General features: G+C 32.9%; 34 protein-coding genes across 34 annotated transcripts; 19 read left to right on the plus strand and 15 right to left on the minus strand.

Moving 5' to 3' along the window:
- Positions 1-13,216: 13,216 nt before the first annotated feature.
- TRIADDRAFT_58654 (uncharacterized protein) lies at positions 13,217-19,293 on the plus strand (the record flags this gene model as incomplete). The annotated part of the gene is made up of 6 exons (XM_002114588.1): positions 13,217-15,236; positions 15,754-15,983; positions 16,924-17,040; positions 17,229-17,379; positions 17,847-17,982; positions 19,239-19,293. The coding sequence occupies 6 exons, from the start codon at positions 13,217-13,219 to the stop codon at positions 19,291-19,293; spliced, it is 2,709 nt and encodes a 902-aa protein (XP_002114624.1).
- A 1,072-nt stretch (positions 19,294-20,365) lies between these two features.
- On the plus strand, positions 20,366-21,712 carry TRIADDRAFT_58655 (uncharacterized protein; the record flags this gene model as incomplete). The annotated part of the gene is made up of 1 exon (XM_002114589.1): positions 20,366-21,712. The coding sequence occupies one exon, from the start codon at positions 20,366-20,368 to the stop codon at positions 21,710-21,712; it is 1,347 nt and encodes a 448-aa protein (XP_002114625.1).
- Positions 21,713-31,060: 9,348 nt separating this feature from the next.
- Positions 31,061-37,496, plus strand: TRIADDRAFT_58656 (uncharacterized protein; the record flags this gene model as incomplete). The annotated part of the gene is made up of 17 exons (XM_002114590.1): positions 31,061-31,117; positions 31,411-31,473; positions 31,608-31,660; positions 31,921-32,007; positions 32,099-32,142; positions 32,453-32,529; positions 32,812-32,869; positions 33,781-33,842; positions 33,916-33,955; positions 34,906-34,944; positions 35,156-35,187; positions 35,445-35,496; positions 35,699-35,733; positions 36,406-36,436; positions 36,535-36,608; positions 36,706-36,724; positions 36,859-37,496. 17 exons carry the CDS (start codon positions 31,061-31,063, stop codon positions 37,494-37,496), a joined length of 1,461 nt encoding a protein of 486 aa, XP_002114626.1.
- Positions 37,497-43,910: 6,414 nt separating this feature from the next.
- Positions 43,911-47,597, plus strand: TRIADDRAFT_58657 (uncharacterized protein; the record flags this gene model as incomplete). Its single annotated transcript, XM_002114591.1, has 12 exons — positions 43,911-43,938; positions 45,025-45,122; positions 45,365-45,484; positions 45,567-45,624; positions 45,730-45,768; positions 45,840-45,890; positions 45,994-46,019; positions 46,093-46,134; positions 46,686-46,721; positions 47,170-47,217; positions 47,354-47,428; positions 47,547-47,597. The coding sequence occupies 12 exons, from the start codon at positions 43,911-43,913 to the stop codon at positions 47,595-47,597; spliced, it is 672 nt and encodes a 223-aa protein (XP_002114627.1).
- A 236-nt stretch (positions 47,598-47,833) lies between these two features.
- Positions 47,834-52,450, minus strand: TRIADDRAFT_28167 (uncharacterized protein; the record flags this gene model as incomplete). Its single annotated transcript, XM_002114768.1, has 24 exons — positions 47,834-47,953; positions 48,026-48,076; positions 48,174-48,221; positions 48,317-48,393; positions 48,474-48,545; positions 48,621-48,725; positions 48,804-48,873; positions 48,998-49,058; positions 49,137-49,208; positions 49,296-49,373; positions 49,463-49,521; positions 49,597-49,647; positions 49,727-49,813; positions 49,901-49,945; positions 50,039-50,183; positions 50,291-50,372; positions 50,464-50,559; positions 50,654-50,780; positions 50,874-50,896; positions 51,032-51,083; positions 51,350-51,390; positions 51,579-51,683; positions 51,806-51,869; positions 52,334-52,450. 24 exons carry the CDS (start codon positions 52,448-52,450, stop codon positions 47,834-47,836), a joined length of 1,848 nt encoding a protein of 615 aa, XP_002114804.1.
- A 9,626-nt stretch (positions 52,451-62,076) lies between these two features.
- TRIADDRAFT_28308 (uncharacterized protein) lies at positions 62,077-70,010 on the plus strand (the record flags this gene model as incomplete). Its single annotated transcript, XM_002114592.1, has 16 exons — positions 62,077-62,128; positions 64,761-64,856; positions 65,387-65,499; positions 66,027-66,104; positions 67,380-67,483; positions 67,576-67,668; positions 67,833-67,896; positions 68,044-68,184; positions 68,314-68,507; positions 68,603-68,640; positions 68,725-68,814; positions 68,932-69,020; positions 69,147-69,266; positions 69,368-69,505; positions 69,599-69,736; positions 69,843-70,010. The coding sequence occupies 16 exons, from the start codon at positions 62,077-62,079 to the stop codon at positions 70,008-70,010; spliced, it is 1,716 nt and encodes a 571-aa protein (XP_002114628.1).
- A 2,522-nt stretch (positions 70,011-72,532) lies between these two features.
- TRIADDRAFT_28229 (uncharacterized protein) lies at positions 72,533-73,360 on the minus strand (the record flags this gene model as incomplete). The annotated part of the gene is made up of 1 exon (XM_002114769.1): positions 72,533-73,360. A coding segment is annotated over one exon (828 nt), but the record flags the coding sequence as incomplete, so codon positions are not given.
- A 4,845-nt stretch (positions 73,361-78,205) lies between these two features.
- On the minus strand, positions 78,206-81,773 carry TRIADDRAFT_58661 (uncharacterized protein; the record flags this gene model as incomplete). The annotated part of the gene is made up of 7 exons (XM_002114770.1): positions 78,206-78,602; positions 78,772-78,946; positions 79,197-79,308; positions 79,378-79,728; positions 79,842-79,984; positions 80,154-80,240; positions 80,447-81,773. The coding sequence occupies 7 exons, from the start codon at positions 81,771-81,773 to the stop codon at positions 78,206-78,208; spliced, it is 2,592 nt and encodes an 863-aa protein (XP_002114806.1).
- A 3,038-nt stretch (positions 81,774-84,811) lies between these two features.
- On the plus strand, positions 84,812-87,202 carry TRIADDRAFT_58662 (uncharacterized protein; the record flags this gene model as incomplete). Its single annotated transcript, XM_002114593.1, has 6 exons — positions 84,812-85,111; positions 85,292-85,537; positions 85,699-85,750; positions 85,836-86,007; positions 86,381-86,546; positions 87,137-87,202. The coding sequence occupies 6 exons, from the start codon at positions 84,812-84,814 to the stop codon at positions 87,200-87,202; spliced, it is 1,002 nt and encodes a 333-aa protein (XP_002114629.1).
- A 3,612-nt stretch (positions 87,203-90,814) lies between these two features.
- TRIADDRAFT_50610 (uncharacterized protein) lies at positions 90,815-93,215 on the plus strand (the record flags this gene model as incomplete). The annotated part of the gene is made up of 2 exons (XM_002114594.1): positions 90,815-90,930; positions 93,107-93,215. The coding sequence occupies 2 exons, from the start codon at positions 90,815-90,817 to the stop codon at positions 93,213-93,215; spliced, it is 225 nt and encodes a 74-aa protein (XP_002114630.1).
- Positions 93,216-109,164: 15,949 nt separating this feature from the next.
- On the plus strand, positions 109,165-110,085 carry TRIADDRAFT_58663 (uncharacterized protein; the record flags this gene model as incomplete). The annotated part of the gene is made up of 1 exon (XM_002114595.1): positions 109,165-110,085. The coding sequence occupies one exon, from the start codon at positions 109,165-109,167 to the stop codon at positions 110,083-110,085; it is 921 nt and encodes a 306-aa protein (XP_002114631.1).
- A 3,995-nt stretch (positions 110,086-114,080) lies between these two features.
- On the minus strand, positions 114,081-128,353 carry TRIADDRAFT_58664 (uncharacterized protein; the record flags this gene model as incomplete). The annotated part of the gene is made up of 44 exons (XM_002114771.1): positions 114,081-114,538; positions 114,626-114,794; positions 115,353-115,431; positions 115,884-116,008; positions 116,223-116,357; positions 116,444-116,527; positions 116,603-116,779; positions 117,097-117,139; positions 117,292-117,370; positions 117,459-117,513; positions 118,244-118,330; positions 118,617-118,706; positions 118,989-119,222; positions 119,323-119,507; positions 119,962-120,077; positions 120,113-120,171; positions 120,566-120,653; positions 120,758-120,852; positions 120,978-121,076; positions 121,157-121,252; positions 122,121-122,235; positions 122,800-122,852; positions 123,161-123,227; positions 123,316-123,416; positions 123,572-123,652; positions 123,741-123,847; positions 124,632-124,704; positions 124,815-124,910; positions 125,025-125,095; positions 125,196-125,249; positions 125,354-125,435; positions 125,514-125,557; positions 125,631-125,774; positions 125,912-126,025; positions 126,140-126,200; positions 126,395-126,476; positions 126,588-126,727; positions 127,085-127,172; positions 127,233-127,276; positions 127,439-127,528; positions 127,636-127,732; positions 127,824-127,879; positions 128,065-128,136; positions 128,348-128,353. The coding sequence occupies 44 exons, from the start codon at positions 128,351-128,353 to the stop codon at positions 114,081-114,083; spliced, it is 4,491 nt and encodes a 1,496-aa protein (XP_002114807.1).
- A 6,280-nt stretch (positions 128,354-134,633) lies between these two features.
- On the plus strand, positions 134,634-139,925 carry TRIADDRAFT_50611 (uncharacterized protein; the record flags this gene model as incomplete). Its single annotated transcript, XM_002114596.1, has 8 exons — positions 134,634-134,786; positions 138,333-138,533; positions 138,621-138,752; positions 138,863-139,084; positions 139,176-139,278; positions 139,374-139,507; positions 139,593-139,652; positions 139,755-139,925. The coding sequence occupies 8 exons, from the start codon at positions 134,634-134,636 to the stop codon at positions 139,923-139,925; spliced, it is 1,176 nt and encodes a 391-aa protein (XP_002114632.1).
- Positions 139,926-142,581: 2,656 nt separating this feature from the next.
- Positions 142,582-143,290, minus strand: TRIADDRAFT_14780 (uncharacterized protein; the record flags this gene model as incomplete). Its single annotated transcript, XM_002114772.1, has 2 exons — positions 142,582-142,781; positions 143,077-143,290. Coding segments are annotated over 2 exons (414 nt in total), but the record flags the coding sequence as incomplete, so codon positions are not given.
- Positions 143,291-145,798: 2,508 nt separating this feature from the next.
- Positions 145,799-146,473, minus strand: TRIADDRAFT_58667 (uncharacterized protein; the record flags this gene model as incomplete). The annotated part of the gene is made up of 2 exons (XM_002114773.1): positions 145,799-145,848; positions 146,095-146,473. The coding sequence occupies 2 exons, from the start codon at positions 146,471-146,473 to the stop codon at positions 145,799-145,801; spliced, it is 429 nt and encodes a 142-aa protein (XP_002114809.1).
- Positions 146,474-156,041: 9,568 nt separating this feature from the next.
- Positions 156,042-156,470, plus strand: TRIADDRAFT_58668 (uncharacterized protein; the record flags this gene model as incomplete). The annotated part of the gene is made up of 1 exon (XM_002114597.1): positions 156,042-156,470. One exon carries the CDS (start codon positions 156,042-156,044, stop codon positions 156,468-156,470), a length of 429 nt encoding a protein of 142 aa, XP_002114633.1.
- Positions 156,471-158,596: 2,126 nt separating this feature from the next.
- Positions 158,597-168,246, plus strand: TRIADDRAFT_28362 (uncharacterized protein; the record flags this gene model as incomplete). The annotated part of the gene is made up of 20 exons (XM_002114598.1): positions 158,597-159,121; positions 160,690-160,779; positions 163,158-163,276; positions 163,309-163,312; positions 163,448-163,537; positions 163,867-164,016; positions 164,138-164,275; positions 164,490-164,537; positions 164,785-164,860; positions 165,098-165,258; positions 165,536-165,586; positions 165,971-166,117; positions 166,232-166,339; positions 166,543-166,652; positions 166,899-166,986; positions 167,191-167,291; positions 167,464-167,541; positions 167,712-167,775; positions 167,942-168,016; positions 168,145-168,246. 20 exons carry the CDS (start codon positions 158,597-158,599, stop codon positions 168,244-168,246), a joined length of 2,325 nt encoding a protein of 774 aa, XP_002114634.1.
- A 1,150-nt stretch (positions 168,247-169,396) lies between these two features.
- Positions 169,397-170,823, minus strand: TRIADDRAFT_50612 (uncharacterized protein; the record flags this gene model as incomplete). Its single annotated transcript, XM_002114774.1, has 7 exons — positions 169,397-169,500; positions 169,587-169,668; positions 169,779-169,829; positions 169,925-169,958; positions 170,063-170,151; positions 170,441-170,515; positions 170,674-170,823. The coding sequence occupies 7 exons, from the start codon at positions 170,821-170,823 to the stop codon at positions 169,397-169,399; spliced, it is 585 nt and encodes a 194-aa protein (XP_002114810.1).
- A 2,786-nt stretch (positions 170,824-173,609) lies between these two features.
- TRIADDRAFT_58671 (uncharacterized protein) lies at positions 173,610-174,690 on the plus strand (the record flags this gene model as incomplete). The annotated part of the gene is made up of 2 exons (XM_002114599.1): positions 173,610-173,778; positions 173,903-174,690. The coding sequence occupies 2 exons, from the start codon at positions 173,610-173,612 to the stop codon at positions 174,688-174,690; spliced, it is 957 nt and encodes a 318-aa protein (XP_002114635.1).
- A 5,406-nt stretch (positions 174,691-180,096) lies between these two features.
- On the minus strand, positions 180,097-184,262 carry TRIADDRAFT_58672 (uncharacterized protein; the record flags this gene model as incomplete). The annotated part of the gene is made up of 6 exons (XM_002114775.1): positions 180,097-180,162; positions 181,290-181,494; positions 181,615-181,881; positions 182,225-182,400; positions 182,542-182,658; positions 182,781-184,262. The coding sequence occupies 6 exons, from the start codon at positions 184,260-184,262 to the stop codon at positions 180,097-180,099; spliced, it is 2,313 nt and encodes a 770-aa protein (XP_002114811.1).
- A 2,048-nt stretch (positions 184,263-186,310) lies between these two features.
- Positions 186,311-193,987, plus strand: TRIADDRAFT_58673 (uncharacterized protein; the record flags this gene model as incomplete). The annotated part of the gene is made up of 14 exons (XM_002114600.1): positions 186,311-186,998; positions 187,481-187,663; positions 188,536-188,792; positions 188,919-189,027; positions 189,195-189,371; positions 190,169-190,572; positions 190,790-190,894; positions 191,038-191,136; positions 191,232-191,303; positions 191,452-191,547; positions 191,738-191,840; positions 192,175-192,364; positions 192,483-192,993; positions 193,964-193,987. 14 exons carry the CDS (start codon positions 186,311-186,313, stop codon positions 193,985-193,987), a joined length of 3,018 nt encoding a protein of 1,005 aa, XP_002114636.1.
- A 1,450-nt stretch (positions 193,988-195,437) lies between these two features.
- TRIADDRAFT_28153 (uncharacterized protein) lies at positions 195,438-199,095 on the minus strand (the record flags this gene model as incomplete). The annotated part of the gene is made up of 4 exons (XM_002114776.1): positions 195,438-195,552; positions 195,742-195,946; positions 196,107-196,271; positions 199,050-199,095. Coding segments are annotated over 4 exons (531 nt in total), but the record flags the coding sequence as incomplete, so codon positions are not given.
- Positions 199,096-205,076: 5,981 nt separating this feature from the next.
- On the minus strand, positions 205,077-206,598 carry TRIADDRAFT_58675 (uncharacterized protein; the record flags this gene model as incomplete). The annotated part of the gene is made up of 3 exons (XM_002114777.1): positions 205,077-205,121; positions 205,975-206,277; positions 206,476-206,598. The coding sequence occupies 3 exons, from the start codon at positions 206,596-206,598 to the stop codon at positions 205,077-205,079; spliced, it is 471 nt and encodes a 156-aa protein (XP_002114813.1).
- A 2,246-nt stretch (positions 206,599-208,844) lies between these two features.
- On the minus strand, positions 208,845-209,274 carry TRIADDRAFT_28345 (uncharacterized protein; the record flags this gene model as incomplete). Its single annotated transcript, XM_002114778.1, has 2 exons — positions 208,845-209,041; positions 209,124-209,274. Coding segments are annotated over 2 exons (348 nt in total), but the record flags the coding sequence as incomplete, so codon positions are not given.
- A 9,803-nt stretch (positions 209,275-219,077) lies between these two features.
- On the minus strand, positions 219,078-224,302 carry TRIADDRAFT_58677 (uncharacterized protein; the record flags this gene model as incomplete). The annotated part of the gene is made up of 22 exons (XM_002114779.1): positions 219,078-219,098; positions 219,787-219,822; positions 219,954-220,025; positions 220,131-220,211; positions 220,327-220,467; positions 220,610-220,688; positions 220,760-220,780; positions 220,875-220,969; positions 221,084-221,156; positions 221,271-221,351; positions 221,449-221,467; positions 221,638-221,699; positions 221,757-221,823; positions 222,188-222,289; positions 222,397-222,490; positions 222,562-222,633; positions 222,797-222,834; positions 223,153-223,201; positions 223,397-223,435; positions 223,526-223,558; positions 223,779-223,868; positions 224,270-224,302. 22 exons carry the CDS (start codon positions 224,300-224,302, stop codon positions 219,078-219,080), a joined length of 1,398 nt encoding a protein of 465 aa, XP_002114815.1.
- Positions 224,303-229,398: 5,096 nt separating this feature from the next.
- Positions 229,399-232,372, plus strand: TRIADDRAFT_3491 (uncharacterized protein; the record flags this gene model as incomplete). Its single annotated transcript, XM_002114601.1, has 11 exons — positions 229,399-229,451; positions 229,707-229,919; positions 230,223-230,301; positions 230,448-230,513; positions 230,724-230,846; positions 231,072-231,196; positions 231,308-231,413; positions 231,481-231,547; positions 231,929-232,007; positions 232,102-232,198; positions 232,301-232,372. Coding segments are annotated over 11 exons (1,080 nt in total), but the record flags the coding sequence as incomplete, so codon positions are not given.
- A 4,865-nt stretch (positions 232,373-237,237) lies between these two features.
- Positions 237,238-239,333, minus strand: TRIADDRAFT_58679 (uncharacterized protein; the record flags this gene model as incomplete). Its single annotated transcript, XM_002114780.1, has 8 exons — positions 237,238-237,495; positions 237,663-237,719; positions 237,877-237,915; positions 238,103-238,225; positions 238,305-238,406; positions 238,682-238,779; positions 238,939-239,091; positions 239,231-239,333. The coding sequence occupies 8 exons, from the start codon at positions 239,331-239,333 to the stop codon at positions 237,238-237,240; spliced, it is 933 nt and encodes a 310-aa protein (XP_002114816.1).
- A 2,295-nt stretch (positions 239,334-241,628) lies between these two features.
- On the minus strand, positions 241,629-248,070 carry TRIADDRAFT_28287 (uncharacterized protein; the record flags this gene model as incomplete). Its single annotated transcript, XM_002114781.1, has 15 exons — positions 241,629-241,750; positions 241,825-242,047; positions 244,714-244,825; positions 244,978-245,066; positions 245,143-245,238; positions 245,438-245,534; positions 245,679-245,757; positions 245,853-245,919; positions 245,995-246,085; positions 246,162-246,286; positions 246,434-246,556; positions 246,730-246,792; positions 246,883-246,961; positions 247,062-247,283; positions 248,012-248,070. The coding sequence occupies 15 exons, from the start codon at positions 248,068-248,070 to the stop codon at positions 241,629-241,631; spliced, it is 1,647 nt and encodes a 548-aa protein (XP_002114817.1).
- A 2,684-nt stretch (positions 248,071-250,754) lies between these two features.
- Positions 250,755-255,114, plus strand: TRIADDRAFT_58681 (uncharacterized protein; the record flags this gene model as incomplete). The annotated part of the gene is made up of 11 exons (XM_002114602.1): positions 250,755-250,901; positions 252,211-252,258; positions 252,795-252,837; positions 253,067-253,164; positions 253,567-253,731; positions 253,910-254,080; positions 254,356-254,424; positions 254,524-254,585; positions 254,667-254,727; positions 254,831-254,920; positions 255,019-255,114. The coding sequence occupies 11 exons, from the start codon at positions 250,755-250,757 to the stop codon at positions 255,112-255,114; spliced, it is 1,050 nt and encodes a 349-aa protein (XP_002114638.1).
- A 2,981-nt stretch (positions 255,115-258,095) lies between these two features.
- On the minus strand, positions 258,096-258,863 carry TRIADDRAFT_28160 (uncharacterized protein; the record flags this gene model as incomplete). The annotated part of the gene is made up of 1 exon (XM_002114782.1): positions 258,096-258,863. The coding sequence occupies one exon, from the start codon at positions 258,861-258,863 to the stop codon at positions 258,096-258,098; it is 768 nt and encodes a 255-aa protein (XP_002114818.1).
- Positions 258,864-261,666: 2,803 nt separating this feature from the next.
- Positions 261,667-268,164, plus strand: TRIADDRAFT_58683 (uncharacterized protein; the record flags this gene model as incomplete). The annotated part of the gene is made up of 16 exons (XM_002114603.1): positions 261,667-261,805; positions 261,930-261,971; positions 262,326-262,399; positions 262,656-262,739; positions 265,120-265,259; positions 265,406-265,471; positions 265,639-265,762; positions 265,943-266,101; positions 266,195-266,259; positions 266,372-266,482; positions 266,652-266,694; positions 267,048-267,162; positions 267,431-267,536; positions 267,655-267,724; positions 267,814-267,917; positions 268,041-268,164. 16 exons carry the CDS (start codon positions 261,667-261,669, stop codon positions 268,162-268,164), a joined length of 1,566 nt encoding a protein of 521 aa, XP_002114639.1.
- Positions 268,165-270,647: 2,483 nt separating this feature from the next.
- On the plus strand, positions 270,648-274,692 carry TRIADDRAFT_58684 (uncharacterized protein; the record flags this gene model as incomplete). Its single annotated transcript, XM_002114604.1, has 12 exons — positions 270,648-270,719; positions 270,827-270,904; positions 271,144-271,283; positions 271,421-271,486; positions 271,746-271,863; positions 272,200-272,358; positions 272,462-272,526; positions 272,665-272,775; positions 273,211-273,253; positions 273,766-273,880; positions 274,074-274,194; positions 274,614-274,692. The coding sequence occupies 12 exons, from the start codon at positions 270,648-270,650 to the stop codon at positions 274,690-274,692; spliced, it is 1,167 nt and encodes a 388-aa protein (XP_002114640.1).
- Positions 274,693-279,130: 4,438 nt separating this feature from the next.
- On the plus strand, positions 279,131-281,532 carry TRIADDRAFT_58685 (uncharacterized protein; the record flags this gene model as incomplete). Its single annotated transcript, XM_002114605.1, has 8 exons — positions 279,131-279,195; positions 279,330-279,445; positions 280,034-280,107; positions 280,258-280,335; positions 280,660-280,832; positions 280,948-281,013; positions 281,193-281,316; positions 281,503-281,532. 8 exons carry the CDS (start codon positions 279,131-279,133, stop codon positions 281,530-281,532), a joined length of 726 nt encoding a protein of 241 aa, XP_002114641.1.
- An 862-nt stretch (positions 281,533-282,394) lies between these two features.
- On the plus strand, positions 282,395-285,372 carry TRIADDRAFT_58686 (uncharacterized protein; the record flags this gene model as incomplete). Its single annotated transcript, XM_002114606.1, has 8 exons — positions 282,395-282,448; positions 282,531-282,595; positions 282,821-282,931; positions 283,060-283,102; positions 283,469-283,583; positions 284,285-284,414; positions 284,518-284,587; positions 285,358-285,372. 8 exons carry the CDS (start codon positions 282,395-282,397, stop codon positions 285,370-285,372), a joined length of 603 nt encoding a protein of 200 aa, XP_002114642.1.
- Positions 285,373-288,358: the final 2,986 nt, after the last annotated feature.

The following is a 288,358-nucleotide window of genomic DNA, read 5'->3' on the forward strand; positions in this document are numbered from 1 at the left end:
CTACAAATACGCTGGAATTTAGCTTAATTCAAATGATGATAAAGCATATGTAGATCCAAACACATTATTCTCCATACAAAATAAAGCATCTGGAGTGTTTAACATCAGCAATTAAGGCTTGTTATTGAGAGTTAATGTTTCACAGGCTCTTCCGTAAATATCCAAGTATAACGTAGTTTATATTGAGCACCCAAAAGCATGTAAATATAAGATCGGATAGTGGCAATTGACTGCAATAGTATCTATTTGTAGTTATAGATTGCAAGCATACGATAAGGGAAGATTTATTATAAGTTAATAAAGGACGAGAAATAAAGGTTCATTTTTATGTTTTTAATTGTCTTGATAAGTGAATATTCTTATATAATATTTTAACTATTCATATTGCAACTTCATTCCATATTTCTTATTAGTTCATTTTTATTGGCAAGAATATGCATGTTATTTCAAAATTAGCGCTAAAATCAATAATGCTCTACTGTACGAGGTATATTTGCAGTTGCGACCCTCCTATCATGTTTGACCATTTTTCTTACATAAAAAAATGCTGGCAATATTGCTGGCAGTTACTTAGCATGTTTTCGTGAAGTTTATTCGCGCGTTTTACAGAATAGGTTATCAATGCGTTATTGATGTAGCGATAAATAACCCCTTGTAACCTTCTTTAATTAATCAACAATTCTTAGCATATCTTGACGTGGGATGAAACTTCTATTAGTACCGTATTGTGCATTATTATGCCAATAGCCATTGCAATACGCCCCCAGTCTACGATTTTTGCTGCAATACGTTGGCTATTGTTCAGCCAGGACTAAAATTTTATTATTGGGTCGGATGTTCGACTCAAGTCATATTGACCGATAAAACCTACGGATACCATTTCCTACCTGGAATATAAAGAACCATATAGATTTGTAAATGAATTTAATGGTGAGTAGATACTACAAAATTGCTTACGCTCTAATTGTAACAGTGTTATGTTGCGCAAAAATTTAGTTTCTATCAAATATTTTGGGGTGTTTCTTAGGAAATGAACCCCATTTTTTCCAATTACAAAATATTATAAGTAATTTCATAAATTAACATCCTTTGTTAAATTACTATGACTTTTTGAACCAGGTATTATACTTTAATTTACAGTACTATCGATAATGCACACAAGTAATCATTTAAGGCCTATAATTACGTATCATTCATTATTATAAAAGTTAAATAATGATTATAATTATAATTACTAATCAAGATATTGACAACGTAATTAATGTAGTTGTGTAATTAGTACAATATTGCAATACTGTACAATATTTGATTTCTAGAATTTGAGTGATCAATTAAATTAAATGATAAAAATAAAATTTATAAATAAATATTAATATAAAAAAAAATCTCTTTATTGGGACACTAACTGTTGTGCATTCAGGGATAATAGATACTTAAAAAAAAAATGCGGTTTTAACATTGCGTATAATTACAGCATTGACTAGTACCCTATGCTGTACATTAGTGTACAGTAATTATATTGACGTTTGACGAATGTCCTGAGCGTCATATTAATCCGCTCAGGCAAACCCTGACCTATGAAAGCAACTAGGCAGCCTATTAGTATCGTTTCAATCGAATAATGACAAGTACGGTAATGAGGCAGCCAAGAGCTACAGGAAGTTATCGCCTTCTAGTCATGCTAGCTTGTGCCCACAGAAACTTGAGAAATCCAAAAGAATTCGTAATTTCTGACACTGTGTACGAATGGACCAAAGCATACAATAGACTGCCGGGTAATACATGGAAAACATTGTGCAGTAAGTATGCTCAAATACCGTATGAACATATTGACAATGGGTATAAAGATGAGCGATTCTCCTTCCGATGTCCACGAACACCATGCTCACCCACACCCAAGGACTTGCAGCAAATTAAGTTTTAATGCGTATTGTTTGCTTCTACTTTTCCATACTAAAATCCTCCTATGAAAATTATGCATTTTTTCCTACTTTACTGGTAGTGCTTATGTGCTAGCTAGTAGACTGGTACGTAGTGTATACTCAGTCAACCCAGCCCTTTCGCTATGAATATATCCAGAAATGCAGCTGAAACGGCTGTGTATCTTCAATGCAATTGGCCAAATCTATTTGCTTTTTCTTAGGAAAATCTATCAAGGTTTTCGGTGTGCACCTGTCAAATCAAAGTCATCAGCTCCTACTCCCCTCGAATTACTTACATCTTTTACTTTCTGACGGTAACTTATCTACACGGGCGAAACTGCGGAATCGGCAAGACTAAATCTGTCAAGTACACACCGAAAATCTTAGTGTATAGCGTTAAAACTTGGCATATTTGCTTGGACAAGTCCCGTTTTATGAAGGTAAACAGCCCATTTTAGCGGCATACTCGTAGATGTCCCATGGAAAGGTTTGGTTCTAGTGTACACTAGAGCGTACAGTAGGGCGTTCCAGTAGTTATTAGTGATCCTATACTGTACACATTGCTGAAAGAGCTTATACGGAGCATCATACTGTCCATACTGGATTGTATCTACCAAGCTTAAATCCATATTAAGTCCATTTAACGCATGCCCAAAGCGAATCGTGTACAGCTATGGATTACTAGAAATTCTACCAGACAACCTAGTGACAGTCAGGTCTACCGTCTAACTAGTGCAGATCGCAGAATGATCACTCTTGGACGGACAGACATTTTTCTGCTTCATTTCGTCAAAATATTGTGCCAAACACTTTGATACAGTACAGTATGACACTACTTTTGTACCGTATGCAGACGGTCGATTCTGAATTGAGTGATTTTTTCTAAAATTAAGTAATACTAGTGCAAACTCCCGTCGCTTTACTGACGGTTTACGATAATGTGCTCATTTAACAGAGGTTCAGTAACTTTATACCGTACCGTGTAAGTTGATCTGGAAACAGAGTTATACTGTACTGTATGTACTGTACTGTACAGTATAGAAAACAGACACGGAAGATGCGTACTACAGTACTGTACTGTACATTATACACTGTACACTGTACAGTAAGTACTGTAGTTATTGCTCGACATTATTAACGGCCTCAATTGGCAAACGCACGTCCGTCCGAGGGAGTGATCAATCCAGGTCTTCTTCTAGTACCGTAGTCCAATGGACCGTCCGAGGGAGTGATCAATCCAGGCCTTCTTCTAGTAGTCCAATGGATCGCCTGATGGTACAGCAGAGAGCTGCATGTTTCATCATTTTCCTATAAAAAAGACACGGATTTCGGTATGCATACAGTACACTGAGTACAGGGCGGGTGAAAAATTTGGACGTACTTTATATAGCTTTGTATGAGAATTGCATCCGAATTTATTTTCGCTGTTTTTTGATCATACTAAAGCTATTCCAAGAGATTTTAGCTGATGTCATTATCCAAGTTATCGATTGTGCGCAAAGAGAATGACCAATTGGTCAATGCAAACAGTAGTCAGTGTACTGTAGTGTCCTGTACAGTACTGTACAGTACAATACTGTATTACTAGGGTCTAACAAAGGTTTCATTGTGAAGAGAAAAACCAAAGTCTTTGTACTGTACAGTGTACAGTACACTCTGCAAGTTTGCATGTGATCACGTCAGTACAGTACACTGTAGTCTCCAATTGTTTGTACTGTAGAGTTCATGTGCAGTTTTTTCTTCCTACTTTTAAATTTAGTATGATCAGTACTGGATGCACAGTACTGTATATGGACTGTTCCTTCTGTAGTAGTCCCTGGTATGGTGGCATGCCCAGTTACAACTAGTTGACCAGTATCACTATTTAAGTCAAAGATGTTCACAGTTCCGATCAGTTTTTCTCACTGTTTGGTACCATTGCGAGACCTTGAACGAGATTTTACATGTAAAGTGACGAAGGTAGGAAGGGAAAATTTTTCAATGTATACTACAGTACCGACTACGCATTCTATCCATGTATATGTAAATTAGATCCAAAATCCATTATACATTTGTACATTTACTCATGTGATTTTAGAAAGGATTACTTATTTTGATACATTTGGATAGTCTTGCAATGTTTATTGCCTATAATTTTGTGTATATTGATGATAAATACGGAACTAGTCGGACTAGTGAAAGTCCTCGTCTTTTGATGATTGTTGTCATTTCTGTTCTATTCGGCCTCCGTCAGCAAGTTCGAAATATAATTATTTATTGACTGCCATCACAGTGATGATTCGAAGTGCAGTAATAAGACAGGTCGATTATAGCTATCGATTGATAATCTGGTGCCTAGATATCTGATAGCAACTTGGTGAAGCGAGAATTCTGGTTAAACTACCAATTTCTATATTCAAAGAATCAAAAATAAAACTAAAACGGTCGAGAACTTCGTAGCAAAAACAAAACTGTTTTTTGAAGGATATTAATCAGTAATTGCCTGGAATTGCGGGTCTGAAATGTCATTTAAGTGATTTTTAAAGTACCCATTTCTGCAATTTACTGTAAATTGACAGTATTCGCTAATCGTACTATAAGTTCAAGGACAGGTAATAGAGATACAATCTTGAGAAGCACAGTACTCCTGGTACAGTAGGAGGCTCAATTCTCTTTCTTAACGCAAGCGATAGTGTACTGTACTGTACGCTAGCCACGTAACATTATTACAGTATACTGTACAGTACAGTAAATGTGAACAATTATTTCAGTGCACGGTAGCGTTAGCCATTGCTTTATTAATAACACACACTACTGTCAGCATTTAAAGTTAAGTTAGTCTAAGCATGGTTGATAAAGGGATCTTTACTGCAGTCCTACATTGATTACTGTAGTACCTACTATATTCCGGCTAAACAGCAGCATGGAATGCACTACCGTACGGAAATGATGTTGCAATGAAACTTTTACATAGACTACAATTGAAAGGGCCTCAAATGTCCTACTATACAGTACACTAGACAGTGCTGCCCAGTGGTATGTAGTAATAGTAGCTTGGTTTGTTGTGTGATTTAGGTTGAACAGTACAGTACTTGAAGGTGATTAAGTGACGGACTCTTGTTGGATCATATTGATTCCACTTTTTTCGGTAGTACCGCAAAAATGGCTACATGTACAGTACATTAAAACAGTCCAAAAGAGTTTCTGGCTAACATAAAGTCTAAAATTGATTAAGCGGCGGACTCATGTTGGCCCACATTGATTCAATTTTTTTCGGTAGTACCTGCAAAACGGCTATATGTACATACTGTAGAAGAGTTCAAAAGAGTTTCTGGCTACATAAAGTCTAAAATTGATTAATTAATTAAAACTGTGGTTCGGTACCTAAGTTGAATATCTTGTGGAATACAGTAGACTGTACAGACGTGCCACGGCCATGAAAAGCCTTAACCCTTTTTTAAATTATAAAAAAAAATAGAGCTATAGTATGTACTGATAGTACTGGTACAGTATTTCACATACAGTAGTTAGTAAGGGCATTTTATTTTTTTTATTTGACTGTTGTACACTGCACAGTACAGTACTTTGTACTGATAAATTAATATTATCCACCCGTCATACTGTACTGTACATGTCCCGTACTGTTTCGATGTGAAAAAAAAAAAAAATAATATAAAATTTGAATTTTTGAATTTAAAGTGATTGTTTATAACAGAGTTCTATTTACTGTACTGTTCTAAACTTTAATCATCAACTCTGGCTATAGAACGTTCTTTGATACTGAAATTTGAATAATAATAAATAAAATTGAATTGACGGCAATTTTTTTTGACGTTGTTTCTCAATGCTAGAAAAGAATTTATCGTAGTTCAGTAGACATGACGGAATTTCCTGCCCTCCACGTGTTCTTGCTAATGATCGCTGGATCTGTATTGCTAACCGCGTTGTGCCTCTTATGTGGCTGCTATATGCTAAAGTAAGACATGAAATTTTGGAGTTATACATAGCCTTTCGAGCGTTTAAATCTAACTCGCCGATTCTACTTTCAGTCTGAAGAAACATGGTAAGAAAGTTATGAACGCATCACTTGGCTATGAAGTGGTAGGTTTAGCTTCACTATTTACTGTGTACAGTATTATTGATCATTACGGTACAGTAAGACGAGGGTTTAATCGTGAAATTCCTATAGCGTAACTACGAAATAGCTCATAGTTAAATCCATGTTCAAATTGTTAGTATTATACGTTTCAGTATTATGTTTTTTCATACTGTATCTGATTTTGCTAACGGTACAGTTCTCTAGCCCTAACTATTTTACATAAATCACTTCACACTTAAATCGTAAGCTACTGTGCTCTACGGTACATCGCAACCTCGTACTCGTGCGGTACAGTACAGTACAGTAATTAATAACCCGTGGAAGGTTCACGAGATAATAATGCAGTAGTACAGCATTATATTTAGGGGTTTAGGCAGTATTCTAGAAGTACAGTAGAACGCTTTCGATATTCTGTAGCAATATAATGACAACTACTGCACAATTGCAAGACAGCGTTTTAGTCTCGGGTCTTTCACAAACGCGATTCTATGCTGTTGATTTCACTGCTGAACGCTTTCAATTCTAAGTAATTCTGTTAACTGATAAATACGTGTGCGTAACTAAGCCCTGTTGAACTGTAGGCATGTAACTCAAAAGCTAATTTGTCATCGTTAGAGTCTATCAGGCTCATTTTTTCGGTGAACTAGTAAGCAAATGTTTAGCTAGCTTTTGTATTTGAGGTGGTTTTCCTCGCCAGGGACTATTACCCTTGCTATGGCATGCTCTGGGATATTAATAGTTACATCTCTCTCTATCACTAGATTAGCTACAAGGAATCTGGCAAATGTCTAAATGTCGTAAGTACATTATAGTGTAACCGAATAAACGCTAACTTAGCTTGCTCATGCTTATTGAAACAACGTCAATTTGCCGTTATCGTATCTGCAAATTTATCATACGTATATAAGTATATATTAATTATTTCTGGTGGATTTTTAGAGCTGCCCAATATGCCTAGAAGATTTTAAGAAACGAAATACCATCGCCTATTGTAAATGTAGGCACGCATATCACGTATCGTAAGTTTGCCTCCTTATCTATTTATAATTTTCTAAGTTTTTACATGCCATCGATTGGTGCCTTTCTTTCTGTTCAAATTTTACCTAAACCAGGTTGCTATTAATTGAATGCATTCAGTTGATATTGTGTGTTCTTTGGCTTTTTTCTGGTTTAGTTGTTTAACAACTTGGTTGAAGGTGAAAAATACCTGCCCCCTTTGCCAGCAAATGCCCATCGCTCACGTTTAACAAGAAATTGTAGCGTAAAATCTCAGACTTGTACGAAACTGGACTCACAGAAACCCAAATAGTCGATGGCTTGACAATTTATACACAGCCCTAACGAGTGGCAATATGAAAATCAATGAACGATATCAAAATACTGAGTATAGATATGCGGACAGCATATTATTTATACCAGGTCTATTTTATACACAGCTGCAGAGGAAGCGATCTGCAGACAATTGTTGAGCTACTGGCTCACGACATTAAAATTATAATGCTTGTATAATGATACGGTTATTACTGTACAGAATATAAATAAGAGTAAATGAGATACCACTGTACCGTATACGTAATGTAATATCATGAATATTAAGCTAAATTAAATAATCTACTTACTAGTTGAACAATTCGAAGATATTGTTACTGTACACTAATTGCATAGTGCGATATCCTAATTGTATTTATATAATAATTTCAATAACGCTTGGAATTAATTTGGAATGTTAATTTTCGTAGGTATACTGTACTGTACTGTATATCGCTATGAAATAAGCAATAAGATGTACATTTCGGAAATATATTATCATGTGACATGCGACATTAATGTAATTCTAAATCAATAGATATTCCGTCTTTTGTAAGAAAATCTATTGATGATTTTTAAATTTTTTCTAATGAAAGAATCAGGATTTACTTTTCGATCTGATACCAATGGTAATTTTTGGCAAAATTACTGTAATATTACTTATACAATTTATTTATTAGTATATTGGATCCTGGAATCATAATGTTACAGTCTTACTATTCGATGATGTAGTAATTATAATGCAAGTGGCAAGATAGCCTGTTTCATAGCCTGAAAACAAAATAAATAAATCCAGTTGATAAAATAAGCTTACTGTGAATGATAGTACAAGCTATTTAGAATACAAGTTGGCACTACGCACAGTCATGGGCTACTAAAATAGTCTCGTTGGATCATTTAGTAGTCCATGGTATCGCCCAGTGAAATGTGTGGTAGGTAGCCATAGCACGAAATCTTTCATTATACGTATATATGTTGCGGCCAAAACCCGATATTCGGCCAATACGCTTATTAGCCGGTGCACGTATGATCCGCCTAATACTCGTATATGCCATACTCATAGGCCATAGCTATGCAATGTACAGTACTGCATTGTACACTAGAGCGTTTCTGCATTATATACTTATGAGTGATTTTCCAATCGGGAATGGAATGCAATCTGGGCTAATTTTGAATTATGAAACATTTTTTCTCATGCTCAAGTGCAAGTTTTGAACTGCAGCAAGTATTGGAGTTTCTCGTTTACTCCCAACAATCCACAATAAACAGAGTCGTGTCTTGGCTTTGCGGTGATGCACTTTTCTCTGTGTTGCGTTAACTCTCTCTGCCGTGTATTTGACTAACTCAGAACAATATATAAATGCCTCTTTTCTAAGATAACTCAGCCGTTACACGATGAAGGAAGCAAGGTCAATTTTTTGGGCTATAATTACTTGTTCGGGTGTAATCTATCTGCAGATTAAATTTGGTACTGTTCCTAGTGCACTCTACCTACTATTTCTACTCAATTAGTAGGACCCATTAAAAGCGAAATTTCCACTATTACTGTATACCAGACCTTAGCACAGTACTAGTACAGTAAAGATAAGGGCATGGCGTATTGGCAAGAATTTACTGCGTTTCTGATTTTACCTAGCGCCGTTGCTGCGAAGGTACCAACAGTGCAAATATCGACAGTAATGACAAACTTTAATAAATTGTCAATACCAGTACAGTGCTACCAGAGCACGATGAAGTAATTTATAAAATGTACGTACCTACCTACTGAACGTGAGTTAAACTTATCAACCGTTCTGGTTTGCAATGTTGGTAATATACACTAATTTCGTACATCATCCTGAACAAGGACTACTATAGTTAAGATCTTTGATCTGACTCGCAGTGTAATAGGTGCATAGTTCCTATTATTATTTATTTACTATATTAGATACGATACAACTAAAGGTAGTACGGACTGCTAGATCTCAAAGACAAAGTCTCCTCTTATGCCCCTCAGTCAGAGAGTCACAGACTCATCTTATGACACTATGGTATTATTATATATCCATCTTTGGAACTGGATCAGCATTCGGTAATCCAATAATAATGACTCGAGGCAATTTACACAATCTGATGACGTAAAATAATTTCTAATGACGTTATATCGTGTATTATATCTACACGGAATTGCATACGAGTACAGCTAATTAACTATTCATGATATGCCTAATTCTGATACGATATTTTATTAGAAGGCGCGATGAGTACAGTACGTAGAATTATAGTTGTATCTTCTATACATACTTGCACCTTTAGCACCTTGAGAAACAGAATGAACTGAAAGTATGCAGTTTACTGTTTGACTGTACTAGATAGTAATTCAGGAATATGGTTTGTGCTGTAACTATTATTATAGTCAACAAGATCAGTAGATTTCCGTACAGATAGACGTTGCAGTCACTGAAAAGACTGTGAGATTAGAGTCTAATTACTCCAATACACAGTATTTGGCAGTTTCTGTTATCAACTAGTGCAACTCAGATCCCCTTGAAATGTGAGAGTAGACATAAGTTTAAAACGGATTGTAGGGAGACGGCTTATTTGATTGATTGATCTATTGTACTGTACCGCCTAGCTTTTTGATATCAATAATATAGCCACCAAATAATCAAGAGCGAGCTTTCGATACCTCAATCCCTTAACTCTTAGTATTCAGAGATTGGCACTAGTACGCGTTACTTCATAGTCATAAACACTCTCTATTCAACATATGGTACACTAATCTTCAACGTTTGATTCGATGTGAAGTAAAGCACTCTTATAGTACAGTATTTCGACTAATTGGTGGTGAATATCGTAAAGAATCTACTTTATCTATTTCTTATACAGTATACGAGTGTGTATATAAATTCAGCGCACTTATATTGACTACGAATTACTTTAACGTGAAAAAGGGCATGGCTCTTCAGAAGAATTACCCAGAAATACTTCTTGTAGCTTATTTAGCAATAGGTAAGTATCCAAAATTGTTCCTTTTGCCTAGTTGGAATATACGATAGAGCATTCCAATTGGAAATAGTGATGAGTAAAATTTATCGATATGTTTACGCCAAAAAGATAAATATAGTCCTTCGTAATTAAACCCTATCAACATTTGCAAGTGAAAAATCTTTTAGTAGACTTACATTGTAATGACAGGATATTATTATCACCATCATTGCTATCTACGTACAGTATAATTTAAACTTCCAATTTATGTGAACGGGTAATTTTTTACTAGTAGTGATAATACTTGTAATACATGTCGGTCCTCGAGACACTAACGTAGAGTTTGCAACGCTACAATTGCAGTGTTGATTTAGAAACAGCTTTGGTGTAGTCTATCGTTAATGACTGTTAGTAAATGATGTCTTCTTATTGCCCAATCCACGTCCCTACTCAATAAAACTATTGAATAAATTTCTGTTCATACTGTTGAATTAAATCAATAGCTATAAAATAACGAATTTTAGTATCCTTGTTACTCGCCCATTCTTAGCTTTCATGCTCACGCACGACATAGTAAAGTAGTGATAGAACTGCCGATTAATAAAAATGACTGTATGAGATCAATGTTAAGTAGACAATTAATTGCACCGTAAGATATACTCTCTGATAATTAATTAGTTGAGATTTAAGAATATACGTTACCCGATCTTCGGATCTAAGATATTATTATCATCACTGTTGTATGTCCACACTAGTTAGTTATAGCGTTAACTGAAGCTACAGTATCCTATTCTGTTTGCCGAACACCATATAATCATATCGCAATAGATCATCGAACTAATGATATCGTTTAGCATATCTCGCTTATATGGATATTACTCATATCATTTGCTATTAACGCAGTTTCGCCCAAATTTTTCAAAATATTTTTGTGTAATAATATCACGAAAGCTTTTTCCCGACCTTCGACCAGCAAGTGCAAAGATTCTGAGTGTGATAGATAGCGTTACTAGATGATGATGATCAGCTTATCGGTACCAAGTATTCCATATAGTAGAACTAGTACCTATATCATTAATTCTAACATGATTACAAACGGGTACATAATATAATTAATGAGTTCTCAATGCCAATTTAAAAAAAAAAACAATAATGAGAAGCTAATTGCAAATTATAAAGTCTTCCTTATCGGTAAGTATGTTATAACTGCTGGAAAAAAAATTTATGACTAATTATCGATCTTTCTTTAAATATTGTAATAGAAGCGCTGGATTGTAGGTGTAAGTCATTATTACCGGAAATAAGATCAAAGGTCATAAATATTAACAGCTATTGTTAATAGGTGTAGTACTTGTATTTACTTACTAATAATTACGCATGTATGACGAACATTTTATTGCGCAAACTAAACTATATATATCATCCGATGAGGCATGAGATAGGTGTGGTTACGTTAGACGTATATTAAAAACAGAATTAAACGCAGTACCCTATTGACGTAGTGAAGAACTTTCTTCTTATATACTTTAAAGCCACATAAATGTATTTATAATCGGGCGATCTCTGCTACCCACAGAGAAGCGAGAAAAGTCAATACAGATATCAGACAGTAATTATGAGAATTGTCATTTCTACGATCGCTTACAATGGAATCTTAACAGTGCAAAGTTAATCCACTTTCAGCCTAACTAATTTGAGATGGACGGAATGTATAATTATATTAATTGTTAAGGCGCCTTGTGCAAAGCTGGAGGCTGAATAACATAAGTACAAGTGAGGGTAATACTGCTCTAACAACTCGATAAAGAGTGAAGTCAGTTTTACATTTTATCTATGCGGATAATAAACATTCCGGAGCTGATTACTTACTCTGAAATTAATCATTTTTACGATTTCACCTCAATAGCTAAAACGAAAATTATAAAAGTTTTAATTGCCAGCTGACTTATACGATTATCTGATTATTATAAGATGACAGATTTGATTTCAAGAATGTATTTTACTTATGTAACTGCATATTTAACGTTCCTAAATTAAAGTCAAGCTGTATTTCGCATAGAGGTACCTCTATTTTGTTTAGCCTTAAAGATAGATAAATACTACTGTAGTAGGATATTGATATCTGAAATGAAATTATACCAATTACCTAGATGACAACCAATGTTATAGCTTTGATTTCCTGGTCTAAAACTTTTGTTTTCTACAATCTATCACAACGATGACAACATAGACGATTAATAATTATTCAGAGACTGGTACGACTATCATTTATTGTAAGGCATTACAGTTAATTTCTGAAGTCGCATATTGCGCCTACCTATTCAAACAATTAATGTCTTCAAACGGAAGTCATGTTGCGTTATAGCTTTTATAAGCATTGAAAACCTATATTTTGCAGTCATACTATTCAATATTGACAGGATGCTACAGAAAAATCGGTAAACATAAATATAGCTTCGAGTGATAAATTGAACATCTAAAGGATAAAAAAAAGGAGGGGATATAGTATCTGAACAATGTTGATGTATGATAATAGGAAGATATTGTATTGAATAAATAAGGACTTAAGATTGCCACAACCATCCTTTTATCTATCAATCATGATTATCGTCACGAAATTAAACAATACGTACAAAGCTCGTCCTTCTAATTTCTTTTATTAACAGACATAATCTTGTATGAATATGCAATTATCAACGTCTTCATTGATTTTTTGATTATGTTTAAAGTTTACGTACTATATTGTAAAATACAGTTTTATCCGACGACTACTAATATAAGCAATCATGCGTATCCGATTAGTTAATTAAATAGGTAATCGGTACAGGCGAATATCGTTAACAAAAATTGCATTTCATCACAAATAGCAATCGATTTTGTCTTCTAAATCACAAGTGTGTGATACTTTTGCAAGTGATTTTAAATTTAATTACGTAACACCATGATAAAATCTATCTTGTGGAAAGAATGTCTGACTTGTACCTTCCTGCATTTTTTAATCACCCTCCTAGCTTGCTTAACATTAACGGCAAGATGTGATAACACCATCGTGGCTAATATTGATGGGGAAACTATCAAAGGCAAAATAACGTTCAAACAATCAGCACCTTCATCATCCGTTAATATAAAAGTGTCATTAAATGGCCTAAACTCTACCGCAAGATGGGGAATAACATCAGGTTTCATCGACAACAATGGAGATAATGATTGCAGTTCCTCTAACATTGGCTCTATTTATAATCCTCATCGGGTTCCATTAGGAGTTACTTGTGATATGCAAAATCAGCTCACAACATGTCCAGTCGGTAATTTAACTAGTAGATATGGTTTTATTCCTACTCATGGCCAAATAACATTTCAAGATACTTTACTTAATCTCAGCGGTAATTTATCAATTGCTGGGCGAACTATGATCATTCAGGATAATAGTAAATGGCTCTGTGTTCGTCTGCTTGGGTCCGGTGTAGCAATTGTGATGTCTTCTAGAATGCATGGTCAGATTCAGGGTCGAGTTTTGTTTCACCAAGTTCAACCCATAACATCATCAAGTACATCTATAACTACATTATATTTGAGTTTAGCGGCACTGCATTCTTATGAAAATAACAGAGTTTACCAATGGCAAATTCGAGATACCTGTAATTCATCTGCTGCATATGCGCCTAACGGAGAACTTACTAGCAAACATGCCTATCTAAGCGTTGATCCAACATTAACAAAGAATAAACTATTGATAAATGATCGCGATCTTCCATTAAATGGCAGTCGCTCCATTGAAGGAAAATATGTTGTTTTGTTTACTAATGACAGTAGCAAAACCATAAAGTCGTGTGGAATAGTTAAACGAATTCATCGGAAGATTCTCGAAGCCACTGTCAATAGTCAAGGAGTTACAGGATCGATCAGACTTGAACAAAACTCTGAACTCGATCCTGTTCGCCTTCATGTAATGTTAAATAACTTGAATGGTCTAGCAACAACGTATGGTATTTATCAGTATCCAGTAGGACTAAAACTTTCACCTACTGATAATCCTTGCCGAAGACTTGGCCAAATATATAATCCTACTAATATGAATATAAATCAACATTCCGCAATGAATCTATTACCTATTGGAGATTTGTCAGGAAAATTTGGAAATTTAACCAATCAATTAGGAGTTAATAGCAGTTTCTTGCATTACCAACTACAATTATTTGGCGAATTTAGTGTTGTTGGACGCTCTATTGCCATCCGCTCTTCATCTGCAAATAGAGATTGGATCTGTTCAACTTTAAATTACCCTTCTCTACCATTGATAAAAGCACAAGTTCGTCTGGTATTTCCTGTTGTAGGCAATATCATCTTTACACAGTATCGAGATGATCCGTACGCAGATACTAGTATATATATCACCATTTCTCAATCTGGGCGAGATTCTCCTTCCGTAAATCATAACTGGCACGTTCATACTCAAGGTTATTTGACGGATACAATGTCAACAAGTGGTCGTTGTACTAGTGCCGCAGGTCATTATAACCCCTCCAATGTTAACATTTCGGCTAGCGACTATAAAGCTCGCTGTAAAGCAAATCCTATATTGTGTGAGCTAGGAGATTTATCTACACGCCAAGGTGGAATTAGTATAGGTGATCAAGTCAATCGTTACTATTATAATGATATTAATACACCATTAAGTGGTAAAAATTCTATTCTTGGTCGATCTGTGGTAGTTCATGCGAAGCAATATGGTGCTGGCCGGATTTCGTGCGGTAAAATAATGGAAATTGCAGTAGGTCACGCCACGGCTGACTTAAATCAATATGGAAAAATAAGTTTTCAGCAAGTTGATCCTGCTGCTATTACTATAGTGAACCTAAATTTAAAGAATTTAAACTCAGAAGTTAGCGCTAGCTATATTGGTAGCACTCCAAAATGTGATCCAATCGACATTTTTAACCCATTCCAGAAAGTATCTTCAGGTATCAAATCGTACAAATAAAAATATTTAACAGTGTTTAGAATCAACATTAAATTACTAGAATCATTCTTTAGGAAAGACTGATTTTATCATATGAATATGACAACTTTTTAAATACGTCCATCAATGTCATATGGTTCTAAATAAATTAGAACATTCTATTGTTAATTTACTGTTTTTTCTATTTAACATAATTTATTTACAACGCTAAATTAAGGAACAATATAAAGTTTAATACTTAATAATATCATGGGTATAGTCTATGCAAGCGTTAGTCGATACGATTTGCTTATACTGTATACTACCGCAATAATTCCGACATATCTACGGTATTATATTGCACTAACATTACTTAGGACTGCCATTTAAGCTGTAAGGTATAGTATATGTGGACTTATAGTTTATTAAATAATATAACATTGCCTGCATTTAGTATTATATAGTTAGAGTTTTCATCCCGTCTTTGTTTTATTATCCTTTAAGCCTAACTATTGTGTTTTGATCTTTCCCTTATGTAGCTATCGAAGGTAGCACAAATGATCAGTATCCTGTCGGCAATCTTACTGGTAAACTTGGCATAAAATTAAATCATGCTTTGGTATTAATAGAAAAATTTCAAGATACCAATCTACCATTGTTTGGTACGGAAAGTGTTATTGGAAGATCAGTGGCACTGATTGGTATAGCAAATGATAAGATAAAACAGTGTGCGACTTTACAACGTACACAGATACCGGGTTCGTTTGTCGTAAGTGGAATCGCAATATTCAAGGGCCCGGCCGCGATTGGTAGTATTACTTTGGTAATATTGCAAATACTGTACAGCAACATTACAGAATCAAACTACTTAATTTAAAATAAACTCTACTCATATGCCGTTTTATGACTTGGCTTTCACTATTAAGTTTCTATTAAGATTACCGAATATCATAAATTAGATGTTATTTAAGCTGGAAGGCATAAATGGTTTATGTAACCGATGATTTTTATTCTATGCTAGAAAATAGATTTAACTAATTATTTTATTATTTACTGAATTATCGAAACGTACAGTATCATCTCTAGGTTATTGCAAACAGTCAGTTAGTAATAGTTGAAAAATGGGATAATATGCTTTCTTAAAATTATCGCAATATCTAGGAATTTTACAGCAGCTGATTTAAGTAGTGGTCATTTGACGCTGCTATACATTAGCTTAAAATTAGTGAATAATATCCATATAACAGATCAGCCATTCTAATCAGATCAGATAATATCGTGCTACCTTAAATATACGTAATCAGCAAATCGAATGAATATGCTAGAAGACCATATACGTAATTACGATAATTCTTCGTCACCCATGTAATTTATAAATAGTGAAGATATCGTCGATATGGTATTAAATATGACTGATGCTACTGCTTTTCTTCGCTATTTTAGACCCAGACCATATATTCTAAACGTTATGGGAGTAGCGAAACAACTATTTTCATCCAGATTCGACGAAATCAATCCTTACCAATTGTATGTACAAATAGTTGTAAGAGCAATCTACCAAATAGTTAATTGAATTCATTTTCAGCAATAATCGCATTAGATTAAAGCTTTCCATCTGAAAACCTATTTAATACTGCTTATAAAAACAACCAAAGAATACACGAATATCTAGGATGAAAAATTTATTTATCATTGCTTGATATCAATAGACTATTCAACATAATTGGCATGTCCATGAATCACCGGTTAATAATGATGCTACTGCTAGCCAGGGTCGATGTGCAAGCACTGAAGGCCATTACAATCCCTTCATGGTTAACGTCACGGTATGACTGACAAATTTTTAAGCAAAAGTTGTACATCTTCTGAAGTAACAATTGTTAACTATGATAATATAGATTCTGAAAATATTAACAGTGTTTATCTAAAATTACTAATGAATATTAACCGAATAAACTATTGATTTATAAAGTTTGATCTTATTGATAGTAATTTTTTGATGTAATCATTTAAGAAACCTGCATATACGCAACAATGCAATCGTGGCAATTATTTACGTTGTGAGGTTGGCGATTCGAGTGGTAAATCCGAACAAATAAATATTACAGATAACTTTCAGTATCTGACTACGGACTCTTACCTACCTTTGAGTGGCGTCTATACAGGTAGCTAACTTAACAATGTAAAAATACATAGTTATACTTGTCTTTAATTTTTCACGTATTTAGCTTGAAACTTTAGATATCTAATCTTCCATTCATACCGTGTAAATTTAATATTTTTAAACTGTATCAAGCGTCCGTCATCTTATCGACGGGAGCTTCATTTAACTTGGAGTAAAAATGCTCATAGTTCTGTATTATACACTTTAAAGGCTTAAGTTCAGTTACCATATTGTCCTGCATAACAAAATTTATTAGACTTGCTATCAGTCTTCATGCAGACTAAATCTAATTTGTCCATACGTTAAATGTTTTACTAGGATATCATTATGATTTCATTTTCTAATAGTAAATTGTTGCCGATCTTTTAATACAATTAATGGGTTGTAGACTTTTTTTGCTTTCACTTAGAGCATTTAAGGAAGCCATTATAGTCCTAAATAGTTGAACTTAATTTTAAAAAATATTAGTTCTTGGGAGATCAATTGTAATCCATGCTGCAAATAGTGGCGGGGGCCGGATTGCTTGTGCTGATATTATCCCTCAAGTTGGGAATCATTCTGCTTTAATCACATTACCCAATACTGCATCCAAAAAATATAACACGTAAGTCAACTTGTAAGCCTATAGATTATACTGTATGTATATAAATGGATAGAAACGAATATTGCTATCATTTATTAATGTTGCATGTAATATTTTAAAGTATGGAAAATGATCAACATTAATTTAAGCTATGTTTTAATTGCATTATCTATCTACATTTAGTACAATTTTAAAGTCAATAATTAAAGCTATTGTGGGAAATGGTTACGACATTGTATATCCAACGTCAAGTTCTGGTAAAAAAGATTGCCAAGACGTGAAATTTTACCTTATAGGTTAGTGGCAGAATATAACATTATTACGATTCTTCAAATTGAAATGTACTCGTTGAATTTTTTTCGTAAGTTTATTTTGATTTTGCGTGCATGATCTATTATAGAATTCGTAAAGTGGCATATTCGCTAATTGTGCCTGACTTAATGCGAGCGTATCATTAGATCAAGTCTATTACACTATTACAGTGTCATTATGACTATAACCGCTACTAACCTAATGTGTTTTGTAATAAGGCTACAATGCTGCATCCAGGACATCATTAATCTATTCACTAATTCGAAGCAACTCAAGTCGACTTGGTGATTATATACCTCTGCAAGTGTGCTCTGTCATAGGTTAGCTTAATCAGTAATATTGCTTACGATTGATGAATTTGAGTACGAAATCATTCCAGATTTTATTCCATTAATTAATCCTTACTCAATTTTGCTCTTATTAATCACACTCATAATAGGTTCCAGTCAAGCTCCTTTGCCTTCTCTACTTCTGATCTCAATTTTTTCTTTGTTATGCAGTTTATTTGTTCATTAGATCTTTTTATTTATCGTAGTTAACAGATTCTTAGATCTATTGATAGCAACAGTTTTATGACGACTAGATATTTTTGTTTACTTATTTTCCAAATATACTATTTCGGTTTATTTATTTAAGAATTTACGACGTGAATAGTAAAGATAATTACCGGCAATGAAAAATTTAGAATTAACATTTCTACCACAGCTTAAATCGATATGTGTTTCTCCTTTTTTAGTAATTATAATAATAATTTTAACTTAGTAGGAGACATTATCATTACTTAGTTCGATGTTGATCCGATTAAGATTATCGTAATTCGTTTTCATAATTAATAAAAGTGATGAGGCCATAAGTGCAAACTTACTAAGCTAAGTAATTGCCCTATAACCTTATTACGAATATTGTAGGTCTGATTTCATGTTAGCAGATAATTTAAAAATCATTTATAATAAAATATGATGTAGATTAGCAAAACGTTTTGTTGAAGATCGTAGTCAATATTTAATAGATTCAGTTTAATTGTCGTTTTAATCTGATCATGTTTTATTGTAATTGCCAAACTCGCATATTTATGCCTTACATTTTTCGAAATGGATTAATTGAATAAAGTCGAGAGAGTGCAAAGAAACTATTTCCTATACCCGATTGCCTCTTTTCAGGCATTACTTAGGGACCAGTTCTAGAACGCATACCCGGATACGCTCAAATAACAATCTCAACGAGGATACAACACAGCTTAAAATTTAAGTGCCTATGCCTAACTAGATCCAAACTTCTACAGCGTAAATCAGGCACAAGTACAAATTGCAGAAATAAATTCTAATGTGCAATGAAAGATTTTCCATTTTGTGAAATTTGATTAGACATTTTTTACCTCAAATACACAACGTTGGAAAGTACGGCACTGTATATCCAGTTGATAATATACTATACAATCATTAAATATTATTATCTAAACCTTCTTTAACATGTAAGTCTCGGAAGTTTATGGCGCGTGTTTTTAGTCAGCGGGTCCTTTTTTGCTATTATGCTAAAAATATGTATAAAATTATGGCTAAAGAATATTAGAACTCATTAAGGAAAAAAATTCAATAGCTACACGACCTTCCCATTATAATTTTTAACGACAGTTCGTGCCTTATCCAGATGGAATGCGTGATACTGCCCATTCTAAATGAATGAATTTATTAGTGCAAGCGTTCGTATGCAATGAAATCACTCTCTACATTGCACAGCAGGTAGTCTTATCCTAGGTTATATTTCTTTGAAATAAAGAAAAAGTCATTTAAAAACAAGGTCATCCATTCTCGTGGGGTTAAATGTACTTTTAAAATCTCAGCAGTTGAACAATGAATGATAAATAGTTAATTGTTGTATCTTACTGGTTGTCAATTCTTGTTATAGTTTTACATTTTATTAACATTTCAATAACCCTTCAAGAAGATTCCGTAGCTGCTGTATTTAAGTTACGGTAAAGGTATATAAATAAGGCGAATAATTGTAATTAAATTAAAAATTAAAGTTGGATTCAAAAAAATTTCAGCCATACGTATACATAAAAAAAGTTATCATCTCGTCATAAGAGGAAAAAATGAAGTTTCAAGGTTCGGCGTATTTGTCAATACCAGGTAACGGAAAGCCACGATTTCAAGCTCCTTGCCTACACTATGAAAGTAATTATAATGTTCGGAAAGCCTATAAAAAATTATTAGATCAGTACGGCTTGGATCATATCAGTACTGTTCATGGCCGCAAAAGTAATAACGCAAGAAAAGAGTCTATTGCCATTATAGGAGGAGGTTGGTATGGTTGTCATTTAGCAAGGGCACTATCCATTAGAGGGTATCCAGTCCAAATTTTCGAAGCAAATGATGATCTTTTTCAGGGAGCCTCTGCACTGAATACTTTTCGATTACATAGAGGATTTCATTATCCTAGAAGTGTTACAACAAGACTGCAGTGCAAAGAGGGATTTGAAAAATTCGTTGAAGATTATCCTGCTCTATCTAAAATGCAATCCTCTGCAATCTATGCTATCTCAAAAGATTTACCAACTAGTAATAAAGGTAAATCAGTCAAAGAAGGAATCAGATTCAACAAGTACAAAGAGATAATGGATGAGAGCGGCTTAAATTATAAAGATATCGAAGCGACTGATCTTATTAAGTATCAAAATATAGAAGGAATGGTAGATACCAACGAAAGAACCATTTATGTAGATCTTCCTCGTGAGTATTTTAGATCAGTATTAACCGGCTTGGGTGTGGATATTTCTTACAATAGCAGAGTAATTTGTTTACAGAATAAAGACGATGGCAAGGTCGATGTATCGTATTATACTTTTGACAAGAAATCGATTGCTTCAGTTAAGAATCGTACAGAATCCTTTGATTATGTCATCAATTGCACCTATAATACTTATAAGCCAATCAAGGATTTATCAGCAACGTATGAGAGTTGTATACAGTTGATTTATTCCTCGAAAGTAAAAAATGAGAGACCCTTTAGTTTTTCAATATTTGATGGTGAATTCCCATCCATTGATCCATTTGAATTTTATTTTAGACCACATGGGTCTTCTAGCAAGCAATTCTATATTATGTCGCATGTTAAATTGACACCAATAAAAAAATATTCAACTTACTCTGAAGCTAGGCAGCATCAGTCCAGTCTATCAAAAGAAGAGATAGTTGGTCTTAAGGATGATTTTGAAAAAGCATTTCAGGATTATTTTCCTGACTTTTATCGGTACTTTTCTTACGAAGGTTATGCTTTATCGATAAAATCAAAGCCCAACATACAGAAGAAATCAGAGGCAGACTTTCGTGGTGTTATAACTCGGCAAGAAGGTAATATTATACATGTTTTTTCTGGTAAAATTGATACCATATTTCAAGCCAAATGCGATGTTTTTAACATTTTAAAACGTAATCAATAAAGGAGAAATTATTTTTCAGCGGTATCTAGAGCTTTTATCTAACACAAGTTATGTTAAATTGCAAAGCGATAAAGTCATCAAACTTAGATTGTTCAAACCTCAGAGAAACGCTATGAGAAATTAAAATTAGCATTATTCACTTCATTTTGAGCTTTAAAGTTTTAACTAATAAATTTCGGTATAAATTATTATTCACTCTTAAATGGTAAAAATACTCTATGGATGGAAAAGATATGCCTAAATAAAAATGAACAAAAATAAATGCCTCATAATGCCATGGTTACTTCAAGTACGTTACGGTAGTATTCATGAAAAAGCAATGACAGAATTAATGAAAGAAGATTTTGGGTTTTATTGAAAGCTTGGGCAGCTCCTGCGTCTCTTATATTAGATTGTTACGGTGTTGCCTTGTCCTTAGGATAGTTTAATAAGTACAGTAGTAGCTAGTATGGAGAATATCCATATTTGTAGTGCTAGGTAAGATAAGTAATGCCTTAACGTGGATGTTGTTTGTTATAGTTCATTACATATTTGATATGATTGTTATTGTGCGATAGATAGCAGTAAAATGATTCAAGTTCACTTGATGATAGTTGAATTATGCAACCTACGAGCTTAGATTACGATTAAGTATGAGTAAGAGATTCAAAATATTTACTGATAGAAAAGCTATGTAAGGAACATCTCAGTTCGAGATGTTTCTCCTAGTAAGATATAATAATACTGTTGTTGTTTACAAATTAGACGGTTCCTATATAAACGGGAATATTTTGAGTTAAGTGGTGCTGTAAAAAGTTGTAGATGTTTCTTTGCTAATAAAAGTTTCATCTTTACAGTGTTTTGCTGTGTGTGTTTAACGTTGAGTAAAAGGGCGTTCAAGTCAGTAGCTACTTCTAGACTTTTACTGTACGTTACCTTATCGCAGAAGTGAAATTGTGACATAGATGCAATTAAAAACTAAAACTTTCTAAGGAAACGATTACGATTTGGCCTTATTATGAAGGGCAAAATATTTCAAATGAAAATATCATTAGTATTCATCTAATGTTAAGATTTATATGCCGTTTGCCATGCAAATAGAATGATATCAAGTAAAATTTATCAGTCCATCTTTAAAACCTTGCGAGCTATACTATAAAAATTTATCAACAGCCATCTTGAAGGTAGTGATTCTGAAAGGTTTATGATGAAGGTTAATACAGGTGAGGATAATATATTTGTTAAGCCATTATTCTGCTCGTATACTGCTGATTCAGAAATTGTTGTATTAGCAAAACTGCTTGATCTTCATAAGCTACCAAAGCTAACTTGTGAGACGGTGTTGATTTAGCATAATGGAAAGATGTTTCTTGAATCCTTGGTAATAGTAGTATAAGTTTATAACAACAATTTCTATCCGTCAATCATTATTGTTTTTGATTTTTAAATAATGTGGATAATGACGTTCAATTTAATTAGTCTTATTTAGCAACCATTATCTTTCACCAATCAACGATGTCTGTATCAATGTCAACATTGATACAGAATTTTAATTTATATTCCATCAACTGTGGCATAGTTATACCACATATTCATAATTAGCAGCCATTTGGGTTAGAAATTAGCTATCTGATTAGTTAATTTTAATTAGAAGTACTCTGTATGGGTTCTTATTGTTATTAAAATAAAAATAAAAATTTCGTCATTGCTAGCTCGTTTATATCATCTCCAATAGAGTAATACTTTAATATAGGAGTATTCTATATTCAGTTCCACAATTTTGTGTTAAAATTCAGCGGCAGCCAAGTATATCGATGATATTCTCGTAATTACTTTCCGATATCGTCTTAGTTTGTTTAATGTTATCAAGAAGATGCAATAACACCGTCCCAGCTAATACTAATATTAAAAGTAAAATAATATATGGACATCTAATACCTTCATCATCCATTAAAGCTATTTTATTTTGGGTATAGATACGGTCCAGGCTAATATCATTAGGTGGTCTATCGTCAGTGAAAAGAAAGAAAATAACATCAGATTTCTTCAATAATGACGGCGATAACAATTGTAGCTCCTTCAACATTGGCTATCTTTATGGCCATCATCGGTTTCTGTTAGGCATGACTTACAATTTACAAATCAGGCAATTAGGAAGTTTCGTCGTTAATGTAACCTGTCGACTCGGTTGTATTCCTATCTATAGCCAATGAAAATTTCATGATACATAAATTAATCCCAACAGTAAGTTGTCTAATGTTGCCATGCTATTTTTTTATTAAAATAAAGATAATTGTTGTCTTTGTCTGCCTGTAAAATGGCTCTGATCCACATTTGCTTGCAATCATTCCACTGAAGGAAATGGATTCCTTCTATTCATTAATGATCATAAAAATATAAGGTCGTAAGGAATAAATAATCAATTAATCATATCGATCTAAGTTTCTTCAAGTCATTATTAATCATTAAGGAGTTGCCGCATCAATTCCGTTCGCCTTCATGTACTATTGAACAACTTGTATAGCCTAGTAACGATATATGGCATTTACCAGTGTTCAGTAGGACTGAAATTTCACCAATTGATAATTTCTGTTAAAGATATGCCAATGGCATAATCCTACTAAGGTGAAGATAAGGTAATTTTTCACATGGAACTCGCTACTTAATAGCAATAATTTCTTCGCATATATGCGTAATTGTAATTAATTAATAGTTTTACAATTTTCCATGTCATCAATTACAACTATTTGGCGAGTGTACTGTAGCTGAATGCTCTACTTTTATTTATTCTTCATCTAAAAGCCATTTCCCTGCTAACAATAAGAGCACAAATTCGTCTAGTATTTCCTGCGATATAAACAGGGAATGTCTATTTTCAAGGTTATGTAACTGATATAGTAATCAACGGCTAGTCGTTATGACTCTAAAATAGTTTACTACCACCTGTCGAATGTTAATATTTTAGCCAGTCTCTATAAAGTTCGTTGTAAAGTAAGCATCTGTTACGTAAATGAGGAGAGTTATCAGCTCGATAAAGTGCGATTAATATTGGCGACGAAGTTAACTTTACTTTCATATTGGCATATTTACGAATACATTATAAAATAGTGGGTATTTCATTTTACTCAATCTAGCGTAGTTTATGCAATGCATTACATTGTTAGCCGTACGTAGTATGGTCAAATATTATGAAATTCTAGTAGACCATAATAAAGCTAATTCAAAGCTATATAGTTGTCACAAAACAGCTTTGCAACAAGATAACGCAATATACGATCAATAAGTCAATTCCTTGAACCACGTATCAAGGAACGATATCTGCACTATCACAAACACTTTTGCTCTACTAGTAGACTACACAAAGACTTAAACGCCTCGTATTTTACGTTAAACACTAAGTTGGACAATTCTTCTTTATTTCACGATATACTGCATTTATGTACTATTCCTCAATAGTTCATGAGTCATAGTTAATACAATTAACATTAGAATCATTTACTGAATTAGATATTAATTTTAGCTACTGCTTCCTTAATGCAGACAACAGTATTTACGAACATAGACATATAATGACTAATACAGAATAGTCAGATTACGATATGTCCTATCACGGAACATTTCCATGATAATTTACAGTCTACCATAAGTAAATTACAATCACAATGATTCGAACTGTAAGCAGATGATTTGCATTCCCTATTAGAACTATTAATTTCAGTATGTGTATAAGTGTCACTGTCATAAAAAGTCAGTGCTATATTAAAATACAGTATATCCAAATTAGAAGTTAACTAAATAAGGATAGTCTAATAGAATTTTCCTAACATTGATATTTCTACTGTAATACAGTATATAACACTGTAACAATAGCTTAATAAAAATTTCCTACCTTTAATCCGCCTTCTGTCATTTACAAAGTTTCCGGTCGAGCTTTTCTTTTATGATTTTTTATCTGCTTTATTCCTGGGTTTGGCAGCTTTTATGCTTATAAACTTATCAGGTCTTATATTACTCTTAATTATTAATAGCCTAGATAATTTCTGAGACTACTAGTAATGATTTAATTATGATAAAACTAGATTTATCCATTCTACTAATAAGCTAGGCTTCGTTTAAAAATCTTAGAGTTTGAAAATCTAAATCACTTACATCAATTCTGGAGGAATTACTATTTACCGCTGTTTTAATTTCATTAAGTATAACATTTCTCCTTTCATTGAATGGAATATTCTCGCTTGTAGGTGCGTGTGTGTTGTTGGTATTAACTTTCTGCTTTTAACCTTTAAATTTTCGTAATTTGGTTCAATAATTATTAAAGTGATTGAGCCTGAGCATTAACTTGCAGTGATTACTGTACAACGTATGTCTGATTTCATGTTAGTAATTAACTTAAATTATTTGTCAATTTCATGCTTTCCGTTCATTTGAATTATTATTATTTTTTAATAATGACAGGTAGACTAAAGGAATAGATTTGTCATACTACTGGTATGGAATATTTTACTTTGCGATAGTAAAGAAGTTTAAAAACGTAAAAGACATGTCGTTTAGCTGCTTTTGGGTACTGAATTAACTGGTCTAGCCAAAATTGTGTAATATAACCTTCAATATTATCGTTTTCAAGAATGGGGTAATCAAATAAACGCTTACAATACGAAAAAACCTTACTTTCCTATCTTCTAATTGCTGCTTTTAATCCTTCGAAAGTGACTTAGCGATATTTGTGTCCAGTGAAAAACTTATAGTTTGTATTGAAATTTCCTAAATTCCACAGTACGAATAGATTAAAAAGAATTTCCAGTAGTTACAGCCGCACTAATACGCCTAAATTCGACTTATGTCTATTTGCATAAGATAATTAGATCAAAACTTACGATGATAAATGATATCAGGCGTAGAATACCAATACCATCACGGCGTTCTTGTACTTGCTGTGCCTGTTACTAAGAATATGGACTCAACTCGATTTATTAAATGAGAATATTACGTCCATGATACTATCTCGTGTAGCTACGTCGATTTGAGGTAAAGTGGATTGTACTCAACATTTGTGTGAAGACTGATTGCCATTAACGATAAATTTGGTAGTGTTACAATACTACGTTGCCGTAAATTATAAGAAATTATTGTTACTGACAGTGTTTCGGTGTTATAGTATAGCTGTTTTATAGATTATAGTACGGCGTGTCTACTGATTGTAAGCCTTTTACAAGGGTAGTTCTTACACGTTATAGTAGCGCTACTATATTCTTACTAGATCTTTCGGTAGATTAAGGTAGTAATCTGTAGAAGTAACTCAAAGTAAGTGCTTTAAGTTAGATTAGTAAACTTGTCAGGAAATAGTCGGTGACAGGTAGCGTACTTACACTTACTGAATATCTGCAATTACTAGATATAAAATCAATATTCTAATTCAGTTACTACCATTAACGCTAGCAAATGTCCATTAAACCCTGCAAAAGCATGAAATTTTATCATTCAGAAGCATACTATAATTGCATCATAACGTAAATGTCGAAGAACTTCATTAATACAAAATTTCTAAGCGTACAAAGCTTAGCCTTCTATATAACTACAATCAAATTAAAGCGGCTGTTATTTTCCTCTTATAAGGTTGTCTATAGTATTACAACGTTTACGTTGTAAAAGAGTTCCAAAAGTTTCATACAAATTAGTGGTGAATACTAATAAAGGTAGCTATTGGTATATTTCTGTTATCATTCTATATTAATTCAAGTCATCTAAATAAGTATCGTACCGGTAGCATCACTAATGCAAAGGTAGATATGGTATATGCTCTTGCAACTTGTAAGCGGAATTATATCAAGCGTATATACTCACATTGCATTGTGGCTTGTACGATTTAAAATTGAGGTCAGCCTTAGTAGTTCACTTATTGCTATATTGAAGGTTTGTACTGCTCTCATTTAGCCTGGAAGATAGGAAATTGAACAAGTAATTAAAGTTATTATAAAACTAACTACGTACTCCAACCCTCTCTTTATGGATTAAAAAATGGCAGCTTATATCCTTGCGGCGTTCACATTTACAACGCAAATTACAAGATTTTAGAACAGCGAATTAATTATTATATATAGTACAATCCACTACAGTATTAACACGTAGAATTAACTAGTGTAAATAACACATTCGTGGAGCATTATAATTTTAATCGATCATGATTATTATGTAACCTGCAAATATAGTAGGTTTTCAACTTACTCAATTCAGGTAATATCGAATTTAACGCGATGAAATAATAGAAATCTAAAATGTACCATAAATATTACATGCTTTAATTAACTAATACTGTATATAGGAATAAATCGTATTAACGCGCAATCTAACAAATATAGCGTGGTCTATAATATGATAGGTTTACTACGGTAAGTATTTAGACGAAATGGTCAACTTGATATTGACATTAGGATTATTTATTGAATCCTGGTAGTTTAGATTCCTTATCATCGCATTAGGATAACTTTATGATTTGAGATACTAATGGCTAAAGCAATGGGCAGTTTACCAGCAAGGGGTCTGAGAGTTTAAAATTAATGTAAACAACACTCTTTTATCTAGATATAAATTGTTACCGTACTTTTTATCCATATATTTGACCTGAAATTTGAGTATTCTATGGGCACTGATGCCATTTTTATTCGATCTTAGGAAGTAAATATGAACTTTGCACTTTAGTAGTTCCTCCAAATCATTATTGCTAGATCATTAGTTGTGATTGTAAGAAGTAGAATCGAAGGTTAAAAATAAAGCAAATTATCCTGGTTGAGTCTACTCTTTGTGGGCTTAGTGTGCTTGAAATACATGAAGAATAACAGTCACTAAACTTGGTCTAGAAGGAAACCTATTGATACCATCAATTGAAAATTCTGTGACTTACTTATTGTAAACTGGTATGGCTGATTTATACACAGTTGATGAAGTAAAGTCTTGGAATAATCATCAAGTTATTGAATTTCTCTTTAAAGTAAGCTAACAGATATTAATATTAAACTTTAAAAATTTTCTGTTCGTGTTCATCGAAAATTTCTGCGTCTATATCATTTTTTATGACTATCATATTGATATTAGTCAAATAAATAGGCTCTTGAAAGTCATCTCACTTATAAAATTCGTGATAAATTAATACGGAATGATTTAATAAATATTAAGCGGCCTAATAGAATTCATTGGTCTGATCGACATTAAAACCATGCACTGAAAATTTTCAGTAATACTTGAATAAATTATATTGAATAAAAGATAATTCTTCAGGAACACGACAGTTGCAAATATTATAGATCGCGAAATACTGCTGTAGCATCGTAGTTACATCCAACAGGAATTTTCGATACGTACGCAGACCTATAAAAAGTTGAAAAAGCTCTGACTGCTTTCTTTTAACGCTCTTCAGTAATCTATCTGGTTCACTATACTATTCTTGCTAAATTATAAGATGATGTTAGCTTAAATCTGTGTTGATGGCCTTCAGAAATCATTCGAATGTTTTATACTTAGCCGCCATCAACTAGTTTATGTGACCATAACCATGCTATAAACTAGCGTAAATATCTTCTAAAAAAGATGATTAAATAAGTTTTTAGGCGTAAAGTCTGTCACTAATCATTCTTGACCATTGAAATTAAGCTTTGGTGAAAAGGATACAGTATCGGATAAATGCATTTCTTAAGATAATTATGATAAACAAAAAAGTGATATCATCATGGATAATCGATACATTGGTAGACACTTTATACTTTAAGTGTGCCATTTTGGTATACCGATAGATATCCTTCAGACTATATTCACGGCTATAAAGTGACTTGACCAGTGTAAATTTTCAATCCGTGACTTTTGGTGTTTTTTTAATTTCTATTCCTGGTTTCTACTTTCGGATATAAAGATTTAATGATGTATATTACTAAGAATACACTACTCATCTTGCAAAAAAGTAAAAATTACAAGACAAAACAAATTTAGCCTTTTGTAGTCGGATTAAACATAAATGGGGAAAAACTTTAAGATTCTACACCAATTTTAAAACTTACCACCACGATAATGGCGTGTGAAAGTCGCCACAATATTAAAGAATTTTTTATTCTCATCCACGACTCCAACTACATTAGAGTAACTCGCTTAATCGCGAAGCTTTCCAGCATCATTAATGATTTAATTGCATTATCGGAAGCGTAATGGATTCCTACATGCTAATAGTTCTAGCGTAAAAATATTAATAATACCCTCATCAGTGATTTTTCGTATAGCATTAAAGTGGCAAGTATCTGATTAAAAGATTCTGACTACATAATGTTAATGCTCCTTATTTCACTATTCAATTAGGTAACACTGGGTGAATTATAAACTATGTAGGGCAGACCGATTTAACTACATTCGTCTCTAGTTTAATAGAAAACAGATATTACAACTGAAAAACTACTGCATAAAACATCAATCTAATTTAAAGCTAGCTATTTTTAAATAATTTAGAGATTAAACTCACGTAGTAATGTTGTAGTACCAAATGTCATTCTAAGTCATAGAATATATGATAAAATCTCGCCATTTTCAAGCAGATTAATGAATCGGTACACCGATTTTGTTGTTTTTTGAATAACACAGTATTATGCTATAGTACATCAAATTGTTACCTACTAGGTGGCTTATGATAATTACAGAGTTACATTAAGAAATGATTTAATGGTCGATGCGTATGTTAACTGTTCCAATTAAAATCTGGAGATAAAAGTATAAATTCACTAATTGGAATAATTGAGTCAATGTATTAAATTATGAAAAGACAGGCGTTGAAAATGAGTAATGTAAAAATTAGACTTATGAATAAACTGACACGTTACAAATGAGTAGCAATATTCAATCTAACAAAATTCTTAAGCCTTTCAGATCGCTTACGCTTGCCCTAACGACTAGGCAAATATGTACTGTCTACCTTATAAAGTAATACACAAGTGCAAATAAATAATTTAAGTAAGTTAACTATATTAGAGGAAATTGTCTAAATCTTGATTTATTAATGTAGGCTATGTATTGATAACAAATACAATACAGTATGAACATAACACTAAGATTAATCTTTCTACGGTAGAATGAGTGAAAACCATTAATTATACTATTAAATTATACGCGAAATAGGAGAATAAGTTCTTTTTGCCTACAGATGAATTACAGCTACACTAGAATTTACAGGTGAATATTGAGATGGAGAGTGATATGCGGATCTAGTAATTACAGTATATGTCAAGGGCTATATTATTTTCGTTAATTAATCTCGGGCTATAATTAATATTTAACAATGATACTGATATAAATATCGCAACTTACATCTTTTTACTAACATAGTTGAGCAACTTGACCATGTATTGGCCTGCAATAGCTAATTTTTGTGGTTTTGAAATTCCGCGAATTTTTAAAGTATTAAATAAGCGCTGTGAGATTATTATCTGTTGAATTAAGCAGGTATATCTTTTTCTCCTAATAAGATTCTAATAAGATCATTATCTTATTGGACTCGATGATGTATCAATTGTGTACTTGTAAGATTAATTGAAATTTTATTTGTTAGGGGTGAATAAATCGCTATTATAATCGTGTATTTCTGTTCAAATGAAATTTACTTTAAAAAGTTTTAATTGAGTTGCATTTCATGGCACTTTAAGTGACATTAATTTTTAATATAGCTGAATTTCGATTACTTTTTATTGTAGCATCAATTTTTCGACTGCATAGGTCCTTTTAGGGATCATCACATTGATGGTAATGCGTTTATGGTAAGTGTGAGCGAAAGTATAAATTACTACCTATAATTTCTAGCCTATTCGATAGGGTTTTATGCTATTGCTTTTGAAAGTATAAGTATCTTGAATGATACAGCAAACAAAACATCTTAAATCTGGATTTATAGACGTTAGATATGCCAACGCTGAAATACTTGGATATTTCTGATAAAAGCGCCAGGTACATAGATTTCGCTGCACATTTTAGAAGGAATATCATACGAAATGCTTTAGGTTACGTATTAAATCCTATAATAATGACTTCGGGTGTAGTTAATACTTAAATCTAGTTAACGAGGAGAAGAAGAGTTGAGAGCTTCCGAAAACAGTTTTTATTATAATATTGCTCTAAAAAGAAATACGATTTCTCCATGTATTATACGTATGTTAAAAATTTGATATACATGCTATTATAAAGTTTAAATCCTTCATTTCTTTCAGGAATTTATCGACAATTGTAGCTTCGATTGCCATTGCAAAACCAGTTAAGCATGAATATGGACGAGAAAGTTTAATTAGTAAATTTTTGTAAGATCATAGTCGTCTTTCCGCTACTTTTGTATATAATTAGTTTGTGTGGATATATTCCTTTCATTTGACACTAAAAATGATTTTATAGTTCGGCTATTATTCATAAATCCAAGAAATCGAACGTAAATCGAAGTAAGTTTAGTCATTTAAGAATTTATACTACTAAGATTGCATTGCACTCAAAAGTCGTAGATTCTGTTTCGTTATAATGTATGAATTATCGAAAACTTAACCAGACATTTTAATTTGAAATATGACTAAAAATCTTTAGTCATCATGCACTAAGAGATGTTCCTAAATTCATCACATAGAGTACAATAGTTATGCTATCACTGCAGTATTATTTGCTCAGTGAATTTCTGATATAAATTTGATTCGAATGAAAGATTGGCGATGTAATATGCCTATTAATAAAATGAATAATCTATTATTTACTCCACAGAAAGGGTTAAGAGCACAGAATTACCATCAGCAATTAGTGAATATGATCGAAATTCTATATCTTCAGCTCCCGGCGAGGTATTGTAATATGGATTCACATATTCACTGTTATTTCTCATTGCTAGCTCGAATTGTTAGAAATAATAACTACGCTTCAAAGTAACATTAGAATATCAAACGGCAATTAATGAATACTTTTGAGAATTTTTAATAATATTCCTAGATTTCATGACTTTTTATTCAGCAAACTATGTCATCAAAAATGCTCAATTATAGAATCTTTAGTTCTATGTAGTGTAGATCAAATTTTATTGGTATAATTTTTACCGAAATAAATTTAATGATACGCTTCAAATACAGGTACTTGAATTAAGTAATAGCGAAACGAACTCACTATATGAAGAAATTGATCAACCAGGTAATTACAATTTAATGTATCTTGTATTCCTCTACTTTTTATTGCACGATGTGGTTTATATTTTATTACTTTAATAACTCGTAATAAAGTAATTCATTATGGTATCAATATCCGATCAATGTCAATTTTACTTACACTGATAAAATGCAAAGGAAAAATTGATCGTATTCAATAGCGGTATTTAATTTTTTGAAATTAATCGATATATGAAGATAGTAAATATTTTTCTAGAGATCTATCGCTTATTCTTGAAGTGTAGCTCAGCATGGCATATGAAACACTATATATACGTGTATAAGTACCTCTCAGTGTCGCAAAAAATGTGGCAGATAGCAATAAAATTGCTTTTGTGTGTTTTATTATGTTGCAATCGTGAAATATTTTTATAGAATCTTGCCTTTAATTGAATTAAATTTTATTAGTAAAACTACTGATGGTATTGCGTTAACATAATAAAATGTTACCGTTGAATGATTATTACATATAACAGCTGCTCTTTAATGAGATCCTAAAATCTGTATACATCCAGCAATACTGATTCTACTTTGATTAAAGCATCGCATATGGACAGATATTTGTTATTTAAACTTTTAAATAAGTCATAATTTGCATTTGCAATTAAATTAAGCCTACAGAAAGTAAATTTACTACATTTAACTGATATTTCCATTCAATCATTTCCTATACAAGGCATATATTACCTTTACATTTGTAATAACCTACTAACGTACTAAATTTACATTTCTTCTCTATAGGATAATACACTTAATGATTTTTGATATATGTACTCATGGTGTATGTTGCATGCAATTTTAAACTAGACATTATGGATACTTATACTGATTGCATAATTGTTTAGGTTTATTACTGCCATTTTAAATTGACTTATATTTGGTATTTTGTATTAATAGATGTTGAAGCTATTGAAGTCGACAGTCAACTTTACGATCAATTAGTATATAAATATCCGGAGGTAAAAGACGCAATATTAATAGTAAAATATCGATGATTTATTCTGATTGATTCCATACTGGATGTTGCTAAAGGCTAGCCTTGATGGGCCAATTCAGCTAGAGATCGATGAATGTAAGTCCGTTGATATTACATTGGTTTAGTAAATTGAGCTAAAATCCTTATCATGTTTCTCACTTTTTTGAATAAGAGATACGAAACTTATTTATTCACAGATTTAGATTTTATTAACCTTCATTAAATAATCTACCCAAGGATAACGTAACGATACCATTTTTATATAAAAATTAGCAACGACTTTAAACTTTATGCTACTTGCAATAATTTTAATTATTACTAAATAAAGTAGCAACATAGTAGTCATCTCATAATGTTCAATTGCATTTACTTATTGACAAATAGTATTTCACGATTTAGCTAGATTGCCATTTTAGTATATACTGACCATCTAGTAGCAAAGAAACATTCTTATAGAGCACTTACGGTATACTGTATATCTATTGACAAATATGGCCTCAGAACATAACAAGATCGATACCGTAATGCGCTGTTACTTTAACTATAATCAGGAAATAAATGCTTAAAGTACACCTATTATCATAGCAATTCAAAGTGCACCTACTATATTTTCGAATAACAGATATTATGTCATGATTTAAATAGCTTTATACTGTACAGTACTATGTTATAATGCCTTGTGACTTTAATGCAACAAGCGGTAAAATTCCGTAGTGTATCTACTCTAATTTTCATTAACAGGCGCTACCGTACGATTTAACTAGATCGACACTGCAATGTCTTCATATTTTGAATAACTGGTGGCAATCTAACTCTTTACCTATGGTATCTGTCTACTGTACTGTCAAATATTACTCCATAATTTAATTAAATCAACATCATAGCGAGTAGTACTGTTAAGTAGCAACTTCTGAGCTATGGCTAAAGCTATTTCATCCTCTATTTTTTTTAAAAGATATGAAACATTTTGGCTTGACAATTATTTTTTCAGAAAATTACAAATATTACTAGATAAGGTAACTGATTCTATTTGTTATTTTCTACAGCGGATCTTGAACAGAATGTAATTATTCGGTCCAATAAAGGTAAAAATCAATTTAAAAGTCTGCATGCCGTATATAGATAGATACTTATTAAAACTATATTATTATAGCATCAGTATGTTTATATTAAGAATCGCTTTATGTATGAGTCTAGTAGAAATTAATAGAGATTATTTGCCCAATATAGGATTTCTAACGATTTAAGAATGCGTATAATATTTGTTAATTATATTGACTGGTTGTGCAATTGCAGGTCATGATGCCAAAATCAGACTTAGTACCATGGTAAGCATAATTTTTGAAATTAAAATTTTCTTATATGAAATTTAAAAAATACGAGTATATTTTCGGTGATGAATCAATGATATCCCAGTAATTAATGGTGAAATATGTAGTCATAAGATGCGAACCGCTTTCATCTTACCATCGCTGCTGTTTTGCGTCAAGCTTTATTCAATAAAAGTTGTATTGTAATACAATAAGATTTTTTTTATATGCAATGAAAGTCCAGTTATAAATTAGGAATAATATATCTCTTATAGGACAATACTAAGGACGAAGATGCCCACATTTATTCGCAAATTCCTCAAGAATGTATGATATTAGTAGAGTTGTTGTATCGTGAAATTTTAATTTACCGCTGCAATTTACATATGCAGTAGAATTTTAATTTTTCGTAAAATTTTGCCATGCGTGATCATTAATATAAATATTATATTTCGAGATCAATTTCTTTATATTTGTACTTTTCTCCTTGATTACTGTCAAAACTGAATATTACTTCTTCTGACAACAGATGAACGCATGTCGCTGAAACCTAAATCATATCAGGTTAGGCTAACTATCAATCAGACACACGTTACATTAGCACCTTTTAGTGATATTTTGAATAATTATCTGCTTATTCTAACCCTCATTCGGATACATTTACACTTGTTCTAACGATTTAATCGGTGTTCCAACGTCTTCTGTTGATAAGGGATTACTAAAAAACTATTAGCACATTGTAAGATATCTATCTTTGTTTTGCATTAGATGACAAATTATTGAAATTGCGCTGATCTATATGTCGTGATCAAAATTACATAAATATTTCCGCTTACTTTACTTTTATGGAGCGTTTTGAGGGCGAATAGTAGTAGAGATAAAACAGCAGTAACTTGTAGAATGATTATTCTTGTAAAATCTAAAATTAATATTAGCATTTATTCTGCTAGTGATGATGTTTAATTACAGCGGACATTCAGTTTTTACAGCATGGGTCTCAACTTTTTAAATCATGATAAAAATATACTGTTTAAAAATATATCGATACTATTTTTGAAAGGCGTCATACTTACTAGATGACCGTTCTTACGGTATTTCGTTACCGTTTTATTTGCAATGATAGTATAATATAGGCATATGCAATTTATTTATTAAGGCTAGTAAAAATAGCACTGGACGTAAAAGTTAATGCAAAAGATTAAGTGAAATTGAGGATAAAAAATTAATACTTTCTAGGACGATTATCTTTATGTGGTAGGAAATGAAGGTAAAGGTTAAATAAATTTAAAAAGAGTTGCGTCAAACCAATGCGATTTTTTCGCAACAAAAGCTGTAAAATTGTTATGGGATATGTGCCTATTTTAGATGTAAAAGCTACACAAAATTTAAATAAAGCTCAATCTAATACATATGAGAATCATTCTGTCCAAGCGCTACAGGTAGAGAAAATTCTTGCAATATCTAAAAGTTTGTTCCAATACGGCTATCATAGCTTGATATATCACTTTCTAATTATTTACTTTTCCTTTGTTTCAGAACTTATCGGCGAAAATCTGTAAGTAGACAATTAATTTACTTACTCATATATTAATCATACGTAAAACTTAATCCTAAAATACTATCAACTTGTATATCCTTGATTTTAAGCCACTTTGATGATCTTTTATTAATAAGGACTCATTCGCTTAGCTCCAGCAACAGGTTATCTCAAGCAAGAAACTGGAAAGACTGCAGGAGGTGAAAGGAAGAAAAATCAAATTTTCAATGAGGTTATCAAGCCTAGTAAAGAAGCACCAAGAAGATTGAAGAAGAAAGCTACGGTGATTATCAAGCGAATGCAGAAATATGAACAACAGGTTGATGAAAATAAGTCCAACCTGGCAACTGCACAAGCTAAATCAATGGCTGGTTCACTTCATAACAGCCCACCGGCGAGAAAAACTCGCCAACTCACAGAGCAAGTAGACTCTAAGCTTGTCAAACCATTGCGACAACAGCTCACTGGCCAGCTGGAGAAAAGATCTTCAGAGAAATCGGACGATGCTATATTTACCGATACAAGTAAAAGCAAAGCTAATCCAACTTTTGAGAAAGGACAATCTAACCTTAACAAAAAAACTTTACCTGAAGTTGATCCTGGCCATCACAACGTGGCAAGTAGTCCATTTATACTAAAAGATCAGCGATTTGTAAATCAAAATTACCCCAGTCGCGACGAAAAAGTCCCCAAACAAACAAATCAAGGCTTGGAGCTATTAAAAAACGCAAAATCTGCTATATCTCCATCATCAGCACTTGATAATGTCATCAAAGCCAAAAGAAGCTAGACAGTCAAAGGATCGCCCCTAAGCGAGTAGCTAATTCTGATAATCTATCTAATTCACCTATAGTGGCATCACCAATTGCAGTATCTAAGAAGCCAGTAACAGGAAAGGTAAAAGCTCTAGCACAAAATCTTATTGGTAGTAGGGAAGAATTAAATCAAGCTACTAATATCCGGCAGCCAAGTGAGCAAACTAATAAATTGGGCTCAGCTTCGCCCCAATCATCACGGAAATTCATAACCACTACTTTTCAATCATCTAATCAAGAGCATTTCACTCCAAAAAAAGCAGCATTTTCCCCTACAACTCATGCAACAAATGACAGTAAAATGTAGGTATAGAAGCAACACAAACTGTAAAACGATATTATATTTAGATGAATTAGATATCATATAAATTATATTTCAATCTAGAATCAGGATCAGCCCTTTAATATTTTATTCTGGATTTGATTAATTTAATATGATAGAAATAAGAACAAGGCACGTCCGAAAGGGATTTATAAAGGTAGGTTGATTTTATTATTAATTGTAGCTCCATAAAGTTGATGACAAATCAAGTGTTGCGAATATGCTATCAAACTATGTATTTGACAGGTGATTTTGATCGCTACAATGATGGAAATACTTCCAATACAGCAAAAGAAGGTCAAATATTTGATATTCACGTTGATCTTCGACTTATTATAAAAATAGTGGCAATTAGAGTCAATTTTGCAAAGTTAATATTCATGATGTAACAATTTTTAAATTAACTTCAGATTATGATGATATAACCGAAGCTACGACAGATCCATCATCCGTTCATCATCATGGTAATTATAATCAATTTATTTAGATCTATACGGTATTTAGCGGTAAGTAAACATGAAAGCGTAGTAATATAGTATAGTTACTGCATAGTTTTCAATACTTTAGTGGTTTGCAATTTAGCAAACTTGGGCAGGACCTGTACTGTATTAGTAATATGACCATAATATTCATCTACACGTATGTATATTGAGGATTTCTTAATGTCTTATTGCGTTTGCAGCTGATCTTGATGTACATAATCTATCGGAGGTAATCACCTTGTTATAATCTAATAAATCGAGAAACTGCTTTTAAATCAAGCTATTTTTGATTTATTTTATACAGTTTTGAACTAATACGACGTAGTAAAATGTTCGAGGACAGCGTATAAATTTCTATAACTTAATCTCAACATATCTCTAATTTAATAAGCTACAGATAAATTTTGGCAATTGTTGTAAGTTTTCTTTATCGCTATTTTTTTTCTGAGAAGCTAGAAGATCATAGCTGGTATCATTCAAATTTAACGCGTCAAGAAGCTGAAGAAAAACTATCCAAATATATTAAGGTAGTTTTAGCATGGAAAGGAAAAGTATCCATGAGCTGTCATAGATCATAATACTGTTATATACCAGTTGTAATATGCTATCATTTCCCACATCAGTCATGAGCCTTTAACTATGCTCTATAAAAATCTCTATAAAGATAGAAAGATGCTTCAGAAATAGCATACTGTATTTTATATGGCCTTAAATACCTTAAGGCGAAAATCAAATCAACTTTGAATTCATAAAAATACACTTTATGTCGATACAAAATGGTAAACTTAGAGCCTTTTGTATGCCCTTTTAAACCTCCACTGCTATCTTTTTAGAATGTTAGTATACGTAAGAATATCATATAATTAATTGCGTTTGAACTATCATAGATAAAGATAAAGGCTTACAAGCGCAGTTTGAAATTAGAAAGTGATAAATATATATATTGCTGATTTAAGCTTATCGTAAATAATATCATTGGACTATTACGATTAAACGAAAGATCTTAAATTACATACCAGTGTCTTGGAGTAGACGTCATCAAGGCCAAGATTATTATGAGTGCATAGTTTACTTTTAAAATGAGTTGTGATGGTATACATTAAAAGGGATACTGTAGCGAAAGGGAAATTTCAACGTTGTTTCGCTCCGTTTAGAAGTAGAAAGTAATATCTTTGTATTGTACGATAGCTTAGATGAAATCCAAATGATGCACGAAATAGCCTTTACTTCAGTGTTTAATAGCGTAATCTTTTTCTGGTTGTTTAGATCTGCAGTCTTACTTTTGTACTATTCGTAGAAGCTATGCATTTTAGACTATATAATGATCTATCTAGTTTAACGGTAACGATATCTATTCCTTCTAATTATATGGGTATGCTCATTAATTGAATAGAACGGAACATTTCTAGTACGCAATGGTCAGCAATCTAACAATTATGTACTATCAATAATAGCAAAAAAGTCTGTTGCACATATAAGGTAAGTATATTACTGGAAGTCTGTTTTTATTTGCTACTTATTTAAAAACAAATAAAAAATGTCTAATAAAAATAGCATAAAAATTGAATGCTGTGCCAAATGGTATTGTATTAGTACGATACTGAATATCAATTCATATTAATAAAATTGAACGGTTTTTATTTTCAACCACCTTGAAATTTAGAATTCTTTACAGACCGGAGGATGAAAAATATATTTTAGGAGAAAGGAAGCAACAAGAAATGGTAATCTATCTAAAATTTCGATAGGAAGAGATTACGTTACCAACATACTGTAGATTTACCGTAATAGGTTAAAATAAAGAAGTAGAAAATTTGATGGTCAATATTAATATGAATTCGTATAAAAATGTTTCTTTTCAATGATTTACTTACCTGCGATGTCAATGGTTACCGTGATTGAAAATACTTTTATGGTAGCCTTTTAATTCAGTACCCGAATTGATTGCATTCTATCATGCAGAACAAATGGTTTTAATGTCCGGCCATCAAGTATTTTTGACAAAATCATGTTCTTATTGAAACGACGGAAATTAAGTGAAGACTATAGTTGTTTTCAAGTGAATGACGGAATGAAAACTAATAGATTAAGATAAGTTAGATCGCAATCTATATAGAACTAATTCCTTGCCAAAGTATCTATTTGCCTTAAAATGAAGAACAGAGTATTAGAAATTGTTTACGCTTGTAAATGAAGATATTCTTTACGGCCTTGATATGATTTTACTCAAGCTTATGGCTTAAGGTACAAGCATTAGCGACAATTTCTGTCATGTTTTTTTTAAATTAGATAGCATTGATAGACTTCTGCATAGGAAGAAATAAGTAACTTGATATTTTAAAATTTGGTCTTGACCGGACACCTTGGGTTGTCAGAACTAGAAGATAATATTGTCTGTAATTGTGCGTACATAGTTAGCGCAGAAATCGATGATTGGCAGATATACATGTAAAGCTTAATATCATTGAAAATAATACAGTAATTATTCTATTTAATGCAAGTAAGATTGGCTAACCCTAATGTAAAGCTGTTATATCTTTTGTATTGCCAAATAAATTTTTCATTTTTCAATATTGCGCTGGGGTTTACAGTGTAATCCATGGACTGTGGAAACATGGTTGGTCATTTGTAGTTTATGATCATGCTGACAGGTGTCCAAAAATTTTTACCAGAGGTCTGGGCTACACTGTTGGATTATAAAAGTATCTTATCGTCACTAAAGATGGATAGATACGGATAGCCCTTAGTAAAAGAGCCCATTGATGCAATAAAGTGAAGTTAAGCAAGAAATTCAAGTTTTACCATATCATTTTGGAGACATTGATCAAGGCCACGAGTGAAAATAAATAAAATAAAATTATTCAATACTACACGTATATCAATCACTCAGCATGGATGACGATTTCACCACGTCTATGTTAGGGTTACTCATATACTCCCAACAATCCACCATAAGCAGAATTGCGTCTTGGTTTGCAGTGTTTTATTTTTATTGATTACTCGTATATTGAGCGAACTGTAGACTTATCGACTAAGTAAGAACTGCAATGGAATGTATGTGACATGTGTCATGCACTCTTATCCCGTCTCCATTTTTCTCTGAGGCAATAGTGATTGACCATAGACGAAATCAAGCTTACCATGCAAATTACGGTACATTAGTCAGAGTATCTCCGCAGCTTCTTTGGGCTCAATTTTTAGAGTCGTTATTTAGAAATACTGAGACTAAAAAGCACCATATCCAAGCTATCAGATATGGCCGACGACCCGCAGTTTTAACTTGCTGTGAGTACATAAGCCAAGAGCTTAACTGCATTAATTTTTAACATCAGCAGCTAAAGTGATACGAATATCAACCATTAATTATTATTATTTTCCTATTTTCTATCTTATTGATATCAACGATATACTTTCAGTTGGCAAGGCTTTTGTAAGTACTTACTGTCTATTTCTGTTTTTAGGTTATTAATACTGTAGCTAGTTGGAAGATACTTTATAGCATAGCCATTGGTACAAGTGTTGAGTTGTTATTATTTTCTATCTTATTGATATCAGCGATATACTTTCAGTTGGTACGGCTTTTGTAAGTACTTACGGGCTATTTCTGTTTTTAGGTTATTAATACTGTAGGTATTTGGAAGATACTTTATAGCATAGTCATTGGTACAAGTGTTGTCTTATTGATATCAACAATATACTTTCAGTTGGTACGGCTTTTGTAAGTACTTACGGGCTATTTCTGTTTTTAGGTTATTAATACTGTATCTAGTTAGAAGATACTTTATAGCATAGCCATTGGTACAAGTGTTGTCTTATTGATATCAACAATAAAATATACTTTCAGTTGGTACGGCTTTTGTAAGTACTTACGGGCTATTTCTGTTTTAGGTTATTAATACTGTATCTAGTTAGAAGATACTATATAGCATAGCCATTGGTACAAGTGTTGTCTTATTGATATCAACAATATATTTTCAGTTGGTACGGCTTTTGTAAGTACTTACGGGCTATTTCTGTTTTTAGGTTATTAATACTGTAGGTAGTTGGAAGATACTTTATAGCATAGCCATTGGCACAAGTATGGAGTTGATTAACACTCTTGCATGCTTACATAGTACTGCTCCAGCTTATGGAGTACATCATTCTCAGAGCGAGATTAGCCATGACAGCGGTATACTATAACAGAGTATTGGCCATTAATAAAATAGAATGGTAAAATCCTACTAGAAGGCATCGTATTTACACCGTACTCCTGCGGTTGCTGGTCTAAATAGCCATTCTACAGGTACATCAATTAATTAATTATATTGCAATGAGGATTTTCATATCTGGATCGGCTACTCGAATTCATAGTAAAGAAAGTAAAATTCGATTTCAATTCGCTTGATTTTCTTTAAATTTTTATCTTTTTTTAGGTTCAAATCCTCATCCATTGAACTCTATTCTATGCCATTATTCGATTTTATACTCGATATTTGTGATTGTTTGCTATAGAAGCTTTGATGGAAGGCATTTTATCCTTCTACCTTATGATCTGAGACATGGCGCTGGATGAAAAGTCCAGGCGGCTGTAATAATACACCCTTGATGACCATACATGACCATCAAACTGTATACTGTACTTGTATCATGATAGGGATGAAATCGCTGCAGTATGGCGCTTTCACTTCCTGCAGTATTGAGGTCGAAGACGCAATCACGTCACTGAGCGTTGAGTCATGACTTATTCTACTGTACAATACTGTATTAACGTTCAGTCTTGCGATCACCCTTATACTGTAGGGACACCTATCAGCCCCAAGCAAGGACTGCTCGACCCATATTCACTCACTGCTAAAAGATCCTTTTTTTATAGAACTTTCATAATCATCCATTTACTGCCATCAAACTCGCAACATTAATTAGTCTTCTCCATCCAATATGGCGAGCAATGCGGGCAGACAGAGTGTTGTTCAAGGATAGCCCCTCGACTGTACAGTGTACAGTGTACAGTACCATCGACTTGGGGGGGGCATACTGTACTGTATTTAGCATACTGTACAGTACTGTACTGTACCGTACAGTACAGTGTACAGTACAAGCGTCTTGAGCGGCTGGTATGGACTGTAGTGGTACTGGAATGCAGGCCTAGATCATCCTTAAAAGCTCACCGACTGAGCAAACGCGTTCAATCCACGTGTGGAGTAATTGCAAGGGAAAACTGCAAAGTATTTCGACAATCGGTTGGACTAATTTCAACGCCAAGATGATGCGCAAGGAAGAATTTTGGGGTCAGTATTGCATTACAAGTAATGACTACGTTAGCCTAGACAGTAAATGAATGTCTTGATTGGCCATGGATACTTGTATATGGGTGTAGAGTCAATGAGGAAATGTCATCATTAGCGATTTGATCATAAGGCCAGGTTGAGTTGTTCCTTTCTAGATCTAGAAGGGTATAAAATGGGTGGCCTTGTCATGCATAATGGCACACTACTTTTGCAGGATTTTCAACTGTCGCTTTCTGTAGGAAAGGGAACACTTGATCAATTCGTTATCCCTTGCTAATACTGTATGCAAGTTGAACTGGTACACTTTATGCTGCTATGTTGGCCACAATATCGTACACTCCAGGTTATCTTCCATTTGACCTCAACACGTAGCGCACCGGTTTGCATGCCAGCTCATGCCTGCAGATGGCCTAGGCTTTCTCTCGATCACTCCATGCCATGTCTACCTGCTAGTAGTATTGAAATTTTCCTTGCATTGACAATGCAGTGGAAGTCGTTATCGATAGCTAGCTAGCCAGCCTTTAACTTTCTTATGCATGATGTACTCATTAACCGTACTTACAGGCGTGAATGAGAAACTACCTGTGTAGAAATGAATCGCAACCACCAATCAATTTATCAATCTGATTTTGCATAAATGGTCCTATGGCGAGGCTTATTAATCATCAGTCTACTCATGTCCAGTATTAGGCAGTTTAATAGATTTCAATTCATATTCAGGATTGGATGATGGGCTGTATTCCTCCTTTAGAGTTAGGCTATATTTTAAAAATAGAAATAGCGCTGCAGATCAACTGTAACAAGTTAGCTAAATGAATGTCCTTTTGATAGACCATGGAGGCTATGTCCTTGATGATCGACTTTACCGCCTTTCTTTCGTATATTCTCTATTACAGCTAAAGTACTGTACTGTATAATGTATACGTGCGAGTAGCCTATTCATATACTACTATCAGCATGACGTAATCAATTGCATACAAATTAGGCATCCGTGAGATCGGAGGTAAACTAATGACTGCATAGTATCATCACTATTGATGTAGCCAAGGAATGCTGTATTGGCCAAGCTCTCGAAAATACCTACTCTTGCAATGAAACTGTAAACAACCTACGATATTTCATGATATAATGATATTAATCTATAAGTTAGCCTTGATACAAGAATAGAAGCGTCTACTGCCAACCTCGTCAATGCATTAAAATAGCATTCGCGTATGATCTCATTCTAATGTAAATATACTGCTTAAATTCATAAATTTGAAAGCAAGATACAGTAGCCTTACAAATGAATAAACCAATCATCTACATGTACGTCTTCTACTGTACTGTTCTGCTAATGTCAAATGTTCATGACGTGTGAACCCAGTCGATTTTGAAATTCTTGAATCGGTTGGCTGGCTGATGATTTAATCCTTTTTTTATGTTGTAGCTGTCAAACTAAGCAAGGAAAAGCCCAGCATTGTTTGGAAACTCGATGAGGAAGATGATTCAGAATTGGATATTGTAACTACGTTGTTGATTAAGCAGGTAAGCAAAGAGTAGTCGTGCTGAACTATCCATAATCAAAAGTGTTTTGAGAATTATCACAATTTATGTAGCTTGGTACTAACGTATACCTATAACTCGATTTTGAAATCGTACATATTCTATACTGAGTGAAAGTAACATTTGACAGTTGTGTTGACCACAACATGATATATAGCAATGTTGACAACCAATTGGAACTGAAGATAATTGAATGATTAACCTAGATAATATCTTAATGATAGGCTTGTCTAGGGGCTTCCGCAAAAAAAGACGAAGTAAATGTTGTAGAAGTTTGCACCGTTGACTATAGTGGTGAAGAAGTTCAGTGTCCAATCGTTAATTTAACGTGCAAAGGATCATCTGTAAGAATTCTACGTTTATTGAAAGCTAACAATTTTTATTACTCTGTCTACAGCATCTGGTATCTTCATTTTCTCTTTATAGGCATGCAGTACAGTGAATGCAACCCTCCATTCTCCCGTTGAATTAAAATTAACCGCTGGTAATATTGTCAATTAATTAAATATTTCTTTTGTCTCTTCTTGATTATCCTTAAAATCATCCATAATCAAGTACTTTAAAATTGAACAATTGTGATGACGCATAGGTAGTGGACCGGTTCATTTATCTGGTTGTCTTGAAGAAGGTATGCGTATAATTTTTGTTATGAAACTAGCTTCCAATCTTTATTTACATGTGAAATGAATTTATCAACAGTTTTAGTTGATATGTCTGATGATGAAGATGAAGACGAAGATGCCGATGAAGGTAAGTAGTATGATTATTTGCCAACTATAAACAACGTAAATATTTACATGTATACATTACTTGAACTTGTAATTATAATAATTTATATCTCGCAAACTATCAGATTCCGAAATTAAGACTGCATTACAGGTTAGTAGGATATCTCTACTATCAGCTAATTCTACAATATCACGTAATACAAATGTTGTATTTACAATCTCAGAAACGAGGAGCATTAGATGAAGGAAACGGGCCGGTTGCAAAAGTAAGCTCTTTATGTTATACAGTTTGAGCATAAGATTGTCAAGATAACGTATTTCGCATTGTATTTTTGTAGAGAAAAAAGCCGGAAGTAGCGCTAGGTAGCAATTTAAGATTTTCAATAGTCTCTCAAATTTTGAAATGGTCAGAGCAATATTCATGTAGTAGATGACGAAGAAGACGGAATGACGATGACGATGACGATGATGACTTTATTGTTGATGAAGCTGACGAAAATGATGACGATGAAGACTTAGATGATGAAGATGAAGAAGAGGAAGATGAAGAAGATGATGATGATGATGATGAAGACGATGACGATGAAGATGATGAAGAAGAAATTACGAAGGCTCTAACGAAACTCCAGGTGAAATAAGTTTAAGAATATGGTTCTCTCTAATATACAAATTACGTACTACCTAGTTAATGTTGCAATAATTGTTGTAATTATTTGATTAGTCTACAGTGGTGATATGCTTTAAATTGTTGAGTAGCTTTTACCGTATGTAGAATACTAAGTTAATATTTTTTCTGCTATGAATTTACAATAATTAGAAGAATAAACAAACGCCTGTAAAGGAGACATCTAAGGTTGGTATACGATTATCATGAGATTAACTAGATTACTGTAGCTCTCGCAGTCCAGCCAATTAATTTACTATCTTTGTTGTTTTATCATTATTGCAGAAGAATGATACGAAGTCAACACCGTCAAAAACCCCAGCCAAGGTTTTCATTTAGTGCTATATACAACACTGTTAATTAATGTATTTATCTCTATCTACTAAAGTTGAATTGCTTTGTAAGTGGATTGGTTGTAACTAGTAATTGATTAGTTCATTTAGCAATGTAATTTACCCGTATTTATGATGAGTTGCGTTGATAACTGACGCAAATTAGTTTTATTAAATGATATGTTGTAATTACTTTAGTCGTTATTTTTACATGCTGCCCTTGAATATGGTTTAATTAGCAAATTTGATATTAAAAGTAAACTTATTCGTCTTTTATCTGGCTATAACTAAATTATAATCTTTAGAGTTCTGAACCCATGAATGTTGATGAAATCAAAAAGAAGCTAGGAAAGGTGAGCCTGCTTTAAAGTAAAACTTATAATTTTAAGGCTACTAAGTACTTTGGACTGCCCTAACTAGATTTACTGTTGTGTTACCCCCCCCCGTCCGCTGATTTTTAAATAATTTTCGTCAATATTTTATTTTTAGTCGCCAAACTTACCAAAGAAACCCGAAAAATTTCAGAATTTCATGAAACACAACTTTAATGTTACTTCAGAAGAGGTAATTAATTTTTTTACCAAGTTATCAGCCTCTTACGTCTGACCATAAGTTTTATTTACTATCAATATGATATACTATTATTATCGAAAGTTTACGCTTTTGGCTTATTTAATTTCAGGTCATTGGTAACTTATGGCAATGGGTATCAAAACAAGCGTCTAAAAAGTAGATTCTGTTTTTCTTAACTTAATCATAATAACTTGTATGCTTGTATAAAGTAATGAGTCCAAAATCTATCATAACTTGGAATTGATGATTTTTGATTAGAGTTAATAGAAATTTTGCGATATTTTACATGCTTGTTATGTTAATGGGGTTATTCTTGCATAGTTATGATCGTAATAAAATCCGAATCTATCTTAGCATAACAAGTTTGTCTACGAGTTAATAATGTCGCTTTTAAAATTATCCTATCACTTCCGTTTCTTTTTGGAGCCATTTCAATGCATCCAGCCTCCCCCGTTGTATTAAAAGATCGCCGACTTTTTCTCTACACAGTTGATGGTAGTCATTTATCCAGGCAACCTAAATTGAAAATGAAGATTCAAATATTACTAGATGCAATAGTAAAATTACAGAGTTTCGATTTTAGTATACTTCTTCTTCGGTTAGTAACTCCGGAGATAACAACTTCTTCTGAATCGGCACCTATATGAACAAAAAATGAAAACAACAAGAGTTGGATTAATTCGTGGTGAACATCCACCTACTTAAAAGATATAGTAGTAGCCTAGTAAATCCTAACCAGTGTAATGGGTTCGAATGTTAAGAAGCCTATGCCACCAAAGTTATGCTATTTAGGTATAAAAAATTCAAACCTGAACTCACAGACACTATTATAATTTTGTACTTATAATTAGTGATTACATGATATTATGGCAAACGTACTTTCGTTTCCACAGATTTAACGATTACAACATTTTCTATCCTTATACCAAAAGATCCGTCTTCGTAGTATCCAGGCTCTACAAAATAGACACGAATTATATTCTCTTAAGATAGTTTCATGTTAGCAAGAATGTATGACATAACTACTGTATCTTACCATCGGTTACAGTCATATCAGCCATTAAAGGAACGTCGTACTTTCTTGGTCTTGATCCAATTCCATGTGGACCTGCAATTAGAAAAATACCATAGAATTTACAATTTCGTATCAAAGGCCATGATATATGACAGCCGTCAGATTAACCTTCGTGAACCATCAAGAATGCACCGACTCCGTGTCCGGTTCCATGTCTATAATCGAGACCGACATCCCACAGAGGCTTACGAGCTAGCATGTCTAAGACGTGGCCTGTATAAACAATACATCATAAATACCATTGCCAGAACAACAAATTATTATAATCGTTGGAAAAAGTTCAAGGCCTACCGTTGGTACCATTAGGAAATATTGCTTTACAGAGATTTATATGCCCCTTAAGAACCCTAGTAAAGCATTCCTATATATTATCGGAAGTTAATTCCGCATTTAGATTCTTACGAATAGGACCGCACCAGATGTAGGAAACATATGCTAAAATAAATCTGTCTTAGTGTCATAGAATGCCTTAAGCAAAATTTTACTTTTTCATGCTCCGTTGGATTCCCTAGATGAATAGTTCTGGTGACATCAGTGGTGCCATCTCTGTAATTTATTTTTAAGATCAAACAGTACACTACTATAGTGATGAAACTCTTACAATAGATAGATAACTAAAATTACCTAAACTGAGCACCGGAATCGCATAAATACAAATCTGTTTCCGTTATTTCTCGATTTGATGCCTCCGTAGGGCTATATATGGAAAAAATTTCAATACAGTTGTAGTTACGTAACAGATTTGATTGAAAGACCAAAACAAAATGGTTAAATAATTCCCACCAATAGTGAATAATAGCCCCATGTTCTCCGGATGATGAAATAGTTGGAAAACTTAAGCTAATATAGTCATCTTGTTGCCTATCAATATACGTGATTTGTGGGAAACAAAAATAAAGATGTTGTCAATGATTTAATTTTCGCAGAACTTCTACATAAAATTTACTAACTTTCGAAAGTCTTCAAGCACATCGGCTGCTCCAATTTCTGTAACCGGATTTATTTTAATCTAGAAATCGGTAAAAATAATGGCGGTATCTTAGCCATTAAACTAAGACAATTGGCAAAACATAAATTTAAGAACCTCTTTTTCCAACCAAGCATAAAATTCACACAGAGCTGCCGCATCCCGGATCTAAAACATCAAGTAATGATCTAACTACAGTAATGCAATAATTTGTATGTGATACATAGTAGTCAAAGAGCGTCATTACGTGAGCATTCCTAAGTCCATCTAGTTCCGTAGTATTTTTTAGGGCCTTCATCAAGGCAATTGGCGACGGTTTTAAGTATCGCTTTTCCTAGATATTTAATAGTAAACAATAAGGAATTGTAGAAACGATAAAAGATGAATAGGAAGTAATACATCCATTTCATTACGATAATACCTTAGGAACAACGTTAACCAGGGCATGACTGCTCAACGGACTAATCTAAATTTAGCATGAATCGTTCAAATATTAGCGATAATACTCTGAAAGGGCAATACTGTAACTATCGTTGAAAAGAGTTCAATACTAACTGACCCATATTTGACCATGGTTACTGCTGGAAATATCCTCAATAACTTCGAGAACATTTTCATAAGGCTCGAACTTCAATTCTGATTCGGTCTCCAGTTTTAAATGATTAAAAATTTCTGATGTAATTCTCTCCAGTGAGGTAAAAACGCTATAAATAATGGTTATATTCTAATTATCATTTTATTATATTTAAGCTTACACTGTTTAAACGGCAATATATAAGTAAATTGGTACGGGTATAAATGCAGTACTTACTATAAACAGTTAGCAGTTACAATCGCATAAGCAAAGAAGACAGGATTATATTCAATATCGGCGCCTCTAATATTCAAAAGCCCTATTCAGATAAAAGTTTGATACTTCAGGAGATTGCAGATTGTATGGTAATATGTCGTCTACATATCATGGCCTCTACATTACTAACGTACAAGCAACTTCATCAAGTGCCGAGATGACCAACGCATCACAATTAGCAGTCGACATTTTATCCCTGATGTCCTTTAGTTTGTCTCCAACACTCTTGCCTAGATATTAATGCATTGATTACGCTATACCAAAGTGTAATAATAATGGCTTTCAAGGAAAGAGTTAGAAAGAGAGGATATACGCATATATTACCGCTATATTTTAGAGGGAGTATCATTAAAGGCGATAACGGTACTTCAGATCGATCATAAGAGGTCCATACTAGATCTACTAAATTATCTTGAACAGCGACTAGGGACAATCCAGCATCGCTTAATTTCTAAACATAAAATCAAAAGTTAAATATATTCAATAACTTTAACGCTATACACAGCACAATTTTCGTGTAGCATTTAAGTATGACGTTTATTACCTGTGAATAGCTCTTCCATAATTCTGTAACCATTGAAGGCAATTAGAGGTGCAAAAATAGCGGACAGAAAATAAATAAATTATTTATTCACGTTTTTCTATACAAATAATGAAAATTTTTAGAAAATTTAGCATTGTTTCATTAATATTCCTGTTAACCATGTGTAAATAAGAAGGGATCTACGCCAACGTATGACTCTTTGGGAAGAATCTACAATTAATGATAATGCGGATTGAATCAGTAATAGAGTATTAATAACTATCGAGATAGTACCACTACTGATATCTATCGGCTATTTTCGGATATTTAATAAAGTTAAGCAATATACGGCAATTTATCATTTTCACTACACAATGATGGCATAATATCCACGTTACTTCAAATGCATAAAGCGGGAACTATGCACTTCATAGCGGAATACGATATCATCATAGCATACGTATAGTATGTATTTAGACTAACAATAAATAAATTACTTGAATAAGCCAGTCCTCCATTGATAAGGTATCTGCTAGTCCTAGATTTTACCAGAAATTAATATGATGATAACGTTAAATTTTATCTTACCAATAATAAAACCAGACTGCAACAGGCCAATTTTGAGGAAATTTTTTTGCATAGTATCATAGTTAGGCATAATAACGAATGTGGTTATCTAGTGCTTGGCTTAGCCTATGTTAAGGGTTAAAACAAAAGACCTTATACCTTGTTTCATTAAGGTCCAGTTATCGTCCAACTGCTCAGTAGCTTGCAGATAGTATCTACCGTCAGTCCATAATGCAGCTTTATCGCGAGTGACAATGGCATTACCTGTAAATATAGCAGAGCTGTCAGCTTGTTAAACAGATAAACAAGGCCAATTCAGTGCCTCATAATTCAAAGCAATTTACAATATTAATGAATTAACTATCATCTGTAATATCTAATTTTACCAAAAGAACCGGTAAATCCAGATATAAATTCACGTCTCTTATCCCTATTAGCTAAGTATTCACTCTGCAAACAAATAATTGTTGATAAAAGATATTAGGATTCGTAGTAAAAGTATACCATCATCAACAATACATGTCATTTCACACCGTTATGCCGGTACAAATTCACAGTCATTACAATCCTATATTGCAGTTGGACACTGGTAGCAGCTGTAAGGGTTTTCGATTTATTGATAACATTGTGTACAATTAAGTTATACGGCTGTATCATTACAAATCAATCAACTATCAGTAACGTAGGAAAGACTGGACGCAGTTTCTAATCCTACTACTTTATACATTGACGCATGTGAGCCATGCAGATTCGATAATACGCCTTTAGGTACATTAGGGTTTATCACTATAATGCAGTGTAGCGTACTATAACTAGAATCGGATAAAAAATAAGAGCAGATAAGATTTCATCTTATCTTATCCTTAATTAATGAATGTTGATGTTTATGATCATCATTGTGATTACGGTATTACCTGATGGGCATCATTAGTTGGTATAATATAAGCTTGTAGTGGATGAGGAACATGCTTCATATTGGCCATGAACGATCGCAACGTTCGCAGTAACTGACCATTTTTAGTATTATTCATATTGCAAATTTTAAGTGCTTTAATATACCTTTCCAGTCCAGTGGCTGCAATCACCTGCTTAGTTTAGCTTATAAAATAGGCAACCTCAACGAAGAGTAGGTAGCAGGATCATAAGGGCCCCAAATTCATCGACGGGGCTTGAATCATTTGATGTGACGCCGTGTACAGTGTACAGTACAGTACCATACAGTAAGTTACAGTGCAGTGTTCGATTTTACTGTACTGTACACTGTACAGTTTCATAACATTTTGTCACTTTCGGGCCATATTTTTCTTTAAAAATACAGTAAAGCTATAATAGAATGATATATGAGGTTGATGGAGAGATTCTGAAATATCTGAATCTGGTAAAGTTAGAAAGTTAAACTTGCTCTTAAGTCCATAAATGATGAAAGTATCACTGACCGTTATATCCCCATTTGTGAATGATCTACAGTACTGTACTGTACATAACATACTGTACACTGTACACTGTGCAGTACAGTACAGTACAGTATTACTGAACTGTACTGTACTGTACTGTACTGTAGAGTTAATACTGTACTGTACAGTACAGTACAACATGCAGTACAGTACTGTACAGTACTACAGTACTTAAGTGTACTGTACCCTGTACTGTACTGTTCTACTATACTGTACAGTACTGTTCTTAAGTGTACTGTACTGTATGTATCATGATCAAGAACGACTACGATTCCGGACACTCGGACAGTGAGGCCTTTGGTGATCATCATTAGATATTGCCCCTGCAACAAATTGATTTGTATTCTATCTTTGGTAATACTTAAATTGTTAGCATAAAACTCGGACAACATGATTTATTTAGGACTACAAAAGTGATAGGATAAACTATCCCGATACAGCAACTGTCTGTCTCTATATTGATGGTCATAGGACTGTAGTGCTGTACAATATGTAATAACAAGTGTATAACATAGGAAATAGAAAGTACCGCAAATATCTCTGATATCCAAATAATTTCATAAAGCGCTATTAGATCAACTCTATCATATACAGGACTACTCGAAGATACAGTATTTTACTGAATACAACTTCTATTTATATATGTAATTCTATCAACGGAATAACCAATTTTATGTCAGTTTTCATAGCTGTTACGGGCAACGTATACGATATGGTATATATCGACAAAGTAGCTTCAGCGAGGTGTACGAAAAATTTAATATGGAAATTCAAAAGTGGCTTCGTCTAATGTACTATTGTACGTACAGTATGTACTTGCATCATATTGATGCATAGATCACCATACTTCAAGTCATAACCTCACCGTATTCATGATAGTCCTCTTGATTGAAATATGTTGAAAAAAATTGTTTAATCTGGACCGTTGTAAACATATGTAATAGGGTTTTACAGTGACGTAAAGAGTACTGTACTCCAAAAATTACACACGATTTGGGGATTTTTATTTTGCATAATCCATTCAAGGTTGAACATGTATGAACAACACGATAGTTACTATTAATGTATGAATTGATAATACAGTATTATCAGGGAATACTAAAAGAAAAGTCACCCTCTTTTCTTTTAGTTGCCTAGATATTATGCGGTATAGCACTTTAATTCATCCGGTACAATATTTATTGCACGCTACATTGTTCGAATAGAGAATACAGTAGTAGTAAGAGTATACTACGAATGATTAGAATATAGGGGTATTTTTGTGTTACCTGTTGTGTTTAGCTTAAGCTATTGAATTATTATAGCACAAAATATTCATCACCAATATCTAATTAACAGATATTATATCAACGATATAATGTATTAAGTTCAAAAACCTACTTGTTATACTTACCTTATTACTTGTAAGCAGGTAAACAGCTTTAAAAAAATGATCACACCTATTTGTAAAGCCTCAAGGGATTAAAATAGAGTATTTTGTGGGCGAATCATCGCTCTCAAAATTGCCCACTCTGTGTGGGTTGTGATGCATTAACACAGTATGACCTTATTTATTTACAGTAATTGCACAACCTATACGATGACTTATAGCATTTGTTGTAGGGATTACAGAGTATTTATAATGAAACATAAAATTGCACTACTGAGGTATATTCAGTTTATATCTCGTAGGATGTTGCAAATTTTCTTTATAATCTTATCATTGAAATATAAGTTTTGAAGTTCCAAATAGTCAAAATTCAGCGTCGAGGCTAGCTTCAATTAATATACTGTTAAATTTTTGTTAATAGTAGACAGTATTCGGTTTGTAAATCAATTTACCCCATGAAGGATATCTTAGGACAATACAATTTATTTATAGAAGAGTCTTTCTACTTTGGGTAAAGAAAGTTTGTCTTAGCATTCAAAGGCATTCAGTAACTAACTCTCTTATAGAGTCAAGTACTATCCACACACATAGAGATAAATTAAATTCAACGCTTCCAAAGATAATGAAAGGAGTATTGCTAATAGTTAATGAAAATATGGCAATAGCCAAGTGCAAAATTTATTGATTGCTATACTGTATTAATAGCGCTCATATATCTACCTAAATTTAATTTTAACAGAATATTAAGATATTCCTTTATCAGCTTTTCCAAACTCGGCTCTTATGTGTAGTCTAATAAGACACTAAGATGACACCAATCAATACGCGCAAATTCTAATTTTTTAGTATTAAAGTATATAAATTAAAGGTATACGCATAGTAGAGTACTTCGTGTACTTCAAAGGTTTTACTTCATATCACCTCATCATAATCTACGAAATTTTACTCTTTTTCATCATTTTAATGTAAGAAATCAAATAGTAGATAGGGATAACATTTTGCATATCTATTAGTGATTACTGAATTATTCCCATCTAACTTCTCAAATCAGCGTCGTAACAGTTTACTACTAAAAGCGACTACAATGTAAAAATAGAAATAAGTGTAATTCACTTTCATAATTGATTGTTTTAATATATTGAGGACAAATGTTTAAATTAAGAAAGCGGACAATAGTCTACCTATACTACATTGGCTAACTGTTTTTACCTAGAAGATAGTTGTTAAATGCATGAAAGGCTTGGTTACCTCAGCCAATTAGATAGCATCATCATGAATTCTTCTAGCGTAGAAGTTTAATCGAAGATAGCATTGCACTGCTATCGTAGCATCTATAAGTTATAAAACAATCCAAATCACAATCCTTTGGAAATAGTTTTAAATTACTAATTTACATATATATATGATATGCACATGTAGATTGTATACAATACATTAAGTACATAGATGTTAGCCAGAAGAATAATATCTATAATCATTTAGCTGTCCTACTCCTTATTGAATATGAACATTACTTATGTCTTTGTCAGGTTTTGGGGGCTTATTTCAATTGCTAAACGGTGCAGTTGAAATTAATAACTTAGAGAAGGTACTCGTATAATAAAGAGACATTGCTTAATTCTGCATTTTTTCAGCTAGTAGGCCCTCATTTATTTCGAACATAACATAAAACTGACTAGTCTGTGGACGTAAGTAACAATAACAAACAAAAATCGGTATAATACTGAAGTTAAAAATCAATCGTTATTGTCCCTAAACAGCTGTTCCTTATTTCATGTAAGGCTCATCGATTATGTTAACAATAAATGACGCAATCCATTGTATACTGAATCTACAATATAGTGTGTACACATAAGAACATAACGTACAAATGTATTCATGCTGTATATACAGGCCATTTATTCATTTATTTACGAGTTTAATAATCTACTTTTAGCTGTCACAATGAAGCGAGAGAGCCAAATGAGACAAAACGCCATTAAATTAGTAAATTATAAGAGCAAGATATTATCTAAGTCTAGATCTTGTCACAACGAATCGAAAATTTCCCCGAATTTTACATTTTAATCTATTTGAAATCACAATTCTATGTATTAAAACATAAATAGCTGTAGCCTATCTACCATACTATTTTATCGAATTCGACTTAACACTCACTATTGCCGATCATAACAATTGATAAACTAGTAAATGCCTAACATAAAATTCGATAAAGGAAGGATAATACCAATAGAAATCGTCTTGAACTAATAAAAATCTGTTTAATGGAGACAAATGACTTCAGTGGAAGAATTGCTAATGCCCATATAATATATTGTTATACGATACTTCGCCACCTTATACATATTAAAATTTCTGTTACACAATTTAATGGGCGAAACTGCATAGTAGAGTAGACAAACTTAATAGCAAGATAATAAAGATATACCCTTTACCATAATTTGCACTGGCTTGTTCTCATTCTCATTACGTCAATAAGTGTTAAATATAGATAACTAGCTGCGTATAGGTCTTGAAAGATATTATAGAGGAAGGATAAATACAATTATAAATAGTGATCAAATCTTTATTATAAAATCTTACGTGAACATTGACTGCCTATCTTTATAACGGGAGAAACTAAAATTTGCTCGTACGATTGATTCAGTATCTACTTCACTATCTGGAGTTAATAAATAAGAGACCACTCCTTTATTAACAGTAATGAGTTAAGTCGAAATTAAAAGTAGTCAAAGTAGTCATAGTTTTGTTATTGCTTTATTTGCAATTTGTATAAGTTACTCAATACTGCAATGTTTGCTTCACTTGACGTCATAAAATCGTGCCGGTTCCTGACACCCATAACGTAGGCGGCAAAAGATTAATTATTTCGTTTATAGAGTATTTCATTGGAAAATATTCTTGCTGTATTATCTTTTTATCATAGCCTACGTGTGTATTATCAATACTATATTGTAAAGGCTTTGCACAATACCTGTACGGTTAACTATTACGATACTAATGTTGTACTTGCAGCTGCTTCTTATTGAACATTGCCTTAAGCTGCATTGTAATAATTACAATGTACAATATCTCAGCATCGTAAGGCTTATAAAATATGATCCAAAGTGATGAGTTTTTTGGTTTGATTATTATTGAAATATGACTTCAATTTTTGACATATCATTTATGCAATAAACTATCTAATTTTAGTTATTTATTCAAATATTTATAATCAAGAAAGACTTCATGTTGAAGAGTTCAACATATTATAAAGTTTACTAAAACTGCGGTATTTAATAAGACGTTAGTAGAAACAATACATCCTTTTAAGAATAATAATTAATCCTTTGCATGTCATAATTATAATCTATGAAAAATTTTAAATTATGAAAAGAATCGAGAACGATATCTAAAATTTATATTTTTGATATAATGTATTATATTGTTGTATCATCTAAGGTTTCATATTGGTCATAGTTGGCTCTTTTACACTGAACGTGTACAGTATATGGATTGTAGTACTCGTATAATATTTGACAAATTTTCGTCTCAAGATAGAATATTTAATAACTTTTATTAGTTGCCAAGTTCAATTTATAACATTTCTATATTTAAAGCCAGTATACGCTAATACAACTTTGCAATTGGATGGATGCCTTAGTAGCTCAAATCATAGCACTTTTATAAGTTGGGATATATTTGCTCCAACTGCGTGTTAACAGTAGGTGTGACACAGAGGTGCCGATATAATGGTTTACTGTGTTGAAATATCCATAATAATAGGTAATGTCAGATTGAACGTTTTCACGACTATCGGTTCCTAGTTCCTACCAAAATGAACAATACCCATAATAACGTGATATCAAAGAAGAAAGAATTTGCAAAATTAATTGCAATTTACTATACAACACAATAGTGTAATAACAGTAGAGTCTGAACTACAGCATAATAATTTATCGAATCGGCATATATTTAACACTCCAAAGTGGAGCTTGTAATGCTTGAACACAGTGCTACTGATATATTGAGCAAGTGAATACCGGAAGAAATAAAAGCTTGATGCATTCGTGTAACATGTACCCCAGTCATGCACATAAAATTAATTATATATATACCGTAATTAATTGTTTTACTAAACAAAGACGCAAAACAAATATTATGATGAGATCATACAATCAAAGTAGTCAGGTGCGATAAAGAATGTGTTAGCAAACACAAAAATTTTACGTCTATTAATATAGTTATTGTTGTAATACATTTTACTCTTGCCTCTAATTTGTATAGGAATAATCATGCCCAAATGCATGAAATTCTTTCCTTAAACTCTATCTTAAAAAGTTAACTAATATAAAAAAAGCTAGAAAATATCAAATAAATATTCTCTTAAATACAAGCTTAAGCAAAGTATTTTATCTACCTCTTCTATAACAAAAACCATCATAATAATTTTATAGTCTAAAATCCATGCGCCCGTTTCATAACTGGAACAATAAACAATATCGCCGTAATTAATATCGTACTCAGACATCTCTAGTCCTGTTACTCCTGTATTCAATTTACTAATAAGCTTAGAGAAAAGCATTGAAAACGAGTCAAAGTTGTAGAAATGTTTTCATTAATTTTTAACAAAAGCCTCCTTCAGCGGCAGACTTGGACATTTGAAGTTTTTAATTTCAGACAATTATTGTTGTAATGTTTTCATCATAAATTCCATTTAGCGTGATATTGATTACTTTGTATGTTACAGTACAGTTGGATAATATGCATTATCACTTATAGTATGTGAACGCACCTCTTTAAAGTATAGTAGTACTATCACTTAATTAATAGATAATTTCCTACTTTCCATCGAAAGAAATCTACAACAGGCTAAAGCTTATCGGGATGAAATATCATCGTCTGGTTTTAATTCAAATTGATATGTTTCGTACTCCATTCGAGATACCAAAAATGTCTTGAGGTTATCATGAATGGGTCGGTTTGTTTCGTATCGGCAACTCTCACTACAGTACAGTACAAAGGTTATGCAATGTTAATGTGCAGTACATTAGTGGTGTTGATGATACAAACTTTTTCTTCTTTTTTATTTATTTTACACTTGTCTGCAGTTGTACTGTGTACAGAATATTGTTGTAAAATACGATATTTTTTTGTCAGTCAAAAATATGGGGCATAAATTTCCATGAAAATAATATCAATTCTACAGTATTATAATTTCATTGACACTGTATTGACAGCTCTAGACACTGAAATCCAATAGTAGTGATACAGTTACTGCATACTTTAGTGTATTTCGACGTCCTGCCGTGGTACTGAATTCTGTTATTTGCACACACAAAAAAAAACAAATTTCAATTGATTTCTACTATACTGTACAGTATCAGTATGACGTCAAACGCTATAGGCGGGCAACGGAGTGGAGTCTCTATAGTCTCTTACAACATAATTATACTGTGTAGACCACTATTACAGGGGCGTGGCAAGTCCTCTAAAATGGTTGAAAGATATTCTGCTATAGTGTTGCCTTAAATTATGTCTTGAAATTGTGAAGAAATGGACTTCTCAATTTGGCTCCAATTTCATGTAGACAGATTAGTACAACCTTGAGCAATTGGCTCTTGATATTTTGAATTGAATAATTGTATTTCTTTCCAGTTTCTAATACAAACTATCGGTCGCTGTTACATGTTCGGTCGCTCCAACCATTTTACAAGTCATATCGTAATACCGGGTTAGGCTATAAATGCTGTAAAGCAGAATAAGTAAATAAATAAATCAATCTCGAGTCTCCGTAGAATAATAATTATTATCGCAGCTTCATTTACTACGATGTTGAACTGTTTTGACTTGCGTGCATTTGCATATACTGCATTGTACTGATACCGCAGTACCGTATTCAAATAATATATTGCAACACAGTAGTGTATAGTAAATAGATTAACTCCACGGATGAAAACAATGACAGGGTAGTCTCGATTTAACGGATGCATTTTGTGACTTTCGTCTCATCATATACCGTAGCAGGTATAATTTAAAGTAATTTAAATAAATAATTACTGTTTATTTCAGTTAAAATGATGATATTTTAGGGTGCGGTCATTGAATATGATGCATAACGAGCATGTGTTGTCGTTGGTAACTTTTTAGATCAATTCGTAGCTTAAAGTAGGTCTAGATAACTTCAGTTTCCATCTGACGTACGGTACGGTAGAAGTAATAAATTAGCAATGATGCCTGGAGCAACATAACATACGGCTCAATCAAAAAGAGGTGTAGTCGAGTAGTTGCAGATTAGTTGATTGCTTGCAGTATAAGATATTTTCCATGGTTTCATTAATTAATTATACTCTAAATACAGTACTAGTGGAAACTAGCTCACTCGCAACTCGTTGATGATACTGTACGATCAAGATTCAACGATATCTGACGTTGAAACTTTCATTAATCCATTTTTGATAGTGGAATTGTTCTCGCGACGACAACAATCAAAGACTACATTATGACATGTAGTAGAAAGATTTATTATCGTTAAAGGAGAGTAACCAGTTGTACAGTACTGTAACTAGATTAATGCGTTGTGCATTCAGGACAAATATTATAGATAGAATATTCACAGTGACCATGAATCACCAAGAGGCAAACTGTCAAGTTGGGTGATCCGATAACGTACTCGATACAATATCGAGCACTATTGGATAAAAAAGGTTACTTTGGATAGGACTGCACAGAGCGTGTACCGTGTACTGTACTGTACTGTCGACTACCGCTCGTACTGTAGTTGGTAGTAGTACTGTACTGTACAGTACTGTACTGTACTGTATGTCCTATACAGTACTGTACACTGTAAAGTACAGTACATTGTACCGCAGACTAATTTCAAAAGTGTCAGTTTACAGTACTGTAGTCCTCTACAGTGTACAGTACTGTAGCATGAAAAACGTACAGTACTGTACAGTACTGTAGACTAGTCAAGTCATCAACTGTGCGTGAAGTGTTTTTGATATTTTTCATTGTTTTCCACTGAGCTGATACAGCCATACAGGTACACTTTGCAAGAAAGTTCTTCATACTGGGTACTGTAGAAGAAAGCTCTTATTAGTACTGTACACTACTGTATTGTACTGTACTATACTGTACTGTACAATGTACAGTACAGTACAGTACATTAAGAATAACTGTCAAGTGGCGGGGTCTACAGTACAGTACTGTACAGTGTACTCTACATACAGTACAGTACTGTACACTGATATTGTACTGTACAGTACTTCAAGATCATTGTGTTACAGTACAGTATTAGGGTCTCCCGAGTGAGTGCAGCGATTTATACAGTACTATATTGTGCAGTACAAATCGGTTAGCTAGACTAATTGCTTACATACGGCTATCTACAATACTGTATGTACACTTGTACAGTACAGTATTTTAGCGTTGCGTCGCCCATATCTTATCATTGTTATCTTACGACTCTTTACAGTACAGTAGTTCGCAGTCTGGAGGTTTGTGTGCCTGTGAGCCATTACTGTAAACCTGTAAAGGTTTATGTGTAAGTTAACCGTAGGTTTGCTTTAATACTTTCAAAGTATCAGACAGAATTTGATTCAACTTCCCTACAAATTGCACACTAGTACATAGTTCATTTTTTAATTTACAGTATTTTAGTATTTATTTCCGTTAGGAGCGTGCATTGTAGTTACTGTAGCGATCACTTTGTGCACCGCAAGTACAGTACAGTTATCCACTGAAGGCGGTGTTCTGCAGTCACCTTGATCCTGTTGCCTCACCGATTCCTTTTTATAGACTTTCTTAAAATCTTCTATCTGGTAACTGACTATATTTAAAGCTATTAGTCAGTATGGAATTGGAAAATATCGTGGCCAACACTGTATACATCAAAGCCCGCGAAGGTATGGCATCAGTAAAGTAGAGAATGTTTCATTTTTCTTTCAACTTTTTTTAATTTGTATGCCAATTCTTGTCAAATACAATACTGTACTTCAACGCATACTGTACTGTACAATCTACATACAGTACTGACTGTACTGTACAGTGCGTACAGTAAATGTGGAAAATGATTCTTCTTTGATGCAATGAACAACAAATGGCGTTTTGTAGATATCGACAATTCTTGATACTTCTAAGCTTTGCCATAATGCGTTACTATTCAACTCCTACTCCGCATAATTAGTATTGTATGTAAAATGTGCTTCTACACATAGTTGCACGGTATCATTTCTTAGCTATTTATAGCGTAAGTCGTTGGTTGGCAGTACTGTGTGTCGTCTCATCCATGGTTTACTGGATATCATGCGAGTGGAAAAGTGCAGCTGCAGCCCCAGTTGATGTGCAGTATTAAAATTGAATCAGTTGACGATAGCCACAATTACTAACATCAACTTAATGGGATAATTCTGAAAGTTAGGTCTGACTAATATTTCATGCCAAGTCTAAAGGATGCAACATACATTACTGTCCAGTTCGCTTTATATTTGGTCTTTAATAATATTTAGAATAATCGATATTGTTGATCTGATTGGATCGGGTAAAAGTTGCAGACTGCTTGTACAAAATTAATCATGTTGTACTATACTGTACTATAGTATAATAGCTACGCTGGTAACATGTACAATTGTACATGCATGGTCGCCGTCCCCAGACCATTTATTCTAAACACAACGAGTGATTAGGATGTAGTATGAAAGTGCTATCGTAGCCAACGTAGTCTATGGTTGTAAAATGCACCTACGCGTTGATCGATATACGAATATGATGGTATCGTAGTAATATAAAATTGGTTCATGCTGTGCCATCTTCATGTTCATCTTAGCCCATGATTCACCCCTATGTTCCGATATTATTTGATTCTATAACTAATGATTCAATTACCCGAAAATTTCAATATCGACGTCGTTTGACTATAACGTATCGAGAGCTGAACGATCCTATCTTAGGTGTGATAAGTTTACTTGACAAGATGCAATTCAGAAGTCCTGTGCTTTTAATTGCTTTGAATGGTACTTTTTTATCAGTGAATCGACTACGCTTCTATTAAATTACCGTCAGTGAAAAGCGTCGCCGAATTGGTAGCACAGTATCATTTTTCAACTTACTCTAGTATCGTTGTTGTACAGTACAGTACGTATTTTACTTGACTTGTTTAGACTAGAACGCTGTGTAGAATTGTCATTAATTAATCTTCATACAGTTACCTAGTACGGGTACTGGTACTGGACGTACATTGCAGAATGGCAGTAAGAAGAATTAAAAACGTTTCCACTCTTAAGTAAAGCGTCAGTTCGCCGTGGATGACCTGCTTTGCTTTTGTGTTTTATTGAAGGCTAGGAGTGGCGTCTACTGTACAGAGTTGGTTGACTCTAGTTGACTTTGTATTGGCGATGCTAAACTTGTCATACAAAACCCTACTAAGGATACAGTACCGTAGGCGTTGTCTTACAGTACTGTACACTGTACTTTAGTACTGTACAGTACAGTACAATACAATAGTCTAAATCATCAAGGTACAGTATCAAAGCGCTGGATTTTTTCTTTGATCTCTATGTTAAAAACCATCTTTTGCAATATTGCACTGTACAGAAGTAACATGTGCACAAAATGGTACCCTGCTGAGTGTGTCCACACTATGATAGGCCGCAATATTGCGTTATACCACGATAGGACTGAGTACTCTACAGTACTTTACAATATATTACTAATTTACTGTGACAGACTGGACTGCTATGAATAAAACAAGAGGAAAATTCACGATATGATTGAGTACTCTACAGAACTTTACAATATATTACTAATTTACTGTAACAGACTGGACTGCTATGAATAAAACAAGAGGAAAATTCATGACTGGTGAAAGAAAATAACAGTGAGATACGCAACTGTACAGGAGTACCGTTGACGGTGCACTGACAGTACCGATGAGTTACGTCGCGTCGCGTACTAGACTGTGTATGCATTGTACTTATGAGTGTACAATACAGCTGTAATTTTACACTTGGTAGTATTGACAGTACTGTATTTCTGTTTTTGACCAAAGATGTCGTGCCGAGTATATTAATCAATTAATTGAATTTTATTCAATTTACGTTAAAGTCGCTTAAAATTTGGATTGAACTTTGCCACTCTATTGCCATAGTGTAATGTACTGTACAATGCACAGAATATCTGTATACAGTACAGTACGTTCTGTAGTTCGTTGAACTGATTTTTTCCATCAAAAGTTTTCATCAATTGCTAGTATAATGAATATCACAATTTTAGTAATTGAAATGAAGCGCACTTTTATGCAATAGCGATTTCAACGAAATACTACCGTTTACTGTACGTAGCATGAATTTAGGCTGGTTTGTTTTGTATGCTGCAGCTGTAGTGTATTACGTTGCTCTCGAGTATCGTAACCAATGAATAACCAACTGGTTCATATTGCATGCAATCGCTAACATTAAAGTTATGGATGTTGTACACCAGACGATATTACCACTATATGCTCGATACTAAGCAATTGTTTTTTTTTTTCATTAATTTCAGGGGCCGGTGGCAAGAGGAAAGGTAGAAGTAAAAAATGGCGGAGCATGCTAAAATTTCCAAATATTGCTGAGTGCGAAGATATACGTAACAGCATCTGTAAGTTTGATTTACAATGCTTCAGAGACCAATTCTGACTGTACATTTCTCTCTCAAAGTACCCTATGAGCTTTTTTCGTTTCGGTCGAGTACTTTCAATATTACTGCTTTAGTTATCTAGAATTAAAAACGAAAGGTAATGTTGCTGTAGGTAATGCTTTATCTACTGTGCTACAAGACTAAAATAACCCTCTACTATACAATTCTGTACTCGACATCGCTGCAAAATATCCTATCAAAACTAGTATCACCCTTATCGTCTACTCCAATGGACTACAACTAGAAATAGTATTAGTACCGATCGATGAATCAGTGCTGATGTTTGGACATATTTACGACGATAGTTTCCAGTGATCACACTGTAGTGACAGTACTGCTTAGTGTAAGACCAATGACGCTTTATCTTTTGTAACTTACTCACGGAATACATATAGTATCATTTTGCCATGATATTTATATTGCTTATACCTGTTGAGGATATGTGTCAAGCTATGAGTATAATGTTGAATTTTACTTTATCATTGATTTAGTGTTCGACTTTGACTCAATGTGTATCAAGCAACCTATTGGTAAAATCGTTTTTGAACAATTTTGTGGAACGGATAATTTATTAAAAAAGTGCATCGATTTCCGTACTGCTGTAGTAAGTAGATTATTCACTACAATTTTAATTATACATGTTAATCAGAATTATAGTTTAGGATCTTTAGAATTCAGGTGTATAGTGATAATTTTTGCCTATCATATGCTATCCTGTACTACTTTTAATAATTTTAATATTTGCTATAAATTTCAAACGACACGGCTACGACAACCTGCAAAGGTTGTAGTATTTACTGAAAAATAATTCTCTGTGCTGTAGTAATGCAATTTGTAAATACTAAATTACATGCGATCTACTTATAATAATTTTAATATTTGCTATAAATTTTAAACGAAATGGTTACGACAACCTGCAAAGGTTGTAGTATTTACTTAAAAATAATTATCTTTGCTGTAGTAATGCAATTTGTAATTACTAAATTACATGTGATTCTGTTCTACTAGTTGTCGGTAACGTGCTTGCTACTGTACTCTACGTTGTAAATTAAGATTTCTCTGTTAATAATTGCTATTTCTATAGAAGCATATGGTTTATTTATTTGTAATTCGTATCGTTTTTAATTCAAGTCCGAATTAGAAATTGCTGATGAAGAAGATATTATCAACTTATCAAATGACATTTTCAACAAGTTTTTGGTAGATTCGGTAAGCTGAGTTCTAATAATAACTTTAGTGCCATTGTAGATTTATACTAGCTAAGTGTTTGTAATTTGATTTAGCGCAACCTGGCGTTTTACAGGATTACAGTTATTATAATACATTATCCCTTAATAAATTATGTCACTACATAGCGAGTGTAATTACTATATGAGATTAAAGAACTCAGATAAGTGCATTGCTCGCTAGTATTAAACACCTATGCATGTTGGTACTCGAGGCGGTATCTGATGTTGTATTTATTTACGGACTATTCTGCAAACTGTCAGTTTGTTGATTTATTACTAGTCATTTGGAACAGCTTATAAACCAGATTCTGGTATGATACCATTATACTTTATAAACATCCTATACAGTACTTCAAGTATGAACTCACTCCAGAAAAATGACTAATATTCTTATTGTGCTTCGGCACTGACCTAATGACGTTTCAATGTTAATGCCGTACCTAAAAAAAATATTGGATTATCTCTTACTCAGCCTATCTCGAGCATAATTTACGAGTATATTTCATTTTGTATGGTCAAGCACATTATTTTGGTTATTTTACTATATTATTTTTTATCTCGTTCCGTTCAGATTCCATGATTAAATATATGTTCATTGTAGTTTCTAAACGCCTTAAGACTTTTAGACCATGGATTCCAATGTCTTATTATACAGTGCTTTACAATAACAATAATCTTTTACTCGTCCTATAAAACAATCGCCTTGCAATGTCTGTACTGTGTATATACGCATGCGACGTATAAATTGTACCTCAACATGGATGTAGTGATTATAATTATCACTGCTGTAAGTATTTTAGCAAATCTAAGAATGGATTTTAATTTTGTGTCATTGCATTGTATCAATATACTTCATTTTGTTTAGAAAGCCTGTATAAGAATTTACGCGAGATATTTTATTTTCGTTAACGTACAGCGAATTTTCTACCTATCACTAGTAGTGGTACACACTTTAGACGATATATCTGGTGCCCTTTATCCTGTGCATAACGTCCAGAATGAACAACATAAATATATAGTATATAAAACAATATTATACTTATTATTCTGCTATAAAGCACTTAATATCAATTTATTTCAAAATTGAGAGAATAATGGAAATTCAGATAACAACTAGGAAGTAGTAACTGAAAATCACAAATATAGTAGATGCAGAATAATTAAGTTCTAGTGTTTTGATCCTACTAGATGCTCTCGTGTGTTGTATCAAATAATATATACGTACTTACCAGAATTCGTTGATTTTCTTGTACAGTCAGCAACTTATTTGGATTCGCTGATTGACGATAACCTGACCCACCAAGTTAGGGCCAAATTGGACGATAAGCCTACCAGAGAAATGTTCGAAGATTACAATATGTGAGTTCTGCGTAGGTTGTTGCGATGATAATTATACCTTTTGAAAAACTGTATCACCAATTGATCTAAGCCCATAATTAATGTTATTTCAGTCATGTTAAGGAATTTTTACGGGGAAAGCCATTTGAGGATTACCGCAAAAGTTTATTTTATTCTAGGTTTATACAGTGGAAATGGCTCGAAAGGTAAGAAATATTAGTAATCAATGAATACATATAGTTTTGGGTAATTCGTATGTGCAAACTGGTGGTTTTATTAACAGCTTCAGTTTAAATCTCTAGTTGAACAACTAACGGTTACAATGCTTGGCGCTTATCATGTATCCCTTATTTTTTGCAATTATAATTAGTCGTCCGGTTACAAAGAAAACTTTTCGATTATATCGTGTGCTAGGCAAAGGTGGCTTTGGCGAGGTAGGTTGATCTTATTAATTAATATTGTCTGAATTCAGCGAACAAAATTGCAAAGTAAAACATGTAAAGAATATTATTAGCGTGTTAGGATAGACTATAATCTCTTTTCGTTCCTCTGTATTAATATGTACGAAATTTATCTGCAAGGTTTGTGCATGCCAGTCGCGTTGTACGGGTAAAATGTATGCGATGAAAAAGTTAGAAAAAAAGAGAGTAAAGAAACGTAAAGGTGAAGCTATGGCTTTAAATGAGAAACAGCTGTTATACCAGATGAATAGTAATTTTGTTGTAAGTAGATTAGCAACGCTCGCTGAAAGTATTAGCGATTATGATATACATGCAAGAGTTTAATATTAAACATTTATATTCAAAGTTTCGTTGCGTGTTCTCTGATTTGGTCATCAATATTAATGATAGGTAAATTTAGCGTATGCCTATGAAACAAAAGACGCTTTGTGCATGGTTTTAACTATCATGAGTGGTGGTGATCTTAAATTTCATATACATAACATGAATGCTCAGAGCGGGTTAACAATGGATCGTGCAGTATTTTATGCTGCTGAAATTTTGCTTGGATTACAGCATTTGCACTCTGAAAGAATCGTTTACAGGTATAATAATCCGTAAAGATAAATTATAAGCTGAAAGTGACTTACTTCATGGTTTTCTTATAATAATCACAGAGTTATTTATTACTTTCCTGTAGAGATATGAAGCCGGAAAATATATTATTGGATGATGCAGGTAAATACAGAAACAAATTTGTCATCTAGACTGTTCTGGCTAGCCATAAGATAGAATTCATTAATTTTTTGTTACGTATTTTAGGCCATGTAAGAATATCCGATCTGGGTTTAGCGATTCATATACCGTCCTCAGAAACCGTTAAAGGACGTGTTGGCACTGTTGGTTATATGGGTAAGAATTTGCGATATAAATTTTCCTAACCTATCAATACTAATTAAGAGAAAATTTTTTATCTTACTACTGTTCATGATAGTATTAATATATTCCTTGATTTTAAAATTGATACAGCGCCTGAAGTTGTAAAGAACGAACGCTACACGTTTAGTCCTGACTGGTGGGGCTTGGGTTGTATTATTTATGAAATGATTGAAGGCAGGGTACATACAACAATATTTTTTATTATGATACTGAGTATTTAAGAAGATCTTAACATCTAAAACGTTATGTTGCGTGTTACTTATCCGTTTCATGTATATTTTGATCATATTCTATGAATTACGTAGTCACCATTTCGAGCTAGAAAGGAAAAAGTTAAAAGAGAAGAAGTCGATAGACGCGTCAAGGAAGAAAAGGAAAACTATTCCGAAAAAGCTACTCCAGAATTTAGAGATATCTGCGAAAAAGTAATTCGAAATTATATTAATAGTTAATGGCATGAAAAAAATTTTGACTGTTTTACGTTATCCTGATTAAATCCTACTGGATTAACTTTATCCCGCCGTAGTTATTGGAGAAAGATCCGAAAAAACGTTTGGGTTGTGTCGAAGATGGAGTTGAATCACCAAATGATCACCCATTCTTTAAATCTATTGATTTTGCGAAGTTGGGGGCGTTAAAGGTGAAACCACCTTTTGTGCCCGATGTAAGTTCTTGACTAATTGTGCTTTGGATTACAGTTTCTATTTACGAATCCACTTCCTGATCCTAAATTTTTGCCTAAATATATTTCTGTTAGCCGCGTGCTGTTTACGCTAAGGATGTACTGGACATCGAGCAGTTTTCTACCGTAAAAGGCGTGCAATTGGATGAAAGTGACACTAGCTTTTATAAAAAATTTGCTACTGGAAGTGTTCCGATACCCTGGCAAAATGAAGTCAGTATTATTGATACAGTCATATGTCTGCCATCGTGGTGATCATAGGAAATGTTGGTATAATAATGATACATTGACAATATGTAAATCTACTTCTTTCGAATAGATGATAGAAACTGAAGTTTTCAAGGAGTTAAACGTTTTCGCTCCAGATTTTTCTCCAACCCCAGATTTAATACCACTTCCTCCGGAGGAGTTAAAGAAGCAGCAAAAAACTAGATCAAAGAAAAAGAAGAATGGATTCTTTAGTCGATTGTTTGCAAGAAAGGTATAGTACAGTTGTTATAATACGAGTCATTATTTTTTTATTTAGAGTTAAGCAGCTTTTATGAGACATTTTAAATAAGTTCTGTGCACAAATTTTTTATCCTACAGCGCGAAAATCCGCGAGATCGTGAACGCACTGATTAACGGCGATCGGCAGTCTATATTGTAGCTAGATCATTATGTTCCCTTGTATTAAGAATCTTAGTAAGTTTAATAACATTATAATTAAGTACAATCTTAAACTATAAGTCTTTTTATATTAACGTTTGCGTGAAAATGAATTCGGTATACGTGTGATGGCTTCCCAGATTCTAAGGTTGTAAAATATTACCCATCTGCACGTCAATTTTTATTCTATAAAATCTCTCATTGAAAGACTGTGTCCAATCCTACTGAACTAGAATTTAGCTGATTTTTAGACTTAAATGTTTGGAATGACTAAGATTTTATCATATATACAGCTTATCACTATTGCACTTATATATGAATAATCAGCAAAGTGTAAGATTGCTTAGTGTTTGCTATCCCACTATCGAGTGGAATTGAATATGAATAATGAATAATGTCTATAACCGGTGTAAGGTATGTGTATGGTACCTTGATAAATGCAGTACATTGCTTATTTTCTTCTTTTAGAGTTTTGTTATCATCTGTTAAATCAATGTAGTCGCTAGCTGCCTTGCGACTGCTGCATGACAATGGTATTTTTATTCAACTATGTTGGGTAAATGCTAACGGTATACTTGAGAGTCTACGATATTCGAATTAGTTCTGTTGTTCTTCATATTATTTACTCTCACTTTAGTTGATTGTTTGATTGTGTCCATGTCTTAAATTTCGAAATTCATCAACTGGTTAAAATTACTTTACATTGTTTGCCTCCTACACTACAATTCCCTTAACCGATATTTATGCATACTCTCATGTGTTCTCTGAACGATAAGTACCTGATAGCATTTATTCTGACTAGGTGATGGCCATAAAAATTTTATAACAATAGACCTGCGGTGTCATGTACTTATTTTCTTTTTATTTGTTGGAATATTCATTATGTACTGAAACGAGGTTAAAAGTTGCTTCATTCTTGGAAGACCTAATTGGGCTAGTAGCCCTCAAATCTACTGTATAGTATTACACAATTACTTTGGTAGCCTGGCTTCAACAAGAGCACATTATTGTATATGATACATTTTTGCACGGTTTACTATACGTATGAACTAGCAAACAATCCCGCCGGCTTGTTGGTGGTTACCTTAATAACATTTATTGTACTCGTTCGTTATACTTCGCGTACTATACTGTACATGTACAGTCCTTGTATTTTTACTTTACTGATCAACATACTGTATGTATCTAGAGTACATACATTGTGACATTAGCGAAAAAGCCGTACATGTATTTGAAATTACAACTTACAACCACTCCGAACGGCTAGCGGATCAGTTATCAGTCAGTCACGGTTTCCTTCGTACTGGACTGTATACGGTGCTCGTAGTAATGTCAAGAGAGATTGTAGACATTTCCCTTAATATATAGCTGATTGATTGGTTGACGATTAATCGATTATATATTCGTACGAGTATTATTTGAAGTCTACAGCAATAGCTTTATTGCAAATAAGTCTAAGAATACGATAAAACAATTTTACGTTACTGTAATACTGTGCTCGTATTCGTCCTGTATGTGTTGAAAAGCATACACAACGAGATGCTAATTTATAACCTAATAGGAATGTACCCTTATTATATTACAATAACTTGTAACTTATGTACTGCAGCCATATATCCATGATTACGATATACTTTAGAACTAGACAGGAATGGCTACTTTTTACAAATAAGCCGTAATTCTGCAAAATTATTGTTAATCGCTTCGAGTATTCTAGCTACCGGTTAAATATTTTAAGCTGGCGCTGCATTACATTACACCACTAACTCTGTTAGACTATGCCATAAGTCCTACTTCCAGTCGATAATAGTAACTTATGAATATCGCTATTTATGAAGTGTCTGGTCTGTAACCAATGGCGTAACCGCTGTAATTATCACCGCTCGTTAAATTACATACCAGGTACACATGCAGAATTTCTTCGGTAGATCCGTATTTAACAGCGTAGAAAGTGCCGTGCCGTACAGTCTAGGTCAGCAAGCGAACATAATAGTACTCTAACACAACCGTAAAATTTAGCTAAGGTTAGAATCTACGTTCTTTTGGTTAGTGGTCATAATAAATGCTAAGCTTTCTGGTTAGAATTTTAAGCTTTTATCGTAGACACGAGTAAGTGCTGAGCACACGAAGCCGTAACAATAAAAATTTGTATGTAATGAAGGAAATCATGGAACATTTTTATTACCCTTTAAACAAATAGCTCAATATTATATTAGGTAACAACTATAGATATTCAAAAAGCAATAAAAAAAACATTGTTGTGCTAATTAATTTCCATCATTAAGCCATCTTACAACTTTAGTTCAATCCAGGCATCATAAGAAATATTTTCAGATCCTCTAGTTTGCCACAAACATTGATTTATAAGGAGCGCATTCCGTATGTAGTAGATAACTGCTTTATAATATTAACAGCTTGACGAGTTTCTAACAATAATCGCGCTTCGCGGAGCCAATCACTTGCAACTCGCCTCGGCTCACCTCGTAATTGATTGACAAATCGCACTGCTTGTTCTAATTCCCCGTGGAAAAGATAATGATCTGCATACGCAAGTAATTTGTAAGTATCCATATCTTTGGGATTAATTTCCTTAACATCTAAATTAGGCTTGACATTTAACATGAGTATAGACTGAAAATAAGATAATGCATAAGTCAATAAACCGACTCTTTCTTCACCAACAAGATTAACCCTTTGGGCTATTTTCTTAACGCGAACAAATCGTTGCATCAATCCCTCCTCAGTATATACGCCACGCTCAATTGCAACTTTTGGAATAATTTGCAGCACTATATTTGCTAATGGTTCATCATCAAGAAGTTTTTCCACAGTAAGAAAATGCTCCTTGAGAGGACAAGTAATATTATCCGTTACGTCAGTACTTAAAGCTGCATCTAGAGACTGGCAAGCTAGCCACAACTCCTGAGCTTGTTTGCCTTTTTGTAGTAATTCAGATTTTTCTACGATGGCATGCTCAATTCCGTGCAAACGAGATAATACAGCCTTTAACTCCAAATGATGTTTCTTTTCTAGCTCACTAATTCGGTTTGCGGTTTCATGTGACCATTTTTCTTCGAGACTTCCAGCTTGTTCTTGCAATGTTTGCTGCAAATGATCACTATGTGCTGCAGACTGCCTCTGAAGCTGACGACGCAAATCAATTTCAAAATCATTCTGCAACTCAATGATCTATATTTTAAAAAGATATTCGTAATATGTTAATGTGACATTAAGTATGAGAAAGATAATAGTTGTAAAGTATTCAGTAATAACCTTGCGTTCGATTTCTAAATGGTGAGCATAATTAAGTTTTTCCCTCTCAATTTGGTAATGACTGTCAGCTATATTAGCAGTTAATTCTTCCTTTTTCATCAAAGCTTCTTTCAATCTCTTTTGTTCCAAAACTCTTTGCTGTTCTAATTCTTTCGTTAACTGTTCATTTCTACGATGAGTAAATGCAACGAGAAGATTTAATTCCAAGTTGGATAAATCTCTCGTGCTTTCCAATTCTTCCTTGTCTGATGACGAATCTTTCAGAGAATCTTTAAACTCTAATCTCGCCTTATCAAGTTGTTCTTTGTATTCGTTAATGATAGAGGCGTCAACTTTAGATGCTTCTAACTTTATATTAGCTTCTTGGACTCTTTGATGGAGCTGTATGAAATAATAAACTAAATTAGTTAGTTTAAATTAACTAAAATATAGTTTAGCAATATATACCCTGACGATGTCATCCTGTAATGCTTCTACCCCAGAAAATTCATCAGATTCCCTACTTTTATCCAACAGAGTTTGTATTTTCTCCTTTATTAAAAAGAACTTTCTTGACACATCAACTGCGTCTAATTCAGTCCTGGTAGCATTAGATGCCAATGATTTGGTATTATCCCATAAATTTTTACTGTCATCAGATTCTATGTCACAATATAATCAGCAAAGTTCTTTGGTATAAAAGCTAACTTCAATTATAATACGCGAGAATTGACTGTAATATATTAGATACCTATATCTGTTTTTTGCATTGCAGCTTGAAGAGATTTTGTATATTCTTGATATACTTCGCTAACTTGTTCCAATTTATTGCAAGCTTCATTACCAGTTTGTAAGAAATCTTCCATTGTTTTTTCCAATAACGGTACTAATTCGCTCCTATCTAGCAGTTTATTAATTTCTTCTTCAGTATTCGCTTCATTGGCAGTGCTTTCTACACTAATTCCTGAATGTAACCCTAAAGATAAAGCATGGCAATGAGTTACACACAGGAGTAATTCTTTCAAGATTAGAAATACTCAATATACAGATTTCAAATGAAAATCCAATTTGCCTACCTTCGTCGATAGTCGTTGTTGAAATTGTTGACGCCGTATCTACTACCACTGTGTCATTGACATTAGTTTTATCGATAGGTTTAGTATCCTGCCCAGATGCGTTTTTGTTATCGTTTATAGCACTTTCGGTATGTCCTATCTCCTGGCTATTTGGTACCGATATTCCTACTGCTGTATGCTCTTGCTTATCAGGAATTTCTTCCTTAACTTGTTCTAAACTAGCAATGGAAGGTATAGGGTCCTTATCTTTTACACCAGAAGTTGCAGATTCCGCAGTCGATAATTCAGACGTATTTACAGACGATGTCTTAGACTCGCTAAGTTTCACATCTTCAGGTCGGATATCCAGCTATTAATGTTAACAGAACATTTGCAAAGATATTGAGGATTTAATAGGGAGTACAACCGTTTTAAACATTTGATACATTTTAAAATATCGAGTAGATACGTATGCCGCAATCGATCAGCAGATGCGGTATCCTACGCTCCATACCTTGTCAATCTGGCTAGATTCTGAGTACTTTATAGGAAAAGAAAATTCTCTTTCGTTTAAGGTTTCAGAACTATAGCATTAATATATGACCCAAGATTGGTTGAAGAACAGACAAACAGTTAGCACGCCTTTGAATATTATAATCTTGATACGACGCAATAGCATGGTTGTTTACTTCATTAATGAATCCTACTAACCTAGTTAATGCAGGCTGTTTTCCAAGAAATAAGTTCAATACGCCTTTGGAGATGGGCAGATAACTTTCAATTTGCCGTCTATTATCTGTTGATTCTGATGCATAATAAACTGAAAATCCAGTACCAGCTACTCCTAATGCTACGGCAGCAATGGCAACTTTCCCAGCAGTACTACTGCAATTTTGAAATCTTGCATTAGTCATGTTATCATTTCTCTAATAATAAGACTATAGTCGGAGAGTTTGGCACTAGTCAATAAAATAGTTGTTGGAGCTATCGTACCACACTGCCAAGTTCATGACAGGGTAAACCACAAAAAACAAGCAACGGGCCATACAAATACAGTACTGTATTCTACATGTACATTATAGCCCGCTAAACGGTAATACCGAATTGATTTAACTAGAATTTTTAACGATCTTTATAGAAGTAGAAGTCCTGTCTCGCTCGAATTCATATGGACTTGATCGAGCGTTCGCAGGAAAACCTACGTATAGCAATCTGTTAATGCAAAATATGGAAACTCTTCTATGACAATACCCAAGAAATTTTAGACGATACATTGATTGCAATCTACACCCTATTCAGTTGTCCAGTACTACAAAAACTATTCCCTTCTCACTGTATCTCAGCGTTATTGACAGTGCTACTGTAGAAAAGATAGTAATTTAAGCTGTACCCTGTAAATTCTTACCTGCTTGAAGTAGACGGAGGTGATGAACAGTAATGACGACTGCATTGTTTCCCAGGTGTATTGCATACCTTGGTAATGTTAATCTTGACGTAAACATAGATAGTAATTAATAAAATAATCCATCATAAGAATACACCCATGCTGGCAAAACAAGGATTTCTAAAATGGTCCAAAATTATTATCAATCCTACGACTATGTATGCAACTTGACGTCTACATGGAGCTATCGAGAGTTCTTGATACTAACGATTTATCTAGCAAAGCAACACCAATATGGCAAGCTGTATCACTAGAATATTACAACTACTCGTAAGCATAACCCTATACAATATCATTATGATGTAATAGCATGGATAACATAGCCAATCGCCAAGGCAAGATGGCGCTCAACAAAACTCGTTGCCGATTTTTACGCCACACGCGTAATCCGATCGAAAAAGTACAAGGATCATCACACACTAATCCACTGCAATTAAAATTATTTCATCGCCATCACTAACTCACTATTACTTTACCTTGATTCTGTACTTTTCAGGCACTTGCCTAATGTTATGTACCGCTGATGATGTCCTGCGCCACATACCGAGTCAAGACTAGACAAGAAAAAAATTGGACTAATGGCGATCAGTTTCGTCTTCACTTCTCGGCCAACCACTTGTACAGTCTAGGCAGAGTAGGGCGACTGTTAGTCAGTAGCTCCAATCTATACCTACAGATAGTGGGTACAGTATGAAGTGGCTGCCGACCTATGGTCGCTAGACAGCACCCAAGTACAGTAAGCGAAGTACAGTATAATATACTGTAAGATACAGGACATTGTATTGTAGGCTACAATATACACTGTATGGTGTGGAGAAGATATTGGAATCCTTAGCTGTACTCACTGCTATATACAGTATCATGCTTGCGATAACGATACAAGCACAGTATGAGGATGTAGACGTAAGCGAAATATATCCAATTATGGTTGCAGCTGCCTTTTCGACTTAGGAAGAAGCTGCAGAACTTTGCAAACTTCTTCCTCAAATCCAACCATAATGAATCATCGGTGAGAGTACTAGTAGTATAGTACTTGGTTTAGCCAGGGACTTCGTTGTAAGAGAAATTCTCTTATACGATCAAGTCCCTCGTTCAGCACAGTATCGGACCTACAATGGATTTGGCTTCTATGTTAACTTCATTTCAGATCGCTAGCACCATACCAGATGAAATAGTAAATAAATAAAATAAATAAATAAAAACAAGACAGACTTCTTACGATCATTGTGGCCCTTTATATTGTTTAAAGGAGAGATAGATATCGATATATTATTATAACTTTTATATCAGTGCTATTGCATTGCTACAGTATGTACAGTATAGAAGCATGCAATGAAAATGACTTCCATCTTGAGCTACATATCAAGTAGCTCTAGTTTTGTCACCATGGTGCACAGCAGCAGCATCGTGTTACGACTAGCTTCGAGCAAACATTATTTCGATATGATACCGTAATTTTGTCGAATACAAAACGGTAGAGAACTGTAGAAAGTATGCCTGTGCAAATACCAATATGTCAGTATTCGAACTTGGCTAATGTTGAGTAAATGTTTCAATTTTACAAGTATTTTTACCTTTGACTATACTGTATGCGGCGATTGAAAGGTGAATTGATTGATATAGATTCAATTTATAAAAGGAACTCCTTCTAACTAATATTAAAAGATGGAGATTCGCTAGCATAATCCTATACTTAGACCGATTAGTCAGAAATTTTTTTATATAGCAGCGATCTTGTGAATATCATTCATTTCGTTAAATATCTGAATTTTAAGAACAGTCACGCAGATTCCAATAGATACACTATTGTACAGTTTCATAGCTAATAAAGTTATACTATTACATTGCGACTGTCCATCTAATATTAAATTCCAGTAACATCGTTCTGATTTTTACGCTAGTTATTATGCAATCATACCACAACTATGGCATCGTAAGCCATAGCAGTTAAGTTTAGAACGAACTGTGGCATTCCGAGCCAAAAGTGCAGGCAAACCCGGGCGTATGCACATTTTCCACTATATTCTCATAGAACATGGGTAACTCGGCTATCCCTTCCATTCAAAGAATTTACAGTCCATGCTAAGAAATCAGAAAATTTACTACCAACGATTTTAAATAAACTAATTCTTTTAATTCGATAATAAATTATACAATGCATTTGAGAATTGATATGGCATATGTTATATACCCAAGTATACATGTAAGTATCCCATAGTTTTGTTTTCCTAAACTGCCATTATGAATTGAAATTATTGAACTCTATGCTAATACAGTAGTGAATTAATCTACGACGTTGATAGTTTTTGTACATAAGACTCCACTGACATGTTTCTGGAAGATATTTTGACTACGATCAACTCTTAAATTCTTCCATTTTATCGTATCAATCTCATTGTCATCATTAGCCGGTATTCTCGTCCCTTCTTGTTGTCCACTACTGACAGAGCTAGCAACTGATCCACTCAAAGCACCACTTGCTGTCTCTACCTCCAGCGTTGTAGTCGGTTCTCGTTTTTCTGGTTGTTGCATTAGAATTTCAATTACTCTCATGCACATTCTAATCGAAGGTAACTGTTCGATTTGTGCACGCACACTTGGATTCAATCCAGCATTTTCTTGCTTTAAATAGTATGGTACCGACATAAAATCGGCTTGTAGCTGCTTTGCTCCAGCAACGCTGCAACATAGAAGGTGAAATAAGCTAATTCTCCATAATTAGGTTAAAAAGTATACGTAGCATTACAGTTATTGATATCTAAGGTAAACCCTTAAAAGTTTCTAATAATTATAATTAATAGTTACAGCACTAGTATATTATTATGCTGGAGGTAAAATAACGGAATTACCTGAATTTTATATCTTCCTTAAGAATGTAATTTGTCCATGAACTCATTACAGCCTCCACAGTTAAAGCTATCACATCATACTGATTTTCGTCGGTAATCTTCTGCACACCTTGCACTACAGGCTTAACCGTGGTCTCCAATACAGAATCAACATATGTATTTGGCTTTACATTGTCTAATACAGAGATGAAATACAGATTTTGAAAAATTAAATGAGGTAATACAAAAAAGTCCAACGCTTAACGAAGTCGTACTATCATTATGATAACCGTCAAAATATAAATTGCAGTATTTTAAAACATATAAAGATGAATAATGTAGAAAGAACTGTTAAATGCACGCACACTCATATCTAAAATTATTCCACATCTAATAGGATTATATTTTAGCCGCTGTCAAAAAATGATTCCCAGATATAATAATACCTATGTGCCTGAGTCTCCACTTCTTCTGTTTCGGCATTACTTGTTCCCAAATTTCGGAAGTTAACTTATAACAATCATTTTTATAATTTATATCCATTTTACTGGAGAAGGCCTGCAATTAATGTTGAGAATCATCTAATTGCTGACAACCTTAAATACGGATAAACAAAACTTATTGAACCTGTAAAGCAGCAAAATATTCTCGTGTAATGCATAGCAACCAAGTGCAGCGATCAGTTAACCAATTCTTATAATCGTAATTTGCAATGCTGCTACAAAGAGATTCACCAACATCAATGCAACTTTTTACGTCATCAAGAATAACTTTTAAATCAGATTTCCAAATAGCAACTAAATTTGGTAGATCCCAATTGGAAAAGTATCGACCGGCATCTCTTTGAAGCCAAATCAAAATAGAATTTATAGTAGCCACAAGGCGGCATAGAGTAGGATTGATTATGTTCAAGAAGTGCACAACCGAATGATAGTTGTTTACGTTGGTCTCATCGGATTCAATAAAGGATGAAACAACCTATTTCAAATAATAGTAACTTTCCTCAATGAAATTAAGCTTCAAAAACTTTTAAAGCTAAAACTTATCAATTAATGATTTCAGTAATTTCTAGAATTCAGATGATTTTATACCGGCAAGTATGTCCTTAATGTTGACAAGATGATGCTCAAAGGAACTTGAAACAATTTACACGTTGGAGTATTAATGTCATCAGAAGCTAGATTTCTTCTACAATTTTTATCCACCAATGACCCAGCAACTGCTTGGAAATAAGCTATCAAGGTCATAGATATGTCAGTATTATTTAAAAAATTACTTTCACATCAAACATTTACGAATAGCCCTCATACATCTCTGATACAAGTTTGCAACAGTAAACTGACTGAAAGTAATCCAGAAATTTTAACAACAGAAATAAAAGCACTGTACGGTCTGTACCCTACCTTCATCCCATCGGTATGACATATACAGTTGATGGATGAAAAATGACAAATCATGCAGCTGAAATGCTGTTCGAAGACTGGTACCAGCTTTGAATGATGATCAAAGAAAAAATGATCATTTTAGAAATTGTAGGTATTTATCAAGTTATCAACGATGTATCGTAGTCTAAAGTACACTATTTGCTCTTTAACTTTTGTAATTTAGCACCTACTATTTAGCTTTAATTGAACTAGTGGCAGTTACTTTGATGCTGTAATTTATTGAGATAATAAATCTTTTACTTGATGCTTACCGATCTGATTAGGAACTTGTAAAATCTCTATGAGTCTATTATAAGTACTTTCAGGTTGTATTATCAACGGTGATATATTCATTTTTAGTATTTTCTTCTTTGTAGTAATGGGAATTAGTGGTAATTTACAGCAATAGCTGTGATAGTATAAAACCAGCTGTTGCCAGAGTAATGCCAGATAACTGTCATAGATTTCTTGTTTGCCCTCTTCCTTGATCGCGATATCACTCCAACTGACTTGTTTTTTCAATGGTGAATGAGAGGCATCATTAAAGCATTCCGTTTGGTTGACAATATTAGCATTAAAGACACCAGAATCACTCATGCTTGAATCTGTTCGCCGGCGGTTTCGATATTTCCTTAATAACGTTGTTGAGGCTGCTAAAGAGGCTACTACCGTAGCACTGAATGATCTCTCCTTATTAATTCCTTTAACCATAAAATTTTCATCATTGGGGATTACTTTACGATCTCCTTCCGCAAATAATCTAGCGTTACAATTACTATGTAAGTAGTCGTACCACTGGTGAGCTCTACGACTAATGATCAGGCTTAAGACATCGCGTAAAGTAAACGATCTACCAATTTCAGTCATCCAGTGTAGAAATTTACCAGTCTTATATTGGCTATCATTTGATACAAAGCGTCGATATCTTTTCACTAATCTATTAAACATTTCTACGCTTTGAAATAATAAATGCAGGCTTACAGAGCTAACTTCTTCGCTATCAACGTAGCCTAATATTTGTAATTTGATTTCAATAACTTTTCTTAGCCACCAAATGGTACGATTTCTAATAATTCGTAAAAGACTTTCTGTACTCTTTAACTCGTCAGTCAATAGCGGTAAATAATGATCCAGCCAACGATCTTCGCTAATTTTACCTTTAATAACTTGTATATGACATAAATGATCATGTGTATTGGCTTCTTCACATAACAGTACACCGACATCGAAATGGCATTGGTCAAGCCAACTGCGGTCACTCTTCTTGAAAGAATTATCGATTTTTAATAATAACCGCAAGCTACTTTTGCCAATGGATTCGCATTCTCTCATGAATTTACTAGCAATCGATAAGTGGCTAGCACAAATCTTTTTAAATGTTAAGAAAGCCTTTCGCTTGCGTAGATTTTGCATCTTTTGATATTCCTCGCATAGCACTGGGGTCCTTCTGACATGGTAGAAGTAGCTTTGCTGGTAATTACTGGCAATGACATATTTTTCGAAAGGTGTAATTTTTTGAAATGATTCGGATAAAGTTTCGATAGCTTTGTCAATACCACTGGTTTTTCCTTTTGATACAGATACTGAGCCTAACTCCATGATAACGCGTTGGTTGCAAGATTTCAATACTGCAGAATACTGTATGGAAGTCTGTGTGAGTAAATAAAAATAATATCAATTACGTATTCAATTAGAATGATATACTAGATATTTGACGAGGCATCCTTAATCGTTCCCAGGTTAAGAAAGTGCTCGTACAGTCTCACTACCGTTGCTATGCCTTGCACTACTTCGTAAAGACTGCACAAAATTCAAGCCATCTATATTGAGAACATCCTGTGCGATGCCCTGTACATTGTACAGTCCATAACGCCATTTTTTCTCATTCTTACATGAAATTATACGCGTCGTTAATAACTAAAGATTATAGGCATTTACTTTATAACCAAATACATAAGCTACTTTTGCCGTATACTAATTATAAACGGCTACTTGAACTTGCCAATTCAGTACTGGATATCTTCCATGTCAAAATGAAAACAAATCATGCTTTTAACCAGCAGTTAATAATTTACAATACACACGATTGATACGAAGTGGAAGCAAGTTCAAGTACTGATTATTTATCTTGTGAAGCAGAAAATAGCATAAACTAGATTCAACTCAGTGTAGCAACTAAGAATGTGAAGTTCAAACTCTCCAATATCAGCCATCAATATGTGAAAATTAATTGCATCGCATACGCATATATTGATTAATTAATTAATCACCATAACAGTAAAAACAGAGACTATTAGTTTTCATAACATTACACCATCATCGGTTAAGATAAGGCACACCCAGTACTTACTATCTAATATATCAGCCCATTTGCTATCAATCGACGGCTATTATGGCTTTCCAAATAGGAAGATCGATAATTATGCTGTATAATTATCTACTCATCGAATTGCAGCTACACCAGGCCTTCGCTTTTCCAAATGGATTTACTGATCCACCGCAGACACGAGTGATGAAATATTCTGTGTATATATTTGTGCTGCCATGGTACTGCCAGGCAAGACTGAACTACAGTCCAGTCAGAAGGGGTTACAGTGTACAGTACAGCACTTTACTGTACTTTGTATTGTATACTGTACGGTACTGTACCAAAGATCGGAACGGAAAGAGATTGCTCAATGGCTCATCTCTTTGTCTGCTGTGTCGGAACTCGGAAGTATATATTCAGTAGTTTACTGTGCCTTATGTTCAACCAATTGGCCAAAATACCAATAACTAAATTGGTAAGTGATCAAGCTTAGAAGAGATTATTATAAGATTCTATTTATAATCAGTAAAATATCCAAAGCAAGCTTAATCATCCTTATTTCTGAAATTAATAGAGTGAATCAAGTGTTTAAATAAAATTAGTCTCCTAAACTGTTGCCATTAGCAGAGTGGCGCAGCGGAAGCGTGCTGGGCCCATAACCCAGAGGTCGGTGGATCAAAGCCACCCTCTGCTAACCTGACGTAATGTCGGATATTTTTTTTTTTATGCTATGAAGACATTTGTATATTTTTGCGAAATTGATAACAGTATAATTCAGTATTTTAGAACGAGCAGGCAAACTAAATATAATTGACTGACATTCGGGTTAGTATTGCCTTCAATTCAACTAAATTATCAGTGATAGTAGCCGATACAAAGGATAAGTGAGATAAAAAATCTCGCAAAGTTTTATAAGTTTAGTATCAGCTGGAATATTATAATGATGTCTTAAGCTTATAAGGGATTGTACAACAAGGGATAGGATAAGAGCAAACGAAGGAATTTTAGAATTACCATTAATATGCTCGTAGTTATCCTGCACGTTAGGGAAGCTGGCAGTATGTCCCCGATAGAAAAAGTGATACAGAGTGAAGTGATAACAATAAGAACGTGAGCTAACATATGCAACTATACTAAGCACTTAATATGACATTGAATAGTATCGTCTGTTATTGACTATCATATTACAGTGATAGGATAAGAATATAGTCACAGTACATACTGTACAGTACAAGTATATCATTATTAAGTAATTATACATGCTTAATCTTCTCTAGCTTCAGCCAAAGGGCAGTTATACGTACGTGTATATTGTATCAAAATTTATCGTTTTATGAATTGTTAAATATAATGGAAAAACTCTTATAATAATTATATAATTACACAAAGTTATCTGTTGCATGCAATAAATTGTATTATTTATACTGTATAATAGATGAACTGTTCGTAGTCCTAGTAGTACAGGCCTTTATTTAGTGCAATTCCAGTTTAAAGTTTTTATCATCTATTTATTAATTATTCTTTAGAATACATCTACACTCAATTAGAGCAATAATTTCCCCTAATATGGCTATATTATGTATTCATATCTGTCATAGAAGTATATGTACTATGATAAACATCTAAGTGTCGCTATGAGTGTTTAAATCGTTAATTTTAGAAATTAAATGATTTACTATATCAAGTAAGGCAATTTTAATTTAAATTACTGCAATAATACATATATGGTTAAAATATCTGCAATCTCCCATAATTTAACCGATACATGATATCATGTCAATTGCAAATTTAACAACCAATTCAAATTTGCTAACGCAATACAATATTTTTTCCGTTATTTTATGGAAAGCGACTACTATTTTTCTCCAGGCAGTTCTTATTCATAAGAGTATACGCATAAATATGCCTGTCGCGAACAAGCATCATTATTATTAGTTAGAGAAGCTTATTATGCTGCAGGTTGCCATAGTAACCAGCTTGTTGTAACGATGACCGACGTCATATTTCCTATTTTCTATATTGATATCTACGATAATTAATTGATAGCTGGGAACATGCTACATGAGAGTAATTAATCTTTACAATCGTAACCCGTTGATATTAGTAAAACAATAATTACAACAAAGTGATAGCGCTGTATTTTTAATAGAATTATTAGTTCTAAATTGACTTCCTTATTTTTAATTTGATATTACCATAGTCTGTCTAGAAGCTGATGTTTACCAACTTTAGGGCTTGAGAAACAGCTTCATCTAATACTCGCCCAATATCACACTCTTCGACATTAATGCTTGTGTAGAGACCTTAACTGTATCGTTACCAGTAAAGTATGGAAGGAATTGGAAGTGAGCCAATTCCGATAGTGTCTACTACGAAGACCGTTTCGGACATTCTTTCCAATCATGATTCAGATTCTGAACCACAAACTGATGAAGTTGAAGAATACTTGAAAGAAAGAGCCGAACACAATTATCCACAGGCGCTATTTCAACTGGGCCATTTCTATTTTGAGCAGGAACGTTATGCTGAAGCCAAGATAATTTTTGAAAGAATACACGATAAAGACTATCAAGCGAAGTATTTGTTGGCAGTTATGCATTATGATGGAATTGGAACTGACGAAAATTATGTAAGACTATTAGATTAGAAGAGACACTTATATGCTTTAGAATTGATTATAAGACAATCTTTATATTACATTTTCCTACGATATCCATCAATTTCGGGTGACATAAGGAATTTAGCTTTGCTGGATACTAGAGTTTGTTTGGAAGCAAAGTTAGACTTAATAGAGTTTGTTTCATAATAGGAACTTGGAATACAATACATGCGCGAGATAGCCACTGCAAAGAATAAAGGAATGTCTAATTTAATAGCAAGTGCGAAGTACAATCTTGGTAGGGCCTATTTTCAAGGATTTGGAGTCAAACAATCTAATGAAAAGGCAGAGAAATTATGGATACAAGCCGCTCAAGGAGATGACGAAGGAAGCGTTAAGGCTCAAGCTGCTTTAGGATTATTTTATTCTCAAGAAGAAAATGTAGATCTTGAAAAGGTCCTTATCTTATGACATTATTATATGACATGATTGAGTTTTAGTTTTTCGTAATATAAAATAACGACGTAGTCAGGCAGTCACGATTTTTGTTGCTATACTACAGCAAACATTTAAACCTAGAAATTTACATGCGCTTTTTCAATTTGTTTAATGTCTAGGCATTTTATTGGCATAAGATAGCTACAGCAAATGGGAGTTTAGAAAGTCAAGGTAATATAGAGGAAGGCTTTACCTATAGTTGCATAACGACAATTTCTCGTAAGCTTTAGCCTAACCTAGTTTTTTCTCTGGTTAGGAGCACTCGGAGCTATGTATTGGAAGGGCCAAGGTACAAAGCAAAACGTTGAAGCCGCACTCAACTGTTTTAAACAAGCTAGCGAAAGAGGAAATGTTTACGCGCAAGGATGTCTTGTAGCTCATTATTATACAAGGAAACTATACAAAAGAGCTGTCGAATTAGCTAAAACGTAAGATAACTTCTCTTATACGTGTTGCTTTCATGACCAATTATTCAATTAGCATTTAAATTGCTTAGTAACTTTATTTTTCCGTTAATATTCTGCCTGAATATAGTAGCATAGATTTACTACAGTATGTAATTTAATATTTTAAGTTATAAAGAGACTAAATACAAAATGAAGGTCTATTACAGAATTTCATCCGCTACGTCTAGTGTAGTCTGAGAATTATAATATTATACTGTAGATCTAGTATTCTTCGAATTGTCGATTGAACAAATAAATGGAGACGCTTATCATAGAAAAGCCGCTTGAGTGCTAATTCAGCTACATTACCAAAGTTTTATTATTGTGGTAAGCATCTTATTACTAAATTAATTAGGGTTACGACAAACGATGGCATTTTCGAAACAGCAAGATCCACTGATTGCCTACCAAGCTATATTATTAAAGGGATGGCAATGTCATGCTTTTATTATGCTCGCTGTCTTCAGAATGGCTTAGGGGCTACCAGGGATACTTCAGAGGCTAAGAAACTCTACTCAAAGGTAATCTTGCCGTAGATAACATGATCAATAGGTAGTACGATTTTAAATCATCACAACTCTATAAGTACTATTTCCAACTCAATTACAATATGAATCTTTATCAGATTATACACGCATATAGTTAACATATTTAAAAATGTAGAAACTTTGACGTAGTCTAAATAAAACATATATATTGTAGCAGGAATTTAAACTTTAAAGATTTGCTAACTCTTTACGAGCATTTTTTGGATGCAAATTTGCTACTTGTTATGTATCCATTAATATTATTATTTTGTACGATAGTTACTCCAAGAACAGCTGGTAAAAATTGATCTTTTATTTATTGACATGTGTTTATATGTTTCCACTAATAACATAACATGCCATCATCATATACGAACTTTATTAGCTATATTTAGGGTTATGATGTAGGCTATGTTATTTTATATAGTAAAATCTTACACATCCATATTAAGAGTTACAGACGATTATATATTAATATTAAATATTACATACTCCTTTAATTCACCTTATAATTATAAATTACTTATTCTTACAATACTGTACACATCACTTCTAATATAATTTTTTATAAAATTTTGTATTAGGCCTGCAAGTATGACTTAGATGTGGTTGCCGCTCTTCAGCAAGATATGACTTTTGGATTCATATAGCAATAGAGTCTTATCGTCAATAATAGCATTTCTCTTTTATCAAGCTTATATTGCGTATTCTTTTAAATATTTATTAAATTAATGTACATGATGTTTAAAAATTCATATTACTATGCCGCATATTTCTTAAGTATTCAGATTTTAAATTTTAAACTTCAATGTTTATACATAAATTTATCTTAAAGAAATTTATGTGAGTAAGTTGTATACCTCAAATACCAGAAGATCTATAATTAACTTGGACAATTTTTATAGATTTACGTATTAACTTAATAACCAGAACATACTTATACGATGAGAAATAACAATACCGCTTGATTTCCCTTACATTGGCGTTATTATCTTTCTTATATACGTAGATATTCATTCGTAAACGCAATGGCTGTTGGTCTAATGAACTAGTAAATATATTAATTAATTAATAAAATAAGTACAGTTATCTTAAAGCAGTACCCTCAAAAATGTGCTTATCATCATCAAGGAGAGTTTTACTTTAAAGTTGTAGACCAGAACGATTATTTCTATAAGAGGACTGAGACAATTCTCTACTGGCATGAGAATCTCACAGTAAAGCATATTTAACTCTGATGTTGGAAGGGCTAAATAAACTTATGATTTAATTTAAATTGTAGCATCGACCCTTCAGTTAACGTTAATGATAAAATATTTTATAACATAGTCACTTATCCTTACTCAAGTATGGTTATTAGCACTGGTAAATTGATAACGATCCTTGAAATCAATCATTGGTCTTAATTATCTATATGCGTATGTACTGGTATACTCGCATAATAAATCTATGTTACAATTGAATCGTATATACAAAGGTTTAGATGCTTATTGCAGTTAAAGTTTGAAACACCGTATATAAACTTAATCGTTCTCTATGCATGCTGAAGATAGACTTTTCAAGCTGCAGTATTTGCGTAGATACCAATAATGTCTTAGCGATAACTGTTATATTTTACGTAATGAGTTCTACTCCACAAGTAAGATTTGTAACTGACTATATTATTAAAATGCCGGTTATTTACTGTATAACTATTCCAGCTTACACCTTTCGCCTTTTTGCGTCGTGGCATTTAACATATACTAACTATTACAGCTATCATTTACTTTACAACATATGGTTATCTGTAGTAAATTATCAGTCCGCCTTTTACAATATAATCATGCACGGTATTGCAAGACTACAATACAATCATCATATTACAAATACTTCTATAGATGATATTCTAATCACATACTTAAAGCTCTATCAAATAGCTAATGTAACATATATCTTAGCTAATATCTAACGCTATGTACAACAATAACAAATACTATGCTAATTTGATTTGTAAGTTTAGATAATTTTAGAAGAAAACTGAGAAATTATTCGTTATTATTCGTCATGTAGTAATCGATCAGCTTCTAAATTATTAGCTAATGGTAGCCTTGTAGTATTTTGTTAGAATACTGTAGGACCTGGTTAGGTTTAGTGAGTCTATTAGTTGGTAAGCTGATTGACGTCAAGGCTTACCTTACTGTACAAAATCTATCTAGTAATTCCCTTATTATAGGCGTAACAATGGTAATTCATGAAGGCTCTTACATTATGTTTCTTTAATTCATAAAGTTATGCAGTTTTCATGATAATGTTAATTAAACTATGTACCGTAGGTAATTATGAATCGATATCAATGAATACTGTTTAGATTAATTATTACTTATAAAGCCTGTATATGATGATGTAATGTAATAAATATTTAACTAAATTTTGAAGAATACAGTACACCATTCAAGGTGTTGATCGACTAAAAATCTCTTATTTTATCCCTAAATGCTGGCCCTTTCCCCATCTTCAATGCCTATCTTATGCGTACGTACATTCGGATCTAGATTCACGTCTGTTATATAATCACTTAATTTTATCTTCCAATATACATGTACAGTATAATTACTTATTCTTTACAATACTGTACAGTGTACACAGTATACGGTGTAGGCATCGTTTATCATAACTCAATTTTAGATCCAATAATTTACGATTAGTTCAGCAGTCTATTAACCTATTGCAAGGTTGTTAAACCGAAATTTCCCTTTACAGTACTAGAGTATTAACTCAGTGTAATACTCGTATACTGCATTGTTAGGGTTGCATGTGTCCATACATGTAATTCATGTACAGTACTATATTGAGTGGCATTATAACATTGAATAATTTAAATTGCTACAATAGTAATTTTTAGTCCATCCCTCAATAGATGTAAACAACTTTTGCAGTATTGAAAATTATGAAGTTGATACCTGTAAGCCAACTGTGTAATAACTCCTTAAGTAAACAATATCGTACTTTCTTATGCATCGATTGCATTACGACGATCGCTATAAGCAGTAATAGTATAGTATCAAGAAGCTTTCTGCTTTGTTTTCGTGCTTGCATTTGTATTTCAACATAACTTCTGCAAAATCCATAGCTGTACCTACTTAATCGACTCGATAACACTATTTTGCGTGTTGTTGATACCATATACTGTAGTTTCCTTCTTCGTAGAGGATGAATTTCACGTATTGTGATGGACAACTCCACCTATTTTGGCTCGTGTAAACTACTGTCTAGACGGAATAGACATCGTTCGATTGTCCTAATTTTAGTATGTCATCTTTGATTACTAAGCTGTTACGCGTGCAATGACTTTACAAGGACTGCTATGGATTACTGAAGAAAAGTAAATTTCTAGTAATTCATAAGTTATTCTGTAATTCCACCTGTTGATGAACCGTTAACTGATCATTACGGAGTCCAGTAAGGACATTGCAACGCATCCTCCATTCATCTATTGATGTATAATTCTGTTGTTTTAATACTGTATCGTATACACATTTTCAATTGCAGAATGCTCACGTATAAAACATGATCCTCTGTCTATTGGAGCATTGATATAAGCGAGTATTACTGCTATATATTTTACTACAAGTAATTCATTTTTGACCTCGAGCACATTTCATAAATTGCCATCTTTCATCAGAGTCGTGGTGCTATGCATCGATTTTACATGTGCCTTCGAACCTTTCTACGAGACTGTAGTTATAAACAGCTTTCCGTTCTTAAGATTGAGCAGTAAGAAAATTCAAAGACTATTGAAAAAAATAATATTATTTTTAATACGACTACCATGCTTAGTGTGCTGGCTTTTTGCGGTCCATCCCCAAAATGTCCCACCGTCTGTCATGCCGGCAGTCTGTATAACGTGCATCGTGACTGACAGACTGCAGAAACGCTTCTGGTAGAACTTTGTGTCGAAGTCGTTGGTACAGTAGAGTCATCAACTACTGTACTGTACAGTATATAGTACAGTACGGCCATCCGTGGACTCTGTCGTACGTCCATCCGTCCACACAGCACCGCCAGAAATCTAAGGGTGGGTTATTCAGCCTCATATGGCTTCCCTTCACCCTTTCAATTTCCTCGGATGGCGTCACACCGTACCCGCGTCACTCTCGCCTTTCGTACTGTAGGTAGTGTTGGTGAGATTGAGACGTACGTGAGATTGACACGTTATTACTGACTGACGCGTCGACCACACACACTTTCTTGTTGTACGTGTTGAAGAAGTCGTGAGTAGGAAGATGCCGCAACATTATGGCCAGCCTAGCTGCTTCGATAAAGTTAAATTTGGTGTCATGATAGGTTTTGCTGTTGGAATGAGTTCTGGAGCATTATTTGGAACTTATTCTGCTTTTAGGTATGCAATCCTTTGCCTTGTTAGTTTAATTGTTGTTGCTGTTGAAGGGATCCTACACGTGTACTGCATGTCAAGATATTGGTCACGTCGATGGATGTTGTGCAAATGGACGAATTGATTGCAAGCTGGACTACTCTGGTCCACAGTTCAATCCGAGCCATAATGCACACCACTGCCGCAGTAGAATGATTGCAATATGACAGTACTACAATATCTGCGTAAATGCTAGCCATGAATGTTGCAAATCAATGGATACTGATGATCTTGATACGCTTACGCTTATGGATAATACAGTACTGTTAGTTGCAGTGGTCTGCATTCTGATCCCGACCTAGTCAGACGAGACTCTTGACTGCATCATTTCTAATCCATCAAGTAAATGCTGACACCGCTTGATGATTAAAAGCATGCAACTGTTCTTAAGGTCAACCCAAGATAGTTCAATATTTTTATTTTATTGCATGCTGTATACTCTGCTTATTCCTGTACTGCAAGTTTTTTCAGCAGCTCGACACAGCCTCTTGTCTTGATCATGCTTTCCCGTTCCATTGCAATACTCTTTTAACACTCCAATTTAGATTATCCTTACTACAGTTGTGGTCAATCCTTATTTTACAGTCCTGTCATCATCATAATAGTCACAGGATGATGATCTACGTGTAACATATATTGTGCATCATATTACATATGCTCTCTCGATATATCGCAGCGCTTGCTATATGGATGGTAGTAACCACATCCACATCATTTTTAACCTTTTCTACTACTATGCACTCGTATGCTGAGAGTATTGTATGTATATCTAATTATCTTGCGATAGGTATGGTAGCAACCACATACAATACACATCATTCTCAACGCTTTCTGCTACTATATACCCATACGTTTAGAGTAATGTATGTACATCGAATTATTTTGCGATACGCCTAGGTATAGTAGCAACCGCATACACCTCATTCTTAACGTTTCTACTACTGTATGTACAGTACATACTCGTATGCTTAGAGAAATGTATGAATATCGAATTATTTTACAGTAGGTATAGTAGCAACCATATATAAATCATTCTTAATGTTTTCCACTACGATATGTACTCGTATTGCTTCGAGTAATGTGCGTATATCTCATTATTTTGCCATAGTTGGAGTAGCAACTACATACACATCATTCTTAACGTTTTCTACTACTATATGTACATACTTGTATACTTAGAGTAATGTATGGATATCTAATTGTTTTGTAATAGGTATAGTAGCAATCACATACACATCATTCTTAATGTTTTCTACTACGATATGTACTTGTATACTTCGAGTAATGTACGTATATCTCATGATTTTGCCATAGCTTTAGTAGCAACGTCATACACATCATTCTTAACGTTTTCTACTACTATATGTACATACTCGTATACTTAGAATAATGTATTGATACCTAATTATTTTACGATAGGTATAGTAGCAACCATATACACATCATTCTTAATGTTTTCTACTACGATATGTACTCGTATACTTCGAGTAATGTAGGTAAATCTCATTATTTTGCTATAGGTATAGTAGTAACTACCTTCACATCATTCTTAACGTTTTCTACTACTATACGCGTATGTACACATATGCTTCGAGTAATGGACGTATATCTAATTATTTTACGATAGGTATAGTAGCAACCACATACACATCATTTTTAACGCTTTCTACTACTATGTACTCGTATGCTTCGAGTAGTGTACGTATATCTAATTATTTTGCGTTATGCATGGTAGCGACCACATACACATCATTCTTAATGTTTTCTACTACTATATGTACTCGTTTGCTTAGAGTAATGTGCGTATATCTGATTAATTATTTATTATTGAATCTATAGTATGTTATCTACTGGATGTTAGCTTCTAGTCACCTTCATTATCGCATAGGCAGCAAATACTTGACTACAGTTTAAAAATTGTAGCAATCTAACCCGAAATGTTTACTAACTACCGTTACGCAACTGTCAGCATCTATTCGTTTACAAAATTACTCGTCCTAACTTAATTGATAACTGTACGCGTATGTCTATTTCATCAGCCGATCAAGATTGATACTGGGATTTAGCTCCAATTCTCTTTTGTAGGATACGTTAATACTAAAGAAATAAATTATTCGTTAATGGATATATATTCTACTTTTAGAATGGGACTTCGAGGAAGAGAGCTATTGTCGACCGTCGGAAAGATCATGCTACAAGGTGGTGGCACTTTTGGTGTCTTTATGGGAATTGGGTCTGCAATACGCTGCTAAACCCTTGCAATTGATGTTATATTTAATGCCTAATTTTCAAAATGTTTATAATATAGTATAAATAATAATATCTTTATTGACATCACGATTGCTTCCAACGCTACAAGCGTTAGCTAACGCCATTTCTTCGTGATATCGTTAAAGGTAAATCAGTACGTCTACGTAGACAGCAGTAATTTTGTATTGTGGTTTCTCCTAAGCAGTAGTAGTTATTTTTTCTGCTAATTTGTAATTGGAAATTCCGATACTTCATGTCTGATATTATGCGAAATACCCATCTGCTCCGTTGAAATGTCTATTACTTGAAGAAACCGAAATTTGTATTGGAATTATATCAATCTAATAAATGTATTAGTAAACCATTTAGTCAATCAGCTTGGCAACGTTTCCGTCTCGCTTTGCCATTGTATGCTATTTGAAGATTCTAGTATAGTTGAACAACCGAAAGTAAGGTAAAACTTTTTATCTGTGACAGCGTTCAATAAACTAAATCCTGCAAGTAATAGTCCTTATCTGCTGTACACAGTCATGCAGTAATGATGATAATAATGAAAAATGCAAGAATCTTCCGTATTGCATCAATGTAACCGTATTCGTGACTTGCTCAAATTTTATCAATCAATAGTATTCAAATACACAATGCGAGGGTGCATTGTATTCTTTAATAGGCTAGAATAGTGTAGTCGACCACATTTGGCTTAACGAGGCTAAGACTGGGTAGACTACATAGTAGAGCATTTCAACGATCAGCAGGAAATACTATAATAATAATATATATATGAGTATTTTGCATGCTACTTTTCTAGTTCAAGCACTTTTAATTGGACATCACGCCTACACTAAATTTTAAAAGTATGTTAGCCTGCAGATAACTAAAGTTGCTATCTTACCGGCGAAAGTACGATATAAAAATTATCATGTGCATGTACACTTCTTGGTTTATAACTTTTAATTGTATTGCTATTAAATGCATAGAACCTCTATAGTAACAATAATATTTTAATTCATTAAATATAGATAAAAATTAGAATAACCAAACATAATAATCCGTTCCCAAGGGTTAATCAAAACGTACAAGGGACTAAACATACAAAAAGATACTATTTATAATCTTCATATCGTTAATGATAAAAGGTAAGAACGGATATAATAGTATTTTTCTCCTTTAAAAATTAAAAAACTCTAGTATTCAACGCTATGGTAAAACCGTATAGATATTACCTAGCCAGAAATAGCCCAAACCGCCTATATTCATTACTTGGCATTGTGAGATTACACTTTCATATGATATAATAATATAATCGAGCAATTGTTAAAACTATGAGTCATCATGCACTTATATGGCTGAAAAGTATTGCCTTTAGGTTACATGCAGAAATCAATACAGTATTATTACTGCTTTCAAGAAAAGAGCATTATAAAGAAGGAACGACAAGAATTACTCTTCGGACCGTTATTAATGATTCAATTGCTTCAGAAAAGTTATTATGTCTACAGAAGGTGATATCTTTTGAAAGCAGACAATAGCTACTTATTGATTGTCGTTCATATTAACAGTAAATTTAGAATCTGTGACTATGGTAAGACTGTTCATTTCCTATAGTTGAGTCAAGCAGTGTATGAAGCGATGACCAACAAAAATGTACATTAATTTTCGTTGTTAGGTATCCGCCAAGTACATCGTATGATATCTTATCTTTAGTTGATTCAAGTGAATTAATTAATTAATAGTTGGAAATGTTTAAACCTAATTCCTACAGTCTACATGTAATTTTTACGATACAGCAACATCCTTACTATAAGTAACTACTAAACTTAAATAACGTGGTTAATTTTTTGTTAGCGTGAGAATGGTCAGTTTACGTTTAACAATAATTATAATCAAAGTATATATGGTAAACTACAATAATTAATTTCTTTTAGAATAAGAGTCATATTAGACTATGACAATAGATGAATCATCGTATTAGGAGTTAACACTAAAGAAGAAACCACATGGACGATTATGTGTTCTTACTGTAAACTAGAACTTGCTTAAATAGCAAAAAAACTGTCGCATAGTACTCTTCTTTCAATACATTGTACACTTAGCGAATTACCGTATAATTTTATGCTTTTATTATAAGACCTGGTTAGAGTGGAGCGATACTTGCTCATAGAATGGTTATTTTCTTAATATTTTGTAAAAATATATTATTAGACCTATAATTGATTTTATTTTATTAATCTAATATTGCAATTATTATTCTATCAATGAAGTTAAAATGATGGAACAAACGCTTTATATGCCCAATAACTAGTAACAATAATAGTGCTTTGTTCCGTTTAAACTTTGAAGTCTATGTTGAGGAGGCTAACATATGTAGTATATGTGATGCATGAATGCTACTAATGCTAAAATGTCGTGCTAAAATGGCGTAGTAAAATGAATGTAAGGCCAAGATTTTATTAAATCTTATTTATCTTAACGTTATTATATGCGATTATCCATCGATCAATCAATTACTCATTGATTTACAGTCATAATTTATATAAATTTTTTGAATAAATTATCATCAATGAAAGTCTAATTAATTATACATACTATAATTCCAATTTGAGAAATTTACTTAGGTAAGTTACATGCGATGCAATATTTTACTTGCATTTGCTAACATCACGTTTAATGAATGATTATTTTGTTGAACATGAACAGAACTGGCACCACTGTCCGCGGTTTGTCAATCCTGAATTTAAGTTTTATTCTATCTGCATATTTAACAAAGACAAAATTAACTAATTATAAATTAATTAAAGAAAAATGGTCTTTCAGCAACTTTAAATTAGATCAAAGTGGATACTATAGTTGAGTAAGGTACCTTTATTAAATGTTAAAAATCGCTAATTTCATAATTCTAAAATATGATTTACAAGCTACTTAACGTGCAGCCAAAGAATTTGGCCAATTTTAGATTGCCTATGCAGCGTTCCCTGAAATGTGGTAATAAGTTTTTAATACAGTTTTTATACCGTAAACTGTGGCAGGAACGATAACCTGTTGATTCGGCTATTTTTAGCTGCATGTCTTGGCCATGTTAATTTTCTTAGCAACAAAACAATAGCCATTTAAATCATAGTCTATTAGAACTAACTGCTAGTCATAATGAAAAGTACTTTACAATTATCAATATGCATAAATTGCAGTTTCATGAGTCCAATTTTATTCAAACCTGATCCATGAAGCTATATAAGTCATTATTCTGATTGCTGCCTTAGCAACAAGATCAAAATAAGTAAAGCATTGAAAGTCTGGAAAAAGAGGCAAAACTTACGTAATCATTACTAAAATACAAATGGCCCTACTATTCTTACTCCTGAAAATAAGGTAAGCGATAATTTTACTCAAATAATCATAGTTTAAGTCTCTAAATTGAATGAGTCAATAATTATCGTAACTGATTATTAGATAAAAATAGCTAGACAAAATCAAATGAACTCTCATTTACAATAACGATATTCTTATCATCATGTAAAGCAGGTGGAAAATACGAGAATGGTGTTGCCAACACTTCTATCGATTAAATTAACCATATATGAATTATACCGTACAGTAGAAATGATTATCTGTTTCGTGCAGTTATTCCACCAATCTTTAGAATCAAAAATTTTAGTAACAGAGTATACTTATTCCCTTACATCCCTAAAATAGATAGCCTATGTAAAATTAGCATTTGTTATAGAACACCAGATTATTAATTAACATTATATATTCTTAGATCGCAAAATTTTCTTGAAATGATAGCTCGACAGAAATCATTCAAGAATGAATAAAATTCAATTTTTTGCAGCTATCAATGTTTTAATTAGACAAAAATTATCGACTACTATTCTACATGAAAGTTGAGCAATAAAATGATAACAATGACTCGTGAGAGGAAGATAAAACAATGATAGAATGATTATCATGACAGAATGCTATTGTTCGACAATTTGTTCTGCTCAATGAGCATTAATAATACCCTACGATATTTTGTCTACGGTATATGACTTATCTCATCTTTATGAATGAATCATCATTCTCGTGTGGTGTTTTTCAATATGTACGAGATTATCAAAAAATTTTATATCAAACTGATAAAGCAAATAATCGGACCATGATTAAAAGGAATTGGTTCACTTTAGTTAATAAGGGAAAATCTTTCAGTTGCAGATTTCTTAAATAATTCTACCATTTGAACAAAGTCGAACATGTATTATAGGAAAAGAGAAGATTTTTAGTTAATAATTAGTAAATAGATTGATGGTAGAAGAAAGTTAATTTAAAAATATCATATAATAAATTTGAACTTTAAACATGATCAAATGCTTTAACAAGGCAATGATAATGATCAAGTGATGAGGATCCAATGCCAACGTTATGGCGCACAATTATTTTAGTATGACGATGAATTGTATTGGAAGTAACTAATTTGATGCTGCTATATTCAAAAAATTGATGTTTCATTTCTAATTACTAGGTAAGTGAACATGGATGGTTTAGTTGTATATTTAATTTAAAAAATATAACTTCAATTTCATTCTTAAATTTAACATTAATAGATACCGTAATAATAAGCAATGACAAAACAGGAATCAGATGATGCTCAAGTACGATGGAAGAGTTTTATCGTTCAATTACACTAGTCGAAAATATAACAAATAAAGAATGATATGGTAAGAAGTGGACTAATCAATTCTAATTTAAGAGATTAATAACAAAAACCAATCATGAACATTTATCATTAAAGTTAGTTCTTTATCATCAGGTCTAGATTTTAATTTTAATAAACTTAAATGCAATCATGATGTTAATTATCTCTTCTCTACTATATTATGATGAAGGGAATCTATGTATGTTTGAGAGTAGCAAATTTACAACCGCCTACATTTTAAATTTATCAAGCGAAAAATAAGGATATTTTTTCTTTCTATAATATCTCCGTAGAATTATATATAGAAGAATGTTGTCCCTAAAGTAATTTCTTTGTCTGTATTGATCTCAGTCTAATCCAAACTACGTGTACTACTTTATTATACTTTAGGCGATAGATTGGTATACACTATATGCCACTTCTATTAGAGTACAGATCGACAGAGAAAGTACAAATGTCTTCTTCATTATGTAATTCTTAATTAATCAAAAATAAGTAATACTAGCAATACATTAATCTGCTGACATGAACGTATACTACAGTATCGATGAAAGTGCTGATACAAGGACAGACAGCATGGATGAGAAGTTAATATAGGTACAGTAGTTATAGGTAGGTAACGTAAAAGGTACGTATGCGTAGATTTGTCGATATGAAATGTGTACTAATCAATAAATAAATTTAATAAATTGAACAATTTCTTCATACCCTTTTTTTACCTCTACGCAAGATATTTACAGTATTGATGGAAATATATGCACAGATAGGATATAAAGGATAGAATATGTATCAACTAATAAAATAATTACAAAAATTAGATAATATTTTATCCATTTTTGATTAGTGTTCAATGGCAACAATTCTATATTATAAGCAACTTAGTATGGTATTCAAAGAAATAAATTTAAGAATCAGTCTAGCGAATCTATAGCTAATTCATGATTAGACTAATGTCTTAGCAATTAATCATTATCGATGTTTGCGAAGGAGTAAAGTCCATCGCTTAAAATTGTTAGCAAGGATAATAGATTGATTTATTAACTTCAACGGTGTAATACATTTTGTCCTTGTTTGTACTTTACTAATCAGGTTAATTTAAAGGATAATAATAGTTGTTATCTATTGAGTTTTGTTATGATGTGGAATAACGTCTTAATTTAGTGACATGATTATAATTCCTCTATCTATGAATTTAATATGCAGCTTGATGACTAGTATTTTTTGATCATGCTGCACCATTCAATCAACTTTAATTTGTATGTATTGGTTATTACACGAGAAAAATAATAATTATAATTAGAAAAATGTTATGCAATCAGTTAACGCAATGGAGTTATTGCTGACAATTATCAAAAGTAGTAAACGAATGCCATCAGGAAGAGAAAAAAATTTTCCTCTATAAATAGAAGAGAGTTGAGGAAATCATTGTATGCTTTAATGATTAATGATTATCATTATTGGATTCAATATTTTTGTCCTCCTGCGTCTATGTCTTATATTTGTAGTTAGCTTATAATGATAGACAGTAATTATTCCATCTAGCCTACTGTAGAAATGAAGTTGGGGACAATAGATTGAATCAACTTTGTTATCAATACAAAAACAAATTTTTGCATGGATCTTATTTCATATTTTCCATTTTAGTTTTATTTCCTCATTTACGTCAGTAGCATCAAGTTATGCATGCATAAAATGGAAAGGCATTATTTCTATTAGTTAATTATTAGACCACCTGGTGTAGGAATCAAAGGCTAATAGATTAATTCAATAAGATCAAGTAATTAGCTATTTATAATAATCGCCATCGACATCATCATCATCATCATCACTAGATATTAAGATGGATACATGATTGCAATAGTATGCATTAAGCAAATTCTATTGATTTAGCTTAAACTGGAAAACGACTAACTACAGTACAGGAAAAAGTAAGTGGGATGCACTTCTTCCGCTCTGACAATTTGAAAAATGGCTAAAAGTTAAAAATTTGATTGCTATCATCATCTTGATTAATCAATAACGAACGAATAATAATTCCAATATGGTTGTAAATGAGTTTCATTTCTTTTTCCCGTCTTGAACAGATCGTGATCATAGCTAGGATAACTTTAATGATGTATTTTAATATAGGAGAAAAAAAACAAAAATCTGAATGAAATCAATTGGAAAGACTGAATTCTAGCACGTGCAAAGGCTATAATAAGCTAAAGATCATTCTTAAAATTGATAATACAGGCCCAATAAAGTGAGAATAAACCAGGAAGAATTTTAATGCTATCAATACAAAACAAGGAGGATGTCCATGATAGTTTACTAGAAATAGAACTTGAAAATAGTATAAATTAATTTCTTTTCTTTTCATTTTGTGTCATGATGGCGTTATGCAAAGGTGATTGAAAGAAAAAATGATCAAAAACGCAAATAATTAAAGTTGAATATTTTATCTAATTCTTTGTTTGATCTTATGTTTTTGGGAGGGAGCTATTTCATTGATTTGTAGAACAATCTAATTGCCCAATACTTTACTTAACTCGTTGACTATGCCATCTAAACTAAATTGTTCTTTTTCATCATATTGATCCAGATTCATCATCCAATTTTCGGTGTTAATATTAGCTGATGACATGTTGTAGTAGTCATATTGTTTCCAATGCTTATCTAATTATTAATATGCAAAAATTTCTCACCGATATTTGTTTACCGATGTTCTTTGCTTAGTATCAAAACTAAAGTTATTGAATTTCCTTGATGATTTAACCATGTCATAGAGAAAGGAATAAACTGAGGAGGGCGAGAAAAATTGACACTTTCACCAAAGATAGTTGTCGATGGAAATGATTTTAGTGAATGTAGGCAATTATTAAATGAATTTTTTTCAATTGTGCAATCTACGTATAGTAAGGTAACTGTCTAGGGGTATAAGTCAATGACAATCTATGGCATTAATATGTCCAATCATTTCACCACGGAGGATATATTGTGGCCTTATTAACTTATTAACAGTTAATTCTTGCTCATTAATAGCGATTTAAATTAATGAAGAAATTAATAGATGGGGATAGCATTTTTTGATACTGAAATACATTGATTATTTATTTTTAATCCAATATTGAATTATAATGGATAATTCTTTCTATCGATTGATCTATGCGTGTCTCTCTTCTCTTTCTCTCTCTCTTTCTCTTTTTCTCTCTTTCTCCCTTTCTCTCTTTATCGATATTACTATGATAGTCAAGAGATGATACATTAATCATGACTTTAAATTGGAAATATCAATCATTTCTTGGATGAATGATGACGACTCTATCTATTTGATCTGTAAGACAATCGATCAATCGATTAGAATCGTAGAATCAACAATAAAAGGCAATGATCAAACAAATCATCATTGAATAGAGAAACTTTCTCAGAATACTCTTCATACTTATTGGATTGAGTCACTGAAGTAAATGGTATTACTTCCAAGTCTAAAATTAGCTGGACAAAATATACAAATAAGATCAATCTCATCGTCTTCTATTTCAATCGAATAGCAAAACTCAATGTACGTAATATCTATTTCTAAGTCATACATTGGACATGCTTCGTCATCTTGGTCAATATGATTTATGTCAAGATTCTTTATTGTTTTCTTTTCTCTCTCTCTCTCTCTCTGATTAATTTCCCTTCTCCCTTTCTACCTTAGATAAACCAAGTGCTACGTCATGGATAGGCAAACCGCATTACTTCTCTATCATTGTAAGGAATGCACAATATCAATGAAATGATCAATGAATGAAACGGCTAGCATTGCAGGAGCTAAGGTACAATTAAGCTATAGATCTTCTACCTTAGAAACCACTCTAATCAGACCTATCTTAACTTGGACACTACAAGATGGCGACAATAATCCCTCAGTTCTATTTTTATATTGAAATCAATAAGAATGAAGTCATCATCAATCAAGATGATATTAGTGTAAAGACTGGGAGGTTTTTTTTTTTTTTGTCTACGTAATGTAGCTCTTGTCTTGCAACAATAATCTCTCGCTTATACAAAAAAAATAACATAAAAGGAGAAGAATTTGCGTAATTTTTCCTATCATTGGATACGTTGTCTGCTTTATCATGGCATTCTTTATTTTATTTTATTTTTTAGCCTGCCATTGAAGCCAATGGATTTCACTCTGCTAGCCAACTCAATCGGTCCATTAGTCATGGAATTGGCAGCTCTTTTCCTTTTCAATCTCAACACCTCGATGCAGCTTCCCCCTGCCATTAACGAATTAAAATTTAATTTTATCCATGATAAGATGTAATTATCCTATTGACCGATGATCGATCAATCGACTGATAACTTAAATGAATTCATCGTTTGTCAACGAGTGCTTGAAATCGATTAACAACGTCGGAAAAAGTGGCATTTTTTTTTTTTACCTTGATAGCCCTTTCCGATGAGGATAAAAAGGGCAAGATGGAGAAAAAAATATCTTGCCTATCCATGCGTATGTGGATATGTATTGAATGATTACAGCCTTTTTAATGAATATTATCCATAGTAACAATAAGGGAAAGAAGATGATGAAGAGAGGAAACGCAATCATTGTTGAATCTCTTTTGTTCTACTATTGATTCTTTTAAGTTAAATTTTTCTCTCCTCTTTTTTATTCCAATTGCATTGTTGACACCGAGTCTCAATTGATTCTTAGCTAAATTTAGTACCTTGATCCCCACGAGTCTAGTCGTCTCCTTATAAAATTGCCAGACTTTAAATTAACACTGCCATTTTCATCGTTTCATTCAAGAGGTGTTGTCTACCAAATCCAAGTCGACGACTGGAACCGCAGAACATCAACGTGTCTATCCAATCGTCTTGGGCATCATTGCATATTCTCTCTTGTAGTTTTTTTTTTTCTTCCTCCTCAATCTATAGGATAGCAATTGAAACTAGTTGTAGCAAGAAAGAATTATCACTATCTCTTATCCATCGAGATTGAACTTGTTGTTGTTGTTGTTGTTTTTCACCTTATTTTCACTTACCGTATATCCATCATTCCAAGGAAAAATATTCAATTCCAACCAAGAGCAGAGACATCATTGATTGATTAAGACATTGCTTTACATGACCTTGTCGCCACTATTCAATTCAAAAGAATATTCTTCCTTCAGGCTATTCTGCTCCTATAATTTCTTTTACCATTCAAACATTAACCTTACTAGACTATTCAACAAGATTGTAAATTACACCACAAATTCTTTCATCTTAAATTAAAGTCGATAACAAGACTTTGTTTGCTCCCATCACATCGTCACCTCAATTCAAGCCATCTTTCATTTCTTCTTCAATCAACTTATTCATTGACTCTCCATCTTTTCCTTGCCTAGTATTCTCCTTTTTTTCTTAACCCCCCTCCGATATCGCTCGACGCCTTATACATAACATTCCTATATCTATTTTGAAGAAAAAATCGTCTCTTCCATTTTCACTTCATCGACTTATTCGATTCAAACAACTCCAAGTTGTCTATTCAAGTCACAGTAACAAGAGCAAAAAAAAAAGCAAAGATAAAATGACATCCAACCGATTTCATCCATCCTTGACATTTTTACTCATAGTAAGTATGGTTTTGCCTATCATACCATATTGTACAGCTAAGCCAACGCATCAAGAATCAAAGCAAGGACAAGAAACTTCCCAATTTGATGCTAAAGAACTAGTTTCACGTCAACTTTTAACATTAATGGGCCTAAAAGATATCCCCCAATTACCCGCTCACCGTAAAATACCCCAATATATGATGGATTTATACAAAATTAAAACACAAGCATCATTAAATACGAATAAAAGTCCAGGCCAATTTTCCAACACTGATCTAATCCATTCCAGCTCCAAATTACGTGGTAATACTATACGCAGCTATTTCGATCTAGGTAAGACAGAAAAGGATATAAAAAATTTTTTTGCCATGACCTGACAAAGTTGATGATGCTGTGTTATCCATGGCAACAGAGATTTTGCTGTATCTTTCTTCCGCTTTTTTTGTTCGCATGTTGAAACTTTTTTTACCTATCGCATTTATCCATTGATCGATTGATTTAAATAAAGGAAAGACTGAATCACTCTGTATGCTATTAAATTCAATCAATTCTTAAAATGTGGAATTCGATTTTAATCAGTCTAATTTTCTTCTATACCTTGAATGATCAATTAACGTCTTGAGTGTTTTACCGATGGTGCTTGCTTTCCAAAGTTCATTGACATCATCAAGTTATTTCATCATCTTCATCTCATGATTACAGCATGAGCTTAATTAAAGAAATGACGATCAAATACGTTCCTCTACTAGTCCATTCCTATTTCCGTGACATGATTCCGATCTATCATTACTAATTGTTATCCTTCAATCCTTAAAGGGGATTGTTCATGATTTTTCATTGATTCAGAAAATTTACCCGTTACCGAGGATAGATTCGATTCTCATCTATTGTCAAGAGATGCATAATACTATCTTTCTCTATTTGGGTCGATTTTATTCCTTCTTTCTACTTTAACATCGATTGGATATTTGGTTACAATTCCTTGTCTATATATTGGACAAGATTCCTTGATTGCAATCGATTCGAGAATGCCTTTTGAACCCGATTCAAATTTGAAGCTATTTTTTCCTCATTCAATTCTGCAATTGATTAATCATGGTCATGATCCAATCCAATTTTATGCTTTGCATGACTAGAAGAATTGATGTAGTCTTTCTAGTTGACGTACATCAATCAATTAACGGAATGGATGATTTATTTACTTTATACATGTATTTGTTAAGAAATTTCTTAACACTGTTTTAACATTGGAGTAACAATCATAACGCTTGCATATTCCGTCATGATTTATCTTCAATGCGTTGACAGTTAATATAGACCCCTACTATAACAACGAGGACTATTCTATCTTTGTCTCCATTAGTAAGATTTTCCAAGATTGGATGCAGTTTGAAGAATGAATATAAGAATCAATTTATTGTTCAAGTCTAATGTACAACAACCACTAACTCAGTTCATGTCCTCCGTGTCATTATTCTTCATCTTTTTCCCCCATCGTCAGCAATTATCTCTCATTTTAACTATAGCTTAATTAGAAGTGAAATTAAGAGCGGTGTAAAATAATCTAACTTTTCCATTTGAGCACAATAGCATCGAGAGAAGGCTAGATACCCCATGTTGATGATAGACAAGATCGAATCAGGTTGAATTCATCATTCCAATAATACCCCATACCTTGATTTGTCTATATTACCGTCAAAATAAAATGCTATTTGTTGGGCAATTTGATAATTTTTTCCCTTACTGTGCTTTCATCTTACGTTGATCAATTCAATATAAAGTGACATTGTATAGTCGACAAGAAGAAAGAAGAGAAAAACTATTTTCTATCCTTATTGATGATTATTTTCATTGATTGAAAATAAAAAAAAAGAACTATCTTTCTATTCCATTCATGGCTATACAGCCATGATAAAAGCCAAATTTACCTTACTTAAATCAATCTAGCAGTTATCGATCATAACTATGCTTATCGTCTTCATCACTTGTAATTATTTTATCCTATCACAATAGATAATGATTATCATTTTTAAATATTTCGCCACTACAAAAAATCAGGATAACAAAGCAGTGAATCAAGGGCATTAATAATAAAATATGATGCTTCTCCAATAGATTAAATCAGTTTGATAAAGATCAGCATATCTTCCAATAGCTACCATCAGATAATCTAATTTTCGTCTCTAATTAAAAGATTGCTCGATGACACTAAAGAGCATTGTCTCATTTCAAGTAGCCATGATCAAGGCTGCCTTTACAATTTAGCGTCTCTATGACCTTAGGACTACCGTATTGATTCAAGAGCTAAACAACATTAACGATAGGGATCCATCGAAAGCTAATAGGAAAACAACGATCTAAGTAGAATAGAAATGGAATGCCAGTTTTCGACTGGATGATATTTGTACACCTCGACATCAAGTCAATAGGAGCCTTAGTCTTACTAGTGTATCCCAATGATGAAAATAAATTGAGTTCACAAGCCAGATATAGACTATAAACTTAAGATGAAAGTAAAGGATAACAAATTATTAGCCAAGGCCAACTTATTGACATGCTTGTTTTACTGATGGATGAATAACTTTTGTCTGTAATTAATAGTCATCATTAGACTTGTTAACATCGTTGATATGATTGTATTAATATAAAATCCACATTAACTATTCGGTACTTGAAATGAAGAATAATGGTTTACATGTCTTGATAAGCGATTTTGTGGTTGAAAGCTTGTTAAGTACGTTCTATCAAACAGCTATGTTACTAGTATTTTTTGGTCACACAGCTTTGTAATTTTTTTCTTATACTGCATAAAGTGAGGATAAATCCCTTCGTATTTGTTTGGTAATCGTTCTATTAAAATTGCAATTACATTGAATCGTTCGTTACACAGCTATCTCAAGATATTATCCAATTTATCCACAACTATTTTTTATTCAACTTTTTCTCCTCTATTTTTTGAAAGAACTACTACTTTAAATGAAGCCTAAATCGGCTCCTTAATTATATCATTTCATCTTCATACGTCCATGCATCTATTTATCCTCGAAAAATACAAGCAAATTTAAAAATAGTAAAAACTAATAACCAACAGCATTGTGGAATGAATGTAGCAATCAAGATTGTAAAACTTGTTTGGACTTGATTTCCTGCGTAAAAAAGAGGATGTTTTCATCTGCTGTTACTGTAGTAGATTACATGAAATTTGACGTTGCTAAGCAAATATTGACCTAATTTCTGTCGTCGTGAATATTTTCATCTATTGACTGAATATATCTCGCCCCTAGATAGCTTGATGTATAACTTGGCCTTATATTATGACTTAGACTCAGCTGGACAGTCAATCAGTCGGTACATTAAAGGGTAAAATAGTTCACTTAATAATAGTGGTAGAACATCAATAATGTCCTTGAATATTTGTTGTTGTTGTTTTTGTTTACTTATTGTTATGACTGGCCTTATTCTTGCCTTGTTCATCGGCCGACTGCAGGCTTCCATTTGTGCTCCTAGATGCATTTACTCAATTCTTGTCATCCCCATCATTACCACCACCACGATATTCTTTCAAATCAACATCGTAGACGCCAATTTATTCATCACTTTAGGGTGTTACAGTCTTGCACTCTATTTAATCTAGTCATCAAATTTTAATTACCAACGTATGGATCATTCTCTATTTTGCGATTGTCGTCGTTTTTATTTCTAGGAAATAGCTTCAAGAAAAATACTTGACGGATTTTATTTTCCGTTTTATCAAAATATTGACTGCAATTTGACGTAAATCATTTCCAAGAAATGATCATTTGATATGATACAGCAGTAAATCAGACCTTTAAAATTAGCTTGTTTTTCTGCTAATCGTCGTCATTATAAAGTTAAAGACTGAGTTGATTGCAATAAAATTAATTTGATTATCCTACAAAATGATATGCTAGAATAAGATTGCTGACAGTCAACGTCTTAATTGTCATTAAAAGTTGATCCTATTGGCAATGTGTTTACTGTAAATTACTAATCCAATCATCTTAATGATAAAATATGAAGTATTATCTCACTTTTAACGGGACAAGGGGGCAAGATGGTTCTTTTTCATTCTTAATTAACTATAATTTAATTCAATAAAAAGTGGTCGTAGTGGAGGTGGTATTGATGAAATACTGAATTTTATCAATATTTTTTTCTCTTGCGGGGAGAGTGAAATCTCCATTCTTAATGATGGTTCAATATCAACAATCTTATTCACTTATTTGTTTCTTGATTGTTATTTCATGCTCTATAACATATTCATATAGTCATGGTTAAAAATAAGAAAACACTAGGGACTTTTATTCCTTCAATTGAAGCTGTTGGCTATCATTATCTAAAGGAAATAGAGGAAATATTTTATCTTGACAATTCATTACTAGCCTGATAATGTGATAACAGCAAGATAATGTATCCTAATTCAATTTCTTACCATTTATCACCAACTCATTAGGGTAGCTATCAAACCCAGTATTCTAGTTAGTTTTAATTGCAATGTATCTATTATCTAGTCATACAGTTTGATACTAAGGTAATCAAGAATATGAAAGAGATATTGTAACCTTAACTAATATTCATCTTCTTACCATTTCTTTGTTAATTGAATACGTAGTTATCATGGCTGTTGCTTTAAATTCAAGTTACCCAGTATCCACTAATTTAAGAGTATAGTAAGCAAGAAGACATAAGGGATATTCTACCTTCACTACCTTTTTACTGTTTCTTATTCATTCAACCTGCAATTATCACGATTGCCATTGTAGTATCTTTTGCTTTAAATTGACTCATTCTCTACTAATTGATATTACGGTAAGCAATAAAATTAATCTCCTGACAAGCACAAGACCAATTTATCGGGGTGAAGGATATCCTTAGTGTATAAGCAATCAATGGAGTGCTTCTGCAACGTATGAAAGAAACGACGTTTTTACGTAAACTACTGAAGAGTAGTAATTGGGTTGAAGGTCATCAGTGGAATATTTCTATTATATCGCTTTCCTTGTATACGGATCAAGGTTATATGAGCAACTTATTTTTTATTTATGATTACCACGACTATTTGCAGTTAGATACACGATGATTGAATTAGGTTAATCAAACTGGATTGAACTTTAACTGATATTCTTCAATACCATAATTAATAATCGTATTATTCTGAGTCAACAACCTCACTGATAAAGCCATGAAAAAAATATTTATAGTAATCTTCTCCATTAATCAATATCTATTTTTAAATATAATTTATTTGTTAGTTTGTATATATAAATAAGTTATATCCAAAATCCTGAGTCTATTCCGTTATCAACGTAAAATATTAATGGATAGTACAATTGAAATTGGTCTTGCCATCTAGAACAATTACTTTATTTTCGAACTCGAAATCAATTCAATTTTAAATTATACCCAATAATGTATTACACATCAATTGAAGTCGGTATGGGCAAATTTAGGATATTGAAATCTTGCTATTATTTGGGATGATATATTATATGGTATTGAGTTGTAGTTTTGCCAACATGGAGAATAATATACCTGAAATAGATATCTAGTATAATTTTATATGATACGCATTAATTATTAATTGTAGAAGTATTTCGATGTTGTTTTGTAATTTTAATGATTAATTTACAATTTTTTTTTCTCTCTTTCTTTATACTTACCAAAATGGATTGAATGAAAATTATGGGTACAGTTGTCAGAAAAAATGAATTTCAATTTAACATTTCTGATATCAACGATAAAGAAGAATTAATTAGTGCCGAACTCCGAGTTTTTCGACTACGCCATTACATTAAATTACCTCATGGACATCGTGGATATTATAACGCTAAAGTATTCCAAATTATGCCTCGTGGTTTTAAAGATCGATTAATTGATTCACAGGTAATTGGTCATCGCAGCCATGGCTGGAAAGTTTTTTCTGTTTCTCCTGCTGTCCGTTATTGGATTCACTATCCAAAGCATAATCTTGGCTTAAGGATTGTAATTACGGAGCTCAATAGCGAAGAACCATTGCATCAAGATTTGTACCAATTTGCTAAGCATCCACCACATCATCGCTCTAAGCAAGCATTACTCATAGTCAGTTCTAATGTTCAGTTGCCAAAATTGGCTAATTTAGCAGAAGTCATGAAAACAGTGGAAGGGAAAAAGTTGCATTATAAGGCATCGGAGAACAATCAAAATAGTAATCAGCTTGAAGAAGATCATCCATCACGTAGTAAGCGTTCAGTTAATAAGCGTCGTGATACCAATGGTCGAGGATATCTACCCCAAGATTATTCTAATAGTCCGTGCCATCGAGAAGACTTAGTTGTCGACTTTAAAGATATTGGTTGGGAATGGATCATTTCACCGAGATCTTTCAATGCATATCAATGTGTCGGTGTTTGTAAATATCCTTTAGGAAGTAATACTAATGCAACATTACATGCAACTCTTCGCGCTATGATGTCCTACTTTGGTCAAAATAGCCAGCCTACCCTGCCATGTTGTACACCAGATCGTTTAAGAAGTCATACATTTTTATTTTATAATGCTAACCATGAGATCCAAATTAATGAATTTGACGGTATGGTAGTTGAAACATGTGGGTGCCATTAATACTGAATAGCCTATCCGTAATACCATTTAAAATGATTTCAATTATTCAATGGTTATGATTAGTATTTGATTATTACAATTATTTGATCATATCAATTCATTAATACAGTATCATGAAGATACTGTAATTATGATTTACATTTATATCAATATATGAATATATATTATATACATAGCACCATTAGAATGCCTTATTAACACCATAATAGTATTGAAAACTAATTCCAAAACATGTAATTATATTATAATATTAATCACGGTTGATGTGGATATATGCGGTATTCAAATATTATTCGATATAAGCCTAGTAACACTCTTTTAATATAATAAAATACCAAACGATATTGTCATCATAGCTATGATTGTTAATGATAGGAGTTATTCTATGCTCATTTGATAGCGAGTTATTTGAAAAGCAATCTACTATCATCATCATCAGCGTATGATTAAGATTTACTATAAAAAGCCTCTATTTATTTAAATTTCTTGGTTGATAAATATAAATCAAATACAACAAGGTACATTAGCTAATCAGTCATATACATATGTGCGACAATATGTTGCTATACGTATATACGTAAATACATATATTTAAATAAATGATAACGATCATTGCCACCTCTCCCTTTTTTCCTCTTTCATCAAAAATCTATTTAATAATTGAATTATGGAAAATGCCTATTATACTTTCAATATATCATAATATCAAAATGTTTACTTTTTTCTCTTTCTTATGTAATATCCTGATAATAATAATACCGCTATGGTCATATCATGGTCAACTGATATTTATTGGATCATATTTCATCACCTACTCTATAGTAGTAAATTTTTTTGTCATTGTGTTGTTGTTAAAATTTCATCTACTACTCATTGTGGATGGTTCTTTGCATCGGTATAAAGTAAGTTGAATTGAATAGAATAACTTACCGACCAAGACTACTTATAATATTGTGCTTCGTAATAACTTTGTCTTTTAATTAATGTTATACTACGAGCTTTGGACTCTTATTTTACGATCATAAACACTAACAATATAAGTACAATTTTAAAGGGTAAAACTAACTAATGTCACAAAATTGACATTATCATGTTAATTTTGTTTTGAATGACTACGCTTCAAAATGTTTTGCTGTTACGTTTCAATATCCGCTATTCTTTCGATCAATTAATTTCTATTTGTGCCTCCATTCTACAACCATTTCTACTCTTGAATACGAAAAATAACGGGTTCTATTCATATTGATGGATATTGCTTAAAAATTGTTGTGATGAACGTAATGTAAAAAGCAAGATTGCATGACAAGCCATTATTATAGGCTAAATCAAGGTCTTGAAAGGAAACCTTTAGCAACTCAAAACTAGCTAAAGTTGATATACTAGCTTACAGATTAAAATATGATCAAGTAAAAGAATTGTTAAATTGATATTACATTTCAAAATTGATATGCTTCCCTAGTAATACTATCTAGTCTTTTGTATTAGTGCATTAGATTGATACTATTACAAATATAAAATTGGTTTAATGACATATCACGATATTATGTTATATCCAATTTTGCCATGGTAATTTATGCCGATATGATCCTTGTTGTCTTCTATTCCCGTGCATTTTGCAAAAATTTAGCATGAGCTTATACTGGCTGCTTTTATCGCTATAGATGGAATTTCGGTCAAGTAACAGATTTACTCGGTTCAAACAAAAAGTTCATCAAAATTAATCTTATTCTTTTTTGCATAATGAATTTGAATAAGATGAAAATAAAAATTGAAACGTACATTTTACATGCTTCGATAGCTTTATTCTATTATTACAGACACTTGCTGTGCAATATTTCGACATATTAACAGCATCCGTTATTATTAGACTAATTAATAGAAACAGACAGATAAAGAATCAGCTGTGATAAAAAAATTACTTGTTTTCCTGATACGTTAGCTTATATTTGATACAGTATTCATCTGATATCTGTGCATCTGATCGTATTTACTAGTAAATCTGTAGAGAATAAAAGTAATTCCCCATATCCACATTGTTATTGTGATATATTATCAATTCTTATTCTCATCTATTCTTGTTATTTGGTTATATTAATATTAATGATAAGACAATAAAAGGAATTATATTCCTTGAAAGAAATATCTTCGTAATCATGTACAATTGTCATAAATTAAAATAAATTACAAGGAACGCAACTGACATTCATGCCGTATTTATCCAATTAATTTGATATAACTACACAAGTAAAAATAATTATTTTGATCTAAGAACTATAAAATTTATATGATAATGAGTAATACCAACTTCCCTATTACGATATATTATTTATTAAATATATTTTTGGAATACTTTTTACTGATAATAATGCGCCTGTTAGGATATTATAAAATATAGGTTAATATGCTATCTTCAATTACGATCACTTTATGTATAGTCCTTACCGCAACTCACTCCTTAGAAGGAATAATGTAAATTTTCGACAAATTGTCTCGTAGCTTGTTTTATTCATCGAGGGCATGTTGCAGTCCGGATTCGATGCAATTTCGTGATTAAAAATCGGTATATTGCTGCATTAGTATACTATATTATACTTGATGAAAGGGCTACTAGGGATATGCTAATACTCATACGCGTAAAAAGTATATAGTGTATTATTAAGTACCGATTTAATATAACATGCTTTTAAAGATAAATCGATCTCTTAATTCAATAAGATGGTCATCATTAATTGAAAATGCAGTTATTTTTAAATCAAGGGAATACTTTTCTCAAGGTTAGACGTTTTGATTTAAATATAGAGTAATGAGTTGATAGTGATGATTACCAGAAAAAAATGTTTCCCGTTGACTATATTTCTGCAGTGGACTAAAAAGTATTATTGGCTGCAATACTAAATAGTATTAAGTACGTATAAACAATTTTTCCTTTAACTTAGCGTATCAGACACCTACGCAATAATACTTACTAGAAAAGGTGTATGTTATAGATAACCTTGATTCTATTAATAATTACCTTTTGAGTACTACTGCAGTTGTATAGAGATTATATTACACAAATGAAGGCACTGTTAACTAAAATATATCAAATTGTATCATGCAGACTCATCAGATACTTTAGATTTTACGATATCAATTGCAATAAACTATCTTTAAATAATAGCGTAAACAATGGTTACTACCGCAATTGAGATGATAAGATTTAAGTACGAAACGTTGCTTTTAATTCGTTAAAAGTACATCCAAAAATTGCAAAGATCTTTAGTAACAACAACAATAAAAATATAATTTGGCATCTTCGATACAAAGGATAAAGGTAAATAGAATTCTGTTAATGTAAAGTGTTGTAATCCAGTTGATGAAATTGAAGATGAGAAGGAATATCTGCTAATTGAAAATTCATGGCATCTATAGCGATATTCCATATTAAACCAAACATTACTCAAGCCATGTTCTTCTTGCTAAATCAGATTGACACTAATTAATAAACTATTCGCAATTATTTATAATATTGAGATAATCATAAATAAAAAAGACGATTTTACCTAAAAAAATTGTACTAATTTTCAACGCTAGTGCTCAGTAACGAGATTAAATAGTTAATGTTCATCTGCGCTCATGCCGCGTCTTATTTTCTTCAAGTCCGAAATCATAATTTAGTAATATAAATGGTATCATTTCATTCTAACAATTAACAATATTAATTTAATGGCTTAATAACACGTTACAGCAATTTAAGAATCAGATAGGGTACTATTTAAATTTGTTGCATTTCATTTAGCTTGTCATGAATTCTATCGGCTTAAAATATGTGCTTAGCGAGCCTTTAATCAATGAAATGTGACAATAATAATTAATATAATGCCACTGTTGAAAGTCTAACTACGGAATTGATGAATTAGTAGTATTTCGGTGTAGATTATAGAAAATATTCATTGATATGAATATAACCAACACTAAATATATTAGTCCTGACTCATAAGGCATACTACAATTAATTAGACAACAGTCTCGGACTTTGGCGTACTACTTTCATCTGATGAAACTGTTGGTGGCTTAAACTGAGGTAAACTATCGCGCCGTTTATCCGAAACCGGGGTGGAACTTCGATTCGAATCGTCAAAAGAATCTTTACTAGCTTTCCTGTCAATCGTGTTATGGCGTCCCGGGACAGTTTTTATAGGTAGTGCAGGAGAGACATTTAAAGGTCCAGCGTGAGATGAATCTGTCAGTGATGATGATAAATAATTCTCACTCGATCCGTCTCGACTAGTCGATCTGTATCTAGGCGGTTTTGCAGGTATTGCACCAGGACTACTGTCAGAAATTTGCAGAGACGTATTTTTAGGCGGTAGTATGGGCATTTCATCTTTATCGACATCACTTGCGGATGAAGCTGACAATCTCAACTCTGTCGTCAATCGGTCAAAACCTGATAGTCCTTGATTAAAATCATCTGTAATTGTTATTCAATATTATGTACACATTAGTGAGATATCACGCCAGATAAATGCTTTACTGGCAATAGGAATCGATAGTTTACCTTGCTTCGCTTTCAAAGAAGAATAATCTATGATATTTTTTAACAGATCCTCATTGGTCAGTGATTGTCTTGGGCTAGACTTTCGGCTTCCAGGATTACTGCGGCTGTCAGCAATGGTATCACGACGATAGCCATACCAACTGCTGGAATCACTTAATTTATTAGAATCCTGGTGAAATACAAATAAATTTATGACTTTATTTATTGCGATTCGAAAGCTCTTGTATCTTGTAACAAGAAAGATTGTTGTCTTCTTGTAACAAGAAAGATTAACACAATATCTTCAAATGAGTCTAGTAGAACTAGAATATCAAATTGACACGTTATTATTCTTACTGTAATATTATACTTTTAAGCGAAACTAACGGCTTGCTAACGATATATTGCGAATACCCAACGAATATGACTATATTCTTGCAAATACTATAACCGGCCCATTAACTCATAGCAATGAATGACATATCAGAAGAAAGTGTTAAGGCAAGAATTTTATCTATAACCTTTTTCAAATACTCACATACTGCAAATTTTATGCTTATGTGAATATACTACGGTACCGGTGGTTAAAAACGGAATGGGTTAGCATATTGGTGAACTTATAATATGGAAACTGAATTAAAAGCACAACCCTTTTTGTAGTAAAACGAAGTTAAACATATTTAGATGTATTCGCTATTTTTAATGAAAATTTTAATTCTAGGTGTAATAACGTATTGACTAGCTTTACCAGATCATTTCGTAGGTCATCAAAAAGTTGTCCAGCACTTTGAGATCTTTTGCTCTTTGTAAGTATATCATTGCCATCTCTGTTATAACAAGGCCATTGCCACATATTTGACATAAAAAAAGCGTCATAATTTGTCATAAAGGATATCTAAAATATCATTTCGTAATTGAGCATAGCAAATGTCAAGTATTTGTTTGTTTAATTAGTGGTAATGTTATAGGCCGCATAATTTTTTCACGGGTTATGCAATGCGTAGTGCTTATAGCCCATTATTATGCTGAAGCATGATGTTATAGGACGTTAGACAGCGCTATCAGCATAAATTTAAAATTTACAATATCTCATAGTTACAATTAGTGCCAAATTAGTATTTAGACATTACGATACGGTTAGGCAATAAACAGCAGAATTAACGGTTAGGTTTTGTTAGGCTACCTTTTTAACTGCGATACCCTGGTTAACTTTCCAAGTCGCTTTCTAATATCCTAGCGTAGCGAAAATGCGAAAAGATATATATAAATCAAAACATACCCAGGTGTTAAGGAAATTGGTTTTTTTTCCAGAACAATACTGGGACGGTGTGAGAGGTACTTGCTAGAAGCGATACGACGTGCTGTGCGAGACTCTTTTTTTCGTTTAATTACTGAATATAATGGCTATTTGCATTTAAAATAAAAATGCATCTACTAAATACTTATCAATACAGTAACTAATTTTAGGAGTTTCATGAGCAGGATTGGATAAGATTGATATATAAATGTAGTTATAATCCGATTTAAAGCTTACAATTATATACATGTATCAAAATTTGGCTTAGATATGATTGGAAAATACAACGCATTATCGTGAATGCTGAATTTTGCAGTAAACCTTATGATATTCGTTGACTTTTCCCTGGAATTCTACAAGGTTACTAGTGATCTTATCATGTAATGGCTGCAAAGTTGGTGCTCCAGTCTTGACAAAATCTCCGTGAACTTCAACTCCTTCTTCAGCTACTCGGGTCTACAATTGGAGAGCCAAGTGAATCAATCGTGAGGCTAGCTTATAGCTTGTAGGTCAGTACTGTACAGTTTTCAATGAAATCTCACTAGATAAAGGATAAGCTCCTTTAAGTGATTGACGGAAGCTTCTCTTTCAGGGTAATCCGTTAGGTATTTCAATGTAAAGAAAACCTGTATAAGGACATAATAAATGTAGAAATTAAATTTAAATAAGATTTTGTATGTTTACAAGATGCAATTGCATACCTTCGCATATTGAGCAATTCCTCCATTTACTGCAGCATCAAGAATTCCATTTAACTGTAGCCCAAGGTTGTTGATATTACCTTTCGGGTTTTGTTTCGCTCTTTCAATGACATCTTTCAATTCCATCACCTTCATTTGCACACTTTCAATTGCATACTCTAAAGGATCAATTTCAATCTAGCATACAATAGCAACATCTTAAGACTGAAATGTGGCCATTTATATTTTCAAACTACAGTAAATCAGCGAGTTTGTTACGACACGTACAAAGTAACAGATAAAATGAAATTGTGTAAACACTCACAATTTCCGGACTCGCAGTCTCAAACCATTGCAAGATGCCGGGTAGTACATATTTTGTCCTGAGAATTGTTCTTTTGAGCCACAGTGTCTAAATTTACGTAGATTATCAGATATAAGGAAGTAACTAAAATGCAATAGCACAATTATATTCGCATGGTGATACATTTACGATATTCAGTATTGTCCCTTACAGCGAACTCATTTTCTGTTTCTTTTTTCCCTTTATGGAATGGTCTTGAAAATTGAAAGACTTGAAGGTGATTTGTTTTATAGTATCTTTTATCGTATGAACATGTAGTGTATAAATATTAGTGTCCTTTACTAGTCACGTGGAGTAGGTACTAAAATTCACATAAACTCTAATGTGTAAGAATTAGTTATAGAACCTTTTTATACGTTCACTGGCTTGCGTATCAGCAAATCGATCCATATCACAAACCGGATCAGCTTTACAGATTTGAAGATCTACTCAAATTCAAATTATTAAAGGTAAATAATATTAAAATTATTGATCAAGGGTATTTGATGATTGGGGTGTAAGAGTGTTTCTCACATTGCTTATCGGAATCCATCTTAGATTTTTCTGGAAGATCCAAGGTGCTTAAAACCTAATACGATACGTAGCAATTATATCACTAATGTTACTAACATTAAAGCATTACAGTATGCCAGAATTTGGTTACACTTACAAATATTACATATCACCTACAATATATGTTAATAAAAATCTTATGTATATAAATCATATACATAGAAAGGTACATTACTGTAGACTAATCGGATAAATAACCTACAATCAGCGTTACTAGCATAGACTCATGTATCGTTAGCCTACACTTTAGTGATGCATGCTTAATTGTGATCTATAACTCGTACTCAGATTCGATTGATTGCTAGCTACAAGTACAACTGATTTATTTTTCTGATCTCAGTTACAGTTGTTAGTGCTATGGATGTTACCCAATTCTACTTCCACAACAGCTTATACGCTGATCTGCATTAAGTATCTTCTATCTTCCTCAAATTACAGTATGTAATATAGAAACTACATGTATTTTCCTGCTAACATATTACGTTTTATATCAATAATAGCTTCTTTATCTACTCCTATAAATTTATCGAACCCTTTATAGCAAGTATATAATCGATGATATATAAGCCTCAACAAAATGATGAATGAGGAATTGTATTCTATATTTGAAGTTATACAGACGCCTTGTGACTTCGTGAAATTATATCAACTAGGCTCAATACATAATGCAGTAGTAACATGTTACCTTAGCAGCATATTTCCGATACTCTATTACAGTAAATAATAAATTTAAGCAGATAATTCACCTGTGCATCAGGAAAAATACGTTGCATCCTATGCTGAAAGTCAATTATTTGCTCTAACGGTCTACCGCGATAAATAAATGTTTTGTTCTGAAATGAACAGAAAATCAGCAGAGTAACGATGAATATTTACATTTCAATAGAAAATCCACAAAATAAGCAATATTTATTATAAGAGACCAACACTTAAAAACGAAGGGAATCCTTTCCCATAACAACCAACGTAATAGTAAACAGAGGCTGGTCTTATTGGCTCATTTACAATTTTGTTATAAAGCTCAGCCAATCTTTTCTGCAAGATATAAATCAGAAGTATTTATTACAATTGATTCATTGTAGTTATCAATAGTTCATTCATTATATTGATAGTCCCTACCAGTATCGCGCTTAATTTTTCGTAGTCGAACTCTTCGGTTTCATAACGGACGACCAGGCGTTTGCAAATACCAATGGCATCCTCCCAATTCTAAGTTAGATTAATATTAATAGAGATATAGCTTACACTTTGCGAACAGTACAATAGTACAATGGCTACGGATGACTAAAAGTGCCAAGCTCTTCCTACTAATATACTTCCATGCGTAGTAACATCACTAAGATACGATAAATCCAAAGGCTAAGCTGACCTGACCAAGATCGAAGTAATCAATAATTTCGTGATATAGCTTTTCCTTGAGTTTGCATTCTAAACCAATAGAGTCATATCCGTGTACTTTATGCAATCGTATCTTACTATCGATCCACTAACATGATCGGTAAAACATGAAATAAATATAAATGGCAAGTTCGAATAATAATTATAAATAATTTCTAAAATTTTATTATTTAAGAATGGTTTCGTTCGGATTACTTTGAGAAGTTCAGCGTGCAGCAGGAGAGTATAGCCAGCTTCAATATAACTTTTTGCCTCAAGATGTAAATCTCTTAGCTTATAAACGTAGCGCACGTACATTTCATCTTTCTGAATATCTTTATAGAAATTCTGTACATTGGTTTCATAAAAATTAAGCAGAATTAAGTTCCTATTATTTACTAATGATGTCGTATATTCAATAAATCGATATATAGATATTTACACTTACCAAAAGGTTAACGGTACAATGTAGACGACTATGCAAACTTTCGTACGTATTGTGAACAGTATGATAATCCAATAGTTTCTCAATTAGCAACGTGATTGTCTGAACAAAAGGAAAGCTCAAAGCTGGACTAATAGTCATATTGTTATTGCAAAGGCGCGTCATTCTGAAACATTGAAAAGCTGTTACTAAGGAGAAAAAGTTCCTTAGTTAGGATATACTGAATTTTCTTATATCAATTATTCGATTATCGAAATACATTTCGCGAAACATTTCTTGATACTGTTTATCGCCTTGACCACTTTCAATTAATATATCTAACTTCTGAATCATTTCCAATTCAACCTAAATTGGCATAAAATGATATATCGCTATACTAACAAATTTTTTGGAAGAAAATCAAAGTGAGGACGAGAATCTTGTTTGATACTCATTCATTTTACATTATTGAAATTTTCATCACTGTGTGTGTATTCACAACACATCATATCAAAGAAAATTGGAATAATAGCCCCACGAAGATCTTCCAGGATATTTATTGAGTTTTAATTTGGAAAATACAAAGAATTATTACGATGACAAAAATTACGGAGCTACGTAATCATCGAGCTAGCAACACCCAAAAATTTCTAGGATGCTAACCTTGATTGGGTAGTAGTGCAACTTCTAAGAGCGGGCCAACAATTCCAGGAATGAAATTAATTTTAAATTTGCCTAGCATATCCATTAACATGAAGCAAATCAATGATACGAGAAAGCTAAATACAGTAAGATGGTGCAATTTTACACTAACCCAACTTTTTCCAAGCACTTGCGATTTGGAGTCCTAGGATGAGCCGCATATCTTGATATCTACAGTAATTCATAACTTAAATGGTAACTCTGAAGCTGTAAATATTTTTGCCGAACATTTATGAATAACAATTTACAATTCTACCTTCTTAAGATCTTTCTATATTTTGCAAATGGATACTTTTCTAGGTGAAGTACGTCCTGTGTAACGAATGCAACTGATAATTGTAGGTAGTTGTTCCATAACTGTAGCATGAATATATTACAAAAATAAATACAGAGTCATTAATTTCTTCATTACATCAGGTGACGGCATCGCGAGCTTTATTTATGTGATATAATAGAGACGTAACAAATAATAGAGAAAAGAACTAAGATATGGTCCAATAGATAAGATAAAACTATTTTGCGAGATAGACCTGAAATTACTGATACCTTTATGCATGGAAATTACCTGGTAATTGAAGCGTCTTCCTTCATTGTCGTGTAAATAGTAGTTTGTTAAAGCAGTAAAACATTGACGAATTACATTTAACATTATCCTATAAGACACATTGCGGTTCAGATAATTTAATTTTAATCGTAAAAGGCAAGGTAAATTTGATGATCGTTATATCTACAAAGTTTATTCTATGAAGCTTCATACGCATTTTGAGTCATCAGCATAATGTGCCAATCAGATTTATAAATCGGTTTTCGAATTAGATCCAGAAAAGTTGTATAAATCTCGTTTAATAGGTCCTACGATTAATATTTGGAAAGAATGTATGGGAGATGTTAATATGACAAGAAATTAAAGTAAAAGAGATTTTTAATAGCCGTATTTCTTAAAAAAGTATTATATATACACAGATATCTTAACTTACAATGAGATCTTCATCATCATGGAAAGATGCGAAATAAGTGCTAAAGTGATCTTTTTCCATCAATGAAAATAGTGCAATCATTAGAGTAGCGTAATTCAGCTAGACAATGTAAAGGAAAATATTAGTAATTATTCTGACGAAAAACAAAAGCATATAGGAGGTAATTATATGTATTTTACATGAACACTTGAAAATGGATCGGCTTTGCTGACTACAGACATTATGGGTCTTAATACCAACTCCACCAAGTTGTATACATGATTTAGGATAGGCCCCTAAATTTAAAAATATATAACAAAAATATACTTTAAAGCGTTACAAAGCATTATTATCACTGTCAAATAACTGACTACTAAGTGGAAACAAAGCTCAAAAATAAGGCAATAGTAAATAACCAATTTTTCCTTCTCGGTTACGTTCCTGGATTGTAGTTTATTGAAAAGCGTCTTTAGCAATGAATAACAAGGTCCCAGCTCTTTCATGTTGAACAACAAGAGTCGTACACACCGACAAATATCTGCCATAATCTTATTACGGCCATCTTTTGCAACATAAGCGAAAATACGATGTTAAAGAAAGAGTTAGCTTAATAATATAATGAAATAGTAGTGTATACCATGCAGTTATGTGTGTAAAAATCAACTTTCGCCTACCGACATCTAAAAATAAAGGACTTTCTACAATATTACGCAAACAAATTAGCTTAGGTTCAATCAATCGATCCGGCGGGATATTTTGTAAGAATTCGTGAACATAATCGCTATATTCAGGAGCAAGAAAAAAAGATAATCATAATTACTACGAAACATACAAGACTTAACTAAGGAGAATAATATTGAATACTATTGCAGTGACTGAACACATACGAAATACCATAAAATAAACTGATACCTACCTAAGTTTATGTGGATTTAGAACGTTCAGTATTTCTTTGCAATATATTGCATACGATGACAAAATTTGCATCTGTTTGCAAATAAAGTTGTTACAAGAAATAAAGAGATAAAAAGTTATATACCCCTATCAATATATAAATACTATCTTAACTTCAAAGAATAATTTTGCGCATCTTTACTGTTGCCAAGTATTAAGTAAAGTTTATTGTGTTTAATTAAAGGGCATATTTCTCAAAACTACTAGTACCTGCGATGACAATAGGAATTCAGACTTGATTGGCATCAAATTATTGATTGCCGAAAGCACATCAATCAATTTCGTTATGAACCGTTGCCTGATACCGTCGGAATCTTTCTGAGTTCTATAGAAATTTTTCAAAGCTTTAATTTATAGTATTAAGCAAATATTGCAGTATAAGAAGACATGTGCACTCTTGCATAAAAGAGATAAAGTGAAAAATAAATGCTGGTCGAAAGCAGTCGTTCTAGAAATGTTTGTACTAAAATTATGTTTTTAGATGAAGAACAGTTCATAAAATGAAAAACGTCACTAGTAGGCGTCTATGATAAATATTGAATTTATTATAATTCGTATCCCTTGAAATAGATGAAATTATCATACGTGAAATTGAAGATAGGAAGAAAATAAACTCGTTATAATTTATTATTAGCTATCACTTGAACTATAAGTGTGCAAATATTCATATGGCATAGCTGCAAACGAAAGAATTCACATTCTAGATACAGCATTGTCCTGAAAGCCTGATCAAATAAAGCAGCGGTACTTGTGCGCAGGAATATTAAAACTTCGCCTTGTAGATACACAAGTGCACTTTCGATTTCATATAACCACAATACATATATTGTGTCATGACTGCTTTAAAAAATTTCAGATCATATAATACAGAACTTCTCTTCTCACTGACCTTTCATGCAATTTTTCCGATTTGATAGCGAGGCGAAGTAATTGTTGCAAAACCTTTACATAAAGGCAAATGCAAAATTTTTGTGAAATAAAGTTAGTAAATGTTCTCCATCTTTATAGCAAAAATTTTTGGGTCTAACACAAATGTGGTTGTTGTTGCATAAAGCACATAAGCTCAATGCAACTCATACTACAACATTCACATGTAGCGATTGTAGGGTGTACTTGTCCTAAAACTATCGTGAAATAGTTGTTCTACAAATTTTATTTAATTTGGTTTGAGCTGTATTGATTATAAACTCAATAGTGTCGTGCAGTTATTAATGACGTTATTTTTCAATTAATTTTTGGGTTAAACTTACGTTGACCGTATCTGGAACTCCCTGTTCTCCGCTAGTTAAAACTTTCTTAATGTCAATTAGCAGCTTTCTAATAACATAACCATAGCAACAACCAAAAATTTTATTTAGTCGTGATTATAGGATATCTCTGAATTTCGTAATTAGTAAAAACTAACAAATGCACGGATGTCTCCTTAAAATGATTTTCGATAAATGAATCAAACACTTTCTTGAATCCTCTGAATTTTTCAGCTTCAATAGTACATAGAACAAAAACCTATTTCGTATATAAAGAAAATGTATCTATTACATACATAATATTAGTGTTCTGATTATTTATTATCTGGCTAGGTACAGCTATTGCAGTATTACACAAATTTGATTTGCTATCGATAATAACGCTATAAGGATACAAAAAAATAATAATCTTACCAGGGCTTTATAAGGCAATGTCCCAGACTGATCCGATTTAGACAAGATCTTGAATATTACATCAAGTATAGCCACTAAAAACTACGTTCAAGATCGCAAAATAAATAATTAGCTATAATTTAGGTATTAGGCATATAGATATAATTCATTATTAATTTGAATGACTAACCTTAACTACTTCAGGTTTTTCAGCATCCATAAAGTTCTCCAGAATTTTTGTTGTACTCTTCAGCGTACTTGTTGACGCATTCCATTTCAGTAATCCTAAGACTTTTGCTGTTAGAGTAATAAAATAAATACGTAGTAAATCAATCTGAAAGAGATTTTTAATTGCTGCAACTTTAATAATCACTTAAAATGGTATTATTTACGATCAGTTAATATGCTGCGACATAAAGACACGTAGTTATACCAAATTTATTTACAAAAGCAAAATCTTAGCTCCATAAATACTACTGCTGTAGACAATTAATTTCGAAAATTTTAACTTTCGTTATCTTCAACTAGAGTTAATATCTTGTTAGTTAAGCTATCGTTTTAGAACTTTAAATATAACTTATGAATCATTTCTACCGCTTTGTGTAAGTTTCGTAGAGCAGACGCGAATATGAATTGACAAAAAGTCTTTCGTGGTAAATTGAACATCATTATTTGGAAAATGGACATCTTTTCCATTTATAATTTCAACTAAAGTAGATGGGTTTCTCAAATACACATCTGAAGTCAATTTCATAGGCTTATCTGTCTAAAAGTAAAAAGTTTCAATTTGATTTCTGTATGAAAAACACATTTTCAGTAAGAGACCATGATAGTCAGATAAGGTAAACCATCAATTTACTTTGTAAATGACCAAATCATATCTCCCATCTGCAATAACAGTTGAATCAGGGTTGGATAATTTTAAGTAAGAGAATGCAAATATTCTTGAATCCTTGTCTTTTACTGAACCGAGTTTGGGTAAGAAGATATTTTAGATAGAACGAAAAGCAGTTTATAATTGAAGTTAGTGTAATACATCTAAGGATAATAATGATGATGTGGCATAGTTGCTCTTACTGACCTTCTCCAGTATGCCGATTTCTAAAGCGAAATATGATATGAAGGTTCTTAAAATTTTCTGGAGTTACGCCAAGCTGCGTATTTGAATATAATATAATCGAATAAGGATCGATAAATTGTTAATTGAGATTAATGCGACATTCCACTCATATTAATAAATTTGTATAAAGTATCATGCTTGTACCTTAAATGTTTCCATCCAGACTGGACAATTCTCTTGGTGGTAAACAACAGAAGAATATGTGGCAACATGCTCATTTTTTCCCATGTTAATGCCATTCTAAGTAGGACATTGTAGTAAAGATAGAAGCAATTACTGCAATATAAGAAATTCCAAGTAAAGTCTTGCATGAAATTTTAAAGTGTATTATGCATGAGGTACCAATTCACATACCGAAACATCATTTCCTTTAGCGCCAACGACAGTCGCTAATAACTGTAAGCTTTTCTGTTTTCCTTTCTTGGCTAGTGAATGCAAAGGTTTAAGTAAAATTCTAGGGTATCAGGTGATGATTCGTGTGAAATTGCATAAATGCGAGTTAGTTAAAGATGAAATTTAATTTACTTTTATCTAATTCCGCCGATGCTATACTAATAAACATGTCGTTACGATCATCACCTAAGAATAAATAAGTAAATTTATAGATCGTTACCGTGATTTAATACTATCTTGAAAGAAGTTTAATCAAATTTTATGTATTGAAATTGCAAGATTTTACTAACCAGGAACAATTACTTCAGGAAAGCCAAATTTGCCTACTATTTTGGTACTTTGTTTAATCATTAGTGGATGAGTTCTACGCAACTAAATAGAAGTTGTACGAATGAATTTTTTTGGGGAAAATTTGCATTATCATAGCAATCATTATATCAAAATACATACGTCTTTATGATAGCCTCTCAGTAATTTCAATGATACCCATACGCCTGATGAAGATAACATTAAGTTATAATTAGTACAATGATAATTAATTCCCAATTTCAAATTTAGAAAGCTTACTCTCTGATGCTCCTTTTTTCTCAGCCGATTGTTTAATAGCTTTCTTGATAGTACTATATAGTGATTCGTTATCATAACAGACGACATGCATCGGTACATCGTTGTTGTCAATTTTTTCGGTTAATGTATTCTTTAAGTCGTATACTATTAATGAAGTATATAATTACAGATTAGATACTGTCAGATAAAGCAGAGAACGGTATTGATCAGAAATCGTAAATATGAATTGTACATAGAGATATAGGGCAAAGTAAATGGCAACTTAAAGCAAGTTAGCTCACCGGCTACACCATAAGGTCGGCGCAAGCCAAAAGTTTTGGGATCTTTATGCCGACTTAAGACAGACTTTAGATCATTTTGATCTCTAACTCTGATGCTTTTAGGGTGCATAGCTCCTGAAGATCGTTTAAAAGATTACATTTATCGTTCAAAAATCTAGCTGATAAAACCTTGATTATTTGTACATGCATGAATTTGGCAATCCGTTTACAATCTATCTTTTTTCTTACCAATTCGTACTAGTTGACATACCAAAAACAGTTTTGAATTCATATCTTTATCGTCAAGGTCCTATTAATACAAAAAAAAGAGGATCATTAATGTATTATACAGTACAATAAATCAGATATATCATAATTATTACGCAGTCGAAAAAAGTTTAAGATTTTCACTATTTGCATTATTTAGGAATAATATTCTATTCTGTTCGAATAACAGATTAAAATCTTTGCAGTATCATTGCATCCAAAGATAATTTAAGTTACCGTAAAGAATGCATCGTATTCAACATCTTTCGCCAGATCTACCGGCATTCCTTTTTCATTTAAGCTAATCTGCATGCTTTCACTGTAGGAAAGAATTGATTAATTACATCGACGTAATGACTTTAAAAATAATGTTTTTATCACTTACACGTCTTCACTATAAGATTATCGTAATTGTTACTGTAACTTTTACCTAATAAAATTATCTGTTGTTGCATCATATAGTGATAAAATAGCATCACACTGATCAAATACTTCAAGAACACCATGTTTAAAATTGACAAAAAGATTATAAATGTCGGAATAATTCTGTGAGTTCTCATTCCTAAATCCCTGCGGAAGATTGGTATAGTATATCAATATTAATAAGCCGAATTCTGTGTGCATATGTTTAATATGCAAATTCTATGTGCTACCGCATATATTGTGAAGAGAGAATGAATGAATTCATTCGAAAAATTATTATATCATTGATATAAAGCATGTCCATCTATTTAAGGATCTAGGAGATACCGTCTCTGATTTGATTTCAGGTTTTGTACAGGAGTCCATATGCTATGTAAATTAAATTAGGTTAAATATGAGATGAGATGCATGTCATGATAACGATTTGAGCCATTAATAAATTGAGATACTGCATAAGCAAGTAAAGTTTATATGTAGCTGTGTAGAAATGCTTATGTTCAATACTTTTTCGTAGATTTCCATCACGGTTAGTTCATCTTCTTCAATGCGATCACCACGCTCATTTCGTAAAGTCACGTCTAATTTTAAAACTCTAGCAGATCATAGTGTTAATCAGAATTACTTTTTTACGAACAAATAACTAAATACATACCTATTCCAATAGGTTATTTGAGCAGTGATAGTATGAATCAATTCCTACAATATTAAATATATTTATACGAGTTTAGAATTTTCTTATTACTATAAATATTCAACTCTAACTAGCAAAGAAAAAGTGTAGCATGTGCAATGCTCATATATAATCATTTTCAGTAACTGCTTGAGCGATATGGCTATTATTCACAATCAATAACTTACAGGTGTAACATCATCATAAATAATCTTTTGACGATATTCCATCAATTCGTACATAAATCCAACCAAATTTAAAAACTTTTGATCTCGATTCTATCAATTTTCCATGCATGAATTAGTAAATTTGTGTATAACGGCAATGAAAGAAGTGAAGAATTCCAGTAGCATTCCGCAGAATTATATTTATTTTAACAACACACCAAGTAAAGCATTTTCAGAATGTCTCCGTATTCACGTAATTTTTCGACAGTCTCTATAACTAATGGTTTTTCCTTGGGAATTATATTTTCCATAACCCTGCATGAATAAAGATAAATAATTTATTACGAATCATGGCCATTCTATAAGATAGTAAATCAATCTGACGATTTCATGACAGGTATTTTACCCTTGCTTTTCCAAGACGTAATCCTTGAGGGTAATATAGTTGGCTGGAAATACTCCCTATTTTTAAGTATTATATCAGGTATTCAAATGGTTCATAAATTACTTTGGCATATTTTTATGTACTCACAAATTATTACCTTACATTCCAGTATTATCAATTTTAATCATTTAAAGGACATAAAATAATGAACTAAACATTAATTGGTCAACAAATAGCATATGTTTGTTAATTGCAAAGTTACCTTTCGACTTTCGTTATGTACCACATATCCCCAATACCAACCTAATGAAGCAAAACTAGCAATGATTAGCGTCTAGAGAGCCGACATTTGAGTAGAATTGCTATACTGTAAGTATTATTTGAATGTACATTAATAATTTAGTTATTGCAGTATTTTAGATCGTTCGATCAATATCCGTAGTGACTAAAAGCATAGGCATTACTGTAGGTCAATATACCGCCTATCAAATCATTTTTATCATGGTACAGTATAAGTTAGATATAATCTTAAGGTTGTTTCTTACCCCCATTTTCTTCTAAGATATGGACAGCATCGCCAACTTGTAAGGGTAAATAGTGCTCTCCTTCCAGTGAGAAATTGTAAATGGCTAGAATAAGTAAAGATGGTAGAAAAAAAGTTGATGAAGTTAAGTATCGATCTAATTTTCTATCATAGTTACATTACATTAATAGAACAATAAAAGGTTAAATTTTTGATATACCGTATGTCTCTTAATGTAGCGTAAATTACAAGAAAGGGTGAGAGCGAGTCTACAATACGAACGCGCTCATTCTACTGCAGCATTTACTTCTAGTACTAATATTTACAAGCTACAAGATTATGATCGTTGCAGTGTAGCCATACTAACGCTATCGCGATATTTATAAGTGTAAATTATTAATAGGAATTAATCACACGCTATCATAAAATATAACGTATTAAGCAATAGAAAAATGATCATGAAACTATTACGAATTCATTTAGTTAAAAGACTGGGTAGATATCCATCTATAAAATGTATAGACTATTTGCTAGGATAGAACTGTACAGTATACAGTATTACGGTCGATTAGATATTGTACACATTTTTTTGAAGGTCTATTATACCGTACATGTCCAATGGACATTGCAATCAATCTTTGAACAAGTATCTTCCTAGAATTAAGTTGTCGTTGGATAATGTACTGTAGACTGATTGATTGATTATATTTTTTTCTCTATTATCTTTTATTGGCAAGGCAGAAGTGAATGGAACTTTTAAATAAAAACTTGTGATATTTGCTTTTATTATCCCTAATGATATTATCGTACAATATCAACCATGTATTCTAGTTACATAATTAATAGCGAATACTGCCCACTGATGAATTCTATTCAAATGTAACAAGTTAATACTATTAGAATCTGATTGTTTTTTTTTTGCCGAGAGTAAAACCGCATAGTAAAGGCAACGCAAGGGAAGCATAATTTATTTAAGAGAGATCCTAGGGATGAATTACGTCAGGATTAATTGAACTAAAGTAATAATGTATGAAATCAATCGTGACGATCAATCAGTTTATACTGCAAAATATTATCTACTGTACTGTATATCTATTAATGAATTTGATTCCAATGGGATAGTTTTACAAATACGAATATTAAGATGTGGTTACTTTTGTCTGTAGAGCCACCTAGTAAAGAGGTAAGAAAAGAGGTAAGAAAAGAATGTTTTTACCACAGTACACACACATCCAGTAGACCGATTTCCGGCGACTGACTACGATAGTATAGTATATTGATAATTATAACTAGTAGTCCATGAAGCAATCGTGGTGATCAATCGTTTGATAACAGTTCCTTAGTTGAGTGAACCCCAAATTCTTCTACGATATGATTAGCGTATTCATTTATTGGATTATTACCATTCCATTTTGATTTTCAACTTAGTTATGATTGATTAGCAAGTTAGAATGCGACAATCGTAACCATTGCTGAAAAAATTGACTCTATCAATACTTTGAATGTGTCGTATGCACACTAGAGACCTTTCGTATGCAGTCTCTTTCTGTAATGTGCAGCATGATCGTTGTTGATGATAGTGAGTAAAATGGAAAATGCATCGTTATTAAGTGAAATTTTGGCTATCATTAATGGCAAGACCTATTGAATCATTTCTTACGACACTACTGTAAGGCATTTTCGCTACGTGTCAAGAAATGGCTAAGGCGATGTTGATGATATTTTTATATCAGTCGCATCGACATGTTGCTCATATCGTTGACCATATGATGTAGCGCTGTACTGTACTGTACTATAAAATAAACAACTTGTCCAAGAGAATTTTTCATATCGTGGACAGTTGCAATCAATATTGAAGATATTTCTTCTATCATTACTACTAAAACAGCGGTTGACTTATAACAGTATTCATAATGAAAAGTGAGTTATTGATTAATTGATATCAACGTTCGTCTGTATTAAATAATCCAGTTGTACTGTATTTCATGCCTTGAATTCATCCTACTGTAGATTTTCTGGTTGTCGATTACTAGTCAAAAAATGCCATACTGTCAATACGCATTGATTAGGATAGCATTGCTGATGATTACAAAATATCCTGCAATCGATCAAGCAAGAAATGGGTGAGTGTAGTTTATTTATACTATGCCATTTTAGGAATTGAAATTAGTCAATCTTCTTCATTCTCCTGCAATCCAATGCAATTGTTCCATCCTTTCATTGATCTCTAGTGCAGTGAATTAATTAATCAACTCACCTATACCGTATTTAGCTACAGTGGATTTTTTCCATTTGGACTGCATTATAACGTTGTTGATGGTGTTTTTCCAACATAAACTGGCTGTTGATAAGATCAAAGATTGTTGCTGGTAGTAAAATTGCTGATCATCTACCTTGCCGATAGTTTAGTTCTTTTCTCGATCCAATATCGCGAGCTTTGCCTACTGTTGTACTGCTCTTAGTTCTGTCGGTTCAAAGTCAATCATTTCTATACTTATGCAATTGCCTGTCGCTCAAAATGGGCAAAACTGCCTTCCAACTGCATAGTACAGTGTCCTATACACGTGGACACTACAGTAATCTACTCTGCTTTATCCTGCACATTGTATGGTACGTATAGATATCCACTTTGTACAGTACTAGCAAGTGGAAAATTGCTGCAACTTTGGACGCCAGCGTAAGTAGGGGGCAACATTAAATTAAAGAATATATTAATGAATTAATTTATTTATAGCAAATTACAGTACTGTATAGATGTGTAGAATAGCTACGGTAGGGATGTTACTCTATTCGGAGGGCCTTTGCTTTCTGCTACAGTTAGTGAAAAAGTCATGCTGACTTGTTTGCACAGTAGCATTTGTATACGTGTATCATAACTACCGTAGGGACACTACTTCGGAGGGCCTTGCTTTCTGTTGCAGGAGGTGAAAAAGTGATGCTGACTTATTTGCACAGTAGCATTTTTATATAATTATAATAACTACCATAGGGACACTACTTCGGAGGGCCTTTGCTTTCTGTTACAGTTAGTGAAAAAGTCATGCTGACTTATTTGCACAGTAGCATTTTTATACAAGTATAACAACTACCGTAGGGACACTATTTCAGAGGGCCTTTGCTTTCTGTTACAGGAGGTGAAAAAGTAATGCTGACTTATTTGCACAGTAGTATTTTTATACAAGTATAATAACTACCGTAGGGACACTATTTCAGAGGGCCTTTGCTTTCTGTTACAGGAGGTGAAAAAGTCATGCTGACTTATTTGCACGGTAGCATTTTTATACAAGTATAATAACTACCGTAGGGGCACTATTTCGGAGGGCCTTTCTTTCTGCTACAGCAGGTGAAAAACTGATATTGAATTATTTGTATAGTAGCATTTTATAGAGTGCAGAAGGTGAAAAACTGATGCTGAGTTATTTGCACAGTAGTGCTTTGTAGAGTACTAGCAAAGGAAAATTGCTGTACTTTTGACGGCAGGGTGAGCGAAAGCAACAATAATTACCCCCTCTATACTGTATGAAAACTACGGTAGGGACATGATTTGGAGGGCCTGCTTTCTGCTAGGAGGAAACTGATGCTGAGTTGTTTGCATATGTAGCATTTTGGAAAGAAAAATTTCTGTACTTTTGAAGGTAGGATGAGCCAAGGCAACAATAATTACGTGTACATACATATATAGTACAGTACTGTACAAGTATAATAACTACGATAGCGACTACAGGAGATGAAAAACTGATGCTGAGTTATTTGCACAGTCGTATTTTGTAGAGTACTAGCAAAGGAAAATTGCTGTACTGTACTTTGGACGGCAGGTAAGCGAAAGCAACAAGAATTACGCCTATATACTCTATAATAACTACGGTAGGGACACGATTCGAATAGCCTGCTTTCTGCTAAGTGGAAACTGATGTTGAGTGGTTTGCATACAGTAGCAACATTTTGTGGTACAGCAATCAGAGTGATGGCGAGAATGAGCACTTACAGTATACAAGTGGTTAATCAGTCAGGAGTTGCCCCCCCACCCCATTTTGAAGCTTAATTATTGTATTATTTTTCTTACAAAAGTAGGCAAGAGTCCACAAGATTGATAGAGTCTTTCATTGAGGTTAATCAACTTGAAACTTTATTCTTAAATTATTAATTGGTTGTAGAAATGTAGGTTAGTCATGATATTGAAGACAGTTTAGCATCAATGAGACTGTTAACAAGTGAGCTAGAGAGAAATGCTACCCACTATCTGTATGATGAACGGATATAAGAACGCACCGTCAGATGAAATTGATGGCAACCATTTCCATTGAACTTTACTACGATCAAATGTTCAGCTTGATCATGATGAGTAAGGCAAAGCATAAAGATAATACAGTACAGGAAGCCCATCACATTGGCCTCAACATGGTCGTGTCTATTTTACACAGTACAGTACTGTACTCTAATCATTGAACAACATGCATTATGCAGAGCAAGCATATTAAACTGTAATATAAACTTCAAAAGTCTTGTATAATTATGATCCGTTTTCTTCGACATATTTAAATAGTAAAAGCTATTGGTAAAAAGGCTTCAAAAAGACCAATTGTTATGAACCTTCGTATACAGATCGGTTTCTTATTATACAAAGTTACCGACTAATTGATTGATCTTGATCCCCATGAAAATTAGCTAAGTTAACTCAAGAGCGATCTAACCCTATTATAACCATGCATTTGTACAAATGGATGGCAAAAATTTAGAATATGGAATGAATCGGATTACGTCTTCCATTCTTATGGTCAAATGGACGCTTACTCTTCCTTCATCCAGCCTAGTGTAACAAGGCTTCCAATGCTCACGTTGAGAACATTACCTTTGGAGTGCTTGCTCGTCTGACGTCATCAACTCCTGTGCTGCAGTGGTCAAGAAAGAGGGCTATGTCATGATCTAAAAATAAAAATAAATAAATAATACAGTTTGCTTTGCTGTCTTCTCTTTAGTCAAGTCTTAACAACACTGATGATGATTATACTATTTATTGATTGGAAGACATTGGCGTACTGTATAGTCGTAGTCCATGATACAAGCAAGCATTAAGTGTATTCCTTTCTAAATTTAGTCGTCCTCAAGTAGACATGATTATACTATTTATTGATTGGAAGACATTGGCGTACTGTATAGTCGTAGTCTAGTCGTAGTCCATGATATAAGCAAGCAATTAAGTGTACTCCTTTCTAAATTTAGTCGTCCTCAAGTAGACATGATTATACTATTTATTGATTGGAAGACATTGGCGTACTGCATAGTCGTAGTCCATGATATAAGCAAGCATTAAGTGTATTCCATTCTAAATTTAGTCGTCCTCAAGTAGACATGGTGGTCGTGCGTATAACCCGAAACCCGACATGAGGGCGGTATTCGGGTTAAGCATTTCTCTCGTGATACACTCTTTGTACTGTATAGCGATGGCACTCATTTCGGGTTGGAAAATCAACCATGTGATCGGGTTAATCAGATTCGGGTTGTCTTTTTTACTCCATTCCACGACTCCGACATTCGTGGATAGTCTACAATGGACAAAAATAGAACATATCCAATGCTGTATATGTTATCGATATACAAGATCCATTGGTACTGTATAATATACAGCTTTTGTATGTGTACTATATGAACGTAGCGGTGGGGTAATCGACTTACTGTACTGTAATTGCCATGATCAAATGAGTCAATCGAACTAAAGAATAATTAACCTTTTCCTTCATGACCTTTAATTAATATACTGTAACATGCACACGCAAGAGATAATACATTGTGCTTTACTGCTACGCTTCCATGGTAGAGGATTCATTCAGTCGTCCATTAGCCATATCTTGTTTTAACTTTGATTCAGCAGATCCAATTTGATTTCTATCGCTATTCCATACTGTAGCGATCAATCGAATTGTGTTGTAAACCCAGTAGATAAGGCATTATTCACTCCAGACGAGACGATACAGAGTGCACCCTGGTAGAATCATTCAACAGCGGCAAGAAATAGCCAAGAATAGACTTGACATATGGCCCATCTCCATTGAGCCAATCAGCAATATTACAACTTTGATGAGGAATAATATTACTACTAAAACTGAAGTCGCATGGATAATATAGAGGAGGATTTACCAGATGTTCGCATCTTATCTAGAAATCAGAATCGCCTCGGTAATACATCTGCTCTTCCTAATACCGATCCAACGAGGACAGATCATGGTCAATCCAGGTCTCGGCATCTAGTGCGACTCCAAACTGGTAATAATAGTACGTCTGGCGAAACTAGGCCCTTATTAACAGCAAGAATGGATAGTGATGTCGAAGATGATAATTCATTCGATGATCCTGAATTTGAAAGTATTATCAAAGATGTCGAGAGAGCCATTGATCAAGACATTTACCCCGAGAGAATATCGCAAGGAAGCAGTGGCAGTTATTTCGTCCGCAATACCAACAGGGTATGATGAATTAGCTTCTTTTCTACTTTGACCCAATCCAATTAGTCCTAAGGTGTTTATCTTTTAGTGTGCAAGGTTTTTAACTACTCTTTCCGTATCCCCCGATACGATATCATCTTGATTTCAGGCGATATTACTGCCTACAACATGGCACAGTAACGCTGTCATCATTCTAAGTCTACCGCGTTATCGAGCTAATATGGCACAGTATCGTACAGTATTCGTAGGCGTTCACTCAAATCGCTGGCGAAATAGTCTTCCAATAGTGTAGACATCTAGCAAAAAATTGATTCTACCTTATTATAGGAAAGTTATTTCGTAACGGAAGACAATTAAGAGAGAGAGCGTTGACAACAACAGTAGCATAAATAAGTTCAATTTCAAATCAACCAATTTTTCAACCATCCAATTTACCTGATATCAGAGCGATAATTCAATTGGCATGCAGCACTAGCGCCGAGTACATAGGCGGTTATACTGCTCGTGACTTCTAGACTTCAGTATGATCCAAAAAGGCATACGAGACAGTATTATGAAATGTTAGTCCATTTTCTAATCACTAGCGAAACTGTAGATAAAGTAGACATTATCTTATTTGAGCGATAGGAGAAAATTCAATTGCCCGATTACCGTGTTCGATATACCGTCATATACGTATTACTTGTCCTATCGACATGGAACTAGTCGTAAAAACGTAAATGCATTTGTCTTCAAATCAACTTTGATACTGGGGTTGTTATGTTAAATTGATATACAGTACAATAGTGTTGAGTCTATTTTATGAAGGTCTGTTCTAAGGTTAATATTAGCTAAACTGGTATTCGAAAATTTTTCCGGGTAGAAGCATTTATTTTCATTTGTTCTCTTGTTAATCAGTATTTATAATATATAATAAGCGTCTTCTCACAGGGCAGAAGAATCGGCTAACATGAATGAAATGACAAAAACTACAGCTAAGCATACCGACTAATCAATCCTGCGGTAGAATTGTACTGTAATCCAATAATATCTGAATTGATTTTTTTCATTGGATTACAAGTTCATCGTTAACAGTAAACTACAGTATCCTTTGTATTTGCTGCTATAATCAAGACGAAAACCACAACGCCATACATACCATGAGTTTTTTTTAGAACTTTTCATGGCTAAAGGATTTCACATTCATTTACCCCCAGTAATATGATATAGTGCTAGCATATGCAAAACACAACATCAGGGACTTCTAAGAGGGAAGAATCCATCGTGTGACTGCACCTTAGAAGTCCCTGAATGCCTATCACTGCAGTACTGTACATGTACAGTACAGTGTACAAATGTACATGGAAGATTTTACCATCAGGCGATAAGTGATCAAATTAGTCAACGAACCAAAAGCCATTGCATGCAAAGACAGTAGTTTCAACATTGAAGTAATTACAACTGTACTGTAAGTACTAATTAGTTTTGTACAGAGTCGAACCTTTGACATGCCGAAATTATAGACGTATTATGCATATCAATCGCGTTTGTAAGACTTCGTCGTTGAATATTCCTATAGTGATCCCAGTTTGTATTTATTTTGATGACCACTCGACTAGTGATCCATCAGCATACCCATACTATGGCATTACTAATAATAAATAGGAATATTTTGATTTATTGTACTCTACTGCTAATACACAAGTGTGCCAATGGATGCATGCTGCCCCCCTCTTGAACATAACACAATTTGGGGGGATATTGTTACAATTGCATTGATTGATGGATCTAAACAAAATGATAAATTCCTATTGAGCTATGTACGTGCATTTGTGACAGTTGCTCAATCATTTCTTTCTTTTTTATTCAGTCTCATGCGAGTCACAAGCATGCTTAGTAATGATAATAAGTAATAATTCATTCAGAGAGAAGTAAATAATCAAGTAGTGAAGCATTTTTGCAACTTTTAAATGATGATCGTCAGTAAAAACTTTAAAGCGATAGTATCGACTGGCTATTGACCTTCCTATTCGAAATACTACTTCTGGATAGCAAGGAGTACCGTAATAGATTGAAGGACAAAGTTAACCGAATCTTTCAAACTAACAATCCATTATTCTCTGTCAGGTGGAAAGGTTATAGTCATTGAATTTTTAAAAACTCAATGATTAGCCTATGACTGGAAGTTGACTGGAAATACGTATCTGAATGAACTGTAAATATGATAATAACCAATGATATCGTTCAGTTAGAGACTGCTAAAATGGTTCAGCTAACTTCAGGACTCTGTATCTCTACTAATAATTTATTGTAGTCTCCATTTTGAAACACAACTTTGTAGACGTTAATCGATAGTAGAGTCATCAATCTCCATTTCATGAGATCGTATAGACTTTCATAGTCACTCATTAATCGCTTCTGTAAGACTGCAACCATTGACATTATTCACGGTAGAATCGTATTTATAAGTATGTTCATTTTTCCGAGCGTAAACATCATCCGTATCGTACCATGAGACGGAATTCGCCCAAAAAAACGATAGACAGCCAGCTAACGTATTCAATATTTGAATTAAAAGTTCCAAATAGGCGCTACATTTATATTGGCTGATGACAAGGCAGTTTAATTAAAGTGGCATCACCGAACTTTTCCGATATGAATGTTGTAATTCAAGCAAACCATTCCTGAACTAGTAGGAATAGATAAATAAATGTAATGGATAAATATTAACATCAAGACTTAATCGATGATATAACGTAATAGCCTAGATAGAAGAAATTATTCTTAGAATATGACATGGGCTCTAACGATGCAAATGCAGTAAATTATAACTATCAGCTCTAGTTATGGTTCAACCGATGGTAGTAATTACTACTAGACTCCTTACAAAAAATAAAATATCAGTAGCTTCATACAGTGCTCGTACAACACAGCACAGACAGATTATAAATTCATCATTTCAATCATATACTAGTCAAATGATGGCAACTATACTATAATATAAATTTACGGTCGAATAATTTGCACCTTTTTCCTTATTACTACGATATTACAGACAAAATTCTACGTACGGCCTATAACTGCCGCATTTTATCCAGTATAAATTCATGTATTTCGATCTAATAGTTGAGACATTACCAACTGCTTGTTTAGCTACTAACTACAACCACAGCATGCTATGATCGGGTCGCTGTCTCAGACTACCGTTATATAATTTGAACACTTATAGGCACGTAAAACAACCAAACGAAATAGTAGCCATCAGTTGTTCGTAATAATTGATATTGACAGTAAAGTCAATTGTACATATTATGCCTATATTAGTGAGAGAAATCGAATCATTCGATTTGAAATTGCAGTCAGATTGAAATGATGTCTAATTGTCATTTCCGTCAGTGGAGTGTAACAGTATTTCCTCGATTTTATAACTTGCAATCCGCGAATTGGATGCATGAGCATAGAATTTAATTTTTGACTTGTTCTAGTACTTACAAAAGGGGTAGCTACAAATAGTTCATAAATTAATTCGATCAAATTTTTGTGTCATATTACACTGACCTGAGCTATGCACATATTTTTCCATTGCAGGATATCGTTGGAGTTTTTAAACCTAAAAATGAAGAACCCTACGGTCCCATGAATCCGAAATGGATTAAATGGTTTCATAGGTCATGTTGTCCTTGTTGCTTTGGTAGAGCATGTCTTGTACCTAACCAGGGTTACTTATCTGAAGTTGGCGCTAGCATCGTAGATGCAAAATTAAATTTAAATGTCGTCCCAACTACCAAGGTTCTATTTTAAAGATTACTTTGAATGATGTCATATCCCTTGTAAGCCATTATTTAACGCTCGTCTTTTCATACTTCGTATAATTAGGTGGTTAAGCTAGCTAGCAAGACTTTCAATTATTCAAAGCTGAACAAGGCGTGGACCAGAACAGTACGCTTTACATCAGAAAAACTTCCTGAAAGTCTCGGCAAGCGTGTTAAACACGGCTTGCCACGAAAAGTAATTACTACTTATATAATCATACCAAGCATACCAATGTTGTTCATTCAGCTTAATCTATTTCAAGATTTTAATTACGCAGTATTAAAGAGTTCAATCATATCCCATAGGCGGGATCGTTTCAGCGATTTGTCCATAATTATAAAGATGCTGACTTCCATTTGAGAAGATTCGAAGCTGAACCATTACCGGAAGAAACAGCCAAAGAATTTCAGTTATTGTTTGAGAAATTAGTGGTTTTAGATTATATTATTAGAAATACTGATCGTGGCAACGGAAATTGGTTAATAAAATATGATAAATTCGAACTAGAAGAGCACGAAGGGGAAGAGGTTAATTGCAAAATTGGTTTCATTATGCTTATTATAAAACTAATCACTGTTCATATGCTTTACGATATATAATCATTTCATGTTATTTTAGGAAGCTGACGAATGTATAGTAGTATCAGTTCCACATATTTCTATTGCTGCTATCGACAATGGACTTGCATTTCCATATAAACACCCGGATTCATGGAGAGCTTGTAGGTGCCATTTGAGTATTTATAATAATTTACGACAGCTTTATCAAGATTTGCAGACAAGAGCTGCTATAATAAATAATGACTATCTTAAATAGATCCCTTCCACTGGGCCTGGCTTCCTCAAGCTAAACTTCCCTTTTCGGAAGAAACTAAAAACTTGGTGCTAGCCAATCTATCGGATATGAATTTTGTTCAAGAACTTACTGACGATTTATACGCGGTTTTTAAGGTTTCTACTTGATTTACAAAAAGCTGTTGTGTGAGTATTGCCGCCTTATTCTAATAACTGTAAATCATATGCTTTCTTATATTAGCAAGATAAAGATTTTTCTAAAAATACCTTTGACAAGCAGATGGCAGTAATGAGAGGACAGGTAATAAATTGTGATCTTTTATGATAGAGAAGCTATACGTTTTACCTTTGCACCAAGATGATGCTCGATACTTATTGGAGTCCTTCATTATTCGTTTTATAGATTTTAAATTTGGTACAAGCATTACGGGAAGGTAAATCACCTTTGCGGCTAGTGCAAATGCCAGTAATAACCGTGGAAAAAAAGAGATCGCTTTCAGGACATAAAAGGACTATTAGCGATAGTTTCACCCAAAGCTTTCAGGATAAAGTTCCCTTTTTTTCGTGGTGTTAACTGATTTATAAAAAACTGCTACGTCTGGCATTTTTATTGTAATATAGATTGGTCATATAAAATCGAAAACTGTACGGAATCAATCTATTGCGTGCGGTATTTAGATGATTGTGACAGTATATAATAATGCCCAACACTTCTTCAATGGTAGTCTATAAGAAATTTCTTTAGTAATATTTTGCTATTAATATACTGTACTATTGTAACATATATATCCGTATATTAATAATACATACAGTATTTAATTGTATAGGACTTAGCAAGTTCATTTCGTGCGAAATAGTGTTTGTCAATTCTGTTCGAGAATATATTATGCCGGCTTTATGTTAGATTGTCATAAAAACAAACTCAATCTTGCCGCTTATACCTTATAAACTGCAAGCCTAGAATCATATACATGTTGAGTCTATATATTTGATAAAGATGCAAGTAAAGGAAGTGAGTAACTACCCTATCTGATTTCTTTAACAGCATAATACTTTTCTGGTTAAATTGTAGACAAGTTTGCGAGTTTGCAATTGAAAATTCGCAACTTATTTGGCGTTTGAAATACTTTACATCCAGTTCATTTTTAGTACATATGGTCATATTTTACGTAGCGTAGGGGTGTATTATATCATATATATTTGCAAAATTTAACCGTGTCCAGCTGATAGCAGTAGTGGTTATTACCAATATAATATCACATATTGTTATTGATATTTCAATGCTTCTAAGCTGTATATATTCTAAAAATGATCACACAAAAGGAAATACCTATCAAATGTATGCAACTGTATCAATAACAATATTGATTAATTAATAGATTGTTTTTTAAAGTTTATTAAAATATTACCACACTTTTTAGATCAGTGCTATTCTGTATACCCATCTACTGCTTCATTAGCGTTCGATTATATCTGTCTTTTGACAAAAGCGCAAATGACTTTAATACCTAGAAATTAGAAAAACTGATATGATATGTGATCATTTGTTCGGATAATAAATGTTAAGCTACTAAATTTATTTTATTCCAAAGTAACCCCTAGGTCTCTATTCAGGTAGCGGTAAGGAATTAGCTTTGGCATTCTATGGATCGCCATTCGTACACAATACAGTAGATGCCTATGATTTGTACAATAAATGCACTCGGGGTGACTTGACAGCACAGTACGAGGTCAAGCGAATCTAGTTAATCTCTGATGAGCTACATACTCATCTCTTTAAAAAATTTTTAATTCTTAAAATAACTTCTACTAATCACATTGACTAAACTTTAGATTACTTAGAAAAATTTCACAACGTTTTGCATTCAAAGGATTTATTTCCGATTTTTAGCTTCTGAAATGATATCGCCGTTAGGAGTCCATACAAAAACATCAAATTATGCCATAGCTGTAATCACATATCGACTTGAATTAACGATAAACTCCAGTAATGAATTACTTTGCATACAGCGGATTATGCATATTCTTATATCGAATTGTAAGTATACAAGGCCATTTTAACATAACATTAAACATTTAATTGTGAACAATGCTGTACGTAGGTGCTCCGTCAGTTACTACCCGTACTGATAGGGATAGTTAACTAGCCTCTTTCAAAAATAATTAATCCCATCAGACATGATCAAAAAATTTCGGAAGAGAATTCACTTTATCACGGACAACCAAATGGAAAGAATTGTTATATTACCGGATTTGTTAGCTACAGGGGTGATACCAACTTTCGCTTACGTTTGAATCTGCCCTTAAATTTTGACAGATACACTTCAAAATCTTTTACATCCATCGAAAATATAGTCCGACTTCGAATATACTATTATACAGAGCTCTTACAAAGAAAAAGTTACAACAATAAAGCAGACAAGTTAATACGCTATCAGTGTTAAGCTAGCCTAATAGAACGCTGTCATATCAGTGATCGCATTGCATGCTAAAATAGGATTTGATACATTAGAATATAATTTTGTCATTTTCAGTAAGTTAGAATGCAGAATTAGAATGAAAATAAATTTACTGTATGAACGGTATAGACAGCAAGATAGTTGCATATTGAACGTTGTCTTTCTACATCATTTACAATCATCGAATAAGTTTCAGCGATTACAGAAATGTAGAAAATGTACGTTAAAAAGATAACTTGAAGTTTATGAATTAACCGAATCTCAACAAGAGTAAGATTCTCAAATATACATATCAATACTTCAGAGTTAGCATCTTAAGCCACTGCTTAGATACGGAGCTACGCATGCATGCAATTTTCTATGAGACAAAATATTAGTATGAGCGATTCAACTTCTGAAACAATTAAAATATATATATCAAATGGTATTCATAATTGATATATTCGTAATAATTGAAGTTGGAGTAAAGTGGTTGAAATCTTTGATCCAATAAAAGCAAGATAGTACAGTTATTATAATTTTCATATTCAGTTAAAAATATAAACACGGTAATTCAATTTATTATGGATAAATTTGTGAGGTAATTAAAGACAGTTAATAATGTTCCTATTCTTTTCATTTGCATGTAATAGCTGCAGAATTAAAATCGAAAGCACCATTACCACTAACTGGTGTTGATGATGAGCAATCCATTTCCGCGGAAGGATGACAATCATTTCCGTAATCAGGTGATAAAGATTCGTCACTATTACTACAATCGCTAACATTATGCCTACTCTGATAAGCCATTAATTGACCCATAAAATTTAAATTTGGAGATATAATAGGTCTCTTTTTCTTTACATAATCATAAGCTTGATTAACAGAGTAACTGTATGCATGCACTAAGTAGGCGATGCAAATAGTGGCAGAGCGTGATACTCCTCCAACGCAGTGAACTAATACCTTGCCGTGTAAACTTCTGACCTTAGCTGATAAGAAAAATAGAAGTTAATATAATAGGATCTCCTATTGGAATAACATTAATGTTTTCAAACAGTGTCTACGGCCTATCGACATTCGATTGTACATTAGGTACGACTGCATAGCAACTACTAGACTATATCGGAAAGTATTAAAATTTATATTCGGTCCATGCGTCACTGTCCTGTAGTAATGCTATATTTTATACTATAGACACAGTACGACGCAGGATAAAAATACGGTAATACAATTAGTTAATGTAATACTGTTAGTCGAACTAAGCGAAGTACTATCAATTCTTACCAATAAAACCAACAGCATCATCGAACCATTTCTGAATATCAGCATTAAGAGAGTCATCAATAGGAATATTTTTATAATCGAGTGAATCCTCGAAATAATTCGGACAATTCTTGGTTACATTGAGTATAGCCGTTATATTCAATTCTTCTAAAACAGATTTGGAGGAAGAATGCTCAGCACAACCCAAATATAGAAACGGTAAAATTTCGACGGGTCTTCTTCCCTCACGAATAGCTTGCTCTTGTTCAGCGTTTGTAAACGAAGCTGCAGGTAATAATTTGACCATTGCGTGCCGTGCTGACGATGAATGACAATTTTGGATAGAAGGTAAGGTCGGTGGCTGTTTTTTACATGTTGTAGGGTATTGATTTAGGAATCTATCGAACCCTCCTGAAACAATAAAATGAAATTAATCAATACCATTATAAGTATAAGTTTTAAGCTCCTAGCTAATCTACTAGTGCATAATGAAGGGAAAAGTAAATTGTTTTAGAAGCACGGCGCACTACAATACCTATTACCATAATTTGCTACATCAATAATAATCAAATCATATTAATGCGATTGTACGTGTGTCACGTTATTAAATCGAATTCTGACCGTCTATTAAGCTAAAACTGGACTATATTCAGTAGAATTTCCACCGGTTTCGCTAGTAATTATAGTAGCATTTAATATTTATAGACGTAGGAAATAGCCCCATAACAGTCATAGGACGTATATTAACTTGGAAAGCTTAATCAGTCTAGTTGGTTTATAACTTCACTGCGTTGCCATATGTACAGGTAAAGTACGGTTAATCAAGTTAGCTTAATATCTTCCACATATTATCGCAATCCATGTCTATTTTTCATTCATTTAGGAGTCGCAGCTGCCGGTGAGCGGGCACAACAGTGCGCATTACCATGTACCGTATGGTACGGTGCCCACGTTTTTTACTGCGAACTCTGAACTTTGTCCCTAGTCCGTCAGTCCCAACCATCTCGTCGCCTTTACAACAGTACTATAGAGTTTGGCAGCCCTACTCCGACTAAATCAAGTCGTGTTTCTACGCGGCCACTGACTAACTATAGAGGCCATCTAGCATAACTATTACCATTTTACTGTACCGCTATTTTATATTTATTAATCTACACGTAAATCGTTCACTTTGCAAAGCACGTAGCCTTCTTTGAAATCCTTGTTTATGCTGTATTTTAAAAATAGTCGGTAAAAAGAGTATGTCCATACATTTACAAAATAAATCAATAAATCAATAAATAAAGGCCGAATTCTATAATAAAATCTCAACAGGGAGTAACTAGAATTTCATTATACATTTACGAAGTGTATTGTCTTTCGAGCTATTTTTATCTTCAAGTCGTTTCTACACCTTTCATGCATTTTCATATCAATGAGTCTTTGATATTAATCCGATGAGAACGAAAAAAACAAAAATAGTCGTGCCATGGCAAACTTCTGCAACTGCTACAGAGCATATAGCAGCATGGTAAACAGGCAGTAACGTAATTAAAAGTAGTGTAAGATCGCCAAAGAAATACAAGTCATTCGATCTTTCTATAGACTATTAATGATTGGCTTCAAAGTCACGCACAGAATAGCAGTTGTTGTGTGATCATGACCAGCTATTTTTTTCCAGTCAACCGACAATATTTAATGTTGTAATCACTTTTGAAATTGAATGTTAAGGTTACCAGTGAGACGTTACTGAATATACATAAAATATTAAACAACTATGCAAGTAAAAAATTACTAAAGTCAATAGCGCACAAATGAGGACGAGAAATATTACCGTTAGCGATCACTTGCTTTTAATTATTCACGTTATTAATGGCTTCCCGACATCCTCGGAAGCTCAAATACCAAAATACCGTTAATGCAAGTACCTGGCTTCACAACTCCTTAATAAACCGTAAATTTAGCATAGCCTATGAATTTATCTAGGCGCTATTGACTAAAGTAATCCTGTTTCACAAGAACATAGGTCAAATTCACTGCCGTAAATATAATATTCCAGTGACTTAACGATACCTTACAACGAAATGGAAGCTGACATCTCGAAGCTAGCTAAGTTATAAATAGAGCTGCTTGATGCATTGTTATTGACAATCTGATCCCCTGGTAGCATAGTTATACTGACTAAAGTAGTATGCTATAAAACAAAACTGGCAGTAAACTAATTTAAAGTAGGGACTATTGCACCTAGGAAAATTTTCTGATGATATTAATGGTTCAAATTGTAACAACTGGCTGATTTGATACAGATCTATCGTAATTGACCCGAAAATTCTTCCCTTGAGATTTCCGCTCGGAAAAAAAAATGCTAAATACCCTCGGGAAAAATACTAAAGGTAAGTTTTTTATTAGACACTAAAAGCGCTTGATTTTAGTGGAGTTAAATCTATTAAGTTATTGGTAAAGGCGCGCAGTTTGATACTATCCTACTCCTATTATTTTAACTATAAATATTACAAATATTCTACGAAGGTAATTGATTAACTTCCAAATTTTGATCATTGCTGAAAGACAAAATTTGATAAAGGCTCATGCACATTGTACAGTATGACTTTTAATAAGTTTTACTATTGAAAACCAACAAAATAGCGAAATAAAAAAACGTTCGAAAAACCAAGTTAATTAAGTGATAACCAATTTAAAACTAGAAAGATGATATCGACAAACCGAGCTAGTTTACACCCGTAATAATATTAACTAATTCATGTCAAAGGCGTTTTATACGACCATCAAGAGTGATTCTCATATTATATACCCCTATATATTATGAAATATTTAGCAGTCCGTTATCATTGTATCGTATAACGTAATTAACATAACCGGTATTACTATCTTAAATTGATCAAGTTGACTAGTACAGTATAGACTAAAAATAGACTGTGACAGTCATGGCACTTTTTCTTCTTTTCCTTCAAGTGTATGATCAATGCACAAATGATATCATAAAAAATGCACAATTTAAGATTTTTAGTCTCTTAGCAGCATCTGCTGAGTCCAGCTTACCTTTCATCACGAAGAATTCTTTACCAATGCGTTCTTTAACGAATAAATTAAGTACTCGATATAGCGCATCTTCAGCGGGAATAGAATCAATATCATCGTTCGACTGATCGTAAAAAACGACGCTATTGTAGTGTCCGTTCAATAGCTTGTCACGCTTACGCGAGCATTGAACAAAATCATATACGGAGATCTTGCAATTATTCTTTCTTCGACTCATTATGTGATTGTAATAAATGTTTATAGATGTCTTGATATGGCAAGTGTTATAGGACAAAAAAGGTCTGCAATCCACAATTAATATATTTCCATTACGAAGGCGAGCAGCTTGGGCAACTTCCTCTACCGACATCGACTTTAATATTAGGCCTTTTTCAGCCATTTTGCTAACTTGTACAATATGTAATAATAAATTTGGTGCAGTAAGGCAAATGATTTAAAATTTAGTATTAGGCAGTTCAGCACTGTAATCAATTACAAAATCCAGTGCTAAATAGTTCAAAACACGCAAGTTGGTAATTCTTACGCGCTGGTAATGCATATAATGTAATTTGTATAGTGCACTGCACTGTCGGCAGTACTGAAAAGTACAGTACCAAAAAAAAAAAAAAATTCAAAATTAAGCGTCAATGGTCAGAGCTGTACAGTATAGTACAGTACAGCAGCTACAGGGTATCAATAATTTTTTTAGAATAGGCAATTAATGTGTGTTTTAATTACTTTAAAAACGACGTGAGGATTAACTAATAAAAGTTAATACATTTCAATAAAAGTCGACAATCAATTAGTAAGGAAACAGTTTAACCTTAATGTAAATAGTAATTTGGAAGTTCGAGTTGAACAGATTTGGATTCTATGACCGTGTCAATAGTAGAGTAGTACTGTCCATGTACGATAAGTCGTAGCGTTGTAGGACTCTTGTTTTCCTATTTCTGCTTCGGCAAGCAATGCAAAATAGAGTTAATGATTATGGGACTAACGAAAGGTAGGATTTGAATCAATTAAGCTGGAAATACCAATTGTAAAAATTGACTGCAAACTATCTCGAGCAAAGGAGTGTAATTTGGGCTAACTGTTGTTGGGATCAAGCGCAAGCTTACAACCAAAGCTAAAAGATGAAGCGCTTACGACAAGAATAAAAAAAGAAAGGTACTTTGGTGCTTTGACATCAATTAACTTGAAGAATCGGAAAAGGAGTCAGTCAAGACAAGAGGCAAGGATAGTATACCAAAGTTAGCAGAATCCAGTCCCCTTTAATAGTCCAACTGACAAGAGGGTGATATCAGCTAGGCAATACGCGTCTGTGTAATTTGATTTGCTTTTAATTGAACTGTAAGTACAATGAATGCCCAATTTCTTTTTTTTCTTTCAATAATGCGATTAATGTCGCCAATATAGACACTATTACCAATCAATTTCAGCGTATCATGAAGTATGTAGAAGAGGCAAGTGAAAAAGGGAAGAAGAAGAGAACTAAAGTTGTCCTTGCGCTCTTTTTTTCGTATACGGTATAACTCAGCTCCAGCCGAGATTCTACCAGCAAAATTTGACGTTAAACTAGTGCTGTGTTGTAACAAAGTTTCAATAGTAAACTGCAGGCAAATACCATGCAACTATATATAGCATGCCAGTCATCCACTGAGAGTCTCACCAGTGCCGTGTCAGCATGTTGCACCACGTCCTAGAATCAGAAACAAAGAAAACACACCATTCTACTGTACATTGTATTGTAAGGTGTGTACTGTACACTGTCGTGTACAATACAGTACTGTACTGTGTGAACAGCTTCCAAAATGATTCCGCTTTGTATTTGTTAACAATGAAAGCGAGAATACTGTACGATTATGCCATTGCTATATTTGACTAAATGCGTAATTGGATTTGCATAGTTAGCCACCGATATGTTGAACAATCAAGAATGGATCAGTAGAGTTAAATGGGGTAGTCTAGAATGGTGACGAACAGTGACATCAAAATGTTAAAGTCGTCTGCTGCTCAATATTACAGTATAGACCTGCTTGCACGTACTGTGTCGTACAGGTGACACTCATGGTGATCGTAACGTACAATACAGTATTGTACTTCCCCCAGTCTGCAGTCTGATGTTTACTATCAAATTGACCTACACAGGTACTCACTACAGTAGTGAGCCTGTTGGCACTATGCACTGGGTCAACGACTACCGTACAGTATAGAAGGAAAGAAATCGCTGAATGGCCAGTGAAAATTAGCACTCCTTCGCCTCTCCTTCTTTTGATTCTTCCTAATTGAAGACTCCTAAATCGTATACAGTAGAACCAATCTACTGTATAATATAACGTAGATATTTCATATCTTTTTTTTTTCCACACAGTCATCAAATCAGCTGTTGATTCAATGAAATAATCGTGATGCAGTCATACGAACTAACATCCAAAAAAAAATAAATAGACGTTATATGCGTCTATAATGATATCATACTTATACCGTCCTTAGATCATTGCAATACGGAAAGTCGGCGTAATGATGTTTATTTTTGGTGTACTGAATGCACAGCCCTATCTAGCCTATTCATTGACTACTAAAATCAAGTATAAATTACCCTCAATTGGACAGAAAATTGAAAATAATTCGCCTAGCTATGTATGACATCTGAAAAGGTGGCGGAAACAGTATGTTCGATCCATTGGCACAATGTGGCCTTGTACATTCTGTACGTATGTTCGGATGACGTCTATGCTGCTTAACGTCAGAGAAACATACGTCCAAAGCAATTCTCAATCTCCGCATTGATTCTAAACTTATTGCTGTGTAGAATCGGAAGTATATCCTTATTGTTGTCAATAGGTAGCAAGATTGTGTAACGTATGAGTTCAATCGAAATATTGTATAGTGCCGAGGTTATGACTTGCCCATGTTGTAAAATACGACAGAATGGTCAATCAGTTTATTTTATTATTTATTATCCTATTAAGATCATCATCATCGCTAATTAAATATGGTATTAATCGATAAAATCAAGAATTCAGTTATGATTTGAACTGGATTAATAATTAATACACCTTTTGCTGCGATGCAGTAACACTTCAAAAGAGGAATTATATTGTAAAGTTAAGGAAAAAAAAAAATATTAAAAAAAAATGGAGGAGTAATACATGTCTTTCTTGAAGGTGTCCGGCTAATGCTCACTTATTCCCATGAATCTTTGACGATAACCCGATTCGGCCATATAATTTATCCCTTTAAACATCCATATAACACCTGCATCACTATGATATTATACGGTTATAGCAATAGTAGCATTTATTTATTTATTTATTCTATTGACAGCCTTTATTTATTTATTTATTTATACAATATGACAGAAAGACATAGAATCTCCATTGTTCGTTCTCGCAATCAAGTACAGTTTATAGATCGCATACGCGTAGGAAGAAGTCCACCGTGAGAGAGTGGCACTTTTCCATTAACCAGTCAGACAGGTAGAAAAAATTATATCCCCCCCCTTTCCATTAATTAATATGCGAACATTTCTTTAGTTGAGTATGGTACAGAACAACAGTACATCGTTGTTTGTCCTCTGTAAAACCGGTCGTTCCATTACCCAATGGGCATCGTTCATTAATTTACTAATTATAGGCTTATAATATAGACCATAATTATACTGTATATAGAAGTTGTCCAATCTATAGTAGATTGGTATGCAGATGACGGAGAAAGGAGATTTTTGTTGTTATACTTATATTCCAATTCGGCCCACTTCTATTAAACTCAACTTGCATACTACTAGTTGCATTCAATGATAATGTATATATACGTACTTGGTTATGGAATACTAAACAAATACGGTATTTCTTTCCTAGTATATGACTTGGTACAGCTTGAGAGGTAGGATTGATGAACAAATGAGAGTTACATCTACAATATCGCTTCTAATGTTAATAAGCATTTTGTAAAATCACGGATTTTTTCAAAATAATGCGAACATCATCAAAGAATCACTATTTCAATAAAAGAAGTTGCAATGTTACTATATGCTAAATTTCTATAATCTACGTCGATGCTACATGACAACATAACGATTATACTCTAAAGAAAATAATCTTTGAAATCTTTTCTCACAATTTTTACTATTGAAATATTCTTCACTGGTAATTTCATGTATTAAGCTAATAACGAAGCACCCAGTACACGATTTTTTTGATAAATGAAGTGGGCGCTCGAGATACTTGCTTATTGGTAAGGCTTAAAGCAATCCTACGAAATGATAACCTGATTTTTCGCTAACGCGTGCAGTTTATAGCCATGATTAATTTGATATTTATCCATAAGTATACATTATGAACCTAACTGATTGTAAGAAAATTAAGCCCATAAATAAAGGTCTTATTGGTCTATCCACTGATAAAATTCGTTCATATAGAACAATGTCGATTACATCTAAAGGTATAGTGCACTGATGATTCACCCCTAATCAATCACTTATGCTATCTATATATCAACAGCTTTAATTACCAATTAAGTCGTATCAAACTTTTTCCTTTCTTTATGAATATTTACTCAATTCATAAAACTTTAAAATGGCTTATTCCTCGTACAAGTGAAAATATTCCCGTACTGCATTGATCTTTAGATTCTTATCATTTTACATCCATTCAATACACTTGGAATGGAAGCATTAGAATGCGATACTGCACGTAATCGTGATTCATGATATACACGTAAGTCCGATCCAATTAATATAACTTCAAGCCACTAGCTACGAAAACTTTGGGATCATTATTTTCGCTGCTCTGCCCAATAACAGATCAAAAATTAAACACCGAATCAAAAAGCTCCCATTTATTTGGCATATTCTATCGACATTATATATGTACTTAATAGTTATTGCAAACGATGTTCAGTGCATTAAGATAAATGAATCAGTTGTTTATAATTTGACTACCTTACAAATCTAACGAATATGATTATGAATATTTATAATAAACACAGTTCACTTTGTTTTACTGGGCCCGTAACGTTTGACTCATTCTAAATCAAGAATAGCTTGTATCAATTAATCACGAGTTGATGCGGTACTACTTACACTGCTGGGTAAACTATTAAATATAATGACGAAAGGCATAACTTTCCTTGCTAGTAGACAATGCAATCAATCACTAATTAATTGCAATAATTACAATTTAATGACAGACCTGTTGCTCCGTGATATATTATAATGCCCAATTCTAATATAAGTTAAGGTCTTCGATTGTTTTATCTGTTGTTGTTGACATAATGCAAGACATATCTAGGATAAATATCATAATTTGGTCCTTCCTTTAGGAACGCAATGAATTAAAATGATAAAGTTATGGGCGTTGATTTAATCTTGACATTGACCAATCATTTCACATTTATGCTAAAGCATAGCCTATATGGTTTAAGTCACGTAGACCTTACTTCTACGGAATTGTTGCAGCACTTGTGATAAGCACAATCTATTTTTTTAGTAACCGTCTGACTGCATAGTAACGTATAGAGATGTTGTGCTATCACCCTGAATAAAGTAAAATTAATCAATGCAGCTAAGATTTAATTTATTGCCAGTATATAAGAATGATACTTCAGGAGAACAAAGTAATATTATCCTTTATTAATAATTATAATAAATGCAATTAATTAATTTATTGATTTATCGGTAAAAGGAATATCAAATTGGAAATTAGTTTAGACAGAGTGACAGCATTGTTTATGAAGGAACTTTTCATGCTTTTCACTCATAAACATAATCTATTCTTTCGTATTCAATAATATTTAATCTTTACGATCAGCCCACTATTACCTCACCAATAATAGCAAAATGCAACAAAATTTCTGATACGAACGCTTGTTAACTGCCTCAATTTGCTACTTAAAAGCTTTTTTACCATCAATAAGACAACATTACTAAAGAACGAGTAATTAACTTTCACATCTAATTATTTTACGATGTGCCAGTCAAGAAAACATCTACGGAAAATAAATTTTAACTTTTCTAAAACAAATTTTTGAAGTGAATTAAGAACTTTTACATTGTATAAAATATCAGTAGTATTAATTTTAAATTTGGACTTTGTTAACAGTAAATGAATTTAACTTTAATCCCATCGGCTAAAAAAGTTATTGCCGTACTGAAATATCATATTATGATAATAGAATCTGGCCACAATCATGGGCGATAATCCATGACATTATTAAGCTTTCAACGTGACATCTTATTATCGTGCGCACGTACAGTATTGTACTATAAATATAATAGTTAAACAAATCAACGGACAAAGTCTCATGATAGCATATTAATAAGGAATTAGAAATACATTAATAATTAAACTTTAATTCATATCGTTACAGGACTACCTTTCCTTCTGCCATGACAGTTAAATGATGAATAATGTATGTGTATATGTGTCTATATAGGTACATTGAGTAATTTAAAAATTTATGACAGGAGTATAATAGCAGGCGTCATCAATGAATCGTGCAACTTTGCCGACTGCACTTATAAATTATTAAACACTGAAACATCATTAGGAGTTGCAAATAGTATTAACACAAATAAAATTTATTTTTACTTTCTTCATCCGCAAGACATTATTTGAAATAGATAATGACTGCCTGCACAATTTTAACGCCCTACGACAAAGTAAATCAACACAATATGAACAATGACTAATAAGTCTGTATTTTATGTAAATTACACTTGCTTTACCTACAGTACTCTTCCTTCCGTTCATAAATGTACATGGGCCAATCGAGGCAAATTACGTAATTTGGTTCTTATTTTGCGTGATAAATTTTATCACTGGCAGTAAATGAGGCCCTAATTTCGTATAATATACTAGATTTAAAGGAATGTAAGGTTATTATAAGTTAAGGAGGACAATCTACAAGAATGTTCCTAAAACGAAAATTAGATACATTATGACATCAACCATGATGTAATGTTGGACAATTTTGTGCAAGACTTTCGCTACGATAGATTTTTAATATTCCTCTCCAGTTCAGACAAAGTACCGTACTGTAGATCAATCTAACTGTATTATGTAAATGAGGCATAAACTATTAATAAAATGATATGTAATATAGCTATTAACATTAAATTAGAGACGCAATACAATTAAATAATAAAGCTTATTCAATTATAATATTGTAGTAAAAGTAAACAGTGACTGATGAAATATACCAATATAGTATCATCAATAGTAATGTAATCTGGATCATGTCGCTTCTGGTTACCGCCCTAATAAATGAAAGTTATCATAAAATAAATGCTAAAGATTCTGTACCAACTAATTGGATATATTCACAGATTAATTAATCTACTGCATGTCGCAAACAATCAACTTCACTTAATTCGTTTTATATTTTAATAAAGTAGTATAGAATTTATTAAACGAATGATACGCTTACCTATGGGCTGCTAAAGCATGAACTACTACCATTAATGTAGGACATTATCTAACATTCCAACTTGTCATCGTTATACGTATTTCTATGTAGTAAAAATGGCGATCACGTTACGATCTATTCATCAATCTTACAAATTAAGGCAGACATGAAACGGATATTAATATTTATAGCAAATAAAAGTCTCATTCATCCACTTTGTACACGCTTACAGATATTTATATATAATTAGACGTTTAGTGACAAGATTTCCATATGTTTGATTCAGATCATACATACAAATACCACAATTTCAGTAATTTTGGTAGAATTGCATCACTACAATATCGATGTGTAACTCCTCCGTTCAGGGAGCAATAAAAAAAATAAAAAAATTCATAATGAATCGATACGTATCCTGTTCTGACAGGTTAAGGTGACAATAAATCCAACGTTAACTAAATTTTGCGAATGTGAATCTTTGTAAATAAATATTATCTACCCTAAGAACTCATACTTTACCACTAGCATTGTCATGATCAAAGTATGTATCGCAAGTACAGTATATAACAGTAAATTAGAACATAAGCTATACTACTGTTCGTATGCGTTTAGAAAAAACATGAAGGCAAATTCTAAGTCAATCGTTTTCATTAGTTTAACGAGAGCTAGAGCACATTTATTAGCCAAATACTAATTTAGGGATATTTTAATTAACTTAACTAATACTTATTTTGCTTCTAAATTTTACATCGAGTAGTATGAATCACCATTTTGCGGTATGATGAACACTGATGAAACTATTGAAATTACTAAAATAGCAGATCTTTCTTAGTTTCTCATAGGTAGGATTCCCAGGCAAGACATCATTTAAATTGGCTTCCATTATCACACCAATAAATTGACAGTTTTTCGTATAATTTTATTGCTATTTCTAGTTCAGTACAAGAAATATGAACTTTGCTTTTCAATCGTAATATTAGCGACAAAATGATATGTATCTTTTCCATTTAAGGAACGATCTACTATACCTAAAGAGTGATAATGTATGACAGAGTACGTTATGAAAGATCTTTTTATTTGTCCTTTTAAAGCTCCTTTAAAAGTGAACAGGAGATTTGGTTTAACGGAAGTTGCAATGCAAGTATTCGTATATGCAATTCCAGGCTCAAATTTAAGCCTCCACCTTATAGATTTAGTCATAAAATGTAATACAGCCTAGTTACAGATTTACAGTATATACTTCTTGCACAGTTTTTACTAGATTGTTCGGCTTAAGATGGAATCTCAAAATTCGAGCGTCAATTAACTCAAGGACTTTTGGTACTGATCGACATATATAGTCACAGCTTCTTACTGCCTCGCAATACTTCGATTACTTAAAATCGATATTTAGCACTTTTAGGTGTAACATTATTCACTAAAAAAATTCTGAACCTGCTAAATAATCTCACGGTAGATCATCATAACTAGAAAATAGGATGGCTGCTGTAATACTTGTTTTTACTCACTGGATCTTTCATAATCTTATCCAACCATTTACGAAAAATAATCACAGAATAAAATATGTCCGAAATAAGATACTATGGTTAAAATATGGAGGGCTAACGGACTTGATAGCACTTTAAATTTATTGAATATATTCGGTTCGAAATCTTAAAGGTAATTACAGTCAATCTGTTTTTGGAATACTAGAGGGTGGCCCATGATACTTTATGTAAGTCAAACTATATCTTTATTGCAGATAGTAATTTACTAATTAAATAGTAATTGACAGAAGCAAGTTCATATCACCTTCGATGGATAAAATACAGCTTCACAGGATCAAACATTCAGCGTATTCTCATACGTTTACTTGCATAGAATCGAAATAGTATGTCGGTACGTCCTGTATTGTGAGAGCAATATTTAAGCTGGAATAACTGAACTAGAAGTACTTTTAAAGAGGAGTTGACATTGTCAACTCTTTAGAGCACTACAGGACTTCGATCTGTCTTTTGGCTCTTCCTTACTTGCATTTACAAACTACTGGTACTGTAATCACTTACTATATATAAATGATCTTTTATCGTTGCCACAAATACAAGTACCAAAATGTTACACTAAATGTAACAGTCAATGACTTTTATACAAAAGATATTGACTATTTACAGGTTTACTAAAATATAAATAACAATGTAGAGTACGAAATTTGAAAAAGTTTTATATATAGTAGAAAACTGGAAATCTCTCGACATATATGTAGCGACTGTTTGAAAAATTTTCAAATTTATCACCTTTATGGTGTATGGGTTAACTTTTAGAAGAGTGCACACAGTGTATTCGCATATCATACATTAGTAGTGACTATATTCAGTAAAGATACAAATATGAATACGTAAAGAAGTTACCACCTTTAACAGTATCACAATATTCAATTTTAAGTATCAGAAGTTTGGCTTACCGATAAATAGCACTGCTTGTATATTTGCTTACTTCTATCATTATTTTATTGGTGAATACGGAAGCTAGAAAGACATCTTTAAAGTCAGACCAGATATATTGACCAAAGCCGATCATCATCAATGGGTCCAATGCTATATGGTGCTATGTATCCCTTCAGCTATTCCATCTTGCGAGAAATTTGCAGCTATCCTGGTAGCTATGTTGCAGTTTGGTCTGATACAACAGCCAAAAGTTTTATCCATGTGTATTACCAACACGATCAGGGTTATTATAATCGACATCTATCAGAAAAGTTAACCCATCTGTGTAAAAAGGCATTTGAAGGAGATATTGGCGTCTCTCGAGGTGAATTTCAAGATCGATGCTACATTAGGAGAAAAACTGGGAGGCAATGTATTTACTACAGATATTGTAAGCCTAGCAAAATCATTCCCAAGGTCAAACATATTTATCAAAATATTTCTCAAACCAGCATTATAGATGAAGATATCTTGGATGCAATTTTAATTAATGCTAAACACCAAGAAAATAGTGGTGATAAGAATTAAAATAGAAATTGTATTATTCAAGTAATTGAGATATTATATTTATTCAACAATAAAAGGAAAATTACCAAACAGTATATAAAAGCAAGTTTTATTAACTTCCTCTACAGATTCGTGACTCACAATCGTAAAATATGCGTGTATGTCCTAGCGGCATTAGTTGAATTCATTAACTGATTATTATTATCGTTGCTTTGTTACTGAATTCTAATAATAGATTAATTTTGAATTGCAACATGAATACTGGATCGAAGTTCAACAATTTCTCAGCCTAACTACAGTCCTTGGCCACAGACAGACTTAGAAAAGTTGAGCAAAAAATAATTATTTCAACACTTCAAAAGCGTGGTAACTCGATTTCGACATAACAAATAGAAAAAGATATAATGAATTCAGCAATTGATTTAGACACGTATTAATCAGAACAAATTTGGCGTAAAATTACAACTGCAATCATTTATAGAGCGCTAACAAGACTGTCATACCATTATTGAATAATTGACCTAACAAATTGCCGGCGATTTTTTTATGAATCATGTTTTTTTTACCTCTTTAAGACACGTAATAATATGTAAGTAGCCGCACTACATCAATATTCTCCTAATTCAATAGCAGGGTTAACAAACGAATTAGACTTAAATATCGTTCTCTTAACAATTGAAAGGCAATCAATTTTGGCCTGGATAAGAGATGTTGTAATTCAAAATGACGTTAATAAAAACTTTAATGGAACGACTGCATGAAAAGATTGTAAATAATAAGTGGATGAAAATGTAATAGTGTTGTAAAAGCATATTACAAAGTGCTGAAGCATTAAGTAAGATTAAGAATTCTATCTTTTGTCACAGTATCGTAGTAGCAGACATCACGATGTATCTGAGCAGTATCGGAATGTGGTTCAACATAGAAGTAATTTTATCATTCTTTGCGATGATACAGCGATAAATATCGATAATACTGTAATGGAACAGCAACAAAATAAAATATTGACGATAGATTAATCTTACCCACTTGCAGCCTTTAAATGGTGTCTTGTATCATTCATTGAAAAAGCTGGACAATTCTAATTCCCAATTTTGTTTCTTAAATCAATTCCGAGCAGCAGCTTATAAAGTAATTGTTTAAATCTAATCATTTGCAAATTCATTATGGCTACCTTAAATTAATCAATTATTTAATAGAGACACAATCGTAACTACTCTCCTCTCGTGTAGCACTTTACCGTAAAAGGCTTCAGATTCCGTAAAGCAACTATAGCAGGATAGATAATCCTGCTATTTAATAAATAGCCTAAGGAAAAACAATATTTTTCTATTTGCTAATAATGCCATTTTGTATTTTCGATATGTCTATACAATTTGCCCAATTACAGGGTTGTAGCCTTGTAATGCGATCATAGCATAGAATTAACCAACCATTCCGATGCCTGCTAGCAGACAGATTATATAACCGAAAGCCATACAGAAATTTAATCCAACAGATATCTATAGTATACATACTAGTTGATTGCAATCATGACTACACGTATATCTGATCGTCAAATAGCCAATCAAAATTATCAAAATGTAAATGCCATGATACAATAATGTAATTAGCTCTAGGTTATTCTCCTTGTTGTTGAGAACTAGTAAAGAATGCCAACGAGTTTGATTTGTTCTGAAACACTAATAATAATGATTTTTTTAAGCACTATCATTATCTAGATCACATTGACATCCATCATAGAATAAAAGAGTTTATCACGAATGGTCTTCAAGACGCTAAAGGCAACAGTGGATAAATGATATCAATGTATTTATTAATTGATGCAATCAATCGAAAATTTCATTAAATTTAGGAGTAAGATTATCATGCTTACTGATTAGTAATGCCATACCATATCAGCTGTTAAAATGAATGCCGAAACCGAAGCTTTTTCCAATACTAATTCATCTAACATTGATATTGACAACGGTTGCTCTTCAGAGGAATGGAATACGATGGCATTAACTGCAGCAACTGTAGAAGCCTACTTAGATAGCCATGATGAATTTACCAAGCAATATTTCTGTCGTAAAATTAGTTCAAACCATCTGAATTGGTGGATGCTGGAAGATGATCAAGGATCCAGTAAGATTGAAGTTAATCGTATGTCTGATGAGCGTTTCAGTCCAGGCAAGCAAATTTTGAAACCTTACATTACTGGTAGTGCTTTCTCTCCAGCTCATTCGCTAGAATCATTTGCAAGTGTCAATGATGATCATGATACCAATAAATACGATACTGCTCCAAATTCATTATTTGATTCGCTCAATGTGGATTCCGATGAATTGCAATCTAACACTTATAAAGAGCAATACTTGAAACAGTTGGATGAGCATGAAATGTTTATGGAGTTGATTAAAGATATTTCTGAAGAATTAGACATGATCAAGCTAACCCATAAAATATTGGTCAATGTCAATATCTTAACTAATAGTGATCGTTGTTCCTTATTTCTTGTGCGAGGGAGTAATGATCGCAAGGTGTTGGTTTCCAAATTATTTGATATTACTTCTAACTCAATCCTTGATAAAGCCCAATCCAGGAAAGAAATTCGAGTTCCTTTTGGTAAAGGTATCGCTGGCACTACGGCAGCGACTGGCGAAGTTATTAATATCGTTGATGTCTACAATGTAAGTAGAATTTCATCAGGCGATTACTCCCATTATAAAAATGTGTTCATAGACTTGCAAGGTAATGATGAAATGACTTGATTGTTAAAAATGTATTCGCTTTCTGTATATGAAGCGATCATGTGGATTTTAGGTCTTCAAAATTTTTTTCAACTTCTTTGATCGAAATATTTCGATTTTGTTAAAAATTTAGGACACAAATAAGTCTATAACGAATGTTATGGTAGTAAATACCGCAATCATAACTAATTGTGTCTATTTTAATACTGATATAGAAATCAGTTTTTTGTCCATATTAGTTTGATCCGTTAACTTAAGTAACCAGAAGGTGGAAAAAGAAAGGCATAATTTGCTTTGAGAGTAAGGCGCCACTTCTATATTTTTGACTACATTAATAAAAATTATGGCTTTGAATTTTAGGGTTGGATACGATAAATCTATTCGTAGTTTAAAACTAATTTTTCTGGGCGTAATCGGCGATACATTTAAAAGTTATTCAGAAGAAGGAAAGTACCGTAATTGAAAAGTTTTTCGTCCGTGTCGAGGCAATAGTCGCTTTGGCTTTAGTTTTGTCGATGGAAGAATTTTAATCGTAAACAGTTCCTTACTTTTGATTAGTCAAAATACTGTAAATACGTACAGTACAGTACTGTACTTTATTTATAAATTTATAGCCCACATAAATAGAGGTACCAAATCCCAATCAATATTTAATCCAATTTACCATCAATCTACGAGTCAGCTTGCTCTAATAATAGTCTGATCTTTAAAATAATCTGATGGCCGCATTTTAAGATCAGATACTATAAACCAATTGATAGTTTAGATTTATTTTTTGCATGGCCCAATCAACGATTTGTCAAAGTAATCAAGAAAGATTTTATAAGAAGAAATCATCTTATCTATGGCTAGGTAACGATCTTTTTTTTATCCGTCATGAAGATCAAAATTACAGCATCGAAACCTTTTAACATGGGTACATTGGATGTAGTAAAGCAGCTTGCATGAATTTAAGGTTCAATTTTGTAGTTTGATTAACGATATTTCTCCTGTCTCTGGTGTACCATTGCCTACCATAAGATTGACCAATGCTAACTCTTACGGAGCTTACTTCATTGTGCACGCTCGAAATTTAAAAAAAACTGATTATGGTAACCTCATTACATTGAATCTCCTAATTTGTCAAGATATCACAAGCTACAGATAGAAAATTTGAATACTCATCCAAGAATATTTCTAATTGTTCAATCTTAACCATTCTACCCCTCATTGAAGATTGTTAGCATTAATCATTTATTTGCTAACTTGTTTCCGATTTCTACCATGGACTCGTAAATTGTTGTATCAATGTAGAGTAAATAGATATATTTGGTCTGGTTAGAAGACTTTTTCATCTCAAAAGTTAAAATATGAACATATTACGTATGAGAAATGATGAGACTTAGGACAACATTGGCCATATATTACTTTAATTTACGCCCAGAATGTTCGATATTTTAGTATAAGATACTCAGGTGACGTATTTGCTTTACAATTACTAATACCTTGCATGGCTTTTAACGTTTTAGGATTGCAGATTTTATTCAGAAATTGATAAAAATACTGGCTATCGTACCAAAAGTATCTTATGTATGCCCATTAAGAAAAAGTCAGGTGAAGTAAGTCCACTTTTTAATGAATTGTGTAGATTAGAAAAATTTTATAAAAACAAAAATAGGCCGTCGTTTCATTTCGATTTGTTAACTTTTCATTCCTAATAAGTTAATGTAAAATATTAGCATATACGCCTATATATGCTACTACAACATTCTTTTTTGTATGCAATAGAATAATACTTTATATGAAAATAAAGTAGAATTTTCTTATTTATATTCCTTCTTCAGCCAATAATCCAGAATTACAGCACCAATTAATAATAGATTTAATAACATAATCGCAGACATGAGGCTAGAAATTGAAAATTTTTTGAAGGCATGGCCACTATTATCTGTTTTATCCTATTTTGATTATTATCTTATCACTGCTGATTACAGTAATATATTGCACAATTTTCTTATCGTCAAGAAACGATTGCAAATTAAATATGCGGCTAAAGCTAGAGCACGTGTACTGCATCATAGTGACCTAGAAAGCCCATGCCGCATCATACAGATTGGTAGGGATTTAGGGATTACAATTTGAAATGACTACAAATTGAAGATACAGCTAGAGCTGAAAGAAATTCGAAATCATTGCAAGTTAAAAATATGCCCCGAGGGCTAGAATATAGATATATACTACACCAAAAAAAAAAATGGCAGAGATTCAGTGATAACAGTTGATAATTGAGTTTCCCGTAATTTATTGATGAATTCTGTATAGGAGAATTAGACAAAAAATAAAATTATAAAACATCTGTCGTAAACTTCCTTGCAACGTAAGAGTACTTCAATTGATCCGTTTTAATATTTGAGCTCAGGCTATACCTTGTGTCATGTAATGTAAGGCCGAATTGCGAATATAGCAAGTTAAGTTAGTATATCCTCCTAAGCATTATACTATACCTATTTTGGACGCAAGAAGCGAACTAGAAAAAGACTGAAAATCAAGAAAATACTTCCATAATTAGGCCGTATTAGTAATTAGGTACTTCTAAGGCCAGTATCGATGGTTATGGATTACATCATAATTCGCATATGACGAATACTCTCACTGCCATTCATATTTGTGATCAGCCCGTGTAAATAATTCTGAAGGACAAATTGTCATTAGAAATTACAACTGTAGGATGAAATTTGTGCCATTGCAATTTGCAAAGGCTGATTAAAAGCAAATTATACAGTCAATTGCTAACCTAATCTTTTTGCTTATCCAGCCAGGGTGCCGTACCTGATTGAGTTCATTAAGCAAGTAGAAATGGCGCAATTTGTACTTCAAAACTGATTAAAATTTAGTCGCTATTTAGTTTAGTAATTGCTGAGGGACAATACATCTACAGCCGTACAATACGATATTGCCGGCATTGATCTTCCGGATTAGTAACCGTGCTATGTCAGATTAATTGATCTATCGAAACAACAATGATGACCGTGTCTCGAGTTTGTCTACAGTTCCTTTTGAGAAAGATATTAATTAAAGGACTTTTGGTTGGCACTAAAATATGCTTTTCTTCTGGTAATTTACAAATTGAAAAAGTCAGTAAGCTGGTGAAATCTAAAATGCAAACGATTCAGAATATTGTCACACTATATTGGACTCTAATTTCTCGGTATGCAGTTCTACTCGCATTACTCGTATACTGGACCTTCTCAACAAAATTTCTCCACTTTAATCAAGTACTGTACCCCTTAACTTCGAGAGCTGCTAAATTATCACGTTAGAATGCAAATAATCCAAATTATTTCACACTTTGTTCGAACATTTTAGTTATCGTCTCGTGACTGCTTCATTTTATTGCTAAATTTCCCTTCAAACAAGCCTTACTACTGTAAATACACTGTATTGCCCTCGGCAATTTTATCGCACATGTCTGAATTACCAACCATTTTTTATTCTAATTGAAAGAAACAGATCGATCATAGGCGTTCTTACCATCTTTAGATGACGAGTTGTATTAGAAATTTTGCGAAACGCTTATCGATACCCAAGATCTGAGTGTATTGACTCAAATTTGAATACCTCTTCGACTCTACCCTCTTTAGCAGTGGGATAGGATCAACTTCTTCCTACTTGATCCGTGGGATACCCTAATCAGTTAACGCCATCATAACTACTGTTTCGATCTCCGTTTCATCAGTTTATTGGATTTGCTTTAGAGATGTAGAACTCTATACAACAGATATCAAGACTTCTACTGTAAAAATATATCTAGTAACACTGGCAAATCTATATACGTGTATTCTATTTTCATGGCCAAAGCTACTACGTAACAATTGTGTGTTATAATACTGTTATAGTTGATGAACATAAATGATGTAGTAAATCAAACTTCTTCTCATCGAAAGCATTTCAAATCGGTTTTAAACTTACAATGACTTTAATTTTAATCCTCGGTAAGGTTATTGGTGTTGCTCAAGTTATCAATAAGAAAAATGGCGAAGAGAAATTTACGGCGAAAGATGAAAAGGTACAACTAAAATTTTCATTAAAAGCAGATTACAATTTAAGATCAGAAAGGTGATAACTGACTATGAAAATTTTTAATTCAGACTAGTTATTGACTAATTTGCAATTATAATTGTGAAATATGACATACTAATGTCACAGCTTAAAAAATAAGCCTAGAACCAGTTGCTTTCATAACAACATCAACTCAAAAAAAATTTCATTTCATCATTTGATCTCCAGGTTTTTCAGAAATATTTGGTATTTTGCGCAATTGGAATTGCCAATGCGGATATATATGAAACTTCATTAGTAGAATCGCAAAGAAATCGCGTAAGCATACCTACTCTCCAAATACGATTCTGGGATCTGATTCCGACTCGATTCTACTGTGTTGAGAGAGTCTACGTATAATTAATTAGACTCTCCTATCCAGTGAATAGAACAAACTATAGACGTACAGTACAGTAAATAAGCATTCATTTCAGGCTGCTATTCAGTTTATTTCACGCTAACACTTGTAAAAGTTCTGCTATATTATTTTTTATTTATCCATTGATGACATAATTGTAGAAACCCATTATTATGTTATTAGTGAACGTTGTTACTCACTTACTGTAGATAGCAATATAATGACATTGACTCCATTATGGTATTACTAGGCATTGCTAGAACTTGCACACGGAATTTTTGAAGAACAACATGACATGGACCGAATTATCCACACGATTACTGTTGAAGCTAGACAGCTGTTGAATTGTAGAAGATGTACAATATTCCTAGTCGACAACGATATCCATACCTCAAGCAACGTAAATACTGTACTACTAAATGGATTACACTTTCATCAATAAACATCTAGCTTTGCCAATAAATGTCAGTATTGGCTAAAGATTAAACTTGGATTGTGCAATTAACCTTATTTATACATAGGATATATCCCTGGGTAAAGTTTATGATCTGGATATTCGAGATGGTGAGACGAAGGAAAAGATTAAAAAAGTAAGGTGCATTCCAGGAACTCGCGGGCTGTATATTGGATTAGTAAAACAAGTGGCAAGGACGGGAAAGGTATAGTATAAACGAATTATCTATTAAGCACATTCTGTTTGATTACTGCCTTTAGTTTGCTCAATTTAAGTGAATGAAATTACCTACTTTGTGCTGTACTAAGGAAAAATAATAGTTCTAGAGTATAATAATATTTGGCCAACGATAAGATAATACTGTCCAGAGTACAGTAAAGTCGATCACGTTGTTAAAACGAATTCGTATAATGTTTTAGACAATCAACATTGCTTTATTACACAACGATGAAAATAAGGACACTGAGGTATGAAAATTTAGTATATAAAATTGATATATGGACAACGAAATGATTGTATTATTAATTTAATTATATTACCGGCTAAAATTGTATGTAGTCTCAAGGTGACCACTCTATAATTAAATCTTAATACGGAAAAAGATTGTTTACTGATCAATTAAAATCAGAACAATAATTATAGTTGTTAAATCATATCAATATTATCTGAGTACGATGTGCTGTATTAATAATGGATAATTTTCAATTACTTAAGAAATTCGATAAAGAATTCAATGAAAACGTTCTTTGCATGCCCATTTTTGGTAAAATTCCAACCCAAAAGTCGACAAGTTCCTCTTTAGATTTTGGATCTATTAACTATGATCAAAAAATAATTGGTATATCAATTTTTGACTTATAAACTAGACAGTAATAAATCTTCACAGCTGATACGCAAGGTTTCGTTATATCTAATAGATGTTTATGTGATTCTAACCTGAAATGTTTTAATTCCATTAATGACCTCTAACATCAGTAAAGGATCAGATAACACTAAGAAGCTTAACTACGATAATTTCATCTTATAGGTATCGCTCAGTTGGTCAACAAATTGGATGGAATGCCATTCGACAGCAATGATGAAAATCTATTTGAAGCTTTTGCCATATTTTGTGGTTTAGGAATTTATAATTGCTTAATGTTTACTCATGTTACTCAACTGCTGGCCAAGCAAAATGTTGCTTTAGAGGTTAGTAGCAGTGAATACAAATCTCGATTTGAAGTACATATAGTTGTATACAACCAGCACACAAGAATTACAATTATAATACCGATTCCTGTAATATCCATTTTAATAGTTTTTAATATGCATTTTAGCAGAGTTAAATCTTATTCGGGCCATTATCGTAATCTCAGAGTGTGCATGTATTTATGTATAGTAGACGTCTTAATTTAAGCCTGTATAATTATCGGTTTCGAATTGTGTCAATAGCTGTAAATACGTATCTTTTTAACTAATTCTGCAGGTGTTATCATATCATGCCTCCGCTTCGCCAACTAAAGCCAAAGCTTTAGCGGTATCAATGTATTTATAAATCATGTTACATTTAATGGAAAATTTACTCTAGATTTAATTACGTAACGTCTATGAACTGAATTTAGATCAGCATCATTTGATAATATTAGTATAGGACATTTGAACAAAGTTTTAAATTTCGTAACTGTACAATGAACGAAATAGTAGATCGTCGATACATTAATGCTAGGTTTAACACGCTAACTATGCCAGAACAAAACATTTTTTTTGCTATTATCCTTTAAATATCGAATTTAGTATAGTAGTACATTTTGATATTAAAATCTTTAGATAACTTAGAAGATAGTATAAATGTATGAAAAGCGCTAAATCGAACATTCAATTTATTTGGAATACTCAAGTCTTCTTGAATTAATGTCACTAGATAGTAGAAATTCCTCCAGCAATGGAATTAAATCTTACTGACTTTGGCTTCGATGATGCCTTACTGGATGATCACCAGTCCTTGTTGTCTTCCTTACGAATGTTTTTAGACTGCGGATTTGCAAAACGATTTAAAATTCCTAAAGAGGTCAGTTCTTACGCTAACCTAATCAATAAAATTAGATTTTGTAGAAACTGCAGTATTGGATAGTTGCTAAATCATAGCCATAGATTTAGAATAAAGAGGCTACTGATTATTTAGACCTTGTGCCGATGGATTTTAAGTGTCAAAAAGAACTATCGAAGCGTCTGTTACCATAATTGGCGGCATGCATTTAATGTTGCTCAAATGATGTTTACAATTATGCAGGTAAAATAGCAATAATAAGAGACCATACAGAAAGCTATATTTTCTATTATCTATTATGTCTAGCTTTTAACAGAAATATGGCTGTGAATGAAAATTAATGCAATATTAAATCTAACTAATGAAATTATCATTCGCGCAATCTTGATTCAAATGTATACGATATTTTAAGAATTATTTGTATCATTTGATTTATGGATTCTTAGAGTACTACAATCCTCCAGCATGTCTCCAAAGTAGAGGCGTTTGCCTTATTAATTGCCTGTTTTTGTCACGATTTGGATCATCGAGGGACTAGTAACAGTTTTGAGTTAGAGTAAGATCATTTACTGTAACTAGCTGTATAATTTAAGTTTAAAAGATTTTAGATCGTTTACAGATCTTTCAAGATGGTATTTGAAACGTCTGAATAATTTATATAGTACGATTACTTGTAATCATTTTAAAAAAAGATAGCCTTTGACGCTCTTAATTTTCCAGTACAAGATAAATTAATAATGCATATGATAAAAATGCTTAAATAAGTCAATAATTATAATATTTTGACATATTGAAATACTAGATGTAATTCACCATTGGCTAAAATATATGGCACATCAACGATGGAGCATCATCATTTTGATTACAGTCTCATGATTTTAAATAGCGAGGTAAATAGAATTAATTTGTATGTATTAGATTGTTTACATTTTATCAATTAATCATTGATATTATATAGTGGTTAGCTATACAGCTAGTGAAAAATGATCATTTACTACTTATCATTTCGAGACCATGCCTCGAAAGTATCGATTATCCCTACCCGTTATAATTTCCTTATTAAACTTTTATTTCTTGTTGCTTTTTCCTGTTAGAACAACAATATCTTAGCTGCTGCTAACGACAGTGAAAGGCGAGAAATTCTTAATATAATGGAGCACGCTGTGGTATCAACAGATTTAGCTCTTCACTTAAAGTATGAAATATTTCAATGATAATTAATAAATATTTTGTTAAATTGTACTGAAGTCATCATTATCTTTATTTATATTGTAACTAAAATTATTTAAGGCATGATTGTTCATTTATTTTAAAATGAGGTGAGATTAATTTAAGAATTATATTCTACATTTAATATCATATAATAGAGAACGTGATCAGTTTTTGCAATTATTACGATCAAGGACTTTAGACCTTACTCAATATGAACACAGGAAGTTATTAAGGTACGAATATATTTGATATTATGTTACTGTACTGTACACTAATCATGTATGCTTTATGTACAATATGTTATCACGTATGTCCAAAGTACTGGTAATAATTATTTTTCTTGGCTGATATAATTCTATTCATCAATAACCATAATACCTGTTTTCAATTGGGTATTTATAAGGGCTATGTTGATGACTGTTTGCGATTTGGGAGCTATAACAAAACCTTGGCATATTCAATATAGAGTATGATTATTTCTGAAATGTTTCAATCATCAGTACAACAAATTAGATATCCTATTTTATGTGATAATAATATAGATAATCCAGAAGCAAATGTAAGGCATATGTCAGATGGAATTAACATGCAATAAAGATACAAGTTAAATTTATATTTTCTAAATAACTGCAGGTCGCTCAATTAGTTGCGGAAGAATTTTTTACCTTAGGAGACATGGCGAGGCATAAGTTGAATAAGCAACCCACTGTATGGCTAATTATTAATTTCTGGCTTTAAAATTGACCGTATCTTATACGGTAGCATAGTATGATATCGTGGAGATAAATATATTTCTCACATTACATGAATGCAATTGTTTGTACTATGATTTTTAGGCGATGCTGGATAGAAATAAGAGAGAATTACTACCGAAGATGCAAATTAAATTTATTGATAATGTTTGCATACCAATTTATGAGGTAAAAAGAGTGGAGTGATTGCGCTTAGTTTTTTTATTTAGGCTTTTTATTAATAGCATTGATATTGCTTCGGCTAGGCAAATTTACTTATGAATTACAATTAACTTTTCTCTATTGTTACATAATGCGTAGGCCATTACTGATTACTTTCCTGAATTACACCAGCTATATAAACGTACAAAAGATAATTGTAGAGAGTGGGAAATGCTTGCACGCCAGCATGACCATGAAATGAGCAATGAAATCCTTCATGCAAACTCTAGATCTGGATAGTAGAATACGATGTCAATAAAAATAACTTAAACAACTACTGTAACCGTAGTTATTATCTTATTTAGACTAGGGAAAATATTGCTAAGAATAAAATTTCTTCCCAATCTAATCTGTGAAGTGGCTCCAGCAATTACTCTACAGCTACTACATAGCATAGATGCAATATACGTTCAATTTCAATTAATGTTAAGATCTGTGATAGTCTTAGACCATTAAATAGTCATACGTTATTATAAATAAATTTCTCGCTCTTGCACAAGAGACTATAAATAATCGATTATTACTAATGCAGATAATGCTGGTGTCAAATTAGGTAGTACTTGCTCTTATATGCCTATTGCTACATCTACTTTGCGTATTAAGAAATGACTGAATTATAATTTATGATGAATACGTAATATCAATATCTACCTTAGTATAATGCAGTAGTATATTGCAATGAATGATAAATAAATCAATATGTGCATACGCAATGACAAACGGAGTGACTGTTATTCGCATTTATGCAATATGATTATATTAACTATCAAAGAGAGAGTTCACTATAAAATTGAGTACAATACTCTAACACGGAATGAAGGAAAAAAATAACATATAAAATCGATCATTCAATATGATAAGGCCAACACTACGCCTCATTTATTTGAATCATTGATGAATGTAAATATATACATATAAATCATGCAATTTCAAGTATGTAGCATGGTGACGTTAAAGTAAAGTAGTACTGTATATAAAGTGTTATACACATATATATATGCACTTTGATAATACATATCTTATCATTATCCAATTTTAATAACGACAAATTGCTGCCTAACATCCATACATTAGCGACTAGTAAAAGTGTGGCATTTATCGATGAGTGACGAGATAATAGATGACAAAATGTGCATCAGCTATCAGTCCAATATTTTATCCCAGCAACTTTTCGTAATTCTATTTTTTCCGTATGAGGACATTGCATCTCCGTCCAACTGATTGGAACCATCGGGTGACCTTTAGATAGACAGTTAAACACGGTTATTCATAAGAATTACTTTATCATTTCTATACTATTAGAATTTTTGCGATATGGATCATACCGGCTGTACTCTTAGCGAAAATGACTCCTAACTCATTTTTTGCTGTCGATAAGTAATAAGATCTTGGATCACCTAGTGATATCTATGTGTACAGGATGAGTATGTCAAGAGAAACAAATTTCAATCATGTAAAACGTGAAATGACAATATTTGCGTAGGAAGGAGTCTGTAGTAGATTTATAGTGTGGATACGACTTCAGCTAAGACTGCGTCTCCAGGTTTAAAGCAATTGTACATATCAACCTAAATAGTAAATATACAAAGCAGTTGTTGATACTAGCGAAAGCAACATTACTTGTGGTGAAGAGTAAACGATGGTAAGAAGAATATCCACAAACTTTATCTTTCTCAGTGGCTCTAATATCTTCTTTCCTGAAAGACACACAATAAAACATCGTCTTAACGTTGATGACAGTAAAGACGATCATCGCCTTAGCATCTAGTACAAAAGGTATCATGACAGCCATCTTTGCTACCTTATCGTGCCTTTGAAGGGTTCCTTTAATGGCGTCGTTCCAATGCAGATAATGAGCACTCTACAAAATCTTGGATTGACGTTTAATACCTAAATTGCATTCAGTATGTTTGATCCTCTTTTAATATGAGCATTTATCACAGCGAGTTCATTATTATTATGCATTACACTGTATGTATAGTAGTAGACTACGTGCATAGCAATTTAATCGTTTAGCGAAATACGCGTAATAGTAGTATCATGCAGTATAGCAGTGTTCCATCTTCCCTGTGAATTTTTCGATGTATGAACGAAGTAACATGCTCGTTGAATAGACCGGGTAACAATATTATTTTCCATTACGAATGATAGGAAAAATATGTTAAAAGAGTACAATCACCTTAGCTGTAACAACTTTTCCAATCGTGGGTAAATTACAGGAGACATTGCCGGTCTTGATCTGAATCTTGGGTAGCTGAAACAACAAAAATGATGTTCAAGTTGCATGCTTGAAACGATGCTTTCTAATTCTAATCCAACGTTAGTCAAGATCAATCATGGTATAAAATTTGGATTAGATCCTACACCAGTGATTGATGAAGCAAATCAAGCTCTATTTACTGCAAGACTTACCTGCCCAGCTTGGCTAATAATATCTTTGTAACCTACTAAGCTTGCATAGATATGCCTTTGCCTAACATAGGTTCCAAGTCCAGCTGAGAATTGATCAATACTGCCAAGGCGTTGTCCAGGTATAACAGGGTTACCTACTTCAGCAGCCATTGCTACTCGATACTGGCGATTTAAATCAATCCTACGATACGTCTATCGTAGGATTACCTCAATACAATGCCAATGGATGAATGTTCTAGTCTCTGGCTATATCGGATAAGACACAACTTTTTTGCTGCAATCTTGCCCAGTTTCAGAAGCTTGTTAAGAAATGCCCGAAGAAAGTGCAATGCCTGTCCACTCAGCATCATTCCCATTTGCCCCATCCCGATCATAGTAAAGTATATTCACTTGACTTGGATATCACGCACACCACCAATACAGTATGGCATTCTATGGCCCCACAAAATGTTCTATCGTACAATACAGTAGACGTCTCGGACAGACAGAGACTGATGATCCAATGGTTGCATTGGATATGCGAACTCGATGCAGTGTTGAAGGATAGCATACTTGACCATCAATCAACTATTATCTGGTGTACTGTATTATTTCTCATCGAAATTTGCCTTCCAGCAGTCATGATGTAGTTGCATTGGATGCTCACTTCATGTTGAACTCGATGCAGTGTCATATTGAGAGATTTATGCTACAGTACTGTAGTGTGCTGGTGTAGCTGCATTTAGATACCCTTTTCATGTTGAACTCGATGCAGCGTTAAAGGACGGCATGCTTGACCATCAATCAACTATTATCTGGTGTACTGTATTATTTCTCATCGAAATTTGCCTTCCAGCAGAGCCATGATGTAGTTGCATTGGATGCCCACTCCACGTTGAACTCGATGCAGTATCATATCGAGAGATTTGTGCTACAGTAGTGTACTGGTGTAGCTGCATTTAGATACCCTTTTCATGTTGAATTCGACGCAGCGTTAAACGACAGCATGCTTGACCATCAATCAGCTATTATCTGGCGTACTGTATTATTTCTCAACGAAATTTGTGCTCCAGCAGAGTCGTGATGTAGTTGCATTGGATGCCCACTCCATGTTGAACTCGATGCAGTGTCATATCGAGAGATTTGTGCTACGGCAGTGTACTGGTGTAGCTGTATTTAGATACCCTTTTCATGTTGAACTCGATGCAGCGTTAAAGGACAGCATACTTGACCATCAATCAATCAACTATTATCTGGCGTACTGTATTATTTCTCATCGAAATTTGTGCTCCAGCAGAGTCGTGATGTAGTTGCATTGGATGCCCACATCATGTTGAACTTGATGCAGTGTCATATCCAGAGATTTGTGCTACAGCAGTGTACTGGTGTAGTTGCATTGGATACCCACTTTATTCAGTGTTAAAGGTCTGCATGCTTGACCATCAATCAACTGTTATCTAGCGTACGGTATTATTTCCTATCGAGATTTGTGCTACAGCAGTGCACTGGTGTAGTTGCATTGTATGCCCACTTCATGCTTGATCATAAATCAAGTATTATCTAGTGTACTGTATTTTTGATCGAGATTGGTGCTACGGCATGTTGAACTCGATGCAGTCTTAAAAAGATAGTATGCTTGACCATAAATGCAATATTATCTGGCATATATTTCTTGTCTAGATTTAGGCTACAGCATTGTACTGTATAAAACATACAGTACAGTAATAAGAGTACATTGCTCGCAACAGATATGCTCAACTCGATGCAGTGTGATTGATCATAAATCAAATATTACCTGGTGTACCACTTTCTTATCGAGATTTGTGCTACAGCAGTGTTGCACAAATCTCGATAAGATGTAGGTATCCAATGTAACTACATCATGTTGAATTCCATGCAGTTGTTCAAAGGACTGTTGACATACTTGACCATAAATCAAATAATTTCTGGCGTACTGCATTTCTTATCGAGATTGATGCAAGTCACTGTGCTGTAGTACTCTACACAGTGACATTTCATGGTAAAAGGAAATGCTTGAACCTCGATGCCAATATTGTAGCGCTTTAGCTGCTAGTTTAGCCGTAGAAAATAGCAAGTAGAATTAGCTGGAAGAAGATGTCACAGCTTGTGACTCCAGGTACTCGATAATTGTGCGACTGCGCAGTCATTGAAACTTCGACGCTTCGACATTCTCAACGGTAACCATAGCAGCGCTGAAATGTTTGATATCGACAAAGCTGATCAAGTTCATACAATATTTTAAAGTCTGCCAATAATTATACCAAAGTTAGATTCCTGGACATTACTTTGAGCGAACACCCCAAGTAATCAAGCCCTACACTTAGGCTATCTAAGCTAAGATTGAAATCCATACAGTACAGTAGTGTCCTATATATGCGTAGTATTGTGATACGAGCACAAACTGTTCTATAAATATTTTGTTGGCACTAGGCTTAATGCATACTGTACTTTCAGTATTCCCGTCACTCATTCTACAGATAGAGCAAACTGGTAATTCAAGTTCACCACTTCAAGATCAGTTAATCGCAAGGAATAATAAAATATCATCACGTACACTTATTTGGTACTATGTTTGAAAAATATGCTGCAAAATAAATAGTAAGTGCACTCCAGAATGGCTCTGCTAGCTTTACTAGCATGGAACTTCAGTCATGAATAAGTTTCGAAACATACAACATTATGCTACAATAAATTCAATTGATTTCTTATTGTTTTATAAATACGTTAAATTAGATATCGCCTTTAATAACCACATCTTTTTCTGTTTTGATTGCCCCACGTTCAAAGTGAACAGCTTACGTTACTACAATTCATGTACACAATCTAGTAAATTAGTACGCGTGCTAATGTTGAACAATTACTTAGGGCGATATCAATCACAACTTACTTATTTTATCAACTTATTCATTATCACTAGCGTCTATTGATCAATCTCGATGGCAACATCTAGTCAACGTACGAATCGATTAATATCACCCAGAAAAAAATATTCACCCCCTAAACCACTCGGACCGTCACTAAAAGATCTCGGTAAATTATTACCCCGAAGATATGAAGAAACAAAGACCGTCAATATTCAAGCCTTGTCGCATAAATCTATATTAGGTAAAAATTAGAGTCCTCTAGTATCATCCTCATAGTCACCCAATGATACAGTGTTGGCAATGAATATTATCCTATTTATATAGTTAATTGAAATATATATCAACACTTTTCATCAATTAATTAGATATAGGCAAAAGCATAGAAGAACATACAAAAGAAAAAAATCATCGCTTAGTTAAAGAGACAGTTGATAGTACCGAGCAGAAAGTATGGAAAAAAGCAAACGAAATAAAACGACAAGAATTACAGGAGGTGTTGGAAGCCGCGGCTTTAGAAAAAGAGCGTGCTCTCGCTACAGCAAAAGAGTCTGAAAAGAGAGCGTTAGCGCGTGAAACGCAAAAAATCAAGGATGAAATGCAAGAATCAATGTATAATCGATTGGAACAGCAAAGAATACAGGCAGAAGCTAGGTTAAAAATGGAGATTATGTCAACATTAAAGAACGAAGAACAACTTAGAAAGCAAGCTTTTAATGAAGGTAGAATTTTTGAAAGAGCATTAGCTGAGAAAGAAGCTCGAGAAACTTCTCGACAATATGAACAAAGGAGACAGGCTGATGTCAGAAAGTATACAAAAGCTAAATTTGAAGCTATGCAAAATTTAGCCACAAAAATGAATAAAGAAAAAGAAGAAGCTTTGGTTAAACTCAGACAAGGTTTCATTGTTGAAATTGAAGACAAGATTAGCACAGTTAATAAGGAACACCAAGAGGAAATAGGTAAACTTGAAAGGGTTATCGATGCTTATAAAAGCAGGTGTTCAGAGTTAAGGCAACAATTACGCCATCATTATACATTAAAAATATTGAGTGATAAAAAGCTAGAAGATGTTATCAAAGAATTTCAACAGTTTATAGAAATGCAACCGACATTTCAGAAAGGACAAGCTGAATACTTGATTAAAATTTTATAAATTATAATTATTTTGTTTATAACAATGTGATAAGCCATAATATGGAAATTTTGTGATAAATAATAATTACAATAATCCAAGGTATTATATTTTAACTTACTCTATATGCAGGAATACGACATATTTATTATATTACTTTTTAATCACTATTATTACAACCTAACAGTCTCTATTCAAATTTTGACTGAAGGTCTGCAAGGGCATTGATTCTCTATTAACTGCTTGCTTTCAATGTCATATACAGCTATATGAATAGATGAGTTTACAGTTAGGACCCTTAACAGAGAGAAAAATGTTAGCTTTATTTTAATTTGAATTATCTAAGAATTGGTTTATGAACACAGATAACGTAGAGTTAGGTAAAAGGAAATTTGGTAATAGTTTAGGGATGGATGCAAATATAATTTTAATAATAACTAATTCAAAAATGCCGCTACTGGTTAGTTATATCACCAATGCGTTAGACTGTAAATAGGTTTACAAACCAGGAATAACCCTTAAACATTTTACAAAGGTCAAATTATTAAAAACTGTTTACGGGCAATTATAATTTGAGGTTATATTTGTATATGCCATATTGCATTGTATGATCTTTTAATATGAATCGATCACTAATTAAAATGGTCACCCCTAATATTAAATTGCAAGATTGTGAAATGTGACCTCGAAAAATTCAGACATGTTTGGAACAAATATTTACTTATTTCATATGAGTATAAGATTCGAAATGGACCTTGCGGTACAATGCATAGTTGATAAATACTGTGATCATTTATCCATAACTTGAATGAAATAGAAATTACGAAATCGTACTTATTTTTGTAACCGCTTATTGAAAAGACCAGAATATACTGTATATCGTATACCTCTGGCTTTGGAATAGACCACAATGTAGCCAATGAACCTTCTATCTTTGTATCTTGTAGTATATATTTCTGTCATTGACTCAAGTCTCACTGCTTATGGATATTCAATAAAACAATATTCTCAGTGTATATGAGTTACTAGACTTGAAAATGAATTTTTTCTTTTTAAATTTGGAATGCTTCACTGTTGAGAATCTTATGTCTGATAGTTCTCATCATAGTAGCTTGAAATTTCCCTTTTTTATCTGCCAACATGACTTAAACACAGGTGAATTAGTGCGTAACCTATACCTTTTACTCATGTTTACCTTGTAGATTGTATCTATACAGTGTAAACGCGTAGGACTGCATAATGAAGCCATGAAATTATTATGTTGAAAGTCTGTCCAAGGCAACAATGAATAAACTACTGCAGTACAGTTATAGCCGTTTAAAAGTCCAGCGTACACTAAGCTAGTTATAGGGCCTACTAAAGAGAAAATAATTGCCTTCCCATCAGCTAGTTTGCAGATTTGGTAGGTACTGTATAATGCCGTATTAGAAACGTGCAGGATGTTCGATCGAAGTCGTCCTACTGTTATTATATTGATTACGGTGAAAATGAAGGTTATTCATCCATTTCTTAACAGAAGACCCGTTTACGATATTGCATAGTATCGAGATTTTCTTTATCATTAGCCATTTTTAAATATTCTTAATACTAACCCTGATAGCAGGAAAAATTTGCAATTTCACAAGCTTGATAAACCGTGACTGATGCAAACAGTATATCAGCTTTCAAGTACATGAATTACTATCATTGTAAAAATGTGAATGATCCAGTGTTGCATTTGTTGCATGCAACACCGGATTGAACTTTAACTAGAAATGGAAATCAAGCAATAGTGATAGTAATAATAAATTAACAGTAAATGGCTATATTGGTACAGCTTTTCGCGGTGGAACATGGCTAGTAAAGTATTATACAATCTACTTCCATGCAGTGGGTCTAACTTGTCTAGACAGGTACGAACAGTAAAAATGTGCACTGACTGCTGATTGGAGAACCATGCAATTTAGATTTCCAGTAAAAAAAAGAATCGATTGATATCGCGTAGAATACTTTTCTGCTGAACTTTGGTATCGATTGCAGCAATTGTTCATAATAAATAAATAATAACAAAAATTGATTTGGAACTCCAGTTCAAGCGTAGCATTCCAGCAGCTGATGGAGGCGGAGTAATTGCGGGACGTTAGGTGCGCAATTTTTTCCGGTTGATTAATACCTAGAAGAGATAAAATAGGCTATCGTCGCCTATCAACTCCAGAAGCCGCCTTGATATCGCTTCAAAATTATCACACTGATATCGCCATATGTTAATCATTTGTCTGATTTACGTATTGCATGCTTTCGGCTTGCACAGGACATCATATGAGCAAGACCTCCATAACACTACACGATTTAAAATAAGATAGCGGGGAATTCAAGATTGGAGTATGGAATGGACGGGAGAGAAATTTGGGGGGGGGGGGATTTTGTAGTAAAGAAGAAAGTAGTAAGCAAAACGCTGCTGTACAGTCTAGAGGTCTGGTCTAGGGTGTGTAATAACGAAGGCGCCTTACCACCAAATATCCCTCTTATTGAGACGTTTTCGGACCAGACCTCGAACATGTGTCAATTTTCGAGTCAGAGAGCAATAAACTTACCATAAATAAGTTGGATATTTTGTCCACCCCGCTATACCGTAGATTGTGTAATAACGACTGTAGTGTTGATTGCTATTTGTAATATTTAGACGGCAGTAGCCGCTATAAATTCCTTACCGTCTGATCTTGTCGTCAAATGCAGATTATAATAATATTAACAGTGCGCTATCCTACCTGGATTACAAGGTACAGTATGCATACTTGTACAGTACCGATATAGGTTATTTAATCTTTCAAATCCAGTCTAATTTAAAAAAACTGCAACCGCATGATCGCATATTGCGTTTGTGCGAGTACAGTTGAAAGCTGTACAGCGGTAGCATGGTGTTATACTGCAATAATAATTTGATTGTTTTTTATTATTTTGTAGTAATTTGTTGCCGTTATCGTTATTCCAAATGCTATCAAAAATCTGAATTAAATGATAGGGAACATATAAAATTCAAGTCACTTCCATTTAAAAGGAGCAATATTAGCTCATCGCTGTCCTGGCAAAGGTACTGTATAATTATGATATGGCGACGTAGATATCTTTTGCTGGTATCGTACGATACCTCAAATCAAAATGGACATCAAGATAGCAACCGCAATAATCGCGACAGTACAGTACAGTATATATTGATCGTCAACAAGGACAAGTTGTACAACCTAGGGCAAAAATCGATCTTCATACGTAATCTCCATTCAGGAAAAGTGTATAAAATATTTACGTCAGCAAATACAGTAGGAGGATCATCAAGTTGATAATGATGGAGCTGGAAGTGATTAACAGTAAACTGCAGGCATTGACAAGACCATTTTTATCATTTTTATCGATGATCGGCTTTATCAGGAAAGTAATCGAACATGATTCGATCTTGATAGCGATTTAGGCGCCTAAATTGTAGCCTGGACAGGAATTATCGCGTATCGTACTGTACGTTACCATCATCATCAATATGGCTTACTTACACTGTACAGTCAAGCTGACTATCATCAGTTATCATTTTCAAGATGTAATGACTAACAAAGAGCTCCATTTTAAAAAAATGAGCGGGATACGCAAAAATGGAGCTTACGGAAGGAATGCATTAGTTCCGTAATCTATCAACTACCTTCGATAACTTTCCATGCAGGCGTGACTCATTACCGATTACCCTTGGCACCAACCAATTTTTTTTTATACCTCATCGTATGTTATCTTACCATACCGTAAACAGCTAAACTGATTAGTCATGGCATTGTCTATAAATACCTACGAGACAAATTGGTTTGGAAAGATTTTTCGTAGCACTGTTCAAAGACTTCGCAAGTTGCATCTGTTTTCGATCAGAATTTCCATTGCTTATTATTTTTTTTCCTTCTTATTTTGCTTGATTGTGTAAGTAGCATAAAGATTGACGTAGAATAAGTGCAACGGAATCACTCCGTATTTACAGGATAGCTTAAAATTTGTCTCGATAGAATTCTTGATATCTTTACTAATATGTACTGCAATTTTTAGACTGGATGACTATCGATCGATTGTGCGAATGTCGATGCTCGACAACAGAAATATGCCTTCAATGTCCCTTGCATAGAATGCAGGATCCATGTGAAGTTGTGCATGATAAATACCCTAATGAAGAGAATATAGTACAACATCTATCGAGTACGGTATTGATCAACCAAGCAAACTCTTCAGACGAACATATCAACTTGGAGGGTAAGTGAGACAATTTTTCTGTTATAGCCTAGAAGCATTAGCTAACCCACCCTGCGAGAAGTGGATGCGCCACGATTAGGGAATCAGAAATTTTACACACGCATAGACAGTGTTCTAATCAATCTTGACCAACTATAGCTTATATTAATTAATAATTGAAGAACTGTTCTATGGTAGGTAGTCGCGTACGCCAAAATTACAGTAATCAATGTTAGCATTTTTCATTTTGATCAACGCTACTGACATAGTACTAGTAGTATTGCGGAACGTTCTCGTGTTAAAGGTGGTATATAATTGCACTTTCCTGTACCATTTGATATATGCATAGATTAGATTGGCGTCTTTTCAATTCAAGTTTCAACCTTCCTACATGCATATTCATGGATGTCAAAATTAAAATATTCTGTGTGTATTAAAACTGTTGTGCAAATATACTTTAGATCAAATAGTGCTAATGGATAGACTTGATATTACAGACTTGAAGTAAAACCTAGATACTGACAGAGTCCGTACGTCTTTATTCGCACACTAGAATTGCAATACGCTTTGCAACATTGTAATATTTGTTATTGCTGTTGCAGAGGATCTGTCGCCAGCGAATTGCTATGAAAGGATCGTTCTTCTTATTCAATACATCTTTCCGGAGGTCCCCCGACAACTTTGCCGAGAGATTGTTGCGTTATGCAATTGTGACGTATTTCATACCATCTTTTACATAAGACATAATTATTACGTATATGCTGATTGTGATCAAGATGAACAGCTGCATCAATTGATTGACTCTGATTTTGAATCGGAATACGATTCCATTTCTTTGATGGATTCGCCATCGGTAGATTTTAGAGATTCTGCTGACTACTGTGAACGTTAAAAATCGATCGTGCAAGTACTGTACAATCATCGACCGTAATTCAAAGTAGTCGATTTGATGTATATCTGATCCTGAAAATTATTTATTACGAATTAAGGAAAAAGTGACTTGCTGTACAACGTTACTAGTAACTATCAACTTGAATTATAAAGTAAAAACATGTTCTGCCAATTGACTGTTAATCATATTAAAGCTGATGCGACATACAACTGTTATTTATTTTTAATCCTTACTAATCGTAGGACATTTTTATGCTGTCGGGACTGTTTGAGAAACCGTCTTTCATAGTATAAACTTGACTAATATATGACGCGGATTTCAAATGACTGTTCATTTTGTTTAAACGGATTTATAGTATGGCTATTCTAAATATCCAATTTAAGGATATGCTCTTGAAAAATCTCTTCTAAAGAGACTCTGTACATTTATTATATAATTAATGGATGAAATCTGCCACTGTAAAGTTCTTTCAGGTTATGTAGGACATGATGTCACTATATTAATATAATTATTTGCGTTTTATTAACATCAAGGCTTTATGATTACAGTGAAATCGTTAAGTACTCCATTTTAAATAAAATAAAATTTAATTTATAACAATTCGAGTGTGTATCCTATGTGTACGGTTGGAAATGATCGGTCACTACAGTTAACTTATAGCAGAGTAGTATAATGCAGAAATATTAATTCGTGTTTAATTATGATACAGATAATTTAAATATTGCATTTTGCTACAGTTTTCCGCATGAATTTTTAAAGAATGAACGTGGTTGTCTTTTCAACCGGATTGAATTAAATCGAGTAATAAGATGAATATATAATTAATTTTCAATCAAGCAGTTTCAGTACATGTCGGAATATTGAAATATCGTGTGCTACTGTATGAGTATACTGCATTAGCTATTTTCCAGGTCGTGTGATGGACGCAAGTATTAAGCATGTAAAATACCTTCTTTCGAGACTGACTACAGAAGCCGTTGGCCTTCTTGTCCAAAGGATTGATCACGGGACTTGACAGTAAATCATTGGCGTTTGCCTCTACCAAGTGAGCCAGACTACATATATTACCACAAGAAATATTGACAGTTAGTAAAATATTGACTGGAATGTAATTATAAGATTAATCAACGAACGGATTTTAAGATTCCTGACTTCATGATTTATCAATATTGATTACATAGCCGTAAAGATCTGCTTATTCATAATACGTTGTTATTTTGTAAATTGTCGACCATGCCTTTAAGAAGTTTTAACTACGACACGAATTGGTATAATAGAGGCCAATAAAGATAACACAAATTCATAATTCTATAGTACTAATTCAATTACTAGTATAGTAGTGTATCTAATCCTTTGAACATAACGATAAAGATGAAAATGGGCTAAAGAAATTAAAACATATGGCAACAATATAATAGAAAAATTTCAACATTTGAAGATATGTTGAGACTCACAAACGCCCTTCGCGATACCAACAGTGCAGCAGACTTACCGGTTTCCATGGTTCCCTTTCCGATGCTTGCGTGAAACTTCCCTTTCGAGGACGATAATTAACATTACTTTTCCAGTCGTCGTATGCTTTGGAAGCTTCTTTGGCTTTTTTCTCTCGTTTCTGTTGCTCTTCTTTCAATTTTTTACGCTCTATCTTCACTTTTTGCTTTTGCTGATCCTGTAGTAATACGTCTTTCTTTTTACTCCTATAGGAGATAGGAAATAGTATCAGACTCAGACAAATTTTCGATAACTAAGAGGCAATGCATCTTCAAAATGAATCCCTTCGTAGGTATAGCAGAAATCTTATTCAATCATTATGTTACCAAGCTTCAAATGCTACTTTGGAATCTTTTATTTTATCTTTCTTGGCTTTTTCTGCTTCTCTGACTTTCTTTTTCTCTTCTTTTAATCGTTTCTTATGTTGTTCAACTATCTTTACATCCTTATCCTCTTTCCAAACTCTGAAATACTTTTCTGCATCCTTTTTCTTCCTTCGTTTTTTCAGTTCTTCTTCTTCTTTTTCTCGATTAATCTTTTTAATTTCTTGCTGTTTAGCTTTTAATTTATTTTTCTTGTCTTCATTCCAATAACTAATAGATAAATTTACTATATTAGGCTTTCAACATGAAGTAAGAAGAGTGATTCAATCTTTAAATAATTACTTCAATTGGAAGAAAATGGATAAATTGATAAGGACTAATAACTAACTGTTATAATACTATCTCAAATATATTGCCTTTATAAGCTTTATTAGATAGAAGATTCTTGCTCAGAATGATCTAGTGTGCACCCGATTGTAGCAGTTTCTTTAGTCACTGATTTATATTACTCATCTCTTAGAACCAGATCTACAGTACCCATTCATCGATAGAGAAATAGGATCTTACATAGAAAATATTACTATCTCAGATTTAAGTGAAATAGTACACATACACTAGTGCCTTAGCAGCTTCCGCTTTTTGCTGTTCCTTTTTCAAACGTTCCTCTGCTTCCTTGCGTTTTTCACCTTCTAATTTTGCTTTCAATCGTTTCTTTTCTTTAAGCAATTTTTCCTTGCGCCATTCTTCATACACTGATTCTCTTATTGCTCGAGAAGTTTCATATTGTTCCTTAAACACGGTTAATCATGGTTAATTTTACAAATTATAAGTCTTTATTAGCAGTAAGCTTACTTTGCCTTATGCAGTCAGTTGTTTAGTAATGTTATTGATAGTGTTTAAATAAATTAAATAAATATCATTCTGTCTTACTTCATAAATATCTATGCCATCAAATTGATCATTTTGTAATTCTTTTTGCCTCCACTCGTGCATAAACGTACTCGATCCCGGATAACTTCGGTTGTTTCGGTTCTCTCGAGCGGTTTCCTATAAAAAATAAATTTCTTGTTGTCACTTTTACTCATGAATATAACTAGCAAAATAGTGGCAATATAGCATACTGTATAATGGCTGAAAAATTGAAAGACTATCACGGAGATAACATATACCGAGAAATATTCTTGGCCAGTTTGTGCCAATTCATTGGCTAGATCACTGGTTCTAATATCTCTTGGGCTTTTATTAGAAAAGTAGCCAGTACTTCCTTGTGTCTTCAATAGCAAATCTTTACCACTTTGGCTCATAGAAAGTAAATTTTCTTGCCGCTTGGCCTTGATTTGCTCAAATACTCCAAGAAGTTGACCTGTTCCCGTTTTATGCCCTTCGGTGCTGTTCCGGATAGCTGCACTGGGTGTCCTTTGTAGTATGTCATGTTGACTAATAGTTTGATTTATAGGTGTCGTAAACGGATAATGATCAATAGGTCCTACATCTCGAGGTGATCGATCGTCATTGGTTATGTCTAAAGAATCTTTCATAGTAGTAAAATCGAAAGCATCTTCACTACGATTAATAGATGCTTTATTCCCTTTTCTAGGACTAGAAGCAGAAATTGGGCGAGATTTCCTCGGTGATAGTGCAGATGACGTTGGTTTACTGGTCGCGGTAGCTGTTTTTGGTCTATCCTTGAGACGCCTATCTGTTGCTACTCTAGGGTCTTTTGAAGCTTTATTCAATTGCCTCTTTCTTGGACTTTCATCTTTAAACGGCTCATCGATTGATTTTAGCTGGTCTTTATCCTTGGAGTTAAACAAAGATTTAGATGATCGTCTGGGTGACGGAGACGATTGCCAGTCTCCTTGCTTTGTTTCTTTACTATTTCTACGCCCAAGCCCTAGCTTGTCTGTTAAATCTCGATTACTATGGCTTTCCCTGCTTGAACTACGATTTAGTAAAGATGATTTCTGTGAGGATGCTTTATTTTTTTGAGATTTATCTTTCTGATTTCGGCTTTGAGGAAATAAGATTGAATCATCGTCGTTGGCGTCGTGTTTCTTTTCGGCCTTCCAATCGTGAATACTATTTGAACTACTTAATTTTGAAGATCTGTTACGAGAATTAAATTTCTCATTTGTTTTACGTGTAGATGTTAAATCACTATCATATTTATCTGTTGCATGCTTTCTACGATCTCTTCTTGCCATAAATTGATCATCATCAGAATCGATATCGAGATTTCTTGATCCTAATCTTTCATTACGAATTCTATCACTAGCTTTGGTTGTATTATCGTATGTTGAATGATTGCGCTTCCGATGGTGATCGCTATCGTCTCCTGAAGATTCTGATAAATCATGTATAGATGTCGATCCCTGAAACCCCTTTGACGTAAGATCACTAATGTGATGCTGCCGTTGTAAGGAATGCTTTTCAGTTGATTTTCCTAATACTTTATCCTTTAAACCTCCAACTGATTCTTTAATGCTACCAAAAGTTCGACGAATGGAGCCACCGGTTTTACTGGCTTCCTCCTTTTTTTCTAATGAGGCATCAGCGAAAAGGCTACGATCTCTTGGGCTTAATGACGGACTAACCTCTGAATTTATCGAGGCTTGCCTCCTAGCACGTCGTTCACTATCAAATTTTTCCATTTATTGATGAATTGTAAGTCTTTCTTAATAATACTAGGTTAAATCAATGAAACTGTTTAAAAGTAATTAAGTCCAGGTTAGTGGTTTTTAAAATATACGTAGGTGTACTTCGCATAAGTTGGGTAAAGTATGCACGCAAAGTTCATAAATACAATAATATAGATTGTAACTCTGTTTATTCTGGTTACAATATCGTAGTAACTAACATAAAGAAGAATAGAGAATATTTCTAGGATCAAATATAATAAGTTCTGTAGTTACTTTATCAGTATTTACGATCTATATAAAGGCCATGTAAACACCCGAGAAATAGAATCTCATGACTTACTAATTGTAATCTTCTGAATCAGTCTATGACTCTGACGTTTAATGTTATCTATAGTATATGGAAATGCCAAACCAAACTGTAGAACAGCTTAATGTTGATGTGGTAATAGCAAATGCCTCTCTTTTCAGTAATCATTTAAATATATTCTTAACCGTTTATTGATCATAATCACTTTATAATGTACAGTATATAGATGTATGCTGATTTATGGTTTTATGTCTGCTCTAGATAAAATTATATAAGAAATCCTGCTGCCTTAGCTAGCACTTGGGTAGGTACCCTTTCCCATGCCATAGCTAGGAAGGATGTGGCGTTGCCATAGAAACAATGCAGAATGATATTGGAGGTGAGGCTGAAGAGAATAGTTAGACATTCTTAGATTAATCAATCACGTACAGAAATGTAATATTGAATATGACGATATTATTAAATTATATTTTAAAGTAGCATGCTAAAGTGATCTTAAAGCCGCTACTTGTAAACTAGCACGATAAATATTGGTAGCTCAGGTGGTGGACTTAATCTTCTCGATATGTTTGTTTGCAAAGACCTTAAAATCAGCTTTAGATATTATTCTATGGAGAATCTTTCAGAAGGATAAATTTAAATATAAAGTTCGCATATAATTGCTGTAACATTAATGGTGGTATACATCACCAGATGGACTGGTAGCGGCGAAAATTTTTACAGTAATGCGAGAATATCAATTAAAATCAGTTCTACCTTAATTCGTTTCTGTATGCAGTTATAATAACAATCAATTTTGAATCTGTTTCTGCGGTCTAATAATTCTAACTACTATGCATCAGCTTTTAAAATTACCCTGTCATGTCTCTGCTGAATAAATTTGATATATAGTCAGATAATCAAATCAATTTCTCCCTTGAGCATTGTTATAACAAAGGATACATACTGTATGTATATGACATATACATGGCCACATAGTAATGCACCCCAGGTCTCTCTTCATAGATCTTTAAATTAATTTAAAATTACTGCTGTGGATTCTTTTCGTAGAATCAATATTGAATGTAGATCTCACATATGATTACAGTACTACGATATTCAGAATTAAAATGTACTCGATACAGGTCATATACAATTTATGAACACCTATACTACGCATGTCTTGAAACTAATATTTGGATTGAAAGCTACTACACTGTATGGTGTACTGTACGTATACATTTCCTGTATAACTATTAGTTGTCATGGATACTGCATTGATTGTAAGTAGGTAAATAATACGCGTATATGTATATGTATGATTATAATCAGACTTATTATTAACTAGCGCATGTCATTTAATTACATACAGTATCAGCCAAGGAAAGCTTTACTATAGCGCTACTAAAGGTTTGATTGTTTAGTCAAGCTTTACACTAGGGATAATGAACTATATGAGTATAGTTGTAATAAAATTTCTTTGATTGAACGGGATAAATTTCGAGATAATCTTCGTTAATTTTATTCATTCCTATAGCTTTAGAAGCGGAAAAGTCGTAGACTTCTATTTGCTGACTTAGATTACGTATAATTGAGCGCATTTGAAACCGTAATCGTTTATATTATAAATTACAGCTATTAACTATAATAGAAGTAGTAAGCAATTTGTGGCAAGTTTTATGATCATGGATGAGTAAGAGAGTATCATCTTGGTTCAACGCTCATGGTTATTTTTCTTTCTTGATTTCTATCTTTTAAATGTTTTGGAGGCAAGATGAGTACCACGAATCAACAGACCTTAAATATTGGATTTATAAATAATAATACATTTCCACAGTCCAAACTAGAAATTAAAAGCGTCAGGAAGGATAATTCTATTGATAAAGTCAAAAATTCGATCAAGGAGAACGTCATTAAAGAAACATCAAGAATAAACGATAACTATGTGGAAAAAATATCGTCGGATCTGTCATTTACTGCAGATGTTGTCAAGCAATTCAGTGCACATGCATTACCATATAAAGATGGAAGGCCAACAGATTTATATACAGGTCGTGGAATGGCTAAAGATAGTTTAAAAAGTAGCGCATTTTATCGTTCTAGCCAATTAAAGAAACCAATCAATTACCAACCGCCTCCTTTTTACCTCAAGAGGAAAAAATCTCCACCACTTCTTGATGACAAGGGTTTTAACGAATTAGATGTTATACATAGATTAAAACTGAAACAGCGACAGTCAACCCTAAAACCCATTCAACAACGCATGAAAGTTGTATCAATTAATGAAAAACAAACTGGATGGGATGAACAAGTTATTTCTAAATTGAGTTGGACATCTGCTAAATACATAGTTAAGAAGCAAGTGCCTATCGGTTCACAACAAAAAACTCTTATTCATACCTTAGCTACGCGAGATAAGCCTAAATCAGCTAATTCGTTTGCTGTGTCAACACCGAGAAGAGGTAAGTCCATTTCAAATTTGGATCTACTCGAGACTACTAAATTGAAAGAATATTTCATTGATGGATTGTTCGGATGGATAGATTCGTCCTGTCATTTATACTGATTGATTAGGGTATATCATAATTTTTAGAAAGTTCTGAAATAAGGTTACAGTACGCTATTACATTTAAATAGGGATGTATACCTTCGGCGACGGTATGCTACTGTTTTAGGAAGGTTTATTTGGCTATGGTACGCTGCTGTTCTTAGCTACACTGTATACCTAGGCCAGTTATATAATTATTATTCAGAAAGAGTTGAAATAATCTTAAGATACCTATCATATTTCAGAAAGGCTTTATTTCCTAGCCAATGAAAGTGTAGACTTTGGAAAGTCTTAAAAAACATAACTAATGGATACTATCATGCTTGAGTAAAAGGGTCTACTTTAGTAATTATGACATCTGCATATCATAATATTTATGATTGTTTGCTTTTTCAGTGGCATCGCCTAGAGATCCTGGGAGGTATAGGTATAAGTTAAGTATTTCAGATTTAAGTGATGCAGCGGATGGTAATATAGAAGATCTAACAGTACCTCAGAAATTGGCTAAGGAAAGCAATCGAGTAAGAAATGCAAAAAAGTTAACAGAAAGTTATGCTTATAGAGACTTGCAAGTAAAAGGTATTGCTTCGATTTCAATGTCATATATACTGTACTTTGATTTTAAAGTAACTCTTAATTGATCTTTCATTACGTCTGATATCAACAATATAATGATCAAAATTCATAACTGCACATTTTTCGAATTACTTACCCTCTCGTAGTTAAACTGACATAATATCTTGTTGATGCTATCTCATTTAACATATTCTGTTAATAACTTTTGTCTTTTTCAAATTACTATGCTTATATCTTATTGCTATGACTCATATACTGGTATGAACTATGTGGTCATAATTTCTAACCTAAAATTTCTCTAATTACTCGTACTACCTGATTAATTCTTTATGACATCTTGTTTTTAATCATAAGCTGATTTGAATTGTATCATGATAACAATTCTTAATGTTATATCTTTCAACGCATTTATATTCTCTTGAGCAATTCTTTCAAGATCATGTCGTGAATGATATGATGATAATTCTTAACTTTATATCTTTAACATGATCGCAATCTCACCGAATCAGCTTGTTATGATATTTAATCGTTATATTATTATGAATAAGAATTATTAACTTTATATCCTTCAAAGTACGATTATCTTCTTGATCCTTTGTTTATGATATACTTTGATTATTACGCGTCTAATATGATGTATACGATAGTATTTCTTAGCTATATACCTTTCAAACTACTTGTATCCTCTTGAACTTGACCAGTTCTTCACGAGTACTTGGTATGACCGCGTTGAGTTGTAGAGCACATGAGGATTATATACATTAATTTTATATCTTTTAAAATATTCGTAACTTCTAGATCAATACTTTATGATGTCCTAGTATGACCATGTTATGATCTATACAATACTAATCATTCTTAAAATACGTTGATAGACCAAGAAGATTTCAGAAAACATGTTCACGATGGAGCGAAACCGATCTATTCCAAGCTGCATAGAATTCGTTTAAATGATGAAGAAATCATTCGTTTAACCAATGACACCAAGTTCAAGTTACAGTTGTTGGATTTTTATCCGCCATTACCGGAAAAATGGTATTCTAGTACAAATATTGATAATATCAAATCAGATGCTGCTAATAAGAATATTCGGGGACAAAGACCATGGAAATCTTTACCACAGAAAATCAAGGTAAATTTTTCAATTTGATATCGAGGGAATGTATTGCAGGAGTGTACATTTTATAGGTTCTGCCTTACTTATAATTCCGAATACTTTTAATAGAATGTACCCTAATAATATAATTTTATGCCACAGGATGACAACACTATGTACAGTTACTACGGAAATAAATCCAAGACTTATACAGAACCTGATCATAAAACAGTAATAAGAAATAAAGAAAATGTTTATCTACATCAGATTGGTAAGTATTTATGAACCTATAGATGTGTATAGGAACTAAATTGATATCGAAATAAAAGCCATTGATTAAAAAGGTTCAGATTTATATTTGTTATGGTCACTAGATATTTAAGGGAAATAGTAATTGATTAGATTTGTACTTAAATTTGTAATTTTTATTTCTTTCAGTACGAGAATGGCGTAAAACATGGCATTTAAATAGTAAATTTTTATATGCCGATGTGGATAAATTATTAGAAGATATCAAGCATGATTACGAACATGTCAGAACTGGGGCTTTACAAGCAATCACTGTGGCAATTATAAATGAGAATATTATGCAAAATAAAAGTATTCAAGCTAAAGGTAGCAACAGAATTTAGTCTCTTATCTTTAACATACGTTATAACCAATGCTATAATAATCCTCTCAGGATATAATGGGTAGAAAATGATAGAATAATTGTTCTTTTATCTAATCTAAGTATAATACTGCAAAACTATGTTTTAGATAACTATAAACTATTGCTTCCCTACGTAAATATCATATTGGTCTCTTGCATGGTTGTAAGCAGAACCTAATTACCTTGACTTCCTGATAGATTATTAACGATAGTCTACGCGTGTTCTCTTCGCTCTAAATATGATTGCGTTAACGCCGTAAATCAAGCATTAAATATCATTCCAGGTTTATCGTTGGACACTTTAACAATTTCTATCTGTAATATTAGACACTTATTCATCTTTTAAACTTACCGAAATCCTTATACCGTTATATTAATTTTCGGGCCTACATAATCATTTGTATTTCACTACCGTACTTAAGATAGCTGCATTAAATGGCTACAGTTTGCCGCAATTTGCTGCTCTTTCCTCTAATTTTGAGGCTAAGATTACTCTTAATTAACTTAAAGATATAAAATTTGGTCCCAATTTTTGAGCAGATGCTGTATTATTTGCTCGATTATGTGTGTATCTTTGCATCTAAGTAGTAAGGGGTCACCAATTGAAAATAATAACATTAGAGCATTCGAACACGATATGTTTACAGTATATTGGACTATTTTTTTAATACTCTTTGTTGATTCACATTTAGCTTATAGTCATGCAGCAATATAGTTTATGAAATTTAAAAATTTGATAATTAATATCTTGAATTTATAGAAGAAGCATTACAACTGAAACAAGTGGATGATGATGAAGAAGACGAAGATATATCTCAAGCTAATCAAAAGAACTTGTCACCTCGTGCATTAAAAGATAGAATACCAAAAGAATTATTAGGTGCTATTATGAGTGCTTTAACAGATCCATCAAGACGTGTTCGACTTGAGGCAGCGGTGGGCATCATGACATTAGGATTATTAAATACCAATGCTAAAAAAGTTCTAGACGAAGTTCTTAGCGATGGTACATCGGAGGAGAAATGGATTGCAGCAAAGTGCCTGGCAAAACATGGTTATTGCAACACTGCAATTATCAGTGAACTAATCGGTTGTCTATCTGCAGATAGTATTATCAAACATGAAAAGGCGACTCTATATCTCCGAGAATTGAGCAAACAAACGGTATACATCAAGATTCTTTAAATTAATATTATTGTAAAAGGTTCTTTTCTATGTTAGAACTGCTTATTAAAAAATAAATAATGATCTATTTCATCGTCTGCTAACAATACAGTATATATTTCAAGCACCTTAGGGCAGTTAGATTGTATCAATCTACGCTGATAGTTAACGTAACTGTTCAACTGATGAGTAATCATACAAAATTGTTTTCTTTCAGTCTATAATTAATTCAATGCTTGCTGAACAACTGAACAATACTAGTTGGAGAAGTCGAGCAGCTGCTTGTAACTTAATTCCAAAGTTATATGGTACAATTAATAAGGTATGTCTAATTTAAGATGCAAACACTTTGATACAGGTGTTGAATGAAATAAGTGTTATAGATTAATCATCCTACGCCAAGTTAAATAATCAGGTTATAAGTAGTTGCTACGAAATTAAATCTGTGTATATTATTGTTGATAGGACTTAACACAAAAATTAATTAATCTAATGTGGTCGGATTGGCACCAGGACGTTAGGGAAGCTGCATTGTTAGCATTAGCAAAAGCTGGGCAGGGAAAGGTATTTTGTACCATAACAATGATTTCCTAATAGGGAATTATCTCTCTTATTATAGAGCTTAGTGTTAAATTTTCGATAATATTCATATAATACAGATTGTGCATTCGGAGCTTAAAAAGCAAATGAAGTCAGGGACCGAAAGAGGACGGGTAGACGCATTAAGAAAGGTATGTAGTTTGGCAAGCCAACATACTTCATCATACAGGCGAAATTGATTTTAGAGATATAAAAAATTTATTAACAATTTCAGTCCCTCAGATATAAAAGATTCTAGAACATTTTATTGATATTCATACCGTTATACTGTCTATCTAGTTTGCACGTATCGGAATTGCCACTTCTGACATCATCGATTCATTCCTGGAATGCTTTCAAGATGAATATGATCGAGTGCGAATAGAAGCATGTATTGTAAGTCAAAGCATGTGTTGTAGTCTGTAGATCTAGAAGAATAATCTTAAGTAATATATACCCTACGGTATATATGTAGGCCAGTTATCATAAATTTAATGACCCATGATTTTGCATGTATGATCCAATCATACTAGCTTCCAGCGAAGAGAACTTTAAACAAGTCATATTAACATTCACATTTATTTAGGCTGCTGAAATTGTTGCATCGAATGATCTGCAGGTTATTAAGCAACTGATACAATCCATAAGCGGCGATTCTAGCTATAAAGTTAAAATAAAAGCTATGCAAGGTAACTAAGATATTTCGTTATACTACCAATTTGGAGCCGGGTTTAAAATATTCTCGACTCCATTCAATCTCGTAAAATTATGGAAAAATTTTAGAATTAGGCATGTAATTACGCTACTTTACTGATAGCCAATGCATTTAATAGGAAATCGATGAATTTTATTTTTTAAACAAAATTTTACGTTTATCTTACACAAGCATAGAATATGTTTAAATATTAGATGCGAATCGTGTTTTAATTTCTTTATCTCATGTCAATATCTAAAGTAATACTATGATTGCTTTGATATTCATGCTACAACTGCAATTAATTAAAAGCTGTCATTTATTTTTAGCCTTACGCAGCATTAACAAGGGAACAGACGAATTATGTAAGGTTTTACTATGGGCTATCCGCTATGAAAATCATCCTGAAGTACGAGCTGAAGCATGTAAAACGATTGGATATTTTAAGATTGATAATAATGAAGTTGTCTCGGCATTACAAGATCGATTAACGCTCGATGCAAGTCAATTAGTTAGAAAGTGAGTTATACGACAAAGATTAAAAAAATTGCAATATCCTCTAACTACTATGATGATCAATACAACATCTATCAATAAAGGCCACAACGTAATGTTTTTTATTTCTTTACATTTTTAGTGAAGCTACTGCGGCACTCGTAGCGCTAGGCAGGACTCCTGCAAGGGAATTAGAAATTACTAAAACTATTCGTGATGAAGTTCAGCAATTGACAACAAAGAATCGAGTTGTCGACGAAATTACACGCCATGAAGAGGAAGGAGAAAAAGTTAAAAATTATTCCCGTTTATTAAATATTACACCTACTAAAATGCAATTACAAGCAGATTCTCAAGCTATACGTAATTATGTCACTCATAGCTATGGTGTTAAATTGAAAGGTGTCGGAGAACTAGATGACTATGACTACCATGATACTGGATTTTGGAGCGGTAAACCAATTCCTATAACCCGGGCAATACCTTCAAGATCGGGTAGTCGTGTTCAATTTTTATTAGCTGATAGCAAACATGCTATGGATGATGACTACATTAATGATAAGCCGCTATCGGCTACAACGAGAGCTAGTTATTCTAGTTTAACTGAAAATTCCTACAGCACTGATGGTTTATTGTTATCTGGGAATAGCGATGTAAGTGGAACATCATCTATTCTTAGTGGATAAGTTATAAGATGCTATTATTTGTAACCTAACTGTATGAGAGAATGGAAGCCGCTTACTGTCAACCACAGATGAAACGGCTGGAGATCGCGATGAGAGTAAAAGTTGTCACTACTAGCATATAAATTATACCATACAATCAGTTATAACGTTCTGAAAGATCGTATTCATTTATTAAGATTACATGTAAAGACGCCAACAAAGCATCATCAACGGTTAAATCTAGCAATAGTAGTTAAAGGGAGGAGCTATATCTTCGATGCTTAATTAATATCTGGAAATGCCAATATAATTGGAAATCATTCACCTACTAGCAAACAATTCGCATTATGATATCGACAGCACTGGTATTCTCATAGGAGAGCGAGTGCTTTTATGGGCGAATAGGCCCAAAAATCCTAATAACTAATTAAGATCAACTATAACATTTTTAACTTTAAAGGTGAACGAATACTTCCACTATCGAATATAATAACGAAGATAAATCAACAAATCTGTCCGGCAAATTTTTGTTTCATCAATTGTACTCAGTAAGCAGTTTTTAAAATCGCTTTGTGCAAACTAGAGAAAGTGTTTTGGTACTTAATAATGACGTCTTCTATACTATCCCTTAATGTTTATTAAAGATTACGATATATTTTTATCCAGTGCAGTATCTCTATGACGATGATAATGCAATGGATATGGATAGTTAAATCTTATCCACCACCATTTCATGTAAATTTTAAATTACTGATATTTTGCATCTACTGCGGTATGTTCGTATGGTTAGAATCTGATCGATGTCTAATGCGTTTACGTTTACCAGAAACAACTCGAAAAAGCTGAAGACGCTTAAAGACTGTCGCGTGTGCCTTACTTTTATATGCATTCACTTTACGTACATATGAATACTGTAATATTTTATATAATGTTAATATTTGTAATTAAATTTATGCAGTATTTTAGAAAAGATATGCAATGACATGAATTACAAAATAATAAATATATATTTAATTAGCAAGAAACCTGCTAGTTTGACTAATTTTATAACTTGCCTGCTCATGAGTAAAATTTCATGGATGATGAAAATTTTTGAATTTTAATAATAGCCTTAATAAAAGACCGAAATAAACTTGATTTTTATAACACATATAACTTATGTGAAATAAGACAGAAGTACTTTTTAACCTTATTCTTACTTCAAATAGCGAGTAAATTTTGAAAATTTAGAGTTAAAATTATTGGTCAAGGTATCATTATATAGACATTACTGTCAAATGAATAAATAATAAGACAGCAACTAATAATTTCATTTCTAATTATATAAATAACTAGCGATAACTGTTAACGATAGAGTTGATATTGAAGAGCTGATAATAAAGTATAGGATAATAATAAGCTATTATCTTACAAATTATACGTGATCTGCTTTAAAATCCATTATTTACCACTGCTTTGAATAAAACTATAGTAATGCATGCGTTGAAAATATTAATTGCATCTTAACTTTCTTCTGCACAGTTCGCTCCTTGAGTGAGTAACAGTTAAATACTTGACGAGTTAATTCGTAGCCTTTGCGTAAGTCTATGAATTTAATACCCGCTATTCTAGATGTTACTACAATTGTAATCATATTTAACTACAGTATAGTGCCTGTATTTCCATTTGGTGTTGCTTCCTGAGAAAAATGTACGATGGGGAAGCTAATACCTAATTATTGGTTAAATGATACATTTTAGGTATTTTCACTTATTTTAAATCTTTTAAGAACAAGAAGAGATGATGCTATTAATTTTTTTTACGTAGGTCAAGGGCAAGCATAGTATTAAGTCTAGCTTCTTAATATACAGCAGTCAGTAAGCAAGTAAATTTTAGAAATCTAAGACAAACATTTATTTTTATTTAGAAATATTATAGCAACTAGCGTCTAATCGTTATGATCTATAATATTAGTAAGAAGTAATCTAAAAAAGTTTAATGTTTGAATGATCCTATTTAGTCTTTCTCACAATATCATGTTCTGGGCTATGCAACATACAAGTTCTGAGCAACAAGCAATAACAAGAAAAGTGACTTATGATGCTTGCTTATCTATTACCGCCATAGTTTAACATTATGATGGCGTAGTTATATATTACAAAATAGCATATAAAATAGATTATACTAGTTAATAACCTAAATAAGGATATAGTAGATCATTATTGATTATGTTTCGATAATTATAATTATACCACAGGACAAAACTAAGTGTAACAAGGATATACGTCCGCTAATGTAAAATTTCGTATTAATTCTATAGTAAATAAAGGTAAACGATTAAATATGATGAAAAATCAATTACTTTACAGATATCATTAGATTGCTAATCATTTATTAATTTTATTACCTAAGACAAAACTTGAGAGGAAAGAAAATAACGGCAAATTGAATCATTAGACTTTAATTTTTTCTTCAAAGTACGCCAGCAAGAACATAATGGTAAATCCAGTTAAAATGCCAATATTAGAAAAGAGGAATTTTTTAAAACTCAGTTCTCCCAAAATGTCACTCTTTTCTTTTCCATTCTTACTTGTATTGCCATGAGAATGGGAATGAGAATGAGTGCTATGACCAGTCATTTGTGGCATCTAAAGTTAAAAAGTGAAAGGTGCATAACATTTTGATACGTGTAATAGATTAACTGTTTAGACTAGTATGTAGCTTATGGTAAGGTTTCTAGATAAATTATTGCAAGACTAATCTTTACTACTTACGAGGTCTACCATCGCGATATACAGGAAGAGACCGCCTGTAAGAGCAAATAAAAATTGACGAGCAGTTTCTGTTGAGGCCGCAAAAATACCAATGATAGCACCAATGTAGCAAGTTAAGCCTGAAACTAAGTTGTATATCATGGCTTTCTTCCATCCCATTCCACTCGCATATAAGATGGCAAAGTCACCTAAGATGACGTAGTAGAGATTAAAGATGAATTATTTTTATAATCAGCTGAGACTTTACAGACTAGCTGCAATGTCGGTATAGATTTAGGTTGGAAAAATATTTTGGCGAGCTCTATCATGTTCTGAAATAAAATAAGTAGATGGATTATCTGTACTAACCTAACTCTTGAGGCAATTCATGGCAAAAAACAGCGATCGAAGTGCTAAATCCGAGCGAAAGCGACGATTTAAAGGATGCTCCCATTGCAATCCCATCAGTAAAATTATGAAAACCATCTCCTAGTACAACCATAACTCCTACAGCTGTTAGGCCAAAACATACCACTCTTTGTCCACTTTTAGATATAAATCCGTCTTCTAATTCAGAATTCTTCATAAATTATAAAGTTAATATGATGTTATCACTTAAATGTTGGTTGGATTTTTTTTATTTAAGTTAGCATACATTACTTTTTAGAGACAAAGAGAATCTTATGTATTCGTTAGCAATATATCTCTTAGAAGGAAGATTATATTAAATTTTTGTCTTGATTAAAAATATAACATTTATTTATACCTGTTCTGAATTAGCAGAAAAGACTAGCTGTTCTTGACTTTTGTGAGAACTAACGCCGTTGTCTGCGGGATAACTACTATGTTCGTTGTTATTGATAGCCGCCATGCCAATTTCAGTCTAAAAAATTTGAATTTAAAACTCGTATTTAAGATATAAAATAAATGAAACCGATATCTTTTATACTGTGTATGATATCATATTAAAATAGAAATTCTAAACTCTGAGTAAACTTCTGCTATTCGGTAAATATGTTGCTAATGTTTCGTATTTTATAGTAATTTTCAGAAAATTAAAACATTTCTTAGCTTCTTGCTTACATCACTTGATTTCTTTCTGTTCGATAGTAGTACCATGAGTGTTTCAAAAATATAAAATCCATAGACACCAGCTAAACATACTAACATCTTCATTAATCGTTCCTGTTCTTCAGTTAATCCGCCCGTCGTAACCGCATGTGAGCTATGATCGTGTTTGTTTAAAGACTAGAAGATAATAGAATGAACGTAATATCGATAGGTTAATATAAGTAATTATCAAATATTGTAATAGACATTGTAAATCATAAAAAAAATTGTGATTAGATGGACTTACATGAGGAATTAAGTGCAATATAGCATCACCAACGAGGGAACCCACTGCTAAACCAATTAAATAGGCAACTACATAACGTATAGCTGAATTTCCCATGCAAGGGATAGTTAATACACCAGCAACGGAGCTCAGAGTTACCACTGTGACTGCGAGCATTGTATATCCCCATACTAATATTTAATGACAATATTATTGTTAACAGTGAGTAACATTTAGCGTAAGTATAACCATTTCTGATCATGACTACTTTGGAAATTACCTTCTGCGGTCGTTGGGGAATTGCTGATAGTGGTATTTGATGTGGTTGTTGAGGTATTTTTACAAGCAGAGGTAGCTACTTGTTGTACTATAGCTGGTGATAGAGCAGTAAATTGCTTGGAATCAGCTCCAGATGCGCCAATAGAGAAGATACTGAATAGCTGTGTTGCTGAGTAGCACTATAAGAATAAGAAAAAAGAAACAGGAAAGAAATCGATCAGTTGTAATTGTTTTAATCGTTCAAAGAGTAAATTAAAGGGCAACTGCTAGGATAATCTTTTTACCTTTCCTTCAAACTGATGATCATCATGCCCAGTATGAACTGAACGCTTATGATTATGTCCTGAATGGTCATGACCACTGTGATTAGTGGTTGTGGTAGTTGTCGTGCCAATGCTGAGTTTTTGCATTAACTTTTGAAAATTTGTGATATTAATGCGACCTAAAGAATGTTTCAATTCATACGTATAATCTTAATCAATCACAGTTTACCCCATACAGGTATATCATTATTAGCCATCACTTGGGAAATGGTTAACATTTACAGCAGTAAGAATTACGTTTAGTTACCGTTTGATGCATAAATTTCGAAAATATGTCGCTGAAAGAAGCCTTGATCGGGTAGTTTGACACTACTAGTGTGATTATGATGATCGTGATCATCATGCCCGGACGAATTGACATTGTTGCTAATGCATTGGCCTTTGGCTAATTTTTCAATTAATGGGACAAAGACAGAAGAAGCGCTATACCACGAGTCATTAGCGACAATGGTTGAGCTACCATGGTCGTGATGATCTGTAGATCTTTTTCGACGACGTGCATGTGCGTGTCCACTGTGATCGTCATGATTTGTTGTTTTATTACTTTTGGATAGCAAACTAGTAGCTGTAAAACACTGCAAAAGTAATAATATATTCGTATATTTTAGACTTTATTGTATGAGATAGCATTAGAGATATTAGAGATACTGTGCAGAATAAGTTTACCGTTCGACCACTAGGAGGGTGAGATAGACCATAGGTAGCGTTGATTTCACTTAACATTTTTGTAATCCCCGAAGTGCTATATTGCATTCGAGTTTCGTTACCAAATTCGTGCAATAATTTTTCAACATAATGGGGTACATTCCCAGGTTTAGTTTGGGCTGTTTGATTGCATACTAATGCCCAACCTTCAGGCAACAACGTGTAGGTAAAGACGATAGCAGCCGAGGCAAAACTAGTTTCATTGAGAGATTGACTAGTATCAAGTTGCATCGATGTATAAACATAGGATGCGATTGTGCACTAACATAGAAAGATGAGATTGTATTTGATTAGCTTACTGCTATTACCATCGTACTTCATAGTAGTAACAAGGATATTAGATATTAGTTCATAATTTGTTCATTACTATTTATCGCCCTTCAATCGTATAGATTAAATTATAGTAAAGTAGTTAAACTAATTTCAATTTATTATACTAGTATCTTACCCCTATGCAATTGGAACATTTTTTATTTGCTGTTATCTTTGTAGCCAAGGTATTCAAATCGTTATAAGTCATAACCTTTTTGCTAGTAGCATTAATAGCTTCTAGTATTTCATGAAAATGGTCTTCGTGAGCTACAGCAGCTTTAGTGATATTGATGCATAATCCTTTTGCCAGATTTTCAAGCAGTTTTTGAGTAATTTCCGTGGCAGGATGATATTTACCATGATCATGGCTGTGGCTGTGGCTACTATTAGCACCTTCTTCTTCCAGAAGGCTATCGGCATTAAAGCACTATAATGAAGTAAAAGATTGGAGTATTTTAGAGCCAAATAGGGGACAGCTAATGTTATACTATTAGGATGGTTTAAGGTTACTAAAATAGAGATGACTGTTAAACTTGTTAGACTTTGTTGCTTATCAAGATATACATGGAATAGGATTAAATTCACTCTTAAAAATAATTACATGTAGTAGAAAGTAAAAGACCTCTATAAATTCATCATTCATGTGGTATTCAGACCCAGTAGAAATAAACAGCATCTACTAATTATATGTCCTTCGTTTGATAACCTATTTAGCATAGTCAGCAGCAATTGATCGGTACCATTACATTCATACTCGATTTAGTTTTACTCTAATAAACATATTGCGTGTCTTTATATCTTCTTAGTGTGGACAATATTCATTAAAGTATAGTTAAAGCAATTATTTAATATATTGCCCTCTTGAGCTATTTTGTTGGCTAAATTAGTTGTAAACATCGTATTACATTGCCTTAAAACTATCAAAGCTCATCAATCATTCGCTTGCTTCTTTACTTAAAATACTAAATGGTTGTTATTAGTTAAATCCGTATATTTATGTCACGTTGCTTCTAACTTTGCTTTGCTATTCTTGTTACTCTATCTTTCCTTTCTAGTAAATATATTGTGCGCCATTGCATCTTCTTATCATTGACAACAATATGCATTAAAATATAGGTAACGCAATTGTTTCGTATATTATCTAGTTTGAACTATTTTATCCCCCTTGTTGGCTAGATTAGTTATAACTATCGCAATAAAATATATAGATCTCATGGCTAATTGAAACTAATAAAGCTAATCAATTATTCGCTTTTTCTTTGCTTACAATATAGATTAATTCTTAGTTAAATCCGGATATTAATATCACACTACTTCTAACTATGATTACTATTCATGTTACTCTATCTTTCCTTTCCCAGTAAACATATTGTGTATCATTATGTCTTCTTGTCGTTGACAACACTATTCATTAAAACATAGTTAACGCAATTATTTCGTATATTGCCTAGTTTGAGCTATTTTCTCTCCCATATTGGCTGGATTAGTTATAACCATTAAAGTATATTGATCTAATAGCTAATTAGAATTAATAAAGCTTACCAATTATTCGATTAGCTCAAAATATTGATTTGTCCTTAGTTAAATCCGGATATTTGTGTCACGTTGTTTTTAACCCTACTTTGCTATTCTTGTTACTCTATCTTTCCTTTCCAGTAAACATATTTTGTATCAATATATCTTCTTAACGTTAACAACAGCGTTTATTAAAACATAGTTAACGCAATTATTTCGTATATTGCCTAGTTTGAGCTATTTTATCTCCCTATTGGCTAGATTAGTTATAGGCATCGAAATATATTGATCTAATGGCTAATTGAAATTAACAACGCATATTAATCATTCGCTTGGTTCTTTACTCAAAATATTTATATTTCGTTATTTCAATCCGTATATATATATATCATACTGCTTGTAGCCTTACTTTGCCAGTATTGTGCTATTGCATGTAATATCATCTCTTTAAAATAGCTATAGGAATATTGTTATCGTAATTGTAACTCTTGATAGAAATGGCCTTTATAAGTCATGAGTTTATTTATTAGTTTAGCGGATCGAGTACTAGTTAGTTCAATTTAGTTTTCATTTTGCTGCCAGCTTTACTTTTTTATTATTATTATTATGAGGTCGCATCTACTTTAAGTATTTAAGACAGTGCCTAGTAATAGGGAAAGTTAATATGAGCTTTTCTCATTTTAAATTCTATTTTATGGTTTGCAGTGCTTTCTGTTGTAGTCGATAACAGGAATCAACCGCGTCTGTAAAAGATTAGTTAAAATGATTTGTTTATTGAAGTAGATGTTAGTAAACTCCATGTCTTTTTTTCCTATTCCACCGAATATCAATTTGTCTACTGTAAGCATTATCGCCAATTTATTTTGCCGCTGCTATTAACTTTCCTTTATTATTTTTCTACGGCAAAAACAAACATGTTTGTTGTCTTATTATATTTTAATTTATTGAACTGATGGGATCTTTGTTAACACCACAGTATTATTCCCTTCGATTGTATTGAAGATTTATTTTTTATTCATATCGTATTCAATATTGATGCAGCATTTCAAGCAGCTAATTCTACTAGACTAGTAAAGAGTAATTTGATCATAGCAGAAATTATGTAAGTCTAAGGAATCACGTTGCTTAGTGAATTAATAAGCCGAAGAGAGCAACTTTAATCTTGATTTTAAAATATTCATCTTGGCTATTCTGCCAATAATATGAGTCATTACCAGACTTTGTGGCTATCTATCAGTCTTGACAGTATTTTATAGGCTACATATGGGACGGATTGCATTAATAATAACAAATTCTTTTGACAGGAGAAAGCGAGGGACCTTTCAGGCTTTCTTCTTTTTCTCCTTGAGAGGTCTGTGGAAAAACTATTAATGCCAAGTATCCAACATGGATATCCATTTTATTACGGCGTTGAAGGAATTTTATAGGGGTTACTACACATAATATTGAGACAATACAGTTTAATCCTGTATTCATCTTTATTACTATTATTGTACAGTTGGATATCAAATTGCATTCTAGGCCTCTTAGTGTGTGCTATTATTGAAACGGATTTATTTCTTGCGGCAAGAATAGAATGAATTACAGATTTAGAATATTAACTAAATTATTAGAATTAGATAGGAACTTCTGTAGTCATAAATGTCATAATTATCAATTACGTAATTACTGCAGACGTCATTGAAAGAAAGAATATGATAAACATCCGTCTAATGGGCTAACGCCTATGTCTAATTAAAGTTATTCATAGTCAATATCCCCAAATTAATTAAAGGCAAAATTACTTTACAGTAAGTCTAACACTGAATCATTCATCTTGCTACTTATAAGGTTCAAGACTTTACTAACCCAAAATTGAAACAGTTAGTATTTTGGAACTTGTTCAGAGTTGAAAGAGGAGTTATAGATTTTATTTAAAGATCCTTAAAATTTTAAAACAAATGTACCTCATAACAGATGCGAATCCGTGCTGAACTATGCTATTCCAAATTCCTTTTTTTATTTTTATTGTTTGATTTAGAAAATAATTTACAAAGTATGCGCTATCCTATGCACTAAATTGGTCTGTGTTGGTTAGGTCATCTAATCATTCTTCATTTAATTACGATTGTGGGTAAATTAGCGAGGTCTTATTTTTCTCTTAGCTTGATTACGTTAATCCAGGCTCCACAATGGAGTAGACACTCTATCAGTTAGAATCATTTAATACTCTTCTTCGAGTCTATTAATTATCAATACCTTACGGAAATACAGTACTTTTTTTCTACTATTAAATCAATTCATATATCATTTTATACAGAAATCGGATAGAATATAGCAGAGAGAATTATCTGTTTATTGTCAATCCTACTTCAACTAACAAATTAGAAATACTTTTTGGCTCTAAAAGCAATTTATGCCGTTTCGGCACTTTGCATGGAATGCCATAGAATATGGCAGAGAGAATCAACTGTCTATTCTCAATCAATCCTACTTTAATGCACGCATTAGAAATGCTCATCCTATTTTTAAAATAACTCATATACTGTACTTTACATAGAATTTGATAGAATAGAACAGGGAGAACCATCGTAAATTCTCAACCCTACTCTAAATAATAAATTAGAAATACTGTTTTTGCTGTTAAAGTAATTCATATTGTACCGGTACTTTGGCATGCAACTTGATCGAATTTGGCAGAGTACATCATCTATTTGTCATCAATCCTACTATAAATAATAAATTTGAAAAACTTGACGTTCTATGAAAGCAACATATAAGCCACGTTGTATACAGAACTAGACTATGCCAGTTGGGATTGTTCATTCTCCTTCCATCTCATAAGGATAAATTGCAAACGCTTTCCCTCTGTGAAGGTAATTGAAAAGGTCCGCTGTCTATAGAGGTAGATTATGTCAATTGCAATCAATTACACTCATTTTCTCATCCAATTCTCCTGTGACTCAAATAAAAAGTATTCTTCTCCAGTACTTTCTAAATCATATTGCTGGTAGAAATCGATTATGGCAGTTAGTATTATCTGTTCTCCTTGAGCTCCACGGTGACACTAATAAATGAAAAGTATTTTCCTGTTATACCGCCTATACTGTAATTAAAGCGGTCTTTACACCATACTGTTCACATAATTCGATAGCATCCATTTGAATCATTTCTTCTTCTCCACTCTAATCAATAACCCGATGATGAATCAATTCATCACTGTATCTCCTGTACTTAGGCATGGTGTAGGGCATGCCTAAGTAAAATTAGACTAGTCTAAAGATACGCCTTCACTAGTTTTAGACATTTCTTTAACACAAGACTAATTAAAATCATTTTTTACATCATTCTGATTGAGGCAACTTTCTCTACCACTGCAGAAAGCTACGCCCCATCATGGATACGCTTATACAGTACCGTTACTAGAGTATAATTATTTCCATGCGTGGTCACCATGAAAGCCCTTTTCAATTCTGCCTCCATTAGAGATTGGTGAAGATGAGATAGAATAACACAGATACTTTCAGCCTATTTGAACTATTCCTTCTCCCACATTATGATGATTGCTGTAAATGCACTTTTCCGAACATTATAGCAAGCTATTTCTCCTAGTGATATAGAGCATAAAGTGTTTTTTTTTTCAACGGCGTCTATGAGAAATACGTGAATATTAGGATATGAATTTTTTATTGTGATCAATTAGATTTCATCCATTCTTCTATCCTATCATGATGGCGTAGAGTCATTCCTTCTAAAAGTGCAGCAAAGCTCTATTGCCTGATGTGTAATAGTGTATAGCCTATACTAAGAAAACTGAATCTCTATGATAATTAATCCAGTATTTTTCTCAACTCCGCTTAGATTAGAGATTTGAGAAGATTAGGTCGAGCAACTCGAATACTGCTATGAAGATTTTGAAATCATCAATTCTTCTATTCTATTATCTTTCAACTAATAAAGCCTTTCCTATTACTGCAGTCCATCCTATCCAATAAAGATACTGTAGGAAGAGATGGTGCCAGTTGGCACCCTCTATCCGTCTTCTTCAACACTAAACAAAATGGATCCTCTTTCTTTGTATGCCAGCATAATAGAGGTTCCACCCTTCTAAAATGGCTCTCTTCGATCCACTATTCTACAACCTTTGATCCAGCTCCAATTTCCCTTTATCAGTCAATCATATAGTTTACATGCTGTTTAAACTACAATAGCTCGTCATCGTAGACAAGGAAAAGGGAATTAATTTTCCAAATATGGCGGTACAATTTCAATGGCGACGGAATGGAGTTGTACAAAAATGGCAGAACGTGGTAGAATAGGAGCAGCATGAATTGAATATGTTGGAGTGATAGTGTATTTTCCATGGATTAATTATTCTATACAACTGTATATTAAATGAATTCATTAATGGAACAACTACCCAGTAATAGGTCTTCTATGATGGATTATCCATCCTAATTACGCTACCTTAGGATGACGTTTCAAGATGTTTTAAGATGATCAATGCCCGATGCTAAGAGGGGTAAAAAATCTTCCGATTGCAATTAACCAATTCGCATATTAGTAGTCATATGGCGAAAAGGAAATTGAAAAAAAAATTGATTTAAATTAGACTCAAACTTGAATTTGATTGAGTCTACTTGGAGTATTGATTCTGTTTGTAAAATTGTCATGGTAGTTTAGGATGATATTGGTAGTGTATTCGTATCTAATCTGATAACGGCAGAATTCAAGTTGATAAACGAACGGTGTAAGACAACTCAATTTGAAATATACCTAAACGATAGGCTATAACTCAGTTGATAGGGGTAAAATAAAATCAATTTTGAATCTATTCAAAACTTTATAGACGAATTGGCTGCCTGATAAGGTTCTCTAGTTTTGCGGATGTTAAGGAGAATCATTCTTATTGTCATCCGTAAAATTATTATCCATCTATAAATTTTGCCCGTCAAATGCGTATGCGTTAATTAGTTTAAATGGGACTGTAATATGGATAGAAGAATATTCTTTAAATGGATTCATTGGTCGATCAACTTTGATCTTGTAACCATTACCATAGAGTGGATAAATCGATTATAATATAAATAAATAAAAAATAATGGTAATAAAATAAAATCGATAAAACCAAGCTAATTCTAATCCTTCTCGCCGTTGTTAGTCAAGAATGACATGTGAAATCATAGCCTTATTCTTACAAATTGAAAACAGTCCAACATCGTTATGACTAGCTGCTAAGATTCATCAATTAATGAATTAAACGACGATATTTCAATTGAACACATGGAAAGGTTAAAAAAACTTTGATAGAATCAAACTTAATAGATCTGACAGGTTCTCTAATTAACTTTGTTGACCGATTGTGACCTAGGTCAATCTATCTTTTTTTCTTCTGAGGAGATTGATGAAAAAATGCCACCGATAATGCCATTTCAAGCAGTCATTATTATTGAATTAACTCTGTAAATTTAGAAAATGCTCATTTTACTATCATCAATAATGAGGGTGTTTCGTAGCACGATTGTAAAGTAATTTCACTCAATGAATATGCATAAGGTAAAAGTGTCAATATTTTCTCTTCACTTCCAACAGGGAATGCAGTTTTCGATTTATAATTAATCGTGTTAAAACTAATCAATTGAATGAGTAATTTCCATATAGTTTAAGCATCCAATTAAAATAAGACAACGTTGAAGAATATTAATGGTTGTACAATAATAAAAAAGGTTTGGTAGGCAATTCTTGTCGAAAAGTACAGTCCAATCAGAATATATTCTTGGAAACTAACCTTACGCCCGTTGGTGGCTGGATGTGAAGATCCATATTCTTCATTTACTTCTTTCAGTAGTTTAACAATCCCATTTTCATTCATCCCCTTCGCTGTTTCATTGCCAAAATGATGTAGAACCTGTTCTAAGTGGTAATCATAGTCGCCTGGTTTATCATTAGTCGTTTTGTTGCAAACACGATTCCAACCAATATGGATCATGCTATACGCGATGATGACAGAAGCGTTAGCAAACAGATGGCCATCGATCGCACTAGCATGATTTAAATTGAGAGCATTGAAGGTATACGATGCAGCGGAGCACTAGAGAAAAATGGATGCAGTAGATAGAGAGAAATAGCGTTAATTAACAATCAGTATCACCTATAGATTTAGTCATAAGCAATAGTAAGTAATAAAATAGCGCAGATGATGCAGACTTAGTTTTACTTTAACGACAAATTGTGTTCAAGAAGTGACTAACTAAAACTATACACAGACAAGTCTTCAAGACAAACTTACGTTTGAACAGGAACTGCTACAAGTTCTATTAGGTACAATAGAATTAGCTAAAACATTCAAATCCTTAAATGTCATGGAAGTATTGCTGTTGGCCGATATGGCAGATAAAACATGAGCCAGCATTTTTTCACTCTCATGTTCATGACTGCTTTCGCTTGCCAAAGTTGTGCGAAACGGCAAAAAACAAATAGTAACCGCAATTAAAATCGAGAACAAAGTCTTCATTGGTAATGCTATTAGATTTCTTTCTCAAGCACTTTCTTTTCAAATTAAATCGGCAAGGTGTAGTCTTGTAGCAAGAAAAGAGACGAAAAAAGTATTAGGCAATACTGTTACAGAATTGCCTTTTTGCCACGATTGGATACTGTTAATCCTTGTTTAAATGTGTTAACGCGTTATTAACTATAGGTAGAATAAAATCATTTTTCACAATTGAATTTTTAATAATTTGACTTACAATAGGCAAACTGGTTGATCTTGGTTTCTACTATAGTTTGAATAAAGAAAGGATCGCGTACGCGATTTTATAGCTTTAAGATGACAGATCAAACCTATTTCATAGAATAAGAAGCTCGTATTTGTCGATAGTATAATGGATCGACCTCTTTTTTTTAACCATACAATCCATAACAGTACCTAGTATAGTAGATACCAATCTCACATTATTCCAACTTTGATGCATTGCTTGTAAATCGATCATTGTCCCTCATTAATGAATTCATTAATTATTCTGTTTACTGTTGAAGAATAAAGCCATTTCTCTTCAAAAGCTCAATGACAATGAGCAGGTAGGTTAAAGGGGTTGTGCTTTGACGTATTAACTACCTATCTACCATTGTCCCACAAATACGTACTATGATGTAGGATCTTTATTTAGCAACTGGTTGATATTGCCATTTCTATACATAACATTAGAGGATATTTGATTTAAATATAGTCAAGCGCAGATGATAATCCTCTTTAGGGCTTCTATTATCAAATTACGCTCTTGAGAGGTAATAAGGCTAAAAAAATTTTAAACTACGATCAACCGTTTTATTTTTGATATGGAAAATTGAAATAATAGGAGTGTTCACTACTCAGGGTGTTACTTTATCTTTGTTATCGTTAAAATGCTTAAAGTTCCTTTAAGAGCATAATCACATATGTCGTAATAAAAATGAGTATTTTATTCTATTATATGCATCGGTATTCTACCAATACGTCAATAGTGTTATCGATGAATGAGACAAATACTACCGTATACAAAACGGAAAATGGCCTCTTACCATTTAGTCACATCTCTTCTTCAGATAAATGCCAGTGCCTTTAACGAGACTGGATATTTGGCTAAGCTAGAATGCTAGCTGACGTAAGCTATAATACATTGATACTTTGTTATGCAATTGAAAGTGTTACCAGTAACTAAGAATTAATGTATCCCTTCAACTGAGATGGTGTTGCTTTGCTACTTGATGATAATTTATGAAAAGTCAGGATTATATAGCCCTTCTATTCCACGTTAGTTAACTATTAGTTGAATACATTCTCAATTACCATGAAAGAGTATCATCCTTAGTACCCATTGCTATCAATTTTCAGGATATATTACTAACTCATCAATTGTTTCCAATACAGTGTACTTCAAAACAAATCAGATGTTCGTAAAGAAAAATATAAAACTTTTATTGGTTCTGTTGAAAATTTAGAATAACATATTGACTACCACAGTTCAATATTGTCCCTTTCTTAGCACAATTTCTAATGAGATGTAACATAGGATTAATATCATATATTGCATAAGTGCAAAGTAAAAAAAATCGCTTCTAATACTATATAATTATATAAGTAATGGTAAGAATGTGTTACCAAACACAAGTCCATAAATTTATTGAACGTATTTGTATAGGTTCCGTAAATCTTTCGTGTTAACCAGCAAATAAGGGCAAAAGTAGATTATATTACGGTCCTGACTACATTAGTAGGACTCACTCTACGATTTATGACAATAACTGGAAATGATGTGAAGAGTGTACGGCTATTACAGTGCTACTACAGGAGAATTCTATAAACAGTGCCGTACCTAAAGTCGATTATTAAAATATAATATTTTCTTCAAAGAATGCGAGTAAAAACATGGCCGTAAAGCCAGTCAAGATACCAACATTGGATGCCAAAAATTTCTTCCAATTCATTTCACCTCCAACAATTTCATGACTATCGCCACCATCTTTGCGGCGGTGAGAATGCGAGTGAGTATGACCAGCTCCTTGTCCAGTCATTTGTGGCATCTATAATGAATGCACAATAATTCGTACATGAGCTATGAACTATGTAATTGGTACAATTTTATCGTAAAATAATAAATCGATTGATACAGCGATTGCCGCTTAACTTACAAGATCTACCAAAGCTATGTATAAAAATAATCCAGCCGTTACTGCAAACATATATTGACGAGCAATATCTGTAGAGGCAGCAAAGATACCAATTATTGCTCCAATGTAACATGGCAAAGCTGATATTAGATTATAAATCAAAGCTCTCTTCCATCCCATTCCACTTGCATACAAAATAGCAAAATCACCTATTCACGTAAGGAAATTCGGTTGGTCAGTTATAAGTGAAAAATGGAAGTTTTAAATAATCATTAACTTAATTCTGTTAACCTAATTCTTGTGGTAATTCGTGGCAGAAAACAGCGACAGATGTGCTTAGCCCAAGCGAAAGGGATGATTTAAAAGAGGCGCCGATGGCTATTCCATCAGTAAAATTGTGTAAGCCGTCTCCGACGACCACCATAATTCCTACAGCAGTCAGGCCGAAGAACACTATCTTTTGACCTGATTTTGATACGTATCCATCCTGTTCATCATTTTTTACCTAAATTGTAATAGTAACGGTAGTTTTAATATAACTTATCTACTATAAATTGACTGTCTTATATAAAAGATACTTATATACATTTTAATCGTTTGAAAATTTACTAACATACTGTATACTCGTATATGTTCAATGAATAATAGAATCACTTTTGGTCATCATAAAGCTAACATTAAGCTGCAGGTATAACATCTACCTCTGATGAAGCTACCATTTCCGGTGTCTTGGTTTCACCATCGGAAAAACTAGGGTTATCACAAGAGTTGACATCTTTCATGCCAATTTCAGCCTAGTAATATTCAACAACAGTAACCAGAAAACTTTTTAAAATTACTTTAAGATGAAATCAAGGTGAGTAAACAACGTCGCGCAACGCATTTTTAACATGGTAAACAAGTCTACATTCTTACATCACTAATCTTCTTTTGCTTTGTACATAACAGGACTACTGTCTCAAAGATATAGAATCCGTATAATCCAACAACACAGACCAACATCTTCATAAGTCTCCCTTGTTCTTCAGTTAGTCCACCACTAGTAGATGACGCATGTGAACTGTGATCGTGTTCCGTTATTGACTACGTAGGTTTATAATCAAGGTTGCATCGTGAGTGTGAAATTTAAATATCACGTACTATATGTATAGAACAATTTAGAAAAGTTATCATTTCGTTTTGTGGATACATACGTGAGGGATTAAATGCATTATACTATCACCAACCAAGGATCCAACGGCTAAACCTACCAAGTAAGCTATAACGTAAGGAATCACCGTATGTCCTAGGCATGGAATAATCAATATTCCTGCTACCGACGTTAGCGTTATCACAGTTACGGCGAGTATAGTGTAACCCCAAACTGTAATATTAAAGATCAGTTAAAAGCCCAAAGTGATAAAGTGGAATTAAGTCGCTAATCGCCTCATAACAATAAATTTAAAATGTTACTATACCTTCACCAGCTGATGGTGCAGCTGCGACAGTTGTATTAGTAGTTACAGTTGCATTATTGCAAGCGGATGTTGCAACTTGTTGCACTAATGCAGGAGAAAGAGAGTTGAATTGTTTTACATCAGCTCCGGTAGAGCTTACCTTGAAGATGTTGAATATTTGCGACGCAGAATAGCACTATGAAACAATAATCAATTTAAAAATTATAAAAATAATAAATTAATAACTCCATCGGCGGTATTACTTGACAAAGAAACAATATATGATTTTTTACTTGTTTTCTTGCTTCCCACTACACATAAAAATAGAATATAAATTTTTCAAATTCTTAGAGATGTCAGTTACCTTTCCTTCAAATTGATGGTCATTATGTACTTCACGAGTGGAGCGCTTGTGATCATGACCAGAATGATCATCATGACCGGAATTGCCGGAATTCGATCCCGATGAGGAACCAATCTTTAATTTTGTCATTAAATTTTGCAATCCGGTTAAATTAACGCGTCCTACCACGTATAAGTAGAGAGTAATAGAGTTAGATTATTAAATTTTTCATTATTATTGTAATATCACAGACGAAAAGATAATTCTTCAAGTCCTAGAATTACCATTAGTGGCATAAATTTCGAAAATGTGTCGTTGAAAAAATGCCTGATCTGGAAGTGTCGTGTTGTTAGCGTGATCATGATCATGGTGATCATCTGATGATGAGCTAGCTTGGATACAATGACCCTTAACTAATTTTTCAATTAAAGGCACAAATACTTGTGATCCATTGTACCATTGGTTATTGGCTACAGTAATGTTAGAGCTAGAGTGATTATGCTCGTCAGTTGCTCTTTTTCGTCGATGATCATGTCCACTATGATCATGATGGGTTGTAGTATCATTCTTTTTAGCAAGTAAGCTTGTTGCTGAGAAACACTGTAAAATTTCGTAAGATAATGTTTGTGTTAGCTTTCCGTGATAGAAAGAGATTCCAGTCATGAGGATTTTATATCAGTCGAAATACCAGTATTATTTTATTATAAATACTTTTACTGACCGTACGACCATCTGGAGGATGAGCCGTCCCATATGTACTGTTTATTTCCTGTAACATTTTAATTATTCCTACTGTGCTATACTGCATGCGCGTTTCATTTCCAAATTCATGTAATAGCTTGTGAGCATAATTGTCAGGAGGGCCAGGCTTTATCTGAGCTGTTTGGTTACAGACTAGAGCCCATCCTTCTGGCAATAGTGTATAGGTCATGATCATCGCAGCTGTTGGAAAGTTTGTTTCATTTAGTGTCTGGTTAGTGTTGAGTCCCATCGAGGAATAGACGTACGATGGTATTGTGCACTAAATGGGCGAAATGTAAGTGCTATTAGAATTTTAAAACACTTTCTTCATATCTAATCATATCATAAAGTGCGACAGTAATTAGAATCGATATGTCGCGCAGAGATTAATTAAATGTATAGAACAAGACAGAGAGCTACTTTAAGAAGATAGACACAATACGATAGATTAATAACATAGTTAAGCTTATACTTTACCCCAATGCAGTTGCTACATTTCTTGTTAGACGTTACTTTCATAGCTAACGTATTCAAGTCTTGATAGGTCATTACTACTTTGCTACTGGCATTAATAGCTTCTAGAATCTCGTGGAAATGATCTTCTTCTTTATGGGCAACATTTGCAAGGTTAATGCATAATCCTTTGGCCAGATTTTCTAATATCCTTGGCGTAATTTCTGTAGCAGGATGGTACGTGTTGTGATTGTGCCCTACGTGGCCATGACCGGTGTGGTTGACTCCTTTCAAAAGGTTGTCCACATTAAAGCACTATATGAGATGAGGTAAATAATAATCGTTATTATATAATCAGTCGTTCATTGAAGGACCTAATATTGAACACGGCATGATATTTGTCGAGCACACAGTGTCATGTTTGTAAGTTGCTGAAATCTACAGTACGACATAGCATTTTTTTTATCGCCCATCATCTCCGAAACGATTTCAAACTGAACCTTTGACATATCTAAATCTATTTGCTCGCATTACTATTTTTCATCTTGGTAATTAAAGCGAAATGACAATTGAATTTATAACTCGGAAATGACTGATATTATTATAATAGCGCATCACGTTTTCCTCTAAATGCTACGCCCTTGGTTTGATGGTATCCCTTACAAGCTACAATTGGAAATGTTAAATATATTTGTGAGAAGTAAATATTGTTGTGCAAATGTCTCATCATTGGAATCGAAATTTCGCACTCCGTCCATGACGTCAAAATTAACCTTCAACACGTTCAATTTTTTTAAATCGCCGAATTTTGTAAATTGTCCAGACAAACATAATTACAATTAATTGATAGTTAGCAGCACTGTACACTAACGCCCTAAGAATCACTCTATAGTAAGGTCTTGAAAAGAAAGGTTTAAGTGAGAGAACTGGTCAACTTAATAATAACGGGTCACGATCTTGCATAATTAACTAGTTGACGTCACTTTTAATTATATAGAATTAATTAATTAATTAGTGTACGAGTACAGTGCAGACTGGAATGTCCAACAGCTAAAACGGGAGTCCAACTGGCGGAACAGTATGGTGCAGTATAGAACCACACTTGAGTTCAAATCAAGCTCAAGATACATTAGCAAGAACGGGTTGTCGGCCTCTTTGTGACAGTGTACAGTACTGTACCGTACCGTATAGAAGCTTTTGTCTTGTTCGCTTTGTCTTTGTCTTGGCTAAACAAAGGTTTCCGTCGGTGATCGACAAGAATCAAGATGGGGGGGCATAGACATTCCAAATATGGTAATGCTACTGTGAAAAATTCAAGATGATTTCAAAGCCATCTTCAACGATCTTGGTAAAGATGATCAAAGTCCATCATCACGGAGGATGATGATGGCGGAAGGGAGTAGGAAATGATTTCCCTCTCGTGTTTGTGCTAGAGGGATTTACTCATAGCAGACGATAGCACCAATGTAGAAGAGAGTCAGGCGATGCTAACGTAATCATCAAACAATTCTCAGAAATTAAATTAACTACTCTGCGGTATGCCTATTATAATGACTGGTGATGATTTTTCAATTGCACTAAACAATATCAGAGAAGTAGGAAAAACACTAGGTAGTAATATTCCTTTATCATCAGTAATCATCAAAGTAAAATTAAGGAATGTATTCAATATCGTGGGTAAGGGAGCAATCATTTCAAATAGGAGTAAATGAAAGTTGTATTTGTCGTATGACGATCCGTGCAAGGAAACGTTTCCTTTGAGGAAAAGCAAGTTTTGAGTACTACAACTTTAATGGCATACTTAATTTGAAGCATGGGGGAACAAATAGTTATTGAAGTTGCCAGATCGGACTTCTATTTTTTTAGTATTCACTAATATTGCAATAGTGATAGTAAAAAAAAAAAAGAGACAAAGTTGAATGACTGCACTTTAAGTACATCCTTAATTAAAGTAGTTTACCAAGACAGCGTAACGTCGGGAAAACTACGAAGACGAATGCCATTTAGGATACATTAGGAACTACATTGATCGCCCTTTCACTTCTCTGTTTTACATAGATCAGTGAACAATTTCTACTAACGTAAAGTAACAGCAATCACTAGAAATATCTAAAGGTATAAAATACGCTATAAGTAGAATAAAATCTTTTCGAAATGATCAGCACATTTTAAGCAGACAAGTACGATACGAAGCAATGTTTGAAGGCATTGTCCGGGGAACAATCATTGTAAGAAAAGATGGTCTCTTGTGACGCTAGGTAGTAGAAGAAAGTGCTTCACTTATCGTAAAGCGAACATTATTTCTGCTAACTGATGCCGTAAGAAATTGTCAATTGAACTTGATTAGCTTAACGTAGTTATGCGGCTCGAATAGTGAGTAAATTAAATACGTTGACGAGATGATACAGCAAAATAACAAAGTCACATGGCAACTCCAATGCAAAAGCAAATGTTAGCACTCACTTTACGACCCATCGTCATCGGGTGTGAAGGTCCATACTCTTCGTTGACTTCCTTTAATAATTTGGCAATGCCATTTTCGTTCATGCCATGGGTAGTTTCGTTACCAAACTCATGTAAGATTTGCTCTAAGTGAAAAGCAAAATTACCTGGCTTTGCGTTCGTTGTCGCGTTACATACACGATGCCATCCTTTATGAATAACAGTATACACTATAATTAGTGAAGCTCCAGCGAATGAATGGCTATCGATGGCGCCAGTCCGGTTCAGATTTAGAGCGTTGAATACGTAAGAGGCTGTGGAACACTAGAAAATGTTAATGTTAAGGAAGAGAATTAGGACAGGAAGGATAGACTTGAATATTCAATTGCAGAGTGTGTAGAGGGTGATTTTAGTTTGGTTAACATCAGTACTTTTTGAAGGCAATGGACTAAGCCTTCTGTAAGATATAATCTACAGTGTGTTACTATGAGTAGAAGGAACTGATCCAATGTCAAGGTATCAAGACTTTAAATATTAACGAAATTTAATGATCGTGACTTTCTTTCAGTTTTAGCCAGTGCAATTATTTTGTATTTTGCTTTAAAAATGGATCGTTACTGGATAGTAGGAAAGGTAATAAAACTTAAATTGATAACTTACAGTGGGACATGTCGCTGCACAAGTCCTATTTGGAACCATACGATTAGCCAAGTTATTGACGTCGTTGAAGTTGATGGAGGAATTGCTAGCAGCCATAATTGATGCTATAACACTGGCAAAGGCTTCATCGCTTTCATGTACATGATCGCTTTCGCTAGCATTAATCGATTCGAAACAAGTTAAGTAGGTCAATGATACCAACAAGATTATTGTTGCTACTTTCATGTTGAATGTGATATGGTAAAGGATCAAAGTGGCAATTCAACAAGAGAACTATCTGTAATAGCGATGATGTAGGAAAAAAAAAGTAGAATGGACAACTATGTCGCCAATTTTGACCAAGATATTGCAATGTGCAATAGTTGAAGATGAAATATCCCTTTTTTCAGTGTGAGGCAGCTCCCCTGAGTTGTATGTTGATCAATGATTTTGATGGAATTACGTGAATTGCTTGCTTCTACTGCTCTATATTCTATTGGATACGGTACGGTATTAGTAACAAGAACCTGTATCCTATTAATTCTGCAGTATCATATCATAACAGTATTGTTGGATTAACTGACATCCACTTTGAGGTCACGCAGTTAATGTTGAAAGAGTAAAGAATAAGGAGAATTGATGGAAATCAAGATTGACATGAAGAATTTCTTTGTTAACAGTATCAGCTTTTGAACGAGTTGTACTTTCTAGGTTGGTGTGGTGCAAAGGTTTTGACCAGGTTTTGATTGGACGTGGACTGGCGCAGTAGGCCAACGTCATCTCGTGCTTCTGTACCATCCTGTGACTGTTGGTACTGTACTGTCCAACTCATGCAACGTTACGATGGCATGAGCCGACGCGGAGGATGACTTTCTACCATTTGTTATCAGGTGTGTCGAGTGACATTGTGTAGAACATATAGAGTGTGCGGTATGCATGCAACACACAGTCAACTTGGCCTCTACTATTGTAAAAACAAAAGCAAACAATCAACTACAAAAAGGGCGCTGGATTCCGGATCCCGCCCTGTTTAGCTTGTTTAGTGTTGGGTGTTTACTTGGATCTTTTGTTGAATCTCCAAGTACGCTTCACCTTGTCAATTCTTTTGTCTTGCAAAACACTACACTATGTGTGTATCGATCGGTTACGAATATCCGTAATGATGCGGATCGGTATTATCCGTCCGTGGGCACAAAGAACCGTATCGTACGGTACCGTACCGTATTCGGCGGTATAGTACCGTATTGGACGCTATCGTATTGTTATTGGCAGCGTATCGTACGGTACGATGCTGCACCTGTAGCTACTACGTGTCATTTTCATCTATTTCAATTCAATCAACTGTCAGTCAATTCAATTTACAGTAATAATAACACGCCGTGACAGGTAGAGGCCAATTTCCGTTGCTATGCTAGTGCGAAGGTCAGTCAGACAGTTAATTAACGAAGTTTCTACAGTGTCTACGTAGACCCACATCAATAGATTATACAATTAATTCATAAAACAGGTGTTCCACCATCAAAATGCTAATAAAGGTTAGCGGATTAGCATCAATATGATAATCACTCCAAATACTCTGTTGGATAGTTTTTTATTTCTAATGGTAGCTATGACAAAGGGAAATGGTATTAGAAAGGACTTGCACGATTAAAAGCAAGTTGAAATTTGCAAAATTGACCATCTACGTCGTATTTCAGTAATTTATACCGCCGTTATACAGTATTGAATTCATTGATTCGCCAAATGATGATGATTCAGTGTTGAGTCAGCAGAGTTGATGGACATTTCACACCTGTTCATACAGTACTGTACAGTGTACATTCTCCGACATTAGACGCTGTTGTAATGATAATTATAAAAGCATCTACTGTACTATAGTACACTGATCTGAAGTATTCACAGTAACCTGCTGCTGGAATACGCACTTTGAACTTTAACAGTGCGTGCTTTCTAAAACGGTAGGTGCATCTTTCATAATTTTATAACATTTTGTATGGAGATAGATCTTAAACCATATTATTCAAATTCTCATAGGAATCGAAGAGACGCAAACAGAAAGCCATACGGCAATTAACTATAGATGGCATGTTAAATAAATAAATTTTTAGTACGTATCTGTAATTTTCATTAAGACCACAAAATCCAATTTTGCAAATTTTTAAGCTCGATTCTTGAACTTCATTTCTACCGAAATTGGTGCGTGCTTAAGCGGCAGGTTACAGTAATGGTACCTGTACTTTGGACATTGTGTCTCACCTAAATTCGATGTCGTTGAAGTCGGTCGACGATCAAATTTTTTTATTCTACCTTTTCCGATTTCAATGTAGCTACTATCCTACTTACCCAACTCAGTATCGTTAGGAGGTGTCGCCAATAGGATGCAAAGTGCGAAACAATTCCGGTAGGACGACGATCCGATCGGATTCCTACCGGATTTCGTGCTACATTTTAACATTCGGAGTTGTACCGGATAAAAACATTATTTTCGGATTAATCCGATCTACCATACAGGTCCTAAATGTACAGTAAGCGCACTACAGTACCATAGGCCGTACCCTCATGAATGAGTCATAGATTCAGAGTTGTGCGGTGCGTACTGGTACATACGGCCTCGAATATGTACCATACGGATTTACAAAGGCTAACGAACAATGTAATTTTTCGGATTAATTTTCGGATTATAATCACTTCAACGATCGGACTTCGTACTGGATTCATATGTCATCCTTTCAAGTCGGATCCGAACCTTTCTCAGGTCTATTCGGATTTCGGAGTGACTTCTCAGTACTGTACGATGGCAGAACACTACAGTACAGACGTACAGTACTGTGCATACTGTACTGTACTGTACTCTAACAGTACAGTACGAGTACTGTACTGTACAGTAGCAGCTACCGATATTTCGTGACAACGCTCGCTGCCGATTTCCCGTGTAGGACGTAAAACTAATTGTAAAATAACTTAATTTTTGTCTGATCTGATGTGAATAGTACTTTATAAGAAGTAGAGGGGACATTTTATTTATTTTTCTACATCCATTTATTTCGTAAGTTCTGTAGAGTTCAGTATAGTACAATACAATGTACAGTACTGTATAGTGTACTGTACAGTACTACACACTGTATGTCATCATGTACACTGAGTACAGTACTATACTGTATATGATATACAGTATAGTACTGGTTGAAAGTTGTTTGGCTATAGTGCAGCCTTTACTTCGATCTTTTAAAATCTTCAAGGTATTTCCATTAAATTTGGCTCAAATTCCACATAAACAGATCATTACAACCTTAAGCAATCGGCTCTTGATATTTCTATTCATTTTTACTACATTATGATGTTATTTTATTTCTTTGAAATTCTAATACAAACTAATAGTTATTAATGCATGTACGATTGTACGGTCGGTTCAGCCAGCATACAGTACAACTCACGCCGTAACATGTAGTGGTAGAGGGGTTAAGCAACGTTTTGCCATTTCGTATGTTATGCAAGTTATTATACCGTTTATACGTACAAGTACAGGAGAATTAGAAAGATAATTTATCGATTTGCCATGCATAGCTCTGAAACTGTAGTAACAATATTAAGGTATTGAAAATGATGCCAATTTATATTATATTATCCGTGTACTGTACGGTATAGCATATCATTAAATGCCTTTCGCCATATCAGCTCGTATGCAAATAACGTACGTATGTGGGTGGTATTTAGGAACTGTTGCTTTTTCTAGCTTTAGGGTAAGCAATAAAGTAGCTATTTAAAACTCATATCAAGAAATACTGTAAATGGACAGACTTGTATATGAAAACGTATTGTCAACCTAACGACAGTCTTTCATGGTTCTCTGGTATGTACTGTACAGTATTTTAGATTCTGCAGACGGTGTAATTATAATATGCAAAATCGATGGCTACGCCCTTGCCTGCGGGTTGTACGAATAACTTGGTGTAAATATTTGACTTTCCGATTTAACAAGCAACAAGGCTAAAGAATTGCCTTGCAGTTCTGATTTTTAATTGGCCTACAGGAGCTGTATTGTACGATTGCCTATAGCTCAATTGATTGCTTGAGAGCTAAACTGGTTCGTTACGGATGCATTAAATATATCTGTAAAACAACTATTTCCACGCTCTTGCAAGTTGCAACCCAGCAATTGTGCATATGTATATGATTAAAAGGAATACAGTGCTAGTGTCGGGTAAGAATATCCTGAAATGATTTTAACAAGATTCAAAGATTTACTTTAATGCCTGAATGTGTATCGGATCATATATCATCATTCTGTAACAGTAGGTACCATAGTATTGACGGCATAGTCAAAGAGTTTTACAAAAATAGTGCTAGTTATTAACAATCTGAATCCACTTGCATAGGATAACGCTCAACTAGTACCAAGCCGATTAATGGGCGATTTAATTAATGAATAATATTTAAAAAATATGTAGAAAATTATGCTACGTAACTGCCCATTCACCAGTGATAACCTGTCATCTATTGCATTGCCGTACGTTACGGATATTACAACTGTAAATCAAGGACTGAATGTAATTATACCACATTGTGAATACATTTACTATTTATTATTTTAAAGAATTAATCAATAAATCAAATAAAAAAGAATACAAACTTGTAAACGAACAAATACGGTGTCAATTTATCTGGATATCATTACATGAAATTTTGTCTTGCATTTGCGTTGAAACGAAATACAGTAACATGTTAGTTTAGAACTGGATACGGCGATGGAGATCGCCAATAACAATTATCAAGTTTAGGGGTGATTAACACCGTTTGTGTATGCCAAAATTAGAACTGAAGATCGAATTGTAATGCAATTGGCAATGGATATAATCATTACCATGGGTTACGTAACGCCCAACGATTATTGAGAACTTACTTCTGTACTATAATCAAGGTATTCGACGATGGATCGCTATAGTTAGCCATTAAGAAGAAATAATGTTCGGTTAAATTAACTTGAAACTTGATTGCTTCAAGAAAATGTAAATCACATAAATTCGAATCTTAAGAAGATTAGCAACTAGCTAATACATGAATAACTACCTGATTAGAACGTGAATCTGCTTGTAGTTCCGCTTCCAGATTAAAAATAACATTTAAAATTAAATTTTTCACCTGCAAATAATTTATTTTATGAGAAACAAGATCAAAGATCTAAATCACGTTACTATTCCGAAGCTATTAATACAAGTACGTATATAACTATTAAACGATTACAACCTGAGATCTTTTTAAGTCTTGACCACTTTCTTTAATACTGTCAAATAGCCATCGAAGTTTATCAGCTATGCTGGCAATTGCCTGCATTGCATTAGAAATGTATTAAAACAAGATAAAAATAAGATTAGCTCAATTTTAAGTAATAAGCGTCCAATTACTGAGTATAGAGAAGTAATTACCAAAGACGATATACTACCTTTCTACTGCTATTCTCAAATGGTGATAGTTGTAGCACAATCATATTTCGAAAGAATAGAATAAACATGTACAATATATAATAATCAGACTTTTCATCCGGTTTTTGCCAACTGTTAACAATGTTCAATAATTCAGAAACCTAAGAATTTTAATGACATTCAAATTATTAGTTGTAAATACCCTTACATACCGTATATCTAATTTTAGCATGGGACTCGAAAAAGCGTACTGTTTACAAATTCGACCGACCCAAGTTGATATTGCTAAAGTTTCAGTCTTACCTGTACTTCACTGAAAACATCATAATGGAAGTTGTAGTTATTACCATTCTCTTTCATTAGTTTTCTCATCATAGTACAACTAATACACATTATGAAAGCCTTAATGCAACAATGCCATACAAAGCAGAAGATGAATGTAACTAATTATACCTTATATAACTGACGATGGATCTACAGGAAATTTAACAATAATAATGATTAGCAATTAGTACATCGTATATTCACTACAAAGTACTACATCAAAATTTATTGCAATAAAGTTTACCGTCCTCGCTCACAACACGTATCAATTGTAGTTAAATAATAACAATCGTACATATGAGCGGCAATACTGCTGATGCAAGAAGCGATATTGACGGCCTAAAGAGGATAAAATACATTAATGTACCGAGAATTATGAAGCTGATCCATACAGTAATTTAATTACATTCACAACTCATTTAAAAAATTATCAATTAAGGTGATCCAAGCGACCTGTAATTTCCAAACTGAATCTTCAAAGCTGTTCATTATATTGTGACAACAAACTGCAATATCTTTTTCCAGACTATATCAAACATTACAAGATACAGACTAAAAGTGATTAATTAAGCATATAATATTTTTAATCCTACATAGTTTTACGCTATAGAAAATGCCGATATTTCCACAAGTTACAAACCTTCGGTAGTTGTTATCCAAAGCAGTGCTACAAAGTATTACTAGTAGAACTTTTTTTTCCAATACATTGTACTCGTTTGGGCTAAAAATTGTCATAATGGGTAATACTTAATAGTTTAAAATAATAATTACGGCTACTATAATACGCTCATAGATTAAAAATTATGAGCAAGACTTACCACTCTTTCAAGCAGTTTCCTAAAAATTTAAAAGTGTACCGCAAGTTTTCTACGTAGTTCGGGCGTGGATCTAGTTATTTCATTGTTTAAAATAGTAGATTTTTTATACCACATTCGAAGTCGATAGCTAACTACGCGTATATGTATGAAATAATATTAATTCATCGAATTGTTATAATTAGAACGCACCATTAGGTTTAACGGAAGTATCGCGTTGAATTGGCAAATTAGCCTTTGACCTGCAACGATGTCTAATGTGACATAACCATCGTAAACGATATCAGTTCTTTATTGTCAAATACTCATACCTATGATACATTTCTTGAATATCAGTCTCTAAATCCAATAAAGACATAATCTTGTCTAGTTCAGCCCCTATAGTTACATTGAAATAATTCAATAGATGTATACCAAAAAAGCATGTGGAGCAGGTTTAATTCAAATCTACCGTAACATAACCATGCTTTGAGCAATTTATCAGTAGAGATAATAAAGTCTCGATTGGATGTTTTTCTTTTCTATAGTTACATAGGTAGAATAAGTCATCTAGTATGATCAGTACATTAGATCTCTATTAATTTGACTTAAACACAAACCCACCTTTGACGAAAGTGTTGACATTAAGAATTGGTAGGCTCCAGTAACTTGCATAGGATAATTGCTATACAGGACTTCAAATCATGGTTAATGAGATACGTATTCAAAGTAGTTGATAAAACGTCGTGTCTGATAAACTTACTGTCGTTTAAGGCCAATCTTACACAAGTGGGTAGGAGATCAGTATATAACATATCCGATAAACATCTACGCCGAATGACATGTTGCAGAATAGCTGATATACCTACCAAAAATATTTAGATCAAAATGGTTGACTGACCCCTTCGATACTGTTTGTAGTTATTACTCATAAGTCATGCGCTGGTGAGAAATAAATCTCATCAAGCAAACCTTGCGGGATATCCACAGATAGTTTATGCAAAAATTGACTCGTTTCATCAGACACAGTTTCAGGGAGAGTAGCTGCTTGTGTATCTGGGACAGTCTTTAAATAAATGAAGTCAGAATTATATATTTCTTCGTAGATAGCAAAGATATACGAATTTTGTTACACACATAAGTCCCCGTGAAAAGCGAAACACCCGGATTAATTTCAGGAATCGAAGTGGTATCAGTGCTTTCAACGACCTAGTCGTATTTTATGATAGAACGTAGAAATGCTAGCCATTCATTCCAATAATAGGATTAGATGCTATCATGCAGTACGCTAATGTAGTCCGTGCAATAATTGATAACAATCAAATTAAGTGATAAGTAACAGTTACAAATATTATAAGATTGGAATTTTTACCGATATTAAGGCATCGCACATATTTTTGCCATCCTTTTCTATAAAACAGAAATAAAAAATAATTATCAAAATTAATTGCAAACAGAAACTTGCAAGAGTTAATGAAGTATTTCTCGCTCGGCATGGAAACAAAACGATTACTAACATGATGCAGTAATTTACTTTAAGCACTAATAATATTTAAGATAGACGAGCCAGGCATTCAGCACAAATCCGTATCTTAAAGTAACAATAATAGTATACGCGTATATATTGCCGAGAAAAAATATCTAGTTAGCCAATAAGAGTTTACAGGTTATTAAGCAAAGTATGTCGTGATTCAACTATTTAAATAATAAGTACGCAAAGATCCTCACTATTTTGGAATGCATCTTCGATTGCCTCTTCACGTGTAATTGTTGTCTCCTAATCACAATTAATAACGTCTGTCAACTCTTCGAAAGAGATCTGATTAATTATATACGATTAATCAAGATGACGATAAAAGCGAATGACATAAAATTTACTAATTTATTTTGAAAAAGATCTTCAATGATAATGATTCAACAAATCAGGCGGAGGTTCTCTATATGAAGTCAATAAATACAGTGTAGCGCTAACCTGAGTTTTATTTTCGTATTCAGATTGCTCAATTTTTTTCTGCATAGATATGCGTAAGATAAATTGACATGAGCATATGTATTTCGTTGGTGCTAAATTTATAGTATAGAATATTTTATACATTATTACCCGTTCGGCAGCAATTTCTTTATCTTTCATTTCCTAAAAGTTGAAACGAAATCAAGGTACAATGTTAGTCTTTATAGTACGAGTCATAGGCTCTTATTTAGGTAATGCATCCGCATTTCGTACCTTAACTTTAATTATTCATTAGGTATTTATTATAATATACAGAGGAAATGCACTACTAATAGCAGCATCGATCACATTGTTTGCTTACGTGTAATACACAAATGTATCTTAGATAGAAGTTTAGAATTACCTTATTTTCCTTGTCTTTGACCAGTTGAGAAAGAGAATAATGATATTCCTGTGCTTCCGTATCGGGATTCTCGATATTACCTAACCAAGCCTATAATTAATATAAAATAAAATATTGCAGTCCCCTAAGTATAACGGCCAAAACCTAAACTCGGGCAGTTACTTGCATACTGTTTATGTATATACGCGTATGATGAATCTACTGTACATCCTACAGATGCTTAAAATTATTCCTATAACGCACGTAATTCGTAATACTAGTTTACGATAATGTTATTCTTGAAAGTCTAATAAAATCGGTTACGACATCTGTACATACTATCTATATACAGTATAGTTAATTGTTATTATTATAAGGCTGTAAGTTCGGTATTTTACTAGAATGCGATCTACAAGGAGAAAGTAGAAAATGACTATCTGCACCTAGACTGGTGTTGCTAATTAATTATATAATTTACATGTATCAAATTTGAAAATTATCCATGGACCTACCGTATCTTCAAAAGAATCCAATTCAAGATCCATGCTGTTCGCCGTTCAATGATGGCGCAACATAAACAGTAAATGAAAAAAACATCAGTATGTTGCACCTGATAAAGCGTTGCGTTCAGAACTAACAACATCGTATTGAGAGGTAAATCGCTTGAAAATCTATCCTTAAAGATCTTAAGTAATAGCGTAGTCCCACACTACTGTAGTATGTGATAATATTTCTATGGATATTGTTTAATTGATTGTCATCAGTTACACTGCGTATGCAAGGTTGACAGTTTATGTAAGACACTTAAATTTCAACTTAATTATCATCAGCTACAGTATGCAAGATTGACTGTTAATATCAGCCATTAAAATTTTAACGGGCTAGTGCTGCTCCTAAGTATTGTAGATCACTTCAACTTTCAAAATTGAATTCTTTTCAGATCTTGATTCCTGACAACAAATAATCTGCTTGATTTATAAACTCAGCATGGTTGGATTGACAGCAAAGGCTCATAATTTTACTGTATTACATACTGTACATATAGGCATTGATGCTAAAGTAAGACTACAAACTATTTCATGAGGTGATCATGTATCATACTTTTCTAATGATGTTAATAAAATTTGCGTTGCATAGCTGATGTGCATCATGTATAATCCATACCGCAGTGATTCGCTACTAACTACAGTATTGTCCTATTATCGATTCAGCTTACTACACAGGTAAACAGGACTATAAAATTGAAGATTGAATCAAATCAATTTCAGGTTAAATGAAGTCAATAGAGATGTTTATTTACCTGCTATTATGAGCAGGTGAAGATTGCAATGCATTCCCAGTATCGTCACTCATGTCTGACATGCCATCTAAATCAAATCGGTAAGTCTTTTTGTCGGCCATGTGGTGCTTTCCTCTCACAGGCTGATAAATGAGATCAGTAACGAGAAATAAGCTCTTGCGTGCTGTGCAGTATCAATAGGAATGGCGAATATTTCACTTCAACGTTCGAATTTTGAGAACCATTAAAAGGCCAAATAGCAATCTTTTGAATTGACTGTAGCTAGATCTACTACTAGTGATTCGTTTCAAATTTAAGATATAAATATAAGTATCTCAGCTCTCAGCAGCTGCAGCAGAATTTCTTAGTCCAGAAGAGCTGGAGTTTCGTCAGCAGCAAAAACACCTTCTGTTTGGTAAGCTCGTCAACCTTATCAAGGCCAAATTAAGGCAGTAGGAAGTTACCGATAAAGTGAATGATAGATACTGTATAATCTTACTGTATTTGTACGTAGATCAAAGCTTGAACTGATGGTTTATGATGGGACAGTTATCCAATACGCGTGGTATGTCTTTTAAGGCGCCAATTGGCAACGATGATCGGTCTGCGATGGCTATCCAGCGACACAAATTTGACTGTCCTGGCTAAAAGTAACACCTAACTGTGCTGAAGTGCTGACCCTCTTGACAGAAGTGCAGCTGTAGCTATATTCAGAATCGAATCAGTATTGACCAGATTGAAGTTGGAATGGATAGTTTATGATGATTATGAACTTAATGGACTTTTCAAATCGTGCAATGTTTACAACACTTGATCTGCATTTGCTAACGACTGGCCGAGCTAGTTGAGAACACCTTAACGTGGTGATCGCTTTGACAAAACTACAGCCGACAAAGTTGATAACAGCTATAACCAATAGCTCTCTAGTTGAAGGATTGGATATGACCCAGATCAAGGCTTGACTTGATGATGGACGATTGTTATCATAGGCTTTTTACGTTGGTAAAAGATCCAAAAATGGCCAACATGCGATTGCTGTCCTCTGTAGCAAGTTTGAGAAGTTGGGCCCGTTCTTACCACAGTATAGAAACACTGATGTAGTACGGTAACCGTAGTAACCGTGTAGTGTGTTCGGCATGATTCTGTGGATCGGGGTAGTTTAGACTGTACAGTCTACGATTCTAATGATGAACAGCCGTGTTATACTGAACTATGTACTGCAGTGTACTGTAACAGCACCAATAGTGATGAACCGTCATGGAGCAGTTTATGGCTGGAAATTTGCAATATGGCTAGGCGAGGGATTTGCATCAAATCCAGTAGCCTATCAAGGTTAAGTGAAGTCCAATAGTCTATTGGACTGGATGCAGAGATTCTTTTTTACTCTCGCTGTAGGCAATACTCAAGTCTTGCAAGTTTTCTCCCTTTCATTTTTGATATATTTATTTGCAGGCAAACCATGCAATGACGTAACCTTGACAAAAACGAATATGGCGGGAGAAAACGTAGGCATTTATATTGGAGTGTAGTATACAGATTCAAGAACGTTAAGGTACGAGTTAGACTCATGCTTGCTACTATGAGATGTTAGTTCATGTCTTTTACAGTTTGATGAAGAGTTGGCAATTCTGAATTTCTGGTACACGCTATGGCGTGCGCAAGATCTTCCTTAATAATTCGTTGTTGTGCAGGATCATTCAACTATAAGGGTGTATGTCGGATCTTATGGATGGTGATGGCTAAGGTAGGAAATGGATTCATACTTGCTATAACGAGCTCTTAAGAAGTCATGGATCATTAAATGTACTCGTAGCCCATGTCTTGATGGCATCAGCATCAAATATGGATAAAAGATTCCTAGCCCTCAAGCAAGTAATGTGATCTACTATTAACAACAGGAATCAACATCAATATGCTATACGACTCCGCTAATACTGGACGTATGTCTAAAATAAGAATCTAAATTATGGTAGTCATGTTTTGTGTTCGTCAAGCACGTCAATAATCGAGAAAGGTCCTGTTTAACCTTAAACAAGTATTATTTATGTACAACTGCTATCTCTTCCATTGGATTGCAACTGTAACTATATTGAATAATACAGTATAGGTAGTAGTCGCGCATCACTATGCTCCATTCTATAACTTTATTCTGTGATAATGATCAAAGATTATTTTTGGGGTAAAGCTAATTGCCAATGTATTAAATATGAGCATTTAGCGTCAATATGTACTACAGTTCAATAAAGAACTGATAATTCTTCAAACTTCCGTTTCGTGCTTCAATGATGTCGATATTATACTCCTGGAATCATTCCAGCTAATGACACTAGTGATGAGTTAGGGTTAAGAATCCATATACACTACAACTCGATCAGCTCACACCATGGTGCGTGGAAGAACTTTGATAATTCAAGTAACTCAACTATTTAAGTATATTTCGAATGTAATTGGTGGCAATGGCTAGTTGGATTCTATCAAGGACTCGTTGAATATCCCTGATTACGGTACGAAATGGACTCATGCTTGCTACACGAGCTCTTAATTCATGGCTCTCAGCTCAATCTAATCAGAATTTGCAATTGTGAAATTCTTGTAGTAAAGATCATTTTGTACTGCAGTGTTGTCGATATTAGTCCATCAATCCACACACCATGCCGTGCCGTGCACAACATATTCGACAGGAATTCAACTATACGTATCTATTTCGATTTGATGGATGCTGATGGCTGCTTGGATTTTATCAAGAACTTGTTAGAAGTGGATAATTAATACAAAGTACGTGGATCTGTAACAACACAGGACAAGGAATGTCTACTAGACTGATTTTGAGTTGATGCGTACATTACTGTAGTTGCCTCATAAAATGTTACCAATGCCGCCAGTATATCGCTTTCATTTTGCAATCAATTTAAGATATCTGGCACAAAACTTCATCAGTTTACTATTTACAATTGGCCAGCCCTCGTCTTCATTCATATTTCAGCATTCAAGTAAATTAGAACTGCTGGAGTTTAGAGGTCCATGACTCAGGAGTGTAACAGGTGCCGTATGGAATGGACTCTTGAGATAGCGATCTGATACTATTGGAAAATAAACTGGAAAGAGGTCAAAATTGCAGTAGCTTTTCTCTCATAAATCAATGTTTCAACGAATGAGACGAGATCTTTCCTCAATGCAGTCTAGTACATAGGACAAAGGAACGGCCAATTACATCTTCGGTATAACCTGCAATGAACATATGTATGTCTGAGCTCGTTAATTAATAAGAAAATTTCAGAAATTGAACCAACTCTTATTGTATGCTCAATGGAAAAGGAAATCAATTTAGAAATAGTAATTTAAGAATGTGATAATATAAAAAATGAGAATCTTCTTCAAAAAGTTATACAGTAAATATTTACGCTGAGTAAGTTTAATACCACCGTAAACTAAATGTTTTTTCTTTTGTGTTAATGCATTTTTTTCCATGCCTTCTACAGGAGAGACTCCATTAACAATAATAAATACCATGACAAATTTTGCCACAGCCAATCATTATGGACTCGTTCCAAAGCCTAACACATTTTACAATAGGTGAAAAGGGTCAAATTATTTTGACAGGCTGTCGTGCTTTTGCTCCTAGCAGTGAAAACATCAATTACTTTTCACAAGTAATTTGCACCCAATTGATGCATGCAAACGATTACAGTATATTCAAGTATAACTTCCGTAACAATGTAGTAAAGGAGTAATTAGTTTATTGCCTTTTAAAATTATTTCAAAAGCTATGACAGACAGACAGCTCAAGGTGTAGAGGATTATATAATATAGTTTGCACCTAGTTGATGGGGATTAGCAGATTTCGTACCGATACGATTGCATGATAACGATTTTACAGTATACTGGTATTCAAGTACAACTTCCGTAATAATAATTTTAATGTAGTACAGGGGTAATTGGTTTATTGCCTTTAAAATCATTTCAAAGCTATAATAGATAACTCAAGATTTAGAGGATTATATAAGGATACCACCAACTCATTAACCAGTACATTTAGTGTACTTAGAAATCAGCAAGTATATCGAGTAAGTTGAAATTTAACCTGTGGAATCAAGTTATAAAATTTTTACTTCGGATAGAAAGTACAGTAAATTTCCATCATCGTCAACAATTCGTATCTTTTAAACTTAATCAGTTATCGTGCGAATTTGCACTTATCATATCGATACTCTAAAAATCTTCATTACAGTGCATGAATTAGTGAACAGATATTGTGGCAATTTTCTACTACATTACAATGAATCTATATACACTAATATTTCTGATTGGCATAGGCAATATTAACAATCCTCTTCAACAGGATATTTACTCGTCATGATCAAGAATGCAAATAAAAGCAATGAGAAAAATAATATTCAGGTTGCGGTCCGATGTCGGTATGGTTGCGCAAACAGTAGTTTGATCTACGTGCTAAAAATAAAATCAAAATATGAATTTATTAGTACAACTTTGGATAGAAGGCTTATTAATGTTGATAGCAAGTTTAAAATAAAGCAGGATATTTATTTACCCTGCAACAAATGTAGATTAGTTGCATCGTTATTGTACGCCCGTATCTTGCTGTTTTAATAATATAGGGAAGCAATGACAAAAATGATCATTATTTTCTGATATACTGATATACATTTCAGCCCTATTCCATTGCCAGATCGAGGAAGTAATCTAAACGTAGAAATTATAAATGATCGACAAGAATTGCGCCTCCACTTAAACGATAAATCGACTAAAATTTATACCTTTGATCGGATTTTTACACCTGAAACTAATCAATTGAATATCTATAAGTCCATGGTTATACCTATGATAGAAGAAGTTTTAGAAGGCTACAATTGTACTCTATTTGCGTGAGTATCGTCGAAATCTCCATTTTTAATCTAGCTATAAAAGTAATAGGTCACTTTAATAATGATGATAGTGTGGCATGAGCTCTATTATAAAATTGATGAAGGAAAGGGAGTAGGATTTAATCATCGCGATCGTTGATTATCTTGTCCAGTTGAAAGCCTTCCTTTGTGAATGAATAGTTTTGCTATAATAATTTCCTTAGTGATTTAAAAGTTGGATCAAATACAGATCTTGAGATTGTTTTTGACCATATTAATGTAATTCATCATGAATATTCAATTGAATTAACATTTTTTATGAAGGTATGGTCAAACAGGCACAGGTAAAACACATACTATGATTGGCCAACGAGATGATCAGGCTTTTTTATCATGGGAAGATGTAAGTTAATTACGTCTATAGTTATTATCTTGAACTTTTTTCCCCATTAATGCGAAGATAGTGTAAGAAGTAAGAAATCGCAAGATGTTATTTGCTATTTGATGCTCGAAATTAAAGTGCACCGAATGTGTTTCCTTCAACACTAGGATCCTAAGGCTGGAATAATACCAAGAGCACTAGGGCAACTATTTGATCGATTAGAAGCAATGGATGTAAGTTTATTAAATCAATTACAGGTGCTCCTTGGCAGTTACATAATATATATATACTAAGGCTAGAATTAGAATTGCGCCCAAAAAGATTCATTATGGCTTTGGCAAGACCTACTTATACTACGTAGATCTGTTACAGTTACAAAAAGTAGAGTAAACCCTTATCCAAGGCCATAAAGTATATGACTTTAACAATTATTTATTCTTTAGGGCGATTACACTATGAGGATATCATATCTAGAATTATACAATGAAGATATTTATGATTTGTTATGTCTTGGAAACATTGAAAGCCAGAAAAAATTAAGAATCTTTGAGGATTCATCCAAAAAAGTAAATAACTTTATAAAATCATACCTTCCAGTCGCTTCTCTCGGATAAAAAAACTTGGATATTCTATGTTACCCTTATAAGAATAAAAATATCTAGACGTTGATAGAAATATCCTTTAATATAATCATTAATTACATTTTATTGCAAGATGATGTATCAGCTTTTATAGACTATCATATTAGGATCATCTTGACCGATTATAACAAAAAATTAATACGTGTATAGGGCAAAGTAGTTGTACATGGTGCCGAGGAAGTACTTATTCGATGCAAAAATGAAGCCTTTGACGTGCTGAACAGGGGAGCAGCTAGACGGCAGATTGCTGAAACAGAATTAAATGCAAGTTCAAGGTAAGAAGAAATCAAACTGAAAGAAAAGTAATCATAGCGATTCTTTACAAATTTGAACCACAAGCGGCTATAAACAAAAATCTATAAAAATTCTTATTTATACTTTTGTAGCCGTTCTCATACTTTACTAACCATTAGTATGGAAATGAAGGACAAGGGATTTTCAACTGCGGAATTTGCCAAGGAAGAAACTATGAAGATTGGTAAACTCAATCTGGTAATTAATTTTCCTTAAATCTTTTCAATGTAGTGCCATTTCATTAACAATACCATACTGGATTTAGATCGATTTAGCTGGAAGCGAGAATATTAGCCGCTCTGGTGCTTCAGAGCGAAGAGCACGAGAAGCTGGTAATATTAAATCCAGTTAATGCTTTCCGTTTATCCGAGAACAATTAATATATGATAAATATGTCACAGATTCACTAGATATATTTCTTTACCTTACATAAATCTGAAATAGCAATCTAGCATAATCATTCCACAAGTCATTTATAGTGTTTCGGTAACTAGCGTATTTAAAATCTGTTTCATAGGATAGTATTCTTATGTTTATGTGCATGTATTACTTAAATTAAAACAAAGTTTATATAAGCTATGATCAAGCAATTAATGATTCCATTATTGTCTGTATAATAACAGTCAAAAGGACTCGTGGGAAATGTCATAGTAAATCGAATAATATTCATTTCTAACATTTCTGTTTAATTTTATTAAAACGCTAATATTTAGGCAATATAAACCAAAGTTTATTGACGTTAGGTCGGGTTATTAATGCTCTCGTAGATGGCAAATCGCATATACCGTATAGGTTAGATCAACGATAGACTAGCACGATATGATTAATTAAATTTTCATCAACGCAATATCTATTCATGCAATATACTATCACTATAATTGATCAGAGAAAGTAAGTTAACTCGATTATTACAAGATTCTTTGGGAGGACAGACCAAAACATCAATTATTGCTACCATTTCCTTACAATCGCGTGATCTAGAGGTATTGAGTAAGTTGAATCATCATGACTTGCAAGAGATGCAAAACTACGCTTTAGATTCGGATGATATTTTTCTTCAGCTAATTTCTTACATTAAATATAAGGAAACGGTAAGTACTTTAGAGTATGCTCGAAGAGCTAAGAAGATCACCAACAAACCTGAAGTGAATCAGAGAAAATTGAGAAGGATTGTTTTAAAGGTAATGCTAACCGCCTTGAAGAGAATATCGGCTTTTCTTTCTCATTGTATCTTAATGAGGATAACGATATTTATCTATGCTATGAAGGACATTATAGATGAAAATATAAAATTAAGACGTGGATTGATGGCATGTCGTGAAAAAACTGGAGTTTATTTACCACAAGATACTTACAAGTAATTGTATTCCTTATAGAAATTTGTGCTTATTTTTAAGTAGCTGTTCTATAGATATTATGTCAAGATCCCATTACTTTTTGATGCTAGGCAATTAGAAGGAGATCTACAGAGGCAATCAGATGAAATTACGCGATTAAAGTTACAACTTAGAGCTGAAGTGGATAAATCCAATTCAGTAAGTTCACTTTAGTAGAGATATTTCTACTGCTATAAATACATCTAGCAGGAACTCTTGCAAATTAAATTTACTGTAATAGATTCTATTTTTTTTATGAATTTTATATTTATCTCATTTTCGGATAAATCTACATCAATTAGCTCATTAAAAATGGGAGAGGAGCTGCTATTGATTACAAACCTATTGTAACGATACGTTACCGACATTTATTATTTGGAAATGCTACAGTTTTAGTAACTATAACAGTTTTAGAAATTTTTAATCTATCAAGATACTGTATATTAAATAAATATATAATAAAGAATCTCAATTACATATATGCTTTCCTATTTAAGTCGTATTCTTTGCTGTTTTTATAAATGAATCGGTTTTAAAAATGCGATATGGACAGATAGAGAAATTATATCCACAAAAATAAACTTTCCATTCATTTTAGTTACAAAAAGCTTTGGTGAATGCGCAAGCTGAAATCGATAAAAGGTCTACTGATATTGAGAATCAGAAAGAAGAAATAAAATTACAACGTGTTCATATTTCTGAATTACGCAATGTAATTTAAAAGACTATGCTAGGAATTCCTTCGCTGTTGCTTTACCAAATTAATATTGCTTATAATATAAATTCTTAACGTAACCTTTGTTACAATATTCGTAGTAGTCTATTTTATACTATATAGGAAGTTAAACAAATCTCTAATAAACTTAATGAGCAGCAAGGAATCGTTGAAAACTATGCCAAAGCAGAATATGAGCTTAAACAAGGCACAATTATGGTTTGTTGGCTAATCAAGAAATCTAATATGTGCTTATTGTGAACAGAATAAGTTTCAGCTAATACTAAGTTAGAAATCAGGTTAATTTTGAATAAGAAATAAAATAAGATATTTTATGTGTCTTATTTAATTAGCTACAAGGAACGGTGCGTTCAGCTTATCAAGATATCGAAAGTTTGCATGTAACGTTAGAAAGGAAAGCAAAACTACAATCAACTAATGAATTGCATATGCAAAATTTTAGCTACGTGTGTATCATATGAAATTAGAGTAGTCTATGATAGCATTTTAGCAATTTTTTGTCTACTGTAACGCTATCAATAGCTTAAATAATACTTGACAATTATTTTAGTGAAATTAAGGCTTTTGAGTATTCATAATTTCTGCTACTCTTATCGTTGTTGATAGGATATCTTAAATACTACCGATCACCTAAATTTGCTAGTGGATCGTTACCGCAATGAACGTTTAGCATACTTTAAAAAAATTAAAGGAGAATTAAGTGAGATTAAGCGTTAATATTTTTCCATTTGATATTAGCTTGCAGAATGCGTATACTTGAAAACCTGCTAATTCATACATATGGTATGAATTAATATTTACTGTGGATTGATTGATAGAATTGGAAATGAACAGGAACCGCCAAGAGATTGATTGTCTCAAGAAATTACTTGATGTGGTCATCCATAATCTTGGAGTTATCATTACTATCTATAACAAACAATTCGCAGTAAATATAATTTATTCAGCATTTAATTTAACTTATGACATATTGAGCTGTCTGCAGGCTGAATAATTCTTTAAAAATTAATGCCATTTAAAATATTAATTTTCTAGTTATTAACGGAAGATCAGGAATTTGCTCAACAAATAGCTCATTCTAGTGTACCAGAAAAGGTTTGAGCAAGAATCATCAGTCTTATACCATATTAATATAGAACACATAAATACTATCTTTTAAACCTTTATAGAAGTGGGATAATGCAATTCGGCAGTTAATGAATCAATTGGTTGGTACTTGTACTCAACAAATGCAGCAATTACTCGAATCATACATTTCCTCATCTAAGAATGCGACCATACGATCCCTTGACGATGTGAGTCGTCATTTATATTTACATACTTTGATGGAATACTATCAGTTTATAACACGATTGTGAACGAATATAATTTTAGATGACTCGCTTGCAATCTATTATTGAAAATCAAATTATCGCAATTGAAAGTAGAGTCCATTCACAATATCAATCCACTGAATTATATCGTCAGCATTTGGTAAGATATCTTGAAATTTGAAAGCATAACTTAGTTATTCTTTAAGTTGAAGGAAAATATTTTCATTCTCACAGATGGAAAAATTAATAAATCAGCAATCTATGATTGAAATGCGTTTAGAAAGTTTTTTTAGCGACCAGCAGGTACAACATTTCTATAAGTGCATTCAGTATGTAGGACTGATTATTTGTTTGTCATTATAAGAATAACGTCGGATTTAATAATTTATATTTTCTTCTTTAATCTAGAATAGGGTTGAAGATTTGATTAAAAAGATAATGGATTCTATTCATCAATTTAGTAGTTTGCAATCGGAGGAATTCAATCAAGCTATGGAAACAGTAGGGAGCGAGCTTTAAGATTATGTAGTTTAAATTATAATTTATATTTGTTTCTGGATTGATTAACTTTAGTTTTCAGATTAATTCTGAGGTTAATAGTAACGGAATAAAAAGCACCAATGATTCATTATTAATACAAGGGTAGGTGATCAAGTGTACTTCTCCTGAGAATGTATTTATTTTCTATATTATATGGGAGATAAAATAACTTGTTCAAGGAAGAATAAATCTGACAGCACTTAGATGAAAATACTATATGTTTCCTACAAAAATAATTATAGAGAATATCAAGAAACAATAAATTTGATCCATAAAGCCAAAGATGAGATTAATGAGACTCTGGAAACATTTAATATAAGCCTGTGTGAAGAAGTGCAAGAGGTAAATCTAACCAGATGACAATACAAAAATAATATCAAGTCGAACTGGAAATAACTCTTCGTGAGATTTTTAATTAAATTGACTTTAATATTGTATTGCTGCTGGTATTTTGTCTTTTTGAAAAATTTTCGAAGCAGTATCCGAAAATCAAATATATGGAAGATCATTTTACAATTGATATTCAGGAGCAAATTGAAAACATAAAAAGCGATGTGACCAGGGTAAGTCATGTAATACTCTCGTGAAGAGACGGAATATTTTTGCTACAAGTATATTGCTCTAATCTTCTTACTTAATCATTAAATTAATCAAAAATTTGTGCACGTAGGCCTATGGGCTAGGCCTATCTGATACCCTAACAGGCTTACTGAGCAATGATATGAAAGACATAGAGGTATCAATTTTAATGATGGTTATCATCTATCCAAAATGTCAGTAATTCATTTCTACTGATAACACATCGTATGATAGGAATCTGTTGAGTACTGTGAAAATACAATCGATGATATTGCTAGCAAGATGGAAAATTTGCAAGTACAGTATGAAAATGATGTTGCAACATTCGAGAAGCAATTTGATTCAGAAGTGGAGAAAACAGAAAATTGTTTAGAAGATTGCAATACAGCTTTGCTGCAAATTAAAGAGCGAGTTAATCATTTGTCATCTCGTGAATTTGCAAAAGATCAGCCCTCAGGTAAAAATATAATACCAAGATCAAATTTAGCTGACATTTACGAAAATACATAGACAAAATATCTTTTTTGCGGTTTAATATGCCTTTATACAAATTTGCAAATTTATCCACTTATTTATTTTTCAAATTTATTTTATCAGGAAAAACGCCGAAACGAAGATCATCTGTATTGTAAAGATACTAGATTATGCTTTTTAATGCTCGACGTATACATTATGCCAATTTTGCCTGTAATTTTTAAACGTGTGTACTATGTAGGTATAATGGTAGTTATGAAAAAGTACATAAAATATCCACATATACAGCTTTAACTGTTAACATGTAGGTCATAGATTAATAAGTAACTTTATTTTTGTAATGCATGGGATTATGGATACTAAGATTGCGAACAGGCTTTGGTCTTCAACACTACTGTTTCGATACTCTAGTTTGATATTACTGAAGAAATATTACTATCTACAGAATATGCACTGGTTGAATGATTAGGTTCTCATATATGCTAACCTGTACGTAGTTATTATCATTGTTATTTAATCGTTTTGCTGGTATTTCCATTGTAGAACCGCGTTTACTACACTCCAAAGGAGGATAAAATGTGATAGTATCAATGTAGTACCTATATTTGACTTTCTAAAAATTTTACAAGCTATGTTATCGAGCGAAATAATTGAAGGGTTCAAAGATAGATTTGATTTTGATAAACGTAATAGTATCTGATTAGGGCTTCAACCATTTAACTGTAGGATTGTTCTAGATTTAAATATTCCTGCATAGCAAAGCAAGATACTACGAGGAAGAAGGAACTGAAGATCGTTTGTAATTGTGCATTGATGCCATGGTGCATTTCGTATTAATCAGTAATTTCTGCTGGAAATACGCACGTATATTAGATAATTTATTTAAAAATAAATTTCGAGGAAGTCATTAATTAATGTTTTAAATTGATATTATCTCGTGTTGTATAATACATACTATTATATCAAATACGCAGTAACTCTCTTACATAATGACTAATTTGATATTATGCATTGACACTTATTTCAGCTGGACTGTCATTGACCGATTCGATAGTATGCGATGCTTTACTGTCAGATTGTAAATTTATTAAAGAATTGCTAGATTCTGCTAATTCAGAGATGCTAACTCTTCCACGCTGCTTTATAAACTTAGCGATAGCATTTAATTCTTCTACAGATATGTAGATATATTTGCCACGATCATCCACTACTCCAGTTAACCTATCCATGGATTGCAAAGTTTGAATACGATTGATGACGTCCTGAAATAGTTTATCAAAAACCAGGTCAATCAAAAATTGAATCTAATTCAGGATCAAGCAGCAATGTATAGTATAAAAACTGAGCAGCTACGGTCAAAAATACATCTGCAATCATTTTAAATATGATAAAAAGTATCGCGCCTAATTTGTTCAAATGATATACTTACTTCTGTTCTTAATTTGAAATGAGCTGCTACGTCTTCGAGTAAAACCACTTTGTTATTCTATATTGAAAATTAGCGTCATAGTGTTAACATATGGATAGATTATTTTAACGTAGAACTACGCGTTTTCATTTAATATCCCAAGAAAGGTATGGACGTTGGAGCATCTAGTGCTTCGGATACCGTAGAGTGGAAGCGAATCATTACCGCGACTTACCTTAATATAATCAATAAATTCTTGGAGTAGTGATTGGGACTGCAAAGTATACATACGAAATATTTAACAAGTAATTTGGGGTGAAGCAAGATAAATACTACTAGCTATGTCAACTAGGTTGTAAATATTCTACGAGTGTAACGTATGTATCGTATCTAATTACATTTTCTATTTATGAGCACAAAGTTAAAATTCGTAGCTGAAAGACAATACTAAATTTAGCTACCTCTTGGGCAATTTCCGCTTCCCCTGATCCTTCATTCTCAACAGAAAATGATTCCTTTAGTCGTAGATATTCTTCATACTCTCTCTTTTCTTGTTCTTCCTTTAGTTTTCTTTCAGCCTCTTCCTTTATTATTAGAATAGGTGGCTTTAGTTACAGATTAAGATATTTTAATTATTCTATATGAAGGACATTTAATTAATACCTTTTCTTCCCTTTCTTTGGCTTTCCTCTCTTCCTCTTTCCTTCGATTTTGTTCTCGCAATTCCTGACGATTTATTTTGTCTTCTCTTTCAGCTTCCATTTGCTAGTTTCGTTGAACGAAGAAAAACGCAAGCACCGAAAATTTTATTAATAACTGTATTAGGTTTCTACCTAATATGACATCCTATCAACAAGTCACATCTTGAAAGTTTAACGTCAGAATTGTGCTGTTTTATTAGCTAATTCGGGACATTATCTCAAATTTTAAGTTAGTAAGAGAATATCTACTGGTATAATGTTTATGGCTGTACAAATAGTAGTCGATAAAGCGTTAGGTGGTCTGGTATTTTATTCTACTGTATCAAGTCCGATTCTTACTTCTCTCATTGCCTTCTTTTCGGCTTTTTCTTCTAATTTTCTTAACTTTTTAGTACCCATTTTACGATCATATACTGGCTCTTCAAGAAAGCCGTCGTCTAATGAATCAAAATTAACGTTAATGAAGGTATCAGCTTGGTATTCGTATTAAATTAGTATCCTATGTAGGTATAGCGTTGAAATTGAAAGGTAATTGGAAAATCAATGATGTCATATACTGTATGTTGTCATGATGCCCCCGATTTCTATGATCTTACCTTGATACTCATCATCGTAATCGTCGTAGTCGTTGTCGTGCTGGCGTTGTGTTTTGCTCCTATTAGTTTTATTTCTTAGGCCACGTCTTGCTCTTGCTCGAGGGCGTTGAGGAACGGGATTTTCTCTTCCAATCAATTCACCAACATCATCGTCTGCGATCGGAAAGATCCATTAGTAAGTACTCGTATTGATTGACAGTAAAAGAAAATCATTCGTAACAAATACAGTACAAAAATAGTCGAGCCTTAACAGGTACGAATTGATCAGCAGTAGTTCAGAAGCAAGCTTTACCTGTTCTAATTTCTGTTTTCGTGTCGGTTGAGAGTAATTTTACAGCGACAAATAGTAATATAGAGGCAACGGCAGCAATTGCAAGATAAATTATTGCAGCCATCTTCCCCGTTGCCAGAGACTTTCTAGCGTCTCTAGAGTATAGTACAGCGTACTGTAAGCTACAGTACTGTACTGTACTGTACAATCGGAGTTCGGAATAACTTCTCATTACTGTACAGTACAGTACGATGCAGAGGATTGTTGTGCCGTACCGTGTACAGTACTGTACTGTATAGAGATCATAGAGACTTCCAGTTCTGTACTGTACAGTACTGTACAACATTGATCTCACGATTCCAAAGTCTTGGTCAGTCTCTAGATGGGGTCTCCAGTACTGACCACGGAGCCTCTAGAAACACCGTAAAATAGAGTGCCACCACACCATTGAACCGTGGCTCTGCTGCTGTATTTGTAAATGCAGTATCGCAGTCTGATGAAATCTCTTCTTAAAAATGACTACTACATATGAAAATTACCTTAAAGTTAAGTTAGTCAAGTCGCCATAGCGATTATGCTGGGGATTGCCGAGTAGGAACACAGGCGATTATTGCGAGTATATGGAACACTTACTGTACTGTACTATTCAGTGGATAGTACAGCCTATCAACAGCCAAGTATACAGTATAGCGTCGCTCCTAAACTAGTGTTCAATTTACCTACCGTTAACAACTCGACGAGCAGATTCAGCTTGCTATACGTAGACTATTCAACAAATTGTTATACATAACTGCTTGTTGACAATTTGGATTCGGAAAAGAGAACTTTCTTCACCACTAGAAAAATCCCTTGCATGATTTTAATAGTCGCTATTGAGTATGATAAATTGTCCTGTAATCTTGACGGAGCAGAAACTGATGGACAATTCGGTCCACAAGATTATACATAAATATGAGTAGTACTAAACTATAGACATTGGGTAAACAGTAACTCACCTGTAGAGCCAACTATTACAATTGCATCATAGCAAATGATACAGTAAGATCACTTTCTTGTTTGTTAATATCGTTGCAGTGCTACAATTTTATAACGGTTATTAATGGCCAAAAGTTCAGAATGTTTCATATGCATTAATATGCGATAATGCACCACCGTACATGTACGTGTAACATAAAGATATAAGATATTGCTAATAATGACTTTAGAGTCTATACTGAGGATAATAATTCAGGCAATTTCAACAAATGGTATCAAACTAAGTGAAGACCATCTTGATATAGTTTCAATTATTTATTTACTTATGTAATATTATAACGTTAACGTTTAGTTGCATATTTTACAGTCAAGATAAAATATCAATGAGGTTACTTAAGTAATTTATATCCGAATTGACGGAGTAAAAATTAGTCAGTTTTAAACCTTATGACGCTGCGTATTAAATAACATACGCTCGTACATGACGTTAGCCACGGAGCACAAAGGTAATTAGAGGCTTACACAGTCAGTAAGAGTTTTAGATGATTTTTCTTAATATTCTCCCTTTCAGTCTTGGCCAAAATATGAGGTAGTCATATTAAAAACTGTTGGCTCAGTTACAGTATTAACTATACAAACAAATCCTAATAATTTACATGCAACTCATTCTATTAATTATTTGCGTTAGTTACTTCATTGCACGAAAAGATAGGTGTATATTAAATTATATAAAATATACATCCGAAATTCCTACGACCAAGAGGAGAAATTTAGAAACTATTCCATTATCGAACAGTATTATTTGTAGAATTCCTTAGTGGTCGAGGTAAGCGGTCGGAAATATTCTTCTTAGGTAAGTTAGACTTGATAGCGTCCGCCTTAGATCTCAAATCCTGAGTGACAAAGTTAGACCGATGCACATTTTCTTTATTGATTGCTCTTTTCGGTGTATGATTATCCATTGAAGCCGGTAAACTCTGCACAGGTTGATTAGAAGGTAGTAAATCAATAAAGGAGCCGTACGTTATTATTTCAACACGTAAATATACATAAGGTTAGTAGTTACTTGATTCGCAGTCGGAGGAACAACCGGGCTGGTATCCATTGAATCTGTGTCATCTCTATCAATTTCAGCATCTTCATCCTCGTTCTATAATAAAGAAAAGGGAAGACTTAAATGCGATACTATCGTGAACGGCTTGACTCAACGCTTTAAAGCTTTATATTAAGCACACATTTTCTTCAAATCATAGTGTATCGTACTCTATCGTCATATTAATAGCTTTATTTCATTCATTAATGTTAATATAACGAGTTTCTAGAGATAAAGGAAAATTATAGTAATATAGGGACAGAAATCCATTCATTTGGATTAATTAGTCTGTTTTACTTTTAGATTGTGTAATAACTTGATACAAAGGTGTTGATAAATTTTTCTGTATTTTTAAAAGGCTTCATTTACCAGATATCCCATGTTCGATCGGTATTGATGCAAAATGTTTTTGTGATCGGCTGTTTTGATTAAGTTGGTTGGATAAGTGAACTGGCGTCGTTGTGGTGTTTTGCCTTGGAAGATAAAAATAAAATTAACTTTGATGATGATAAGATTATCGTATAGGTTGAATGAAATTTAAACTTACCCGTTGGTAAATCCTTGATTAGATCTTGAGAGATAAAATGGTCCACATTTGATTTCATGTCAGATAATGATACCTGGTAATTATTTGCATCTTCTGATATGGTATTTTGCTGATTTTCTACTTTATCCATAACAGATGATAAAAATGCTTGTGTTGTAGCGAATGAATCATTTACGGTACCAACTATTTCTTCATGATTCTGGCCTGAACTTCCTATTAACTCCTACTCAGTACGGTATTTCAGTCGGTAAATATTTATCGATATGATGGTTAATATCATTTGTTAGGCTATTACAAATTGTAGATTGATATATCTTCGCTATAACTTATAAGACACCTAAGCTACACTTACAAGAAGATATCGCTTATTTCTACATGCGTTCTCTTCTGATTGAGTAGCCTGTGCATCAAGAAGATCGTGTGATGTTTTATGGCCGGAGACTATCCTCTACACGACGAAAACATATCATGTACTTAATTTCATTGTGTTATAACGCAACAGTACAAAAATAAAATCGTTGATGCAAAATTCAAATTGATACCGTAGACATTGTATTCATGATTTGTGATACGTTTCCCTCATGCTTATCTATAAGGGCGGAAGCTCCATTGACGAAATTTGCTGACTGAATACCGAGAAATATGAAAAACTTAGTACTGAATGGTGTTAGCAAATCGGTTCGAATTTACGTACGTCTTGCATTTTCATTCCAACGTCGCGTTCAAGATCGCAATAATTTTCTGAAAGATGATTTTCTACTTGGCTAACTTCGTCATACAGGTTACTTAAATGACTAAATATTAAACCATACATATAACATCGGTCAAATAAGTTGTTTCTTGATAATCATTTGTTATATCTAATACTCTGTAATACCTATCAGTAATTGATCCTGCACTTGTAGCATTTTTGATACTGTCCTGTATATCATTCCTTATCTAAAAGTGTGCATATCAGATGGTATTTATTAAGTGTAGCTTCCTTCTCGTAAATTATCATTAACAATGCGTTACCTCTATAGTTCGCGATTTAAGATTGGATGACGTATTTTGCTGAAGATCTTTCAAAATATTGGTAATATTTTGTATGGCAGCTTCAGTCAATTTCTAAGGCATTGCAAATATATTTGATTGGTAAAACGTTACGTTTATAAAATTGTTAAAAGAAGAAGATTCACTAACCTGTTGCTGATCGCAATGCGTTTCGGTTGTATCTTGGACTTGCCGTTGGTGTTTTTCTAAATTGGATACCTAGTAAAAAAGTTGCGATCGTGATAGTAAGTAAATAGATTCTTTTACAAGAATGCTACTTAAGCAACTAAGGTTATACCACTGTATACCTGCTCGAGAGATTGGTCTTTCATCTCTTTTCGAATATGGTCAACTTCATTCATAATATCATGAAACTGATTTTGCATTAACTTCTTAAATGACGTAATCTACACAAAATAAATCACTTATTGGGATGCTTCTTCACTACCTTTTATGAGACTGAAAGACTTTGGTTCAAAGTGCTCTTTAAATTAAAAAACATATTCTGATAGCAATCTGTCTCACTTTTTGAACAGTTTCATTTTTAGACAATTCCAGTGCAAGCAACTGACTTGAAACGTTATCACGGGCCGCGGTAAGAAAGTTAGCGAGTTCATTAGTCACAAATTCGTTTATTATAGATACAAGGTCGTCCTAGAAAGTAGTAATGCGGCAAGTTAATAGTGAACCTTACGCATAACTTCTTTCACTTGTATAATTAATGTACTAAAATTTTGTAAATCTTTATAGGAGGCACCTGATTTGTGCTAAGTTTTTCATTGAAGTCAGAAGTCCATCGGTTGAAATTATTTAAATCGGACTGTTGAAATTTTAGTATTTGATTGATTTAATTCATTAAAAGATAAACGGTTATGTGACACCTTTACAGAATTTACAAAATAGTTGTAATGGTGTTTACCTCAGTTTTACTTATGCTACTGTACAGCCTTTCTTGAACGTCGGTTTTCAATCCATCGAGCATCCTATCGATTTTTGCTAATTCATTAGTCCTTTTTCGTGATTCTGTAACTATACATAGTGATACCAGTCCGATTAATTTGTCAAATAATATCTAGTAATTTACTGAATCTGTACATATCGAAATTTACCAAAGATATCATTTAAAGATTGCAGGAAATCTGCCTGGTCATTGTGATGTTGAACAAATGTATTTTTCAATTGATTTACGGTCTTTGCAAATGCCTGTTGTAAATATAAGTAAGTACAAGCATTTATGCATGTTCTACTTCTGAAGCTATTACGATATTATTCAATAATTGATTAAAAGGCGTGACTTACCTTTTGAAAGCCGGATACTTGATCTTCATTATGACTTTCAGTTTTTTTCTTTCGATCCAGCTTGGAATGTAGACCTTCAACGTCGCTTATTGTTTCATTGACAACACTTATCAACTGATAGTTAAGAAATAACCATATATGCACCAATTAAATAGATGTAGAAGCTTGGGACACCGTACAAAGCAGTTGATGCGTACCTGTTTAGCTTGCGTATGTAAGACAGCTTCGTTTTCAACGTGAGTTTTCAATAGGTGCTGCTTTTCTTCATTTGCACGACTACTCACTTGTAATGCCTAAAAGGTTTAAGAATTTATCTCAGTAATTTAGATATTTCATAAGTCAGTAAGACATAAACGTATATCCGGTATGCAGCTTACGTGGGTTGTTGCAGTTAATTTATTCGAAGTGTTATGTAGGACGTTCTCAGTTTGGGATAATTTTGTAGTTGTTGTTGCAAGTTCTTCTTTAGTTTGGGTAAACAGACCGGTTATCTAATACAACAGGATGCCATAAGCTTAGTACGTACCAATAGATGACAATAAGTTAGGATTGCATTACCTTTTCGATCTCTTCACAGTACGCTTTTATTTTTTCTTCCATTTCGTTGATGGCTTCACTTTGTTGTCGTAACGTTGTTTCCATTGTTCTAATTAAAAGAAATATACATGCCCTAGTAAATTATATGCTATTAAATCACATAATAATTTATGATGTTTTCTAAAAGCCTTAAGTGGATGATTGCTATACAGATTAAGACTGGTGTAAATTAGCTTAAATGTATACCATATTGCGATGAAGTTAAACAGAGACTGCTACAGTTACCTGTAATTTTCCTCAGACAAGTAAATACCATTCTTCTCTCGAGATGCAACTAGATCTTTTCTAAGTCGCTCAATTTCCTCGGTATATTCCTATTGTTCCAATTTAAAAAAAGTATATGAATGTATTGATATAGTGTTGTAACCAAATTGAAAAATTTTTAATCACTTTAATAAGAGCGCGTTTAGTAAGCCGCTGATTGATTTCCGGCCTGTTGGTAATATGCTTTGCACGATGAGCATAATCCAGGGTGCTTAATGTTTCCTGTAAATAATCGTAATGTTACTGTTAATTCTTAGGCGTGAACGTCATTTTGTATTATACATGCGTATACATTAAACGAGTACAATACGAGCGCGATAAATGGACTAGACATCTTCAGCGGGCGTTTTTGTATACGCCCGGCTATACTAGCATATATAATAAATTGTAATCTAATATAAACTGCTAACATAACGCTTACATCCAGATTGCATGAAGCAGGAGATATTGTTGCAATAATAGAAGTTTTCGTTCTGCCACCCAAAGAATCTTGCAATAGTCGTGTTAATTTGCTTTCTCTAACATTATATTATGAAATATTATTGTTTTATTCTGTAATGCTTAAGAGTTGTAATCGTATATTAAGAATTAACAAGCAATTAAGGTAGATAGCGACTAAAGAAGCGACTCTAAAGCTGATGGAAATTTAGCGAGTTACTTACCGGTAAGGAATATGGGGTGTTCTTTCAACAAGGGCAGTGATTACTCGCCCTAACGTCAGTAAACTTTGATTGATGTTACCTGTTTAAAGTTACATAAATTAGATAACGAGATGAATGGGTTGTTGCATTAGAATATTGTATTTATGTAGTATATAAAGAAGGTAGTCATTATACCAGCTTCACGAGCTCTTTTATCAACAGCTCCAGACCTTCCAACATTTTCGCTGCCTGCAAGATCAACCTAGAGCCAGGTAAATTAGAAAAGGGTAAAATTAGAGAATATTATAATTAACGTCATAGGAATTTAAAATAGTACCAAATTCAATTTTCCAGTTTTAAGAAATTCATCGCCTTCCATAGTGTTTTCTTTGAGGTGAATAGTTACTGAGAAAATTGTATGTGATCGACTATACAAGTCAAGAATTACATGTTAGATAGTTATCAAAACTTTATGGTTGCATCGCAAAATTAGCTTAGCCTAACCTGGAAGAAGCATTCATTAGAGTTGATGCAGTTTGCCGTCGTGCGGCACCTCTTTCCATGATACCGTAAACTTCATCTTTAGTGTGTACAATAATTTCTTCAACGCCTTGAATAATGACACTTCCCTACATTGTAACATGTAAGCATTTTACTTTTATCATTTTCCGTCACGCTGATATTACAGTGATTGTATGGTATACCAGATATTTTTACTGTTATTAATTTGCTACAACTTTAATAATGTTGTCATATTAAGGTACTAAATTGTTAACCTTTCTTGCTGAATCTTCGAAAATTCGTAATTTCTTATGATCTATTTCGCTAGGGCTTAGTAAATCAAAGAGTTCTTCATTGTATAATTCGACAAATGATACTCTCACCGAGAATTCAAAATTCTGTATAGTTGAAATACCAAAAAATAACACCAGGTCAAAAAATATCCATGAACTCCCAATCAGAACAAGATTATTAAAAAACATACTAATTTCTGCATTTTATTTCATGAAAGTTTAGAATTACACTATTTAGAAGGTTAGCAGTAAAGAATAGTAGTATCGTCGTTAAATACCTGACTCGTTAACTTTTCAAAAAGTTGATGTAATGTCCTAGGGATAATGCCGGATGATGGATCCTATATAAAGTGGTAAATGCTTTGCATATCAAGAGAGCAAAACTGATTGTTGGAAATTCATAGATTTAAATGAAGGAATTTGTCACATACTTCTTCCCATGATAGGTGCTTATTGGGATCTCTCTCGCCCTCCATGGTGTAAGTTTTTCCTGTACCTGTTTGGCCATACCTAAGAACAGTAATTAATTATAATAATTACGAAATGTTAATGGTATCTGTTTATCGTATTGGTAGATGGATAGCTTAGAGTGTATCAATGTACAACTTACGCAAATACAGTACAGTTGTATCCCATTAAAACTGCGTCTAGTGTAGGTGCAACAACACCTTTGTAAACATCAATTTGACTGGATTCGGGTCCAAATACTTTGTCGAAAGTAAATGTTTTGCTCGTTTGCTTATCAGCAATTTCTTGCATAACTTCTACTTCCTTTTTTGTGCATTCGACCGCTACAGATGAATTACCTTTCATTTCATTACTATTTAATGGCCTACGAAGAGAATTTAATGCATAAATTAATCAGGAAAAGTAATATTAACTTCATCAATTGATTATATAATTATTTTAAAAATGTCTAACATGCTATGAAACATTTATCATTGCGGTTATAATTATAATTATGATCAGAAATGTAACAAATGTAACAAATGTAACATTGTCTGAAACAATGAACCATACGCAAATAAATTTTACTGTACTAAATGCGTACATTGCTAGCATTTTAATATACTACATAACAGCTTTAATATTAGCCTAACTTGTAATCCGTCAGCAATGCAGTGATTGTAACGTATAAAATAGAAAAATTGTCATCATTTTCATTAAGATCACTGTATAGAGTATGTAGCTGTTATGGTAGGGCTTACTATTGCACAGTATACAGCCAAGTGAAAGGCCATCAAGATATAGTACGTATAACGCTATCTCTTCTCTAATTACAGTATAATAATACGAGCATTTGGGTTATATCGATGTCGGTTATATTTGGAAATCTGTTCATGACTGGCCAGAAAGTATTCCAGAATACGTGTGCATTAACAAGATTATACATAGCACTTGCTGTTTTAACTGTAATTATCCATCCAATACAGTAGATAAAGGTGATGGTACACAATTTACATAGCCATATACCATATCGCCAGGAAGTCAAAGATGAATTGCTGTATACTGTACAAGGAAGTGTACAACATTATATTTCACGAATTGACATCGACTTACCTGCAACGAACGGCGACCTGGATGTTCTTCTCAGGTGGTAACTTATTCCCTTTCACCATTTTGTATGATAGTACGAATTAAGCACTTGGATTCAGAATAGTGCAAAATAAATGAAGTGGTGGTAGTAATCGTTGATGATGAATCAGATTTGCAAATTGTGCTGGTATACTATGTAGTTGAAAGAATTGGAAGAGAATGACGATTATTTTGTCATCGAGTAGGTTTTACAAAAGAAAGAAAAGTTTTACCGATAGTGATGATATCAATCAATCAATTTTCACTGTTTCTCAAGTAGAAAAATGGCGGAAATGTAGCTTGAAGGTGGAGTATTTCACAAATTGGGAATAACAGTTGCTTTAATGTGCAACACTTGCGTAAAGCAACAGTCAATAACTAAACAAGATGACTGATATCCGTTCACGATGGATCATATTTTACTTCTATACAGTATAACATAGTACTGAGCGATTCAGTAATACGGGAAAAAATTTGAAATTTCTTGGTAGCCAATCAGGTGACGATTAGCTCTAAAATACAGTCCAGTACCAGGGACTAGTCATAAGACTGCTGGTGTAGTACTGTATCGGTCTAAGGAGTGTCTGATAGTACGCACGCACAGACGTACAGACATACAGTACACTCGTACAGACGGACTGTACAATCTTTACAGTGTACAGTAATGGACTACACTGTAAATTGTAGTGTACAGTACAGTACAGTAGTATGGCTAATATTGACTACCATAATCTCGTGACCGCAAGGGCCATATGATCCTATCCGCATGCGTACTGTATATTCGCCAAAAATGTTGTTACGTCACGTCTCGTCTCAGAGACACAAGCACTGTAGGCCCAGTGTAGGGGGACTAGGCCACTAGGGTAATCTTCTACAGTACTACTTTTTGGAATTTTGGAATATTTCTTTACACTTTCGTTTGAGCTGGATGCAATAATACTTCGTGCAGCATGTTGAAGTCTTTGGCTACTGTTACTGTACTGTACAATTACAAATGCCAACAAAAGACGAACAAGGAAAACAAGTAATTAACATTGTCTTTATTGACTTATCTTAACATTTTGTGCACGCACGCGCTGTCTTCCTCGTGTGCATTGTACAATGTACAATACAATGTACTGTACAGTACTGTACACCTCTACGGGTCGTGTGTCAAAACTTTTAATACTGTACAGTACAGTGTACTGTACAGTACTGTATTGAAACTCCAGGCTGTCGGGCGTGGCGAGTGAGTACTGTACTGTGCACATTGTACTCTACGGGACGTGTAAAACCTTTGACTCATTGCAACTTTCAACTGCAAATGAGTCAACAACCTAAAGTACAGTACTGTACTGTACTGTACAGTGTACAGTACACTCGGTACAGTATTCAAGTGACTCTCGGCCAGTGTACTGTACAGTACAGTACAGTACGGTACGGTACAGTCCATGTTAGCCATGCATACTGCGCAAGAACCAAGATGACGACAGAATGGACGTTAGCATTAGGATTACAAGCGTCAATCTTCATTAGATCCCTTGCTTCTCGTGTGCTGGCAATGATTGCCGGCGATTGTTGAATCCTGCTGATCAAGCCATTCTTGCCATCATCACTGAGCCTTTTACCCTAGCTTAAAAGTAAGTATAGCCCGGCATAGCTAGAATCATTTGCATAGGATTGGTAATCTTTCCAATAGACATCCTAAGCATCATTACAGTACAGTAATAGCCATGTAGAATAGCATAGTATACTGGACAATATCAGCGATCGGACAGGAAGAATACTTAATTGTCAGTAATTACAACTACTATACACTATGTGCTGTACGATTGTTATCTTCACCTGGATGGTTAAATGCTTGCACAATTTTATCGCCAAAATAAATCATGCAGAATATTGTTCAAGTATTAAAATATTGCAAACTCGATCGAAACTACTGTCATCCAATTTCCTTTCTACTTTTGCCACCATTGCCAGTCATAACAACCATGATCGATGCTTCTCATTTTGTGATTGTATAGGTTACAAACCACCCCACCCCCATGAAACGAAGTACGCCCGCAACATATTCTTTCTATTTACGGTCATCAGCAAATTTACTTTTCTTCCATTTTTGAACGTCAATTGTACAATATACTTCGTGATCACTGCAGGTTGTACTAACTCTTCTCTCGACAGTAGTCTACCGTGATTTATCGTAGATAGAGCTCAATATTGACTAGAATGCTATCCAAAATATTGAAAGGAATACATTGTCCATTGATGCAATTACCGTAATATAACTTGCAACGCATTTCAAGCAGTGGAGTTGGCCTTCTTTCTTTTAATGATATCATAAAAAAATACCAAGTCAAGTATGTACTCAACCGTAGGTGGTAGTAGCTGGTAGAATCGTCCCAAGTAGGATAACAGTTACACTTACTAATTACATAGTGCTTCATTTTTCACCAGTAGATTAGACCGATATAGTGATTGTTAGCTACAAAGTGGCCTTAATAAGGCTGTACTGTATACCACGACAGTACAAAACAGTATTAGAGGATTGAGTTAAATCAACTTGGACAGCTTATTCCCCTTTCGACGGCCATCATAATTATTCCAAGTATTCACAGCGATCAATCCTGCCTAACAAGTGTAGCGTATCTCGTGCTGTAATTTACTACTTAACATCCAATCGTGTACCGAGAAGACACTGACGATCAAGTTATTCAATTGGTAATCCGGTTAAGAAATTGATTGATCTACCATGCCTCAAATGATAGAGGACAATCTTTGTGGTACGGTGTTACTACTTCAAGACGAAAAAGACAAAGGAAGGGAAATCTGGACATCAGTCTATTTATCACTATGTAAGGAGTTAGCACTGTTGGAACTTCACAATGAGAAGCCTAAGGTAAAAAAAAAAAACAATATGGAGAAAAAAAGAGTTGAATGAATTCTAGTCTCAATGTACACATTGGGTTGTACAGATGCTACGCGTTGCACTTCCACCCAAGTTTATATTTTCAACAAATTATAATGTACTGTTAGTAATACTGTATATACAATGACGCCAGTAGCAGCATCTGCCGATAGATTGATGTCGTTATTACTTCAATGATAGTGTAATAGTTGTTGTAAGTGATGGCTTTTATAGATGTTATTATTGTTTGGCATTTTTTTGAAGATATTGAGCAACATTGATGAAAAGATTTCATCAAAGTTATGTCTACGATGATACAACAACATTTTCACTCCCTTCTTCGCATCAATACGCTTATGACTACTATCAGTTCAATAGCTGATATTAGGCATTACATTCATCGAAAGTGTATTTGATTTAATAACAAACAAGGCAACTGTATCCGTATGTCAGGTTTTGATTACATTTCAACTTGTCTTGAAAAGTCATCGATATTGTCAGGCAGATTTTAAAATTAGGCCTACAATCATGTAAAAAGGATAACATGAGTTTTCAATAGTAAAGATTGTATTGTATAATTTCAATACATGAAAAATACATGGGTGCGGACACTATAGTATTTATTGTTTTTAAAATACTTTTAAAGTTGTTTTGATATGATAAAACCTACATTGTAAATTTTTTTTTCTCCCTTTTTATTAATTTCCACTCCTTACAGTTGAAATGATTATAACTAGTGACGGTAGTGTACTTTTTTTAACTGCTATGGCTGGCGTTAATTAAATTTTTATTATAGATATTGATAAGCATGACCTTTGTAAATCGATATAAATTTGCATTTTACTAGTTTTTAAATCTCTTACTAGGATAAAAGACTTCCGTAATGTACTATATATGCAATTTTAGCCTCTTTTATAAGTAGCCATTATAAATTAAATTGCGTTACATTCAGTTATTATGGACACGAAGAACAACGATAATTTACTTTGAAGGTTATAAACTTCGTTCTTTAAATCTCCAATCGACATCAATAATAATACGTGAAAGTTCTACTACTTAGGGCGTTAACTTTGAAGGATTGACATTACTCTTGATTTGCGGTATATGAGCGTTCTGTATTCCCTGTAACTAAATATTCGGTGTTTAAGAGTAAATTAGAACGTTGTATAAATATCGATATAAGCAGTACAAGTGCATATTTTAAAAGAATAAGATCTTGTCCTTTTCAATACATGTTACTGATAGTATTAGTAATATCTAATTCTTGTAATTCTTCCGACTATGTCATATGGCTTTCTAGAAAAATGCGGAGCCTGCAGAACACTTAGATCTACGATATGTAACCCAAGTGAGTTTGTAAATTATTCTCAAATGGCGAACATCTTATTTGAAGATAAAATTTATTTATTATCCTGTTGTTGATTACGTTCGTCGCTGTTCGTATTATGTGATTGTTAAAATACTACTGTATTGATAACAATGGCTGTCATGTTAATATACGCAGTAATTAGCATGCCAATTATGGTAGTGCCCTTTAGTTCTAATGCATCTAAACGATGATATCGCCTATAGATTTCTGTTCATGGTATGTAATACTGTCTTTATACGACACAATGCTTTGAAATTGACGGTAATTACTTTGCTTTAATAATCGTGTCAAGTTAGCGTAGTGGTACCTTGCACGATTTAACTTATTGTTCCTCATTAGTTAATGGATACATAGTCGACTTTTCGTTGATAATGGTATAAGATATTACAATTGTAATTTCTTTAACCTTCGATATTGGATTGATAAAGAAAACATAATTTAATTAATTGATATATTATTGACAAAACCAATGTTCTACTTATGGCTACAAATGCTATCCTTAAAACTTGGCGTAGATTTCTCAAAAAGATACTAAGAAGAAACATGAATTTTGTTTCGGTAAGTAAATACTATAAGTCCGGATTATTCTAACTTTATAGCGTCTTGCTCTAGAAAAATTCGAGATAACCATCAACTAATATTATGTTACTGTGTTGTCTGATAATCCCTTCTATCACATTATTGTCTTCATATGCTGTCTGTAGTATTTTTTCTCTAAATTATTGATGTAATCATTTCCTAATGACTTAGAGAAGCATTCAGAATGATACGTTGTTTTCTCCATTAGAAATTATGACAATCAAAAAGCCCAATTACTATTTATTTAAAGTACCTACAGCTGAGGAACGTCAGGAATGGGTCAGTGCTATCACTACAGCGACAAATGTAAGTTTACGTTACTGCTTAAGGATAGACAGTGATATCGGCTGCACGAATGTAACTAAATCAATGGGTTATTGTATAGTGTCGACAATATCGGACGATAACTAACCTTATTAAATGAGTAATAAGGATATAATCAATTGCTTCGTTACTGTAGCCGAAGTTTTATTAATTAGTATAATAAATTACGACTTATATCATGCAGTTTATATGCATTGTGCATGCACGGTAGTAATAGTATTTACTTATTCATATACTTTTGCATGCATGTACGCTTAAACATTCATGCAATCCTATAATAGTATGTTTGTACTGTAGAGAGGAATGTACATTTTAAATTTATTTGTTATCTCATAACTTATGGTATGCATTAATATTATATACATATTTAAATGTACTGTAAAGAATCCAAATTCTTGGAAAAAGAGATTACCGACCAATGTTGCTAAACCTACCCAAGGCAAGCTGAAGATTGCTAGTGAACTAGCAGAACAAAACTGCCTAGATAGCGGAAAAATGGGTGTCAGGAATGACATAGTCGGTGGTTTAGTGCTTAAAACACCAATAAAGGTTATTTTTATTCTATGTAATAGCTGCAGGTTACAAATTTATTGGTAAATAATAGTAAAAGTTGATCGAGGTATAACAGACGGCAGTTTAAGTATTTTTAGGCATTAGATTATCCGTGAATGTAAATATCATGCTGAAATACTTAAGATGTTTTTTTATATCGAATGCTTCATATCAGCTAGGAGATGATGTAGTACAAAGCGACAGTGATAGTGAAGGTTTAAGTGAAAGGTTAAAACGAGTCGTTAGGGCTAGACAGGAAGCAACCGTTGCATTTAAAGAGACACAGTACCTTCGAGACAACAGGAATGTCGTTCGTACTGGAATTTGTCATAAGCAAGGAGATAAAGTTAGGAAATGTGCAATGTTTTCATTTAATGCTATCGTTGCTTTGATCATAGAAGTGGAACAGTTGAATGATGGATACTGTATGTCATTACGATTTTAGTATTACAATATGTTAAGGCTGTGTTGAAGAAAATAGATTATATGATTGACATAACTTACCGCAGCAATTTAGGTTAATGACTGCATCGGCAATAGTATATGTATGTTTTAAAATGTGAAATGCTTGGTATAATTTGCTATGTAAACTTGTACTAAAGTAACTCTCTAAATTTATAGATTAAAAATTGGAAGAAAAGGTTTTTCATCCTTGATGCGGTCAAGTTGAGATATTTCAGACATGAGACGGTAAAAACAAGCAACGGCTGCTTTTTTATAAATATATGGATAAATGTATTAGGGTGTATATACGATATCAATTCTTCATTATAAATATTTAATCAAAAGGATCCTGAAGCCCTTAAGACCATATACATGTGGGAGGTGACAGCCGTTTCCAAAAGTGATCCGTAAGAAGAGCTTTTATATTGAGAATCTTTAGAAGTGATGCTTTTTCTAAAGCATTCTATTGCTTCACAATACAATCTTAGAATTCATAATAGGGAACATCTTTTCAAATTGGAGACCAATAATAGGACGTTTTATATTCAGGTTCCATTTCTTGAAATCAATTTTACCAATGATATGTAGAATATATAATCAAATTCTTGCTAAATAGTGCCAATTTATAATAAAATATGGTATTATTCTGTAGCCCGAAAACGATAAAGATAGAGATGAATGGATTGAAGCGATTAAGAGCGTGATGTTTAGAAGAGATCTGAGAAGAAGGAGTAGTTCTTTGGTAGTAAAGTTTCAATAATGACAACGTATAGCGGATAGAGTAGCGCGGTAATTTTAACCTAACGTTATGAAACTTTTTATTTAATTTTAATTATGTAGGACCAAATGACGGCATCGAGTTTACGCTCAATTTATAGCGGTAAATCTCGTCGTCAATCTCCTGCTAATAATGGCGATACTGGATCAAAACAATAGCTGTGGTATACTGCTTGGTCAATAAATTTTTACTTGCTACTATTAAATATGCTGAATTGTTTATTACGTACTATTGTATCTTGAGATTTTTAACATTAATAATATAAATCGAATTGTAAAGACTGATCAATTATATGGTCTTATATTGTATTATAATTACGGTGCATATTTACTGCCGATTTGCTATCATTAATGAATGATTCTATTTTTGATAAGAAACCAGCTATATCGCTTCGTAGTACCTTAATGAATGAATGATTACACAGTAGATAATTATATTTGCAATATGAAATTAGTTGGCTATATTTTTATGACATCTGAACCACTGTATCCTTATCTTAGCTTTTGCTGGAATTTCCAAATTACCAAATATATTACACACCAAAAAATCAGAATAATCTTTACTCTATGTTAGCTTAGTAGACTTCTAATTGGTGTCAATTCATGGACTGCGCTTAGTTTTACTAAAAGTTTACTTGAACTAATTGTGTACCTATTTCTTGTATATTGCTTGCGTTTGGCTTGTTTTAATGCTCAAATATGACTATTTCTTTAAATTGAAGCGTTACGTATTTTACTGAGGCGTAGGTACGAATTATATAATCAATTGTAATGTAATATCTCAACAACGTTGGCTGGTTCATTTGGAATATACGAACGCGATTGATATTTTTATCTAAATTTAACATTTAGCGTACTTTTTATCGCAATAATTGCATTATCATGCGTTTCAAATCCGAAAGGCAAAGATTATTTGAAAGTCTTTCGTCTTTTATGTGTATTTTTACGGTTGAAAATACTATCATTGCAAAATCAAATAGTACGGTACATAAACTGTGAACAATTATTCTTATACTGTGTATGGTTTTGTTGCAGAGATTGTAGATTCTAGGTAATAATGACACTGCTAATTATCGTAAAATTAAGATGGTTGTATCTGTGATGATACTATTAATAATAGCTATGGTATTCGGTAATGACTTAGAACTAGAGGTGTGCACATAAAAAGATTACTCTACGGTTGTAAACCTACAGTACGTATGTATAGATAGACATAAATAGACTCAATGGAACTTTAGTATGTATACTTTGGTATATATATTTATATGAGAACATGTATCATAAATCAAATACAGAAGGGATACGTATAGTAGAGTCATATTTATAGAATATACCAAGATAATTTATACAGTAATGTTTATAAACAAAGATATTTTCAAAAGTAATACGAATGTGAGTCTATTTCAATACCATGCACTAATATAAATACGGTACTATACAAAAGCAATATTTATATTCTAACTTTAAGAGCCGTTTTACGCCAACATATATACTAGTTTACTTACTTGTTATAGAGTTTATCAGAGCGAGTACTAGGCAAGAGAGCGATTAAACAAATTATACTCGTATATTACGTAGTGTATAGAGCATAATACAATATATGATTCAGATGTACTGTAAATATACAGAAAACAGATATCTTTCTTCAGGGCGATAATTCGAACGGTGGGCATGCTAGCAAGTACAAAAACCCATACGATGCTGCACATGTAATAACACTATGGCCAACCTACTGCTATCGAACTATTCGATAACATGTATTGAAATTAAGAAATTTTTAATCCAAAAACTGATGTAGATAACGGAGTCAACATTTTAAAAATATCGTTATAAATACAAAATAATGAATAGATTGTCCAAAAAAAAATCCTTCCTATGCTTATTTATAATTTATAAATAAAGGAGGGTATGTCAAAGCAGTTTTGGTGAATTATATATATTGCATAGAAGTAAATTAGATGTCAAAATCATACCAATCTAAGATAATTTACAATAATAGTTATGTATAATTGATGTCTTTGATATATAGTTCACGTATATTGAATTTAGCTTCGTAGAAGGTAATACTATTACAGAATTTTATTTGCATATCAATTGATGTAAGTTCAAGTGATGTTGTTCACAATTTTTATTTTCTAAACATGTTTAGTATCGTATTTAAGCAGCCACACTATTTCTGTGAAGTTCGTTCATAGTCCTTGATTTTCAAGACTTGCTGTTACTAGAAACTGTACCTGTCTACTAGGGCTTGTGATGGAGTCACACAGTATCGCAAATCATTAGAGAATCAGTAACAAAATCTGTCATAGTAACATTCTTGGTCTGATTTAGACGTTGAGTAGAGTTAACAAAACATATTTTATTACAGAAGAAACTGCTAAACAAGCGCTTTCAATGGGAAAGATATTCAGTACTTACAAGTACAGATTCTCTGATGAGTTATACAGGAGCATCAGATACCCTTTATGTTTTACTAGTAGGTTGTGCATCAGTTACAAAGATCGGCTAACGATATTAGTTAGACATATGTGTGCATAGGAGTGGTGGTACTACCAAAGCAGTGAAAGCAATACAAACAACGCCGCTAATGATCAATTTTTACCTTGATATTTCATCTTAATGTTGATAATACAGTATCGACCTCTAAAACTTATTTTACAAGTATGTTATCGCAATTACTGAAGTGCACCATTAATTAAGAGTAATAGGTTAATTGCTATACAACCAAGAAGATATCAGCAATACTGCAATATAGCGATGAATGTATCGCTTGGTGTTTTGTCTTATTTAATAAAGTAATAGCACAATATCAAAGTAGTAACAGAAATAGTGATGAATCTTATTGCCGGATATCTTATCTTACTGTGGATCAATCCAATCATCACTAAACATGATAGGTACAGTAACGGCAAGTGTTTCTTTACTAATCATAAACTAAATTAACAATTAATTGATCAACCAAATTGTGAAGCTGTCCATCATAATCTGTTCATAATCGTAAAGGAAATAGCGACATGTACTTTGATGGTTATTCAAGGTGGAAAGATTAAGCAGTGTTACTAGCTGAGATTTGTAGATGGATGATAATACTGTCCATATACTCAATTGATTAATTAATTATTTAATGGTATTCATATCGTCTAAATATTTTCCCAATCACTAATAGTATCATGTAGCAAATAGGCCTGAATAAACTTGACAAATTTGTCGGGGAATTGATGTTGTATAAAATGGCAACCACTAGGGATGACATATAATTGAGATCCTGCAATATTCTCTCGCTGATAGTAAGCATGAACAAGAGATGTGAGAGAATCATTTTCACCATGTAGAATAATTGTTGGACTTTGAATTTTACTTAATTCTGACTGACATAAGCCCTGAGCTTTGCGAAGTAATATTGATTGTGTTTTTAAGTAGTTAGCGTAGCATTGTTGATAGGTTGCTATATCACCGTGAATTTTAAGATAGTCGTTTAAAACTTTTGGATTATTGTTCTCAACTTTTTCAAATCGACTAATCATTGCAAGTTCTTCTTTGGTATAATAAGAGCGTGTTGATAGTAAAATCAATTTTTTAACACTAGCCGGATACTTAGCCGCTAAAATCATAGCTGATACACCACCGTCACAAAATCCTAGGACTGAATATTTTTCAAAACCTAATTCTTTCATCATAGCAGCACAATCTTCAGCATCTTTACAATAAAAATCTAATGGATATTCACGAATTTGGGGAGGTTTAGATTGACCACAACCACGAACATGAAATGTGACGATTCGTAAATGATCGGGAACATTTTGTGTAAAATAAGAAAATTCAATATCGCTAGCGCCAATGTTACCTGGTATGATAAACAAGATCTCTTCACCGTTACCCCATAATGAATAGTAGATCTTTACTTTCATCGTAGAAGATTTTACGTTGATGATGTTGCTTAACATTTTAAACATTTAGTAAAAGACCACTGTTATGATGTGACTTGTATACTGATCGTACCAGTGACTGTTGGTTTGTATTAGAAATTTCAAAGAAATAAAATAATTCTAAGAAATAAATAAAAACATCAAAAGTCAACTGTTCAATGTTCTTAAATTAGTTGAAGCAATTAAGAAAAAAATTCGACAGAAGAACCGTCATACTAAGTAACAAATTTTTAATATTTCGCTCTCATCAGGTATAAATAAGTCTATCCGTCTGAGACTATCTTGCTGTATACAGCATATATTGTATGGTTATGGTGTACATCGTGAACACTGTCTAGTAGACAGGTGTATCTAGCGCCAAGAAGTCCTTGGCTATACTTTAGCATTAATGATATTACTCAGATAAAAAACGATTGGCTATCCTTACTCCGACTAAATAACCAAAAGTTGGAATACTATTATACTAAAAAATTAGATTATATTTACGTCACGGAAAGTTGTATTCGTATTGTACATCAGAACGCTATTATTTTAAGTTTACCTAATAAAATTATAGTACGGGTAAAATGGCAGATTACGACTGCAGTACATTGTCGGTATTACTATACCTTTCATCCGTTCCTTTTCTTGTCGAGAAATTTGTGTGTGTAAACGAGATCGAATATTAATAGGACTAATCCTAGCCTATAGTCTAAGTGAAGGTCATCAAATAAGGATACCAAGAAGAGACTGATTAGCGTTATTATTATCCAACTAAATCGAGTAAGGTTATCTTATTGACTCTTTCAACAATAAAATAATTCTTCCATAGCTTCCAGCTTTTATTTTAGTCTGATCCCTTATCAAAAAGAGTCCAATCAATGTTATCTAGTTAGAATTTCCTAGTCAGATAAACCATATTGATAATTTTATCCTTTGGATAGTCATATGCATTTAATTTAATGGCGATATTTAACCAAATAGTCTTTCCAGCCTGCATTTTAATAAACTATATTATTAAGGTATTGTTGAGGCTGGTATGATACCATACTTCGACTATTATTTTGCTTTCCTTAATTTATAAGTAAGCTGATTACATGTTGTAGGTTACCGGCGTTATCCATAAATTGATGATATGTCTGCGGGTTCATCCTTGTTACCTACTAGGCCTCTTTCGAGTTCTTGTAGCTATTTTATAGGACACAAACATTCGGAATTTCCCCAATAACGCTTTTCACACTGTAGCTTCATTTCAGTAATGGTGTATTAGAAAGATCATGTTAATATGAATATGCCCACAAATACTATACTGGCTACTTATTTAACCTTAAGTGGGATATTAACAGATAGGGTTCAATCCTGCAATGATATCTGCATTCCATTAATAGTCAACCAAACCGAGTTGAGAATAGATATAAAGTGAATGTATGAGTAACCAGTCCAAACTAGGGCTTATTAACTCCACTTAATCCCTAATAGATCGTTATTGATTACTATTTTAGGTATAATCGCTCATTGTGTATAGAGCTACAGCATTGATATTGATGTGCACAATTTTATCACTTACTATAATCAAATATTGAAATGGCATTGAACTTCCGTATTCTAGTAATTCTTGATATTACATAGACTATTACAATCCACAGTATCTAAAATGTATTTATAGGGCGAAATTGCTGCCGCTTAAATTAATATTGTCTGCTACGTTTAATGCTACAAATAACTAATCTTTAAGTAGGATAGCGTGTAACATATGTGTCGTGCTACTATAAAAATATTCTTTACTAGAATATAAAAATTAGCTAAAACATATGTTGGCTGCAATATTTGAGATATAAATAATTACAATCTTCCAATAGAGTTATTAACATAAGTATTAGTAATATAAAACAAGGAAGTCTGTCAATATTATCGAAATCCATTATTTTATTATCCTTTTTAAGTGCATTCGCTAGAGCCTAATTCTGCTTGGGAGTGTTTACTTAAACACTGTAGGAAGGGAAAGGAAAAAGAAAATTTGCTCGCTAGCTCCAAATGGAGATCTACTGAAGTAGTGGAGTAGTCTACTGGAGTCAGGTGATCGTCTGTCCATCCGCCCATCAACCCGTTAATTAATTACATTATGCGCGAAATTATAGTTATTGCAAATCCAATTGCTCTTTAGTCGGTGTCAATCCTAGCAATAAGAGCAGTGTTATTGGACACAGGTTCCCATTTTTCAATTACTAGTTAAGGGCCATGTTAAGGATCAGTAATAAAGTTGAATGAGCGCAACTTACGTATCTACTACCAGTAATATCCAGTCTAAAATCTTTTATTTATCGCTACCGAAAAGTCCAGAGAAATCGAAAGAAAAAGCATACACCATAGGAAGATAGAATTTCAGACCTTATCTTGGGCCGCATTACCTCTTACTGTTTTTGTAGCCGCTGTAAATCCTCTTATACCGTAAGTATACGTACCGTTAAATCGCACTTAAAAATGTCTACAATCTTAGAGTGTAGTCTGTGTCAGTCATTCGGATAAAAGTTGAAATCGGCGATGATGATAGAAATCATGAATTGCATAAATCGCATACACTTGCTTGTGACCGCTTATAATCACATATATATGATCTGTAACGATGTAGTAACTGTAGTGTATCAGCGACGGTGTCCGTTCGTAGAATAAGATTTACTTACCCGCTCACTAGATTATTGACTGAGCAAGCCTATTTACTTTGATTACTTATTGCATGCAAAATCGTAATTGAGTTTTAGTGACTTAGGTGTTAAATTTCTTTAGTAGCTTTGCATTTTAGGATACTATGGATAATTCCGAAGGGGCAGCTTTACTTGATAATAAAAAGGATTACTTAAAGGATTTCAATTCACAACTTGATGGCAATCCTAAAAAGTTCTCTTGTTTAAAGTTCTTTCGGTCAATCTGGCCCTATTTACAAGTTTGTAAGTAAACGCTCTGAAAAATCTTATACATTTTAATTTGTACCTATGTTACTAGAAAACGTTAAAGTATTAATGATATTCGTATATATCCACCAGCATTGATTTTTAATCTTTTTCCGTACAGATTTTATTCTTTTGGCCTCTATTCAAGGATTCGGTCTCTTAGGTAATTAAAATGAGACAAAAATGACGATGAAAATTGATAATCTTTATTGGTTGATGAGCTACTAGCGTGATAGTGGAATAAATAAAATTGTAGTAATCTATAAAACTAAAGCATATACTTTTAATGAGGACTATACTATCGAAATATCAATAGATATTAAACTTAATTCATTACGTTTTCAATACGACGTACATTTAAGAGGTTGGATACACCGATTATAATACATTAAATATTAGGAGTGGATACAACCTGTTGCAACACCGATAACATAGTGTACACCCGGCCTTATTTCTTCTAACTTATACAGTCTTGGATTAACGCAACTTGTTGCTGCTTTTTTTGATACTATTTTAGCGCTTCCTGATACTTTATCTCACTCTGGTATACAACCATTCATCGCCGTGACAGCTTTGGCTTTCGTTGTAGAAGTATGAGAAATAATTATAACATGTATCAATAAACTAGTATTAAAACCATGCGATGCATATCATGATATCATGTATAGTGCTAAGTTGCCAACAAATTTCTATTACGGTCTATTAAACTACTACCATTGAAACACGAATTTGTCCCTATTTTAATTTGGAAAAGTGACCCCATAAGCATTACTATAATAAAATTTTCTTCCCGCTTTTGCTCTTGTTCACTGTTTTAACCTATTTTGTATTATTTATCAACTGGTAGGTTTCGTTGTCGTATTATTTTTTAGCAATTGTACAAAAGGCGTCGGCAATTCGACGAAACGGCCATTCGTACAAATATATCAAGGTAATGTTTAAAGCTCTGTAGATACGACTGCAACGAGTTTTTCGAGTAGTAAAAGTTTACTTACTGATCTTTTATTTGTTTGTTAATAGCTTTTCACACATACGAGCACCAGACAATTATTAGCATCCAATTTTTTCGTAAATAATTTGTAGTACCATCGTCTGATCGATAAAGCCATATCAATTTTTATTCTTTTTAAAGATTGGGTCGGATTAGTGTTCATTAAAACAAGTGAATTAAATTTTCTCATATACCAGAATTGTACCTCTTAGGGAGTACACACAATCTTTATAATTTCACTTTACTTTCTAACATTTTTTTGATTTATTATGCCTAAAGAATTAGGTCTTTAATTTTTTATTAATTTGAATTATCCCTATGGATTAGAAATGCAAGCCTCCATTTTCATTACTAAACTAGATATGATTTTCTTTCTATGGTTTTATGGAGCATCGCCACCCTACGAATTCATAAAATGTTAATATTTTGCTTTTATTTAAACAACTAGTAATGAACGGAATTATCTACATTACCCATGGGTCCTATCTATCTAGTGTCAATTGAGTACCGCACATTACTTTGCATAATTGTATATTTAAGCATAGTTGGAATGACTACGTCTATTAGACGAGGTAATGATACAATATGGTATAGAATGTTATGGAAATCAGTTTATTGTAAACCTTATGACAGTGGATAAGTTGATCATTGAGTTTATTTTACTATTACTATAGCGACGTTCATATCGTATAGCTGTGGGAATAGCAGTCATTGTTTTCGTCAGCTAATAATTATATTTCCACAATGAAATCATTTTTTTGTTAAATCTATTCAAACATCGAGGTACCTCCCCTTCCTATTCTAGATTATTTCTAATTCAGTCTAGATAAATAATTGTATACATTATATATACATTATATAGATCGGCAAGATGTGTCCTAATTGATATTGAATACAATAGCAATCGTTAGTGGAGCAAGTAGGAAATTGCGTGTTAGCCTATTTTTACCGCATACCATTCATCGATTACATTAGCAATTTATTTATTTCATAGGCATTTATTTTATAGCAATTATAGTCATTTGAAGCTTTCAACGATTTTTTATCAGTCATGACTTAATGTCATAAATTAACTATGTGGCAAGGCAGCGTAAGATAAAAAGCCATTGAGTTCAATTCCTGTAACATCTGTCTGGGATTGATGTCTGACATAGTACTGCTGGGCCTGATCCGTACTCTTGTAGCAATCTAATAATTCAATTTAACACATCAATTTAGTTCACTCACTATAAACGCGACTAAGAGGCATAAAACAGAACAATCTATTTTAAAATTTTGCTCTAGAACTGTATCTCTTATACGTATATCTGCCATGTTACATTTAAGCAAGTCTAATCTTTCACTCACCTTTCCTGAAGCATATATCTTCACTTATTAGTACTATTTCATGGACTAATAGATAACATATTGCAATAGACTTTTATCTAGTAGTTCTTTAACCATTTCTAACATAGGCGCTTTATTAGTAAACGATGTTTAATTTATCACTTGCGGTATATATAACCTTAATTTTAGCAAGGTTCGTATCTCATTCACTCTTTATGTATTAATAACAATTGAAACCAAGTATGACATCGGTGCATTACCTTTATCTTAAGTAATAATCGAAACAGTAAATTGACTATCATATTTAGCATTTAAGTTATAGGCTTTATCCCATCGACTTAAGCAATTAAGATGCTCTAAAAGTGAATTGATACCGTAACATTTACTCACTTACCTAGCCTTCCGAACTGTAATAAATTCCTCCTAAATCAAACGAAGTGAATTTTTGTTAGATCAAATAAGGAAATAGAGTTTCTCAGCGCAATGGATATCAAGCTGATGAATTGCTGATAAAGCTGAGTTGCTACGTCATCTTGGATGACTATAAATGCTTTTAATTTTACACATTAGAATGACTATGTGAAGGATACTTTGCTTAGGCAGCAACAAGTAGTTGCCCTGATAAAGTTATCGATCGCTATTTATGAAGAGTTAATAAAAGATTAATCGCGGTAGATATTGCGCGTGGTTCACAACTTTTCCTTATAGAAAGATATGGATTTAATAAATTTTACTTTTCTACATATAGTTATTATGATTACGGGTTCCTTCCATACGTATAGAGAATTGTTACAAAAGGCATTGGCTAGATAGAACATAATTGACGTAATGATCAATGTTCTACAAAATAATTATGTACTAAAGAAAGCCTTCATTTTATAATAAGTGCTAATCAGAAGCCGTTGCAGGAAATCATCGAGTTTTGTAATGAACCTAGGCGACTACCGACTAATGCAATGAATTAAACTGTAACTGATTAAATTACATTTTACAGGAGGATTCTGACGATAAAACCATTGATCAGCTGTTGGATGAACAACAGAAGGATTCTGATGTAAACCTGCATATGATTGCGGAATCTTTCTTACCATCTTATGCTATTATTATCTTTGACATTGTTTGCTTTGGAACTTTGTAAGTATGATTCTGTAAGAAATATAGACCTATCTGCTTAGCCCTAGCAATCTATTTATTCTATCTTTATCAATTTAGATTGAAGGGAAATAATTAAATTGCAAATTAATAAAATTCTATTTGTCATTTATGATTTCTTTTTTTAGCTTTACTTGTCAAGTTGCCAATGTATTATCCGGCAGTCAAGCATATGGCGATTTATTTAATTTAAGGTAGTTGATAAGAACGTACACTATCTACTTTAGTGCTGTGCACTTATGCAGTTTTTAGCGGGCAATGTGATCTTTACAAAGCTTATAATCATATTTGAGATTGTTTGGTGTTTCATACTCATTACTTCTCGGAATGATAATTTTATGTTTTCTAATACCGCATATAGCTATAAAGCAATAATGCCTATATATGTATGGATTGGAGCTCTACTTCTAATCTTTGGTAGATACTATCTTGTAAATATCATTTCAACAATATCTCTTATTCGATGCGGATTGTTAACGATTATGGTAAGGTTTAATGAAATATTATGATAGTTAGCTTGCTGCTAGTTCTTGTACTAGCCTATACCGAAAATTTAAAAGCGCTTCTGAGCCGTATAGGCACAGAAAATTACAATAGGAGTTTCTTTAATGTCTTATAAACACTTTCTAACTTAGTATGCTTCATTTCATGCATTATGGATTCAGATTATCATGTGCTTCGTCGTTGGCTACTTTATTCATAATACTATACAGAATGATTGGCACTATGTTATATCTCCACTATTTATTGCGTTGAATGCTATGGGAGGCACAGCTCGTATGATACCTTATCTAATTAATCTGGTTAAGTTTAATAGAAAAAGTGTAAGTAAATATTAACTTTGTATGGCGCAGAACTTTACATTTTAAAATCAATAGTAAGGAGCCTAATAAATTAAATTGTTTTTAATCTGGTAGATGATCTATTTTTTTATTGCTACGGCTTGTGCTCAATTCACTGCAGCATTCCTAAATATTATGTGGTAAGTTTTTAAGCGATTTTGGTAATGCTAGAGTCAACCTGAATTATGCAAAGAATTCATAAGCTATTGTGTTAAAATTAACAAAATGACGATATGCTTCTTTATAAAATAGGAGTTACGCAGTCTTATATGTTGTTCCACAAACATGCAGTCAGATACCAGAGAAATTTTTCGATACGGAAAATGCATCACCGGAAAATTTTTGCAATCTTACTTTAGAATGGTACGCTTTATGTCTATAGGTTACATTTACAAATATCTGCTTCCGTTGAATATATATTTGTGTCTTATGAACGCCATGATGATTAGAGAATACATCTATGGAGAGCATTATTTAGTGCCTGGTATCATAAAAGAAAATTAAATTGCAAAATATTTTTATATCACTTTAGGGCGAAGGCGACCGGATCCATTGCAACAACTCCGCTAACAACTGTAAGTCTAACTTTCATTGCGAATGTGTTTTTACATCTATTTGGCTTGTATCTTACTCGATTTGTGCATAAAGACGTAATTCAAAAATTATTTTATGGTACTGTTTAATTCTGTATGTAGTATATTATTTGTTAATATACCAGAAATAAAGTAATTTAGTATAAACTGACTTGAAATTTTCAATATACAAACTATGCTTTACGATCATAGTTAGCATCAATTTATATTTAACACTTTGAAATATGCAAGTATTAGAATATGTGTAATACTAAATTTAAATGCTTTCATGAGAAATTGGGATGAATAGAGTCAAAAGTGTAAAATTTTTTAACCTTGGTATTGATATTTTCTAGATATTCCAACGTTATTACCCGCAATATCAGTGGACATCAGTTATGGTTAAGATACTTATCATGCTATCTGTTACAGTTTCTTATTTGTCTACTGGATTGCCATTAGCAACATGGGGTAGGAATATTTCGGTTCGATACATAATAATATTACGATATGATATAAAAAGTGTATTTAAAATAGTACATTTTACTGACATGTAACTACTAGAAAATGATACTGTTTGCTCATCATGGTATAATTTAACTATGATATGTAATTGCAATAATTAGTTTGATAAGATATTAATATGTAGAATAGCAATGTAACATTTCTTACTACTGCTATTACCTATCGGTGCATCTTGATTTTCGATTCTTAATTATGAAATTAAATAATGTGGCAGGAATTGGCGTTAATAAGAGTATATGGAAGTTTTTTAAAAAGGGAAATACTGAAAAAACAGATGAAGAATTACTTAAGCCTTCTAGCACTGAAAATGGCTGGCTAAAGTGTGTATTGCAATTTGAATATATCTAGCTTCGTACTTTTGCGATGTCAATCAGAAATTTCAACTCCAAGTTTACATTTTCTTGGTTTCATCGTTTTTTATTTAAACTTATACATTAGATTTACCGGACTGATTATCCAAGTTTTATCTTTTGCATCGATTTATGTTGTGTCGTTGTGTTATCCGCAGGTAAGGATAAATGCGTTTCATTCTTAGTTTTAATTTTCCAATACTTAACAAAATTGATTAATGCATTTTATTTTATACTTTCACTACAGGGATTTTACTTCTTTTCTAGTTATGCTAACCCTTTCTTTGTATTTCTTCTTGATGGAATATTTATGATAATACTGTTTCGAAAAGCAACTAGCAAAGAGTTTAGGTTAGATTTGATATAAAAATCTTTTAATCTGGTACCCCGTTTATTGTATAGCTAAGAAGTAATCTAAATCTTATTACGATAAAATTTTTAACTTTTTTTATGTTTCAAATTTATATAATCTAGTGACGTTGAGATTCCATTTGCTATTCCGACTTATTGCCAATTTGGAGCCTACCTGGTTTCATTATTTTTCATTGCTGTTGCTATACTTGATTTCTTATCTATGATTAAAGTGATCCGTACATAGTTTTAAAAAAGAGCAGCTCTAGTGATTTTTTTGTAACTGCATCTATTATTTAGTTGTGAATTTAGTTAATAATGGCCTCAGATTTTATTTTATTGACACTAATATTGTACAGTATTTACTATAAAGATATATTTAGTTAAGGCTCAATGCCTAAAATTGAGGATTAGGTAGATTCCTATTTACTTCTTATCTTGTTTATATCATTACTTTATGATTCTGAAGAATGAGATAGCTGCATCTATTTGTTTTTAAAGCGATATAGTTCTATTAAGGACGATATTTGAATTATTTGTTTTTAATCAAAATGAGGAAATTTCTTGATGTGTTTAAATAAAATATTTGAAGAGATGTTTGAATTAATTAAATTGTAGGTCTATTGGGTGAATACGTTGAATATTACTATTAAGGACAGTATTACTGTACATTCTAGATATGATTTATTTGGATGTGCAATTTGCAAAATTTTTTTTATTCGAGAGTGTTGGTAATTTATTATTGAATCGATAACTTGCTAGTGTACATGATATAAACTCCTTCTCGTTATATTCCGTGAGAATAATGGCATTTATAGGTTATGACATTCAGGCTAAATATGAGGCCGTTTTGGAAGTCTTAATTTTTTGCCATCTAAAAGTACATCCTACGAATGCGATAGTCTAGTAATTGTTTCATTGCTTTATTCTTCAATAATTGACTTTGCACGGCCATTTATCGCGTCTTAGTTCATATAATTGTAACTTAGAAACATTACATGGATGCAGTCTTACTCAATCTGTCAGTAAATAATGACTTATTCCACTCTTGGCTCTATGAATCCAAGCGTTTTGTAACCTTAGGCTTTATCTCAATTTCTTATTTGCTATTCCAAAATCAATACATTATAGAAAAAGGTCTATGATCCATTTTATGTGTATACATATCGTACTTCTTAACCAATTACTAGTAATAGTCTTTATCCATTGCACTACAGTATTATTTGTGAGTACTGACAATGCCTTAATTTCCTTTTAAGTACTTAAGACGAATCAATGTTGCTAATTTTAAATATCTTTTTCTAGGCGAATGCTAACTGCTACTTTTTACTCTAAGAACTGAGCGTATAGTCTTATGCAACGCGTAATTTCTATTTGAATAACCCTGTACTAATTTGGATGTTGTCTATAATCTACTTACTTGCACATGGATGACTAACAAGTAATCCTATTCAGTCAAAGTCTGATATAATCTTTGTTCTCCTTTTATTCTACATTATTGTTACACTTATTTCTATCGGAAAAAGCTAACAGAATCGTTGTCTCAAGGGAGATGACAATGACATTGTTATAAGTAGAGGTTAATATGCTGTTCGCTTCACATGATTAAAAGTTCTGATGAAATTAATTTAAATTATAACGTTTTGGTTAAAGTCAGCGAATTTAATGTTGGTGATGATCTGATTTACTTCGACATCGTCAATATATGTTATATGTAAAGAAGTTATTATCAGACGCAAGATATTTTAAAGAAGTTTAAACATGCACTCTAATCGAGACACAGTTTCGAGCTCTCTAGTAGCAGACAATAAATTTGCCCTTTTTTTAGCGCAATGCTTTCAATGTTGGCAATCTATTCTGCCCTATTGCAGTGTTTGTAAGTAGAATAACATTAATGGTGTCTAGATTAAACTAAAATTTTTCAATGTAGTCGCCATAGTTATATGTTCTTGTAGATTAAAGTTGTTGCCATAGCAAGTGATTGTCTATAAATAATGTTACTTATATCGTACATTGAGTTACGGTAATTAGATCGAAATTATTAATCAAAGTCATGGATTTATGAGCGTTCAGAATCAGTACTTTGCTCATAGTTGCACGTTTGGAATAAATTTTGAGTATCTTAGCTATCGATAAGATCAGAGTCAGGAAATTAATTTAAAATTCATTTAAATTTATTAAAAACTGATGTTTACTAACGGAATATTTCGCTTTATTTAGACTTTATAAGTTTAGCTTACTTACAAGGTTATACTCTATTAGGTAAGTAGAACGGCTAGGATAGTGTAATTATGGTAAATTTTAGGTTGACATTAATCTTGTAGATCAGGATTCACTTTATACGATAATTCTGATTTATTGACTGATATGATATAGACCAAAAATTAAAGTTTATTGGACTAAATATAAGCTGAATTTTATTACTGATTTACAATTAAAAGCCATTTAAATTGTAATTTCTATAATTCTACCTACTGATCTCTCAAATATGTGTCGAAAATAAGTTGAATGAGGAAAGTAGAAAGCTAGAAATAAGTTAGATTAAATTATGAGGTTGCAGTGCCAATTTCCAATATTACCTATCAGTAATCACATAACTATGATTTCAGGTTAAATCTATAATAGTTTATTCAATAGACGGGTGAGAACTGAACAGCGGCCTAGGTTACTGCACTTACCTTTTAAATATTTGCTGCATTATTTCTCTATGCCTGGATCTATTAAATAGCAATGCCAAATAGCATAGCGCATACAGGAATCCGCCCGTTTGTAGCTATTTCGTTTTTAGCCTTAATAACTGAGGTATGATTCTATCCGCTTGATTTTATGGCTTACGTAGTTACGGATTATACTGCAAACTAGTTTACTGCGGTGCTTTTTGCGGACTTACTGCTGTTTTATTGCTATAGACTTTTGCTGCCTTTTTATTCCTAATCATTCTACAGAAAGCAATAGCATTAAGAGCAAATGGTTTTATGTATTATCAGGTAAAATTCTAACACTAGCTCAAATTCGTCGAGACCTAACAAAATTTTACTGGAGCTTTTACTGTATATGATTATTGAATGCAATTATGCAATTTCTTGGGTATAAAAGTAGCTTACATTGAAAATTAGCTGAGCTAGCACTATAATGTATAACGTTTTTGTCTCGTGGCTTGTAGTATAATTTTGCTCTGCTTAATAATTATAAAATTAAAATTTATGTTAATGCCGCCCTACTCTAGCTCAAACCTGTCGATGATAAGTTAGATGAGAATCAGGAAGACTTATACGATGATTCCAAAATCAATTTTCACTTAATCTCAGAAATGTTTCTACCCATTTATCTACAAGTTGGATTTGATCTTCTGTGTCTGGTATTATTGTAAGTAAAGTGAGACTGCGGTCTCTGGATGATTGATTTAGTACGCTTAGGATAAGTAATAAAGCAGCAAGTGAAAAGCTAGTAATTACTAAATACTGGTAATTAAGATTGATTAAATTCTCTTATATTGTCACTAGCGGTGTGTCTGAAATAACGAATGGCTTATCTGGTAGTCAAATTTTCGCAGTAGCTTTGCATAGCAGGTAATATCGAAAATAGAGTTAGAGTAGAAGAATTGCGTTATTATAAAATATGCTGTAAGGTGCTTATCTTTCGAGCATGCAAAAGTAATAGTATTATTTATTATGATATTTAATAGTATATCAGATTCTGTAATCAAAAATAACTAAATCAAAATAGAAATTGACCAACCTTGTATATTAAGTGTAGTCAGGATATCAGTGGATATAAGATCATTACGGTTGTATCATCGTATAAGAGAGTTCTTTAACATAGTACTAGGGCTGTTCTTCCTGGATTTATATGGATTGGTGCGAGTCTACTAATTTTTATGAGAAGATTTCTTAACCGTTTTATCCCTGTGCTATCATTAATACCCTTGGTAATATTAATTGTTACGGTATGTGAACATATAAATTAACAACTTCAAGGATACACTGTTAAAGAATGAAAAATTCTCAAAATCCTCCTAATTTATTAGTTGTTACTTATGTGTTTTTTCTCGGTTTATTTGGTATATAGTGCTGATTGATATGCGCTATCTTGCTATATAACCCTTTAAACTTACTTAATGTCTTTTTAATTGAATGTGTGATTAAAATTTTTAATAATGCTTTTAATAACTAGGAATTATTTTCTCCTTATTTTATCCAAGCAACGAAAACTTAAGATTGATTTTTTAAGATCTTTTCATATTAATAACTGATTCAAGTTTTCAATTAAATTTTACGATTAGGTTGTATGTTGTTTGGTTGTTGGAAATGCTATTCATAATCCAATTCATAGCAGTTGGGAATATGGGGCCTCACCACTTTTAATTGTACTAGCATCATTGGGTGGTACAGCAAGATTAATGCCTTATTTAGTTAATTTTATTCAGTTTGAAAGGAAAAGTGTTAGTTTTAACCAAAGCTACTTATTTATATTGAAAATTTCTGTCAGCTTTTGGCTGTTAACTGTTCTTAAATTCAATAATCTATTTAACTTGCTATCTACAGTTAATTTATTTCTACTTATCCATCATTTTGGCACAAATTACTACCACTGTACTGAATATTCTATGGTATGTTGCCAGCGTAAAATTGCTTTGCTTGTTTTAGACTCTTCTAGTTATTGTCTTTAACTATGTATTTCTTGACGAACGATGCACATTCATGATAAAATTGGCAAAATATTGATCTTGCTTTTACTATTATCGTAGGTGTTATGCCGTTCTATCAGTAGTTCCTCAAACCTGCAATGAAATCCCATCTTCATTTCTAAATGAAAGCTTCACTACTGGCGATCAGCATTGCAATTTAACACTATTGTGGTGCGTTGCGTCTGAAAATATAGGATTAGCTATTACTTAAATTCATTAAGCATAACTAATACAAATGGTTCTAGATTTTAATGGTGGTATACAAACTGTCTTCTGACAAAGGAGCAAATATACCTCAGTTTACTCTCTCGCAAGTGATATCAGAGCTAATAAATGTTCATGCTACGTGTACTGTATATTGTAAAATTAGTGATGCAGTGAAATACCTGACTTACCTTTTACTGTCCACGATATTATTAGAATTAGTTTTACGTTATTCTAGGTGATTGCACTGGAGAAATATGACTACATATAGTATATGCATTTAGCGAGAGCACATTGTACTGTAACAGATACATATGGCTCTAGAATTTTAATATCAATATACTGTCCATATTAGAGAGCGGAAAAAGACTGTAACAATTCTCTTGTTAACTTACATTTTAGGGCTCGAGACAATGGAATTATTGCTACTACACCATTATCCTTAGTAAGTCGCAAGATTATATCAGCATATTTTGTGCTACTCTATAATCATATTCTATACCTGTTCTTGTTAGAACTAATTTTTAAGATCTTTTAAGTACGCTAGCAGTGAATTAGATTTCAACTTTAAGATTTTTATCGAGTTTCTTCGTTGACTTATTCTTCATTTTTCATGTATAATTTATTCTGAGAATAACCTTTCAAAATAGCTATAGCTAAGCATACGTAACTGCTAGCATAGATTATTATTCATTTGGTCTTCATTCTTGACGAGATTCCATCACTAATAAATTTTCAATTTTTAACTAGCTTTAATGCTGGCAATAATTTTTCAACTTTATTTAAGTACTTCTATGTAAAATTTTTCATTTGATTACAATCTTAGTGGATTGTGTTTATCAACATATTTCTCCTTTATTAAAGCATTCGTACAAGGAAGAGTTTTACAATAGTTGATCAATTATAGACGTCATGCTCATGCTTACCGTTCAATTTCTTTCTATTTCAATTACCTAGATTTTATATCAAAATTATCCTCAATTTCGATGGGCTGCTGTTTTGGTTGTTCTTTTTGTGTTTATGACCACAATTATATCTTATCTGACGGCAGGATTACCATTGATGACCTTAAGTAATTGCTTTCATTTTATGGATAATTGATGTAACTACTGTAATGAATATTTGGATTGATTTAAATAAACTGCTATAATGACTATATTAATAATATGATTGCAAGAAACTCTCATTATTATATTTCAGAAAGAAATAGTAGTATTCTTTTAATTGTTTGATAGGTAACAAATTTATCCTTTCTAATGATATAGTTACTGGTATAAATGAAAGTTTTTGGAAGAAGTATACATCTTTAGTGCAGAAAACGCAAGAACAAAGTGATGAAGATTTATTAACCAATTCCGCCGCCGAGCGACAACGCGTTTGGATGTGGTAGGGATTATCATTGTTGATATTATGATTGGCTATAGCCACCAATTAGCTCAGTATCTGAAGCTTTAATTAGAACTGTGCCAGTGTACATGATTTAGGAATACTAACTAATATTACTGTATGAAGTCTTAAAAAATCTGTTAGTACACTTATATCTATGCTAAGGGAAACGATTGATTAGGACAGTGCAGCAGTTTCGATGATTACTTCAGTGCTAATGTTTTAAATTTTTGAATAATCTCTAATGTAACATCCCTGAGTACGTATCTCTAAACTATATAAACTATCCTCCAGGGTTTTAGGCTATAATGGTCTTAAATTACTCATACCAATATAGATGACTACGAGTTTCATTGGAGCAAAATATGCAGCGATTATTGTGCACTGTAATATTTATGTATTTAATTCGATAAAATTAGTTTGGCATGTTGCTCTAATGCAAAGAATGGAATAAGCTTAAAAACTGCGCACGTGCTTATTTCTGTTCCTGTCATCTGATATAAAGGAATAAACTTTAGTTTTTCAGAAGTGTTCCTTCAAATTTTGGTATTTCTGGCTATTTATTTAATTTGTCACTTTGGTGTTCATGTAAGGATAACATTCGATATTTAAAAACAGTATTAATGCTAATTGAAGACAATTACGGATTGTCGTGTACTTAGTTCATGGTACTCTTCCTCTATGAATGTCTAATTTTAACCAATCTTTCTTGAAAATTACCAGTAATTATATCAATATTAACTGCGGATCGATTGCTACTTGTTTCTGAGATTTATCTGTTTGGAATGAGCTTTTATGTTAATTAAATTGGAAAATAACATAAGAACTTTTTAGGAAATTATAGTTTTCCGCTTGTTTGTAATTATCCGTTTTGTACAATTGTCTAATATGGTTATCTGATTATATATCATTATGTTTAATATGTAAAATTTTGATAAATCATAAATATTAATGCGGGATTCAATCGTGGATGGATTTGACTACTTTTATCAGAGCTTTCCGTTATACTAATTTACTTCTAAAACTTTCTGATGATCAGTAATTTACTTCAGTTCAAAGTTCAAGAAAAATCAACAGATTGATTTTATCCTCTTCTACATGTGTTAAAATATAACTGTAAAATATAATTCAATTATTATTTGACAGCATCATTATGTCTAACTGAAATTTATTTGATTTTGATTTATTGATTAGAATTTTTATAACTTTGCCAATTACGCTTCTGCCTTAACATCTCTCCTATTTAATGGGTTATTTATTCCGATTTTATTCTATTATGCAAACAGCTCCAAGCTAGGGTATGTTTAACTGGTACATTTTAAGTAAGAAATTTATTAAGCTGTTCTCAGACAGACTATTGTTGGTGAAATAAGACTCTATTAATAATACAAGGTTTATGCTATTAATTATCCATTTGTCTTTGTGTCTAGTACACAAGCGTGATATATCGTAATTGTTAATATCTTTGATTTTAGTGAAGTTGAAGTTCCACTAGCGGTGCCTGGCTGGCTACGATTCGGAGCACTTGCACTAATGCTAATCTACTTTTTTATGACTATTATTGATATTTTAATGATAGCCAAAGTAATCAAAGTCTAGCTACCGTTTATGGCTGGTTACAGTATCAACAGGAAGAATTTCAGATTTTAACCTACTATTTGTTAATCTTAGTTCACCGCTAGACAATTTCGTAATGGCTAAGAATTTTGCAATGGAAAGAGACTTTAGCATTCATTTTTAAGAACAAATTATTGTGGAATTTAGTCATTTATTGCTGAATCTATAAACATTAAAATATCCTATTACGGAAATTGAGATATACGTATATCAGCTATATTCGATATTTTTCTCTTTTACCGGACTTGAAAGAATCGTTTGCCACAAAATGGACATATCATATAATAGTTATTGGCTGATTGCTTGCTGGATCTATACGAACTAAGCAAACTTTTCTACTAATTATTTGTCAAATATTTAATAAGTCGTTATTTTCTGGACCATAAGAGGGTAAAACACCGTTGGATGGCGTAAAACTATATCAAATTTGTGACTATTTGTTGCGAGAATCCTATTTATCAGCTATATACGTTATGGTTTATCTTTCTAAGTCTGAAAGAATTGACTTTGACAACTAGTATAAGCTTAAATCTACTATAAGCTATTTGCTACTAGATCTATAAAATGTAAACCATGTTTATACTGTAATATATGCAAGTTCTATCTATTATTACTACTGGGCTAGGAAAAACTAACAAATTTATTAATTGGTATTACCTTCGATTTGCAAATGGGCTATTTGCTACTAGGATTACAAGTAATAATCGTTGAACCGAGGTACTGCTAGTAGTAAGTTACAAATTGCAGGTATTATCTCTCTACAGTAATCTTATAAGAAACTGTAGCAGAAACTGATGGTGGGTTAATCTATGCCAGTTATAAAATATTCTGTTCGTGATAAATTTTGGGATTACTAAATACTTGCATTAATCATCAGATGCTATTTACCGGCTTCGAAGGAAATAAAAATGTATTTGCTAAAAATTTCTATCTAATTTTAAGTATTAAGATTGTATTTTATCAATCACAAGAACTATGAGCAGTGCAGAGTATTATGGACTACTAAATGTATCGTAAGATAAATACAGAAAAGACACTACCGTTAATCATACTGAACATGGCTTATAGTCTACAATTGCAACACTAAGTTACTTTACAATAGTATAAAGATTGTCATGAAATAATTGTACTGGAAAGTAGAATTTAGGCACGATCCTGAAATGATTTATCTTTGATCAACAGAAGGATAATATAGGATGAGAATGATTCAATTTTTATCGCAAAGTTATGTAGCCTTGGCTCAATTTATAAACCAGCAGATGCTTACGATTTTTGTTCTAGCCATGCTTATGTATTTATATTTCATTGCTAAATAAGGTTAAAGTTAGAATAGAAATAATTCAGTTATCTACAAAATCGAAATAAATTAAAGTTTTCCGTAGATGCTTAAAATTAATTAAGAGAGAACAGCATATTCAGCTTGAAGCTATTGAATGTCTGTAGATTTCAAATGAATGTCGGTAATAAAGAGCGAGAGGGGAAATCAAGGGAATTCAAAAGACAATAGGAGGCATAATGCCTTCTTAGCAGAAGAATTCCCAACAGGATTAATGAATTTGTATGTATGGATCTTATTGGATTCTTACGAGAAAAAAACTAATCGATAACGAAATATCGGATCCCGTTTCAAGAAAAAATTGATGATTTTTAGAGGTACTTAAAACGTTTGAGTATCTAATTACATGGGTTTCCATCACGGTTAAAAATTGTGGATAAAAATTATTGCTTGGCTTTGAAAATTATCTAGTAGAGAGGTAATAATACCGCATATAGCTTTAAACTTTTGCGTTCATTATGGTTTAAAGAGGAAGACTACATTATGTCATCCAGTAGATTATACTTGCTGCTTTCATTCATAATACTAACTAACGGCTAATATTTAGATTTAGAATAGATTTTAGGCACTGTTTGATATGAAACTACGATGCTTTAACCAACATTCAATCTCAATTGAACGTGACTAGACAATCAGGATAATTTGAGTATGGAAAAATTGAAGAATGATAGCACATCAACTCAAAATAATCGATGGATGACCTTGTGGATGCGCTTTAAAAATTTTCTATATTATTTAAGAATTTGTAAGTTTTCAACTACCCTGTTTATCGTGATAAATTTTGTATGATCTCAAAGATAGATAAATGATAATTGTACATAATCGTGAAATTATTCATATATTAAAATTACTAAAATAGATCTACTTCTGGCTATAGATCATGGAAGTATCTCCATATGAGCTATTTACTATCTCTCTCTTTTATAATAACTTGGAAAAGATTAATTTTTCATGTCTAAGTCATTAAATCCGACAATAATTAAAGCAAAAACTACAGTACTGTGTGCTTATTTTCACTTTAGTGTTACAGATGTATAGTATGCTTTTTCAAATGCAGTAAGTATTAGATATGTTTATTTGATGGGAAAGTTGACAGAATTATTTAATTATTTTATGCCACGTTTATTTTATCGATCGGTTTGCATAATTTAGTCAAGACATCGAGACAATCGTGTATATCAATAGTAAAGTCTATACGCGATAAAGTAACTGCTTGTATTACATATTATCATAAAATAGCTCTGCAACAAGATAACGCAATGTACGATCAATAAGTCAATTCCTTGAACTACGTATCAAGGAACGATATTTGCACTATCAGGAACACTTTTGTTCTACTAGTAGACTACACAAAGACTTAGACGCTTCGTATTTTACGTTAAACACCAAGTTTAAGAATCCACTTAATTACATGATATACTGCATTTATATACTCTTCCTCGACAGTTCATGAGTCATAGTTAGTACGATTAACTTTGGAATCATTCACTGAATTAGACATAATTTTAGCTACTGCTCTCTAATGCAGACAACAGTATTTACGAACATAGACATCTGATGACTAATACAGAATAGTCAGATTACGGTATGTTATATTACGGGACATTTCCACAATAATTTACAATCTGCCGTAAGTAAGTTACAATCACAATGATTCGAACTATAGTTAGATAATTTGCATTCCCTAATATAACTATTAATTTCAGTATATTTATATATGTCACTGTCATAAAAAGCTAGTACTATATTAAAACACAGTATATCCAGATTAGAAATTAACTAAATAAGGATAGGCTAGCAAAATTATCCAACATAGATATTTCTACTCTAATACAGTATTAAACACTGTCACACTTCGTAGATAGAATCATCATTCAAAAGTCACAGAAAATAGCTAATATCAAGAGAGAATTAGAAAAAATTATAGATGGATGTAGAATTACTAATTTACGACTAGCTATCATAAAATCAATCTAAAGTCTGATGACTGTTAGTTCTGATTTCCTTTCTATGTTTGCTCTAGTTGATTTTGTTAAAAGTTTATCTTGGTAAATTCTTGATTAGCAATGATTACGATAAAATTTTCTTTTCTAGTGTAATTCTGTTTATAATAATTAGTAGACAAACTTATTATATCTAAGATGGAAGATATCCAGTCATTAATAATTTATCACTACTACAGGATTGATATGTATTTAAACACGCCAAATATTTGTAATAATAATTTTCCGTTCTTTTATATGCCATACCTCACAGATTTTATTTGCATTGCTTATATGCAAGGTTGCTCATTCCTTGGTAAGTAGCATAGTTGTAATTGAAGATAACTGTTGATAAAAATCAAGTATTGGGCATTATTTTGTCTAGATGGATTACCTTTGATTTATCAATTTGATATTTGTAGCTTTTATTGGATAATTTAAGTGTCTGACTTAAAAAAATCTATATTAAATGATTTTAGTTCAATTGATTTACAGTGTGATCTGTATTGGATGATTGATTAATAATCTATTTTTAATGATTTTGATTGATTAATTCATAGTATATGTTGGACGATTTAGTTGAATAGTGAACAATAATCCCTAATCTTAATGCATTATATAAACAATCGCAAGAAATATTACATTTTTAGTTCATTAACCAGGTATTAAACTAGAAACACTTACAGCTTATCATGTAGTACTGTATCTTGTAATCTTGGAAATATAATTTGTTATCTGCTAGATCTAGGTACTTAATGTTAATTAGTAAACTTAACTGTTTGGCAAGATTTGACAGCTGTAGTTGATTTACTGAATAAAACCCTGAAATTGTATTTCTTATACTTACTAAAAATGAAAAGTTGAGATTAGAATGTAAATAACAGTTTCACCTTGTTTCTTTCAGCATTACCAAATAGCATAGCTAATACTGGTATAAAGCCATTTATTGGTGTCTATTTCATAGCGTTAGTTGTAGAGGTAAGATGAATACGGTAGCTTGACCTATCATATGAAAATGAGATGATCAAATTATCCAATATAGATTTCAACTTATTTACATAATAGCAACGAACTATATTCATAATCTATCTGTATCAAATATTTTATATGCCTTCTCGATTCCAAAAGATTCCGTTAACCTTCTTGGTCTTGGTAATCATACAAAAAGCTGCAGTATTAAGAAAAAGTGGTCGATTATATGCCAAGGTAATAATCTATTTTAGCACTTCTATGTTTTCAATTCAAGTATCCAAAATCCGTGGGCTATCAAGATGAAGCACTACTGACCTAAATGGAATATTGAATATGCTTAAACTTGCAAGCAAAGACCTTAATTTACATTTTATAATGTTTTGGCATTGATTATTTGCGTTACTGTATTCAATGTCGTGATATAATGAATTTAAATTATTTGAATTTCATTAGATTATACTGATGTTGCTACATTAATAACTAATAAAAATCGTCTAATAAATTTCTATAAAATATCCGATAATACAGTTACTTTTTCATATACTGTGTAAATAACAGCTGAAGCAACTTAATGCCGATAATAGCGAGGATGATGATATTGATAGTGATGCTAAAGGCAGCGAGAACGAGAAGAAATTCAACGATACGGAAATTAATTTTCATCTACTTTCTGAGTCTTTTCTACCATGGTTTCTACAAATTGCTTTCGATGCCCTATGCTTCGGCTTGCTGTAAGTAGATGAAATGAATTAAAACCAATACATACCGTGAACTTGGATGGTATTGAATTGAGTTAGATTGATTGTATCTGAGTAAGATTCTGTTTTATAATGCAATGACGTTTAGATTTAATGCAGAAATTGCTAATGCCTTGTCGGGTAGTCAAGTTTTTGGTCATCTTCTTAGAATAAAGTAAGCTATCTGGGATTACAGATTTTCATCCCTGTTTATAATTATAGCTAAGTTATTTTTACAATAATAAAGATTTTAAATTTTCTTGCATCAGATGTTGATAGCAAATTCAGCGTATTGACTTTCAATTTATAGGTTAATCTCATCCTAATTGTTATTTTATTTGTTACTGCTTTCAGATTTAAGAATATTTTAGCACTCTTTGTTTGGATTGAAGTATTTCTACTGATTTTTGCTCGAAGACTTTTAAATCTTGTAATTCCGATAGCATCTTTAGTTAGATGTATTATATTACTAATAATGGTAAGTTAACTGACTTACAAGTACATCTATTAATCTAGATAATATTCAACGATATATTAGTGACCTGTCTCTGCTAAATTCAATCTAATTATTTTTAAGCTAAGATTAAGATCTTCAGTTCAGTTTGGGGTAGTTTACAACCGAAACTAAGGTCTTTGCTTTAAATTTTTATTATTCATACTGTAGCTATTGAAAGGCTTCCATATTTTAATTTAAATTAATAGTAGAGAAAATTTCCTGTAGCTAATAAATCTGGATTGTTAACAAGTAAGATTCAAGTCTCTCAGTTAAACTTAGATGGTTTGATAACTTACAATACCATTTTTATTACATTTAGTCATTATTAACTTAATTTTTGCTCTTTCTATTGAAGTAGACAATTAATAAATTAACAATAGTATCATATTAAATTTATATCATTGATATTGAAGAAAGTAATTTCCAGATAATTCAAACCCTTAATAATCAACATCATGGCTTTTTGAATAGTAGATTGAAATTGATCATTAATCCTACTATTTAAATATTTACGGTCTATTGCGTAAAATTAGATCATTAATTATCTATAATGATATGATCTTTAACATAATATTAATCATTTATAGCTAAACTCAAGATATTTTCTTTAATTTTAACAAATAAAAGCCGACATGATCGTCGCTCTAGTAAGCCAAATTTTTGCTAATACCTTAATTAAAACGACAACCTGCATTTTAGAAAGTAAACAAAGATCAAAGGCCGCTAATATGTACATATCTAATGTTTCATTTTTTTAAATTAGTTCGTAATGGATAGTTTATTTATACATTAAGTCTCAATTGTATAAATTAACTTTTCGTGAAGCAGTAAAATGTAGCTTTAACGAAATTTATTCGAGTGCCAGTTTTAGTATTTGATTAAGGATACTAATATCGATATAAATACTTCATATTTCATTATTTGAGAGCACTGTTCATTTCTTCATCGTTTATAGATAATTATTTGTTTTATCGTTGGTCATTCTGTACATCATCCGATCCACAATAGTTGGCAGCGTATATCATCTCCGTTCCTAATTTGTCTAGTTTCAATAGGAGGAATGGCTAGAATAATGCCATACTTGGCTAACTTTGTGCCGTTCGAAAGGAAAAATGTATATTAAATTACATAAAAAATTCTTCTAATCAGCAATGTATAGATTATCTTCTCACTTTGGATTATTTTTTATAAATTAGCTTATGTATTTGATTTTAACAACCGCGTTGGCTCAATGCTCTGTTGCACTCTTTAATATATTATGGTAAGATGAACTGTTACATCAGTAACTGTTATGCTTGCATTAAATTGAAAATATCAGCGGACGATTTTACAATGAATAGAACCTAGATTAAAAATGTTGCCTTAATTGGTATTTCCAACACTATTAAGATTACCAATATATATTTATAGAGGGTTACTGAAGAATCAATTACCGAATTAATTTTAAATTGATACCTATGGGATTACTGTATGCTCGTCTTTCTAGGGTTTATGCAGTTGTATCAGTAGTACCTCAAACTTGTCATGATATTCCTAGTACCTTTATGATTCAAAATTTAACAACGGAAAATTCACACTGCGATCTGACTTTGTTATGGTAAGACATACGGACCAACAATATTTAAGTTATATCGATTATGAGTGAACTTGTTTGTATTAATGCAAATAATCTGAAAACATTTACTTATTTTCTACTATTTATCACTTTAACCTGGCTGCAACTAGGGGGAAAAATCATGGCGAAATAGCTACTAATCCGTTAGTCAAAGTAAGCTAATTAATACTAGTAGCATAAGTGTATTTTACTTAATTATGGCGGAGCAATACCTATAATTATAAATCTACTTGTGTTCTTGATAATAAAGGCATTAAATTTTTGTTTTAAAATTGCATTTTGCTATTTGTCTTAGCTAAGTGCTAATGTTCATACTGCAAGTAGTAAAAGATTTAATAGCTAGATCTTTTCAACAATAGTTATATTATCTGTTTATTTAAGCGTATATGATATTCACCATGATTATCCCTAATTTCATATGGTCGTATCGATAATATTGTTGATTCTAGTGATACTACATACTGTTTAATCAAGAAAGTAGCATTACTTAATACTTATAATTCATCTGATCCAATTTAGATATTGACCATATATTACGTTCAATATAAATGGGTTGCGTCTGTTGTAATCGGCTGCCTAGTATTATCTACTCCAATGTCTTTTCTGGCAAACGGAATGCCATTAATAACATTAGGTAATTTCTTCATTCTTGTTTATTTTTTAGCTATAAATTATGTCATTCACCACGTATATTTGTAATTATATAAGCATTATATTAGCTTGTACTCCATATTCTTATTTGCTATAATACGCAGTTATCGTCTATACGCGTTATAGCCATGATTGTGGCATGTTTTGGTAAAGTATTATGATCATAATGAATGATTTAATTCATTGGATATATGTTATTGCCATTGTTTTATAATGCATTTTCTGTATTACTATAATTTTTTGAAATAACATTGATCATTGACCATGTAGTTATCGTTGTGGTGATAGCCTTGTCTTGAATTTTTACTGCTGTTGCGCTCCTTAAGTAAATTTGGACGAATAATAGGCCATGACTGCAGTGAATTGTTGAATACTCTTGATTGTTATTAGTTGGAATTAACGATGAGATACACTTTATGGTTAAAACAGTAATCTGACTTCAACTTAGCTACTAATTTTTATGATAAAGAATAGTTTTTGGATAGGCTTTGTCGGGTAATTTTAGCTTATTCTTCAAGCTCTTTTATACTATGCTATGATTACCTTAAATTTCGTTTCATCGTAATATTTGCAATCTATTTCAAAATTTTTAGCTTATTCAAAAGCATAGAGCAATGCATTAATGGTTATTTTTAATTCTTATACACGTTTATAATATACTTTATTTCATTGACATGGATTCAGCAAGTGGCATTAATGAGGGAATATGGCATCACTTTTTACCTGATGAACCTGTAGTGATATCAGAAGACAATCAACAAGTCGCAAAAAATTCGTCGAATAAGAAAAAACGTAACTTTCGTTTATGCATGCGGTAAAATCAACATGTAGCTAATTCAGTATTTACATATATATAACCTATCCCTCAGGCTAAAAGTATGACAATACTTAGGCTTATTGAATGTACATTGATCTAGATTATCGGAAATTCTACTTCAAGTGATTATATTTACTGCCCTTTATTTGATTTGCCTATTTTGTCCTCAGGTTTGATACATTGAACTTTATTAGGCATTATTTAATACTATAAAGATTATTAGATAAAGAAAGAAGCTAGTATAAGGTCCAATATAAAGATAGCTTTACTTTATTCTCTGATTGCAAATAGGCATTTTACATCTTCGCCAATTATGGTGCTTCATTAGCAAGTTTCCTATACAGTGGTATTTTCATTCCGATTCTCTTTTACATTGCTACAAGCAAAAAATATGAGTAAGTTAATATTTACCCTTTATCTAGTTCTATTACTTCTATTCTGTCATATATCGAAGCTTTTCACCTAGTAGCCGTCGGACATCCTACGATATTTTTGTATTTCCGCTTAAAGCATATTTTTAAATCTGTCGTACGATCAAGTTATGAGTAGAAATTAAGCATTATTTATAATCAGGAAGGACATTATAAAATTATTCCAAAATAATTTTAAATTAATTAGCTAAGATGCTACTAAGAGCAGAGAGTATTATATTAAATATAAATGGTTTAACAACTTAAGGCTTCTTTCAGGAAGAAGCATGAAAGATCTTGCTAGTATTATATGAATATTAGGAGGAAATATGGTTTTCTATTAATATATAAACATTTAGAAGTCATTTAGCTCTATTGCACGGGCATAAATTTCCTAAGCTTGCCTGTCTAGTAGTCAATTTTAGAAGTAATAGCGATAACGGGAAGGGAGAGAAGTGAATCACTAATTAAAAAGTATCTATTTAAGATATTGTTTAATGTCATTAAATTTGCATTTACATATTTTTCAGGCTTACTTTCTGTAGCATAATAAAGTAGTCTTAATAACATTAGTGATGAAGTAGAACATCGTGGCATATCGTTTCCTTCTTACTATCAACGTAATTTACTTGAAGGATACGGCTATACTGGAGAAAAAAAACGTTAGGATACTAGCAGTTCTGACAGTTTACAGAATATTTAAAAAAAATACCACTTGAAAACATACTACACGAATATAATTTAGAACTATTCTAGGAAATTCCTCTTTTTTCCTATACTGACAGCTAGCCCCGATAACTAAACGTATTTGCGATATGTTAAAAATAGAATTAGCTTTATGAAAGCTAACTTTTTATGGAAGAGCCGTTCAAGGTATTAACCTTAACACTATTGAATTACCAATATCAATTTAATATGCAACTATCCGAGAGAGTTGTCCGGTGGCAAATATGAGGGAGGAGAAAGAGGAATTGTTCGTATACTGTTTTAAACAAATATGGCCAATTAATCATTGTAATCTTTTTACCTCTCTACCAATGAGGAGTCAGATCGCGACGTGCCGAAGTCTTGTAAAATTATAATCTATTTTAAAAATAAAATTAAGAAAATTCCTGAAAATATTTCATTTCATGCAATTTAAATAAATACCAGTGATGATTTCTATAATTTAAATGTGGTTATAAATTTTATTATGCTGCTAGTTCATATGGAATAACAGGAAAATTTACGCAACTGTTTAATATGTACTATGCCTCCAGAATGACCAAATTCTTGAATATTCTTATTAGAACTATATTTTTACCTTGTTATTAGTGATATTGAGATTCCTCTGCCTGTGTCGTCTATGTTTCGCTATGTTGCGTCAATTTTGATGGTATTTTATGTGGCTATGGCTGTGGTTGCTATATTGGTTACAGTGAAAGTAATTCCTGATTAGTCTGCTTACAGATATTTATGGTCTGCTGTATTTTATTTGCCTTTCTTTATTATGGTGAAATCGCTATATAATAGTTCGTAACTATACAATAAACAGTTTCTGTCTACTGATAAATTACAGGATATTACTATTTATGTTTAATAAAAGAACTTAATATAGCATAAAAAGGAGGTGATATGTACCCCATTAATATCCTTGATTGCTACATTAAACATGATTAAGCTACCAATAATGGCTGTGTATCTGAATATTAGTTGATTACTTATATTAGACATTGGCGATTGCTATTGATAGATGGTTAATTAATTAAATAAATTATAATATACAGATTTATTTGAATTAATACGTGCATTAGAATGTATACTATAGTTGCGAAGATGCATAACAATTTACTATGTTGGACACTGATAATAGAGTAATCGAATCTTAGGAAGATCAACGCATATTTAAACTTGCTGGGTTATTTACCTCTCATAATATCGATAGCTGCAGTCAATACAGCAACACTCCATCCTTTTTACAGCTTTTTTACTGTAAATTGACTCAACCAAATGTATTTAAACAAAAGAATTTTAGAGTCTGTAATGGTTTCGGTTCAGGATATTTTAGATCAGATTTTAATGTTCAGTAGTTAATTACTACTTTTCTAAAACTCAATAATACGTAAAAGATTTTTAAAGTTTCACCTAGGCTAGGACTATTATTGTGTAAGAATTAGATAATTTAAATTAAATAAAGTAATTGGATACTTTTTTTGTACAATTACTGCTCAGAATAGATGATGAAACATCATAATAGGCATTTATTAGCAATTAATCAGTCAAATTATTCGGCTATATATTTATGGCTAGCTTCTGGTACGGTACAAGACGACTGTATTTATAAATATTGCGCCTGTAAGTTGAACCACTTTTTGAGAAACCTTTAGCAGAGCTCATTATAATTCTGGTGCCACTATAAAACGTAGGGCCTGCTTTTAAGTTTCTAATACTACTCTATGTAGACCTATTATAAATTCATTAAATTTACGAACTGACATCTATTGAAATTTTGCATTATTAGCAGTAAGCAAATGTGATTAATTCGTGATGACTCTAGCTATTAACACCTGTAACCTAAATTTCAGGTACGTGAAAGAAGGTTCATTTATTGATATTTCAGTCAGCTAGATAAGGGCCAGCACATCTATCGCAGAGATTCTGTATAAAGTAGAACAGGAGATAGAATATCTATCTCCCAATCGTAGCTATTAATTATTGCCTTTTGCTTCTATTTCTACGGTTAGTTGATACAAAGTGCATAAAATTGCATCACTAATGGCGATTTAGCTCATAATAATTGTACTTTTTGGTCGAAAATAGATTTAACTCTAACTCTAATCTTACTCGTAGTTTGAACTTAATCCTAGACAAGTGCTAACTTTAACCTTAATTCTAGGAATAAAATATGAAACTATCTTGATAGTCGTAAGATTTCGCTTGTTTATTATCGCATTCTATATGCACCTAAGTAACTTCAATGAATATATATTGAATTACGTCAGATCAATAAATTTAAATAACTTATTTAATATTAAAACGTGAATATTTCTTTAATCCAATTAATGATATAACGATTATATTGATAGCTTGTAATAAAAAAATTAAAAAAATGAATCTTGAAAAGAGAAAACTTTACAGCCCCGTATTCTTTAGTTTCTTTTAAGTAAGCAATGATCTTATATGATATCTCGTAGAAGTATTTAAATAAATACAGATAGCGTAAAGGATATGAAGACTTTGACATCACATGCATACGCTTATATTCTTTATCCTAGTATTTTATATCAACTTAAAATTCGTAAAAGTGCGGTATCTTGTAGTAAATTAATGGTCTCATCATTATGAATAATTCATAATTGATATATCAGTCTAAAAGTTTGCTTAAAAACACAACTACTAAGCCTGGTCTACAGTTCATATCTTATATTTTGATTAAAGTTGTAATCTTTGAAAGAAATATGCTTTGTATGTGTGCTACAGTACAAGCAGAAGAATATATCTTACCCTTGCTTGATATTCACTATAATTAGAAGTACGTAATCATTGCTATTT

This window comes from Trichoplax adhaerens, genomic scaffold (assembly GCF_000150275.1).
Source record: "Trichoplax adhaerens TRIADscaffold_8 genomic scaffold, whole genome shotgun sequence".
NCBI lineage: Eukaryota > Metazoa > Placozoa > Uniplacotomia > Trichoplacea > Trichoplacidae > Trichoplax > Trichoplax adhaerens.